Source organism: Mus musculus, chromosome 1 (assembly GCF_000001635.26).
Source record: "Mus musculus strain C57BL/6J chromosome 1, GRCm38.p6 C57BL/6J".
NCBI lineage: Eukaryota > Metazoa > Chordata > Mammalia > Rodentia > Muridae > Mus > Mus musculus.
The window spans coordinates 54,373,035-54,576,153 of record NC_000067.6 but is presented as its reverse complement, the minus strand read 5'-3'; the positions used below and the strand labels follow the sequence as shown (position 1 = coordinate 54,576,153).

The window sequence follows — 203,119 nt, the reverse complement described above, 5'->3', positions numbered from 1 at the left end:
TTAAGCCTGTTCTTCAACCTCAGTTTTACATTCTTATTCCAGTCACATACAATTTGAAATTATTTTTTTCTTTTATATACTCCTTCTCGCTGTAGAAACAGGGTATGTTTAAGTGCGACTGAGCAACTAAGAAGTGCGGCATCTCAGTAGCCCACAGTGATTACCCACAGACTCAAACGCGAACATCATCATCCCAAAGAACAAATATGCGGGAGCAATTCCAATTTTTCAGACCATTTTTACATTAGAAAACTCCTCAAGGCCTTCGAGATTGCACGGTGGGTAAAAGAGATTGCTTGCTGTCCAAGCTTGATCTCTATAACCCACAAGGTGGAAGAAAGGGAACAGACTCCATCGTGGGTGCTCATTGACCCCATGACCTCCATACAGATGCCATGGCATGCTCCCCTCCAGTAAACAAATGTAAAAGTGTCTTTTAAATGTAATAAAGCCCAGAGTCAGCAAATTACTGTAAATTGGTCTAGCCACATCGGCAGCCTTTACAAGGGAAACACAGGATCCTAGAGTATATAATTCTTGCTAAAGGTGAGCTTGAAAACCAAAATTACAGAGCATTTAAGAAAATCTGACATCATGTAAGAGAGCCATTATATGAAATACACGGGAGAATTGAGTAATTCTGAGTAATACGGAAATAAAATCGTCTTTGGAAAAATGTCTTTTTATTGTTTTTGTTTTGTTTGCTTGCTCTGAGCCAGGGCCTCTAACACAGGCTGGTCCAGGACCTTACTTTGTAGCCAAAGATTACCTTCCAAGTTCTAGCGTTACAGACATGTGCTTCAGTGAGAGTTCATGCACTGAGGGTTTCAGTCACACTAGGCAAGCACTCTAACAACCAAGCCATTCCAAGCTCTGCAAATATGTCTCAACTAACTGAAGAAATTTTACAAGTGAGCCCGGAGTACACAAAGTAAGATAAGACGTTATTTTAAAAAGAAAAGGGCAGGGGCTGGAGAGATGGCTCAGCGGTTAAGAGCACTGACTGTTCTTCCAAAGGTCCTGAGTTCAAATCCCAGCAACCACATGATGGCTTACAACCATCTGTAATAACATCTGACACCCTCTACTGGTGTGCCTGAAGACAGCTACAGTGTACTTATATATTAACAATAATAATAATAATAATAATAATAATAATAATAATAAAAGATTTACTATTTAAAAAATAAATAAAGAAAAGAAAAGGGCAAATGAAGTCAGGCAGAGTGGCCCATTCATATAACCTAAACGCTTGATAGACTGACCCATGAAGATGGAGTTCAAGGTCGTCCAGGACTGCCTTTAAGTGACAGATCTATTTCCAGCCTTTTGAAGGCCCTCCATAATTGTTTCCACAGGGATTACACCAGTTGGTACTTCCACCCACAGTGAACAAGTGTCCATCCCTCATCCACACCAGCATTAATCCTTTTTTGCCTGTTTTGGTTTTGATCTTAGCCATTCTGACTGGGGTAAGATAAAATATCAAACTAGTTTTAATTTGGGCTTCCCTGATAGGTAATGATGAAAAACATTATATATATATATATATATATATATATATATATATATATATATATATATAATTTTTATATATGTAGATATATATACATACTTTATATATATGCATATATAAATATTATATATATATTCCATTTGTATTTTTGTATTTCATCTTAGAAAACTGTTTAGCTATATGCCTCATTTTTTTTAATTGGGTTTTGTTTCCCTGATATTTAATTTTTTTTGGTTCTTTGTATATTCTAGGAACTAATCTTCTGTCAGACATAATAGCCAATAGAGATTTTACCCCTTTCTGTAGGCACCTACCACAGAGATACTCACTTATACATGTTCATCGCTGGTCTATTCACAAAAGCCAAGAGTGAAAACAGCCTAGATGTCCATCAACTGACGGGTGGATAATGAAAATGTGTTACTTTTACAGAATGGAATATCGTTCAGATATCAAGATAAAAATGAAACTCGCAGGTCAATGGATGGCTCTGGAAATAGTCTTTCTGAGTAAGGTGACCCCCACCAGAAAGACAAATGGCTCGTATTCTTGCTCACCAGCAGATGTTAGATTTGAATCTTTAGATAAATATGCTTCTCTTGGAATATACATAGACTCCCTGAAATCAGTAAGAGGGCTTGGGTGTACTTTTAAGAGATGAGGAAGATGGAATACGTTACCAGAATGGGGTAAAATGGAATAATGGATCAGGAAAGGATAAACAGGTGTGGGGTAGGAGGGCAGGACAGAGGACGGAATCCTCGGCGGAATAACTAATACTAAGAGCATTTTGAAAACACGGAACCTAATTCTATAAATTTTCCTAAAATATATACATACACACATGTAAAAAAGAATTTAGATGGAATCACCCTTTAATGGGACAACAAGCCTCTGCTTCATGGAGCTAGGAATGGGTTACTCTTTTGGAGTTCCCACAGTGAGGTCCCATAGACATTATATACTATTGAGAATGCTCTTAGTAACCCTCTAGAACTTGATGCATAAGGCCTTCTGTGGAACATATCATATACCCAAGTCATAGAGCATGGAGAAATCAAGCTGATACTAACCTGGAAGCTTCATCACTACTTGTTAGCTTTCATAGTGCTGAAAAGTGTTATGCATAATACCAAAGGAGAAAAGTAGTTATCAGTATTACCCAGATGTGGATCCTGCAAGCTACAATAATGTTCAACCTGGCAAGAGATACGCCTTAGCCCAATAGTGACACAAAAGCTAGAGGAGTAACCAAACAGTTTCAGATTGGATCTAAGCTCCACTTCACAAAATGAAGTCTATACCTGGAACCATTGCAGGGACCAGAGTCTGTGGCTAGATAGGTCATAGGCTCTAGGAGAGAACCCACTACTACTATTTAGCTAAATTGCCATTATGTTAAATGGACTCCTAATGGCTTATTGTTACACCCATAGATTAGTACATCTCTCAACCTTCATCAGAGAAACTTCTCTCTGCAGTAGATAGTGATGAACATGGAGCCCCACAATAGGTTGAGATGCTAAGAGTAAGAGACCTTGGAATGTTCATTCTTGAAGGGGACAACTCTATCATACCCCCTCCTTTCAGGGCTCTGGGTTCATTGTAGAAGAGGGTGTGGGAAGATTTTAAGAGCCCATAGGTGATGGGACACATTAGGAAACAATGTCTTATGGGCACAGCAGGGCAGCTGCACATATGAGTTCATAGAAGTTATGATAGCATGCACAAGAACTGCATAAGCACCGGGTGTGGTGGTGCATGCCTTTAATCCCAGCACTTGGAAGGCAGAGGCAGATGGATTTCTGAGTTCGAGGCCAGCCTGGTCTACAGAGTGAGTTTCCAGGACAGCCAGGGCTACACAGAGACACCCTATCTCGAAAAACAAAAATACAAAAAAAAAAAAAAAAAAAAAAAAAAAGAACTGCATAAGCTCAAGCCAGCCAAATAAAAAAAGAGGATGTGTTCACAATGTCCCACCATAGCTGAGGAGCTCTTGGCAATTGACAGCTTCTGGGACAAGGAGAGTCAGTTTTCTTTAAGGGTGCAGCCTCTGGTAGGTAGACGATGCTCCAGTGGATGGCCACACACTCAAGTACATGGGTAGCATGTATTGGAAAAAGGCAACAAGGTGGAGTGGATAGGGAAGGGTGAGTGCATCTGGGAGGAGTTGGAGGAAGAGGGAATAATACAATACAAATATACTGTGTGAAAATACCAGAATTAACAACAAAAAGAAACAATGTGGGTTTTAAGAAATAGGCATTCTAAACATAAAAATAAAAATCCCTTTTCACCATTAAGAGCACAAATTGGAAGACAGATTTAAGCGTCTCACTGAAAGTGTGATATAGAGAAATAAGACCCAAGAGGCTTACTGATATGGTGGATAGGAGGAGATGCTCCAGCAGAAATCTAACAGCGTGAAAGAAGCGTGAGAGTATTTGAATAAGAGAGTATTGGAAGTGGTAAAGGTCAATACGTTTCCAGAATTAGGAAAAAGAAAGGTGAATCTGTACATCTGAAAAACATCCTAAATCCCAAGGAGAACAAATAAGAAGGAGCCATGCCTTTAGACATTATACTGAAAATTATAGAATGCCAAGAAAGGAGAAAAATCTTTTAAATGACAGGAGATAAAAGGTGGGGTTTTTTTTTCTCCCCAAAAGAAATGGCAAGCTGACTGCAAAGCTCAGTCATCAGCAGCAGATATCAGAAAACAATAGAGAGTGAGCCTCAAAGCTTTGAGGGTAGTGAACCATTTACATAGAATTCTACTGTCAACTACAGTATTGTCAACCACAAGCAAGCTAGAGACGTGTGTGTGTGTGTGTGTGTGTGTGTCAAGATAGAGACGTGTGTGTGTGTGTGTACACTCACACACAACTGCTCACTGAGGCAAAAGCCTGATGTTGGATGTATTTCTCAATTATTCTCCATTTTCTTTTTTGAGACAAGGCTTCTCACCGATTCCAGAGCTACCACTTTAGCTAGGCTGGCAGGCCAATGAGCATCAGGGATCCACCTATCTCTGCCTTCCTAGAGCTGAGATTATTAGGGCACATCTGTGTCTGCCTTTTTATATGGATGCTAGCAATCTATCTCACGTTTGCATGGAAAGCCCTTTCTCAACTGAGCCATCTCTTCAGCCCAGTTGTCAGACATCCATATTCTAGTATGCTTTACCCAGAGTACTTTTTCGAAAGAACAATCACAGGATTTAATTCAGCACGAATGAAAATGAACTCCACTTGGAGGATACAAGGTGGGTGGCTATTATGACACTAATACCGCACCAAACGCATTTGTTGCTTTCTGCCTTGTCCCTATAGGAATATAAGAAAGATGCCTATGGTGCTAACTTTGACCTGTCAACTCAATGCAGGCCAGAACTACCTGGGAAGAGAGTCTCATAGAGGAAGTCTAGATAAAGCTGGCTGGTGTTTCATGCCTGAGTGAGTTTCTCCATTGGGTTAACTGCAGTGGGCGGTTAACTCAGAGAAGGTGGCTCCACTCCCTGGGTTTGATTTGAGAACTATGTAAGCGTTGAGAGACAAAGCTGAGGATAAGCATGCCTGTGATAATTCATTTCTCTTGGCTCTTTAAAAAGTTTTTCTTTCTTTTTTGTTTTGTGGCTATAACTGTCTTATGGCATGTATGTTATGCACATGTGTACAGTGTCCAAGGATGCCAAAGAGGGCATCAGATTCTGTAGGACTGAGTTAAAGAAGGATGTGACCCACCACGTGAGTGTTGGGCATCATACCTCGGTCCTTTGGAAGAGCAGCCAGTGCTCTTCACTTGGATCCATCCATCTAGCTCCATTCTCTTTGCTCTTGACTGTGGATGGAACTGGCTGCTCCAGGTTCTTGTCACTTGACTTTGCCACAACGATGGGCTGATGTAGTAATATTTTAGTAAATCCCAGCACAGGGTTACTACCCATCTTAGACCCTTTATGTTCCTGAAAGAAAGACACACACTCTCCCTTTATATTTTAATATGCCTTAAACAACACAATAGCTAGGTAACTGCCTACCCTCCATGCTGTTAGAATCCACCTCCCACCGATAATTCCGAGTTACTACTTACTAGTTGCTAAGCTCCATCTTGGCTGCTCTTAACTCCAATTAGAAGCCCTCTGGGCTGCGTTCTCTTGTTGCCTTTCCTGCACATTCTTTACCCTTCCGTGGCCGCTGTCTTCTCTCCTCCCCTGCTCACACTCCTAAGGCGTGACAGCAACCTCAGTCCTGCACACTCCTAAGGCATGGCATCTCCTCTCTTTCCCTCCTTGAAGTCCCAATCCCAAGAAACCTAAAACCACGCCTTTCTCTCCTCCCTAGCTATTGGCTGCTGGCATCTATATTTACCAATCAGAATTAACTGGGGGCAGGTTCCCAGAAGCTACAAGCAGATCCTCTCAAGTAAACTGTTTTGGGGGACCCAATTTGCATTAGAATACAAGCAGCTAAGACAGACCTAGAATTGTGAGTTAAAATAATTTCTCACTCCTCTAAACTGGCCTTTGGTTTGGTTTGGTTTGGTTTGGTTTGGTTTGTTGTCAGAGTAACAAAATGAAATTGAGACAATGCCCAAAGTGACTGGTAACTAGCCAGTTTAGACCAAGAAGGTCACCTCTCAAATGTCAATCAGATTGTTTCATGAAGTACCAGGACATTTAAAGAGATTTTTATGCTTGCAAAATACATATACTTACAAACTTCTAATATGATACAGTACATTACAGAGAACATGTCAATAAGCACATATAAACTAATTTTAATACATTTGATAATATGAATTGGTTATGTTGATAGTGGTGATAAAACAGATTTTTGCTTATTTTGTTTTTCTTGAGAATCAAACCCAGAGACTTAAACATGCTGGGCTCTACAACTAGGCCACAGTCCTGGTCCTAAAATGGTTTTTATTTAAAGAAATTAATAATTTTAGAAAGTAGGAAAAAAATAAAGTTAAACCTGAAACAAATATTCATTCCCCCACCTCTGCCACTACCAAGAAGTGAACAATGTTATCCCTTTCTTATAGTCTTTGACGATTTTTATGAATTTTTTAGAGTTAAAAACATACTATACTTGTAATTTTCTTACCTTTTTTCTTATAGCATTGCCCATTATCAAATACTTAGAAACATCCTTTTAACAACTGCACAGTATTTCCACAGAATAAATGTAGTATGTACACTATCATTAGATCTTTAAATATTTTCTGTATCACAAAACTGAGGTTTGATAAATCTTTTGGACCATTTCCCCGGGAGAGATTACCAGCCTGTTTTCTTTTGTGCCACCAAATCTGTGTGGTGTGTCTCAGTTCCTCATTCTTTGTGGTCTCCAATACTGAGGGTGAGCTATGATTTCCCAGCCCTCTCCTGCTCCTCTCGCCTCTCTGTACCCTTCTATCATGTTCTCTGTGTAAGCTCTCACTGTATTAACTGAGAAGCTTCAATTCCCACACAAAAGCTCTACTAAAAATTTGCCATAGATTCTGAAGACTGTGTTCCTGTGAGGCTCATTGCCTTCTAGATATGTCCAATTAAAATCATTCACTAAACAGGATACACCTTCCCCATGAAACAGCCCTCCCTCCGGTTTCCTATTGCCATATATGACACTGCAGTTCTTCCATGGAGCCATCTCTAATTCCTTTCCCCTGGTGTCACAGTGATATAGAGTCAATAGCTCTCCAGATTTCTTCTGCTTTGTTCTATTTTTAAAAATGTTTTCAATACATTCTCTGCATGGATTATTGTTATCTTTTTCTGAAAGTAAAATATATTGAGATATTTTTAAATTATTATAAAAATATCAAGTTTGGATTAAATAAAAGTGGTAAGTATAAAAAAACAGACACATTTTAAAAATAAATTGTTTAATATGCTCTTTTGTGCTGTTCTTGGGTTGGTGGTCTGTTCTTTACATGTCAGGTGTGGGCTACATCACCTTTTTAAAAATTCCTTTGCATTTTTATTATTTCTTTATTCCTCTGCACTGATTATTAATTTTCAGTACTAGCTTATTGCATTTGTTTTGTCCTACATTATAGAGCGAGTAACCTTCAAATAATAACATGCATTACCATGTACAATAAGCCTTGAAATTAAGATTTTTTTCCTCTTGTCTTTGGACTGTATCTCACTAGTATACTGATGATACATAGTCCTGTGTCTAAAATTATTCGCGTTAAATATATTTTGGGGGAAGAGATACACTTTAGCTATAAGTCTAATGGAGTTGTGTTAATTGTCTTTTATATTATGTAATTGCTTTCAAAGTAGTTTGTTCTTGTGGTTGGAGAGATGGCTTTATGGTTGAAAGTGTTTGTTAGTCTATTAGAGGACCCCAATTTGGTTCCTAGCTTTCATGTAGCTCACAACTCTCTCTAACTCTAGGTCCAGGTGATCTGGTACCCTCTTCTGACATTTACAGGCACCAGACATGCGGGTGGTGCACATGCGTACATGCAGGCAAACAATCATCCAGAGAAAATAATAACAAATAAGTTTAAAAATTAGTTAAAAAATAATTTTGTTTTTGACTGGTTGCTGTATTTGGGGGTTCAAAATAAAAAGAAATTAAAATAACCTATAGGAGCTATTATTTCTACTCTTGCCTCCAGCATCCAATTCCTTCTATTCTACCGACATTTTAGTTATCCTGTGATTGTTATTGTTGTTACACAGAATATGACCAAACACAGTATATTTTCTATATATGTATTTTGGCCTCCTCCTATGATCTTTACTACATTTCTGATTATAAGACAGGTAACTTAGGGATACTGACTGCTCTTCCAGAGGTCCTGAGTTCAATTCCCAGCAATCACATGGTAGCTCACAACCATCTGTAATGGGATCTGATGCCCCCTTCTGGTGTGTCTGAAGACAGTTACAGTGTACTTATATATATAAAATACATAAACCTGTAGTTTTGTTTTGTTTTTAAAGACAGGTAAGGCAAATGGTCAATGAAGGTAAACCCGTGCTTGGAAAAAAAATCACATTTTAGCAGTCTATAAGGAGATACACATGGCACCCAGAATAAGCCCATAGTCCCCAAATTACACTGATTTTAAGACAGATCTTTTTCTCAAAAAAATATAATCCCAAGCCCACATTCATGCCAATGTTTCCTTTTAGCTAAACCTTTGCCATTTCATAAAATTATTAAAAGCAAAGTAGTTATACTCCTATGCATATACTGTAATTATATACATATATAGATAGATATAAACATTTAAAGCCTACACCCAGAGGTCAGTGTAGGATCTGGAACAGTCATATATACATAAACTAGCAAAGGGATAGACAGCGTTCCATCCCAGGCTTCTTGGAGGTCACAGTCCAGGCATGATGTATGCAATGTTGTCCAGCGTGTTTGACAAGACCTGTTGAGGACGTCCATTCAGTTCAGGTAGTTGTGTGGTCAGGCATGCCAAAGGGCCAAGAGCACAGATAATGGAATCCAGGCACGCCTACAAGCTTCAGGACTTCTGTCTCCTGCAGGTGGTATCCAATGAAGCTGAGCGACTCTCCCAACAACTGGAGATGAGCAGTGACATCAATGGGCTCTGTTTCAAGGGCTTTGGCTGGTGAGGCTGGCACAAGCATTGTGGTGGGTGGGGACTTCTTTCGGGTGACAGTATTCCCACAGAAGAAGCTCTGACTTTCACGGAACCTTCTGCAGTAGATGCTTTTCTTTTCACAGTTGTGGCTTCAGCTCTGTTCGGTTTGTGCTACAGATACTGAGCCTTTTGCTTCCAGATAAGTTTCTCTTTTTCTGGCAACTGCTTCCATACTTCAGCCAATTTTTTACTAAGTTCCCCAAAATCTATACCTAGATGGTCAGCCACAATGGTTACCTGGTACTCCTTACAGAAAACCTGGTAGGCAGACATGCTCTTCTTTTTCAGCATTTAGACAACTGACTACAAATGCAGTTCCGAGGATGTGGAACAACAGTAGCTCTCAGCTGGTGGATGTTTTAAATAATCTTTTTAGGGTCTGTAGAAGTGCCCTTATATATGTATTTTTATACCTGTTGTCACAGGATTTCCCCTGTTCAATTACATTAGGGCAGCAGGAGGCCTGTGATTGGACAGGGGAAAAGGAGGTGGAGCTAAGAGCTGGAGAGGCAGCATCTCAGGGAGAGAAGGTGAAAACCAAGATGGACTCCGACGTGAACCAGCATGGCTTTAGCCAGCCATAGGTAGTTATATTATTATAAGGTTAGAATAATTGGAATAAAGCTTTTATCATTATCAATTGGTTTTGAAATTATTGTATTGGCATCTTTTAAACTGAGAATTTATTGAGACATAAATCTGATTGGTTAATTATATAAGCTTAAGAGTTTTGATTCTACCAGGTAAATGGGTGTTGTGATGGCCGACTGTGGGTTGGACCGTCATTGTGTGGGGCTTGCGGCAAGTGATCCACCAAGGTACTCGGGGTCTCCGGCCCAGAGAAACCGCCAAGTTGAGATCACCCAGCTAGAACCATGTGGTCCGTGGCACACTGTAGTAGTGCGGGAACATGGTGGTTTCTTTCTTTTTTTTTTTTTTTTTTGGTTTTTCGAGACAGGGTTTCTCTGTGTGTAGCCCTGGCTGTCCTGGCACTCACTTTGTAGACCAAGCTGGCCTCGAACTCAGAAATCTGCCTGCCTCTGCCTCCGGTGGTTTCATTTTTAATATTTCTTGCAACACCTTGTTTTTGCACTAATAATATATCTTGGGTATCTTTCTATATTATTTAACCAAACTATTTCTCAGTATTTATCTAGGTATTGCTGTTCTTCGTTACAGAGCAACAAAATCTTTTCTTTCTAGATCACCTTGATGGCTCAGTGGACAAAGTTGTTTGTTGCCAAGCCTGGAAATCTAAGTTTGATTCCTAGAAAGTCACACAGTGAAAGAGAGAACTGACTAGTGTTAAGTTTTCCTCTAATAACCCCACAGTTGTCTTCTAATAATTCCATGCCACATATATCTGTGACACATGCTTGCCCCTCATGTCAAAGAAATAAATGCAATTAAACATTTTTTTCAACACCCCCCCCACCACTTCCTCATCCCTTCTATTTGTACTAGATTTACAACTTCTGGTGGGTCTATATTGGAGATCTCATGCTGTCCAGTCCAGACAGACAGTGAAACAAGTCTATTAATTATGAATGGTTCCATGATTTACTGGATAAATCTCTAATCCCGTCCTCTACTGTGTTCTAGCTTCAATTTATCTTCCTGCACCTATACACTCTAAATCCTTATAGTCCTCATAGTACGGACTAACTCAAAAGGACGATTAGTTAAGTGTGTGTAACCCATGGCCTATGGGCCACACATGAGGATAGCCATGAGTGTGTCTCAATACAAAATCATACACTTAATTACAGCTTTCAAAAGTGAACTTTGTAGATGACAATGTCATGAAACAGTGTCCAGAGTCTGATACACTTTGGTCCAATTTCTTCTCAAAACACACATCTCAAGTAGCTTGACAAGAGAGGAGTTTTAACTTGTAATTAGTGGTCGCCAGCTAAAAGATCAGTTATATTAAGATGGGAGTAATGGCCATGAGGATGCTGTGCATATCCTATGTTACAAGGCTTCTTAGTATTTTTTTTTTCATTTCAAACCTCTTTATGCACAAGAGAATTTCACACTACCCCAGGTATATTGGTCAATATAAGTAGGTATTCAAATAAAATGTTAAACCATACATTTATTTTAAAACTATATATATATATACACACACACACATATATATATATATATATATATATATATATTGTTACTTATAATGACAAAAACAAATTTGCATACACAAGGTGGATATACTTATTTTTACATAAATATTAAATCTTGGTTATTTTAAACTGTACAACAGAGTTTCTTCAGTTTTTTCAGAGTTGATAAATATTTTGATTTTATAACCATCAATGTTGTGAAGGTCACTTCATATAAATATGTCTTACAAATGGGTAGAAGGGCCATTTCAGAAATTGTTGGAAATTCTTCTAATCCAAAGCCAAAATATATTTAATTAGTTCGCCCCAAACTCAAGTCAAAATTCAAACAGCAATTATAAAAATCAAAGTATAATACAACCAAAAAGATATATGAATTTTTCTACTAACATGCTGAGAACTGATGGTATGAGAGTATCACCCATGTGTTTCATAATTAAACCATCATGTTTCTATAAGGACACAAAACCTTGTGTGGAGAGCAAAGACACTGCAATTCATAATGGACAGAAAGTAGGCCTGCATCTGAGCCACGGTGCTTCAGGCATGATTGTGTGGTGTGCAGGCAGCCCTGGAGGAAAGTGAGCACGCCACGTTCAGAGCCAAGTCTTTGGTAAAGCTTGGAACAGCAGAGTCAGCTCTGCCAGAAACACCTTGCGTTGTCATGTGCTGTACATTCAGAAACCCTTTGCTGTTGCAAAATTTTCACTCTTCCCATATTTAGTCACAGGACCTCAGGAGGGGCATCCACCCCCAGTTTAAGATGCTGTGTCATACGTCCTGACTTCTTCTTTTACTTTCGAAGTCCTGAGATCTATCCAAAAATCATCTTATGCTTGGGTTACAATTGGGTTTCTTGCAACCAGAAGAACCCTGACTGTAGTTCAGACCCTAAGGACTGACTAAAGAAAAAACAAATCGTAATCTTCTTTTTTTGGATTTATTTAAGGTGTATGAGTGTTTTTTGCCTGAATGTATGTGTGTGGCTGATACCGTGAAGGTGAAGTGGGTTTAGCGTCTCCTGGAACTGAAGTTATAGATAGCTGTCAGCTACCACGTGGGTGCTGAGAAGAGAACCCAGAGCCTCTGCAAGAGCAACAAGTGCTCTTGATGTCTGAGCCAACTCCCAGTCTTCCTCCCACCCCCTCATCATTAACTTTTTAATTTTCAGTCTTTTAAGGCCCTGTGTTTCCAGGCTGGGCCTAACTCATGTTCTTTGCTTGGCTCACTGAGCTTTGAGTGCTGAGGTGAACACTTCTGGTCTCTGAAGGCTTGAGTGACAGCTGAAAGGTAAAATCATGGAAGCGGTAACATTTTAGGGGATGAGAGAAAAAGTGAACTACATGGTAAAGAGGGAAGGCCCAGACCAGCAGGAGAAAATCCCAGAGGAAATGGGTTTAGGGAATGATGGCAGGGGGTTAGAGGAGGTCTGGAGGGCCTCTGTTGGATTTGCTAACTAGGTCAATGGTGGAGTTGGAGGCAAAATGTGTCTGTTTACTAAAGTGTGGCTGGAAGGCGAGGAGGGGAGAGTGCATAGTGCAGCTCAGGGAACCCTGACTGGGCTGAGAAGGTGAGGCTACGCGGAATAGCTATGGAGAAGTCTTTTAAATTATTTTTAACGAATAAGACCTAAGCGCACTAACATGATTAAGGGAGAGAAGACAGAATAAGTGAAGAGGCACGAGCAGAAATCTAAGCTTGAAAGAACTAGTTTCTTGAAAGGAAATGGGAGTGAGGGTGGGAACTAGAACCCAACTAAAGAAGCTTGCCCTGCGGAAAGCAGAGTACAGCACGAATGCTCGCCCTTCCAGCCTGCCAGAACTCTAAACTCAGTAGCTGTATTAGCTCAGTCAGGACAGAGTGGAAGGACCCTGGAAATGAGAAACTCAAGGGAAGCATGCCTGAAAATCAAAATTATCTTTATACATCTGAAGACAGGGCTATGTACTGACAGTCTAAAAGGGAGTGGAGATAGGGTATAGAAAACTGTAGACGTATTTGTTAGAAACAGGAGCAGATGTTGATCAGAAAACAGACCCAATACTTTTGGATAGTAATTAAAACGGTTGTGTCCTTTTCCTCCACAGTACTCGCATATGCCAGTGTCACTGCTCGGAACCAGACTATACTGGTCCAGGAGAGTGAGGTTAGATATTAAAGCGAAGTCTGGGACATAATGAAGGAGAGGAAAAGAGAGACAAGGGAGGCTAGAAAGACCAGAGACAACCTAGGTGTGGTGCCCAATGCCTGGAGTCGCTGCTCCAGGGAGTTGGAAGCAAGCTTCAGGTACATGAGACCCTGTCTCAAAAACAAATAATAAATATACAGAGCTGGCTGGCTTTCCATGCTAATTATACCTTTTAGCCCTCCCTCCCTCCTAAGACCGGTCTCCTATGTCATCCAGGCTGGCCTCAAATTCATGTTCCTCCTGCTTCCATCTCCAAAGTGCTGAGATTACAGTGACACTTCAACTGACTTTGGTTCCATTCCATAGTGAATGATCAAGGAAGTAGCCTGCCAGAATTTATGAAAGCCCCTAGACAAGTAAGCTCTATCATCTTTAGGTTCTGTTTCCTTTGTGTAGCAGTTCTTAGAGAGCATACATCCTAGCCACTCAAAGTTCAGTCTTCTGACCAACATCATTGACATCACCTTGGGTCCCATCCCAGAACTACTGAAATAAGAACCCACTTTTAAATAAAAAATTTGAAATGTTTCACATGTCCATTGAGTTTAGGGTATGGAGTGGGGACTACAGAGGTGGTTTAGAAGTTAAGCGCATTTTGTTGCTCTTACAGAGGACCTAGGTTTGGCTCCCCGAACCTATGTGTCATCTTATCAGCCAGCTGAAACTCTAGTTTCAGGGGATCCAATCCCCTTCTTCTGGCCTCTATGGGTACAAGGCATGAACATAAATACATGTAGGCACTCATACATCTAAAACTAAAAAAAAAATTAAAGAAACACTGAATAAATTGATGAGGGAGTATGGGATCACCCATGGCTTATTTATCATATTTCCATAATATTGAAATAAAAATCAGATGTTCAGTCTTTGATATTCTTAAGACTCAATGCATTTCTCTTATTTTAATCTAGAGCTTGAATTCTTTCCCAAATGATTCATAATCCTCTACACTAAGTGGTAATTTCATAGCATACCCCAAGTGTCCTCATTTTGTGGGCTCAAGGTCAATAGTATATCAACATTAGCATATATATGTATATATCTAAGCACTGTACATATGTAAAACAGGTTGTTTCCATAATCCCACCCTGTTGGTATAATTCTGAAAATTTCGCATATTCTATTCTTATCAACAGAACTTAAAAGGAATTCCCTAGTTGATGGTTAATCTTGTTGAGATCTAGAATTACCTTGAGTCAAATCTCTGAGCATGTCTGGGACAGATTTTTCTAGACTCAGGTTGCTGTAGTGAGAAGACCATCATAACATACAACTCAAGTAGAAAGGAGAAAGGGAGTCAGTCTTTGCCTCCTGACTGTGGATGCAACACCACTAGCTGCTTCAAGCTCCTGTTGCTAAGACTTCCGAGCCGTAAAGGGCTGAACTCTAGACTATGAGGCAAAATAAACTCTTTCCTTCTAAAAGCTGCTTTTGTTGGGGTAATTCTGTCATAGCAACAAGATAACTAATACAGAAAATTGGTCAGGAGTGGGGTCGTTGCTGTCATAAACATGACCATGTGGTTGTTAGGGCTTTGAGATGGAGTTGTGGGAGAAATATGTAAGAGCCTGGGACTTTGGCTTAGAAAAGTTCTTTGATGATGTGAAAGAGCTTAATGGGCTCTTTTGGTGGGAGTTAAGAATTCCACAGGCAAGAAAGATGTGGATAGTGGAGGTCTGATTTCTGAGGCTTCAGAGGAAGACAAGAGCTTTGTTGGAAACAATGGTAGAAAACATTCATGTTATATTTAGGCAATGAATCTAGCTGCATTTTGCACATGTCCCAAGGACTTAAGTGAAGCTGAATATAAAAATAACTAGTCAAGCATGGTAGGACACACCTTCAATGCCAGCACCTGGAAGGCAAAGGCAGATAAAGCTCTATGAGTTCAAGGCCAGCCTGATCGACACAAAGAGTTCCAGCCAGTCAGGGCTTCCCAGTCAAAACAGTAACAACACCATCCTAGCCACTACCACTGCCAAGAAAGCAGAGCAAAACAAACAAACAAACAAACAAACTGAATAACTGATGAGTTTGGCAGAGGACATTTCAAGGCAGGCTAGCATTCAGCCTGTGGCACTGCTTTTGTTCATCACATTTATCTAGGTCTACAGTTAAAGAAAGAGCAACAGGTGGGCAGGATTTTTCTTTTCCTTTTCTTTCTTTCTTTCTTTCTTTCTTTCTTTCTTTCTTTCTTTCTTTCTTTCTTTCTTTCTTCCTTCCTTCCTTCCTTCCTTCCTTCTTTCTTTTCTTTTCTTTTTTTTTTAAGTGTATAGTTTGTCAAGAAAAAGAGACTGGATAATTTTAAATTGCAGTCAATGCACACATTAAAAGCAAGTTTAGTTGTTCAAGAGAAATAGTCTGCTCTTCACTGGGACAAATGCCATGAGGGTAAGACCGTACCCATCAAAGGTTTCAGCTTTTGAAAATACAATTTCATTTGAAAGCTGAGAATGCTGCTGGAAGAGTGCCTTGTTTCTGAGAATGCTCTGGAAAGTGCCTGCCTAAGGAACTTATTTCCCTATGGTTAGCAAGTGTAGGCGGCAGTAGCAGGTCCCAGGAGACAAGTCTCCATCCTGAGCTGGCAGTAGAACTTAGAAGTGCCGTCTATATGATACTAGTTGGGTAAGCATGTAAGATGCAAGATTAAGGAAATCATGTAGTCTTATACCACAGTTTCAGAGAACAACTGAGCCTAGGCAATATGGCAGGACTGGAGTCCCCGAGAGGCTACTGTATGAAGCTATGAAAGCAAAACCCAGCTTGCAGTGGAGACCCAAGGATGTTGGAGATGTCAGAATTATGAGATGTCTGCCGAGGATGCATGCATGGTGTGGAGTTGACTCAAGAGAGAGGCTATGAGGCTGGAGAGCTGACTTGCTTAAGAACACTTTGCTTCTCTTACAGAGGCTCTGTGTTTGGTTCCTAGCACGTCTGCGACAGTTCAAAATGGTCTATAACTCCAGTAGAACTCCACTTCCAGGGGGAATCCAGTGTCTTCTAGTATCTAGTTCTAACATACTTTTCACTAGCATTGGGATTGTCAAAGATTATGGGGACTTTTGAAGTTGTACTAAATGTATCTGTATCATGAGATGGCTAGGATCCTAGAAGGTAATTGTTTAATAGTAACACTGACTGTCAGGTTGACAAGGGGTAGAGTTGTGAAGAAGGTTAATTTTGTCAACTGAATGGGATTTACAAAGACCTTGGAGACAAATCTGGAGACATGTCTGGGAGTGATTTTCTAGATTAAGTTAACTAAAATAGAAAAAAAACTCACCCTAACTTCCAAACCAGATAAAAATGGAAAGAGGGAGCTGAGCCCTAACATGCACCTCTCTTTGCTTCCTGTCTACAGCTGAAAACTGACCTGCTGCCTCAGGCTCTGCTGCCATAAATACCCTGCCACAATGGACGATATGTTGGAATTGTGAGCCAAAACAAACCTTTCCTTAAGTTGTTTGTCCCAGGGTATCATCACAGCATAGGACAAATAACTCCTATACCAAGGGGCACACCACAACATCCAAAACATACATGGTATGCCTTAAATGCTTATTAGCTAACTATTGCCCTGCTACTCAGTATTACCCAGACTTTCCTGGCCCTTCCAAATCTACCTCCATACCTCAAAGCAGCTCACCAGTCCATTTTCCCAGTCCTCTCTTTACAAATAGTCCGTATCTTGTAGCTAGGTGTATTTGCTTAGATATCCAAGTGTTTCTGTCTAGGGTTAAAAAAATTGTTACCCTTTTACCTTTGGATTGTAGCTTCTTGATGTGAATAGCAGGGTTTTGTATAAGATAAACAATTAGCTTCCTTTTCGGTCTTGAAATTCTTTGATTTCATGCATCCTATCCAGCTTTCCTCAAAATATTTGCTAGAAAATTAATCTAATAAAATAAAATTGAGTCAGTGCCAAAGATCATTCTAAGTAAAATTCTGAAGTTAGCAGCACGCACGCACGTGCACACACACACGCACACACACACACACACACACACACACACACAAAACTCATCTGCTGTCTGGTTAGCTTTAAGGGCTGACACCTCATAACATTTCAGCGTTTCGAAGCTGTTACAAGTATTATCAATGGGTTTAATTTGCTTTTTTAAAACCCCTTCCTTTGTGTAAAGACAAATGGAAATTCTTCAAAATGAACTAAGTTATGAGAAAGAGTGGAAGCTTGAGCAAAATTCTCTTCTAACGTCATTGTGGAACCAGTCCCCAGAGACATGGGGGACTTGGAGAGCACCTCAAGTCAGTGCCGACCTGGTCCTGCAGGTACCAACTGGGAACATCATGTTGGTAGGTATTTTTATATTGTTTTTTTTTTTTTTAGACTTCGTCTGATTAAGGCTTCCACCAAGAACAGGATTTCCTTTGACTGTCGTGTGTTTTGTTTCAATGAGCAGGTGTTGTTACTACCTACAGGGCCCAAGTCGGTGGTCTAAGAGGAAGGGGGAAAGCCATTTGTCTCTTCTGGAATCAAGCTAGTTGGTCCTTGAAGCGAAATTGCGGAGGCCCGAGATGGTTCAAAATTGAACAGGATGGGGTTTGAAACTGTTGCAGGGGAAGGTGTGCGTGACAGCCACCTGACACGCCTTTGATGTGCCGCCTCTCTTGGCCAGTTAGCTCTGAATCTCTAACAGTCTCTGGACTCTAGGGCGTTATCCTTGCCCCTGGCCAATTCCTGCGGTACCCACCCGGCCATTCCCTCTCCTGCCTCTGGGATCCCGCGCTCCCATCCCCCTCTCCCTTTCTTCCTCCACTCCCCGTCCCCCCGCCCCTCTCGCCCCCTCCCTTTTCTCTCCATGCCCTCCAGCCCAGCCCACTCCGCTTTCTCATTCCATTTTTTAGGCACACAATCTCGCTCACGCTGCAAACGCCCACAGCCCCCTCCTCCGTGGGCGGCACCGCGGGCCGGCTGCTCGCAGTTGCGCAGGCGCGCTGAGCGGCAGGCGAAGGGGAGGGGGTGCTGGCGGGCTCCGCGCAGGCGCGCGCTGCTCAGCTGGGCACGGCTTGGCACCGGAGTCTTTCCCTCGCTCTGTCTAGGCTGCCGAGCTTCTCCTGGTGTAGAGGCGCTCGTCTGCACCATGTTTCTCCACTCAGTCAACCTCTGGAATCTGGCGTTCTATGTCTTCATGGTGTTTCTGGCGACCCTGGGGCTGTGGGATGTCTTCTTCGGCTTCGAGGAAAACAAGTGCAGCATGAGCTACATGTTCGAGTACCCCGAGTACCAGGTACGGCCCTCCCTTACCTGCGCGCCCACACCTCCCGGGCTTCTCTCGGGCTCAGATGGAACGCTCCGACTCGGAGCTCTCCTGGCACTCGAAGTCTCCTGCTTCGTGCTGGGCAGGGCATCCTCGCCTCCGCGACCCCTCGTCCCCCACCCAGACTCCGGACCCCGACTTCTGACCGCCAGAGAGCCAGCTCTGGTCCCTCTCCCCAATCCTTATACTTCCCGGACCCTCCTTTGCTTGCAAGGAGATGATTTCTCTTCGCGCCCAGTGATGGGCGTGCGTCAGATTTCGCTTTTCTGGAAAGAAGCAGCGTCTTGCAGAGTTGCCAAAGCTGATTTAAAAAAGAGGCTCTGAGGTTTTACCTCTGGGTGAAGTGACAGACTGGCCTGATTAATAATTAAACTGAAAACTATCTAGTTTTCCTCCGGTGGAGAATTTTGCCGATCCACCTGTTCTGTAGGTTTTGAGTCCGTGGGTGTGTGAGTGTGCGTACCTGTGTTTTCGCATGCCTCTGAACAGTCAGTGACCTGCATAATCGATTACGATATCTGTTATAATCGGTTGCATGTACATTCTGGTGTTATTTTGTCTTCTCACTGGGTTTAACAGGATCTGCCTCCTCTTTCATCGCCCCCCCCCACCTCCTCTGTTCTAATTTGAATGCTTTCATTAATTGCTTCATTTGTTCCGCGTAGTAGAATCTAAAATTTCATTCATGACCAGCAGTAGAAAGAGATGATAACAAATTACACAGCTGTCAGGAGAAATTCCCTTTGGTGATATTTTTCTTGAGATTTCTAAATGAATCTAAATTTTGGAATATCTATTATAATAACTCCTATAAAATATGCATAATACATTTTGATAAGGTGCATTCTTAGTATACTTTTAGGATCATAGCAGATTTTTTTTTCTGTCGATAAAGAATGAAAATCAGGATTGAGTCTGTGTACAGGTCCTTATAGAGGGAGCCTGTTTGATGCTCTCTTATTTACATTTAAAAACTGAAGTTTAAGTTGCTGAGGAGCAAGCATCCTTTCCCATGGATATTTTCTAGTAGATGAGTTCCTACCTTGATTTTGCATCAGTGGTTATGAGGGAAAGTGAACACTGCATTTCAGATGCTTTTGGAGATTTTTAACAAGTTAGTGTTAATTCCAAAGCTAATGAACTGATATGATGTTGGCTTATGTTCATTAGAATCTTAATAGTTAAAAATAAGAACTTTAGGGTTTTTTTAAAAACTGAAAATAGAGTTTATTTTAGTTCTCTTTCATTGCCTATGATTTAATAATTTGAAAACTCGGTAATATTGAAGCAGGTCGCTTTAGTGTAGTACTGTATTCAGTGGTTACAATAAAATCATTTTGGAACAATAGTTTCCATTTATTTTTAGATTTCCCACAATTATTTGGTCTGTTTTAATATTTGCAGTAGTAGAAATTGCCTCCATGTTCAGAACAAAGCATATGGATCTCACAGATGGGCCTTGTGCCTCATGAAATTGACTAGAAAGAGAAAATTAGTGTCATTGAGACAAAAGAGCTAGTGGGCTTTTTTTGTCGGTATGTAGTTATTTTGGTACAAATTGCTGTTTTGGAGTTTGACACTTAATAATTTGTGTGCACAGTAATAATCATAGTGGTGGAAGTTTTAGTACACATTTTTAGCAGACTTTGAATGAATTATGTTATTTTACAAACAGAATTAAGGCCTACCTATAGAAATGAGCCCTTTTGAATAAATATTGAGATTTTTAAGAGCCAAGTGGCTTTCTTATGAGTAAAGCTGTACTAAAGATAGCTTATCTCTTGCCTTCTAGATTAGCATTTCTGAAGCTTTCTAATTGTTTGCAGGTTGGTGTCCAGCAGGTGGCATGACCTCCTCTTGATATCTCATCCTTCTTGAGGCCTTTTTCTTTTCTCTTTTTAAAAGTTGCTTATTTGGGAATGCCAGGGCCAGGAAAAAGCAGGGAGTGAATGGGTTGGTGAGCAGGGATGGGGGAAGGGGATAGGGGGTTTTCGCAGGGGAAGCCAGGGGATAACATTTGAAATGTAAATAAAGAAAATATCTAATTTAAAAAAAAGTTGCTTATTTGTGCCTTTCTTAGCTAGTCAGCAAAAAAAGATAAACATCCTCTTTTTTTTTTTAAAGTGACAGGAATTTGAAGCTCTTTGCAAAAATGAAATTTTGAATTTAAAATGGCTTATTATCTCTATTCATCCTTTGCCTGTAGTTTCTTGGATGCACTTATGTGGAGTTAACTTTATTTGATGGCTCTTCAGTCTACCATATCGTTTATAGCTTCTTGCTCTATGATGCCAGTAGGGCCAAACGGTTGTTCAGCTGCACATAAATTGTAAAATTTGAGCAGAAACACCTAAGTTGTTTTCTCTCATGCGCTCATTTGGGTCTGTTCATGTGTGTGACCTAATGCTTGCTCTCTGAAAGGAGATGTTGATGCTGCAAATATAAACCATACTTTATCATAAAGCATGCTGATGTTTATTTAGACAGTCACTTACTGAATGACTAGGTCTATTTGGCATGAGAGGATGTTAGTGATAAAAGGCCCCTAGGCCTTTAGTATATATATTTTAACAAGAAGAGAGACAAAGATATAAAAATCAATTATAATGTAGCAAGAGACTGTGTACAAGGCTCTTCAGAGAAGAAAGAATATGCAAGTCTGTCCTGGCTCAGAGGTAAAGAGCACTTGCTGCTCTTGCATGGAGCCTGGGTTCAGTTTCCAGCACCTAACTGGTGGTTTACAACCACTCTTAACTCCAGTTCCAACCAGACACCCTCTCTTCTGGCTCCACAGGCAAAATACAAAAAATAAAAAATATAACATTTGAGATGCAAACGAATGGAATGATTAATAATAAAACCCCGCTGACGTGAGGGATCAGGAGAGCTGAGCACGGGCATGCAAGTCCTTTGGCTAGCACATATGAAGGAGGGAAGATGCTGGGGCATGCTGTCTGATCAGCTTTTATAACATATTACTATTGATAAGGAGGAAATAATCTATAAATGTATCAGCCTGTGTACATCCAAATTATACTTGGCAGCACATATAAGGTGGTTAACATCCGTTGTCATCTGGATGGGGAACTGACCAGCTCTGGACCATGGTAAGAGACCTTCTTTTCAATTCCTGTCCTTATGAAGTTGAAAAAAATTTAAATACATTAAACACAAAATTTAAAACATGGCATTTGTAAATTATAAGAGTGAGGTAGATTTTGGAATCAAAATTTAAAAGCTACCCTCTCTAAAGTCTATTTAATTTATGTATACAGTATGGAAATACATGAGGATGTGTTTAGCTAGATGGTTTGGTAGCAGCATGAACTGGATTGTAGCAGAGGATTTATGACAAGAAGAAAGGCCTGTCTGATAGGTTAAATTATGTCTAGGTGGGTTTTTCCTGTTTTAACCAAGCAGGAGTCCTTAGGCCTACTCTTGGGAGTAGCCTCAGTCAAGGGCTGAGAGCTCCTACTAAGAACTTTAAAATGTCTGCATTTATTTGATAATTTTGTTTTCTTTTTGTTAAACCATAGATAGCAAACTTTCATAGTTTTCATTTACAAGAGAAAGATATATGTTATATATACACACGCACGCAAGAACACACACACACACACACACACACACACACACACAGACATCACAAAATAAGACCTTTGCTTTCTTAAGTCAGTGTTCTCTAGCAGATGAGGGGGTTGTTAGAACGCTTGTCTTTTGGGAAAGGTGTATACTGACAATGAGAGCAGCCTCTTCTGAGTTGCAGTCAAGGCAGTACGGACTGCAGAGTTGCCTCATGGGAGTACTAGTTAATGCAGAGGTCACTGTCGCGGAATGTCTTTTTTAGGAGAGAGTTTGCTTAAATTGTCCATATGAAGTAATTTGTATTGGAGCCCTACAGCTATGCTTCTTCAATTATGCACCTTTCTTCTCAGCATAGCATCCCTTCTGTGCGCCCACCAGTTGCCTCTCCTATTGTCTTGTTCTAGATCTTGTGTTCTGCCTGGAGGTGTCATTTGCCTGCATTTCTTACCATTCATGTTTCCTCTTCTCTTCTCCTTTCCCCTCCCCTCCTTGACTCGCCATCTCCCTTACCTTTCCCCCACCTGTTTATTTTTAGAATATGTGTATATTGTTAATTTTTAAATGATATAAATATTTTACAATGAAATTGCCCATAAGATAGCATGTTATAAAATATGTCAAATATGTTGTTTTGCCTACTTTTTATCTTCAGAGAAATGTGTGTGTGTGTATGTATGTGTGTATGTTTTGTTTTTGTTTTTCAAGACAGGGTTTCTCTGTGTGTTGGCAGTGAACTCAAGAGAGATCTGCCTGCCTCTGCCTCCCAAGTGCTGGGATTAAAGGCTTGCGCCACCACCACCTGGTCTTCTTAGACATTTTTGATAATTTCTAGTTTTCTGGATTAATGTTCAATTTAGCTTAAACTTATCTACTAAACTAAAAACTATGTGTGCACCATTGCATCAAATTATGTTCTTATTTGGGAGCAGTTAAGGAATTACTTCTTTATTTTATATTCTTGCTTGAACTCCAATAAATAAACTGTTGCATCATTCTCACGTTTGTTTGCACATTGCATAATCATTATTGGGACTAATTTGACTTGAAATGCTAGCGTGCTTATAAAGCAAATGGTAGAGTTGGATTTTCTGTATTTGGTATGTTGGAGAAGATAATTTAAAGTGCTAGCCTATTAAGTAATAAGCATATTGTCCTGTAGATGCTTCTGTGATATAGTTGGCCTGGATTATGTTAATATCTTCAAGGGAATATTCTAGAATCTACGCAAACGATTAGAATTCTCCTTTGAGCAGTAAGTTTTTCCAGCAATATTAATAACATTTAGAGTTTTTGAAATTCATACAGTAAATTTTTTCATCAAGTATATGCATGTATTACATTTCTAGATTATTGATATCACTTTCAGTTTTTGATTTAGTACAGTGGTTTGTTTTTAATGATTTTCGTTATAAAAAAAATAATGGAAACTTCAGGTATGGTGAAGTACTCCTGTAGTTCCCAACACTTGGGAGACTGGGGTAGGAAGATGGAGTGTCACCAGCAGAGCCTGAGTAGCGAGACCCCGCCTCAAAGAGGGAATGGAAAAGTTAACACTTGGCTACACCTTTAATTATTGCCTACCGTTTGGAGATAGTGTGAAGACTTCGCATATGTAGTACAACATTAGGATTTGCGGATTCGCTTGAAGCTTGCTGACAATCCATGTAGCTGGTCCGCGAGTTGGAGCTAACGTTGTTCAGTGGATGTTTACAGTAAGAAGAGTGTACATATTCTTGATCAAGACTTTGTTGTAAGGTTCAGATTATTTTGTTAAGCCATCATACTTAAAACATTGTCCAACAAACTTCCTGGGGCTCTGGAGTGGCTGAGTAGATGAAGGGCTTGCCGTGCAAGCATGAGCTAGTCCCTGAGTTGATCCTCACACAGCGCTAAAGAGCTGGGCGTGGCAGTCTGTGCCGTCATCCCAGTGCTGGGGAAGCAGACTCAGGCCAGGCACTCTAGCTGAATCTGAGATTTCTAGGTTCAAGGAGAGATCTTGTCTCAAAAGAAATAAGTCGGAGAATAATTGAGAATACCTAGTGTTGACGTATGGCTTCCATATCCACACACACATGCATGTGCCTGTGCACACATATGAACACATACACACACACACACACACACACACACACACACACACACACACACACACAAATGAACATGCATGTACACACACAAACCCCAACATTAACATGCTTTGTTTAAAGTTGTAGCAGCTAGAGTATTTAGGTAGTCCCAAGTAAAAGAAGATACTATAAAGTAGTTTAAAATAGCAAAAAGCATTGATTTGATCATGGAAAGGTCTTATCCTTATCTTAAATTATAATTGATAACTGGTTCTAAATTAAATGCATTTTCAGTTAAGTTTATGTGAAACGTTCTGACATATACCAGTGACAGATAGCCATTGTCAGGGATTATTTTAACTGATTGGTTAGAATTTCAACCATACGTATTTTATGCTTTTATGAAGGTTATACTCTTCAAGATCCATATAATTTAAGAATAATCCCCTGCGTGAAAAACGATAACTTGTTTTGTGCATTGGGTATGGTTTATAGCATTCATAATATTTGTATACTGTACCATTTTAAAGTTCTTTATGTTTGCATTGAGTCTGAGTTGTATTAATAAAAGTGATTAAAATGGACCCATTTATTTATTTATTTATTTATTTATTTTCTGTAGAAAATAGAGCTCCCAAAGAAACTGACAAAGCGTTATCCAGCATATGAGTTATATCTTTACGGAGAAGGATCGTACGCTGAAGAACACAAAATTCTCCCTTTGACAGGAATTCCTGTTCTCTTTCTTCCTGGTAATGCTGGAAGCTATAAGCAAGGTAGGTAGTGGAAGAAAGACGTTAAAGCTGTGAGACTCAGCTCCAGACTTGCAATCATGTGCGTAATGCCAGAGTCAAGTGCTGTAAGTGAAAAGCTTACTCTGTCAGGTACTGTACATGCCACTTCCCAAAAGAAAGCAAACATTTAAGATAGAAGGAAAAGAAGAGTCGAACACTACTTCGCAGAGAGTGAGAAGAATGAGATGGTGTAGGTGGGCGAATAGATTATACAGGCATTCAGAAATCAGATGGCATAGGGTAGGGGGAATAGATTATAGAGGTACTCAGAAGTAGAGGAAAGGTTAATGTTGGAAATGAAGTTTCTGAGAATGGAATCTGCAACATTCAGCGGGGAGAGAAATCTTAAATTATGTTGAACAAGGAAGAGATCAGTTCCTCTCCATGTGGAGACATGGAGGGATTGCAGGACAGTGCAGAGAATGCCGGTGTTCCTGGCAGAGCAGCCAGATATCCCAATCTGTAAGTAATTTTGTTTACAAACAACATCTGCTTCAGTTCTTATAAACATTGGAGGAATTGTTATATAATGAACCCAGATGTGTTTTAACATGTATGGTAGTCATATGTGCTTATTATTCATCTACAAAATATCTGTGGAGTATCTACCATAAGCCAGGGAGTATTCTAGGCAGTCTAGCATTCTAGGTAGATATACGGAGTAGAACAGGACAGAACTCATCAAACACATGTTTTTATTGGGAGACAGCCATCAGTAGATGTTCCAGTAATGTTAAAAGCTCTGAGAAATAAATAAGTAAAGCCCCAAGGGAGGCAGAAGGTAAGTAGTAGGAATGTGGCTTGTTTAGACGAGGTGGTCAGGAGAGGCTGTGGCGAGGAGATGGGATTTGAGGAGAGCCTGAACATAGTTTAGGGAAGTCCCTGATACATAAATGTGTTTGCACTCAGCACCACCACGACTAGAGAAAAATGAAGTTAGGATGTATATGTATGTGTATGTGTATGTGTATATGTATATATTTGCGCTTATACACACACACACACACACACACACACACACACACACACACACACACTGGGAAAGGCTACTGAATATTGAGAGGCATGTGGCACATGATGCTTTAGGTAAGAAATTTATAATCTGATTTTTTTGTGTGTTAACTATTATGTTTGAAATGATAACACATTTACAGTTATTACAAAGAGAACTACAGAGAACTCAAACTTCAGTGAAGAAGTAGAAGATTGCCAGCATCCTGGAACCCCCCCGAGTTCCTTCATGATTAAAGCTTTCTACACACACACACACACACACACACACACACACACACACACACACACACTTCTACATACCTAAGTGTGCATCCTTGGGATACTTTATTTCTCTGGGGATGATGTATGATGGTTATAGTGTATAACCATCAAGTATGTATTCTTTGTGCTCGGTTTCTCCCAGTCTACTTTGTCTGTAAAAGTCCTCTAAGTTACTGTATGTACAGCAAACTGTCCATTTATTTAACACTATATTGTTCTTTTATATAATTTTTATAGAAGATAACTTGTATGATTTTACAGTATTTTTGTATTGGCAGTTACAGTATCCTACATATATCTTAGAGCATATAAATTTCTGTACTTCTAGATTTATCCTAGTAATATTGACTCCCCATCACAGGATTTACATATCTTCTTATCTTTACTTATTACACTGATTATATTCTTAGAATTAGCATATGATACTTTCCTTTATACTACCTGTTTGACAACATTGAAATTGTGAAATTAAAATTTTCACAAATCTAATAAATACAGTTTACTTTTTGAAAAGGACCAGCATGGATCTGATTTGAAGAGAATATGCTGTTACAGGGCAGGAGTGGAAGCAGGAAAGATGCTTAAACATCATGTGTCATCAGAGAAAGGCAAATCAAAATGCGATGCCATTCCCTACAATAATATTATAATGCCTATGATAATAAAGGCAAGTGCTATACATATGTGGAAAACTGGAATCCTCACACATTGCTGATGGGATGTGAAGAGATGAATTCGTGATGTGAATGCTACAACATGGATGGACCTTGCAAACATCATAAAAAGTGAAAGAAGCCAGTCACACAAAGTCACATTATGGGATGATGTCATTTATCTGAAATGTTAAGAATAGGCAAGTTCATGCAGACAGAGAATAAGCTGGTGCCTATTAGGGACTAGGAGGAATAGCAGGATTGGAGAGTGACTACTCATGTGGTTGAAATACTCAGTTTCAGAGGAGGTTGTACAATACTCACTAGAGGTGACGAATGCACTAAAATCCATGGAATTACAAATTTTGCACAGGGTGACTTGTGTAATATGTTAATTATATCTGCTCTTTTAATTGGTGTGTAGTGAGCAAGTTGGAGGGTTAGGGATGGTACATATAGAGACATGTATGGATAGAAGCTAGAAATCACCATTGAGGATTTTGGCTTGTTTTTTTTTTTTTAATCATTCTCCACCTTTTCCTTTCTTCTTTCTGTTTGTCTTATTTATTTATTTTTTAAATGATCTCATTGAACCTGTAGCTCTCAGATCTACCTAGAAGTCTGTCCAGCAAGCCTCCAGGATCCTTCTGTCTTTGTCTCCTCCGTGCTGGTAGTATAGGCTTGGCTTTTTACATGGATTCTGGGATCTGAGCTCAGGGTCTTCATAGTTGAACAGCGAACACTGTACCAACTGAGCTTTAGCCTCAGGTTCTTATCTGGTACCTGATGATGTGCATCACACTGACATAAGTTGCTTATATTCACGATGGCTCTACTTATATAGAAACATCAGGATGAAGTCAGATGCTTTCCCAGGATGTTGTGTGTAGTGAGCCCTCTCTTTCTTACTCTGCAGTTCGATCTATCGGCTCTATTGCACTTAGGAAAGCAGAAGACATCGACTTCAAGTACCACTTCGACTTCTTCAGTGTCAACTTCAATGAAGAACTGGTGGCATTGTATGGTGGAAGCCTTCAGAAGCAGACCAAGTTTGTACACGAGTGCATTAAAGCGATTCTCAAACTCTACAAGGTGGGAGATAAGTGTTCAAGTCAGTAGTGTCACACAGTCCAACAAATTTATAAAAATCCAGAAACAAAAAAAAACCAAAAAACCCTCAAATCATTTGTATGCATCTAATCCTTCCAAATTCACAAAGCAAAATCCAGTAGAACCAAGAAAAGGAGTTAGCCTTATCAGCACAAATAGCACTAGTGACTTCAGCCCTTTCTTCTAATTACCAATAAGAAAACCAGTAAATTATGGATTTGAACAACATTCACCAGGTTCTTCTATATAATGTTTATTGATAACTTTAAAACACTCTTACTCATTAGCTATAGAGTATACTCTTTTTCAATACACAATGAACAGTTACTAAGCTGTGTTCAGTGCTAGGCCATATGCTGGGTTGTGGATATTAATAATCTTCAAAATATTAAAACAATGTAATTTATTTCCCAAAAATAGCAAAGTTAAATTAAAAGTAAAAAAAAAAATTTTTTTAAACTGTTACTTCTAGATTAGCCAGTTTTTAAAAAATGAAATTTGAAGATACTTTGAACTGAATTAAAATGAAAATGCATATCAGAATTTATATTTTATATAGGTACAAAATTTTCAACTAATTAAAAAGGAATTTAGAGGATTAAATAATGGTTATCAGAAGTACTGTTTTGAATACTTACATTAGAAAAGAGTAAGCTTTCAAATCAGTGACGTAAGCTAACAGGCTTTATAAGCCAGGGAGGAAAGAACGTTAATAAAGATAAGTAAGAAAACAAGGTGAAAGTGGAAATTAAAGAAATATAAAACAACATAAAAGCTAACTTTTGCCAACAGTTGATTCATTAAAAAAGATCAACAACTTGTCCATTATGGCTAGACTGATCTGAAAGATGAGAAAACAAAGTAACAATATCAGGAACTAATGAGAATACATTTCTACATTTGGAGAGGGTGGTAGAGGAATATCATGCACACCTTCATGCCTGTAAACTTAATAACTCAATCATATAAAGTTTTTGAAGTATAAATTATAAAGCTGACATAAGAAACAGAAAATCTGGGTACCCAAGTATCTGTCAGAATTTCTTTTAAATTTGTAATTTAGAATCTTTTTTTTTTTTCTTTTTTCAAGACAGGGTTTCTCTGTGTAGCTATGGTTGTCCTGGAACTCACTCTGTAGACCAGGCTGGCCTCGAACTCAGAGATCCGCCTGCCTCTGCCTCCCAAGTGCTAGAATTAAAGGCATGTGTCACCATGCCCGGCTGTAATTTAAAATCTTACCATCAAGAAAAACCTTAGGGTTCAATGATTTTCGGTCATGTAAAATTCTAGTCCACATTTAAGAACAAATGCTGATCTTAAAACAACAGCAGCAACAAAAACAATTTTCAAAAGAATAGAGGAAGAAAAAGACTCAATTTTCAGTCCAGCACAGATCTGACAGCAAAACTAGACAAGGACTTTTAAAGAATAAGGGAGATAGAATTTCATTTTAAGAAAAAAGTAGAGAACACAATAGTCATTAAAAAGAAACTAAAGGGTTAATATTCCTCAAGATCATAAATATAAAATTCTCAAGCAAATACCAGAGTACCAAACTCAGCAGTAAAGAATTATAGTATATCATGACCAAATAGAATTATTGCAAAATACTAATCTGATTTATTATCTAAATATGATTTGGTATATAGTCCATCATAGGATCATCTCTACAGCTGAAAGCCACTTGTCCACACTAGCACCAGTCCATGGCTTAATGTATAGAAAAAGGAACAAAAATTTAGAGTAGGAGAAATAGGATTTAATGATCTCTTCTAAGTGGTCAGAGTGTTATGGGGAGAAAATTATCCTCTTTGCTGGGAGATTGCAGATTGAAATTCTGTATGAAAGAAAAACAAGAGTTAAGAACGACTCCAGATCTCTGGACAGCTGAAGGGATTGAATTGCCTTTGATAGGACTAACTAGGTAGAGGATACTTGGAGGCAGTAAAGTCTAGTTTAGACAGGTTGAGCTTACTATACGTAAGGTATTCCCAGTATAGCAATTGCGCAACAAGAGTTGTGCAATTGGGTCTAGAGCCAAAAAAAAAAAAAAAAAAAAAAAAAAAAAAAATTCCAGGTGAGATTAGTTGGGAGTTAACACTAAATACATGTATTAAAAGCCAGGGTGGGGAGGAGGGAGGGGGAGGAGATGAGTTTACCAGTGTGGCCAATATCAATTAAGTGTGTGTGTGTCCATGTGTGTGGATCCATGTGTGTGTCTGTCTCTGTGTATGTGTAAAGAGAAAAGTCAAAGACCGGAGGGCCAGGCCATTCATTTAATAGCTGAAGGAAATGCTAGGAGTAAGAGGGAGCACCCATGGCTAAGAACAAGAAGTAGGGGTGTAGAGGTTGGTCCTGACGCAGTGAGCTTTCTCTGGGATCCCCATGTCCATCCTCAGGCTGGCTGGCTTGCTAGTGGGATTATTGGTAGGGTTCAGTTTATAACACGTGACCGTGACCGTCACATGGTGAAAGGACACAAAGCAAATTGGAGAAAAAGCAGAAGGGGAAGCACACAGGACAAAGTCCACAAAAAGCAGGTGCAAGCTTCCAACAGTGAGACGGGCCGACATCCGACCTTCACTCTGCTCTTTCAGCAGTTTGTGACCTGAGAAACATTGCCTATGGCGGGCATTCATTAGAAGCTCGGTGTCCCAAGTTTTCACTAGAGGCTAATTCTGACACTTTCTGCCTAACATATACAAGAATTCTAGCCTGGAGGACAACAGATACTCATCATAAACCATACTATTTGCATTGTGGGCACTGTGAACTATCCAAAGCAGTGGTTCTCAACCTTCATAAACGTGACCCTTTAATACAGTTACTCATGTTTGGGTGACTCCAACCATGAAATGACTTTTGTAATCTCAATGCTGTTATGAATCGTAATGTAAATATCTGATATGCAGGACATCTCATTTGTAACCCCTGTGAAAAGGTTGTTCAGCCCTCAAAGGAGTCACAACCCACAGGCTGAGAAGCACTGATCTATAGAGTGGCAAGAAGCCTTCCAAAATTTAAGGACCCAGACTATACTCTGCAGCAACCTTGCTTTTAGTTCATGCTGAGGGTAGCAGACTGAGCCCACCGTAACTGGAGAAAGATACATATGAAGGATCGATGCTGGGGAAACAAGCCCGGGTTAAATGGAAACACTAAGGAGAACAGTGAACACAAACTCTTTTCTTTGTGTGTTTTTGAGATGATCTCAGTCTGCAGTTTTCTGGCTGGCCTAGAATTCACTACATAGATCACTGCTGGCCTTGAACAGATATGCAACTCCACTGCCTCCCCAGTGCTGGATTAAAGGGTTGTTACACCACCCATAATAAACAAAGATTATTATTGTTTGAAAAAATTAATTTCATATATATGGATATTTTGTCTGCTTGGATGTCTGTGCACTATGTGGGTGCCTGGTACCTTTGGAGTCCAGAAGAGGGCATTGGATCTCCTGGGGCTAGAGTTGCATACTGTTGTCTTCATCTGCCATGCAAGTGGTGGTAGTTAAACCCCGGTCCTCTAAAAGAGTCAGGTGAACTTCTGAGCCATCTCTCCAGCCACAACAAAGACTCTTTTTAAGCAGTACTTATTTAAAGCATTTCATAACCAGTGAATCAATGTTCAATATGCTATTTTGTTTTTTAAACTAAAATGCACTGTAGAGAAATAATTTGAAGTAAGAGATACCATACGCTAGTACATTGCAACAACAGCTATAATTGTCTCATCCTTTATAACTATTTTCAGTGCCAAGTATTCTGACTTCTTATATATTATAAAATTTAATATTCTTATTTATTTATTTACATCTCAAGCACTGCCTCCCTTCCAGGTCTCCCCCTGCCCCCCACCAACTGACACCCTTTGCCCATCCTTCCTCCCCTTTGGGACCCCACTGGGTATCCCTCAACCGTGGTGCATCAAGTCTCTGCCAGATTAGGTGCATCTTCTCCTCTGAGGCCGGAAAAGGCAGTCCTGTGGGGTAACATACCACAGTCAGGTACAGTTTTAGGGAGAGCCTCTGTTCCAGTTGTTGGGGGACTCACATGGAGACTGAGCTGCACATCTCCTACATATGTGCCCAGGGCCTTATTCCAGCCTGTGTGCATCCTTTGACTGATGTCTCCTTCTCTGAGAGCTCTCAGAGGTCCAGGCTAGTTGATTCTGTTGGTCCTCCTGTGGGGTTCCCATCCCCCTCAGGGCCTTCAGTCCTTTCCCCAACTCTTCCCTAAGAGTCCTCAACCTCCATGCAGTGTTTGGCTGTAAGTCTGCATCTGTTTTGGTCAGCTGCTGGATAGAGCCTCTCAGGGCAATAAGCATAACAGTGCTGTAAGTAAGCAAGCATGTGCTGTTGCTTGAGTTTTTAATATTCTAATATTATTTAATATACTCATACCTCAGATTGTAAGCAACCTAACAAATGAATACAAACACGATTCACTAACTCAAGGATTCCAATTTTAGTTCAGAAAACTGTAACCAAAACCTGTTTTTTAATGTTAAGGCATACCATAAAAGAATATTAGCATATTGTTTAGAACTGTATGAAGATGGATTTTTCTATCTTTTGAGGGGTGCTCCTATGGTTTATCTTTGCTATTGTATTGTGTTGCTCATATGCAAACAGAAGTACTAAATAGTTTTCTCAGGATACTAAGAATTTTATCATGGTGATTTTATTTTATTTGTCTTTGTTTAAAAACAGGGTCAAGAATTTGCTCCTACAAGTGTGGCAATAATTGGTCACTCAATGGGTGGCCTTGTTGCCAGAGCATTGCTTACACTGAAAAATTTTAAGCAAGATCTGATCAATCTTCTTGTTACACAAGCTACTCCTCATGTGGCCCCTGTGATGCCATTAGATCGTTTCATTACAGGTAAGTGCTCTGACATTCAAACCGACCTTCACTGCTCAGGGTGAAGCTAGGAAGTCTTTGTAGCTATGTCCATTAGAGGAGTTGTTGTTGTTGTTGTTGTTGTTTTGTTTTGTTTGTTTTTTTGTTTTTGTTTTTATTTTTGGCATTTGACAATTACTGGAGGATAACCTCTAATCTACTTTTCTAACTGCTGGCCGTCTACCTACCCAGCAGTGTACCCCAGATACTTGCTGTTTCTCCTGGCCACGTGCTCATGGTGTATCTCCCCTCATGGCAGCTTCCTCCTCTCCTTTTGTTCTTCCTCCTTCTCTCTTTTCTTATCCCCAACTAGGTAATTCAAAACCCACCTATCTCTAATCCCTCTAGTAATTGCATGTAGCCAATTTTATTTAACAAATAGTTTTAAATCAAGGAACAAGGTTTGCACAGCAAAAGCTTGTAAAGAGAATTCAAGAACTCACTGTAGGCCTAGACCTTCTGGTACAGAATTTAGCATTACAATACATAGCAAAAGATCAAACCTCAATAATTCCCCTTTTTGTCTAAATAGAAACGGTCTTTCTCTTATAATAATAAACAACAGGGACTGGAGAGATGGCTCAGAGATTTAGAGCACTGTCTGTTCTTCCAGAGGTCCTGAGTTCAATTCCCAGCAACCACATGGTGGCTCACAACTATCTGTAATAGGATCAGATGCCTTCTTCTGGTGTGTCTGAAGAGAGTGACAATGTGCTTACATACTTTAAATAAATAAATCTTAAAAAATAATAAACCATATATAGTAGGAACAATAATGAAATTATTATAAAAATTATTAGGTAAGGGTTACATTGAAAAGTTCTAGTCTATATTTGACAACTCAGGAAAAAGTATTCTATTAGCTATCATATCCTGGTGACTTCAGAGTTCTGTACATAAATCATTTTCTAACCTATTAAATACCTTTACAGACCTAGAGCATCTTCTCAAATCCTAAACAACTTCTAGTAAGACTATGACTTTCTAATCTTTAACCCATCAGAGACCCGAGAAGGGATAAATACTACCTGAGTATTCAGGAAGCACAGGATGCAGCTTCCAAAAATAAAGCAATGACAGAGACAGCTGACACTTAGATAGTCCCCCCATATTCTCTATAATGCTGGAGCATCTATCTTTAAGCCTTTTGGCCCACACTATCTGACAGACCTTTGTGAAGCAGGAATTAGGAAGCAGTAATTGCTTACCCTGTCTTGGCAGAGCTTGGCGATTGACTTCCCTACCCCTGTTTGTCCTTTCTGGACAGCATTCTTTCTGCAGATGAAGTTAGGGTATTTTCTGTGCCCAGTGGCTAGCTTGCCACAGTTGAAGCAATTCCATGTGGAGGCCTTTTGATGCTCATCTTCTTCCTAATCGAATGGGGTGCTGCCAAGAGCTGACATGTCTCAATGTCAGAAAGGCCTTAAATTAATAAAAACATCTTTAAATCCATAGTCTGTGAGTCTCTGAGGTTTTTGAAGACTTATCTATTCATAGCATATCGGAATCAACAAATGTTGTGTTTCCAGCTACCTGTTATCTGTACAACCCAGGGTGTATATTTCTGTGATAATCCAGACTAGAATTTAACATAACCATGAGTTTGATTGACTGACTGTTAACTTGCATTACTTAATTGTCCTAAACAGTTTGTAATAGCAGCTATTAAAAAGACTGGGACTAAACCTTGTATTTTTTTTTAAAGATTTATTTATTTGTTTAATTTTTATGAGTACACTGTAGCTGTCTTCAGACAGACCAGAAGAGGGCACCGGATCCCATTACAGATGGTTGTGAGCCACCATGTGGTTGCTGGGAATTGAACTCAAGACCTCCTGAAGAGCAGTCAGAGCTCTTAATCTCTCCAGCCCTAAACCTTGTATATTTAAGTGAGTTGCATAGGCACAATGCCTGTCTTAAGAGTTGAAACATACATATATTATGTTGTAACAAAATTATACTTAACTTTTGTATTAATATACAAATATTTATACCAATGAATGCCTTACACCTATACCAATATATTAAATTTTGTACCAGTGTAACAAAATATAACTTTATTTTTGTATCAAAATATAAAAATCTGTACCAATGTAAGAGTATGACTATACCTTCTTTTTTTTTTTTTGGTTTAAGAGTAGATAATCCATCCGTATTTGTCTAGTTTGTAATATTACTATATCCCCTGTTTTTCCTTTCAACCCCCTGCCCCTTAGCTAAGGGGGGGGGAGGGAGAGAGAGACACTGGGTAAGGAGGAGGAGGAGGAGGAGGAGGAAGAGGAGGAGGAAAGAGAGATTTCTGAGGCTAAGTTCCCTGTTTTGTTTTTTCTCTGTCCATGAGCATCATTATTTGTAATCATTCCCTAAAATGACAACATATCTATAACTTATAAAGTGACCAAACCATTAACACAACTTAAGGGAATGAGACAACAGTCCTCTTATAAGTGTTTATTGATGAATTGGGGTAAAGAATTCCTTTTGGGGGGCCCAAAAGGATATTGGAAAAATGGATTAGTCCAGTTTGCATGCTGAGAAAGTGCAGGCTTAAATGAAATGTGAAACAGTTTAGCTGCAAATCAGCACCTCCAATTCTCGGTGTCACTAATCTCTTTCCATCTAGGTTTATCATAGAAAATACCATTGGTTTTCTTTTTCCAGCCATTAAACATGGGTGGTATGTGTTTAATTATTCTTAGGTGCTACAGCTTCAACTTTGTTATTTTTGGGACCGATCCTTGGCCTTTTAAGAATTACCTATTTGAAATTTAGCATGTCAGAACTGTACCATAATAAAATTAAGAAATGTTGCTGTTAAAATTGTTCGAATCCTTTGTATTGCTTCTAATAGTCATGAATGAGTGTATGTTTAGGAAAAGAATAAAAATCTGAAAATTACATGTTAGCAACATTTCTATTACATTTTGCACAGTACATATTGATGAGCCATGTCATTGAGTTAAAAATGATTCCAAATACACTTAAAATTAATCTTTCAAGATTGAACCTCTTTCTTTTATTCTTTTGTTTTAAATTTATTTTACTATTTTTTCTTAGTTTTTTTTCTCTTTTTTTTAGAGTTTTGATCATATTCACTCTTTTCCCTCAACACTTCTCGGATCATTTCCCCACTCTCTACCTACCCACCATTTTGACTTTCATTTTTGTGAATTTTTCAAGACCAATTTGTGCTGCCCAAATATTCTTGGACGTACGGCCTTGCATTGGAGAGTGGTCAGTTCACTCGAGGCTACACTTTTAGGGAAAAAATGATTTCTCCTCCCAGCAGCTAATAATTGCCAGTAGCTTAGTGATCTGGTGTGGTGGTGTGTGCCTAAGTTTTCTCTCCTTGCTAGGATTTGGTCTGGCATGGGCTTGCACAGGTTTTGTAAGCTGCTACTGAAACCCACTGTAAATTCCGAAGTGCAGCTGCCCTGCTGTGTCAAGCAAACACTTCCTTTCAGTTTTCCACTTCCTCCAGTGATTACACTCTTTCTTCCCCCTCCTCTACAATGATCCCTGAGCCATGGGAAACAGGGTGCAGTACATATCTTCCCTGTAGGGCTGAAATTCTGTAATCCACTCTTCTCATCTCCTTGGCCAGTTACCGATCACTGGGTTAACCACCATCTCTTGCACACAGAAGCTTCTGAGGGTGAAGGCTGAGAGGTGCATGGATCTGTAGGTATAATAATAAGTCAAAAAGAGTCAGTTTAACCCTGTGTTCATTTAGCAGCATAATGGTAGGTACTCCCCTAGGGTCTATGACGTATCTAGCCATAGGTTTCTAGTCCAGTAATGGTGCAAGGTACGTGTTCTTGTAGAGGAGGACTTAATTTTGATCAGAAAGTTATTGGTTACTCCCATGATGTTCCTGCCACTGTTGCAGCAGGTGGGCGTGTCTTTCCAGGCCGGGCATTGATGTAACTTTCAGGGTTCACAGCTGGGTGCGATTGATAATTACTTTCCCCCTTTGGTAGGGTGCACAGCATCTCTTAGCACTATTAGATAGCTGCTAGGGATGAAGCTCCCAGGTCTGTATCTGCGTGATTTCAGCATCTTCTAGAACTCAGTCACGTGGCCTCTTCAGCAATGGGAGCTCACTGTCTACTAGACCCTTGTATTTGCTCGACAGATGGTACACCCTTCAGCTGCATCCTCATCCCTGAAGAATGTATTTTCAGTACCACCAGGTTCTCATTGTTCTAAAGAACAGCAATGGTTCACCTCTAAAACTGCCAGTCTGAGTGATTCTTAAACTTAGGGAGCTTTTCCTGAGTTATAGGAAACCTACTTTCTGATTTCTTATTTCATTAAATCAGAATCAGAGTGAAAAAATATTTAAGTAGTCACGGGTTTTAAGCTTTTGATGTGTGTGGTGTGTGTGTATGTGTGTGTATGTGTGTGTGTGTGTGTGTGTGTGTGTGTGTGTGCGTGTGTGTGTGTGTGTGTGTGAATATGAGATTGTGAAAAATATCCTGGTTCCTGGTTGAGCTAAGGCTAGAAACCCCAGTGACCTTGAAGGGACGGTAAGTGTTTTACCTGTTCCCAGAGGAACCAGGCTCCTGGCTGGCATAAGGCTTCAGCCCTCCATAGATTTGTGATCATCGGTCACATAAGGGCAAAGCCCCAAAGCCCTCCACAGGGATGTGTCCTGTGATCTCAAGATAGATCTCCATTTTAATGAGGCACCTAAAGGCCTGGAGGACTTAGCCAATAAACTCTCCTTCCCAGACACTCCTCCCTGCAAAAGGTATTTAATCTCAGGCCTGCCCTGACAAGCCAGTATATTTTTACTCATCTACTTTCCACCATGACAATAAATGCCTTAAAACCATGGATTGTCTCTTTTCACTGGGATCCATTGTGGGGAGCCATAGAGGCCTTTGCCTTTAGAGCCACCATTTAACCTCCCGTAGAAGGTCTCTCTACACTCCCAGCCACAACTAAGCTAACCCAAGCCCAAGCCAGCTGCCCACTGACAAGCCAAGGACTTCCCCCCATGGGGCCAGCCGGACCTCCCTCTTTTCCCCCTCAGCCCCTGCTAGATCCTGCCCGCAGGTCCCCACTCTATTCTCAGCTCTTCCTCAGCACCCAGTGGCGCCTGGTGTCCGAGAGCCTACGAACCAGACTTCCTGGCCTTCTTGCAGACTGTGCTCCATACCCCCAGTGCTATAGATAGATAGATAGATAGATAGATAGATAGATAGATAGATAGATAGATAGATAGATAGATAGATAGATAAGATAGATAAGATAGATAGATAGATAACTTTTAACAGATTCCCGGTTTATACTTGGTAGAAATACTACCTTTAAAAAAAGGAAAGAGGTCCTGCACTGGGCCAGACCTTAGAGGGTCATCTCTGACCATAGCCTTCTCACAGGGTAAGAGGGATGCGTATCCTGAACAGCTTATCTCCCTGTGGTTCACGCTCTTATGCTCAGACCATGATTCAGGAAACTAAACTCTGAGATTGCTCAGTTATTTTCTTTTGGAGTGTGATCATGTAGCCCACTTACTAAACTAAACTTACTATAGCTGGAGCTGTCCTTGAACTCCGGATCCTCCTGCCTCCCCAGTGCTGGGTTTACACGTTTGCAGTTCCTGCCCAGCTCAGTTTTTCTTACTCATATCCCCCAGGCTCTTTCCAGGGCCTGTGTGTGCCTCTTATATGTCTTTGTTCTAAAGCAGGTATGCACAAATCTAAATTGAACTGCGGCCAGGGTGTGGCTCTTCAGTGGAGCTTGGACTTTCATACAGGGTTCCTGAGATGGGGGGTAAAATTAGATTGGGAGGAGAGAGGAGATACAGCAGTAGACCAGAGATCTTCTCTTCTGTGTTTTCATAATCCGGTGTGTGGCTTTGAAGTCTCTGAGAATCCTTAACTTTAACTCTGCTTACTAAGTTCTCTCAATAGTTTGTCAAGAAAAGAATAGAAAATACTTAATTTAGTAGTTTTGCACCTGTTTTTTACTTTAATATTTTTTAGCCCCATTGATAATTGTCCAAGGCTCTCGATGTGTCTGATCTTGGTACACTTGCTAATGCCTCAAGTGCCTAGTGCTGAGATCTTGAGAACTTTGTAGAGCAAATGTTTATTGCCATGCATGGGGTCTGATGGAGGAACACAAAGCATTAAGTTTTGATGCTGAGAAGAAATGAGATTTCCTTTGTTCTGGTCTCAGCTGAGTAATCAACATTACGTTTTTCTTACTTTTCATACATGAAGTGAAAGATTGCCTGGAAACTTACCACTTTAAATTTACTGCTAAATTTAATAGGTAAAATCCTAAGCATGAGCTTTTCTTCAGAAGTGTAATCCTAAAATTATTATGGTACAGCCCTGGTCGTTGTAGGAACTTAAATAATAACGTGCGGTAATGGTTATCCAAAGCAGAGTAGCTAAGCCTTCAAAAACTGGAACACTTTTGTGACATGGGAAAGTGTATGTGTCTTTTTTGAAGACCATTTTATTGAGGGCACTTTATATACAAAAATGCATGTATTTAATATATACAACATGATGGGATTGAACACAGGATATAAGACACTAATGTCTACAACTCCTTAGCAAAGTCTATGTGGTCTTTGAAAGAAGATGAGAGTTTCTTTGCCATGTTTTGTGGAGCATCATTCTTGTTTGGTACAGAGCTCTGTTTGTGTGTGAACTTAATGAAAGGTACAATTTGGCCTTTTTCTCTACTGACACATTTAGTAAGTCTCAGTATTTGTACTGTGATTGCAAACATGGGGGAATATGCAAATTTCTCAAAATAGGGAAATGGGAATAGCATTATTTATAGACCAAATAGCTTAAGCAAAAATGCAGGTAAATATTAGCATTATAAGCATTGTTGCATGAAATGGCTTGTTTTTCAGAATTTCTTTTTTATTTCCTTCCAGAGTTTTATATGAATGTAAACAACTATTGGATTTTAAATGCTCGGCACATAAATTTGACTACACTTTCTGTGGCTGGAGGATTCCGGGATTACCAAGTTCGTTCAGGACTGACTTTTCTACCAAAATTGAGCCATTACACCAGTGCCTTATCTGTTGTGGTAATTATTTTAAAGATTCTACATAGTAATATAGTAGACACAATGGAACATCAAAAGGGAAATAGTATATACCTGCTGGTAAATGAGTGTCAGTAGCAGACCTTGTGTGTGAGTGTGTGTGTGTGTACATGCATTGTGTGTGTGTGTGTGTGTGTGTTTGTTTCCTTTTTTCTCTAATCCATTTGGTAGTGTGTTGCTGCCAATATTTATATATCTCTGATGAAAATATTTTACTTACAGAATTTTTCCACACTGTCTATAGTAGAACTTACCTCTTCTCTTTTTTTTTATTAGATATTTTCTTTATATACATTTCAAATGCTATCCCGAAAGTCCCCTATACCCTCCCCCAGCCCTGCTCCCCTACCCACCCACTCCTGCTTCTTGGCCCTGGCATTCCCCTGTACTGGGACATATAAAGTTTGCAATACCAAGGGGCCTCTCTTCCCAGTGATGGCTGACTAGGCCATCTTCTGCTACATATGCAGCTAGGACTCTTCTCTTTTAACTCTCAAGTAGTTTATAATTTTTCACATTTTTATGTGTGCTATTAAAGTCAATTAAGAAGTAACAGTTTTTCAATGTTTATCTCGGCAGTTAAGTTAGATTTATGTTCATTGGGTCTAGAAAATTGATGAGTTTACAACCATAATTGTGTTTGTAGCATAGGTTAAATTGCTATAGTATATTCCTATATAAGTAACAGTATCTTAAATATAAATGGAGTTTTACTGTGAAGGTCAGTGAGTGATTTCTGATACAGGACCTGGGCTGATGCCAGACACCCACCTGGAATACTTTACTTTCAAGTTCATCTTAGTGACCACTAGTTCAGCTGATAAGAAATCAGAATCGGGTAGAGCACAGGGTTGAAAAGGCACCCATTACTTCTTTTCATTAGAGGAAATCGGCTACTTCCTAAAACAAGAGAGGCCAAGGGAGTTAGCCATGCTGTCTGTTGTAAAGAATGAGTGACTTTTAGTGGACAGTTAATGGTTCCATGAGCAACCACTCTTATAAAATGTATTTATTTTTATTAGTTACATTTGTTCTCTGACAATTGCATTAAAAATATAATATATTCTGATTACTCTCCAATTCCTCTTACCTCCCTCCCACCCTGCCAACCTCCTTCTTTACAAATCGATCGCATAGTCACATGTGTTTTGATTTGTGACGCACTGAGTTTAACCAGGGCTATCTGTGTGACCATGAGTGTAGATCTATCCTTTGGAGCCTGATGATCCCTTACCTGTAGGATCTACAACTGCTCAGCATCTGCCAATAGCCTGATGATCCCTTACCTGTAGGTCTACAACTGCTCAGCATCTGCCAGTAGCCAATAATGCAACAGTAGGGCCTCACGAGCGACTCCTCCATCCATAAATGACCTGCTGACAGGGCAGTTCTTGTATGGCCGCATGCTAGTAACTGCGGCTAATGTGGGCTCATGCTTGCAGTGGCTTGACTTCGTAGAAGATGGCTTTTCACAGCTGTTCTCCTTGTCGTGGGCTCCCAGTTCTTTCTGCCCTTCCTGTGCAGTGTTCTTTGAGCTGTAGAGGAAGGGAGGGTTAGTGTTTGTGTGTTGCCTTTATAAAGTCAAAGAAAATAAAGCACTTTTATGTTCTTGATAATGGTAAATGCTGCCTGCTAGTAGCTGAGCTGTTTCTCTGCTCGGTAGCTATTTAAATCTTAGAACCAAAGAGAACTCTGATTGTCAGGATTTTTAGTAATTTATCAGCAGTAGTCCCCAAATATATAAAGTACCCATAAATTTATAAAAGGGGTGGGGAGGAATAAGAGTTATAGAGTGCAGAGTTAGAGAGACCAGTACATAATATGTACTGATCATCATAATATGTATGAACAATACATATTATGTTAATGTATGGAAATGTCATAATCTCCTTACTTTGTGTTGTTAGTATATGCTAATAAATATTAGGCACACTCCTGATTATAAAATCTCATCTTAGAATAAACCAAGTAGTAGTTTACTCAAAACTAAAATCCTGAAATATCTATTGGAACTTTTGAAAAAATTTATTTATGTATTTACATCCCAAGTGCCTCCCCTTCCCAGTCCCTTTTGCATTTATGTAAAAGTAAAAAAAGATCTTTATGTAAGAAAGCTGTGGCATTTAATAAGATTCTCTAATAAGATTCCTTATTAAAGGAATGTTAAGGTCAACTTTATAATTGTGTTTTTAAATTGTGTTAAATGTTAAACTTTAGCATAGGATCTGTGTTAATGTTCGTTTTAAAAAAGTAATAGAAGCTTGTGAGAACCAGAAATGATGTTAGTTACATTATATAGGAAATAATATACTTGGATCATCTTTTGTAAAAAGTAATAAGTTTATTCAAAGAATTAAACAATACAGTAAAGTTAACATTATGTGTTTCTAAATATTAGTCTGAAAAATCCAGCAATAGGAAATGGTAGATGTGCTTGAGTTTAATTCTTCTCCTTTTCCCCTTAGAGCTCAGCAGTGCCTAAGACCTGGGTCTCAACAGACCACCTCTCCATCGTGTGGTAAGTTACATATTACACTGTTGATTTTTATAGTGCTTCTTTCTCACTGATGCAGTAATCGGTTTGCTATCTTTCATAGAATTTGACCCATAAATAAGTCCAAAAGTGAAGGATGAACTGGGTTGAAAACTCAAAACTTGGTTCTTGTTTGTTTGACCATGGTTTCCTTGACAACCTGTAACATCTTCTGAAGAAGCTAGATCACTCTGTCTTCAGCATCAAATACTAAATTTAGGGTTTGCCGTAGCTGGGCAGTCAGATGTGCCTGCAGAGGACCGAACTTCTGAGCCCCTGGCCAGTCACTGCACCCAGATACAGCTAATGTGGTGATGGCTGCTAGGGAGCAGCAATGGAAACCAGTTAGAACTAGATCTATACTTAATATATAGAAACATAAGAGATTACATATGGATCAAGAAAAGCAAAGGCTCTTATGTCTAGCTCCTTGGGTTCTGGCTTTAAGATTCTTTTATTCGGGCTGGAGAGATAACTGGTTAAGAGCACTGGCTGCTTTTCCAGAGGTTCTGAGTTCATTTCCCAGCAACCACTTCATGGCTCATACCCTTCTGTAATGGAATCAGATGCCCTCTTCTGGTGTGTCTGAAGACAGCTACAGTGTACTCGTATGCATAAAATAAATAGATCTTTTAAAAACATTCTTTTATCCTACCTTCATCTGCCTGTACAAGCCACAGTGTCTTCCAGATCCACATAGTTCAGGCATGTAGGGGGAAGCAGATATAATGTATGGAAGTTACATGGGCAGCAGAAAGGCTGTTCTACTATCATACCCAGAAAGATTTCATTTGCTTTGCTTTTCTATGTTTCAACCTTAATACATACACTTAGTAAGAATGATCTGCTGGAAACCTTTTTAGTGTACAGCATTAAAGAAATATAATGCACTCCATTAACTAATAGAATTGTGCATATCTGAATCAAAACTGACAGTTGTCAGCTTGTGGGAGTGGGGGAGGTATGTTTGGTAGAGTCCTCATTCCCTTATGGATTACCCCACACTCATGCATATATGGGTGGGACTAGCTGGAATTAGCGAGTTAAAAAGTGAATTAAATTTAAGAGGAGGACATGAAGTTGGAAAGGAGGTGTGGTGTGGGAGATGTGGGATGGGTTGGGGAGGAAGCAAGGGGTAGATGATATGATCAAGATAAGAAATTTTCAAAGAATAGAGTATGATCATTTCTAACATATTTTATTTTAATAAATAAATGATTAATAAATAAATTTGATTTAATAAATGACAACAATTTCAATTTTTAAAAAAAGTATGTGTTTTAAGAAGATTTTATGTGCTTCCTTTATTTTTTAGGTGTAAACAATTGCAGTTGACTACAATTCGAGCGTTCTTTGATCTTATTGATGCCGATACCAAACAAGTATGCACTGTTAAACTGAAAGCTTGTTTTAGCAAAGTGAAGGCTTTTGTTAGCACTAATAGATTTAATTCATTTCAAAATGGATACTAAGAGAAACCTGGACCTTCTATCAACTTAAATAAGTTCTGAAATGGAAATATCTTTGCATCTTCTGGTGTGCTATATAAACCATTAGTTCAGGAAGTGGTGAAACTAAAGAGCAAAGGGTCCTTTAACTCTGCCATCAGTTCTTTGAGCAGTTCAGAGTTTGATATATATTTCTCCGGCTTTTATTTTTAATTTATGGGAAATATTTATTACAGACTAATATTTTTTCTTAGTAATGCATTTTGAACATCATAATCTTTCTTACTAGGTTCCCTTGAACCATGTTTTAAAGTTTAGCATATTAGTAAGATCAAAATGTACAGTCATTCAGGAACTCACGCTCACCAGAGATTTACCTGTGTACTGTCCAGGTCGAGTCATTGCTGTAATGAGACCTCGTATATCAATTCTTCAGACCTGGTTTCCAGTTGTTCGGTTAGCAAGCACAGAAATCACCATGCCCTGAACAGAACATCACTCTACTTTGTCACTTCCTTAACGACTGCTGGGTGGGTTGTGGTAGCAATCGTTTCAGCTTCATTAACAGGCCTGTGTTCATTAGCTTCCAGGTCTTCTGTGAGTTAGGAACAAGCTGATATGACTCATCTTAAACTGCCTTCCCTCGGGTCATTTTGCAGTGCATCTTTGTTCCATGGGAATGGTTTTAAGAGCTGTGGCTCTGGCTTCTTCCTCCTGGAGAAAACATTAGTGTTTGAGATAGTCTGTTTTCATTATAACAGAGCATTATAGCCCCAAATCTTAATAGTTGAGTGAGTTTAAACAGATTATTTCTCTGTGCCTTAGTTTTGTTTTTTGTTTGTTTTTTTTTTTTAATTTTTCTGAGGATTAGAGTTAATAGTGTATTGTTTTAGAACCGTGCCTGGCTCAGGAAGAGTAAATATTGAGTCTTACTCAAATGCTTCATCAAATTGTCATGATGTAAATGATCTAGATGATATTTAATGTTCTTTCTAGATAACTCAAAAGCCTAAGAAGAAATTGTCCGTTTTGAATCACCATTTTATAAGACACCCAGCTAAACAGTTTGAGGAAAATCCGTCCATAATTTCTGACCTAACAGGTTTGTGGTAATAACCTTTAAAGTAGAACTTTTCATGATTTTTGATAAATCTATTGTTAGTCCACAGTTAGTATTTGGTACTAGTGGGAAATTGGAATACTTCAAATATTATGGTTCCATTTTTTACTGATTTCCTTATCAGGGTGCTAACAAGTTGGTTTGAAAGGGTAAAGTGAAAGGCAAATTGTAAGATAAAAGTTTTGTGCTGGAATTTATTGGATAATTAGAAAGGTTTTGGCATTACATCCCCTTGTTTTTTCCTGATAGTCACCCAAAGAGAGAGGTGTATTATTTATAGCATCTTTATTTCTCCGTCATTCACTCTTTGACCTTCTTTTGAGTTACTAACACATCATTCCTTTGATAAGTTTGCTCTTAAGCATACACTGTGGTAGTAACGTAAATGTTTTGCATGGGGAAAGTCATGCTGATTTCCTTCTACTGAGAATCCATTAAGCTAGAGATGCTGAGTGGCTTTGTAATTCTTACTTGATGTGAACACTGGTTGGTGATGCTAAGCACGAAGAGTGCATTTCTGCATTTTATCTCTTAAAGCAGCCCGTGTGTAAGGAACCATGTGTTTGTTATTGTTGATAAGTATTTATCAGAATTCACAAAAGAAAGAAAATTTGTAAAATGGAAAAAAACCGAGGCAAATAAATTAATTTCCTTCACATTAAGGGACATCTATGTGGGTTCCAGTAAAAGTGTCCAGATGGTCCTATGTGGCTTATAATGTAAGTATTCTATCAATGTATTTTTGTCCAAACTTATATTTATCTTTAAAAGTTAGGAACTTTTAAGAGCAAATTACATCTAATTTTCTCATGATTTGGTAAGAATACCTTAATAATAAATATTGAATATGTTCAATTTATCTGTTTTATCATAAATTTGGACCCTTTTTCTTTGTTCAGTTTATATTTAGGTAATATAAATGAGGCCTATACATTCCTGTTGGCTGATATGTCTATATTCCTCTTGAGTATATTTTCAACTCTTATTTTCTTTGAAAATGACAAAATATTGGTCACTTTTTATGATGGACTTTCATACTGGTTCATTTTACTGATTGCATTTCCGTGGTCATTCAGTACGTTCCTTTACCAACTCTTTCTATGATTTAGTGATTGGATCTAAATGCCTGATGGAGTCTACTTTTTATTAGCTTCTTTTCGCCTGGAACCTCTTCTTGAGACATGATCAGTTGGCAGGGAATATCTGAATGAATTAATTTAGGACACAAAAATGATTATATCCTATTTTTCTTTCAGTTATTGATTAGAATGCTTCACAGAAGAATTTCCCCTTATCTACTAAGTTTGTAAGACAAATGCCACAGGAAAGGATGGCACGATCTTTTGGACTGCACTCGAGTGTGCTGGCTGTTTAGAGTAGTGGGTTGGCTTGTTCTCATTCCCCGGGGTTTCTGTTGTCAACTCATTGATAGGGATATGTGTGCACTCTCTGAGTTCACCGAATCTTTGCCTGACAAGTTGAAGCCATCCAGAGTTTGTCTCCTGAACCTTTTCAGTACAGCTTCTTAGTTGTGTCTGTTAGTGTGCCCATTCTCCAGATGAGTGCCACACTGTGAGGGCAAGCATTTCAGCCTCTCCTCCTCCAGTGTTTGAGTTTGCTGTTTAGGTAAGGAGTTGTTTCAGTTAGAAAACCGTACCTGCAAGCCAGAATCTGGCTATGGTTCCTAGGTTGGTTCTACAACCTTTTCAGTAGCCAAAGTAATTGGAAGTTCAATTACCACAGCCACGCATGGTGGTGCACACCACACCTTTAATCCCAGCACTTGGGAGGCAGAGGCAGGAGGATTGCTGAAAGTTTGAGGCCAGCCTGGTCTATGTGGCAAGTTCTGTACCAGTCATTGCTAAAAAATGAAACCCTGGCTCAAACAAAACAAAACAAAACAAAACAAAACAAAACCAGTAACTAAAAGGCAAATCACACAGACACTGATGCTTCCTGGACGGCTCTTCTGCAGTCTTTGTCTTTTTCTTTTTTTAGAGCTGAGGACTGAACCCAGGGCCTTGCACTTGCTAGGCAAGTGCTCTACCACTGAGCCAAATCCCCAACCCCTCTTCTGCAGTGTGAATCTCTTGTCTCCTTATCCTTTGCCTTTCAGTCTTAGCCAACTGGTTCTTAGTAACAGCAGTAATGTGATGATAATTGTTTATTCTTGTTACCATGAGTTTTGAATGATGAGATTATTCACTCACTGTACTTAAATTCATTTCTCTCTTTTTTAGGAATCTGATAAGATTTACTTTGCATTTCCTCTTGCAAATCATAGAAAAATCTACACTCATGCCTATTGTCAGAGCACCATGCTGGTAAGAAGATCGGCACATATCATTTAAATTTGAAAGCTGTTGTTCATTCTCCTAGTGTCAACTGCTGGTTTCATAGGATCAGCTGTAACTGTCATTAAGTTGAGTCACTTAGAAACATTTGTTTTGAGCAGTGTTTTGGTTGAGAACTACTAAGCACCATTTATCTATAACTGATAATGTTCTCTTAACTTCTACTTGAGTCTTCCACCCTGTTCTTCTACCTTAGATTTATTGTCCTCGGGATGAAGACTTGAATCCTAAACTTTGGTTGTTTTTAAAGGATAAGTATAGGTGATAAAGCTGTGCTGATGGAGTGTCAGGCAATGAACCCGGTTTTACTATGTGATCATATACTAGAATGCAGGGGCTTTTTATGCCAGATGCTCTGTAGGACAGTAGAGCGAGTAGAGGACAGACGTACACTGTCAAAGCAAATGCCATTCTTTATATTACATTTCATCTTTCATAATTTAATTCTTTATCTGTTCAGTTCTTGTTATTTGTATTACTTGTGTGAGGCTGATTCTTGCCTCGTGTAGGTAGGCCTTTCGACATCCTGCCCAGGCTCTTGAGTAGCTGAGATTACATGTATACAGAACTCAGACCGAGTGTGTGACTTTGCCAGTAGAACTTAACATGTGAAACAACATACAGGAAACTGTTTTAAAAGAAAAGGTGAGAAGTGGCCACTGCAGTCATGATTCTAAAACACTACATTTTAGTATAATTATCAGCGTTTTATTTCTCATAGATATCAGCATCTTTCAACCTAAAATCAGACAGTTGATCCTGAGAATGATGGTATTCTAGCATGTCCATTAATATAGTGCTGAATTGCAAACTAGGAGGCTAGTTAGTTATTTTCATTGTCACTGTGATCAAATACCGGAAAGAAGCAAATTACAGAGGAGTTTATTTTTGCTTGTGGTTGAACTGGGTACCATCTGTCATGGCAGAGAAGGTGAGGCAGTTCTTGGAGCAGACCATGGTGTTGGTGGTACCCCTCGAATCTCAGCAAATTAGGAAGCACACAGCTGGGAGCAGAACCTGCACTATAACCCCCAGTGGCTTCCCCACACCATCCCACTTCTTCCGGCGAGGCCTCACCTCCTAACGATTCCACTTCCTCTCAGAATGGCATGGTTAGCTGGAAAACAAGTGTTCAAAAACATAAGCCTATGGGGAATGGTTCATAGTCAAACCATAGCAAGAGGTCAAGGTTATATTGAGAAAATGCTTGTCAAAACGCAGATCATGAATTTGAGTGACTAGGAGACTGTTTTGGGTAATGTCTTCGGGTGTGTTGGTGTAAATTAGAATGGCCCCTGTAGACTCATACATTTGAATACTTAGTTCCAAGTTGGTAGCACTGTTTGGAAAGGATTAGTAGGGATGGCTTTGTTGGAGGAGATATGCCATGGGGTGGACTTCAAAGGCCCATACCATCTCCACTTACGCTTTCTGCCTGGGCTTGTGGATGGAGATGTAAGCTCTCAGTTACTCTCCAGAATCTTGCCTGCCTGCCTGTTGCCATGTTGGCCATGCCATGAGGGTCATGGACTCTATCTAACCCTCTGGAACCATGAACCCCAAATTAAATGCTTTTTTTCTATAAGTTGCCATTGTCATAGCAGTAGAAGAGTAAGTCAGTTAGTGAGTATTACCAGAAAATAGTATGTGAATTTAAAATTTTGTTTTATAATTTTTATTGTAATAGTTTTAAGCCTATATAAAAGTAGGGGAAATATGATAATGGATTAGTTTGTAACTAACGCAATTTAAACAATTTCCAACATTCTGCCATTCTTCTGTCATTTATCGCTTACTTCCAAGTGCTGTGGTTATGAGTTTATTTGAATAACCGTGCTAATTTGCAGCTCTGCCCTGTCCTCATGCTTCATGATGTCTCATTATTGTTCTGAGAAACCAGAATCACACAGCTAAGACGCCTACAGTGAGAGGAAAGAAAAACTTAGTTGCTAATTTCCAATATTGTTTAAAAAGGTCATCTTTTATTTAAGTTCATGAAATGGAAGACTGCCTGCCTGATGTATCATTGTCTGTAACTTGTTTGGCTTTAGAATGGACTTTATAAACACTGGTCGGATCAAAAGGCTGATGTCTTCATTGTTAAATTTGTGATTCTAAGGCAATGTAGCTGTCTTGACAGTACTCCACATCACTTTACACTCTGGGGAATTTCAGTAACACCAGATATTGGATATCACTTTTGCTCCTATAGAAATTGGAATAAACCTCTCAGGTGGTGGTGGTTTTTAAAATAACCAAAGCTAAATGTAGGATGCTTTGTTAAAAAAGAAAAAATAGAGCAGTTCTTTCTGCAGCATCTAATTGTGTGCTAATGAAGTAGTGGCTACCTTCAATCTCCAGCCCTTGCCATTGGGTTTCAGACTAAACACATTCCTGGTGATACAGAAGTTATGTCCTGGTAGTAAATGGAAATGTAAACGATAAAGTAGAAATATGAGTATAATCTGACTTTTTAAGTTAAAGGCATTCATTTTTTAATTGTCTTTTACCTTCTTGGCTATGGGTGTTTGGTTCTAGAAAAGTCTATCTCTAGTTCATATTTACTTTTGTTAAAATGTAGGTTACTATGTGTAACTAAGCGGTTAGAACTGCTCAGATTTAGGCTCTTCAAGTGCCCCGAGGGCAGTCTCGTGCTGTGCTAGAGGTTAGCTGCTCACCCAGGCCATCCAAGTTAGTAAGTAATCTACTTTCCACCTATCCTTGACCTGTGTGTCTTTGGTTTTTTTTTTTTTTTTTTTTTGGTTTTTGAGACAGGGTTTCTCTGTGTAGCCCTGGCTGTCCTGGAACTCATTTTGTAGACCTGGCTGGCCTCGAACTCAGAAATCCGCCTGCCTCTGCCTCCCAAGTGCTGGGATTAAAGGCATGTGCCACCACGCCTGCTGACCTGTGTGTCTTTTAAGAACATGTTTCTTAGTCACAAACTACGACTATGTTTTTCTTGATCCTAACCATCAATGTTTCCATATGTTTTTCTATGAATGTTATGTGACAGGAAAGTATTGGCAATGCTTGTTTTATACCATTGTTTTCTGTTATTATCCAACAGGATACAAATAGTTGGATTTTTGGCTGCATAAACAGCACTTCCATGTGGTGAGTTTTTTGAACTGATTGTTCATTTTCCTTGACACAAACGGTGCTTAGAAATTAAACTTTCAGAATAGCTATATGCATATGTATACACATGTATGTATACACATATATGCCCACACATGCGTACACACATATGCACATACATATGTGTGCACACATATGTATACACACACACACACACACACACACACACACACACACAATAGTTTTTTTCTGTTTTGATTTTTGAGATAAGGTCCCATTCTGTAGCCCAAGCTGTTCTGGAACTTACTGTGTAGCTCTGGCTAGCCTGGAACTCACACTGTTATTTGCATTAGCCTCCCCAGTATTGAAATTACAGACATGAACCACAACAAATAGCTAGAAAAGCTTTATATGCTCATATGTTTATTATGCTACTGTTTCAGATTATAATTTTTATATTTTAAATTTTAATTTTTGTGTGTGTATGTGTGTGTGTATGTATTGTGCATGTATGAGCATGTATATGTGGATACATATGTATGTGCATGTATATGAATGTATACATGTGCTCTGTGTGTGTTTGCATGTATGTGTGTGAGTGCATCATGCATGTGTATATGTGTGCATACAAGAGTACACTTGCCATGACATATGTGTGAAGTTCAAAGATCAGCTGTTGGAGTTGGCCCTCCTCTTTTATTCTGGGTTCAGGTTGTCAAGCTTGCTCTACAAGTGCTTTTTCTAGCTGACTCATCTTACTGGTTCTGGCATTGTTTCTTAAATGAAAACACAAGGAAATTTATACACTAGTAATTTTTTTAAACATCAAACTAATTGCTTGTTAAGAAAAACCAATAGCTTTTTTTTTCTTCACCAAGGGAACTTTGTGGGCTTACACATTAGACTTCATAGTCATTGTAACTGCAGCCTCTCGTCTACAGGGCTGCAGATGCTGTCTTTTTATTCTAAAGTTTGTTTGCAAATTACAATGCTTGAACATTTGCCCTCTAATTATATCTTCATATTTATTTCAAAGCCGGCAAGGGGTTGATTTGTCATGGAAAGCTGAGCTGTTACCAACAATTAAGGTAAACAATAGCTTTAGAGTTTTATATTTAAGTAAAAAAAAAAAATCAGCTAATAGATGTTCTGGACTGTGCTCTTGTAAAAAGTCTTAAAAGCATTTTTTTTTAAGAAATATATTTTGGGAGTATTTCCTTTAGAAGTATATTTGATGAGGAATAGCAAACAGCCATGTTTTGTTTACTTTCAGAGATTAAAAACTGTAAGTTGCCAACTTTCTGAATCTGTTACAGCATCATGCTGAAGAGCCAGATAGACTTCTAAAATGCAGCTCGAGAATATGTGTAGATGTATGTCTTAACCTAAAAGCTAGTTACTGAATTCTATTGAGAATTCATTTTGGGAAGAAGGGCTCTGCAGTAGGGCAGTGAGCATTTCAATGAGACATTGCGTAACTTTCTAGATTACATCACATGGTGGTTAAGCAATTGGGTAACTCTTGTGGCTAGTTCTGCAGAGTGGTAAATCATAGCACAGATTTATTTAATAATGGTTAGTGATTTCCTTAAGTAACTCCACTAAGTTATCAAGTTGTTGGGTTTTTTTTTTTAAGATTTATTGATTTATTTTGTGAATGTGAGTACTGTGTTGCTCTCTTCAGACACACCAGAGGAGGGCATTGGAACCCATTACAGATGGCTGTGAGCCATCATGTGGTTGCTGGGGTTTGAACCCAGGACCTCTGGAAGAGCAGTCAGTGCTCTTAACCTCTGAGCCATCTCTCCAGCCCTGCAAGTCTTTCTTAAAAAAGATTAATTTGTACATTCTCAAAATCTACTGTTAAAAACACAAAAGACATCTATAATTTGATGAAAACATCTGTTCTAATTTTCAAATTATGTTTATTATAATTTACAATCTCATGTAGATTTTATGGTTTCAGTCATTAAGTAAATCCTTATTTTAAAATTAAATATATTTTCTAATGAACTCAGACTTGAAACAGAAGATTTCTGGCTAGTCTCAGTCCTCTCCAACTGATACCAACTAGGTTTGGTTTTTTGGTTTTTTTTTTCTCACTAATACTAATTTCTTTATTGAGGGGCAGTACTGTGGATTAAATTCTATATCACTGAGCCTATCCTCAGCCTCCATTTTATATTTTTGAGATGGAGGGGGGATGCCCTCACTAAGTATGAATGCTGCCCTTGAATTCCCTTTATGGCACAAATGGGCTTTGAACATGCGATCCTCCTCTATCAGTCTCTTGAATAGCTGGGATGTTAGTTTGTGTAAACAATTCACTGTATGTTAGTTGTGCTAGAAAAAAACAACTTCACAAGAAGAATGGTGTCAGAAGGAATGGTCACGTCTGCGACTTTGCATGTCTTGTCTTTGTCTTGTCTTGCTGGCTCTTTGTGCATGTTCCTTTGCAAACAAATATTATTTGATTTGTAAAACAGATGTATAAAGAATCAATTTTACTCAACAGCATTTTGAAACTCAGTGAGCATTCCCTTACATTTCCACTTTGGAAATTCTACAGGAAAAAACATTGTTGCCTGAGACTCAACAAAGATCTTACATATTTAAACCAACTAAAGCCACCTCTAAGATTTTGCCCTGAATAAAAATGTTCAGAAGGCCTTAGGCTGACACCTTTTGACTAGTTACCCCATTTGTGACCAGTGTTGTACTCAGAGGGATCACTGCCAAATGTAACTTTAATTCCCTTAATTAGGACAATGTAATGTGTATTCAAATTAGGCATCAACTTCAAAGTAGCCCTTTCTCTACACCATATTTTTAAATATAAACAGAATGAGATGATTAAGTGAAAATATTTTGTAGGTTTTTGCATATTAATGTCATCTAGACAAAGGTTATGCCATGAAATGCATCACTCTGAGGCTCTCTGCTGACTGTATTTTAATAAGTAGGTGGAGCATTACAGTAACGCACAGTAAGAACACATATTTAGTAGCTGTTGGAGCCAATTGCTACACAGAACAGCCCAGTTCTTCCTAATTGAGTTATCTTTCATGTGCTCTACCTTTTGAGGGGCCTCAGCTGCCTGTAGCTTAATTTATGCGGTATCTTTAACATCTTTAGATTCTATGAAGACCTAGGAGTTTGCTGCTTAGCTGGGCTTCTGGCCAGGCTGTAGCCACTTTCTCAGTGTTTTAGTTTCTGCATCGCTGTCCTACCTGTCAGAAACATTGACTAAAGGAAAGTGAAGAAAACAAGTGTCTGTGGAAACGTGTTAATATTTATTCATTACTCTTAACATACGCATTCGTGTCCTACATCTGCATCCAGAAAGAAAACTGTCTTTGGAATCTTGGGAGTTACTGGAAAAAATAGTGTCCTACTTGTCCATTTATCAAATATGAAATGTAAAATCTGATTTTAATGTTTATGGAGCCCATAGTGTTCATTTGGTGAAATTCATCATTAGTGATGGTTCTTCGTCAGATATTAAGTATTTTATTGGATGGTGTTCATACATTAGCCAGCGGCTCTTTGCTACTTCGGCTAAGTCAGACTCCTTGGACTTTCCCATCACATTTAGCAGCTTTTGAATGTTCTTTGAAATTTACTGTCATGAATATAGGAACAATACTATAATGCTCTCCATAGTAGATCGCTAAATTACAAAAAGAACACCATATTTGGAAATAATTATATAAAATCCTAACTTTAATGTTAAGCATCATTTGTTTTATCTGAAGAGACAGTTCAAGCAATATTTTAGATGGTTTATATTTAACAGTAATTACTATAAATTTATCTTTTTGTAAAATTATTGAGCTGGAAATATACATGTATATATATGCTTGATTTGTGTGTGGTTTTGTGGGAGTGTGGGTATATGTTGAAAGTTAAATTCAGAGTCTCATGCATATTAAGTGGGTCCTTTAAGAGGTGATTTCTAAAATAACCCATTTGTAAGTTTTCTTTAACATGCATCAGAAACAAAAATGGCTTTGTGTCTTTACCCTTACTTTCAGTCTCTGACGCTAAGACTTCAAGACTATCCATCCTTGTCGCATATTGTTGTCTATGTGCCATCTGTCCACGGAAGTAAGGTAACAGATGTGATGAGGTTTCTGTTGGGATGCTTGGTGGATGCTCATGTGAGAGTTTACTTTTTGATGATTTCTGCGTAGGTACAGGCTTATCTAACATCATGGCCAGTGTGGTGATCCACCTGATGTTAGGTCGTTACAGTGTCCACTCAGCTTGAATTAAGCAGAATAAACACAGATCCTTTTGTTCCTAGTGAGAGCTGGCTTCAGTTTGACAGTCTTTCCAGATCTCTTACTTGCTATGTACAAGATATCAGAGATTAATAGGAGATATAGAAAAGACTGTCATTTGTCATCCTGTCATGTAGGGAGAAAAAAAAAGTAATGTGAATCAGAGTAATGGAAGACTTTTGAATGCATAGAATACAGGTCAGAATGTAGCAAGAACATGAGGAGAACAAACACAAATAACATCACAGACGGAGGAACTGAGTGTGGCTGTTTAGTGAGAGGATGACAAAATGGCCTTAAGGAATAGGACTTCTGTAGGAAAGAATGATACTCTAGATCAGTACTGTCAAGCTCCAAATTACTGCCATGCATGTCAATTTAAATTTAAATTAATTGAAATAAAACAAAATTCAAATTCCAGTTCCTTTGTACTACATACATTCTAGAGTGTCAGTAGTGGCATGAAATTGTAATCAACAGTACTTTAATACAAATCAAAACAAAACAGTGACTGGGAAAAAGCACAGTGTGGAAAACAGTGAATGAGTGAATGATTTTGAAAGGATGGCCACCAGATGTAGAAGAATCGTGGGCAGAAATGGAGGGAAACTGTCCTTGTAATATTGTGCAGTCTTTGACCGAAGCCCTGAACAGAAGGCAGTAGGAAGCCGTGAGATCTCTCACTGTGAATAGGACTGCATCATCTTTTTGTGGTGGAGGATGGGCCTGCCACAGGAGTAGTAAGCGCCACTTAGGGGTTTTGAGGGGCTTTTTTAGTAATGTGGGAGTAGGAATGAAGGACAATGACTTTGAAAGAGTCACAGGGAAGTAGGTGGGTGGGGGGAAGCCCTAGCTCTCTTCCTTTCCACATTAGGACCAGCCCACTTACACCCTCTGAGGGCCAAAACATCCTTCCTCTCCCATGCTCCTCCAGCAGACTTCTACTTAATCACATGATACTTTTGATGCCTCTTTGAGGAGTATTCATATCACATTACATTCTAAATTATTTGCTAATATCTTCATTGTTATCAACATACTGTGAACGCTGAGATTAACAAGCAGATACTCCCTCCCCCAATTTTTATCCAATCTGCAGTGAATACCACATTTAATATACAAAGAAACAAAACCCAAAGTTTTTTGAGACGTTAATGAGATTTGTGACCAAAATAATTAGGAAAATTTAGAAGAAATCAGGGAAAGATTAAGTGAGCATTGTTGCCAGTTGTTTTGAAGATTGAGTCTCACAAATATCTTTCATGGATTGCTTAGCTCAAGTGAGAGATAATTCAGCGTCTTCAATAATGAAAGCTCTCTTTAAGGGTTGTTCTGTCAGATAAGTTGGTTTCAAATAAATTGAGCTTCTTTCCAAAACTTGAAAAGGCCTTTTCTGGTTATACCAAGAAACCAGCAAGCCTTCATTCAACTAGATAAATGCAGCAGACTAGTAAAATGCACAATACATCTTAATCCTCTTCAGAAAATGACATGACTGCCTGTGCTGTTACTCACTTTTCTCTCACTAGAATGATAACTTCGATCTTTGATTTCTGCACATCTACGCATAACTCATCATCAGTACGCTGTGCACAAAGAGCAGATTCAGCTGATAGCTTGGTGATTTGTCTTCTGTCTTTCTCGGTTAAAGATGTGTTTCATTATGCCAAGTTATCAGCACAGTCTAAATAAATAAAATAAAAAAATTGGGGGTGCCAATCAGCAGATGGTCCCATGGTCCCCAGAGGACTCTCCACATGATCTTAGGATCACTGGTGAGTGGAACACAACAGCTGTTCCAAAACAGTTGTGACTGGCCTGTGACAGCAGGAGCAAGGACACAGGAGCCCTGCCTGACCTGAGGCTCGAGTTCCTTTTGATGGGTATTGGTATACCTTGGTTTTGAACAGACCAGACAGCTCCACGGTCCTCAGAGGAGACACCACTTCCTGGAGCTGTAACATGGATCTTAGGATTCCAGGATCCCAGGATAACAGGAGCTTGGTCACACCAGGATCTCAGGGTCTCAGAGGAAGTTTAACTGCCAAGAACTCTTGTCACACCCAGAATCTCAGGTTCACAGGAGCCCGGAATCACAGGATCACAGAGAAAGCTGGACTCTGAGGAGTCCTGAATCAACTGGGATTATAGGAAGGACAGGCTCCAATCAGATATATTGAGGGAAGCAAGCACTTGAGATAATCAAATGGCAGGAGGCAAGCATAAGCACAGAAGCAACAGAAACCAAGTTTACTTGGCATCATCAGAACCAAACTCTCCCATCATAGCAAGTCCTGGATATGCCATCACCCCACAAAAGCAAGGCATGGATCTAAAGTCACTTCTCCTGATGATGATGGAGGACATTAAGAAGGAAATACAGGAAAACACAGGTAAACAGCTAGAAGCCCTTAAAGAGGAAACAGAAAAATCCCTTAGAGAGTTACAGGAAAACACTACCAAACAGGTGAAAGAATTGAACAAAACCATCCAAGATCTAAAAATGGAAATAGAAACAATAAAGAAATCACAAAGGAAGACAACTCTGGAGATAGAGATCCTAGAAAAGAAATCAGGAACTATAGATGTGAGTATCAACAACAGAATACAAGGGATGGAAGAGAGAATCTCAAGCGCAGAAGATTCCATAGAAAGCATGGACACAAAATCAAAGAAAATGCAAAAAGGTCCAAACTCAAAACATCCAGGAAATCCAGGACACAATGAGAAGTCCAAACCTAAGGATAATAGGTATAGATGAGAATGAAGATTTTCAACTTAAAGGGCCAGCAAATATCTTCAACAAAATTATAGAGAACTCCAAATAGACTGGACCAGAAAAACATTCCTCCCGACACATAATAATCAGATCAACAAATGCAGTAAATAAGCAGACTATTAAAAGCAGTAGGGGAAAAAGGTCAAGTAACATATAAAGGCAGACCTATTAGAATTATACCAGACTTCTCATCAGAGACTATGAAAGCCAGAAGATCAGGTATTATCAGACAGGTATTATACAGACCCTAAGAGAACACAAATGCCAGCCAAGGCTACTATACCCAGCAAAACTCTCAATTACCATAGATGGAGAAGCCAAAGTATACCATGACAAAACCAAATTCACACAATATCTTTCCACGAATCCAGCCCTTCAAAGGATAATAAAGAGAAAGATGGAAACTACGCCCTAAATAAACAAAGTAATCCTTCAACAAACCTAAAAGAAGATAGCCGCAAGAACAGAATCCCAACTTTAACAACAAAAATAACAGGAAGCAACAATTACTTTTCTTTAATTTCTCTTAACATCAATGGACTAAATTCCCCAATAAAAAGACATAGACTAATAGACTGGCTACACAAACAGGACCGACACTACCTCAGAGTAAAAGGCTAGAAAACAATTTTCTAAGCAAATGGTCCGAAGAAACAAGCTGGAGTAGCCATTCTATTATCGAATAAAATTGACTTTCAACCCAAAGTTATCAAAAAAGACAAGGAGGGGCACTTCATGCTCATCAAAGGTAAAATCCTCCGAGAGGAACTCTCAATTCTGAATATCTATGCTCCAAATACAAGGGCAGCCACATTCATTAAAGAAGCTTTAGTAAAGCTCAAAGCACACATTGCACCTAATACAATATTAGTGGGAGACTTCAACTCCCCACTCTCATCAATGGACAGATCCTGGAAACAGAAACTAAACAGAGACACAGTGAAACTAACAGAAGTTGTGAAACAAATGGATTTAACAGATATCTACACAACATTTCATCCTCAGCAATTCATGGTACCTTCTCCAAAATTGACCATATAATTGGTCACAAAACAGGCCTCAACAGATACAAAAATATTGAATTATCCCATGCATCCTATCAGATCACCACAGACTAAGGATGATCTTCAAGAACAACATAAATAATAGAAAGCCAGCATTCACGTGGAAGCTGAACAAAACTCTACTCAATGATATCTTGTTCAAGGAAGAAATAAATTAAAGACTTTTTTAGAGTTTAATGAAAATGAAGCCACAACATACCCAAACTTATGGGACACAATGAAAGCAGTCCTAAGAGGAAAACTCATAGCTCTGAGTGCCTCCAAAAAGAAACTAGAGAGAGCATGCACTAGCAGCTTGACAGCACACCTAAAAGCTCTAGAATAAAAGGAAGCAAATTCACCCAAGAGAAGTAGATGGCAGGAAATAATCAAACTCAGGGCTGAAATCAACCAAGTGGAAACAAAAAGAACTATACAAAGAATCAACCAAACCAAGAGCTGGTTCTCTGAGAAAATCAACAAGATAGATAAATCCTTAGCCTGACTAACTAGAGGGCACAGGGAAAGCATCCTAATTAACAAAATCAGAAATGAAAAAGGAGACATAAGCATAGATCCTGAGGAAATCCAAAACATCATCAGATCCTACTACAAAGGGCTATACTCAACAAAACTGATGAACCTGAATGAAATGGAAAAATTCCTAGACAGATACCAGGTACCAAAATTAAATCAGGATCAGAGTAACGATCTAAACAGTCCCATTTCCCCTAAAGAAATGGAAACAGTCATTAATAGCCTCCCAACAACAACAACAACAAAAGCCCAGGACCAGATGGGTTTAGTGCAGAGTTTTATCAGACCTTCAAAGAAAGTCCTCAAACTATTCCACAAAATAGAAACAGAAGGTACTCTACCCGATTCATTCTATGAAGCCACAATTACTCTGATACCTAAACCACATAAAGACTCAACAAAGAAAGGGAACTTCAGGCCAATTTCCCTTATGAATATTGATGCAAACATATTCAATAAAATCCTTGCAAACACAAAATCATTGAAATTGTATTTTTAAAACTGTTTCACTATCTCATGATTCACCCCCCCCCCCCAAAAGAAGACAAAACCGGGGCTGGTGAGATGGCTCAGTGGGTGAGAGTACCCAACTGCTCTTCCAAAGGTCCGTAGTTCAAATCCCAGCAACCACATGGTGGCTCACAACCATCCGTAACGAGATCTGACGCCCTCTTCTGTCTGAAGACAGCTACAGTGTACTTACATATAATAAATAAATAAATCTTAAAAAAAGAAAAAGAAAAAGAAAAAAAAAAGACAAAACCTGTAAAAATATGAATAATCCTGTTCAGTAAGTGATTTCTTTTGTCTTAGTTAGGGTTTCATTGCTGTGAACAGACATCACGACCAAAGCAACTCTTATATAGGACAACATTTAATTGGGGGTGGCTTACAGGTTTAGAGGTTCAGTTTATTATCAAGGTGGGAGCATGGCAGCGTCCAATCAGATGTAGGGCTGGAGGAGCTGAGAGTGCCACATCTTGTTCTGAAGGCAGCTAGGACGAGGGACTTAAAAAGCCCACACCCACAGTGACACACAAGACCACACCTCCAATCGTGCCACTCCCTGGGCCAAGCATATTCATACCACCACAGTCGTCTTTTCTGTAATAGAAGTGCTGCTTCTTTGCCTTGAGAGAAGGAATGAAAGCAAAGCTCTTGCATGGCAACGTCCCCATGCACCATACAGCATGCGTCTAACAGCAGCCCATTCACCTCGTCTTCAGTTTAATAAATTATTGAGAGTCCATCTGAGGGCAAAGGAATAACACAGCTGAGATACCCCAGGGAACGTTGTCACGGAAGCCTAGGATAGACACTCATTTTTTTTTTCCATTTTCTGTAATAACTGGCTGATCTGCAATAATCTCCTACAAATAGTGTTAGCTATAGATGAGTTAGATGACTGGTTACAAATGCTTTTTTAGCCTGATTAAACTATAGATACTTGAGAGATACAGGATTTAATTTAAAAAAGCAACGAACATAATTTTCTTTTGACTAGGAAAGTACTCAGAGACATGTTGTCTAAATCCTTAATTAATCTTAAATTGCCTTTGTATCTCAGTGCTTTGATCTAGACTTTAATACTCTTCTCTGAAAACACCTGGTGTTATAATTAAGATTTGCCATGAATTTGTTATAAAAATGACCTTTAGACAGTATTTAGATTAAGAAATTGCTTATCAAGTGTTCTTGATGTAGTACCTGCTTGGGAAATTGTGCCACAGTTACAGAATAATCAGTTTAACAAACCTTGCTAAAGCTGAGGCTTATTTTCCACACAAACCTCAAGAGTTTTCTAAATTAAATTCTACATTTTCTAATGAGTCAATGTCTTATACCTCAGTTTGTTGTCGACTGTGAATTCTTTAAGAAAGAAGCGAGATCCATGCAGCTCCCTGTGACTCACCTTTTTTCCTTTGGTAAGTATTTTGTTTTTGAAGCTTAAGCACAGCTTTTAGCAGTGCTGACTGGCTTTGCCAGTCGTAGAATATTAAATATTAGCATGTCCCAAGTAGAGTGCTTAGGAAACAGTGTGGTCGCGAGCAGTGGTTTGATTGTCAGCCTCTGAGGTTGAAGGTTAGACAGGCCTGGTCTCAGGTCTTTTTCTCTTGCTGTGATAAGGCACCATGACCAAGGCAATTTATAAAAGAAAGACTGTAATTAGAGAACAGAGTGGCCGAGCAAGCATGGAGGCTGGGAAGCTGAGGGGATCCCAGAGGAGGAGGGAGAGAGGGGCTGGAAAGCACAGCAAGGCCACACCTCCTAATCCTTCTCAAACTCTTCCGCTAGGAACAAATTACTCAAGCACATAAACCTACTGGGGCCATTTTCATTACAAATCACTCTGTATTTTCCCATATTTATATAAAATGCAGGAACCAGGTGCTTCTATATGTGTATTTACTTATATGATACTGGTCCATTTTAGAGGTTTTTTTTGTTTTTGTTTTTGTTTTGTTTTTTTTTTGTTTTTCACAGAACAAGCTTTGATTTTTATTATTTAAATAAACCTCACTTGTTTCTTATTCTGGTTCTGTGCTTGTGCCTTCAACACTGTCATTGTAATTTTCTGACACACAGCATATCTAAATTCTTGTCTGTCTAATGAAGGTTTCTCAACTATATGTTAATAGATTATTTATGTGTATGGAAGTTTTGCTTGCATATATTTTTTTTTGTGTGTGTGTACCATGTATGTGCAGTACCTATAGAGGCCAGAAGAGGGCAACAGATCCTTGTTATTATTAATTACAGGAGTAGATGCTAATAAATCTAATTGTTCACGGTGTTAACTTTGATCTTTTGTTTATTAAAATTGTATGTCAATGACTTCTCTACTATGTAATTACTGGTTTTTATTTTTTACCATTACAAATATCTTGTAGGAAATAATTTGAAAAAAATGTGGAACTTATTAATTTTAGCATATAGTGGGTTAGCTATTCTTTAGCAAGTAATTACTATTACAGTCTCCATTATTTAAATCCTGTCTGAGATAAGAGTTGCCTTGTTTATTCATTTATTTTTCAAGACTGTATGAACTAGTGAAAAAAATATATTGGGCTAGGGCCTAGCTCAACAGGGGAGTGATTGCTTAGCATGGCTATTTTACTCATGGTGTTATAGTGCTAGTGTTATGTACTGTCTTGCTTAAGTTGTTCTAGCTTTGGTTTTTAGGGTCTTGTTTAGCTTGGTCTCAGTACCCTTTAGTATGGTGCATGTGTGTGTGCGCAAATACACACACACACACACACACACACACACACACACACACACACACGTTTCCCTTTCATGAAAAATATCAGTGTTGCTTGTAATAGGAAACTCCCTTTAAGGCTTTTTTTTTCCCCTTACCGGACCCCGGCTTGATGTTTTGGGGAACAAAATGCTCAGGAAAATACCAAAGTAACAACTCTGAATTAATTGTATCATTTAAAAATCACAGGCTTTGGGGGTGGGTGGGTATGGGGGACTTTTGGTATAGCATTGGAAATGTAAATGAGCTAAATACCTAATAAAAAAATGGAAAAAAAAATCACAGGCTTTAGGATCCAAATCTTCCTAAAACTGGAAATAAGTACTTGACTTTTTAAAATCACCGTCAGTATAACTGAAAGTCATTATAGATACTGTTATATTTGACAGTTACTGCTTATACATCAGAGGTAAGACTTGTTGACTTGAGTTTTAGACCACCTGTGTCCCTTGTGGCTCAGGTGGCTTCAGTCTCAGCTTGCACTGGCCCTCAGTTTGCCTCCCTCTGCTCTCGTACACCACCACAGCGAATTTTTAAATTTTTTTTCTCTTAATTTCACAGTTCTGTTGGTACTTTTAAATGTTATTTTAGCAATCAGCACATTTTTGGAAATTCTCTGGTATTATAAATAACACAGTGCTTTTAATTCGACAGGACTGTCTTCCAGGAAGGTGACGTTAAATACAAACGGCCTATACTACAACATAGAGCTGCTGAACTTTGGACAGGTAATCCTCATGTGTAGAACAGGGAAACTTTATCTGCATTTGCTATTTCACTAAACAAAGAACCTTGTTTCTGGTTTTGTTTATATTTTATTTTATTTTTTTGTATTTGTCAACCTCTATCAGATATACCAAGCTTTTAAAGTCAACGTGGTCAGCAAGTGCACTGGAAGCAAAGGTAAGGGCATAGTGCGCCCATCTGAAGAATAGTCCATTTGCTCTGGAGTTTCTCCAAGGCTTATTTCATGTCTTTCCTTCCGTGTATTTTATATGGAGTACAATTAAATATATCATCATGGGAAAATACTTCTATTTTCAAGAGATTTATTATAGACTCACTCTTTCTTAATAGTAAACCATATTTATATGTTTAAAAGTACTATATATTTTGAGGTGGGTGAGCCGGCTCAGCAAAGGCCTGATTTCAGTCCCCAGAACCCATGTAAAGGTGGAAGAAATGAATGAGTCTATAAAGTCTCTCTGACCGCCACCTGACCACGTGTACCTATACACAGTCATCATATACAAACATAATATTAACCACAGAGTAAGTGTCAAACTGTAGCTCTTCATGTCTTATCATAGTAGCAATTCAGGCTTAGCTGTTTAATTTTATTTTAGTTTCTTAGTTCTACCCAGATACCTTAATGTCTTTTGGGAGCATAGTACTCGCTAATCTTTTCTCATGTGCTGTGACGCACACCGATCTTTTTGTAAACTGGGCAGTTGACATTTAGTAGTCTTATAGCCTGTGTACAAGTTAAGGTAACACACAGAATAATGCTTCTTTCCTTTGTGTCTTAACAGAAGAAATAACCAGTATCTATAAACTTCATATCCCCTGGTCCTATGAAGATTCACTAACCATCGCACAGTAAGCATAGAAAAATTTGCTTTAAACTTTGTTGTTCTAAAGTAGAATCTGTGCTTAGTTTATTTATGTCGTATGCATTATTAAAGCTCCTATTAGTAAAATATACGCACCCTTTAGTTTCATGCCCATTATTTGAGATCTATAGCATTCTATTTAAACAATATAGCACTTAAATCCTATTTGAAAAATGACCGTCTTCCCTTAACCTCCACCATTCCCCGTGTGCTCGAGGGACAGCCAGGTAGCTGTGGTATGAGTGCAAGTGTCCACCTGGGACAGTGCCTCTGTCTGTCTCCTTCGTCTACGTTAGTTCATTCTGTTGTGTTAGGAATCACCTTAGCCATGGCTGTTTACTGTCACTTTATATTTGAGGATTGATGTTCCAATAATCTCTTCAGGGTTCCATCTTCCACAGACATTTCTCTGAAGCTTCATGTTGCTCAGCCAGAAAATGACAGCCATGTGGCACTGTTAAAAATGTACACGTCGTCAGACTGTCAGTATGAGGTAAGACATGTTTGCATAATTGTATGATTTAATTATAGACAAGTAGAGGTCTTTTTTTTTTTCTATTAGCTGCAGATATATCATGTGGCATCCCATAAGTATGAGAAATTCAAATGTTAAATATGTTCCACGTCTCTTCTTTACCATTTAGCATTTCTGTAGCTAGACCGAGCATGTGAGCATCTTATAGAATAAGAGGATACTACAACTTACTCTAAATTTTAAAGCCCAGGATCAAGTAAACTGAAGAGCTTCATTTAATTAGCTGCCATGACTCCGCTATAGCAATTGACATAGTGCATACTGGTTTGTACCAGTACTGGGTTATTTTAAGGATCTTGCCTTTAGGGGGGAGGAAAAAAAAAAAAGGATCTTGCCTTTACTACTTTTTAAAGATCTGTATGCTTTTCAGTGGTGACATTCTAATACTCCAGTATATATCAAATATTTTCTTCCTGGTTAGCAGCCCTAAGTATTTGGACTGGGTAATAGGACTAACTTCTTTAGGGTGTACTAGGAGATTGCAGATTAGTGGGATCTGTTCCCATGACCTGGTTTCAGGTGCACCTGTATGAGGAATTAATTTGTGTCTCATGGACGTCATAGATGATAGTTTGCCATCTGTTTCTAACAGCGATGAGTATTGCAGGTCTACTGTGTTTTTCAGTTTAAAAGTTTGTACTTCCAATATTAAAGTGATAAGAAGTGTATTATCCTGAGAGCAGAGGCAGGTCGATTTCTGCCACCCAGAATCTGTTTGAGGCCACCCAGGTCTATATAGTGAGTTCTAGGCCAGCTAGGGTTACACAATGAAAGCCTATCTTTAAAAAAAGAAAAAAAAGTTCTTAGTTTGGCTTCAAATATTGCATGCTCACCAAATGTCCATGTTTTTTGAAAGTCAATATCACATATTTTAAAGAAGTCTGTATTTTAGCAAGACAAAAACATGTTGTATATAATTGTTACAAGTTTCTTAAGAAAGTTCTCCTTTTTCCAGCTTTCTTAATATCTAACCTATATTAAAGATGACTTTCATAACTATTGCTATGATTTACATTATTTTACCCAGCATGATCTCTTCATAACATACTGTGGATAATAAGTGGCAAAGGTTTACTACCCGTAGACCATTGCATTCAGCCATTGAGGAGGAAGTGTACTGGAAAATGTATAGAATGGCAAACTGTACTTTAGACAGTTAAAATGATGGCTGAGAACATTCTGGAAGATCTTGTTTAATTGTTAAAAAGTATGCAGAAGTACTCAATAAGATATAAAATGAGTTTAGGAAAATTAATCTCCTTTTCTAACAATTATTTTATACTAGGTGACAATTAAGACTTCCTTCCCACAAATACTTGGACAGGTAAGACAGACTTAATGCAATTGGTTGATTATTTATTGCTTTGTGATTTGGAAGGGATTGCAATTATTTTTCAGTAAATTAGCAATTTTTAAGTAGAACTACAGAATTAAGTCATTATTATTAGAATTTGTAGAATTGTATAATATTGATTAAGACAGAAAAATTTAAAAAGAGAAATTAATGCAACAAAAAATTTTATTGCTGCTTTGAGTTTTTGATCTTTGTGTTTTGTGACTCACATAATTAATGTTGATAATTTTGTATTTGGTCATGATTGTAATTCAACTGTTATAATGAAACATTTTATATGCATTATCTCATTTGAACAGCCTGTGAGAATTAGATATTTAGATTTTGTTTAGCTTTGTTTTTTGATACAGGATTCCTCTGTATAGCCCTGCCTATCTAGACTTACTTTGTGGACCAGGCTGGGCTTGACCTCACAGAGATCCTCCTGCCTCTGCCTCTCAAGTGCTGGGATTAGAGGTGTAAAATTTGTGAACATAATAAAATTCAGTTAATCTGTAAGTATTTTGTAAAAATCATGAAGAAACAAGTAAATTTTAGTTTGAGTTGTAAAAAAGCATCATTAAATACTTAAAACTTTATAAAGAGTTAAGGAACCAATTAAAATTATTTTTTTGTAATATCAAATAATTCCTGCTCTTGGGCTTTTAAAGTATGCAAAGGACTTGTCACTTGCATAGCTTAGAGTAAAGGTGGACACTCCTTATCCATATCCCCATGGCTCATATTTCAGATCAGTGATGAGATAATTCAAGCTATCTTAGTGTGCAGGTACCAAAGGCAATTATATCAAAAGAGGACAAGGTGATACTTATGTTCAGATATAGAAATCTTTCTAAAAAGTAAGACTGGTGTCATTGGATCAAAGGTCTGTACTTTTTAAGATGTCAAAGAATTAGGGTTAGTTAAAGACCAAAATTACAAAAATGAAAACGCACATGGTCTTTCTCCATCCTTATTGACTTTGCTTGTAGGTCTTAGGGGGATGGACTCATGTATAACATATCTAAGTCTTTGTAGATCCTGTGGTAATGAATTCAAGTTTATAACGTATCTAATTCATTCCACATATGTATATTTTTAGATTCTTAGCAAACAAAGCGTTTTTTGATGTCATTGTAATATTTTCAAACTGTTTTAGATTTCCCTCCCTACTCGATTCCCATGCCCTCCACTCCTTAACTACCCCCGGCCCCTGGCAACCCCCAGTCTCCTCTCCAGAGGAGTCTCTGCAAACACCCTGACCAGCTGAGTGTGGTAAGAAAGAAGTCTGCCTCAGCATGACTCAGTGGACAATTTTCATTCAAACTTCTGGGTTCTGACACCGGTAGTTTATCTTAGGCATATTTAAGCACAGCACAATTTCAAACTAGTTTCTGGTGGTAATTAACCAGTCGTGTGTGTACAGAAAAGCTTAAGAGATGGGTATACTGAAACTCACGACATGAACATGAGTTTGAGGAAGGCAATGTGACCTGGCTGTATAGATAGTACAGAGGCCACCAACTATGAATCACATTGTTCCTGCCTTCTGGGCAGAAATAGGTTATACATCTCTCCCCTTGAGAGACAGCCCTGAGTGTTGAACATTCCTGATTCCCAGTGTGCTCATATGTGAGCACAAGAACCTTGTGTCTCTTACACAGTTTCATGTCACATGTTCCCTCATGCCCCCTCCCTCTTCCTCAACACCTGTTTGTTGCCTGCCTTTGGTTACCTTTGTAGTTTTTTCAGTTTACATCCATCTATCTATTTGTCCGTCTGTCTGTCTGCCTGCCTGTCTGTCTAAATACATCAATCACAAGCTGGAATCTGCATACGAGAAAGACCTTGCTTTTTTATCTTTAATTTGTATCACTTTGCTATATTTCTAGATCAATGTATCACCCTGCATACTTTATAGTTTCATCTGTTTATAGTTGAATAAAGTGTCATTGCATGTGTATGTGCCATATTAACATTACCCATTTATCTGTTGATGAGCTTGCTCTGTCTCCTTGTTCCTGTGGATGGAGCAGCAGTAGACATGGATATACAAGTTTGATACCATCTTTTTCCATTTCCTTTATGAGTTAAATTGGTTCTTGGACAGTTTCTGATTACTTTCTTTTTTATGCATATAAATGCGCCTTCGTTATTCACTAGATATTTTCTTCATTTACATTTCAAATACTATCCCCAAAGCCCCCTATACCCTCCCCCCACCCTGCTCCCTAACCCACCCACTCCTGCTTCCTGGCCCTGGCATTCCCCTGTACTGGGACATATGATCTTTGCAAGACCAAGGGCCTTTCCTCCCATTGATGGCCAACTAGGCCATCCTCTGCTACATATGCAACTAGAGACACAGCTCTGGGGGGTGCTGGCTAGTTCAAATTGTTGTTCCTCCTATAGATTCCAGACCCCTTTAGCTCCCTGGGTACTTTCTCTAGCTCCTTCATTAGGGGCCCTTTGTTCCATCCAATAGATGACTGTGAGTATCCCCTTCTGTATTTGCCAGGCACTGGCATACCCTCACAAGAGATAGCTATATCTGGGTCCTGTCGGGAAAATCTTGCTGGCATATGCAATAGTGTCTGGGTTTGGTGGTTGTATATGGGATGGATCCTCAGGTGGGGCAGTCTCTGCATGGTTCTTCCTTCTTTCCTTCTCAGCTCTGAACTTTGTCTTTATAACTCCTTCCAAGGGTATTGTGTTCCCCATTCAAAGAAGGAGCGAAGTATCCACACTTTGGTCTTCCTTCTTCTTGAGTTTCATGTGTTTTGCAAATTGTATCTTGGGTATTCTAAGTTTCTGGACTAATATCTGCTTATTACTGAGGGCATATCATGTGTGTTCTTTTGTGATTGTGTAACCTCACTCAGGATGATATCCTCCAGATCCAACCATTTGCCTAAGAATTCCATAATTTCATTGTTATTAATTGCTGAGTAGTACTCCATTGTGTAAATGTACCACATTTTCTGTATCCATTCCTCTGTTGAGGGGCATCTGGGTTCTTTCCAGCTTCTGGCTATTATAAATAAGGCTGCTATGAACATAATGGAGCATGTGTCCTTATTACAAGTTGGAACATCTTCTGGATATATGCCCAGGAGAGGTATTGCTGGATCCTCCGGTAGTACTATGTCCAATTTTCTGAGGAACCGCCAGACTGATTTCCAGAGTGGTTGTACCAGCTTGCAATCCCACCAACAATGGAGGAGTGTTCCTCTTTCTCCACATCCTTGCCAGCATCTGCTGTCACATGAGTTTTTGATCTTAGCCATTCTGACTGGTGTGAGGTGGAATCTCAAGGGTTGTTTTGATTTGCATTTCCGTGATGATTAAGGATGTTGAACATTTTTTCCAGGTGCTTCTCAGCCATTCAGTATTCCTCTTTTGGAATTTTGATGGGGATTGCATTGAATCTGTAGATTGCTTTTGTCAAGATAGCCATTTTGACTATATTGATCCTGCCAATCCATAAGCATGGGAGATCTTCCCATCTTCTGAGATCTTCTTTGATTTCTTTCTGATTCAGAATTGAAGTTCTTTTTTTTCCCCCAGAATTAAAGTTCTTATCATACAGATCTTTGACTTCCTTAGAGTCATGCCAAGGTATTTTATATTATTTGTGACTATTGTGAAGGGTGTTGTTCCCTAATTTCTTTCTCAGCCTGTTTATTCTTTGTGTAGAGAAAGGCCACTGATTTGTTTGAGTTAATTTTATATCCAGCTACTTCACCGAAGCTGTTTATCAGGATTAGGAGTTTTCTGGTGGAATTTTTAGGGTCACTTATATATACTATCATATCATCTGCAAATAGTGATATTTTGACTTCTTCCTTTCCAATTTGTATCCCCTTGACCTGCTTTTGTTGTCTAATTGCTCTGGTTAGGACTTCCAGTACTATATCGAATAGGTAGGGAGAAAATGGGCAGCCTTGTCTAGTCCCTGATTTTAGTGGGGTTGCTTCAAGTTTCTCTCCATTTAGTTTGATGTTGGCTACTAGTTTGCTGTAGATTGCTTTTATTATTGTTTAGGCATGGGCCTTGAATTCCTGATCTTTCCAAGACTTTTATCATGAAGGGGTATTGGATTTTGTCAAATGCTTTCTCAGCATCTAAGAAGATGATCATGTGGTTTTTGTCTTTGAGTTTATTTATATAGTGGATTACATTGATGTATTTCCGTATATTAAACCATCCCTGCATCCCTGGAATGAAGACTACTTAATCATGATGGATGATTGTTTAGCTGTGTTCTTGGATTCGGTTTGGGAGAATTTTTTTTTTTTAGGTAGCTCCTTTTTATTTATTTATTTATTTTTATTATTTTTTTAATTAGGTATTTTCTTCATTTACATTTCAAATGCTATCCCAAAAGTCCGCCAGCTCCCTCACTCCCCTACCCACCCACTCCCACTTCTTGGCCCTGGCGTTCCCCCGTACCAAGGCATATAAAATTTGCAAGACCAAGGGGCCTATCTTCCCAGTGATGGCTGACTAGGCCATCTTCTGATACACATGCAGCTAGAGACACGAGATCCAGGGGTACTGGTTAGTTCATATTGTTGTTCCACCTATACGGTTGCCGACCCCTTTAGCTCCTTGGGTATTTTCTCTAGCTCCTCCATTGGGGGCCCTGTGATCCATCCAATAGCTGACTGTGAGCATCCACTTCTGTGTTCGCCAGGCCCCGGCATAGCCTCACAAGAGACAGCTAAATCAGGGTCCTTTCACCTTCTTGCTGGTGTATGCAATGGTGTCAGCGTTTGGAGACTGATTATGGGATGGGTCCCCGGGTATGGCAGTCTCTAGATGGTCCATCCTTTCGTCTCAGCTCCAAACTTTGCACATGATATGTACTCACTAATAAGTGGATATTAGCCCAGAAACTTAGAATATCCAAGATACAAGATACAATTTGCAAAACACATGAAACAAGAAGAACGAAGACCAAAGTGTGGACACTTTGCCCCTTCTTAGAATTTGGAACAAAACACCCATGGAAGGAGTTATTGGTTTGGGAGAATTTTATTGAGTATTTTTGCATCGATATTCATAAGGGAAATTGGTCTGAAGTTCTCTTTCTTTGTTGGGTCTTCATGTGGTTTAGGTATCAGAGTAATTGTGGCTTCATAGAATGAATTGGGAAGAGTACATTCTGCTTCTATTTTGTGGACTAGTTTGAGGAGAATTGTAATTAGGTCTTCTTTGAAGGTCTGATAGAACTCTGCACTAAACCCATTTGGTTCTGGCTCTTTTTGGTTGGGAGACTATTAATGACTGCTTCTATTTCTTTAGGGGAAATAGGACTGTTTAGATTGTTAATCTGATCCTGATTTAACCTTGGTACCTGGTATCTGTCTAGGAAATTGTCCATTTCATCCAGGTTTTCCAGTTTTGTTGAGTATAGCCTTTTGAAGTAGGATCTGATAATGTTTTGGATTTCCTCAGGATCTGTTGTTATGTCTCCCTTTTCATTTCTGAGTTTAATTAGGATGCTGTCCCTGTGCCCTCTAGTTAATCTGGCTAAGGATTTATCTATCTTGTTGATTTTCTCAAAGAACCAGCTCCTGGTTTGGTTGATTCTTTGAATAGTTCTTTTTGTTTCCACTTAGTTGATTTCAGCCCTGAGTTTGATTATTTCCTGCCATCTACTCCTCTTGGTTGATTTCAGCCTTGAGTTTGATTATTTCCTGCCGTCTACTCCTCTTGGGTGAATTTGCTTCCTTTTGTTTTAGAGCTTTTAGGTGTGCTGTCCAGCTACTAGTGTATGTTTGCTCCAGCTTCTTTTTGGAGGCACTCAGAGTTATGAGTTTTCCTCTTAGGACTGCTTTCATTGTGTCTCATAAGTTTGGGTATCTTGTGGCTTCATTTTCATTAAACTCTAAAAGAGTCTTTAATTTCTTTCTTTAGTTCTTCCTTGACCAAGGTATCATTGAGTAGAGCGTTGTTCAGTTTCCACATGAATGTTGGCTTTCTATTATTTATGTTGTTATTGAAGATCAGCCTTAGTCCATGTTGATATGTTAGGATGCATGGGATAATTTCAATATTTTTGAATCTATTGAGGCCTGTTTTGTGACCAATTATATGGTCAATTTTGGAGAAAATACCATGTTCTGAGAAGAAGGTATATCCTTTTGTTTTAGGATAAAATATTCTGTATATATCTATTAAATCCATTTTTTTCATAACTTCTGTTAGTTTCAATATGTCTCTGTTTAGTTTCTCTTTCCAGGATCTGTCCACTAATGAGAGTGGGGTGTTGAAGTCTCCCACTATGTGTGCTTTGAGCTTTATTATAGTTTCCTTAATGAATGTGGCTGCCCTTGTATTTGGAGCATAGATATTCAGAATTGAGAGTTCATCTTGGAAGATTTTACCTTTGATGAGTATGAATTGTCCCTCCTTGTCTTTTTTGATAACTTTGGGTAGGAAGTCAATTTTATTTGATAGTAGAATGGCTACTCCAGCTTGTTTCTTCGGACCATTTGCTTAGAAAATTGTTTTCCAGCCTTTTACTCTGAGGTAGTGTCTCTCTCTGTCCCTGAGGTAGGTTTCCTGTATGCAGCAAAATGTTGGTTCCTGTTTAAGTAGCCAGTCTGTTAATCTATGTCTTTTTATTGGGTAATTGAGTCCATTTATAGTAAGAGATATTAAGGAAAAGTAATTATTGCTTCCTGTTATTTTTGTTGTTAGAGTTAGGGTTCTGTTCTCGTGGCTGTCTTCTTTTAGGTTTGTTGAAGGATTACTTTTTTGCTTTTTCTAGGGCGCAATTTCCATCCTTGTGTTGGTGTTTTCCCTTTATTATCCTTTGAAGGGCTGGATTCATGGAAAGATATTGAGTGAATTTGGTTTTGTCATGGAATACCTTGGTTTCTCTATCTATGGTAATTGAGAGTTTTGGTGGGTATACTAGCCTGGGCTGGCATTTGTGTTCTCTTAGGGTCTGTATAATATCTGTCCAGGATCTTCTGGCTTTCATAGTCTCTGGTAAGAAGTTTGGTGTAATTCTAATAGGTCTGTCTTGACCTTTTTCCCTAACTGCTTTTAATATTCTATCTTTTTTTAGTGCATTTGTTGTTCTGATTATTATGTGTTAGGAGGAATTTCTTTTCTGGTCCAGTCTATTTGTAGTTCTGTAGGCTTCTTGTATGTTCATGGGCTTCTCTTTCTTTAGATTAGGGAAGTTTTCTTCTATAATTTTGTTGAAGATATTTACTGCCCCTTTAAGTTGAAAATCTTCATTCTCATCTATACCTATTATCCTTAGGTTTGGTCTTCTCATTGTGTCCTTGTTATCCTGGATGTTTTGAGTTAGAATCTTTTTATATTTTCTTTGATTGTTATGCCGATGTTCTCTATGGAATCTTCTGCACCTGAGATTCTCCCTTCCATCTCTTGTATTCTGTTGCTGATGCTCGGCGTCTATGGTTCCAGATTTTTTTTCCTAGGATTTCTATCTCCAGGGTTGTCACCCTTTGGGTTTTCTTTATTGTTCCTACTTCAATTTTTAGATCTTGGATGGTTTTGCTCAATTCCATAACCTGTTTGGTTGTGCTTTCCTGTAATTCTTTAAGGACTTCTACCTGTTTAGCAGTGTTCTCATCTATTTCTTTAGGTGAGTTATTAATGCCCTTCTTAAAATCCTCTACCAGCATCATGAGATATGATTTTTAAATCTGAATCTTGCTTTTCGGGTGTGTTTAGGTATCCAGGACTCACTGTGGTGGGTGTACTGGGTTCTGATGATGACAAGTGGTTTTGGTTTCTGTCAGTAAGATTCTTTCGTTTGCCTTTTGCCATCTGGTATTCTTCAGTATTAGATATTCTAGCAGTCTCTGGTTGGAGCTTGTTCCTCCTGTGATTCTTTAGCCTCTGTCAGCACTCCTGGGAGTTCAACTCTCTCCTGAGTCCCAGTGGTCAGAGCACTCTCTGCAGGCAAGCTCTCCTCTTGCAGGGAAGGTACACAGAAGTCTGGAGCTCAGATCCACCTCCTGAGACCTGGGGTCATAGCCCTCTCTGGAGGCCAACTCTTCTCTGGCAGGGAAGGTCCCCAGGGTTCTGGGTCTCAGCTCTGTCTCCTTGCTGAGGATGAAGGCCCGAAGGGACCCTGTCCAAGAAGCACTGTTGCTTCTGCCATCCACATGCTCTCTTCGTAGAGTGGTTTCAGTGATCCCATGATCTTGGGTGTGCTAGGGCCTGCCGAGTTCACACTCAAGAATGTGCACGGGTGGTGCTGACTGGAATGAACCCTAGCCACTTTTGGGGTGGGTTTCTTTTGTCCCTGTTCCTGCTGGCACAAGACCCTCCGGGATTTTTTTGGAACAAATGTTACGTTCCATTCACCAGTGATCTCAAGATCCTGGGTGTGCTTCGGTGCCTACAGCATGGAGAGTCCTCTGGGGACCTTGCAACCCTCTACCAGGGTTGTGCCCAAGATATTCTGATTACTTTCATCCCCCTACCCTACTTACTACTCACCCACCTCTTCCCCACAAATCTTTCTCACATTTCTGTTTGTTTTATTGTGTGACCTGCTTAATCGAACTAGGGCCATGCCCATGACTGTGGGTTTGGAGCTATCTATTGGAACCTGTTGGAGTTTCTCCTAGGTATACAATTCAAGACAATATCTCCTCCTCTCCCAGAATGTCTAAGTAGCAAATATTTCAACAGTAAGAAGTAGAACCCCAATATCTCTTCCACCGCAATGACTGACAGGGCCAGTCTTATACAGTCCTGGTGCAGTAACCACGGCCGGGGGTTCATGATTGCAATTGTTGGGTGATGTCTGGAGGATGGCATTTCACCCCCAACTTCACCCTGCCTTCCAGCTCTACATTCTTTCTCCTCCCACTTCTATAATGTTCCCTGAGCCCTTTAAGGGGTGACATAAATGGTTTATTTAAGACTGGATCCTCAACTGTATTTTAGTATCTTAGGCATTATAAATCTCTGTCTTCACCACTATTCACTGCAAAGAGATGACCCATCCAGCAGGTCCAGTTATTCGAGGGTCTCTAGGGGACCTTCTCCTAAGAACCAAATTGGGGGGTAGAGAGAGACGAGAACCTTGTGCGAATAATGACACGGAAACGTTCTGAGTTGCATCAAGGCCCCAATGTATTAGCCAGGCCCAAGGTTTAAATGCACAAGCAAAAGGGGAAGTGCCTTTCAGCAGCAAGGATGGGGCTGTAGAATTGCACAAGCAAAAGGGGAAGTACAGGTACTTATCAGTGGGAGGGGTGGGGCAATAGAATTGCACATTTTTTAGGCAGTTACACGAGGAAGCAGGAACTTGGCGGTATCAGGGTACATCTTGAGGTCAGGACATCCAGCGCTGACTTAGGGCTGGAACAATCTGTGGTTGTTCTCGGAGCGGTGCGTTGGTGGCCCACTTTTAACCCTCTTTTCTTCTGGGGGGGGGGGAGGCCCAATTCAGAGATCAGGACAATTTTGTTATCTTAATGGCCCCCAACAAAGAGAGACTTTCTGACTAAAGCTAGAAATGGCTTCTGCCTTTGGTATAAAACTAGAGATTTACTAGGCAGTTTGATACTATGTCAATTTCATTCAACAGTAGAAAGTTCTCCCTTCGGGCCTCTGGCCTTCCCAGGCATGGATTGTCTATTGCTTTTGCAGTACCAGGCATAGGTTAATTCCCTTCTGGAAAGTGAGTCTCCAATCCAGTCAGAGGGCAAATGGCTGAGCCAACAACCTCCTTCTGTTGCTGAGATGGGCACATCTTGCCAGGTGGACTGAATTGGAGTTAGTAGACTTTACAGCTTGAAAAGACTGTTGGTGCTTTTTCTTTGGACCACTAGCATCACACCTGGTACTGGAAAGTCAGCCAGCTGAGAGAAGTTTCCTGCTCAGTTCCAGCCTGCCATCTTAGTGTCTTACAAGCAAGATGTATCTTCAGCAATAGGATTTATTCTCTGGTTCTAGTGGGCAACTAAGAGAACTGATATGAGACTTTTATTTGGGGGTCCTCTGGGACCTCCCTTACAGCAGCTCCTATGGAGATACACATCCCATACCCAGCACTGGGCACTTTGTTTAGTGACACAGTCCTTCTAGAAGCAGCATTGTCTGTCTATGCAATGTGTCTCCTTTCAGTATATTTGTGTATGCATGTGCACATGTATACTTGCATATGTGTGTGCAAGTGCATATGTGTGGGTATGTGCACATAAACGTGTGCATGTGTATGTGTGTGTGTGGGTATGTGTATATGTTAATTGGGTTTACATGATAGTAAGTTCTATTTGTCTGTTTCATTCTGGTTAATCCCCCCACCCTCTCTTCCATCAGATCCCCCTACCCCAGTCCCTACTTAAACTTTCCCACCCTAGAATTCTTTCTACTTTCCTCTTTACCTGTGTTCTGTCCCTCTTCCTTTATGGCCTCATGCCTACCAATGCCCCTAGTTTTGTATACATACACACAGTTCTGCTACAATGAAAGAAAATAATTGGGGAAGATAAGTGTAGCTATTTGATTTTTCAGCCTTTGAATAGATTATTTTTTCATTAAATTATTTTTTCTGAAAAAGAAAAGATGAACTCTTCTTTAGATTATTCCCCTAAAAGAGGATAAACAGTAAACTGTGGTCATTGTCTTGAGAGAATGCCATAGTGTTGCCTAATCTTTACGGTTTAAGGGAAACTGAAATCTGGATTTAAAGATTTCAGTTTTTCACTGTTGACATCTACTCAGATTGTTAGCAAATACTATGCCATGTACTGAGCCAAATGTAGCACGCCTACACTTAACTGACAGAAGCCCGGTTTCCGATTGCTAATTTAGCACCTTATGGACCAGCTGTAGTCACGGCCTGGTATAACACACTTCTAACAATGGCCCTTTCTCGTTACAAGAAATCTCGTGTTTGGAATACACTGTAGGACCATATCCAGGGTTCTGGAACAGTTAAGGATGTTCATGACTGATAGCGGCGACCACTCTCAATTGCTTGCTGTGTGTCAGTTACCATTTCAAGTGGGAGCGTGATGCCAGTGCACTTAGTGAAATGCTGTCCATTGTTCTCCTGATTGAGGTATAGAGAGAAAGAGGATGCCTTGTACAAGGACATACAGCTCAGTGAGAGCTAAAGCCACACATAGCCCTGAACGCACCAGGCTGCTCAACTTCACTGCTGTAGTCTACAGTGTGAGGTTCAAGTGACTCTCCTGCCTCAGCCCCCTAAGTAGCTGCATGCAAGCATTCCTTCCATTCTGTGTAACTAGAGGGTTCTTTACATTCTCCTAGTACTCAAGCAAGCAGTCTCTGCTCCTAAATCTCATTGTCTGCTCAGCATGGGGGTGAGAACTCCCTCATTGTCTGCTCAGTTGGGGGTGAGAACTCCCTCAGAGGACTTGGAGAGATGAGCTGATGCTTCTAATACGCTTCTCAAACAGCAAACTCTCAGCTTGCTTTACTAGGAAAATGAGGGGGATGCTGGGCTTTTGGAAGTTTTACACACTGTTTTGTGTTAGGCTTCAACTGCCATATGCTCTATCCAGGTATTAGACAGTTTATGTTTTAAGCAGACTCCATAGAATGGAGAAAAACTTTAAAGTAATCTAATGCTAATATTGAGAGACATACTTAATGTATATATCGGAATATCATGATTGAACCTATGCTTTTATTTAATTACTGCATGCCAATGGAACAGTTGACTTAGCATCACTTTGAATACAGTGTGCTTTATACAGATTATGCCATCCTGAAGCACTGGCACGCAGGGCCGTGAGCTTAGGCTGAGTTTAAGTTCAGGTTTCACAGGATTTCCAATTTAGTGAAGGTTAATAATTACAGCGAAGGATTTGTGATGGCTTGTCTAGTGAGAGTTATCATTCCAGCTGCTTTAAGCAGTGATGTGCTTTATCTTATACCCACCTATAAGCATTAGCACTGTCCCCATTTTATTAATCAGCACAGAGATGAGGTAAGCTAACCATGAACATTTATACTACTACAACATATGGACTCTCCATACCTGAATTCTTCTGTCCTTAAAATAGGGATGAAACCCTATTCAAGGTGTTGTTTTTGCTAAGAGCACAATGAGATAATGCATATAAGATGCCGGGCATCATGAGTGAACACTGGGTGCTCAATAAGGATGCTTTGAAAATACCTTATAGCATGGGCGCTCAGTTATGCCTTGGTGAAAAACTCAGATTTTTCTATGATGCTCTACATCAATAATAAATATTACTCAGGGTTGTGATGTTCCTTACTAGAAATGTGTGTGCAGCCATGTCAAGAAAAATGCAAAGTGAAAAATAACCCTTTTTATTTTGTGTGAAAATACGCTTGTTTCATCAGCACGGATATTCCACAGTTGATGTCTGATTTGCCTATCTTCTAGGTAGTTAGGTTTCATGGTGGAGCCCTTCCTGCCTACGTTGTATCTAGCATCCTTCTTGCGTATGGAGGACAGTTATACTCACTCCTCTCAACAGGTAAAAATGCTCATGCCTTAAAAGTTAACGCTGTTTTAAATCTTACAGTAGAGACAATTAGTTTCATGTCATTTTCCCTTGCTGATTTTGTTTGGTTTTGTTTTGTCAGTACTAGAGAGCAAAGCTAGTGCCCGGTGTGGTCATATTTATTGAAGCTATGATGAATTAAAAGGCATAATAAGGAAGTTCTTAGAATTAACTACCACCTTGGAAATGCCAGAATAGCGTGTGATTTTGTGGCCAGTCTTCTCTGTCTCTTTTCAGTTCCTTCAGTACTTTGGTCTATAAAAGGAACAAAAGTTACTATATACATTAAAAATAACCCATAAGGATGAGGAAAAGGAGAAAGCAAGGGAGATAGGAAAGGAGGTAGGAAGGAAAAAAACAGAAGGAATGGGAGTATCGGGACAGAAGAGAGGGTTAGTGGTGACCTGCCAGTGTCAAGGGATCTTACTTAGTGTTGGGTGCTTTTCAGGTAAGATCCACACACTGCAGCTTGGCCTTAGGTTTCATCATTAAGTTCCACATCTACAGTTTCCCACCATCCCACCACTCCCCCTTGTAATTTAGTGAAAACATTGTGTGCTTTTGTGTTGCTCATAGCTTAGATTCCGCTGATCGGGCCCCCATGAGGGACCTGTTCTTCTGTTTTCAAACACATGTTGGTAATTAAGGCTGTGGACTTAGAGTTTCTTCTCGACCACACCCTTTCTTCTTGATGCTGTTTGTGTTGATAAACTTGCAGTGTGCGTGCACTCGCTAATCTTGCTTGCCTCCCTAGTTTACTCCGATCTTCCTCCCCATCCTCTCTCCTCTTCCTTCCATCCCTTCTCTTCCTTTCCTCCCACATCTCACCTGTTTCTCTCCTCCTCCATGCCCCTGCCTTCCCCTTTCTCCTAGTTTTTGAGACAATGCTCTATTGCTACTTTTTAAAAGTCTTAATGTGGCAAAAGACAAGAGAGTCCACAGAAGTCAGCTTCCCAGACTCAGCAAAGGGAAGAGCTTCCCAGCAGGCCAAGCTTCGGCTCAGCTTGAACAGTAGTCAGAGGAGGTAGGAGATGGGGAAAGAGTGGGGCCAAGCTGTGGAATGTCAGGAATCCTCCTCACCATGTCTGTGGACCAAATCATTTTCTAACTACTCAGGTCTTTAAATGACCTGCACAAAACTTCAGTGCCCTTTAATAGCCTTTCTGTTAATATTTAATCCATTAATTCTCATGGTGGATTTTTCAAGTACAGTATGTTATAATTGATTTTCTGCACTAAGCTCCCCTTCCACCCTTTGTGCTCTCCGTTTGTGTCATGTGTCCCTGTGTAGCTTGTCCCTAGATGTGTTCCCTATCTCCTCATCAACTTTTCACTCTTTCTTGGTCTCCTTTGTATTAGGATGGACTCTGGTTTGCACCCACTTATATGCATACATACATGCATTGCAAACCAAGTTCAGCAGTTAGAGAGAACATGAAACTGTTGCCTTCTGAGTTTCAAACATACTCATTTAATTGTGGGGCTATTCTGTCAGTGACATCAGCCAGATTTTAGTATGTTTGTTCCACTTTGGAAAGAGACACTCCATACTGCTTTGTTCTAACAGACTGACAGTTGATTCTTAATCACAGATCTGCTGGATTGTCTGAGGAGACCCTAGGGATATTTGAAACTAGCTGTTCTAGAACAAATGCAGAGGTAGTCATGCAGCAAGCATGAAAATCATGTCACCTGTAGATTGTACCCACTAGAATGAGTACAGTAAAATGATAGTTATAGGATATTAAGGAAGCAGAGAAATTGGAACCTTCACATGCAACTGTAGGAAACAGCTTAGCAGTTCCTCAAATGGATGAACAGTTACTGTGTAACTCAGTCCCTCTCTTCCTTGGAACTTACCTAAGAGAACCGAAAGCTTTCATCCACATAGCCAAGTACAGATGTCCACAGTAGTACTATTCATAAGCAAAGCAGTTGCTAAAAAGATATGAAGGGCTGATGGTATCACCCAGTGGTAGATAGAACACTTGCCTGGTGTGCATGAAGTCCTCCCTACTTTGATCCCTAGCACCTCAAAATACATTCTATATATGTTAAAGTATGGTTGAGTCTTGACAAGTGTTGAATGAAAGAAGCTAGTCACCCAGACCATACATTATATGACTACATTTATATTACATGTGCAGGATAGGAATATCTATAATGACAAAAGGAAGATTAGCGATTACCAAACAGTGGCAAAATTAAAAGTAATTTCTTTTGGGTCATGAAAATGTTCTAAGACTGACTGTAGTGATGGATGTAAAACCAAATATATTAAAAGTCATTGAATTTATAGACTTCAAATGGATGGACTGTATAGCATAAGAATTATATCTCAATAAAAATATTAAAATCACTTATTGATATTTATAAAAATAACAGAGGTGAAGCCCTGGCTTTGACACCCTAGAATTGCTTAACAGGTGACTAGATGTGTGGATTGCAGTGAACCTTCCAAGAGAACTGTCTTTGGTAAAGCTATAGACCCTTGCAGTTTGGGGGTAAAATGTTATTCTTTTGTTAGATGTTACTGTTGGAATTGTGAGATAAAGTATCGTTGTTTAATTACTGTGAATTTTTGTTGCACACAAATGATTTTCTTTAATCACCAGGTTATTGCTTAGAATATTCTACCATATTGGATAAAGAAGCCAAACCATACAAAGTTGACCCATTTGTAATTATGATTAAGTTTTTGTTGGGGTAAGTTTTATTATCTGTGATAATTTTGTTTATAAAATAATTATGTTTGATTTCATAATGTAGTATGAACTTTCATATATGTTTGGCGATTGATACACTTTATTAATTTGAATTTTCTTTTAGGAAAAGGCCCAATATGTCTATTCTCAGTAGTGAAGTCATTTCAAAAGTAATTATAGATCATTCCAAATAGCTGTTGACTTCCTGACTTTGAGCTGCTAAGCGCTGTATTAGTTGATGTAGGGATTGATTGATAGGAGTAAGGAGCCCCCAGATACATAATGCTTAGTCGACTCTTGTGGAGGCTAAGTTACTTGTTTTGTTCATTAGAATTAAGAACCAAGGACTGAGACGGTCACTTGGTGGGTGTACTGGCTGGTTTTGTGTCAACTTGACACAGGCTGGAGTTATCACAGAGAAAAGAGCTTCAGTTGAGGAAATGCCTCCATGAGATCCAACTGTAAGGCATTTTCTCAACTAGTGATCAACGGGGAAGGTCCCCTTGTGGGTGGGACCATCTCTGGGCTGGTAGTCTTGGTTCTATAAGAGAGCAGGCTGAACAAGCCAGGGGAAGCAAGCCAGTAAAGAACATCCCTCCATGGCCTCTGCATCAGCTCCTGCTTCCTGACCTGCTTGAGTTCCAGTCCTGACTTCCTTGGTGATGAACAGCAGTATGGAAGTGTAAGCTGAATAAACCCTTTCCTCCCCAACTTGCTTCCTGGTCATGATGTTTGTGCAGGAATAGAAACCTGGACTAAGACAGTGGGTAAAGGTGCTTCTGTGAAAACATGAGTTGAATCCCTAGTACTGACTCCAAGGCCAGTTGTGGCTGTCTGCCTTAACACACACACACATACACACACACACACACACACACACACACACACACACACACACACACCCGGCATTGAGTGGGAAAGGACAGTAGGAACCTGAGAGCTTGCTGGCTGAAATGGTAAACTCCCAGTTCAGTGATGGACCCTATCTCAAGGGAATAGGCATAGAGCTGTAGAAGAATGGGTTCAGTCTGTGTGCAGTATCTCACACACACACACACACACACACACACACACACACACACACACACACACCGGAAGGGAGTGGAGTATAAACTGCCTGTGGTTGCGCACACTTGTAACCCAGCACTCAAAAGGTGGAGGCAGGAAGATCTACACTTCAAAGCCAGCCTGGGCTACATGAACATTTATGCGAAAAACAAACAGACAAAAAAGAATTAAGATTTGTTTTCAGTATATTTTATAAACTATTTTAGCACATTATGGATTCTGGTAGATGGCTAGACACCTCTGATGATAATAAACAGTTAAACAACAGCTGTTGCAATTTCATTTGTCTTTGCTTCTACTTTATGGTCTCATTTGTCTGCCTTACAGGTATAAATGGTTTAAGGAATTATGGGATGCAGTGTTATTACCGGAATTAGATGCCATCGTTTTGACTAGCCAGAGTATGTGTTTCCCTCTTGTATCCTTGATTCTCTTTCTGTTTGGAACATGTACTGCATACTGGAGTGGTCTACTCTCTTCTACATCTGTGCAGCTTCTTTCTTCATTGTGGCTAGCTCTGAAAAGGTAAGTTATGCCAAAAAGCTTCCTTACTACTCTCAGTGAAGAAAATGCAAGGGCTGTGGTGTAGACCAGAGGAAAAGCATGTGCCTAGTATGTGCTATCCTAATCCCCAGCACTGAAAAAAAGAGGAGCAGAGAGGAGGGGATGGACAAAATCACGTGCATGTTCACACACATTCCACCAGGAATCTTGTCACAACTTTGTAAATAAAGACTCTGACTTCTGTTATCACACTCAAAGGAAGGAGACTCCAATCCTGGTCCTTACCACCTGATTGGATGAATGGTTAAATTCTAAAAACAGAGCCTGAGGTTGTATTGAGTACGGGCCCAAAGGCAGTTTGAATTTAAAGTTACTGGAGGCTTTCCTGATTAAAACCTGAGTCTGGTTTTCTTTTCACCCCTCCCTGCTGGATGGCTGTGATGTGGTTTCCTGTCACCCAGCATGTTATGCATGCTGCTGCTTCCCTCAGAGTCCTGAGGTGGTTCTCAGCTTTCTGTCAGTGAGACCCCAGGCTTCACAGATGGAAATGTGTTCCTCTGTCAGGCTTGCATGACACAGGACCTGTCAATAATTGCCATGTTTTCTTCCTTAGTGACAGTCATAATGACTGACTGGAATAATAGTCACAGTGTGTTATAGAACTGTATATGACGTCATACCTTTGTTGAGAAATACTTTCTTGTTTGCTTTGTGTTCCTCACATATTAACAATATTAATAACCAGCAGAGGGCCTGGTAGAGCACTTCGGTCTTGTTGCTTTCCATTTGAACTGCTCAGGCTGTTCAATGTTTGCAGCTTCAGACACTCTTAGATTTTTAAATATTTACACATACATAATGTGAAAATTATCTTATATATAACCTGACGGTTATTTTACAGTTTCCATAATACACCTGCATTTTGGCTGTGGCCTACTAATCAGCTCATGGATTGGAATGTCCTCTTGTGACATAAGGGATCCTCAGCCTATACATTGGTTTGTTTTTGGACTATGTGAATATATGCTACTATATTTTTTAAAAACCTTGTTCCTTTTGTTCCAGACCTGCTGAACTTCCTAAAGATATCAAGGTGATGTCACCAGACTTGCCTGTTTTGACAGTTGTCTTTCTCATAGTGAGTTGGACAACTTGTGGAGCACTTGCCATACTTCTGTCTTATCTGTACTATGTGTTTAAGGTATGTGCATCAGGAAAGCCGGAAGGCCTGGGCTTTGTGTTAGGCCCCTGGAGACTGCCTCAGGCGTTAGCATCACAGACTGTGATTCTCCTGAGTGCAGCCCTCTGTTATATCAGAAAATTGATGGTGCAAAGGTGGCATTTTTTTGTTTTTTGATTTTTGCATCTTGGTTATTTAATATATATTTAGTTAAGTATAGAATTGAAATTATTGGCCTGAATGGGGGTTTTGGTTAAAACAAAGGAAGAAAGGTGTAATCTGTTGTTTTAGGTTGCTTTTTGTTCTTGCAAGCATTAACTTTTTAAACATTTTAAGACCGGACTTACACTTTTCAGAAGTAGGAAAAGGAAACTTTAGTTTTAATCATGTTGTCAGTCATGTCGATGAATATGGACATATATTGCTGGAGAATCAAAGGCAATGATAAAAATAATCAAGCTATCTGCTGATTTTCCTGGAGAGGAAGAGAACACTGAATAAATGGCCAGCCTCGAAGGGGATCTAGAAGGCTACATGCACGGTGCATTGATCGTGTGGTGCACAGTTGACACCACACTAGATAACTGCTTCTACTGACTCTTTAAACACTAAGACGTGCACACCGTAGATTACTTTCAGTTTTCTAAAGGGAAGTTTTGTGCATCTGAAAAGCAGTGTAGAGCTACTTCGGTTTATAAATTACATGGTTCGGTTCTGTTTTTTAATTAGAAATATTTTTTAAAAAACTAACTCAAGGACAGAACTGCATCAGATATTTATGGGAAACAATAAATTTACAATTTTTTCTTAAAAGTCTTGTAGATAATTTACCACCACATATAATTGAACTTTTTTATATAATATTAAACATAATCAAACTTTTGATCTGCAAGATGTAAAATTACTATAGCAAACCATTATTTACACATAAGCTCACGATTTAAACAGTCTCTGCATAGTCTGGAAGTTTGTATTATTTATATTGTGTTTTTCTCTTTTTTAAAAAAATTATTATTTATTTATATGAATACACTGTAGCTGTTTTCAGACACACCAGAAGAGGGCATCAGATCTCATTACAGATGGTTGTGAGCCACCATGTGATTGCTGGGAATTGAACTCTGGAAGAGCAGTCAGTGCTCTTAACTGCTGAGCCATCTCTCCAGCCCTGTGTTTTTCTTTTTAAATCCATAAGAGTTAGCATCTGTTATGATTTCTTTCATAACATACCATTTTAAAATGTTTAAATGAAGTCTGGTTGCTTACTTTTTAAAATGTTTTCACTATTGCTTATTTTTATTTTATGTGTATGAGTGTTTTGTCTGCATGTGTGTCAGTGTCCATGGAAGCCAGAAGATGGCATTGAGAATCCCAGTAGTAGAATTATGGAGGCTTGTGAGCCATGAGGGGGCTTGGAACCAAACCCAGGTCCTTGCAAGAGCAAATAGTGTTCTTTATCACTGAACCATCGCTCCAGCTCCATGTTCATCTATGCATTTTTTAATTTTCAGATTATAATGCTTCTCAGTTTTAACTTTTAAAAAGAGGTCTATTGGAGCACTGACTGCTCTTCCAAAGGTCCTAAGTTCAATTTCCAGCAACCACATGGTGGCTCACAACCATTTATATTGTGACCTGGTGCCCTCTTCTGGTGTGTCTGAAGACAATGACAGCCTACTAACATACATAAAATAAATACAATCTTATTTATTTAAAAAAAAAAGTCTATTGGTTTTGTTCCAGATACAAGTAAAATTAAAGTAATTTCTTCCTCCTAGGTTGTTCATCTGCAAGCCAGCCTAACTACATTTAAAAATAATCAGCCAGTGGTAAGTTTTTGTTTCTAAACTCTATATGGCTGATATGAAAATACTTGAGAAAATATACATTTGATTTTTTTTTTCAAAAATTGTTGTGTTTTGAAGTTTGGAGGGTGTGGGGTGTGGTGGCTTGAATATGCTTGACTCCAGGAGTGGGATCATTAGGAGGTATTGGCTTGTTGGAGTAGGTGTGGCCTTGTTGGAGGAAGTGTTGCACTGTGGGGGTGGGCTTTCAGACACTCTTCGTAGGCTCCTGGAAGACATTATGCCCCTGACTTCCTTTGGATGAAGATATATAATTCTCAGCTCCTCTGGTGCCATGCTTGCCTGGATGCTGCCATGCCTCCTGCCATGATGATAATGCATTGAACCTCAGATCCTCTAAGCCATCCTCAATTAAGTGTTGTTCTTTATAAGAGTTGCCTTGGTCATGGTGTTTCTTCACAGCAATGGAAACCCTAAGACAGAAGTTGGTACCAGGGACTAGGGTATTGCTGTGATAGGCCTGACCATGTTTTTGTTTGCAGGAATGTGGATTTGAGGACTTTGGATTTGGGAAGCAGTTTACATATTACTTAATGGACCATTCTAGTAGAAATATGGAAGTCATTGGTGCAGAAGGTGATTTGAACTGTGGGAGCCTGGCTCAAGTTTCAGAGAAGAATATTAGTATGTAGCCTAGAGACTATTTTTGTGATATTTTGATGATGAATGTGGATTCTTTTTGCCCTTGTCTGAAGAGTCTGCCTGAGTCTAAGGCCGACTCTTCAGATAAAAGGAATCAGATTAATGGCACTGAAAAAGAAAGTCTCAGCAAAGCCCAGCAGCATAGCCTTTTTCCTCTGGCTTACTCTCATGAAGAGTATTTTCATCAAGCATAGCCAGTGTAGAAAGGAAAAATACAAAATGTCTAGTTCAAGTAATAAAGGGTCACCAGGAAGTGAAATGGAGCTGAATCTCATGTTTAAGGAGATAAACAAATTAAGGGCATGGTAATCTCAGGGCAGGATCCCATCCAGCTAAGTTTATTGTTTGCCTTTGCAGTTGAACAAGGAATAGTTAGATGTTGTTACCGGGTTATCATCATCATGTTAGATGTTGTTACCTGGTTATTGTTTTCATTTGGACTGTTTGTTTGTTTGTTTGTTTTTGGTTTTTTTTGTGTTTTTTTTTTTTGAGACAGGGTTTCTCTGTGTAGCCCTGGCTGTCCTGGAACTCACTTTGTAGACCAGGCTGGCCTCGAACTCAGAAATTCGCCTGCCTCTGCCTCCCAAGTGCTGGGATTAAAGGTGTGTGCCACCACATCCGGCTCTCATTTGGATTTTTAATCTGGAATGAACTACAATCCAGAAATGGAGGGCACACTTGTGATCCAGATCTTGAAGCAGGAAGACACAGGCTTTTGATCTGGATCTTGAGGAATAGTGGACCATGAAAAGCTTTGGTTCAAGCATGGTGGTACACACCTTTAATCCCAGCATTTAGGAAACACAGCCATGCAGGTCTCTAGTTCAAGGTCAATCTACAGAGGAAGTTCCATGACAGCCAAGCTTAGGCAGTAAAGGAGTTGGAAAACAGAAAGTTGGTGATAATGTGATAGAACAAGGGAGTCATGTTCCAGTCATGTTACTCTGGCTTTAGAGTCAGGAATAGAAGGGACTACTGGGACAATCGATGCCGGTTAGCTGGAGCTTAGAAATTAGCGGTGATTAAGAAGAGACCAGCATCACTGAAGTGAAATTTTCTGGGAAGAGTTTTCTGAAAGCACAAAGACGTTGTGTTCCAACGATAGCCAAGGTTGTACCTTATGCTGCAGCTGGACTTGGTAATGTGTAATAATCACCCAGGTAGTACTGGTTTTGAAGGTATGAAGGGGTCATGGAGATCAGCTGAGGCTTGGCACTGTGAGAGGCCAGGAAAGCCGTTTGGCGAAGTTGCATCCTCAGTTGCAATAGATAGCCCAAGACTGTAGGCGTCATGCAAAGAAGTTGATGCTTGCACACCACATGAAGGGAGCCTATGAGAGGGTTTTGGTGAAGCCTAGTTATAGTTGAAGACCCCTGCATATTGGATGCACCAGTACCATGGCAGGACCACCAAGAACAGCAGCAGCAGTGGAGTGGAGTCAACCTGACCCTGGAGTGCTACAGAGGGCAGAGCTGGAGATGTGACCCAAGCCCTTTGGAGGAGCTCAGGAGATCATGTATGGATCCCAAATGTTGGAATAAGAAGCTGTGAAGTTGAAGTTTATACTTGGAGAGCCCAAGATGTTAGAGATGCCAGAGCCCTGGGATACCTGCAGAGGAAAGCTGCTAACAGGGAGTAAAACCAGCCCAGGAGAACGAAGTCTGTTGCAGTCAATAAAGGCGAAAGGAGTTGGAGATCTGAGGAGCACTTTGACATCCGACCTGAAGATGCAGTTTGGAGTTTTCCAAGATGGCTTTTAGTCTTGTTTCATGCCATATTTCCTCTCTATAAAGTTTTGGAATGGAAATGTATATCCATGTTTGAGGTATATGATCTGCTTTTTTATTTTGACTTTATAGGAGATTATAGTAAAGTGATTGAATGAATCTCAGAAGAGACTTTGAATTTCTGACTTTTATCAAATGAGACTGCTAGAGACTATGGGAACTTTTGGAGTTGGACTAAATGTATTTTGCATAATGCTATGGCTAGCTGTGGCCACCATAGACTCATGTGTTGTGGAATGTGGTGGTTTGAATATGTTAGGCTCAGAGATGGGCACTATTAGGAGGTATTGACCTTTTGGAGAAAGTGTGGCACTGTTGGAGGAAGTGTGGCACTATGGGAGTGGGCTTTGAGACCCTCTTCATAGCCTCCTGGGAGACAGTGTGCCCTGACTTCCTTTGGATGAAGATGTAGAACTCTTAGTTACTCCAGCTCCATGTTTACCTGGACACTGCCATGTTCCTGCCTTGATGAAAATGCACTGAACCTCTGAACCTGAAAGCCAGCCCCAATAAATGTTGTCCTTTATAAGAGTTATTAGAGTAATTTTTATGATGTCTCTTCCCCGCCATGGAAACCCTAACTAAGCCAGGGGTGGCGGGGTAAGGATTTTACAATGTTTAAAGGGAATTATGAATTTATTAAGTTTAACAGATCTGACTCATTCTCAGTTTAATTTGTTACATTTAGCACTTTTGTTGTTGTTGAGAAATAAACTTATAAATTTTATTTTGAGTTATTACTAACAATAAAAATAAGAAGTCAAAAGAACGTAGCTGGACGTGGTCACACATGCTGGTGTTTCAAGCACCCAGGAAGCTGAAGCAGAGTGACGGCTTGAGCCCAAGAGTTTGAGACAAGCCTGGGTAACATAGCAAGTCCACACCTCAAAGAAAACAAACAAACAAACAACAGAACACCAAAATTCTTATCATGGTAACAATTTTAAAGTACTTTTAACAAAGTAAGTTCAGTATTTTGTTTATGTTTGGAAATGAAAAGATGAGTTAGTTAAGTACTTTAGTAATTGATTCTGAGCGATATCTTGAACTTATTTTTGCTTATTCATATCTTGGCTTTCTTATTTTATTGCTTTCTAGAATCCCAAACACTCTAGAAGAAGTGAAAAAAAGTCCAACCACCATAAAGACTCTGCTGTACAAAGTCTTCGCTTATGTGCTAATGATGCTGAAGACAGTCTTCGCATGCACAGCACCGTGATTAACTTGCTGACGTGGGTTGTGCTGCTCAGCATGCCGTCTCTAATCTACTGGTTAAAGAACCTTAGGTGCGTTTATTTATGTCAGTATTGTTTCTGTGGTTCACGCAATACGTCTCTCTTACCGGAGCCTGGCTGTACTCCTGATGCTCCATGTTCAGTAGGCTGTGGTGGATTGCCTGGCATTAGTTTTCAGTACGTCATTAGCCATGATGATACAAGTTTTCAGATTATAATAATCTTCAGAAGTCAGCCAGAGAAGGTGATTTTTTTTTTTTTAAATAGCTGACTGTGAGCATCCACTTCTGTGTTTGCTAGGCCCCGGCATAGTCTCACAAGAGACAGCTATATCTGGGTCCTTTCAGCAAAATCTTGCTAGTGTATGCAATGGTGTCAGCGTTTGGATGCTGATTATGGGGTGGATCCCTGGATATGGCAGTCTCTACATGGTTCATCCTTTCATCTCAGCTCCAAACTTTGTCTCTGTAACTCCTTCCATGGGTGTTTTGTTCCCAATTCTAAGAAGGGGCAAAGTGTCCACACTTTGGTCTTCGTTCTTCTTGAGTTTCATGTGTTTCGCAAATTGTATCTTATATCTTGGGTATTCTAAGTTTCTGGGCTAATATCCACTTATTAGTGAGCACATATCATGTGAGTTCTTTTGTGATTGGGTTACCTCACTCAGGATAATGCCCTCCAGGTCCATCCATTTGCCTAAGAATTTCATAAATTCATTCTTTTTAATAGCTGAGTAGTACTCCATTGTGTAAATGTACCACATTTTCTGTATCTATTCCTCTGTTGAGGGCCACCTGGGTTCTTTCCAGCTTCTGGCTATTATAAATAAGGCTGCTATGAACATAGTAGAGCATGTGTCCTTCTTACCGGTTGGGACATCTTCTGGATATATGCCCAGGAGAGGTAATGCGGGATCCTCCAGTAGTACTATGTCCAATTTTCTGAGGAACTGCCAGACTGATTTCCAGAGTGGTTGTACAAGCTTGCAATCCCACCAGCAATGGAGGAGTGTTCCTCTTTCTCCACATTCTCACCATCATCTGCTGTCACCTGAGTTTTTGATCTTAGCCATTCTGACTGGTGTGAGGTGGAATCTCAGGGTTGAGTGATATGTAAACCATTTTATTAACATGGTATAGAAAAAAAAAGTGGATCTCACTGTGACTTTTTTGTACATGTCTTTTCCTATGTTGAGGTCATCTTCTTGTGTCCCAGCTTCTCTTCTCCATTGGTCCCCCTCCTCTTTCCAATGAAACCTTGTCTAAGCAACCTTTAAAAAAAGTCAGTGCAATGCCTAGGAGTAGTGGTAATTAGGAGGCTGAATGAAGCAGGATTAGCATGTATTTGGAAGCACAATGGATTCCAAACAGCCAAAGCAATGTTGAATCCACAAAGAGCACTCCTTGCAACAGCTGTGGCTGCACATGATCAGCACAACAGTACCAACAGCTGCCAAGTTAGGAATGAGCTTAGAGGCTCATTAACATGGATGAGTAAAGAGAGTATAGCACACAATGTCATTCATCCATGAAGAACAAAATGGTGGGTTTTGCAAGACAGTGGCTGACCTTGGAGGTTACCAAATTCTGTGAAGTAAGCTGGACTCAGGAAAACAGGTGTGGCATGTTTTTTTCTATTGTGTGAAAATTGTTTAAAAAGATACGGAAGCACAAGGAGGCTTGCGTATCCATTGCTGTTTTCAGAAGCTCACTGTGAGTCCACAGGTTGCTTTGTGCTGCTGATCCATGGACAGAGACCGGCTTTCAACTCTAGGATTTTCCTCAGCTTCTTTCTTCAGTGGTGTATAGGTTTATTCCTAGGTGTTTTATAGACTCCTTAAAAGCCATCTGCTCTTTTTGGTTTTAGTTGTATTAATTTATGTCTTCTCTCCTGCTGTTGTGGTGAGTTTGGCTAAGGGTTTGCCAGTGTTGTTTACCATTCCAGAGAGCTTACTGTTTATTTCATCGTCCCCTCTACTGTTCCTTAGTTTCCATTTCATTAATTTCTGTCCTAGTGTTCATCTGTCCGCTAACTTAGAGTTTAATTTGTTATTTGAGATCTGTTTTTCTTTTTTTAAATGTAGGTCCTTACAGCTATAACTTCCCTGTTAAAAACTCTCTTTACTTTATTCCAAAGTGTCTGATAAATGATGTTTCATTTTCGTTTGATTAGCAAAATTTTAAATTTCCCTTGATTAAGGAAATCAACACCACTGACTATTCAAAAGAATATTATTGAAGTTGATTTGCTAATATTAATTCTGTAGTTTTTTGTTTATAATTTTATTCTTTTATGATTTGGTAAGATACAAAAATTATTTTAGTGTTTTAAAATTAAGACTTGCTTTAAGGCCCTGTACTATGACTTATTCCTGGAGAAAGCACTGTAGGCTACAAGAATGTGTATTTCACAGGTGGTGGACAGAATATGCATGTCTGTTAAGTACAGTTGTACAGTTGATATTTGAAAAGTTTGAGGGAGGAGTGTGTGGATGGTTAAGCTTTTGATGAGGGAGTGTGGATGTCATTATTGTACCAGGATCAGTCTCTTTTTTTTTTTTTTTTTTTTTTTGTCCAATGGGCCTCTCTTTCCAGTGATGGCTGACTAGGCCATCTTTTGATACATATGCAGCTAGAGTCAAGAGCTCCGGGGTACTGGTTAGTTCATATTGTAGTTCCACCTATAGGGTTGCAGTTCCCTTTAGCTCCTTGGGTACTTTCTCTAGCTCCTCCATTGGGGGCCCTGTGATCCATCCAATAGCTGACTGTGAGCATCCACTTCTGTGTTTGCTAGGCCCCAGCATAGTCTCACAAGAGACAGCTATATCTGGGTGGGTCCTTTCAGCAAAATCTTGCTAGTGTATGCAATGGTATCAACATTTGGAAGCTGATTATGGGATGGATCCCTGGATATGGCAATCACTAGATGGTCCATCCTTTCGTCACAGCTCCAAATTTTGCAGTCTCTTCTTTTATGTCCAATAGCTCTTGCTTTATGAAATGTATAGATTTCAACATTCATCATATATATTTTTTATTTTTATATCTTTTTGAGGGCTTATTTACCTTATTTTTAACTTTATACATGAGTGTGTGTTTGTGTGTGCATACATCCACATGAGTGCAGACGCATTTTGAAGAACAGAGAAAGCGGGTCCTCTGGAGCTGGAGTTATAGTTGTGACCCATCTGTCATGGCTTCTAGGAACCAACTCTGGTCATCTATAAGAGTATACCACACTCTTAAATGCTGAGCCAGCTCTCGAGCCCTTATATCTTCTTGATGGGCCATTTTCTTCATTAATGTATAGTTACCTTCTTTATCTCTTTGAACTCTTTTTTTTTTTTTTTTATTCATGAAGTCTGCTTTGTCAGCTGCCAACGTAGCTACTTTTATTTATCCAGACGGGAACCTTCCATCCCTGACTTACCTAGATGATGGGAACGCCCGCCTTCCGGTCCCCGACTTATCTAGACAGAATGCTCGCCTTCCATTCCTGCACTTCCATCTCATCTGTGTCAGAGAGATGAGTTTCCTTCAGAGGGCACACACAGTTCAGCCCATTCATATCTTAATTGGAGAGTTTAGACTGTTTCTGTTTGGTGTAATTATTGAAAAGTGCACTCATTTCTCCTTCTTAGAGATTTGCTTACATGCTGTTGTTATGTTTGGTTTGTTCCTGTCTCATGTAGTTATTGATTTTCTACTGAGATTCTTTCCCAAGTTCTCAAGCTGTGCTCCTCCTTCCTCCTCTTGGATGTGGTATGTCTTTAAGTATCTTCTCCTTCTCCGCTCCTTTCATGTCCCTGACTTACTCTTGATAATTCTTATCATCAACGTCCTTACTTCTGCTTAAAATTAAAAGGTCAGCTTGCAGTGTTATGGTGTACTTTAGGGGTCACTGTCATTATAGCCCTCTACTGCAGTTAAAGCTTGCAAGGATGGTGGCTTTCTTCTGTGCACTTCTGTTGTCCCAGACGGCCTGGCTCACTTGTGGTTGGAACTTCTGGTCCTTATCACATGGGGTTGAAAAATGGCAGAATCAAAACTCAGGAAACAAAATCAAAGGTTACCAGATGTTGAAATCCTTTTGTTTGTATTTTAGTCAAGATCCAGAATTGTGTTCAAATTTAGTCAGAATTGAGGAAAAAGTCAGGTTCTCAAAGGCTATGGGATTCTTACTGTCAATGACTGTAAGCGATTATTATGAAATTAGAAACTAATGAGAAGTTATTTTACTTGAGACTATATTCTCTGGTTTGGTATAAGGACATCTTAATGTATTTTAAGTCATTTGTTTTCCAGAGCTGTGTGGGCCTTTTAGTCAGTTTAGAGTACTTTCCACAGTAATGTCTTTATTTCCTCAGGGACTTCTGAGTGTAGTGCCCATCATGCAATCCTGCTTCCAAGGACCATGTAGAGCAACAATTGTTACTAGCGGCCTCGCGAGCAGTCTAGGCTCTCATGACTGTATTGTTACTGGAACGTTTTGAAAATGAATTTGATTCTGATCATTTAAAACCATCAGTACTGCTTTGTTGATACATGTTTTATTTTTATCCTAGGTATTATTTTAAACTTAGTCCTGACCCATGCAAACCCCTGGCATTTCTCCTTATTCCAGCTATAGCGATTCTCGGAAACACTCACACTGTTTCAGTAAAGTCCAGGTACGACAGTTTATTTCTTTCACGTGTCGCTGGATGTTATCACTTTATTTCTTGAAATATACTCTTTATGTTTAACTTGACTGTTACTAGAAGTAAAACCATAGGGTGACTATCATTTATATGCAAATATAGTTCATATGCACACATATTATGCTTGTTTTCTAAAGAGTAGGAGTTTTGTTAGGAAAAAATGTTTTTTTTTTCTTTTAAAACTTAACTCTTATATGATATCTAAGATTTAACTTTCCAAAAGATCGGAGTAATGTTAAGTGGATTGAACTGTAGCTAAGACTGGCCTTTTGCAGCAGCTGAGTAATAAGTACTTGAGGCCTTAGTGTGTGCTTGAGGCCTTAGTGTGTGCTTAGCCTTTTATGCTTGTATTCGTGTTTGATGTGCTTTGTGACAGCACTTGGTCTTTTTTGACTGAGCCTTCGCTCTGGGAGACCTCCAAGCTCTGAGACACTTGGAGCTGTTCCAGGATCAGGCTAAGGTAGCAGCAGAGTTGCTCCTGCATGCCTGTGGTCTTCGCACATGGGGGGTAAAACCTACAGCCAACATTATCCTCAAACTTGGTGGCCAGCCTGAGCTACATTGGCCCAATTCTCAAATAAATAAATGATAGAGAGAAATGAGAGCAAATCTTGACTTGGCCACCTATCTCAGAAAACCAAAAGAGCTGGGCATGGTGATGCACAACTTTAATCCCAGCATTTGGGAGGCAGAGGCAGGCAGATCTCTGTGAGTTTGAGGCCAGCCTGGTCAACAAAGCAAGTTTCAGGCCAGCTGAAATACTACATAGTGAGATGCTGTCTCAAACAAAACATCCAAGAAAAAAGAGGATGATCAGAAAATTAAAAATAAATAAATAAATAAATAAATTTTAAATAAATACAAGCAAATATCACTTACAGTGTTAACTTTTCAAAGTTATATTAAAAGTTTAGATATTTCATTTTGGCTCACGATGTAATTTGTCTAATAATGCATATTTCTCCATCCCTTTACAGTAAATTGCTGAAGACCGTCTCCCAGTTCCCACTTCCTCTGGCTGTTGGCGTGATTGCTTTTGGCTCCTCCCACTTATACAGGGTCCCGTGTTTTGTGATCATTCCTCTTGTGTTCCATGCGTTATGCAACTTTATGTAAGACTGGAAGGAGAAGCGGCTCATGCCTTTTGGACCAGTGACACAGTACAGCGCCACCTCCAGGAACAGTGAGGTCCTCTGGAGAAAACAAGTCTATTTTTACAGTATTGAAAATAGGAAATTAGTTTTGTAATGCTCGAGGGACGTAGTTGAAGCATGGTTTCAGCCCGTGGTGTAGCATCGGTATACTTGTCGTATCTGACAGATTAGTGAAGGGATGCTGTGGCCTCTGTCTTAAGGACTCCTGTACATACCAACTAGCTTTCATCTGCCATCCCAGGAACCTTCTAAAGACTATAGATGCAGTGCTGTGTGCAGTCTAAGTGAAACTTCTGCTAGTTTCATCAGACTTTGTTTTGAAAAGTGGGTTTTATATTTGTTATAATTTACATATTCAAAATAAGTCTTAAAAGATTGTTAGAAGTGACGACTGTTTTCTCAGAAGTAAAATAGTCATGGAGTCTGGTCAGTTTTTGGCAGCCATGGTGGGCAAAGTTTGATCCATCATCTTACATCTGTGAAAAAGAGCCTCCAATTAAAGCGAGGGTTTTTTGTTAACCGCTGAAGTTCAGATTCAAAACAATGGCATTTTCATGAACTTTCAAATATGAATCTTACAGTGTATACTTGGTGAATATTAGAAGCATGGAAGAGATCTATCAAAAGATCTATTAAGAAAAGAATGTTCTTGCAGATTCTGCATTGGCACAGTCAGCCTCCGCCCCTGACTTAAATCCTTGCCCCAGTGGTTGCCAGAAGTGCCTGTAGCAATGATAGGTTGTTAAAGGGATAACTCCAGAGGCCAGAACAACTCTGGGTTTGCATCATTTGTTTGTCTACTGAGGAGGAAGGGTCTCAGCATAAATACAACATTGTACTTGATGTACAAAGCTATATACTAATAGAGAAACAATGGACAGCCTTTACTGAAAATGTGAACACTGCCTGAATAGATTGCACACCTGTATCACTCATTAAGAGCAAAATCTTGGTTTGTAGAGGTGTCTCCTAAGACTACAATTTTGCCACTGGGGGGAGCGGGGGTAACATTTTATTTCATTTCCAATTATAGTTCATCCTTAGCTATAGAAAAATAGGAAGGTCAGGAGCTTGAAGAATATAGTTGTTCTTTGCCTTCAGTTAGAATAAATTCAAGCTGAGTCAGACCTGTGTCGTCAAACCCTTCACTTAGATGTGTGTCCTATAAATGCCCATAAGCCTTTCCCGTGAAGTCCTCCAGTGTTACGGAATTCACAGTTGCACTTGTGAACTTATGTCCTTCTCAGTGCCCAGGAATGGTACTAAGAGAATCAGCTTTGTTTTATCGGCTGTTACACACGGTGTCACAGCCTCTCAGCTGCTACTGCCAACCAGAGGGTTCTGCCCACGTCAGCCATGTTAGTTCTTCCCTGGACCTTTGCTTCTTCAGAGCTAATCAAAGGGTCAGGTTATTACCACAGAAGTTAGTTGGTTTGTATGATTCTGTCACTGTCTGACTGGCATCGTGCTTGTTAAATATTCATATTTTCACTTATTAAGACTTTTAAAGGAAAGCCATCGTACTAGACATGGCAGACCCTTTAGTCCCTTGTTTCAGAAGAGTGTCAAAAGGAATAAACTGTACCATAGTGTTTGTTGAGTACCCAAGAGTGAGTTCATTGGATAATTACAATTTTCTCATGGCACAACACTTACATATCTAAGTAGGAATGTATCTGCTCTAACTTTGCTGGAGATGTGTGGCCTCTCTACACATGCTGTCTTTCATTCTGTCAGTGGTATTATAGACGTAGCTCAATTTCATGGCAACTGAATACTTCAACTTTCTGAATTTGAACATATATATACACACAGAAAGAACTTTCCAAAGTTTGGTGTTAGACTTTTTGACAGCCATGATTATTTATTTATGAGATCTAAAGTCTCCCTGCTTAGCCAGTATTGCTCATGAATGGGTTGTATCAAGTTTGATTTTACGAGTAGTATATTTGTTATTAAAGCACATTAATACTAACAACAATATTTTTGTCTGAAAGTACTAATTCCCTAAGCCCTTAAAGTCTTATTTATGCCAGCAAAATATTTCAAATAATAGTAGCCTGGGTCTTCAGCCATTTGCCACACATACTCAGAGATACACACTCACACATAAACACAGATGGGCATGCTTTGATAGAATCTTCATCAAGCATTTAGACACAGAAAGCTAGGTAGACTATCTGATTAGGAAAAGTGTTATCCCTTAAAAGGAAATGATTTCATATAAACATCACATACTTTTGTCTATCATGTTTACATGAATATAGGTTATGGTAGAGATTAATACAGCAAATTTTTGAGTTCTATTGTCATGTTTTTGTGTTTTTTTTTAAGAAATTGAGTTTTGGGGTAAATGTACTTATTTAAAACTGGGTTCTTGCTTGTAAATAGATTGGGTATATATCAGACAGTTCATCTGTCTGATTATTGAATGCTTAGTATTTTTTAAATGCCCTCATAGATTATTGCTATTATAATTTAGACCTGATCATTTTTTTGAAGAGTGATTGTGTGTGTGTGTGTGTGTGTGTACATATGTGTGCTGGTGCTCATTGTGGCCAGCAGAGGGCGGTTAGAGGTGGGTTGTGAATTGCTGGATATCAATACTAGGAACCAAACTCAGGTCCTCCAGAAGAGCAAGCACTCTGAACGAAGCCCCCTCTCCAGCCCCTGGACCTGATAAATAGGTAGCATTTGCTATTGCAGTTCTGTGTCTATGTGAATGAGTATAGTAGGGATTGAATCCGGAGCCTGTGTATGTTAGTTATGTTCTCTACTATTGAGTAACACACAGCTTGTCTGGATTCATTCCATGCCAAAATTAAGTAAATTTTACTCTTTTCTTGGTGTCACTATAATGAAAACTTCTAAAGAAACCATTTATGCTTAATTAACACCGATTTTTGAGGTTGCCCTATGTCTATATTGATCATGTATTGATTAGTCTTTTAAATCTTTTTATATTTTAGTATTGTAATTTCAGCTGTCTATGAAGGGATACTTTTTATTGAGTGATCTTTATAATTATCACACATGTCAATATGACACATTTTCACAATGCTCACCAACTCATACAAGGCTGATTGTCTTTCTATCAAGTCCCTGTACATTTTTTTTAAGCCTTTTACTCTTTTCACTTATAGCATAATGTGTTCATTTCACCATGCACTCTCTTAGTCCCTCCTATGGGAGATACTGAAGTAGAGGGAAGCAGAACTCAGTTTTTAGTTCTTGAAAGCCGCAGGAGGCATATGAGAAGTAGGCCTGGAGAGATGGTTCAGACAGTCACATGCCTGCGGTGCAAGCATGAGGACCCAAGTGTAGACTGCCAGAGTCTATGTGAGAAACTGGCTAACTAATGCATGCCTGCAATCTCAGCACTGGGGCAATGGAGACAGATAGATCTTTGGGGCTTGCTGGCTGGCCAGCCTGGCCATATTGGCAAGCTTCAGGATTGGTGAAAGATTTTATGTCAAAAAAATGAGGTGGAAAGTGATTGAGGAAAACACCCAGCATTGACCTCTCCCTGCACCTTCATATATACACATGGGTGCACATACGTGAACATGTAAACACACACACACACACACAAATACTCAAGAGGTGGGGATCCACAAATATGAAGTAAACCAGAGCAGTTGATTCCATAACTGTGGAATGAGTCTGGTGCCTCCTGTCTCCCCTTAGACAGGTCTGAATTACCTTGCTTGATTTGGTTTGATGCAAACTTTTAGAATGCTGTATTTAAGCATATAAGAAGTGGTTCTAAAAAATCATTTGGAAAAAAATCCAAAAGTATGTTGATGTGTTGGATAGCTAGGTTTTTGTTGATTGTTTTTCATCTGTGTGGAAGATTTGTGAGTTTGTATATCATAGGAAACAAGAGACTATAAAGTTTATTTAGGGTCACGGTCCATTTGGGGAGTGTGTCACTTGCCAGAATAAAGGGAACCATGGGAGTTTCTGGGTTTAAGACATTACTTCCTTCCGGGAAATCTTCTTTACCAGATAAAGTAAATGTAGAACTCACCCTACAAACTGTAAGGTTGACAGCTAGAATTTTACTGCAGACTTTTTGAACAAGAAACATAATTCTGTGAATATCTACTCTTTCACCATAAGGCTTGCTGATATGTGAGGAAACGAGAAAGCTCTGGGCTGTTCACACTCCTAACTTTTCAGAGTGTTATGGAAAATGGGAGTCAGGTCAGCAGTCCGAATGTGTGCTATAAATGCTTAAACTTCTGCAATTGTAAAACATACCACGAATAAATAAAAAACAGAATTTTATATGTTGGTAACTTGGTTTTGAGAACAGAGTAAGATTTGGAAATGCTGATGCTAGGCATGTTGTTACTCTGTTAATACCATAAATGTAGTAGTGCAGCTAAGGTGACCATGTTCGAAGTTGGCACTATCTAACCTACAGCTTGATTAACGTGTGCGAATAATAATTTTAAAATCGAGAACAGTTTTTATTTTCAGTGCTTGTTATGTAATGCTGCCAAAAAACGTCCTTATACTACGAAGCCAGTTAATTTCTGATGACTTGATGTAGAGTTGGTATCTCGAGTCAGACTCAACCTGTAAGCATTCTGTCATTGTTGACTTGAACATCAGTGGGAAATGCTATCTATTGGTGTTTAGTTACCGTAAACTCTGCATATCTGAATTCTAATCTTAGTCTAAGAAGCCTGTGGGGATTTTGTAAAGTTCATGTGCTATTTTAAATGTTTTTACTTTTAGTATTTGTAAGGTAGTGATGTTACTATGACAAAAGTTTATAGACACTGTGTAGCACTACTAACTGCTCCAGAGCCAAACAGACAGTGTATTTTGTATTTCATGTGTACTTTTTCTGTTTCATATTGGATTTTTTACATCCCTTTTTTAGGGGAAAAAAAAAAGGATACATTTAAATTCTTTTTAGGGTCATCTGTATTGGAAACTAAGTATTCTCAAGGTTAGCAAACATACTTTACCACCAAAGCTGAATGAAACTGTAAGATACCTCTGGAGATTTGTGCCAATGAACTTTTCTTAGTAATTTGGGGTTAAAACAAAAGTAATCTTTTCAGTATTTTTCATCCAGGACTTACAATAAATGTGGATATCATGAAAACATGTTCCATACTCTGTTTTTCTTTGAAAATTTTCAAAGATTTAGAACAGTGTGTTGTTCTGTGTTCTTTTGTGTCTGGTTTCCTGACATTGCTAGCTAAAAGGTGAATCCACTTAGTAGTAATCTTTTAGCAGTTAATTGCGGTAATAATCATTTGAAGTAATCTGACCGTGGCTTGTTTTGTGGTGTAAAAAAAAAAAAAAAATCAGTTGTTTTGCACAATCCATTTTTGGTGTAGATGTCTGGTTACTACAGTTGAAACCTTCCCTGTGGTGTTTCTTTTGCTTTCTTTATGTCTCTGCTCAGTCCCCAGTGTTCATCCACTAGAACCTAATATAGTATAAGGCAAACCAGTTAGCATGCATATCTTGTGCCAAATACTCTGAAATACAGTTGTTAATGAAAAACCCTGGCATTGGTACGGTGTTAGATAAACCTAGAACTATAGCCACAGAGCAGTCACGAGAATGCTAGTTCCTCCTCAGAGGAGCGGCATGGGAATTGCAGTGTTCCTTTAGTTTGCTTAGCATCTACTGCTTCTTTGCCCTACAGTACTGTGATGTTGGTACATTTTTCATAAGTTAGCCTCACAATTAAAGAGACAGCACAGAAAACCAGATATTGAAATATTCGGTCTTGATCGAGTAATGATTATCTAAGTAACTGTTGGGGACTGTGGATAAATTAGCAGGAGGGTAGTTTATGAGAGCTGGCTTCAGGACGCTCTGTCCTCTGGAAGGAGTTTGTCTTCTGTGTGCAGTGATCTTAGCTTAGGCGGGAGATGCCTGTCCCTTAACATAAGCAGGCTCTGTGCTTATGAAGGCAGAGGTTTGTGCAGATCTCCGTCCCCTGCTGTGTGGTTGGGAAAGAAATCTTCATTTTTATTGTGTATAAATTAGGAAGTTGTGCTGCATACTTTTTTTGAATATTTTTTTGAAAATAGGCACTGACGTGTATCCTTTTCAAGTGATGCTGTGGTTTTTTAAACGTAGGAGGAACTATAAACGTAGCAACATGCCCAAGATAAACCAAAACTGAGTATACCCCATCACTGTGACCTTGAACTTATTTGGGATAAAACAGACTGTGCCTTAAAATGACAAAGCAATGCCCTGCAGTCTTGTAACTGTATTTTACTGTGGGTGGTCTTCTAGAGGTTGTCTGAAACCCCTTTCTTTCAAGTTGTCGAGATAAAAGTTTTAAGTACCAATGGACCCACATTTACTTTAGTATCCCTTAGCTGCTGTTCCTGAGGCCGCCCTTAATTTCCAGAGCTTTTTGTTTTGATTTTATTTTTATTTAAAAATTGACTTAGTCTAAATATATGTGAGAAATTAGATTTGGCTAAAGTTTCTGGGGGAAAATATTTTAAGGGTAGTCAGGGCACTTCTGCTTCTAAACTCGCTGAATATGAAAAGATTAATCACTGAAATGTATCTTAGTCTTATTGATAATAATCCTATCAAAGATGTGCATTCCCTCTGAGACTTGTGGTCAGTGTTGTGGCAGATCAAGATGCGTTTATATTTTCAAATAAGGGTTATTAGGTTTATAGTAAGGATTTCCCAGTGACTAAACTCCAATGAATGTAGCTCTTGTTTTGAGCACTACCGTTTCACTTTCCTTGTTCTTTGTCCTGCCTCATTAGCTTTATGGTATTAAGGGGGCATTAGCTCCTCTGTTTTTAATTTAATGTAAACTTTTATATTTGTATGTGTTGATTTAAAATAATGAGTATAATTTCCATTAAAGTCCAAATTACTCATTTTATAGTATAATCATATTCTTTGCCCAAAGATGCTCATTTCTGGGAACTCAGTCTGTTGTTTATTTTTACATGTTACTTTTGGGCATAAACTCAAATGTTTATGCCTCCTAGTTCACCTCCATTACAATTACGATTTTATATTTAAATAAGAGTCTTAAAAATATGTAGAAATGACAATATGTCTTTTTTTTTTAAGCCTGGTCAGATTGACAAAGAAGTTGTGCAAGCAGTGGGTGTCTAGTGAGATCAGTTTCTACGGTTGAGCGTTGAGAGCACACACTCCTCATGGCTGCTGAGGGAGACTGTGTACAGAGATCATTTATTTGTATGCTAATGGTTATATTCTTATCCATAAAATGTAGTGTAGTAACAATGCGTCATGAAGGGAGCCTGTCCTGACGTGAGCAGTGAGAACGGTCTCGGTGCAGATCTCCCTGTCTCAACATGCATGCTTGTCCCAGTGCTGTGTGCCATGTGCAGTGCACTAATACACCTCTGTGTACTTTTCTGTGTATTTTTGGTATGGTATAATTAACTGGTTATGTTACATTTAACTGGTTGTGATTCGGGGGGGAAAGTGCTACTTATTCTAATTTGTAGCGTGTCATGAATGGTTTTACCTGTGTTTCAGCATTGTGATGTGGTTTTATTATGTGAATATTTGCCTTCAGTCTCCGCTCAGGTATTAACGTGTAGCGATTTTTGGTGCTTTGTTTTTAATTTGTCATAACTGGTGTTCTGAATGTTCAAAATAAATTTGGTGAATAAGCACATTTGGTACAAAGATTGTTTACTGGTTTTCATACTCTGCAATGCTGTCTCAGAAAAGAAAGTGTTACATGCGTCTTCTTTACCTGGCCCTTCAGTGAAAGCAGTGTGTGAACACAGAGCACCCTAGGCACCAGGAAAAGCTGACATTCACAGCTTGACATGTTGTAGTTTCCCCATCCATCTCTGTGGACACCACATGGTTCATAGTCTGTTTTCAGGACTCTTGCGGAGACTGACTTTCTCTTTTTTCATGTGCTAACTGGATATCATCCTAGGTGATCAGGTTCTAGCACAGAAAGAATGAAAAGCAATTTAGGGATTGTATGCAAATGTATAGGTTACTTTGCAGTTAATCAGAGTAGTGGCTTTTGGGAGGAGAGGAGAGGCCTTGGGTTCTAGTTAACAGGTTTTTCTGAAGTTTGGTAGACATTGTGTTAGTCAATAAACCCAACTTCTTAGGTCATCTAGAAGCAACTGGAGAGACTTTTATAATTCTAGATTTCCAAGTGACAGTAATTTGAGAATTTAACATAAATTCAAACACTGTTACAGAATTAGACAGAAGGAATCAAATGAGATAGGATATTTCTTAGGGGGCATGTTTCTTGTATTTTTAGCCAGCATCCCTAAATATGAGTAAATATTCATTATCTTTCTGTACAAATATTGTATATGTTATTACACAGGCCCAAAAAAATGTCAGTTTTAAGATTGAGAGCCAGAAGATAAGATTGCTCATTTGGTAAAGTTCTTGCCTTGCAAGTGTGAAGACCTAAGTTTAGACACACACTCAAACTTGTGTGTGTGTGTGTGTGTGTGTGTGTGTGTGTGTGTGTGTATACAACACACAAGAGAAGCAAGGTATGGCAGTGCACGCCTGTAACCCTGGTGCTTAGAAGGCAGGAGATGGAGACAACGGGATCCCTAGAGCTCACTGGCCAGCCATCCTGGACAAACCAGTGAATTCCAAGTTCTATTGGAGACCTGTCTCAAAAAAAAAAAAAAAAAAAAAATAAGGTAGAGAGCTAATGGAGTGAGTGGCTCAGTGTGTAAAGGGAATAGCCACCAGCCTGAGAATCTGAGTTCAACCCCAGGAACCAACTCCAGCAAGTTATCCACATACGTACACAATGGCAAGATTCTATACTGATTGTGTGTGTGTGTGTGTGTGTGTGTGTGTGTGTGTGTGTGTGTGTGTGTATGAGACAGAGACAAAGACAGAGAGAGACTGACAAAGAGAAAGGGTTTTACTATGTAGCCCCAACTGGCCTGAAACTCACTCTGTAGACCTAGAAATGACAGAAATTTGCCTTCCTCTACCTTGTTACTGCTACAATTCAAGTGTGCACCATCATTCCTGGCAAAATAAACTTTTTTTTAAAAATTGCATAATAAAATAAAAATCATGTGGAGGAACGCTGTGGAAGATACTGGTCATCACCTGCTGGTCTGCACCCTGCTGTAGGTATGCCTACATACACTGGAAATACTAAGACAGTAGTAATATCAATTTGTTTTTCAAATCTTAACTATTTTTAGTGGTGAGAGATGTCTGTCTAAGCTTCTAGTAGAGCTGAAAGTTGTAGATACGGATTTTAGGTTGCTCAGGCATTACTGTCATTTTCAACTTGTGGCTTTTGGGAATGGTGTTTTGAAGGTGCATCAATCTATGATGGTTATGTTAATTTGAATATAGTGGATATGTAGTAATGTAGTCCATTAATGCCTTAACCACCCCATATAAATTATAGTGTTGCTTTCATTTCTGCAAACCACCTCTCTGTCAGGCTGGCTCCACACTCTGTCTGCAGCACTCCTTGGCATCTCCAACGTCTTGGGATCTCTAACACAAGCCAGGCTTCACTCTCCAGCTTCATGCACTGGCCTCCTCAAGCCTCCATGCGAAGACTCTGCTGTAAGAGGCCTGGTGTCAGGGGCTTTCCATAACACCTTTCCTGTATTATGCTTGACTGTAATCCAGAACCAAATGGCTGAAGCTGCCATGTTCTGCAGGGACTGGAACCTGGCCTCCTCCTTAAATTACTTTTGCATAAACTTTGATGCATATTGTTGTTTAAACCTAGGAAATCTCTCTGGCCTTTTCCTTTAATAAATTGAAGGATTAGCTGGGCAGGGTCTTGCCCTAAAGTTATCCCACCCCACTCCCATTCCATTTAGCACCAGGTTTTGCTTTAAACACCTCAGCTCCTTGGGCCACCTGATGCTCCATTTCTCGTCAGACTGTGCATTTCATGTTTCTCTTTGCCCCACTTGTACTTTTCACAGTAAATCTGCATAAGAATGAACACTAACAACCATGTGCATAGTCAGTCAATGGTAAGCTGTCGTGAGTGAAATTTCCCTTATCGGTGATATTAGAGTGAACACTAACAACCATAAACACGGTCAATAATAGGCAGTCGTGAGTGATATTAGCCTAAAACTCAATTCAACAACTGGCAGATTTTTCAGATAAGGGCAAAATTCATCCACATTTTTAGCCATAATAATCACAAGAATGATCTCTAATATTCTTCCCCTCTGAAACCCCGTGAGCTGGGTATCCACCACTGTCTTCCATGTTCACACTAGGATGGTTTATTAAGCCCACTTAAAGCATTCTACTGCTTTTCTAGTCCAGAGTCCCAGAGCCTTCCATATTTTTCCAACAAGCAGCATGGCCAGGGATGTCACAGCAATACTTTATTCCTGGTACCTATTTGCCTTAGTGACTGTTCTATTGCTATGAAGAGACACCATATCTAAGACAACTCTAATTAAAGCAAGCATTTATTTGGTACAGTTTCAGGGGATTAGTCAATGATCATGGTAGAAAATAGACAGGCATGATGCTGCCTTGGTAGTCAAGAGCTTTACATCATGATCCACAGGCAGAGAGAGACTGGGCCTAGTGTGGGCTTCTGAAACCTCAAAGGCCACTCCTAAAAAAAACCACACCTACTCCAACAAGGTCAGCCTTCCTAACTTTTCCCAAGCAGTTTCACAAACTGGAGACCAAACATTCAAACATGAGTCTGTGGGGGCCATTCTCACTTATACCACCACACCCCTCCTTTGTAGGAGGCTTCCTTTTAAAGCTCTTTCCCAACCTTTGTTGTATGCTTGTCTTCTTCTTGATAACCATTTTGACCAGGGCGAGACAGAATCACAACGTAGTTTTGATTTGCCTTTTCCTGCTGGCCAAGGATATTGAACAATTTTAAAAGTATTTATTGGCCATTCATATTTATTTTTTTAATAGGAGGTTTTAAAAATTTTATTTATTTTATGTGAATACACTGTTGCTGTCTTCAGACACACCAGAAGAGGACATCAGATCCCGTTACAGATGGTTGTGAGCCACCATGTGGTTGCTGAGAATTGAACTCTAGAGAAGGAGTCAGCGCTCTTAACCTCTGAGCCATCTCTCCAGTCCCATATTTCTTCTTTTTAGAACTCTGTTCAAGTCATTGGCCCATTTATTGATGCTCTGTTTTGAATGTTTGGTGGTTACTTTTTTTTTTTCAGTTCTTTGTGTGTACTAGATAGTAGCACCCTGTCTCAAGAATAACTGCCAAAGATTTCCTCCCATTCTATGCACGGTCTGTTTACTCTGCCAATAGTTGCTATGCCAGGGAGAAACTTTATAGTTTCATGTAGTCCCATTTGCCAGATCTATGCTATTGGATTTCTGCTCAGAAAGGTTTTACCAGTAACTATCTTGAAATGGTTTCTCTGTGTGAGATAGTTTCTGGCAGTTTTGGTGTTTCAGGTCTTAAATTACGGTCTTTGATCCATTTTGAATTTTATGTGGGATGAAAGATAGGGATCTAGTTATTGTAAAGATAAAAATTAGGTTTCTAGATCAGAAACTCTTACTAACAAACAACATGGATGTCAGTTTCCTCTGCAGGCTTCTCTGCTGAGAGCGCTGTAAGGAGACCCAAGATAAACCTTGAATATGCAAAGAGAAATTTGTTTGTTCTTTGTTCTACACTATGAAAGGAGCCAACTGTCAATGGATCTGGCAGTTTGTATAAATGATCCTCCTGCCTCCACCCCCTCAAGAACTGGTGTTCCCATGTTACAGTCATTTGGAATGTAATGTCTGGGATTCATTTTCCAATGTAAACATGGTTCTGGAGAGGTATATTAAAAGAGCTGTGTGACACTCTTTCTAGGCATTGGTTTCTTCTGCTCAAGAAGCCAAGCCATATGGACACTTGATCACATTCCAGAGTTCTTTATATAAGGTAGGGATGCTGCCTCTCTGCATCCTGCATGCTGTTAGTGATGTCTAAGAACCAAATGATTGGCATCTTCACTGAGAAGGCCAACACTGTCAGGACCTCAGTTGCCATCTGCTAGTTCAGGGAGGCAGAAAGGAAACAAGTGAGCTGCCTTTGGGGCGCTCTTGTGATGCTCAAATTGAGAAGTCTCTGTGAAGCCAGTCAGGGTTAGGTTTGACTTGGAACCTGTCCTGGTTCTATGACATGGAAAGATTGCAAACAGGGTTAGCATCTCTGTTGGTGTAGCCAGAAAATGCCCCTATTATCTAGGCTCCCCAAGGCCTTACATACAAGAATGGGATTGGAGTCTCTTCATCTTGCTGCTGCTCTACTTTACAGCTTTAAGTTAACTTGTAAAAAGCAGTCAACTCAGTGGGATGTGGTGACACACACCTGAAATCCCAGAGGTGGAGAGGAAACATCAAGAGTTTAAGGTCCCTGGGCTACCCAAAAAAAAAAAAAAAAAAAAAACAAGCAAACACGCAGAGGAAGAAGGAAAAAAGGAGAAAGGAGACTGTTATGTAGTAAGGTCTTTTGGTACCAAAGACTACTCACTGATAGCCTTAATCTGTGCTTCAATTTTGAGGAAAGAGAAGTAAATCGTAAGAAAACCAAAAGATGAGGGCTATTTTAATAAACCCTCCTAGGCTACTGTGAGATCTATACAGATTTGTTTCTCCTGTACCTTTCTCTTGAATAGTCTTTTGAGTTCCCTTTGTACCAGGATTCATGCCAGAATCATTTGGCTTCTTATTTTACTTTTAAGAGGAAAGAAAGCTAAAGGGGTGTAAAGGGGTGGCTTACAAGAAAGGAAATAGGCACAGAGAAATTAAGCAATTTGCTTATAGTGGGGTCCAAACTAGGTTACCTGTGATTATCCAAGGAAGTGTCCTCAGCTGCAGGCTTGCGGCAGTAATAGTATTAGTTGATTTCACATTCTCTGCTGAAATCCTTTCTGACCATACTCATTATCCCTTTTGCCTTGGGAGGGGAGGGGGAGAAAAGTGTTTCCAATGTTCTACCAAAAGATTTCCATTTGTCCTTTCTATAACTTTTTAGAGATAACATCTAGCTCTGTTGCTTTAGTACTATGTTCCTGGGAGATGATTCACCAGGCCAGGCAGGCTTGCCTACTGAATAGAGCTGAGTCAGTGTAGCTCATTTAGCCTCTGAGTTGTCCTCATCTATAGGCTAGAAATAGCCACTCACAGTCCCAGTGTGGTGACTTAACTTACCTTGCTACATGTGTCTGATACACTAGAGGCTCTAAATGGAGCTTTTTTTCTTCCAGCCCTCTGCTCTTCTGCTCCATAATGACTTCAGAAACAGCGCTGCATGACAGCCCAATTTTAAACCTGGACAAATTTAGTTCTAGTACTTTCTACCACATCACGTAGCTTCTGTAAATACATTGCCCCTAACAAAGAGCCTCACCCCTTCATATGAAATACTTTGCGTTCTCATTCTTTTTTTTTTTTTTCTCTTTTTTTTTATTAGGTATTTTCCTCGTTTACATTTCCAATGCTATCCCAAAAGTCCCCCCTACCCACCTCCCCAATCCCCTACCCACCCACTCCCCCTTTTTGGCCCTGGCGTTCCCCTGTAAGGGGCATATAAAGTTTGCAAGTCCAAAGGGCCTCTCTTTCCAGTGATGGCTGACTAGGCCATCTTTTGATACATATGCAGCTAGAGACAAGAGCTCCGGGGTACTGGTTAGTTCATATTGTTGTTCCACCTATAGGGTTGCAGTTCCCTTTAGCTCCTTGAGTACTTTCTCTAGCTCCTCCATTGATGAATTTATGAAATTCCTAAGCAAATGGATGGACCTGGAGGGCATCATCCTGAGTGAGGTAACCCAATCACAAAGGAACTCGCACAATATGTACTCACTGATAAGTGGATACTAGCCCAGAAACTTAGGATACCCAAGATATAAGATACAATTTGCTAAACTCATGAAACTCAAGAAGAACGAAGACCAAAGTGTGGACACTTTGCCCCTTCTTAGAAATGGGAACAAAACACCCATGGAAGGAGTTACAGAGACAAAATTTGGAGCTGTGACGAAAGGATGGACCATCTAGAGACTGCCATATCCAGGGATCCACCCCATAATCAGCTTCCAAACGCTGACACCATTGCATACACTAGCAAGATTTTGCTGAAAGGACCCAGATATAGCTGTCTCTTGTGAGACTATGCCGGAGCCTAGCAAACACAGAAGCGTTCCCATTCTTAATACTGTGTTTTTTATATCTATTTGTTTCTGTGTGTGTGCGTGTGTGTGTGTGTGTGAGAGACATGTGCCATGGTGCACATGTAGAAGACCACTTTGAGGAGCTGGTTCTCCCAGTCTGCCTTCACCAGGGGACCAGGATCTAACTCAGGTCCCTAGGCTTATGCAAGTGTGTTTACCACTGAGCCATTTCTCTGCCACTTAATTAGTTAATTGTCATATATTCGTCATAAAATATCATAATAGTGACTCAAAATAATCCAAATCTTGACTCCTAAAAACCCAATTATGTCTTTAACAAACATAGGCTATGCTGTTAAATATTGGAGTTGAGTTGTAAATATGGGGTCTTATTATTTTTAATACATTTGAATTTCACGTAATAAAGAATCATTAACTTCAGCTAATTCCAAAGGATTCCTACTTGAAATTATGCATTTGTATGGAATTATAGATTATTATCCTCAATGAACACCCTAAAATACTAATACAGAGAAACAAAGTAAAAAGCAAGTAGGCACTTTTAAAGTAAAAGACTTAAAATACTAAATTAGCCCTGAAGCCCAGATCACAAAAAAGTTGATAAATTGGTCTTCATTAAAAATTAAACCTTCCTCAGAAGATGGTGTTTGGGGGCTGGGAAATGGCTCAGTTGGTCACTCTGCTGTACATGTGCAAGCATGCACTGTGCTTCAGCTACGCAATCACAGCACAACACAAATCACAAGAATTATTAGCAAATAGCTTGTTAGTATATGTGTGTTATATATTAATCATAGACTAGCAAATGAAATCCAGTACTATATAAAGTGGATACTCTATCATGATCAAGTGAGATTTACTTCACGAATGCAACATAGGCTTATGATTATAAAAATAAATCAATATTGCGTAGTCATGGTCATGGTTGACTAAATTGTGAGCTTGATTGAGCCCAACATCAAGTATATTTTCATGTATCCACATAAATCCATATGTTGGTAGACAGAGTGCTTATAACAAAATAAAATAATATTATTTAAGAGGAGAATATGCTCCATTTAAATTGAATATCTGCTTATTGAAAGAACAAGTTGATGGCAAATATTTGCAGGCAATGCTTCTGAAGAGAAGTTTCTTCTCAGAAGCTGCAAAAGTCTGCAGCTTATAAGGGAACATAAAATATCCCATTTTTCAGAAAGCAGGACTTGTACTTATTTAGACCAAAAAGCAACACTACAAAGGAAAAAAAATTAAAATAGTCTCCAGAATGAAAGGACCGTCTGCCAACTATTCCTCCAGCGGAGGCTCCACAGCCAGAACACATAAGAAATTCAACAGCAAAATAACAAGACAAAAAATAGCAACAAATAGTTCAGCTAAGTGAACAAATGCTTTGAATAGACATCAGGAGAAGAGAACTGATTGAGTGTATGAAAATGGTGTTCCACATCATTAGGAGCATACCCATTGGATGAGATAGCACCATGCTCCAGTTGGTAGAATGGCTTTGCATTGAGCTTCTCATTGTTGTAGCACAATACTTGAGATACCCAAAGGAGGAGTTGTTTATTTTGGCTTCAGAGATTTCCATGCCTTGACTTTACTCCATGTGGCACACACTGATCTTGTCACCATGGTCAGCAAACAGAGAGAGGAGGCTGGGATACTGCTCAGATCCTGGCCATCTATCTTCCCTCCATCCAGCCAAGCACGTCCCCAAAGCTCCGCCTCCAGATGTCCTTGCTTTGGGGACCAGGCCCACAGCACAAGAGACTTCAGGGCAAATTTTAGCTCTACCCCATAACATAACACGCTTTTGTAAAAATGTTCAAAAAATAAATGCTAGCAAGGATTGGAGAAAGAACTGGCATATGTTGTTTTCGAACTAGAGATAGAACAATCCCAACAATGAATGGGAAAAGAAAATTTATATATGTATGTGTATGTACCTATATATATGTATATATGTACCTCCATATATATGTATACATACATATATATGCACACCGATATAGAAATGTACATATATATATACACACACACACATATATGGACATATGTAGACATACACAATAAAATAGTAATTACAAAAAAAAAAAGAATTTCTGTCTCTTGCTGCATCCTGGATGAAAGAGAGGGTGTCCTGTTGAAGTGAAACCACTGAGTGAGGAGCACTTACGGGGTCTCTTACAGGTGAGTGCATAGAGGAGGGAGAAGGGTACTTCCAGAGTTGGAAAGGAAGGGAAGCTGGGGGCAGAGGGAGTGGGAGGGAGAGGTATGTGTTAATGGAAACAAAGGCAAAAACTGATGGGACAGTGTTTCTAATGCTCTCTGTAGTGTGGGATGTTATGATGACAACTAATTATATAATTCAAAAGAAAACAATGTGAGTGCTAGTAACACCAATGGCAATGTGGTCTGGTGGGATTTGCCCGAGTCTGCAGCCAATTAGGATTTGGTTCCACTTGTAGCCTCTTCCATGCTGAGTCCTTGGGCTGGAGGAGCAATAGGTGGAGTCCGGAGTCCACAGGGAAGTCCTATCTGGTGGCAGCGGGGGTTGGAGGTGGGGAGACTGTCTCTTAGGAAAAGAATCTCTCAGGGGCAGCAAGTGAGGGACAGCAGCAGTTACCTCAGTCCTCAGATTACCCATTTGTCCACGTAATCCTTCATATTCCCTGAAGCACACCACCCCAGGGAAGTGCAATGGAGCCAGAGGATGCCTCTGTGCAGGACTTGCAGGGCCCCATTTGTGACCGTGTCCCTTCCCTCCCTCGGCCATGTCTGCAGCCTGAGAGTTTAAGCAAGTGAAGGACAATTAATGAACCAGTGGCTTTGAAAAACTAGAAGGGGGTGGAGGTTGGTGAGAGAGCTCAGTGGTTAGGGTATTCTAGAGGTCCTGAGTTCAATTCCCAGCAACCACATGGTAGCTCACAATCACCTAGAAAGGGTCTGATGTCCTCTCTGGCATTCAGGTGTGTGTGCAGCCTGAGCACTCATATAGTAAAAAACAAATAAAAATAAAATAAAATTTAACCTAGTGGTAATGTCGAAGGCCTTTAATCCCAGCTCTCAGAGGCAGAGGAAAATGGATCTCTGAGTTTGTCAGCCTTATCTACAGAGGGAGTTTCAGGACAGCCTGGGCTACTCAGAAAACCCACTTCAAAAAAAAAAAAAAAAAACAGAAAGAAAGAGGAGGAAGAAGAAGGGGGGAGAAGGAGGAGGAGAAAAGAAACTGAAAAGAAAAGCTAGAAGAGGGAAGAAAGAGGGAAGAGAGGGAGAAATCAATCAAATGAGGTGAGGCATATGCCAGTCACCTTGATCTGATCATTGCACACTATATGCATGTATTTGATGTTATATCCCTGCCAGTGAAATGAGCCGGTTCAAACCAGATTAGATGATATTAAATGTAGGTTTATTAGGAGTCTGCTCTCCTAGTCTAGTGGGTTCACTAGCCCCAAGGAAGCCTCCATGGGAAGGGAGAGGGGAGAGAAGGGAGAGAGAGACAAAGAGTGAGCTCCAGTGGGGAGTGGGGCACAGGAGGGAGCAAAATTGTTTATATAGAGAAGATCCTCTCGGGGAAGGGCAGCCCAGCCCCTGGGTTGCAAAGTTCAGGATTGGGGACAGGCTAAACCAGGGATGCTGGGAGAACCTGGAGGCCAGGTCTCCTTTGAGATGTAAAATATGAACCTCAGTCTCTTACACGCGTTCGCGACCGGCCAGGAAAGACGCAGCAAACCGGAATCTTCTGCAGCAAAAGCTTTATTGCTTATATCTTCAGGAGCAAGAGAGCAAGAGAGCAAGAGCAAGAGCTCTATTGCTTACATCTTTAGGAGCCAGAGCGCAAGAGAGCAAGAGCAAGAGCTCTATTGCTTACATCTTTAGGAGCCAGAGCGCAAGAGAGCAAGAGAGCAAGAGAGAGAATGGCGAAACCCCATCCCTTTTTAAGGAGAATTATCCTCCGCCTAGGACGTGTCACTCCCTGATTGGCTGCAGCCCATCGGCCGAGTTGTCGTCACGGGGAAGGCAGAGCACATGGAGTGGAGAACTACCCTTGGCACATGCGCAGATTATTTGTTTACCACTTAGAACACAGGATGTCAGCGCCATCTTGCAACGGCGAATGTGAGGGCGGCTCCCTACATCAGTCCCTTGTCCTGGGGTCAGAAACCAAACAGTATTGAAATATCCCAGAGTGCTTCTACAAAATTCGGGCAATTGCCATGCCAATTAAAATTCATTAGATATTTCAAAAATCTTAATAACAAATCAGAAGTTTCCTTTAGATTAAACAGATGTGGAAATTTAAGAGCAGCTCAGCAGGCACTATAAGCAGAAGAACAGAATGCCCCTAGGAGCATCTAAACTCATAGTAAAGTAAGATTAGGATGACATCATCTGTGAGTGAGAGGTCTTGGGGCCTTTCCCACAAGGAGACTGGAGAGACTTTTGAAAGATGAGGACATCTTGGCTCCATGTTCTCCTTGGTTTAAACACTCCCAGGATGCTGTGCATTCAGCCTGACTTGGGAAGGTCTGGCTTTGGGTTTTGTTGTCTTTTTCCCTTGGGACAAAGGCTTACTGGTTCTGTCAGCACTCGGGACTGGGGAGTAGTACAAAGAGACCCATTTGCCCAATTATTCCCCCAGAATAGCCAAAGAAATACTGTCTGAACTTGTCCTCATTTTTTTTTTCTTCTCTGAAAGGACTCTCTTTATCTTATAAAATACGTACTTGGAATTTTGGGGTTCTAATTTTAAGATGGTATTTTTTTTCTCAAATACTTAACGCTACAAGTGGGTTAAAATATATGGCCCATTACAAAATTCTGACTCATGGATGAGATTTTATGCAATTTAGTAGCCTGATGTGGACCCTGCTCTCATCTTTTTGTATTTTAAAAAAATCTGTTTAAAAAGTACAGGTTTGCTCATGCCGCAGCCCAGGCTCACAACAGACTTTTCAGCCAAAGCATTTTGCATTGTAGGTTGAGAAACAGAAGCAGCTCAGCTTGTCCCAAAAGGGGACGGAGGGGTCTCCATCTCTGTAGAGCTGAGGGCAATAGTGTGTCCGAGGTCACCCTCCCTCCCTGCCATCTCTGCACCCCCTGTATTCTTGCACCGTGGGTGCTGTAAAACATTAACAAAAATCCAAATGACTTGAAACAACAGAAATATATTCCCTCCTTTCTAGAGGGGAAATCTGTGATCTGTATCACCAAGCCCAAATGGAGGCCAGGGCAGGACCATGGCCCCAGTCCCATTGGAGACCAGAATAACTTTGCTGTTCAAGCTTCTCGTTGGCTGCTTGCATTCTGGGGCTTGTGGGCTGTGTCACTCAAGTCCTCAAGGCCAACATCAACTCTTTTAAATGTCTGTATTCCTATGAGCTGTTCCTCAGTGTGACTGGAATCTTCCCGTTTCTGTCTTCTGTAAGGACAAATGATCACAGTGATGGCACATCTATATAACTCAGCATAATCTCCCTATGTCTCAATTAACTCATCTCCTCAAAGACATTTTTCATAAGTAAAGTAGCATTTGAAGCATTAGTGTTTAATGTCTTTGGCATTTTTTTAGTCTCTCACACCTCCCAGTACCTCAGAATACTTTGAAATGCAGAACCTAGGAAGCCCAGATTGTTATAGGATATTTGATTTATTGTTATAGGATATTTGATTTATTGTACATAGAAAACCTAATTGTTAGCAAACTACACAAGCTTAGACAGCTGTGTTCTTTAGATACGGTTAGGTTTGTCCTACAGAGATGCAACTTGAGTGTGTCTCTAAATGCCTCCATAGTTTAAGAATGCTAAAGAATTTAAAGTTTCTGACTATTTTAAGTCAAGTTGCTTGGGAGAGGTCCTGTGGTCTTGGCTCTATGATTCAGGCAAAGTCAGCTGGGTGGTCTTGAGCTACCCATCATAAAGGTTAAATGGTTTGGCACGGAGCCCACCTTCCCCAACTATGACTTTGACATTGTTCAGTCTGCCAAGGGTAGGGGAGGAGCTAGAGACTTCTTTTATAGCAATCGGGCCTTTGAGAGCTCTCTATTTTGGCTTGGAAGAGCCTTTATGGAAGGAGCTCCAGGTAAGAGATAGGGAGTTCTCTTTGGGTTTGCAGGAACAACAGAGAAGCAGCTGGCAGGATACAGGTAAATCAGAATTCAAGGAAAGAGAGTTAAGGAGCCATCTTGGGTTTGGAATAGCTGAAGAGAAAAGGAGACTAGCTCAGTAGCATGACACAGAAAGGTTTCTAAAGAGCTAGCAGTTTAATTGTAAAACCAGGCTTGTAAATAGATAGTTTATGTATAGTTAAGAAAATAAAGTTATGTCACCAAGCTAGCAGGTTTTCACCTCACTTTATGCCCCCTGTGTCTTTATTGATATAAATATTAGTTACATTTGAAAGCATAAATATTACACCAGATCTCCAGGATCTAAGGTTTAAATCTCTTCTTCCAGGTCCCCTGAAATCCTGAATCATCCCAGAATCCTTCATGGAATTGTCACTCATTCATTTCTTATCCCTTTGAAACCTGAGGTATACCTTCTTCCAAGCCCATGTGCCTAAGGAAACATTGTTGGATATACATCAGTCTTAAAAACTTAACGTCTCGGGCTGGTGAGATGGCTCAGTGGGTAAGAGTACTGGACTGCTCTTCTGAAGGTCCAGAGTCCAAATCTCAGCAACTACATGGTGGCTCACAACCATCCATAACGAGATCTGACTCTCTTTTCTGGAGTGTCTGAAGACAGCTACAGTGTACTTACATATAATAAATAAATAAATAAATAAATAAATAAATAAATCTTAAACAAACAAACTTCTTTAAAAAAAAACTTAACCTCTCTTTTAATTTCCACTCTGAATGTGTAAAATAAAAGAATATGGTCATTACAGTTGATTGGTGAATGTCTTAGGGTTTTACTGCTGTGAACAGACAGCATGACCAAGGCAACTCTTATGAGGACAACATTTAATTGGGGCTGGCTTACAGGTTCAAAGGGTCAGTTCATTGTCATCAAGGTGGGAACATGACAGCATTCAGATAGGCATGGTGTAGGAGGAGCTGAGAGTTCTGTAGCTTGTTCAGAAGGCAAACAGGAGAAAACTGGTTTCCAGGAAGCTAGGATGAGGCTTAAAGCCCACACCCACAATGATACACTTCCTTCAACAAGGCCACACTTACTCCAAAAAGCCCTACTTCCTAATAGTTCTAATCCCTAAGCAAAGCATATTCAAACCTTCATGGTGAATAATTTTTTTAAATCTTTTTTTTATTGGATATTTTCTTTATTTACATTTCAAATGTTATACCTTTTCCCAGTTTCCCACTTCCTGGAAAACCCCTATTCCATCCTCCCTCCCCCTATGCGGGTGTTCCTCAACCCACCCACTCACTCACACCTCCCCACCCTTGTTCCCCTACACTGGGGCATCTATCTAGCCTTCACTGGATCAAGGACCTTTCCTCCCATTGATGCCTAGCAAGGTCGTCATCTGCTACATATGTGGCTGGAGCCATTTGTACTCCTTGGTTGATGACTTAGTCCCTGGGAACTCAGTGGGGGGTGGGGTCTGGTTGGTTGATGTTGTTCTACCTATGGGGTTGCAAACCCCTTCAACTCCTTCAGTCCTTTCTCTAACTCCTCTATTGGAGACCATGTGCTCAGTCCAATGGTTGGCTGTGAGCATCTGCCTCTGTATTTATAAGGCTCTGGCAAGGCCTCTCAAGAGACAGCCATATCAGGCTGCTTTCAGCATGCAGTTCTTGGCATCCACAATACTGTCTGGGTTTGGTAACTGTATATGGGATGAATCCCCAGGTGGGACAGTCTCTGGATAGCCTTTCCTTCCGTCTCTGTCTACACTTTATCTTGATATTTGCTCCTGTGAGTATTTTGTAAACTCAGGGCTGAAATCAACCAAATAGAAACAAAAAGAACTATATAAAGAATCAACGAAACCAGGATCTGATTCTTTGAAAAAAAATCAACAAGATAGATAAACCCTAAGGCCAGACTAACTAGAGGGCACAGGGGCAGTATCCAAATTAATAAAATCAGAAATGAAAAGGGAAAGATAACAATGGAAACCGTGGAAATTCAAAAAAAATCATCAGATCCTACACAACAAAACTGGAAAATCTGGAAAAAGTGAATAATTTTCTAGACACATACCAGGTGCCAAAGTTAAAACAGATCATATAAACCATCTAAACAGTCCCATATCCCTAAAGAAATAGAAGCAGTCATTAATAGTCTCCCAACCAAAAACAGCCCAATACCAGATGGGTTTAGTGGAGAATTCTATCAGACCTTTAAAGAAGACCTAATACCAATTCTCTTTAAACTATTCCACAAAATAGAAACAGAAGGAACACTACCCAATTCATTCTATGAAGCCACAATTGTACTTATACCTAAACCATACAAAGACCAAACAAAGAAAGAGAACTTCAGACCAGTCTCCTTATAAACAGTGATGCAAAAATACTCAATAAAATTTTTGCCAACTGAATCCAAGAACACATCAAAATGATCATTCACCACAATCAAGTAGGCTTCATCCCAGAGATGCAGGAATGGTTCAATATATGGAAATCCATCAACATAATCCACTACATAAGCAAACTCAAAGAAAAAAGCCACATGATCATTTCATTGGATGTTGGAAAAAGCATTTGACAAAATTCAATATCCCTTCAAGTTAAAAAACTTGGAAAGATCAGGAATTCAAGGCCCAAACCTAAACATAGTAAAAGCAATATACAGCAAACCTGTAGTCAACATCAAACTAAATGGAGAGAAACTTGAAGTAATTCTACTAAAATCAGGGACTAGACAAGGCTGCCCACTCTCTCCCTATCTATTCAATATAGTACTTGAATTTCTAGTTAGAGCAATTAGACAACAAAAGAAGGTTAAAGGGATCCAAATTGGAAAGGAAGAAGTCAAAATATCACTATTTGCAGATGATATGATCATATACATAAGTGACCCCCAAAATTCCAACAGAGAACTTCTAAAACTGATGAACAACTTCAGCAAAGTGGCTGGATCCAAAATTAACTCAAACAAATCGGTAGCCTCCCTCTACTCAAAGGATAAACAGGCTGCGAAACAAATTAGGGAAAAGACACCCTTCACAATAGTCACAGTGAACAAATTAACAATGCTATGTGACACGGCCACCCAGTAGATGGCACACGGGAAGGTTATGCTCAATTCTTGCCATGCTCCTTATTTTACATCAGAAGGACAGGGCATTCTTTCAGTTCAGTGGTAAGCCAGAAATTAGTTTAAAGGGCCCATAGAAGAAAAAATCCCAGCTGCTCTCCACAGTCCTCATAAAGGGCCAGAGAAACAATTCTCAATTGCTTTTTAGGTTCCATGAGCGTTTTATGGTGGATGCTTCATACAGCACCAGCAGCTTCCATATGCTGGGAAAAGACAAGAAAAGGACCACATTGTACCTGCAAGAAGGGAGCGCAAGCTGTGCCAAGAATGGCTATCCTGGGCAGCTCTAATGTCACTTCACTTAGACTTTGGCAGGCCCATGTTATGATCGGGTGGCTGACATTTTATTCCCCTCCTGTATCATGGCAGACAATCAGCTCTGCAACTGTTAAGTAACAGTGACTTTGAACACATTTTGCATTATGAGTTGGCCCTGGTCCTATGGGGACAGTGGATGAAAGGTTGTAGCTTAAGAGTAATTTGTTTCTGTGGCAAGCAGAGGAAGCCCTGTGTGAGCATGTAAGGAGTAGATGAATTCTGAGTGCATGTGTGTTGTTGGCATGTTTCACCATGTCAAGGATTTCCGTGTGTCCAACTCATGGAATCTCGAAAGCATCCCTCAGGTAAAGATCAGAGGCTGGAAAAGCTTCCCTCTGGACCACATCTGAATGCTGAGAGTGCATGTGGTAACTATCAACCACAGCTTCTCCTCGGGGGTGGCTGTAGCCTGAGACTTCACCCTTCCAGAGAAGTATAGTATATTATTAATTAAGCCCACCTCCTTGTTAGGCCATATACTATAAGCCTACCTCCTTACTCAGCCGTACAATAAAATGCCTCCTCCTCAATCCAGGCATCTAAATAAACACGCTGAGGTTTGGGCTGCAGCTTGTGGCCTCCATCACACTCAGCACAGCCTACTGGATCCCTGCCTTCTGGGTGTGTGTGAGCGCCTGTACTTCATTCTCTCATTGGCCCACTCAGGTTTCTAGAACAAAGCCATGCTGGACAGAATGCGGTATTTCAGTCTAAAGTTGACAAGGGATGGACTGTGCTGGTCATTGTTATAAGTTTGTCAGGGTATAGAGCCACCACGGAATAAAACTCTTGCCGTATCCATGTGGGAATTTCTAGATTAGGCTAATGGAAGTTGGAAGACCTACCTTAAGTGTGGGTAGTGTCATCCCAGGGGCTGGCTTCCTAGATTGAATCAAGTGTGATCTGAGCACAGCATTCACCACTCTGCTTCTGGCTGGATACCATGTGTCCAGCTGCCTCAAACCCCTACACCATGATGGGCTGCAGAACTGTGAGGCAAAACCAACTCTTCCTTCTTTGCATTCCTTTAATCAGATATTGTCACAGCAACATATAACATGACCAATAGGCATGGTCTGTCTCCTCATTCACTCAGGTTCCTCATCAGCTGTGTCTTAGGTTTCCAGGATTGGCTCACATTGGCCCACAGAGATAAACAATTGTCACATACTTTGCACAAAAGAGGCTCGTTTTTCTCTTCTTTATAATATGCAAATTTAAAGCCTTATGGCCCCAGCTTGTTTCTGCTACATGACTGAGTCTGCTGTCTTTTATTAGTTTTTAAACAAAACTAATGGCATAAAACAATGGAGCAGGTGCTGCTCACACACTCAGAGAACTCTGAAGGCCAGCTCCATGTGGTCACAGATACTCAGAGTTGTTACTGGTAAAAGGGACAAATACTGTGGAAGTTTGGGTGAGAATGACCCATACAGGTTCCTATGTTTGAATGCTTGGCCACCAGTTGGTGGAACTCTTTGGAAAGGTTTAGGATCTTTGGCCTTATTTTCAAACCTTTGAGCCCAGTGGTACTGGCTGGTTTTGTGTGTCAACTTGACACAGGCTGAAGTTATCACCGAGAAAGGAGCTTCAGTTGAGGAAATGAGATCCAACTGTAAGGCATTTTCTCAATTAGTGATCAAGGGAGGAGGGCCCATTGTGGGTGGTGCTATCCCTGGGCTGGTAGTCCTGGGTTCTATAAGAAAGAAAGTTGAGCAAGCCAGGGGAAGCAAGCCAGTAACATCCCTCCATGGCCTCTGCATCAGCTCCTGCTTCCTGACCTGCTTGAGTTCCAGTCCTGACTTCCTTTGGTGATGAACAGCAATGTGGAAGAGTAAGCTGAATAAACCCTTTCCTCCCCAACTTGCTTCTTGGTCATTATGTTTGTGCAGGAACAGAAACCCTGATTAAGACACCAGCTTTGCTCGCTCCCTCTGCCTGCAGCTTTCTCTTGATCTGCAACTTGTGGATAAGATGTGAGTTCTCAACTACTTCTCTAGCACCATGCCTGCCTACCTGCTGAAGTGATCTTCACCACAATGATAACCCTCTGAAACTGTAAGCAAGCCCATTATTAAATGCTTATTTATTTATTATTTTTAGTGTAAGTTGCCTTGGTTATGGTGTTCTTTCATAGCAATAGAACAGTGCCTAAGACAAACCGTATTGTTAACCATTCTTTGTTCTCTGTCTCTGTCTCTGTATGTGTGCGTGCATGTGTGCGTGTTCACGCCCATGTTTGGTCAAGCAAGAGCAAATGCACACATGTGAATGTCAGAGGTTGACATCAGGTTTTTTCCTTTGGTTGCTGATTGCTGTCCCCCTTATTTATTAAGTTAGGGTGTAACCATATAGGTTTTTCTATGCCTGCCACAGTTCTTAAATAATGACATGAAATATAATAGCTTATATTTATTTACAGTGTATTTTGACCTTAACCTAGCTCGCTCCCCATCTAACTCTTAACTTATAATAATCCATTTATACTATTCTATGTCTGTCATGCGGTTGGTTACTTTACCTCAGTTTTATTTATCCAGGTCCCCCCACATCTTGGTGGTAAATCTCCCAAGTCTGACTCTGTCCCCTAATTCTCCTCTTTCTGCTGGAGGTCCCACCTGACTATCCTGCCTTTTGATATAGGCCATAGGCTTTTAACTTTAACCAAGCACGAGGTGCCGTAGGCAGGTGAGGAAGGACAGAGACACATCTTCACACAGTGTACAAAACCATCATTGTAACTATCTAGTTTTCAACCCCATCGGAGACCCGGGAAGAGTAAATATTACCTGTGTAAACGGGAAGTGCTGAGCAAGCAGCTTCCAGAGCTGGAAATAACAGAGGTTGTTGGCTACCTGAACAGTCACACAAGATTTCTCTGTCTCTGGTAGTGCAGTAAATATTTAAAAGTCACTCTTATGCTTCTGGTGGGTGAATGTGCATCTGTGCACCGGCCAAGAGCTCTGGATTCACAAATGAAAGACAACCACAGGCAACTTTTATATTTTAATTTGCCTTAGCTAGCTCAGTGGTTGGGCAACTTCCAAACCTCCCCATGGCTAGCACACACTCCCCTCCTGTATTCCTGAGTTAACACTTTCTAAATCTATATTTTATCTTTGCTGCCCTGTTTCCTTCTGGGCAGCCCTCCCATGGGGCTGCTTTCCCTTTGTACCTTTATTTTGGCTGTCTCACCCTCCTGCTCCTTCACAGTGTGGTCCGTCCTATGCCCCTCTAATAGCAGACTCCTTTCTTCTCCCTCTCTTGCATTTTCTCTCCAGGAATCCTCAAAGTCCCGCCTCTGTCCCCCTGCCCAGCCATTGGCTGCTGACTCTTTATAGACCAGCCAAAAAGCCAACTATTGGCAGGGACCCTCAGTGGACATGCAAGCATATGAGCACGAATCAAATCCCCAACACACTGGCCTTCTGGCAGACTTCCTGTGAAGCAGGAATATTGAAGGATTTGTCTACCTAGTCTTGGCAAATACTTGGCAGTACAAAAACACTCCAACATCAGGGTCTCTCACTGAACCTGATTGGCTAGCCAGAATGCACCAGAATTCTCATTTCTCTCTCCACTGTTGTGATTACAGACACGTGAGATCATAACCAACTTTTTATGTAGGCTCTGGGAATCTAAACTCGGGTCCTTAAGCGTGTACAATAAGTGCTTTACCCAACGGGACTGCTTACCCATCTTTGACTGCACACTTCTATACTAGTGAGACAATCCAATTTCAGTGGTCTGTGGATCATCCCTCAGTTTAGGATTAGGGCCATCCCTCAAGGGTAGTTTGAATGAGAATGCTCGAATAGGTTCTTATGTTAGAACACTTGGCCCCCAGTTGGTGGGATTGTTTGGGAAGGATTAAGAGGTGTGGCCTTGGAGGGGGTATGTCATGAGGGGTGGACTTTAAGGTTTAAAAAAACATTTCCAGTGGCTCTTTCTTGCTCATGCTCATGTCTTAAGATCTGAGCAGTCAGCGTTTGCTCCAATGCCTGCCTGCCTGCTGTCATGCTCCCTACTCTGTTGGTCATAGACCCACCCTCTAAAACTATAAGGCCTAATAAATTATTTCTTCTATAAGTTGCTTATGGTCCATCTCCTTTCTCTTTTCCCGTGCATCTCAGTTACTATTGCCCCCTTCCTGTTTGTTTTGTTTGTTTGTTTGTTTGTTTTGTTTTTTGTTTTTTTGTTTTGTTTTGTTTTGGTTTGGTTTGGTTTGTCGAGACAGGGTTTCTCTATAGCCCTGGCTGTCCTGGAACTCACTTTGTAGACCAGGCTGGCCTTGAACTCAGAAATCAGTCTGCCTCTGTCTCCCAAGTGCTGGGATTAAAGGTGTGCGCCACCACGCCTTCTCTTTTCCTTTCTTATCTTTATTCCATCTTCAGTGATATCTGCCCACTGCCACATGAGAAACAGCTATCACCACAAGTAGAAGACTGTTTGCTTATCTGATTAGCCATGAACAAACTTACTCTTATTTTCAAAGTCGTCACCATCACCAAGGAAGCATTGAAAACAACAGTCTTTCCTTTCCTTACTCAAACCAAACAAGGATTCAACTCTATGTCCCTGCTCATGACAATTAAATAGCTGTGTCAGCACCTTTTCCACTTCTGATAGAGACAATGTAGAACTAAAACAATTACACAGTTGAGCAGGGTTGTACCTCAGCTGGGAGGATGTTCGCCTAGCATATTCCAGGTTTTGGGTTCAGTCTCTAGTACTACACAAACTGAGCAAGGCAGCTCATGTCAATAATCTCAGCACTTGGCAGGTAGAGACAGGAGGATCAGAAGGCCAAGGTTACCCTCAATGAAATTAGGAGTTCAAGGCTATCCTGTGATACACTGCCTTAAAAATTATGTGTCTACTTATATCAAACACATATGAGAGGAAACAAAAAAGCAACTTGAATATGAAAGAGCTTAGCTTGACTCACAGTTTGAGGGTAACGCTATTGTGTCAAAGAAGCCCTGGCGGTGGGAACTTGAAAATGCTGTTTACATTGCAACCACAGTCAGGAAGCAGGTAGCATCAATTGCCAGTACCTCGGTAACTTTCTCCTTTTGCTTCAGTTCAGAATCCCAGACCATGGGCCTGGTATTGCTCACATTTCTGGTGGGTCATCCTCCTTCAGCCTGATCTAGATAGTTTCACACAAACACACCCAGAGGTGTATCATCTCTTCACTGTAGAATTGAGAATAGATAGCAACCTTCATGCCTAGCATAGATCATTTAAAAATTCCTGTCTGCCTGTCTTCTTTAATGTTGTGTCTTCTTTGATGTTGTCCTTACTCAGGACTTTTTTCTCTCACCCTTACCTTGTCATGTTCAAATTTTTCAAATAATTAATTTCAAAATTCATACCAACAAAGTTATTGGACTTCTTTTAAGTGCGTTTGAGTGCGCTGTTTTCTCAATATTTAAGAAATATCATCAAAGAATTGCATCCACACACATCTGAGTAGAAAAGTACCTTTTGCCTATAGTGTCCCAAATGCTACTTTTACAAACACTCTTTAATGAAAAGACAAATGGAATCCTTTAGATCAGAAGCAAACGTTGAAAAACTTTCTCTCTCTCCCCATCAACTAAATAATTCTAAAATATCCATTAGTCAGTACTGATATATTCAGAGGGAAAAAATTCCATCATCAACGGTACTTAAAATGTTAAGAAAGACACCAGGTGTGTTACCTGCGTCTCCAGCTCTCCTGGAGGCTGAAGCAGATATTGATCCCAGAACCTGAGCTACAAAACAGGACCTGGCATCAAAATAAGGATTAGAAACTTTTAAGGGCCTGAAGGCACGAGAAAGAAGCAGGCCCTGTCCCTGTGAGGGGCCCTGAGTTCCGTTTCCAGAGCTGCCAAATAAACTAGACACAAGCTGTCCTGGCTGTGCTTGCTACCTCAGCGGCTCCGGAGACCTGGTCCCAGGAGCCAGGGCTGGGCTTGCCCTGTGTGCTCCAGGCCCTGGGTGTGAGTGCTGGCACCACTTAACTAGTTAAAAGGAGGAAAACATTACAGAACACAGGATAAAATTTAAACTGGTTTCTATTAATATATAATTTAAGAACCAGGAAAACTGTGTCAATGAGTTACACTACCATATAGCTCCAGTTTTACTCCAAGAAGCTGTCAATATTTCGTAAACAGGAAGGTCTTAGGGTGAACGCCTCATGATGAACCAAATCATCTCTCAGCTGAGGTGTGCGGTGCTCAGTATGATGTAAGGCTGGGGGTAGAATGGAGGATAGGTGAATTCTCATAGACTTGGACCAAAATGAGAAACTACTTAGACCAGTGGCTGTGGGAACCTACCTGGTTTCTTCAGTTAGCCTTTTCTATTTGAAAAGCTCCATGTCTGTGCACTGGGCTAAATTCTGTCAGCACTAGATAGCAGCAGAGGTGACTACACTACAGGAAACGGAAACGGTTTATACTTTCAATCTTCCTTCTAGCCCTTTGCCATTCTTGACTATGGAACAGAAAATTTAATGGGTAAAACAAAAACTGTTATTCGGGTTTAAAAAATATATTCTATCTTATTGGTATATTCTTTTAGGAAGCAACTCACAATTATCACTAAAATATGATAACATTTAATATAAAGGTTTAAAGATTTTATTCTTCTCTCATACCATCCATCCCAACTACAGTTTCTCCTCCTTCCACCCCTCCCAGCTACATCTTACTTCTCCCCTTCCCCACATCCCCTCCTCTGTTTCCCTTCAGGAAAGAGCAGGCTTCCCAGGAATATCAGCTGATCACTGCATAACAAGACACAATAAGACTAGGCACAAACCCTCATATGAATGCTGGGCTGGGCAACCCAGTAGGGAGAAAAGACACCCCAATTCCCACTGTTAGGAGTCCCACAAAGACACCAAGCTTAGATAAAATATATGCAGAGGACCTAGTGCAGACCCCTGAGGCTCCAGGATTACTTCAGTCTCTGTGAACCCCTGTGATTCTTGCTTAGTTGATTTTGTGGGCCATATTGTCCTGGTGTCCTCGACCCCCTCTGGCTTCTACAGTTTGTTCCCCTCTTCCATGGGATTCCCTGGGCTCTGAGGGGAGAGACCTGATTGAGCTCTCCAGTTTGGACTATCTCTGGCTAATGTTTCTTAACTGTTTGCAGGGAAAATCTCTATACAATTTCAAGTAATCTTTTTTTGTTCTTGCCTTACCTTAATTAATGATACAGAAATTTAACAGAATTATGACATATTTAATAAATTTATTCAGATCTTGAAACATTTAAGTAATGGAAACTGTGCCTTTGTAAAACCCAAGAATGTTAATCTTTGTTTTTGTTTACTGCTTTAAATAATTCATGAACTATCGGGTCTTCAGTATCATTAGGAGCTTTAGTTCAAAATCCTGGAATTATAATGCAGGAACAACATGAAGAAATTTTGGGATGTTTATTTACTCCCAGAACCACTGACACTTAAACATTTTGTATTTAAATCTCATATTAAAAATAAGAACGATAATCTCAGCCCTTGAGAGGCAGGAGGATTTGGGGTTCAAGTTCAACCTGGGATATACAGTGAGTCTGTGCAAACTGAACTGTCAGCGTGTCCCCTTGAATCCAGTCAGCATATTTACTCCTTTCTCTTTCCCCAAGAGCTTGCCGTCCTTGCTGCATTCTCTTCTCCTCTGCCCCACTTCCTTCAAGTCTCTCACTTCACCTACCAGTGCAACTCTGATGTCCCCAGACTTTTTCAGTGCTCCCTTTCTTTCCCCAGCAAGTCCCTTTCTGAAACACCCTGCTCCCTGCTCCCCTCGCGCCTCCAAGGTCTCTGTAAAATCCTGTATGAGGTAATGTTACATACTCTCAATTTCACATTCTAGGCCCCTTGGTCCTCTCATTACTAGAACTTCTGTGACAGTCAGGTCAATTTCTACATCAGCCACCACTTTCATTTCCTTTTGTGACTGACCACACTCTGGGCTCCAGATTGGCATATCCATTCGTATGCTGTTCCTTGCTGCTAGATCTCAAGATCTCCTCAACTCAACTTGGAACTCCTGACTTCACTCCTTCATGCAAGTTACTGGTGTCTCCAGGAATGGCATCGTAAAAGCACACAGCTGCACAATCCACAGACTCCTGGATTGGTTTGAAAACCCCCTTTCCCTTAGCCCTGTTCCCTCACATTGTTACCTCTCAGATACCACTCAGATCCACCAGCCCGAGCTCATGCTACCTTACCCACCATTTTCTGCGTGTACTACCGTAGCTACTTAGCTGACTTCACACACCCCTCTTCCCCCTGCAGCCAGAAGTGCTCTCTCTCTCTCTCTCTCTCTCTCTCTCTCTCTCTCTCTGTCAGTCTGATTAAGCTGTTTGGATGTTTGAAACTCTCAGTCACTTAACATTTCTGCATGCTCCGACTGCCTTCTCCCCACTCCATCCCTATCCAGGTACCCACTCTGGTTTCTCTCTGGCCTGCTATTTTCAGCTACTTAAATGTGTTACCTCTTCCCTCAGCACAGAGACTCAGCTTGCTTGACAGCTGTTTCCTCTGCCTCCTGAGGTTGCCTAGGTAACTCATAATCTATTGACTAGATATAAGGTCGCTTTCTCACACAAGCCTTCCCTGACCCCTGAAAATGAGTCACATCCCCAATTCTACACTTTCTCTCTGTGGAAATTCTTATTATCAGCTGGGTGTGGTGCTATAAATCCTCAATCCCAGGACTCCAGAGACTGAGGGAAAAAAGATCCCAAATTCAAGGACAGCCTGACTTTGTCTCAAAAATCCAAAGGGCTGGGCATGTAGCTCAGTGGTAGGGTTATGTACAGGTCCTGGATTCAACTGACAGCATCGTGAAAAAAAGTCACCACTAAACAGTGTACAGAATAACGGTGGGATAAATGTTGTCTTCTGTCCATCTTTGGCCTTTGGGGGCAAATGTAGTGCAGTGCCTCACACATAGCAAGAACTCGGGAAGATTGATCTAGGTGCACTGTAGTTACTGCACACACCAGACTGAAGTGAAAAGTTTGAGGCTAGCCTGGACTACATAGTGGATTTTGTTTTTGGAAAATAAAAAGAAGGAGAAAAGAAAAAGTTATTTGCTGATTGAACAAAACATGACAAAGGAATGTCATATTTAGTCGTCCATGGTCAAGGTGGCAAAACGATTGCCAGGGTTTTGTTTGTTTGAGACAGGGTCTCGTCTCAAATTCAGAATGTAACCTACGCTGTTCCTCAGCGGCTGACCATGCTATCTCTACCTTCCAAGTACTGAGATTGCAGGCATGCACCACCGTGACGACCAGTGGTTCTACTTTACAGTTCAGCTCGCCTGCCTTCTCAACAACGAGCTTATCCTGAATTTCATTCTGAATCATCAGAACCAAAGCAAACTCTCAAACCACTGAATCCGGTTTCTCCACCTTACCATTTTCTTCGGGTGGTACTTACTTAGCAAGGGGATGCTGTAGATATAGTCATTTTTTTTTTATTTTTTTCTGTGAAGTCTATGCTATCTGGTTGCTTCATTTCCGAATGGGCTATTATGGTAAACCATGCCACTATTTCTAAGAAGAGATACCATGTGTAGGTCAAAAAGAGCAATTTTGTCTTTTGCAATAGAGATTCTTGTTAAAAAAAATGCTGTTAATTTGAAAACTAATATATCTCAAAGTACATCTTATTAGGTGACATCATCATCATGATACTCCTAGTCTAAACATGAAAAAGAGAGAGCCGCTTTTCTGTGTGGAAGTGGCTCATGTGTTTTTAAAACTCACATAATATGGCCAGTGGTTCATGAAGCAGGCGATGCTCTTAAAAGATAAATAGGTTATCCTTGAAGATGTTGGGAGATCTGCTGCTCAAGGGTCTTTGTGCCATAGATGAAAACGGAATCATTATTTTTGAACTGCCTCTGCTCACGTCAGTGACTCCCTGTAGCAGCCTGTCCACTGGCTATAAGAGCCTGAACATCCTTGGCAGATCGTAGGCAGGGCCAGGCAAAGCCAAACTCCTGGTAAGCTTTATCACCTTTTCTGTGTTTCAGCTTCCATGTCACAACTAGAGTTGGAAAATTATCTCAACTTATGCTGTTGTGGTATGTGTATGTCTGTCTGGGATGGGTATATGTATATGTTGGGAGCATTTCTCAGTTTAGGATACTTTAAGTATTCTTTTTGTTGTTTTAAATTCTCCTCCCTCTCCTTTTCTTCTTCCTCCTCCTCTTTATCCCCTTCCTCACCTCCTTGCCCTCTTTCTTCTCTTCCCCTCTTTCTGCAACTGTTTTTCCTTCTCCCTTTCTGTAGTACCGGGATTGAACCTAGGGCTTTGTGAATGCTAAACAGTCACTCTCCCACAGAGGTATACTCTCAGCTGAAGTATTTCTCTACCACTTCATTCCTACTAAAAAGGTCTGCTGACTTAAGACACAGGTCATTTAAGATTGTGTTTTTATTTTGAAGCTTGAATTATTTTGGAGACTACAAAGTGTATATTTTTTTTCAAAGAAGCAAATGGTATACTTAGACTTTCTAGATATAGTCACAATTGTTTTGCTCAGCATCGTATAGGGCTTCCATCATTGTGAAGTGCTTTAAGCTAATCCACTAGATTCGGGGAGCCTCATTTGCACCTAAAAATGGTCATAAAATTTAGGTGAACCAATATCCTATTTTTTTTTCATGATCTTTCTATATCCATGTTCTGTTTCTTCTCTCTGACTGTCTTGGTGACCATTGTTCCCTCTTTAGTACAGCACCATGTCCCAAGTACACCTCCTGCTGCTCTTGGCTGCCCTGGTACTGACCAGCCATGTACACGGAGCCACACTGAGGAATGAAGACACGTGGAAGCCTCTGAGCAACCCCAGAAACCGAGAACTGGTAAGAACATACCCAGGAGCACTGGCTGAGGGGTGCAGAGGAGGCAGCCAAAGGCTGGGAAGAGATTCTCATCAGGACAGGACTAGACTTTGCTCTCCTGGTGGCTGGCATCCTAATATTTCTCTAGCCAACTTACATTTGTTTCTATGTGTTGAAACAAGTTTATATTAGAAGTGAGTTTATACAGACACAGCAGATTGCATTTGTAAGTGAACTTATATTTACACTAATTTAGAGCATTGTTTTTTTTTTTTTTAATATACATGCAACCATGAAAATGGTATTGGAACTTAGCTTGGTTATAGAGAGCTTGTCTAACATGCAGAGGGACCTGGGTTTGGACCCTTAGAAAAAAGGGGAGGGGGAGAGGAAGAGATGGAGAGAGGGGAGAGGGAGGAGGGGGCAGGAGAGGCATATATTGAACAGATGCTAAAACAGATTATCCCACAACAGCCTTTGCAATAATCATTTGCAGAAGGTGCAAGTTGACCCTGCCACAGTTATCAGTTTCAAGCAAACAGATATCTAAAAAATAGAACTCAAAAGATAAGTAAAATACTCTTTTAAAAGTATGCCTAGATCAGCAAGCATGTTGACATGCCTATTTGAATGTAGTTTTTCTAAAGAGAGCTAAACCAATACAAGCTTAAAGCAATCCCGTCGTTAGCACTCTGCACAGCTTCCAAACCTGCTCATGTGCTGAAGGCTATGTGGAAACTGAGGCAGAACAGCAACTGGAGTCTCCTCAAGCAGAGGGGAAATGGAGCTGATTGCTGTGGAGTCTGGTTTCATCTCTGACTGTGGCGCTCAGGAATGATTCACTGTGGGTCTCTGCCTGAAGTGCGACTTCGTAATGTATATCTTCCCTGGCTTGCAACTCAAAGGGCTGAATTGTCTGGTGAGAACCAACAAGTCAGAAAGCAGGCAGGGTGGGGAAGAAGTGGACCAGTCTAGATTGTCAACTTTCTGCTCCCCAGTTTAGTGTTTAAGTCACAGGAAGAAGAGAAGGGAAATGCAGACTGGGCTCTGAGCATTTGGATTCTTCATTTACATAAGGCCTTGAACATTTTCCTTGTCTCTAGTTTTTCAGAAGCCTCCAGGCCTACTTTAAGGGCAGAGGACTTGATCTTGGGAACCTTCCAAATACCTTCTTCCTGAATGAGGACCCCAGACCTCTCTCTTTCGGGTCTGAGCATATTGCTTCTGCATTTGCAGACTACGAAGAGCAGAAAAACTCCCTCCGTAATTCCTACAAAGGCTGAAAGCCCAGGTAAAGGCTGTCCCTTCAGTCCCAAGCACACAGCTCAAGCAATAGAGATTTTGAAAAGATTTCTTAGAATTAAGTCCTCAGTTATGATTGTGCTCGTCACTATTAAATATTTAAATTTGGCTCGGGCATTTCATAGTCCGTTTTTTAAAAGAAACCATAGTAATGATATTGAAGAACTGCTTTCTAGAGAAAAGTACCTTAAAATCACAAAATTGTCACTCTTAGGAAAATTTTTAAATTAATGAAATACCACATACTCTTATTTATATTTTTTTCCAGACCTTGTCCTATAGTTTAAGTTATATGGAAAATTATATGTAAAGAAACATGTTAAACTGATCACTTAGAATAAATGGGAAGGTTAAATGACTGCTAGTTCTTTTGGGGGGAAAAAGGGTTGTGCATGTCTTTCACCTTGAACTTTCTCACCTAGAAAAACAATATTAGCAAAGATGACATTTTCCTTATAGGGAAACATTTAAGATGTATTTATAGTTAAGATTTAAATTTCTTTTTATTTTTTTGCATTTTTATGAAATCGATGGGTATGGTTTTAGAAGCAGCAGGTATGTTACATCAAAAACATTATGATTCTGACTTGTTTAGTTGAACAATAAAGGCATGGGATTATAATCAAATCGTTCATTTTCCCACTCTTCCAAAGAGACATGGATTTCTTGTGAGTTAGCAGCCATTGTTCTGTACTGCTTTTGTGAAAAGCTTTCCATTATTAATTTTCTTAAATGTGATGACAGAAAGTGATGATTATTCGAAAAAGGTGGAATTTTATTCTAGAAAGGTGGAATATGTGCTAGAATGCTGCTCTAAAGTGAGAAAATAAAACAGAACAGGGGCACCAAGGAGCTTCCCTGACTTTTTCATGCAGAGGCTCTAGGGTGTGACGCGAGACAAAGATCATGATTGTAATGCGCATGCTCGGTGGGATGCGGCTACACCACTTCCCTATGGTTTTCTGGCTCATAGGAAACCTCAGAGAAACAAGATAAATACTTGCACAAGGAAGAATCTAAGGGCAGGAGACAAAGCATTCAGAAAGAACTCAGCTTCATAGAGGAAACAGCTTCTGGTGTAGGGTGTTTCTGAACAATGAGCGCTTTGGTTATTTCTGGTGGGTTTTTTTTTGGGGGGTGGGGGTGGGTGTCTTCGTGTTCTCAAATGTTCTTTATTGCCCTGCACTGCAATGCTCTCTTGCTTTTTTTCAGATGACCATGTTAAAGCTGCAGTAGAGCTTTCCAAGAGAAAATTCAACCAGTGCTGAAGTCTCGTGTGTGTTTTCCCTTCCATATTAGTCAGTTTATACTTATTTTGCTCTGCATTCCCAGATTTTACGTGTAAACAGCTGAACCTTTGGAACACATGATACTGACATGTATATTTCAGTATTTTTCTCTTTTATGACCGTAACTATTGAGTGGGAGGTTGCATGTATTTGAAGGAGTTACAAAAATACCACAGGTGAAATGAAATGATAATTTTCCTAATTAGATATTTTATTGAAGATCGTCCTTTATATTCATTATCTATTATCGAGCAACACTTTTATTTAAACAAGATACGTTTACTTGTTACTATAGTATATTGTATGGAATAATAGAGATTCTGACCTGTTTGCTACAGTGTATCATATGTAATAGGGATTCAGGCTTAGGATTTGTTTTTCCTCTTTTTCTCCTAAAAAGATAATGCAGCCCTACATTTAGCATGTACTACTGAAATCTCCCCTGCTAGTCTTGTACTGAATGAGGGCAGTGGATACCCACAAAGAGTTGAACTAGAAAACAAAGAGATTCTAGTTGCTTCAAGGTCTCTGGGAGATGCTTGTATGCTGTGTTCAAAGGTAAAACATTGTCCCATGTCAAATATCCCAGCTTAACACCAATCTTACCTTAAATACAAGTCACCCAACAAGGAACAGTAGCAAAGGGTGAAGTCCCCACTCTTCCAACAAAGCCACTCTCTTTGTCATAGCTCATACCAAGCCCTTCCAATTCCCATAATTTCATTTGACTTAGCTACATTTTCTGTTTATATTTTTACAAATATTGGCAATGTTTTCTCTGTGATTCAAACAAGAAACATTGTACTAAAATTCACACAGCACTGTTGTGGTATTATAAGTCAAATCAGCTTACTGTAGATTTTTGTAGAGTCAAGTTGATGCTGAATATGAAGAATAAAATACTTGTGTGAGAAGCTCTGCATTTGGCTTAGTGTGTTTTATTGCAGGCAGACACATAGGTACCTGTCTCTGGAGGGCTGGTTGGTGTCTGTGAGCAGAAACCATTATGTGATTCCTTTGCTGTTCTCTAGAACCTAGCACAATGTCTGTCATGGAGCAAATGTTCAATTGAATACTTGTCAAATTCAAGTGTATCTTCCATCCTTCACACAATGCTAAACATAAACTAAAGCAAAAGACACTTTAGTTAACAAGATTGTTATCTACCATTCAAAAATATTAGTAATTGTGAATGAGATAGTCCTAGTTGATGTAACAGCTTATTCAGGTAGATGGCTGGGTGAGAGGTTCCTCACTACCATGGAGTTCCTAAGTGGAGCTAGAGACTTGTTTTTTTCTTTCTCAGCATTGCTTCTAATCTAGGTGAGTGTTTATTAATTTCAAAGTCTTTGAAACTTACGGGTACCCATGGGGGACTTTTAGCTACAAGCTTGTAAGTCACAGGGCAGAGGTATGTTTCCTTTGGCTTAAAAATTTCTCCCCAGGGTATCTGTGAGTCTCATACTGGTTTAGTTTCATAAATGTATGGTCCTGGCAGTGCGAGAAGGCTGTTTTCACAAGATATGACTGTTTGTACACTTGTTCCTCAGACACTGCAGTTTGAACATCCTTCAACTCCACTCTATCATTTTGCTAACCAGAACCTCTCCACACACATTTCTAAAGCCCACGGGGAAGAGAACAAGTGCGCAGGAGGCTCAGAGTTGAAGTGTTTCCTCTAATGGAAGCAAATGTACTTTAAGAGCCACAGACTGTCAAGAGTCCCTTGGTGCTGCTCTATATAGGTCTTCGGCAGCCTTCCCACCCTTTGAACCTTGTCAGTGAGAATTCTATTTCCAAGATGTGGCCTGTTGTCCTGTGTTCTGAATCTAGTGCAGCCAAGGGTTTCTGAGAGCACTGAGATTTTATTCTACTTCTATTCTATTCTATTCTATTCTACCCTTCTAAATTTTCATCAGTCCTTGCAGGCCATGAGATTCCAGATCAGAGACAACTGTCCACTGACTCAGGTGTGGCAGGAAACATGACTCATACTCCCACTGGGTTCTCAGTCATGATTTACTGAAGGAGGCATTCGAACATGGACCCACGGGTGTTGGACACTCTCCTCTTATTATGAGATTGCCAGGGGAAACAGATCCAACAGGCCTTAGAGGGAAATAGTATCTTTATTATAGAGATTAGAAAACAAATCTAGGCCAGCTGCCCACCCATTGAACCCTGTGCTCAAGAGGAAGAGGCAGGTGACTCTCTGAAAGTTCAAGACCAGCCTGGTTTACATAGTAAGTTCCAGGGCAGTCAGGATGGGAGAGAGAGAGAGAGAGAGAGAGAGAGAGAGAGAGAGAGAGAGAGAGAGAGAGAGAGAGAGAGAGAGAGAAACCCTATCTCAAAAAAGAAAAGAGAAGTCATGCTTCCTTGTCCTATAATGAGAAATCTGCTTTCATGTTTTTTGATTTACAAAGATGAAATTCAGGAGAAAAGGACTCGCAAGCTTCCAGAAGAACTTTCTAGAAGAGTGAGAGACTCATGGAAAAATGGTTGCCCCAGGAGCATCACAAGTCTTCCTGAACAGAGTCACCTCTCTGTACTCTTTTAATTCAGTTGTCATGGCATAAGTTAGATCTTCTGCTTCCTTAGCCTTTCCATGTTGAGACTCAAAAATTAGTCTGAAAGACCAAAATGTTTCTTCTTAGTATTTTCATCATTGCTGTATCAATTTGGCTTCATCTCAAGGTAATATGGCTGTCTGACTCACCAATGGACGAATCATTGCAAGGAACTAGAAAATGAAGAACCCCTTAAAATTTAAGACATTCTGCTGTATTCTGACCTAAGAAAGAAAAGAAAAAGAACCCCCCCCAAAAACCCCCAAATTCCTCCCATGTCTGGGAGATGATCTTTAGCAGAACATATCTCCTCCCACCCCTGTTCACAAACCCCTTTCTCTTTACTTTGTATCTGCATCTGTTGGCTTGTTATTCTCATTTTCCCAGGAGCCAACAGTAACAGAAACCAGCCTAAACATTTGGGTCTCAGCAGAGTGTTTTCCTTTCCAGATAGCCATACTCACTTTCTCTTTCCCGCTTTGAGTGAGTCTGGAAACAGACATAGAGTCTTCCGCACAGTTCCCCAACTCCCTGAAGACTTCAGGGGAGTAATCCTCATAGTTGTTTCTGGGGATAACATCAACACACTCCGTCTGCTCATGTATGTTTTCACGCCTGTGTAAGATCCCTCCTCAGGAGAAACGCAGTGACTGAGATAGTTTTCTGCTATCTGGTAGTCCTGCTCTTGCAGGTCTTGACCTCTGATTCTGCAACCCTGCTACAGATCTCCTTAGCTTGGATTATCATAAAGATGATCAAAGATAGACTCTCGTCTTTGGACCCAGGACTATGCTGAGCTCAACTTTGCCCAAAGTTCCAAAGGCTCTTGTAGTTTCATCTAACTTTACTCACAAATGTGTTTTGAATACATGTTATTAGGTTAGTCAGGTTTATAATAATGACACATAAACTAATGTCTTTGATGTTTATAGGTAATGTCTCTAGAAAAAGAAATAGTTATAATACAAGATAAAATGCAAATCACAAGAGCTCCTAGGAGTTGAAAATAATCTCTCTCTCTCTCTCTCTCCCTCTCTCTCTCTCTCTCTCTCTCTCTCACTCACTCACTTTGACCCCTCTCTTCCATCTCTCTCCCCTCAAGTCCCACCTCAAGTCTTTCCACTTCAGGTGTTGCCCTTTTTCATGTTACAAGTGTTCTATTACCCTCCCCACACCTCTCCCTTTTTTTCCTCTCATAGGTTCCTAAGGATTATTTTGAGAGATGTATGTAACAGATATACAGTAGACGCCCTATGGGAAGAGTTAGAATCCCTTTAAAAGTTTGAGAGCAGCCGAGCGTGGTGGGGCACGCCTTTAATCCCAGCACTCGGGAGGCAGAGGCAGGCGGATTTCTGAGTTCGAGGCCAGCCTGGTCTACAAAGTGAGTTCCAGGACAGCCAGGGCTACACAGAGAAACCCTGTCTCGAAAAACAAAAAACAAAACAAAACAACAACAAAAAAGTTTATGAATACTTGGGACATAAAAGTTGATTGACATTAGAGATAGAAACCCAGGCAAACGCTCTGCCACTGTGCTGCATCCCCAGATCAAAAGTCTCCTGTAGAGATGGTTCAGTGGTTAAGAACACTGACTGCTCTTCCGGAGGTCCTAAGTACAATTCCCAGCAACCACATTGTGGCTCACAGCCATCTGTAATGGGATCTGATGCCTTCTTCTGGTGTGTCTGAAGACAGTGTACTCCTATACATAAAATAAGCAAGCAAGCAAACAAACAAACTAATACATACATCTTTAAAAAAAAAAAAGGCTCCTCTAGCTGGTAGTTTAAGGGAGTCTGGCGCTTGAAAGATGCATTTGGACACTCCCTTGCCTGTGGGAAGAGGCCTGGGGCCTAGAGCGCAGGCGGAACCAGAGTGCGCGGCCGCGGCGCAGGCCGGGAAGGTTTCTAGGGCGGACGCTGGTCCGGTCTCTCCTAGGCGTCCTACAGAGCCTGGGAGTGCTGCAGCTTCCCTGGCCCGCTGCGCAGCGTCGGCCCTGCAGACATGTCGGGGTTCAGCCCGGAACTTATCGACTACCTGGAAGGGAAAATCTCCTTTGAAGAGTTCGAAAGGCGGAGAGAAGAGAGAAAAACCCGAGAGAAGAAAGTGAGCCGCTGGGCCCCCGGTGCTCCTCGGTCTTGTTTTCCCCGAAACCGAGTCGTGGGTTGCCCAGGGTGGGCCCGGGATCCAGCAGCTTTCACCTCTTCCAAAATTTCCGATTTTCACTCCCACCCGAGTACTCAGAGCCTCTAAAGACATCTCCCCACCCGAAAGCCAGCCTTGGTGGGCGCTAACCTCCCCCGACCCCCTAATACCTGTTAAGTCGATGAGCCAGACAGGGTGATCTGATTAGTTCTAAACCTATCTTGCAACTAGGTTGTGACGGTGGTGGGAACCAGGCCTTTTGTTTTTGTGGTCTGTATAGGGGTCTTGGGGATCAAACTTCAGGGCCTCCAGCCTGCTGGACAAAGCTCCCCATCGCAAAGCTACATGCACCCCTGGTGCGCCTATTTTTGAGGAGTCTCCGTGTAATTTTTTTTCTTAGACATAAAAGTAAACCTAACTAACCAGATAGTGAGGATATCTGTTACTTTTTCAAATTTTAATAAAGATCTGAACTTTAAATAGTTTCTCATTTGTTTGAAGGCCAAGGGACCAACATAAAGATCTCTTGACCCTTTTGAAGTTAGCTAATGATTTCTTTCTTGACTCATAGACTTCTATGAACCCTATGGTTTATTTAAAGTCTTAGATTGATGACATTAAAATATTTAAAATCATTCCACTTGTATTTGCAAATGACTTACATAAACTAAAGACTTAAGTACATTGGAACACTTTGAAACTATTCAAATTTAGATTCCACGTATCATAGGGGAGGGTCAACTTTTATAAAGATAAGGCAAATGCCCTATTCAAGGCTGAGAGAATTAAATCTGAATTAGTTTTTGGAACTGTTTAATTCCCAATCACAGAGTGTTCAGGAAAAAGGAAAATCATCACCCAAAGAAAACCCAGATGACTCCGAAGTTCCATCCTCATCAGGAATTGACTCTGCCAAATCCCAGGACAAAGACGCCAATGAAGGTATGTTACTGCTGGCTTTAAATGAGCACTTAAGTAAAATGATTTGATAAAAACACTATTTGCTTTTTACTTTTTATTGCTTTTATGTTTATTGTAATAACATTCTATTTTTGTTTGTTGGTTTGTTTTTCATGACAGGCTTTTTCTGTGTAGCCCTGGCTGTCCTGGAACTCACTCTGTAGACCAGGCTGGCCTCGAACTCAGAAATTCTGCCTCTGCCTCCCAAGTGCTGGGATTAAAGGTGTGTGCCACCACTGCCTGGCTCAGTATTCTATTTTTATCACCTGGTTTATCAGTGTTTGCTACAAAGTAGCATAATATTTATTTTTTTAAAAAAAAAATCATTGTACAAGCATAATGGTTGTTTAGGGTTTCTTTATTTTCATTTTCTAAATTGGCCTTCTCTCTTTTTTTTTTAGATTTATTTATTTATTTTATGTATATGAGTACACTATAGCTGTACAGATGGTTGTGAGCCTTCATGTGGTTGTTGGGAATTGAATTTTAGGACCTCTGCTAGCTCTGGTTGGCCCCGTGGCCCAAAGACTTATATATTATTATATATAAGTACAGTGTAGCTGACTTCAGATGCGCCAGAAGAGGGCGTCAGGTCTCATTACGGGTGGTTGTGAGCCACCATGTGGTTGCTGGGATTTGAACACAGGACCTTTGGAAGAACAGTCAGTGCTCTTACCTGCTGAGCCATCAGTGGGTTGGCCTTTTCAATGGGATACTTCTTCCAAGCTGTACCAAGTTATTCTACTATACAGACTTAGCTAGGTGGATGGGGCTTCACACACATCATAGGTCTCATTCTAGCAGACAGACTGATGCTTTTAGTCAAGATATACACTAGAGGCACCTAGGAAGGATCTTTTGGGCAGTAGGCATGTCTGTGGGGCATTTTCTTGATTGCTGTGGGAGGGCCCAGTAGTCCAGCCTACTGTGGGTGTTGCCACTTCTGGCCAGGTGGTCCTTGGTTGTCTAAGGAAACAGTCCTAGCAAACTTTGGAAACCAAGCCAGTGAGCAATGTTCCTCCATAGTCTCGGCTCCAGTTCCTACCTCCAGCTTCCTGCCTTGAGCTCTTGCCTTGGCTTCCCTGGCTGATGGACTGTAACCTTTAACCTAAATATGCCTTTTGTTTCTTAAGTTGGTTTTGGTTTCCATTTTGTCATAGCAACAGAAAGAAAATCAGAACACAGACCTTATCATATCCAGATATTATACTTGGTTAGTACATTCCAACTGATTAAACCCATTACACCCTAAATGAGCATCTCAATGAATATACATATTTATCAGTTTCCAGTAATTATATATTTTTCTTACCAGAATGCTCATCCTTACCATATCCATTTGCCCATATCAAACTACTTAAGATGCTGGTGTCAATTAGAACATAGCTCCATGTTTGGGAGCCTGGCTGGAGAGCTAAACTGAACTCTACTCTTGTTCCTGAGTTGGTGGATCATGTTGGAAGCAGAGGCAAGGAGACAGGGTTGAGCTTAGAATCTTTCAGGGAAGTGGGGCAGAAAAGGGGCTAAAGAAGTTCTGACAGCCTGTGAGTCCTTGCTTATCTGCTCAGGAGAAAGAGAGCTCTTCAATAAACAGTCTCTGGGGTTCAGTTATTACAGCAGTATTGTGGGGTGACTGCCAGCCTTATTGTTTAAGCCATGGGGAAAAATGGGGGCGGGGTGTTATAGGATAGGTTGAGTTCATTTCTGGTGCATGAGAACTGGCTGGCCTCAGCTAAAATTATCCCATCAGTCCTTTAGAGGCAAGATGTTCCCCGTTCCTTAGGAAGGATTGTCCTGGAACTCTTTGGAGCTACTTGGTAGTCTAAGCATGCACTCAGAATAGAAGAAAAGTCAGTTTTGTACATCTGGCAGAATCTACAAATTGGAAAGATGAGATCTCTGGAATTATGTTTTTTTCTTCCTTGCTGTTCCTAAATGCCAATTCTTAAGGTTGCTTTCTACTTACCCCACAGCCTAGGCCTTTTAATGTTCTTTGCAGTTCATTATTGCTATACATAAAACTGTTCTGTGATCCCAGCTACTAGGGAGGCTCTGACAGATGGATCCCAGGTTCAAGACCATTCTGAGTTCAAGGCCAGCCTTAGTGAGATTCTGTCTCAAAAAGAAAAGGGGAGCTGAGGATATGACAGTTTAGAGTCTTATCTAGTATAATGTGTCCAGGACCCTAGGTTTAGTTTCTTACAACTTACATAACTTTTTAAAAGCCTGTATCTAATTACTTTGCCAAATAACTGTTTATTCTGACAATTTGTATGTAGAAATCTTTTGGATTATATATAATATGATAATGTCTTCTATGACTAATGATAATTTTGTTTCCTTTCTTATGTGTTTGTGTGTGTGTGTACCTGTGTGGAGACCAGAAATAGACATTGCGTATTTTCCTTTATCACACTCTAGCTTGTTTTTTGAGACAGGGTTTCTCACTATCTTAGTTGCTATTCTGTTGTTGTGAAGCGACACCATGACCACAGAAACTTGTATAAAAGGAAAGCATTTAATTGGAGGCTCTTCTTCTTCTTCTTTTCTTTTCTTTTCTTTTCTTTTCTTTTCTTTTCTTTTCTTTTCTTTTCTTTTCTTTTCTTTTCTTTCTTTCTTTCTTTCTTTCTTTCTTTCTTTCTTTCTTTCACAGTTTCAAAGCTTAGTCTATTATCACCATGGCTGGGAGCATGGTGGCATGCAGGCTTGGTGCTGGAGAAGTAGCTGACCCTTAAGCAGAGAGAGGAGAGAGAGAGGGGAGAGAGAGAGAGGAGAGAGAGAGGGGAGAGAGAGGGGAGAGAGGGGAGAGAGAGAGAGAGAGAGAGAGAGAGAGAGAGAGAGAGAGAGAGAGAGAGAAGAGCACGAGTACATGTGCATGCCTGAGCCTGGGTGGGCTTTTGAAACGTCAAAGCCCACTCCCAGTGACACTTCCTCCAATGAGGCCATACTTCTTAATTCTTCTCAAATAGTGATGCTTCTTGGTGGTAAATATTTGAGCCTATGGAGGCCATTCTTATTCAGTCTTATTCACTGAACCTGGAGCTCAGCAGTTGGCTGTATCAGTTGGTCAGCAAGCTCCCAGGATCCTCCTGGTTTTAGCTTCACATCTCTTAGGTTTCAGTTAGAGATCACCATACCACTAAGTAAAAACAAAACAAAACCCTTTCTGCTTTTACCTGTTTCTGTATCTGCTTTTGATTTTTCTCTTTATTTTGCTTGTATATCTGGATGAGGTGCAGGAGGTGAATCAGCCATCCCTGCAGAATAAAAGACATGGCTTTGCAACAGCTTTCTTTCCTTCTCTTCTCTTCTCTTCTCTTCTCTTCTCTTCTCTTCTCTTCTCTTCTCTTCTCTTCTCTTCTCTTCTCTTCTCTCCTCTCCTCTCCTCTCGTCTCGTCTCGTCTTGTCTTGTCTTGTCTTTTCTTTTCTTTTCTGTTTTAGTTTTTTGAGGGGGAGGGAAGGGGACATTTGTAATTTACTTTCAAGTCTGTGCTTTGGTAAGGAATTTGTACTCCATCAACTAGCATTTTACTAATTCCCCCCCCCCCCCAAAACCTCATTGTACCTTTCCTTAGGAGAAACATCAGATGGGGTGAGTAAGTCAGTTCACAAAGTCTTTGCTTCCATGCTTGGAGAGACTGAAGATGATGAAGAGGAGGAAGAAGAGGAGGAGGAGGAAGAAACAGCAGAGCAACCCACTGCAGGCGATGTATTTGTGTTGGAGATGGTTCTCAACCGTGAAACCAAGAAAATGATGAAAGTAAGCTGTTAAATATTTTATATAAAAATGTGAGAAAATGATGTAGTTATTGAAAAGGAAGCTTTCCGTTATACTTGGGAAATAGTTCAACAGTAAGAACAAAAGCTAGGAGGCAACTACTGTCATTCATCTTTTCTTTTTAAATTAAAGCTTTATCTCATACCTGAGTACTGTATTTACATCATTTTCCACCCTGTCTTCTCCTTCCAACCCCTCCTGTATCATCTCTTTGCTCCACTCTAAAATCATGGTCTCTTATTATTATTACGAGTGTGCATGCAAGCATGTTGGGGTGGGGGAGGGAGAATAAGTATATAAATTCAACCTGCTGAGTTCATTTACTGTTGTTCATATGTATATGTTTTTAGGGCTCATTGCTTGGGATTGGTAGCCTATCAGGGTTGCTAAGCTGAATCTCTCAGCTTATGTGTATTCGCTCCATGTGTATTCTTTGGTTGTTGGTCCAGTCCCCGGGAGCTCTAGGGGGTTTGGCCTGTTGACACTGTTGCTCCTTCCATGGGGCTGCAAACCTCAGCTCTTTCTGTCCTTTCTCTAACTCCTCCATCGTGGACCCCGAAATCAGTCCAGTGGTTGGCTGTGAGCTTCTGTCTCTGTATTTGTCAAGCTCTGGCAGAGCCTCTCAGGAGATGGCCATATCAGGCTTCTATCAGCAAGCACTTCCCGGCATCCACAATAACACCTGGGTTTGGTGACTGTATATGGGATGGATCCCCAGGTGGGGCAGTCTCTGGATGGCCTTTCCTTAAGTCTCTGCTCCACAATTTGTCTCCATATTTCTTCCTGTGAGTATTTTGTTCACCCTTCTAAAAAGCACTGAAGCATCCACATTTTGGTCTTCCTTCTTAGTTAGGCATCATATAGTCTGTGAATTGAATCCTGGATATTCTGAACTTTTGGGATAATATCCACTTATCATTGAGTACATGCGAAGCTTGTTCCTTTGTGACTGAGTCATCTCACTCAGGATGATATTCTCAAGTGCCATCCATTTGCCTGCGAATTTCATGAAGTCATTGTTTTTAATAGCTAAGTAGTATCCCATTGTGTAAATATACATTTTCTGTATCCATTCTTCTGTTGAGGGACATCTGGGTTGTTTCCAGCTTTTGGCTATTATAAATATGGCTGCTATGAACATAGTGAAGCATGTGTCCTTATTACATGTTGGAGCATCTTCTGGGTATATGCCTAGGAGTTATATAGCTGGGTCCTTAGGTAGTACTATTCAAATTTTCTGAGGAACTGCCAGACTGATTTCCAGAGTGGTTGTACCAGCTTGAAGTCCCACCAGCAATGGAGAGTGTTCCTCTTTCTCTACATCCTCTCCAGCATCTGCTGTCACCTGAGTTTTTGATCTCAGCTATTCTGACTGGTGTGAGGTGGAATCTCAGTGTTGTTTTGATTTGCATTTCCCTGATGACTAAGGATGTTGAACATTTCTTTAGGTGTTTCTCAGCCTTTCGAGTTTCCTCAGTTGAGAGTTCTCTGTTTAGCTCTCTTCTCCATTTTTTAATAGGGTTATTTGGGTCTCTGGAGTCTAACTTCTTGAGTTCTTTGTATATATTGGATATTAGCCCTCTCTCAGATGTAGGATTGGTAAAGATCCTTTCCCAATCTGTTGGTTGCCGTTTTGTCCTATGGACAGTGTCCTTTGTCTTACAAGAAGCATGTTTGATAAGGGGTGAGAGCCGCACTTAGCTGTGGATGTGAGGATGAGTATTTAGAGCACAGACATTATACGGCTTTAGGAAAGTAAGTGCTTCTCTATGTTCCATGGTTTCACCAGCTATGAGTAGTTGCCCACGCTTACAGTACCAGGCATGCATTCCCTCTGGGTGAAAGGAGTAAGTCTGATAAAGTGGCCATTGGTTACACCCAGTATAGATAGGTGCCATTATTGTCTTTTTACCTTGCTGTTTTGGTCATGGTTGTGGTTTTTAGGCTTTACAACTGAGTATGACTGTTGATTGCTTTTCTCCTTTGACTAAGGAGAAAACCTTATGTTATTCGAGCTAGTTCTCTTATAATATGAGAGTCCTCTCTTAGTGGAGGAGCCTTCCAGATAGGTCAGTGCTATCTCTATTTCTCCACCCTCTGTCTAAAGTGTGTTTTGTCTTCAGCAAGAGAGTCTTACCTTTAATTTCTAGTAGGCAGCCAGGGCTCATGGCAATAACCTATATTTTTTTGTGTGTGTGTGTGTGCGGGGGGGGGGGGGTCTTTTTATTCCCCTGACCAACAACTTGAAACTTCCTGTGCCTGATATAGGAGTTTTTACACACACATGGTCATATTTTTACAACATTCTGCTAATCCATGAGTTGGAGTCTTCCTATCTTCTAGTGTCTTCCTCAGTCTCTTCAGAGATTTAAAGGTTCATTGTAGAGGTCTCTTACTACCTTACTTAGTTAGGTGTATTTCTAGAAATTTTCTTTTCTTTGAGACTGTTGTGAATTGTCATTCATTTCTTTTTCTTTCTTTTTTTTTTTAAAAAAGATTTATTTATTTATTTGTTATATGTAAGTACACTGTAGCTGACTTTAGACACACCAGAAGAGGGCATCAGATCTCACTACGGATGGTTGTGAGCCACCATGTGGTTGCTGGAATTTGAACTCAGGACCTTCGGAAGAGCAGTCGGCACTCTTAACCACTGAGCCATCTCACCAGCCCTATCATTCATTTCTTATGCTTCATTTTGAAAATTTTATATAAGACTTATTTGTTTATGTGTCAAATGTTCTGTAGCTTTGCTACTAAAAGATACATTATGTAACTCAAGGGGGGTTTTGTTGTTGTTTTTAATAAGTGTATTCTAATGAATTTCAAAGAAGTCCTGTCATATAATGTAATGTAATCCATCTTGTTGCACGGTGTAGTTGTGCTGATTGCCTGTTTGCTAATTCCTGACCATCTGACAGCCTGTATTTAATTGTAGTTTGAACTTTCAACTGGAGGAAGGTTTTTGTTTTTACTTTCTTTCTTCTTACCCCCACCCCACCCCCAGCCCCGAGACAGGGATTTTCTGTGTAACAGCTCGCGCTGTCCTGGACTTACTCTATAGACCAAGGTGTCCGTGTACTTACTGAGATCCACCTACTTGCCTCTGCCTCCTAAGTGCTGGGATTAAAGGTGTGCACCACCATGCCTGGCTTGTTTTTATTTTCTTTGGTGCTCCTCTTTGGAGAGTATCATGAAATAATTTTGTTGTTGCCTGCATTTGAATTTTAGCTTGTCTTTTGTAATTAGATTTCACTATTAAGACATCAGAATTATAGCTACTGAGTGTCTAGTTCTGAGTTCAGAAGATTAAGAAGTTTTAGAGAGAAGTCTTCGTTATGTTGTATATAAGTGTTTGGAGTTGAAATCTGAGCTTTATTCTGTGTTCTCCATTTTGTTTTCTTTCTGGACAGGAGAAGAGGCCTCGGAGTAAACTCCCCAGAGCCCTGAGAGGTCTCATGGGTGAAGCCAATATTCGCTTTGCTAGAGGAGAACATGAAGAAGCCATATTGATGTGCATGGAAATCATAAGACAAGGTGTTTTCTGCGTGGACTTCATTGATGATAATGATACTTAACTGGTTAACCTTTTAAAACAGGGACACATTTGATTGTGCTATTTATAAAATACCTTCAGAAGATAGAGGTGACTGTAGTATTAGTAACCTGCCACTTTTCACATGGATAGAGAATGAAAAACCACAGGGTGTGATTCAGCCACAGGGTGTGTGGTTCAGTGAAAGTCAGTACTGTTTTTTGAACTCTTCCTGGCCCTTCCCTCCCCTTTCAGCATCTCATTTTAGGAGTTTTAGACATTTATAGCTTTAATCTCTTTAAGTCAGCCAGTTTATCCATTCACCCTGTCTCAGTTGTGTTGCGGATTGAATCTATACCTTTCTACATTCTGGGCAAGTGCTCCACACCAACTCAGTTAATGCCTTGGGCCCTGTTGTTGTTGTTGTATTGTGTTAAAATCATATTGAAGAACGTTTTAATAAATTTAAGGTTTTTAAAGGTTTTTTGATATTTTTATACTTTTTGGTCCATTTTCTAGATTAGTCAGTGCTAAATTGTTTTAATCTATCTTTTGCTAAACACACATCTAAGTCTGTCATTTTATCTCTTCATTAAATGGCACATCTTAGATATGTTGAAGGACATCTTTAGTACTGATTGTGACCAATTGCTTCTATCACATTACTTTTCTGGATGCTGTCAGTTGCCCTGCAGAGTGTTTTGGGTAGTTGTTATACAACTAATGAATTCTTTCAGTATTGTGACATTGCCCTTTAATTAGATTTGATCCTTTTAAAAGTCTTACTGTAATTTCTAGGATTATTCATTAGGGCAACTTGTGGCCCCTACATATTTTCCCAGCCCATGAGAAATAGGATTAACTAAGCATTGCTTTATGATATATTGCTTGTTTCTTTTTTTTTTCCAATATTATTTATTTCACCTTCTGTTTATTTGGGAAATATTCTTCGAACAATCTCCAGGAGTTTTTGAGGTTTTTTAAAGAAATATAGATTAACTATTACATTTGACATCCTTGACTGAGATGCTGTTTGGGTACTCTGTTGTATCCATCCTCTGTATGCAGAAGCTTGAAATGGTGAAAATTCAACCCACTGATGGGACTGTAGCTTCCTGGGGTGAAATCACCAAGTTTTTAAGCCATACTTAGTCTTACTAATGAGAATTTCATTCAGAAGGTTTGGTAGAAAGCAGGGTTTTTATGAAATTGTATTTTGTTAAAAGAAAATAATGCTTAAAATGACTAGGGAGGCTAGGGGAGATCTCAGGTTTGTGACCTCAATAAGTTTGAGGTCAGCCTGAGCTAGGTAGCAAGAGTCCATCCCAAAAATAAATAAATAAAAATGGCTAAGAATGTTTGAAAAATAAAGAAAATATAACAGTGTTTTATATTCAGTTATGTTGAATTGTTTTTATAATTCTGTTGGAATGATTTAGATTTAGTTATTAGAAAAAATATCTATAGTTTGAACTGTAGTATCATTACCAGCTTAAGCCTATTCTTTTACCCGTGAAATTTATTTTTTGTTATTTTTATTATTATAGCTCCTTTGGCTTATGAGCCATTCTCTACACTTGCCATGATATACGAGGATCAAGGTGACATGGAGAAATCATTGCAGTTTGAGTTGATTGCTGCACATTTAAATCCCAGTGACACAGAAGAATGGGTTAGGCTGGCAGAAATGTCTCTGGAACAAGATAACATTAAGCAGGCTATTTTTTGCTATACAAAAGGTAATGACATTTTTCTTGTGTGAATGGGAAGAAATATTTTTCTTGTTTTATTAGGTGTTACACAATGGGTCATTAGTACATTTATTCTTTTGGGTTATGTCGTTACTCCAGGTGTTTGTTTCTCTCCTTTTTAAATTGTTTTGAGAACGGTATCTCTGTCACTCTTTCCTTCTCTTTCTCTCAAGTTCCTCAGTCCTCTCATGTCACCCTCTCAGTTCATGCTCACCTGCTTGTTAGTGTGCTTTTGTGTGTACATGGAACCTGCTAACTCCATTTAGCTTGACTTATATGTCCATGTGGCCAGGGGTAGCCACTTGGGATAGGACAGTACCCCCCTCTTCCCTGGAAGAGGCTGATTTTCCTTTTCCCAGTATCCATTGATCACCTGTAGATCTTCTAAGGATGGAACTGTGCAGAATTTTCCTTATTCATTTTGGCTTATCAATTAGTATTATCATTATGCTGGGCTTGCTTGTTTAGGCAACCATATTGTGAAGGGTTGCATCTTCCAGGCCATGTTTAGGGTGTAGTGTTTCACAGCAGCATCCAGGCCCTCTAGCTTTGTAGTCTTCCCACCTCATCTTTTGTTAGTCCCCTGAAGTATAGATGAGTGTTGCAGAATTATTAGATATATAATAGGTTGTTTCTTGTGTTCGTTGAGTTATTCTGCTAGCCCAAATGTACTTGTTTCTTATAGTCTGTTATGGCATATATCTGGAGCCCTTTGTTCTTTGTTTGGTTGTGACTTACTTTATATTGTGTTGAATGTAGCACGAAACTAGGTGGCTGAACAATGCTTTAGATTTCCTACTGAGCTCAGTGTTGCTTTCAGGAAGTTAACTTTTTTATGACTTGAGTGACCAATAAGAATTAGTGTACAAAGTAAAGATATCTTTCTTTTTTTGTTTTTCGAGACAGGGTTTCTCTGTATAGCCCTGGCTGTCCTGGAACTCACTTTGTAGACCAGGCTGGCCTCGAACTCAGAAATCTGCCTGCCTCTGCCTCCCGAGTGCTGGGATTAAAGGCATGTGCCACCACACCTGGCTTAAAGATAATCTTTCTTATGAAGATAGATTTATTCCAGAATATTTTTGTTGTTGTTGTTTTTACTGGGAAAGTGTTTATTATGCTTTTGAGCTAAGTCACACTTCTTTTGATAAATATGTAATTTTTATCTCTTTGCTTTTTCCTTCTAGCTCTTAAATATGAACCTACTAATGTCCGTTACCTGTGGGAGAGATCAAGCCTTTATGAACAGATGGGTGATCATAAAATGGCCATGGATGGCTATAGGCGCATTTTAAATCTTTTGTCTCCATCTGATGGAGAACGTTTTATGCAGTTGGCTAGAGATATGGCAAAGTAAGTTTGAAGTGAAACATATGTACATATATGCCATTACTAGGCATTTTGCAAATCTAGACTATTTGAAATAGAATGTACTTTGCATTAAGGTCCAAAGAAAAATTTTGTCTTCTATGTTTTATATTTGTCCAATTATAGCTGGGTTTTGTTGTTGTTGTTGGTGGTTTTGTTTTAGTGCTTTTTGGTTTCCTGTGTGTCAGCTGCATGACTGTTTAGAAAGTTGTGTCTGTAAGCTTGTCCTTGCAGTGCTCAGAAGCTGAGAAGTGAGGTGCGCTCCTCAAGGACATTACCATGCTTCTGTAACTTAGGGGAAGTTGTAGATATTTATGATGGTTTTAAGATTTTTTTTTTATTGCAGATGTGTCAATGAAATGTTTGCAATCTGAAATATTCTATAAACATCTTGAGTCAGTACTAGAACAGTATGTTAAGTAACATGTTTGAAGAGCACGAGGCAACATTTTTTCCTGGGTTAACTGTCTTGATTTTGGCATATTAGAATTAGCCCATTAATCTAATGACATATTCTGATGCTTTTTAGCTGTGAACTGCCCCTTACCCTCTCAGGACAGTCATATAGGAGCAGTAGATACATGTTGACAAGTGAGGGAAACAACTCTAAGTTGATGGCTGATGAGCAACGAGGGCCTTCCCAGACTATCTGCAGGCCATTTGTAGCTACTACTGACTAGTCTAGTAGAGCTGAGGAATCACGACGTGCCCTGAAGATCAGTTTATTTTTCATATATATTGTATATTATGTGAGGAGTGGCAGTGACCAGCTGACTGATTAGGCTTTGCTTTGGTCCTTTGGCCTCCAGAAGTATTCACTGAGTGTATCTTACACATCAGCAGTGTACAAGGAACCAGGATGTTCAGTACCAAGCAACACAGAGGAGGGCCTGGGACCTAAGCCATTCATAACAGTTGGTTAAGTGGTTTCCTTGTTCATAAAGGTTACTGTGAATACTGAGAAACAATCTGGTTTCCAAGCCTTTTTAAACTTTGATAAAGTTTTCTGCCCTTATGGAGGTTGTAGTCCTGTGAAGGGGATAGGTAGCAAGCAAGTGACAGCCAGATATTTTATAGATCACATTGATAAGTGATGGAGACAAATTAAACAGGGAAAAGAGATAGATGCACAATGTATGGAGTATGTTATTTTAAAACCAAGTTTAGTGAAGGGCCCAATTCCTTGTCTCCTGGTGGTCCTGTCTGAAGGGAGCTGATACTTAGGAAAGAGGAACCAAGTATGTTCAGGGAACAAGATGGAAGCATTCAGGACAACACAGCAGAGAGCTTTCAGAGGAGCATAGTGATGGCCTTTGTGGTGTGTGGCAAGAACTTTGGCTTTTACTCTGAATAGTTTGGAAGCCACTGAAGGCTTTGAGTAGAAAAGTGACATGATTTAACTTAAAATTTAGGTGCCTCAATTTTAGTTGTTCTTTTGAGCAAAAATTGAAGAGTGAAAATGGCAGAAACAGGAAGTCTAGTTTGAAAATTACTGAAATGATAGTTGGGAGGGAAAAATCATAGCTTGATCAGGGAAAAAATAGCTAGTAAAAAGTAATCTATTCTCTGTAACTTAAAGTTCATCTAAAGATTGATGTACTGATGTGAGGACTATGTGTGTGTACACACGTGTGTGCCCAGGCTTGTGTATGTGCTCAGCTAATCGGGAAGAAAGGAAGAGAGGATGGTGAAAGAAGCTCTAAGGAAGGGCTGACTCCCAAGGTACCCCAGCATTTAAACACCAGGCAAAAGAGAGGAGAGAACCAGGAGATGGAAATGTCCAGTGCAGGGACAAAATGAAGAGCACGATATTCTAGACTTCCTGAAGAAAGCACTTGAGTGAGGCAGGGTAGTTGTCTCTGTGAAGCAATGCAGACACCAGTCCCATGGCCCAGAAGCTGAGAGTTGGTGATGAGGATTAGCTACCTGGAGATCTTTCTCGGCCAAGTGGTAATGGTAGCAATCATGGACCAGGCCAGATGCTTCTTGCTGCTTAGTCCCTAATCTAAAGAATTCAAAATAATGTTCTACATAGTAGCAAGGAAACTTTATTCAAAAGTGAAAAAGTAATAATAACAATGAATAATAATAATACAGATCAGAAAGAAGCTGCAGGCCACACAGGCGAGAAAGTATTCAAGTGCCCCTGTTAATTCCTTTTGGGAGTCAAGGGAAGGAGTTTGGTTGCTAAAGGCCATAGTATGGGCAGCTCTCTATTTTGACTGGTAGATTAAGTCATGTGTTTGCTTTCTTACTGTGCATAATGCATAATCCCTTCTCATAATGTATCTGATTTTAATCATATGGACATTCAATTACACATAAGGCTAAGATGGGAAATCGGGGACTTTCTCTAAAATGTCCTTAGGGACACATGTGTCCAGTTGAACACAGAAGGTATATGTATGCAGGGAGGGCTTGGGACCTAAGCCATTCATAACAGTTGGTTAAGTGGTTTCCTTGTTCATAAAGGTTACTGTGAATACTGAGAAACTATCTGGTTTCCAAGCCTTTTTAAACTTTGATAAATGTGGAAGCCTAGCCTGTCACATGCCAGGCACCATCCAGTCAGTGTAACAGTCTGCACCAGTGTACATCTTTCCTGCTGCAAAGGAGGAGAACTCAGCATCTGTAACCAGTGACCATTCATAGTTCTTAGTTTTTTTCTTTTAGCAACACTGAGGACTAGTCCTAGAGATGATGAAGTGAGCAGGGAGATGGATCAGGTCGTCATGAAGACCTTCCACTTCTGTTTACTGGAGAGGTAGGGTCAGGGGTTAGAGTTAGTTGATGGAGGATGTGCATGTATGCTAATTTACTTTCTGGTGTTGACTGAACACTACACAGCCTGCTGAAAGAATGCAGTTCTGTTCTTGGGGCTAACTTCTTTTCCTCAAATACCCTTTCAACAAAATAAGGTAAGTCTTATTCCTAATTGTGAGTGTATATTTCTGAACTTAAGGATTAGTAGTACTAAACTTGGAATGGACTCAGGTGAAGTGACAGTGTTACTGTTGCCATATTTACTGTAGGAACCTTCTCTGCTGGCATCAACCCTTTCTCTTGATAGCACCTGGTGCCAGCCTATCACAAACAAGCTTGAAAATTATAAGTATAGTATGGTCTATGTTTTAGAATTCAGAGAATTTAGAATTGTTAGAGGGCTAAGCAAGACAGTGAGTTTTATATCAGCATTAGCTGTGCACTCACCTTCCACTCCCTTCTTAGGAGTTACTATGAAGCCAATGACAGCGCTTCAGCTATAAACATAATTGAAGAAGCTTTCTCAAAACATCAAGGCTTAGTCTCCATGGAAGATGTTAACATAGCAGCTGAATTATATATTTCCAACAAGCAGTATGACAAAGCTTTGGAGGTAGGAATGTTCGTGTGTGGTTGTCTTAGATATAAACCTGTGCTTGTCTTCCAGAAATGCTTAGAAATTAGCATCTTATCATTTGAATTATAAACTAAAGTATATTCAAACTATGAGAAAGTAATAGATTGCTAGATTCTGTGTGAAGTATAAGTGATATTGCCACTGTAGAGCCCGAAAGTAGGAGGACTCAGTAGAGCTATTTCTGTTGAAGAAGGTAGTTTAGTTTGTGATCAGACTGATAAATCTTTGATTTTTAGTAAACATGATATAGTAATGTTAAAGTTTCACAGTTAGAGTTCCTTATTTGAGAGGACTATATTTTTTAATACTATTTTATGTTGCAAAAACTATTTGAAATAAACATTCACAAAAAGATTTTTTTATATATAATTTTTATTTCTCTAATTTTTTCCATTTTTTTCTTTTTTTTAGGTAATTACAGATTTTTCTGGAATTATCCTAGAAAAGGAAACTTTGGAAGAAGGCACCTCAGAAGAGAATAAAGGTTGTAGTTAACTTCATGCAGGAACATGTGCATAGCCCTCTTTTTTTGGGGGTGGGCAGGGTTTCTCTGTGTAGCCCTGGCTGTCCTGGAACTTACTCTGTAGACCAGGCTGGCCTCGAACTCTGAAATCTGCTTGCCTCTGCCTCCCAAGTGCTGGGATTAAAGGCGTGCACCACCACTGCCCAGCTGCCCTCTTTTGTTAGATGCTGTGGGGTCTTGAGTTGGTAAGGTTCCCAGAGCATTGTCTGCAGCGGGATTCTAATCTTCTTTCATTGTCTTTTAAGTCATTTTTCTTCTTTTGTTTTTGTGTTGTTAGGGCTGAAATTCAGAGCCTTGTGCCTGAAGGACATGTACTCTACACTGAGATAGATTGCCAGCCTTGGTTTATAAGCAATCTTAGACGATGGTTTGCGTTTTTGTTTTGATATGTCCATCTGAGCTGGATGATTCTTTGGTCCCTGTTCTGTTTCACCGACTTATGTTTGTTTTATTCTGTTTTGTTTTTTTCTTTTTTGGGGGGTGGGGGACAGGTTCTCACTCTGTAGCCTAACCTTGTAACCCAGGCTGGCCTCAAACTCATGACAATCGTCCTGCCTTAGCCTTCAAATGCTAGGATTATAGGTGTGCATCCCCGTACTCCATTCCTTATTCTTAGAAGAGAGTAAGTTACTGAGCAGATCAGAACCTTAGGTACTTCTAAAAGGGCTGTGAGTAATCTACTACTGAAAAGTCTACTTTAACCTTAGTAGCTTTCAACGGTAGGAGCTGGTATGATTGTCCTGCCCTGTGTGACAGCTCAGGGTGCAAAATCACAGTGCTGAGGAGTTTTGTGCCTTGGCAGGGTCCCTTCCAGCTCTTGTATGATCTTTGCACCAACCTATCTGTGAAAAGGTTAACATGTGTGATTTCCTCTGTGTTGTAACAACATTTGTCATTTTTGTGGCCATAGTGTGTCCAGGGACGACCTTGAACTTCTGCTGCTCTTGTCCCTGGCTTTACAGGCTTTTGTCACTCCTTGTAGTTTTATTTGGTGCTGGGGATTAAACCTGGCTCTCTGTGCACGCTAGGTAAGCACTCTGCCGACTGAGTTACATCCTCAGCCTTTGGTTGAGTGCTTGTGGTTTTCCTTGTAGCCTACCCAGGCTGGCCTCAAACATTCAAGGCAGCTGACTATAACCTTGAATCCCTGATCCTTCTTGCTTCTACCTCCCAAGTGCTGAAATTAGAGGCATGTGATACCATACCAAGGGCTTTTTGTTTTTTGTTTTGTTTTTAAAAGGTAAGCTCTTTGGTAGCCCAGATTGGGCTAGAATTAGAAATGTTCTTGCTTTTGCCTCTACCTCTGAAGTGCTGGGACTATATGGACATGCTCCATATCTGGCAAGACAAGCCCTTTTAAAGATCAGTCATGTTAAATTTGGTGTCATCTAATAATGTATTGAGTATGCTGTAGAGACTGACTACCTGCTCTCTCTCTCACACACATGAATAAAACACCGTCCTTACTACTGACAAGTTGTCGGCCCATTTAAATGCTTTGCTCAGACTGTGGTTGTCTGATTGAAGGGGTCCCCTCTGAAGCTGGTACATTCTGTGGTTTAGATGACACCTGGTGTTTCAAGTTCCCATGGTTTCCTGAGTCCCTGCTTTCCGTTTAGATATACCTGATACAAATTCTGCCTTATCTACTATTGAGATTGTGGCTCTGCAGAGCTATGATTTGCATGTGTCTAGAGTTTCTTGATTTGAGAGAGACATCTTATAGTCAACAGGAAGTTGACTTTTACTTTGCAATTTGATGTAGAAACCAAGGTTGTTAGTTTATACATTTATACCAAGTGTATCCTTAGTAAGTGCATTTTGTTAAATAGTTATTTGGTATGCTATATCAAAATACTTTAGACTTCATGATCTACAAATAGAAAATTATAGAGGTGTGGAAGTCTAAGATAAAAGCATGAACGATTTGATGTAGTACCATCCTGCTTTGAGGACACAGAGCTCCCGTAGGCCTCTTTCTAAGGACATGAATATACTCATTCAGACCATGTTAAACAATAGACGAAAATGCTAGTATTTGGAATATAGAGCTTGTATCTAAGTAGAATCCCATTTTAGAAGTCACAGAGCTCATTACAAAGACCATATTGGTTAGTTCTTTGTAGGTGAGTGACTATAGATACTATGCATGAGTCAGGTAGACTTGGTGGTATGTGTCTTTAGGGAGCTTAGGTTTTGAGTGAGCGAAATTTCATGGTAGGAAAATTGTGTAAAATAAATATCAAAGTTAAATTTGTGTTATCAGTTACTATCATGGATTCACTGTTAACAGTCAGTCTCCTAATCAAGCCATATTCCTATGGCTTGGTAAAGACTGTCAATGGCAAATTCTGTAAAACATTATATTGTATATTGCCATTATATAATGATATTTTAAATATCATTTTAAGTAATTTAAATTTGATTCTACTGCCAAAGGCACATCACTAATATCTTATATCGTTTTATGAAATGGAAACAAACTGATTTGTAATTTAATGTGCAAAATAAGAATTAAATGTAGGTTATAATTTCTTTAATTTCCCAGAATTTTAATAATCATGTTGCTGTAATAAAGTTTTAGAAAAGCAGAAAAGTATTTAATTTTTTTAGAAGCATCTCTAAATGAAGTAAATTCTAAAATGAAGATTTGGAATACAAAAACTTAAACAGAAAGCTTTTGTATATCTAGTCAGTTTTATCATTTAAGTCTTGTGTAATCTGGTAAAAGAAATGGAAAGTTGTGTATAAGTCAATCTTAGGAAAAGAGGCAGGATAAGTACAAACAGAAGACAGGCTGAAGGAGTAAGAAGCTGCAGATAGACATTGACCAGAGTGCGCACTGACGAGGGTCTTCCCCTGAGCAGTTGGAAATGGGATATTGTGTATAGGCTGGAGTTGCCTTAGCTTGCTTTACATCCTGAACTCGCACATAGGAATACCTTGTCTGATGTTCACCCAGCTGCTGAGACGGTTACCTGCTCTATACCTGACAGCGTGCCAATAGACATCACGGTGAAGCTGATGGTCTGCCTTGTACATCTCAACATCCTTGAGCCCCTCAATGTAAGTAGTACTGACAGCTGCACCTGTGGGAGAGCACTAAAACCCTTCCCATTAAGTGCATACTCTCCTTCCCATGACTAGAAATTATAACCCAACCTTAGATTTTTATATTTCTTAATAATGGGAGGACACAGTGAGCATCAAATTATTTCCATAGGAATGGCTCATAAAAGCAAAGTGGTTTGGAATTGGGCTTGGCATTTACTTTAGAATGAGAACCATCCAAACATGAGAAGGTGGGAATTGCCTTCAGTCTATCAAAAATCTCATAGCTACTCTTTTTTTTTTCTTTCTTTCTTTCTGACTTTTTTGGAACAAGTACTTCATTTAATAAAAAAAAAAAAAAATTTTGGAAATCTGCTTTGATGACCTTAGCATGAGGTATTGAGTAAACAAATCCTCCCTTCACAGATCTTTGGTTCTAGGAGATTAAATAAATTCATAAAATATGCAAGTTATCAGTTGGTGAAGTGTTCTGAAGAAAATCAAGAAATATACAAAATGTAGGGATGGGAGAAAGTTCTAAGTTTTTAGTAGGGTAGTCACCTGAGGACATGACATTGGGTAAGAAATGAGGGAATAGCTTTTCATAACATCAGCCAACACATGGAGCCAGAGGTACAGGCTGGGTATTAGGGAAGGCACTCAGAGTGATGGATGGAGTGCATGTGTGTGTGATGCAAGTGTGAATCTTTTTAACAGCAATATAGAAGTGAGCAGAAAACTGATCTAAGCTGCTTTTCTTGGTCCGTGCTGCTTCCTGGCTTATGTCAGGTAGCTGATAAACAGATGTGGTTCTTTGTAATGAGTGTTTGGCCTCTGTTTTTTATTTGGAGTTTAGCCTCTTCTGACAACACTGGTAGAACAGAACCCTGAAGATATGGGTGACCTCTATCTTGATGTTGCTGAAGCTTTTCTGGATGTTGGTGAATATAATTCTGCCCTTCCCCTGCTCAGTGCCCTGGTTTGCTCTGAAAGATACAACCTCGCAGTGGTTTGGCTTCGGCATGCAGGTAATATGTTTGTTTTGGAAGAGAATCAGATTTAATCATAGAGTCAGGTTAGAGTTTATGTTCCCAGCACGGTAGCCATTATAACATAGTAGAATATTGGTGCCAATTTCTGGTTTTGGTGTAAGATTAGTATTTAAGTTGTCTTGCCAGACTACTGAGTGCTTGTCAATAACCTTCAGCCCCTTCACTTAAGGAATGCCAGGATCTTCTCCTGACTTAGTGACATTAAAAAGATCAAAGCCACAGTGCTCTCTAGAGGACAGTACGTTTACCTAATGATGTTGACCTTGCTGCAGCTAGGGTAATAATGTATATGCCCCTTAAATACCCATCTTTCATGTCTCATACTATACAGTGTGTATGCATATTTAATGTTATTCAGGGAGAAAATAATTAATGTGCTTTTCAGTGCTGTTTGAGCCACACATGCAAGGAGACAGTTGAGGAAGCAATCTGAGGCAAAGTATTTAGGAAGTCATTGCAGTGAAAAGGACCATGTGGGATGAGCTAGATCGGTGTTGGGGCTGCTAGAATGCAAAGAAGCCAATGGTTGATGGGGGAGTGGAGGAATTTTACTTCTGAGGATTCATTTTCAGGCGTGGAGTGGGATAATGGGAGTGACTTGATATTGGGGAGATATAAAACTGGGGTGTCCAGTAACAATGTGAGTGAAGTGGATATTTGATAGTAGTGAGAACTGGAGAGTCTCATCTGTGTGGGCTCTTGATGTCATATGGGAGGAGGGAGCTAGCTCGCTGTTGGCAAATTAGAAGAAGCCAGTACCCTAGCTTTTATAAAATACTAATTTTAAAATATGTAGGCAGTTAATACTTTGAATAACCACTGTGCCATAATAAACATGTCTATGGATTAAGTTGGGTTTCCCAGTCATAAACTTTGGATACATTAAGCTGTTTCCTGTGGCATGACCAGAGTGTACATTTGGGAACAGACCCTATGTTAGTGTGGCTAAGTGATTATTTTCATTATTATATAACATTCAAAAATGCCAGTGAAGACATGGGGAATGCTTAAAACATAGTACTAAGTGAATAAAGGCATACCAAATTGAATATAGACACTGATTTAGAGCCCTTTAGTAGGTAAATTCTGATGGGGTGAGGCTGAGAATCTAGCTCCCCTCATTGAATGCTTACCTTGTATGCATAAGGCTCTGAGTTTGACTCTAGCACCATTAGGGGAAAGGATCAGTAGCTTGATCATTGGATTGACCAATTGATAGAGAATAGGATAGTTGCTTTAAAGTGCTAACAATATATATCCACTCCTTTGTTGTTATAATTTTCTTATATTGCTCTAATATTTCTTTAAAAGGGAAAAATACTGCCAGGTGAAGCAATATAAACTGGTAACCTACACTTGGGAGGCTGGTGCAGGAGGATTGCAAATCAGTGAGGCTGTGTCATAAAGTCAAATAAAATAAAATTACTAACTATATTAGGAAAGGAATAATTTTGGCCAATTTACAACTTAAGAATTAAATATCTTTTAACATCTTAGAATGTTTAAAGGCCTTGGGCTACATGGAACGTGCTGCTGAAAGCTACAGTAAAGTGGTTGATCTGGCTCCACTCCATTTGGATGCAAGAATTTCACTTTCCATCCTGCAGCAGCAGCTAGGCCGTCCTGAGAAAGCTCTGGAAGCGCTGGAACCCATGTATGATCCAGACACCTTAGCCCAAGATGCCAATGCTGCACAGCAGGTAAGCTATCACATGGGGGCTCCTCTGGGTAGAACTTTCTCCTCATCTGCTACAGTGTTTGAGTGTTTGCCTCAAGTTTATACAGCTTTAGCCAAAGCTGTTAAATTTAGTGGCATTCTGTTTGTTTTGAAATGTGTGTTGTATGTACTAGGTAGTGTGAACGTGTGCATGTTTGTATGTCAGAGGCAGACATGGGGTATCTTTCCTAGATTTCTCTCCACATACATTTATTTATTGAGACAGTCTCTCACTGCACTTGAAGCTCATTGTTTGACTGGCCAGTGAGCATCAGGGTCCTTCTGTACTGGGATAAGCTCATGTGCCTTGCCTTTTGTCTCAGGTCTTTAGGCTTGCATGGCAGATCATTTCCCTAGCCTCCAAACTAAATAGCTTTGAAAAGCCATTTAGTCTTAAGTTTTTTTTTTTTTTTTTTTTTTTTTATTATTAGGTATTTTCCTCATTTACATTTTCAATGCTATCCCAAAGGTCCCCCATACCCACCCCCCCCAATCCCCTACCCACCCACTCCCCTTTTTTGGCCCTGGCGTTCCCCTGTACTGGGGCATATAAAGTTTGCAAGTCCAATGGGCCTCTCTTTGCAGTGATGGCCGACTAGGCCATCTTTTGATACATATGCTAGTCTTAAGTTTTAATCACTTTTTATTAGTTACGAATTTTAGCTTCTAAAGTGTTAGATTTTAATTATTATTATAAAGTGTTAATTTTTTTAAAAGCAAATGTTCATAGAGTCTGGTTTCTAAAAAATTATTTCTACAAATGAAGCCATTATAGCAAAGATGTTTTATTATTTTCTGTCATGTGCTTGTTCATGCAGGAACTGAAATTACTGCTCCATCGTTCTACTCTATTGTTTTCACAAGGCAAAATGTACGGCTATCTGGATACCTTGCTAACCATGCTCGCCATGCTTTTAAAGGTGGGAGGCCACTTTCTAGTAGCCTTGCTTACTGTTATAACGTTTAAATGTTGATTTAAACACAATAGAGCTTTGTAATTGTAATGCTCCTCTGTATTAAGCTCAAACATTTTAAAGTGAAGCAGATTAATACAGAAGAATTAGAAATTAGTAATATATGACTGGAACTTCTTTTGTAACACTGGATCAACTCCAGTGCTTCACACACGTTAGGCAAGTGCTCTACTGTTGAATTATATCCCAGCCCTAAGATTGGACATTCTACATGGTAATATAAGCTTGATTATAGAAAAAGTGAAATAAAACCATAAGTCTACTGATTTTGAAATATGAGAATAGTACTACCAGTTATTAGCATTATAGACAGTAGTGTATATTAAAATGGTTCATTTTGTAAAAATGTTGAGCATAAAAAGGTCTGACATCCATTTCTAGTCTGTTTTGCAGGGAAGTGGCAAGGATTCACTCTCACTATGCAGCTCTGCATGTCACAGCTAATGTGCACTGATGACGCTCCCATCATAAGGTGTCTGCAGTGACTGCTATTCCTTCATAAGAAAAATCAATCAATTCATTGTACTTTTAGGCATTTAGAATATGGAGATCTGCTGAAGAGTTTTCAGTGTGGTTCATGCTACTCAGTGGGTCATCAGTTTTACTATAAACATTACGGACTAAGGCATCTTACCATCTTTTATTCAGGTTGCGATGAATAGAGCCCAAGTTTGTTTGATATCTAGTTCCAAATCTGGAGAAAGACATCTCTACCTTATTAAAGTGTCAAGAGATAAAATATCAGACAACAACGAGCAGGAAACATCAAATTATGATGCAAAAGGTAACTGTCTCATTTGCTTTATGAACTGAATGAAAAGGACTAATGTAGTAATACCTGGTATTAATCTAAATAAAATGCAAATTGCAATCTAAATCTGTCAGGTATAACCAACTCATTTAATGCTAAAAGGCCTAACTGTAAATTCTTTTAAGAATTAAAAGGGAAATACCCATTGGATCTTTTTCTGAAAAATATAAAGTAAAACAATTTTGACCTTTTAAGAAAATTAATTTGTGAAAATTAGATGGCACTAAAGATAATATGCGCCGTTACTTCAATTACATAGATTTTTGTTCTGTTAATTTTTTTTTTTTTTGACAAATATAGCAGTCATAGAAACTCTCTGAAAATAAATTGCTGTGACCCAGTCTAAAGTCATAGGACTTTAAAAGGCATTTAGTTTGGGCCAAAAAGGCATTGGGGATGTTTGAATGAGCTTGTTACTCAGAGAAAGACCTTTGGAAATGAGACTAGAGATGTCACTTTGGCAAAATTGCTTCATTGTTAGCTCATTCAAAGAGCATTTATCAAACTGTTAGGATAGGCACTGGAGTCCAAGACTGAGTCAGGAATCCTCAGCTGCCTGTGACCTGCTGTAGATGGCTCCAGAGCCCAGCCGTCTCCTCATGGATTCTGGGTTCATTAGCTTTTCTTCTATGCCATGTAGTTTGCACCATGTTTCCCTAAATTATTTTTCTCCATATAAAACCTACCCTTTTCCTTCCTCACTTTAGGTCTATTGGTTTTTCTTAGGTTGGTAAAGTTACTGATTTCATCTTAGTGGAGATGGAATCGGATTGGATGCATGAGCTAAGCTTCTTCATGTTACATGCAGCTTTGTAGGTCTGGGTTCCACCTTATAGGCCTTGCACATGCAAATGGTGTTCCACCTGGAGGTAGATCTCTATCCTACATGCAACTCTGTACTCTGATAGTTTCACATAACATTTTATGTCTCTATATTCATATCTATATTTGAAGAATGTATGTATCCATTGGATAGCAACTATATAATGTATGATTTCTTTATATTTTGGCATATGAATAGTAATATAGAGTTAGCATTATAAGTAAGTATAGTTTATACTGTAGCTTTATCCATGTTCTGATTGTTTAAAGTAGATTACCAGAAGAATAATTGGTGGCTCAGACAATACAAATTTTTTTGCCTTCCTTTTCTTCTCTCCTTACCTTCCATTTTATCTCCCTCCCTCCATTTTTCTCTTTCAGTGTTTGGACTGAACTGAGGGACTTGCACGTGTTAGGCAAGCACTCTCCTACTAAGCTCCAATCACCAGCCCACGTTTCTATCCCTCTCTTCTTCCCTCCTCTCCCCTCTTCTCCTATTTCCCATTCTTCCTCACCTCCTCTCCTCTCCCCCTCTTTTTCTTTTCCTGTCTACCTTCCCTTTTCCTGCTTGTTCCTCCTCCCTCCAAATTGCTTTGGCTTGTCTCCACCTTGCCATGTAGCCTAGGCTGGCCTTAAACTCTTAGCACACTCCCACTTCTTTATCCTGAGTACTGAGATTTATAGGTGTTCACTGCCTTTCTGACTTGCTATTTTTAATGTAGTTTTTAAAAGGAGGCTTCTTATGGAGAAATGAAAAGGATGTTAAAGGAAAAGTGAAAATTTAAGGCAGAGAAAAGAAAAATGAGATTAGAAAAAGACTAAGCTTACCCAAATATGTAAAGTGTGGAAGTGAAGACACTTTGCAAACATCAGAAGGCTGTGTGCATGCAGAAGTCCATGGGATTGCAGAAGTCCAAGGGGACACTTGTTAGAGCAGCATGTGTCTGAGCTCAGACCATCAAAGGCCAGTGACAAGTCAGAGTGAGAGTTAACTGGAATGCCAGGTTGTTGAATGCCACAGGCCCTCTGGTCCCTTGTGCCTGTGTAAGAAAGGGTCTCTAGAGTAGATGGGCAGAGATAAGATGTAGTGACAGACAGTCGAACACGGAGAATGGTGTTGGATCTGAATGTATTGTACTGGTTGAGCTTCAGACTTATATAACAACGAATTATCAGAGGATACAAATCACAAAAAGACAAGATACACTGAAATTCACCAGTTACAACAAAAAGGAATTTACAGGGACTAATTAAATGTTTACATTAGGGATAACAAGCCCTGCCTAGGATCAGCCTAATGCCAGGCAAGAAATTCACACTTTAAGGTTAAAAGCATCAGGGGGTTGTTAACTCTTGACAGGCCTTAAGAGTAATGCGCTATCACAGAGCTCTAAATTTTTAGGTCTAGTAAAACTTATCTTGTCTGGAGAGTTTCCCCTTATCAGGGTAGTATATCAACTATACTTGACATAGAATGTAGCCTGTAGTAAAAGATTTCTATCTCAGTGAGACTTTTAGTCTCTATCTACAGACAGCTGAGTAAATGACAGATGTTTATATTGTTTTATGATGGGGCTAATTAGTTACTGAATAGGTTAAGCTCCTTGCTGCTATCTGGAATCTAAGAACACTGGAAAAAGGCTTTAGCTATGTTAGAATACAGTCTTAAAAGGCATTTACTATAAGGTAATACTATATAGAGTGCACGTGAATCTATACACTAGATTAATGTGGTGGAAATTTGAATATAATGGGTTAGGGAAAGAGATGCCATAACTCTGGGAGGAAAATTTCCCTGGACTCTTATCCTCGTGAAACAGCTTCCAGGCTTTTCGCCTGACAAACCGATCCAAACTGGAGAGTTGGCTTTCGCCAGAATATCCAGGAGGAGAGTCCTAAAAATTCATTTCTCATGAGCAGCTTTTTGGCATTTCTGCCTCACAAGCTGACTCCACCGGAGTATCCTGACATCTCACCCTTATTTTTTTTTTTTTTTTTTTTAATTTATCTTTATTTTTTAGCCGAAGTTCCAGGATGTCCCGCTTCGTCGTAGCTACAGATTTCAGGAGCACTCTAAAGATGAGTGGAAACACAATGATTACTAATAAAGTAATGCCAAAAATAATAACAAGTAGGATAATATATTGAACCCAATCCAGAGGGTTTAATGCACTTAAGTTGTTCTTTAAATCTCTAGCCAATTCATCAATGTTTCAAGTGTCCAGATGGCTTTTACTAATATCTGAAATTTTTACCTTTAACTGTTTTAAATCATGAGAAATATCAATATCTTTCTATATACCCTGTAAATGAGTTTTTGTCTTTTCCCAGTCAGTCGTTGTAAGGTAAAGGAGTGACACAAATGTATTGGAAAGAAGCATGACATTTAGTAGCTAACCTGGTCTTGATATTAGCAATATCTTATCTTATTGCCAGCACGACTTCTTCTAGGGCGTTAACCTTTGCTTTTAATTTTTTATCTATAAAATACAACTCTGACAATGCCACAGAAATATTCTTATGCATGTCATTAACAAAATGAGCAGTATGTTGTTGCTGTACTAAGGCTGTGGTGGATATTGTAAAGGAAGTTAAAATAGCAATTAAAGCAGTAATTTCCAGGATCAAAGCTACTACAAATCTCTTAGGTCTAATAAGTTCATTTAGTCTTTTTAAAGCTTGCAATCTTGAATTTTTAAACCAAGGATCGTTTTCTAACTCTACAGACAGTAAAACATAAGCAGAATCTTTTTAACAAAATCATAACAGTAGATTCCTTATTTAAATTAGGATCTACACAATTAGTTAAATGACAGGAATTACAATGTATATAAAAAGACTTGTCAAGATTGGTGATCTTAACTCTTAAAATCATTTAACAATAAGCATACAGGTAAGGTACACAAGCTTTTACAGCTATAGGGGAGTTGGCCTGAATGGCCAAAAACAGTCTCTGATGAAATCTTGTCCAATACTTAGTAGCAGTCTTTGTGTCTCACGAGTCAGCTTTTTTAGTTGTTTTCAAGTTGACACCAGGTCTGCTCTCCTTGTTATAGCCCATGGCGGAGATAGGAAGAGTTTCTTTATTTTGTTTGTGAGTGACTGTTTTTTGATTTCTTTTTTTTTTTCTGTGTACTCAATACAGCTTTCTGGTCACCACTGTCAGGGCACTCAGGAACTCACAGGTCAGCCTGTCACAGGAATCATTCTGGGAGCTAGCACGCTCTTGTAGCATTCTGTGGAAAAAACAGAAATATTGCCCCCTTTTCTCCATATTAAGTATCTGAACAGGATCATGCCATGTGTCAATAAGTGGATCCCTTTATCTTATGAGTATGTTAGATTGTAGGGTGTCATAGACACTTAGAGAGGTTTTTGACATTTAAATTTTTTTTAAAAGATATAGATTTAAAGTTCCACAGTACTGTTTCCTTGGGAATAATAAAAATCTTAGTAACATGGATAACATTAAATTGTTGATAAAACATCTCAAATGCTTGGCTGTAATAGCCAGTTTTAATTTTGATTTGGAACACCAAGTTTAAGAAAAATCAACACAGGCAACTATACTTTTAGTTGCTATTTTATTAGAGCAGTTGTAATTAGAAAGATTAAAAAGGTATCAATAGTCACATGTGCATGATTTATTTTTTTTTAAATCAAAAAGTATCTATTTGTAATAATTGTTTAAGTATATGTCCTCGAGAATTAATACCAATGTGTGTAACAGGTAGAAACTGAGGACACTGAGATAAAATCTTTACAATATGACATGCACATTAATTAATTAATTAATTTATTTATTTATTTTAAATACCAAATTATTATCTCGAGCCATTACTATTTTGATGATGTAAAGAATGAGATTATATGGCAATTATTTTTGTATAAGATCTATAATTTACCTGGGATAGAAATCTAGCGTGGCATTGTCTTAAGAGGTTTTTATCAGGCAATCTTTAACATTTTAAAACACTATCTACAGCACATAATTTAATTATCTGTGCTGAAGTAGGCAGAAACTCAAAAGAATAAACATGTGATCCAATTTACATATATTTTTCTTTCCATAGAAAGGTTGTTTTTAAATACAGTAAATGGGATGCATGTATGTATGAATTTACAAAAGCATGTATAATAAGCAATTAGCTTATTTTTAGGATGAATATTAATTTTATTTAAAATGATGGTATGCAATAGGTCAAATATCAATATTTTGTAATAACTAATAGCTGTTTGGAAAAAAGAATTTTTAATTCTTAATTAGTACCACAGCAGCCTTATATATAATAGGATGTTAAAACTTTAAGGTGAAGAAAGGTGAACTTTTACATTAATGTTTTCTTTTGTCAAAGAATAGCTGTGGACACATTTAATAACAATAACTAGAATATGTAGCTAATATTTGATTACCATCAATTACAATTGATACTAATATATTATAGAAGTTTTCTCTACTTTCTGTTAAAGCCTTTTTAGTTCTCTCCAGTTAATTTGAATCTCACTTGATAGTACCTAACAAAGGCTTAGGTTTTCCTGTGGTGAATTTAAGGTGAGGTCTTAGTCAATTAACATCTCCTGGAAGCTTTTTGAAAATAAAATTTTGAAGTAAATTTGTACCAATTTTTTAATATAACTAAAACCCTAGATATTAAAAAGATATTGCCTCTGAATCTTATGAAGCAACAACTATTTTCCAGAACTTTAAACTTCTCTTTAGAGACATTAGTCAATAAAATACTTTCCACTTAGGAAACAATATATACTGAAAGATTTAAACTTTTTTGCTTCTTGTATTGAAGCCTGGACAATGAAAATTTCTTACATAATATAAGACTATATTAGCCGTACCTAGGGGTAAAAACCTTTAATGGTCACCAGTTCACTAGAAGTAAACTCTTTATAAATGGAAAAAATAAACTTTTAAATCTATAATAATTTTACATGAAGTAGGCAAGTTATCTTGTAATGCCTTTATAAGTTTTATAGCCTGATTGACCTTATATAAATCTTTAATTTAGTCTTTATTATGAACAACACCTGGGTAGATCTGAAAAGAAAAAATGTTGTTTAGCTAAAAGAAATTTCCCCTGTAGGCAGGGAGGGTGAAGTTTCAAGAACTTTTTTAGGCGCAGTCTGTAAAACGCAAGAAACTTTGTACAAGCTTCTCTGAGGCTGCTTTAAGCTTTGTATTAACCCAAATGTATATATTTTTTAATTTGAGCATCTTGCCCTCCTGCAATGAGGACAGATTCTAAAGGAGCAATTTAAATGTTTGTCCATGCCTCTGATTTTGGACAATCTTTTTTAAGATGACTTATACCTTAAACATTTTCTTTTATGACCTTTTATGGTCCTGTAATGCTGCAACCATAGTCAAATTGATTGTGTGAGGGTCTAATTTCTGTACAAAGATGAATATATCTAGTTAATTCTGTTTTGCTTTGTATGGCTGAATGGCCCAAGTGAGCAGCATTAGCTCTCTTATAAGTTGATTATTCTAATAATAATCTTAATTATGGGTGAGTTAAAAGTCTTAAGCTTTTGATTAAACTGCAAACTGCAGTCAATGGGACACTGGCAATTTTAATCAGAATTTTTAAGTTTTTGTTGCAATATTAGAACATATCTATAACTTTTGGTAAGTAAGACCCAATTTTAAACAATTTATTTTCTTTAAAATCAGTACTAAAAACATCACTATCACGTTACAAAATTTGGCTGTTAATTCATTAATGTATGACAGTTTAAATTTTAATGTTTTATTAAAGAGACATTGTTTTAAAATCTTATCTTCATAAGTCTATCTTTTAGGATAAGAATTACATAAAATGTTATCTCAATTTAGAAGTATCTTTAGAGGACTAGTTCTCTGGGCTGATTTATGTCAGGTGCTTTTGTTTGAAAATGACTCTATCTCTGAGTTACTACTTTTAAGTTAACTTTGTAACCAGTGTTACATCTTTTTAATTATACCCAAATAACTTATAAACCAATTTTCTATGACCAAGACATGTTAGATCATATTTATACCTTTAAGACCAATCAAAGACCAAATGAAGTGGTTACATGAATCTTATAGATTTAGATCAATTAAAGAGTTTTACCTTTTATAGCTATACTTGTAAGATAAAAAAGCAATTTGTTATTTGCTAAACACAATGATCACAAACTTGCAGAGAAAGTTTTAGGAAAAAACAACTATCAGCTTATTTGCCTTAGAACTAAGAGGTTGCAGATTCCTTTTAAAAACAGTTTCTAGCAGGGCCTCTCTTGCAGTGCTTGATTTATGGCTATAGTGAAGGCTCTTTCTCAGCCTCCTTTGTGCAAACTGAGAGTTAATTAGCAGGTAAAGTTTTAACCATTATTTTTGTTTTATTTTTTCAACATGAAACATAAAACAGTCATTCAGACAACGACACAATCATTCAGACAATGAAACAAAAGAGATATACATGAATTGACATGAATTGACATTAGACAATACATATAGGGGGTAAAGAATTTCTCCTGTAGGGGCCAGAGAGAATGAAACAGGGCGTCCCCCGATTTCTCTCTGTCCCTGGGAGAATTCTAAAATCTATTTTTTTTTTTATCCCTTCCTTTCTTTTCCTGCTTGTAAGAGACAGGTTGTCAAATCAAGATTAAAATCTAAAATTTTCTAACAGCTCTGGCAAGCATCCAAACTTCTAATTTATTTAATCTGAGGGCAAATTTTTGAGAAAACACAATCTCTATACACTAAAATGTCTCAAATAGCCTAAAAGTTTACCATGCTGAATCTTTTTGAAGCCATCATCAGTCCACACTTAGTCATATATTTTATAGTCACCTGCAAAAAATGCTATTTTCTGCAACCAACAAAAATACCATTTATGGAATGAATTATGTATGTTTTAGGAGATTACTTAACTTTCAATAGAGCCTTTTCTACGGATTTTTAGCACAATGTAGGATTGGGAAATTGTAAATAAGGTAACAGTAAGAAGAAGTCTCTTTTTATACTTTGACCATAATTTAACCATAACTTTTAATTTAGCCTAAAGTATCAGAATTCACAACTTGAAGTTTTTCTTATAACTGGAGCTGTGTCCTATAATGAGCTCCACAGTTTCTGAACGGGGCTAAGAGACTGCCCCTTTAGTTTTTCGCCTTACCTGCTTCTTAGTGAGCAGAGTCCCATCCTTATGGGACTTTGATCTGCAATCATTCCCCCAACGTTTCCACCGCAGCCTGGACAGAGACCTGGAGAAAGGCCCTTCTTGTTTCCCCGAGGGATTTTTACAATCCTTACTCAGGTGCCCCGGTTTTTCACAACCGAAACATGCAGTTCTATAGTTCTTTGTCTTTCCAGCTTCTCTAGTGAGCTGAGTCTCATCCTTATGGGACCTTGATTTACATTCACTTCTCCAGTGCTTGTCACAACACTGGGAGGGACCCAAAGGAATGCTCTTCTTGTCTCCTGAGAGATTTTTACAATCTTTTCTCAGGTGCCCCGGTTTCTTGCAACCGAAACATGTAATTCCACACGTAGCGCCGAATTTCTTCCCTTTCCTTGCTGTGGCGTAAGCTAATTACTGCATTACAGCCAGTGAGGCATCTACACATGCTTTAATATTCCCTATTGATTTTGACTGCCCCATGATAAAAACTTACTCGTTTCTTAACTGATATACGTATCAGCCCGTCTGCAGCGCGGTTGACGAGGTCCTATCTTTGCCTGAGAAAATAAAGAATAGAAAGAAAAAAAGAAAGAAAAGAAAAGACTAATCTACTCTGGTGTCCCTGTTCGAAGGCGCCATCTTCCACAGGCCCTCTGGTCCCTTGTGCCTGTGTAAGAAAGGGTCTCTAGAGTAGATGGGCAGAGATAAGATGTAGTAACAGACAGTTGAACACGGAGAATGGTGTTGGATCTAAATGTATTGTACTGGTTGAGCTTCAGACTTATATAACAACGAATTATCAGAGGATACAAATCACAAAAAGACAAGATACACTGAAATTCACCAGTTACAACAAAAAGGAATTTACAGGGACTAATTAAATGTTTACATTAGGGATAACAAGCCCTGCCTAGGATCAGCCTAATGCCAGGCAAGAAATTCACACTTTAAGGTTAAAAGCATCAGGGGGTTGTTAACTCTTGACAGGCCTTAAGAGTAATGCGCTATCACAGAGCTCTAAATTTTTAGGTCTAGTAAAACTTATCTTGTCTGGAGAGTTTCCCCTTATCAGGGTAGTATATCAACTATACTTGACATAGAATGTAGCCTGTAGTAAAAGATTTCTATCTCAGTGAGACTTTTAGTCTCTATCTACAGACAGCTGAGTAAATGACAGATGTTTATATTGTTTTATGATGGGGCTAATTAGTTACTGAATAGGTTAAGCTCCTTGCTGCTATCTGGAATCTAAGAACACTGGAAAAAGGCTTTAGCTATGTTAGAATACAGTCTTAAAAGGCATTTACTATAAGGTAATACTATATAGAGTGCACGTGAATCTATACACTAGATTAATGTGGTGGAAATTTAAATATAATGGGTTAGGGAAAGAGATGCCATAACTCTGGGAGAAAAATTTCCCTGGACTCTTATCCTCGTGAAACAGCTTCCAGGCTTTTCGCCTGACAAACCGATCCAAACTGGAGAGTTGGCTTTCGCCAGAATATCCAGGAGGAGAGTCCTAAAAATTCATTTCTCATGAGCAGCTTTTTGGCATTTCTGCCTCACAAGCTGACTCCACCGGAGTTGAAGTTCTAGTGGAAAGACATAGAGTTGAAGGAGTCTATGTAAGCAGCTACAGTTCTTATCTTCATCAGGTTATCAACTTGAACTTAGGACAGAGACTGTCCAGGGTATCTGCACTTGTGTATGTACATTATGTGCGTTTTTCTTTTCCAATACTGCTACTTCTGGAACAAACAATGTCCTGCTTGGTTTTCATTTGTCTCATTTTAGCAATATTTGCTGTACTCACGAGTGTCTTGCCGAAAGAAGACTGGTGGAACCTTCTCTTAAAGGCCATATATACCTTGAGTGATTTGGCTCGGTTCCAAGAAGCTGAATTGCTGGTAGATTCTTCCCTGGAATATTATTCATTTTATGACGACAGACAAAAACGCAAAGAACTAGAATACTTTGGTCTTTCTGCTGCTATTCTGGACAAAAATTTCAGAAAAGCATATGACTATATCAGGTAACTTTCTAATCAGAAATCCTATTTTAGAAATATTTATGTGTGGCGTACACTGTACAGGAGCCCATGGGAGCCAGAGGAGGGCATCCGATCCTCTGGAACTGGACTTACACCTGGCTGTAAGTCACTTTGTGGGTGCTGGGAACTGGATCTGCAAATGGTGTCAGCCCTGCAATCATACTTTATTTACACTCTTTGGTAGCACACGTGACTTGACTTAGGCTCTCACTGTCAAGAGTTAATGAGCTGTGTTGTTTTTAACGCACTTGTGGCTCATTGGCTCACTGGTGAGTCTTAGGTGTTCTGTCATGGGATGAACTCTAGAACTGTATTTCTCAGGTTCAGGTCCCCACCCAAGTATGAATGAAGCCTTTTTAACAGTGCCTGGCACACTGTATTAGTTGCTCATTGCTTATGGTTCTGTAGCTTTAGTAAGCTCAGAGACAAGGAAAACAGCCATTTGATGCTGCTTTTAGTATAAGGTGTTTGTTTTTCAAAATCAAGAACAATATAAAGAAATACTAACTTAAACAGCATATTCTAGGAAAGAAGATCTTTCACTGTGTAAGAATTTTGCTTTTCCTTTGTTGGGGGACAGCACTGAAGAGTTTCATTATTAAAAATCAGGAAGTTAATTCCCTTCACACACACTTTCTGCTGTTTTAGGGTAATGGTAATGGAAAATGTCAATAAGCCCCAGCTGTGGAATATTTTCAATCAAGTTACCATGCACTCCCAAGATGTAAGACATCATCGATTCTGTCTCCGTCTGATGCTGAAAAACCCAGATAATCATGCTCTGTGCGTTTTAAATGGACACAATGCATTTGTATCTGGTAGTTTCAAACATGCACTTGGTAAGTGTGCTGCCACCTGACTGTTGTAGTGCTCAGGGCTGGCTTCTGCTCTGGAGCACAGCTGCCTGGGCTTCAGATGGCCTCTGTCCCATTGCAAAGGAGCCTTTTTCTTTACTCAATTTATCTCTTCAGCAATTATATCAGGACCTATAGGACTATTGTGAACATTACATGAGTTAATATGAAGTATTTAAAACAGAGCCTGCTATGTAAGTGTTCTAAGTACTAGTAATAATGGTAAGAATAATGTCTTATTTGTTACGTGCTTTTAGAGGTTAAGTAGCTTTAAGGTCAGTGGTTATTCCTGCTAAGGTTTAGAAGTCATCAGATGGCAACTGCGTGAACACATGGACACCATCATACATCACACACACATTTTTCCTTCACTTTGAAAACAGACTGAAGGTCATAAAATAAGTTATGATCATACTGCTGAATTATTTTAGAGTTTTATTCTCTATAAAAATGTCTATCTTGCTGGGTGGTGCTGGTGCATGCCTTTAATCCCAGAACTTGGGAGGCAGAAGCAGGCAGATTTTTCTGAGTTCAATGCCAGCCTGGTCTACAAAGTGAGTTCCAGGACAGCCAGGGCTACACAGAGAAACCCTGTCTCGAAAAACCAAAAAAAAAAAGTCTATCTATCTCTACCTAAGTTACTTTACACATTTTTTTTAAAGGCTCTATGCTTTTAATATATAAAATACCTAAAAATTAGGAGAGACACAGCTCAATTTAAATAAGAAAGATGAAAAATGAGCACTCACAAAGCAGAAAATAAAAAGCATTTAACCAAAGGCAAATTGAATTTATGAGATGGCATTTAATTAAGACAAGTTAAAACAGTATGTTATCACTACATTTGAGCTATAATAGCCCAAACGAAAGGGACAGAACCTGCTGAATATGAATCCAGAGCCTCTCAGAATAGCACTATAAACTAGGAATCTAGTATCATCAGGAGACACTTAATGAGGATACTTCTAATAGTGGTATTGTACATTGCTGTAACGTTTAAACTAATATGTGTGTGATTGATATTTAAGATAAATTTTAAGATTTATTTATTTTACGTATGTGAGTACATTGTCACTGTCTTCAGACACACCAGAAGAGGGCATCGGATCCCAGTACAGATGGTTGTGAGCCACCACATGGTTGCTGGGAATTGAACTCAGGACCTCTAAAAGAGTAGTCAGTGCTCTTAACCAGAGCCATCTCTCTAGTCCTGATACTAGGGTCTTTATATATTAAAATCAATGGTGTTTGCTTTTAGAACATATTTTAGTGATGAGGAAAGAAGGAACAGTATTCTTACCACATCATCTGGTCTTGCTTACCTTCCAGGACAGTATGTCCAAGCCTTCCGTGCCTATCCCAGTGAGCCGCTCTACAATCTCTGCATAGGCCTCACCTTTATTCACATGGCATCTCAGAAGTATGTGCTGAAGAGACATGCTCTGACTGTGCAGGTAATGCATTTGGTTCTACCAGCTTTCTTGTGTGCATGGAAGTGAGTGAATACATGTAGTGTCTATTTAAAAAACCTGGTTTCAAAAGCAATGCCTGCTTGATAAGCATGCTGGAATATTCAGTACTTACTCTTATGTCCCAGACTCATGGGACTCAGCATATTGTTATACTGAAGATTAAGACTGATGTATAGCAGTGTAATGAGCATATAAGGTCAGATCATAGCAGGTAAAGGCATAGGTAGAGTCTACAGGATTTTGAATTAAAACCTTTTATACTCTTTGGGGGCTCCATCTGTCTTAGGTCTAAAGATTCATTTAATTAGGTTTTTGTGTACCTATTCACATTTCTATATAAATGCATTTACACACATTGGCCTGCATATGTGGAGGCCAGAAATGGACTCAGAATCTTTCTGAATTGTTTTGCACCTTAAAGGCAGGGTCTCTCACTTGAATCTAGAACTCTGATCCAGCTAGTGTAATTAGCCACATTGCTCCAAGGATTTTGTCTCTACATTCTTAGCACTGGGATTACAGGCAGACTGCTATGGCCACCAGGCATTTATACATGTGCTAGTGATTAGAACACCAGTCCTCAGGCTTGTACAACAAGAGTTTTGCCTGCTGAGTCATCTCCCCAGCCCCTCAATTAATTGATTTAAAGTCTGTTATAAGGGACTGGAAAGCAGTGCTTAACAGCAACAATGACAGGTAGTTCACAACCATCTGTAGCTCCAGCTCCCAGAGGGTCAAATGCCTCAGGCCTCCATTGGCATTTGCATGTGTGTGTCCATATCCCACCTCCACCAAACACACACACACACACCCCTAAAAACAATACAAATTGTTAAAAATATCTAACATTTAAGTAGAGTGTTATATCATCATCTAATTTTTTTTAAAGATTAGGAGATATTCTAGTTTCATTTTCTGTTGCTATGATAAAACACCTTAACAAAACAATTTAGGGGAGAAAGTATTTTACCTCACAGTCCCAAGTTGCAGACAATCATAGCAGGGAAACTACTGTGGGAAGAACTTTAAGGAATTGTTCTTATATCCCTAGTTAGATAAAGAACAATGAAAGCACACATGCTTGACCTCAGCTTGCTTTCTCTACTCTTCCATAGTTCAAGATCCCCTGATTAAGGAATGGCACCCCCACAGTGGGTTGGGTCTTTCTACCTCAAAGTAGCCAAGGTAATCCCATACATATACGGCCATAGGCCGGTCTAATTTGGACAGTCCCTCATTGAGACTTCTTAAGTGATTCTAGATTATATGTCAAGTTGACAATTAAAAACTAGCCCAGAAGTATTGCTCCATGGTAGGACAATTGCCTAGCATATGCAAGATTATTGGTTCGATGTCTGTCTAGTTCTACCAAAAAGAAAAAAGAATTCTCTTAGTTCTTATTAAACTTAATTTTTTTTTAATTTCTGGGAATATAACGTTTTATCCTTTCCTTTCCTCCCTCCAAACCATCCAAAACACCCCTCCCCCACTCCTTCATTGTTGTTAAGATGCATATGTGTACGTGTATGTTCCTGAATACAACCTGTTCAGTCTGTCCGGTTCATAAAATGTTACTTGTATGTGTCCAGGGCTGATTGTTTGGCACTGGACAGCCCATTGGTCTGCTCAGTTTACTAAACCAGCTCCCAGCTTTCCTTAACAGTTGAGACCTCATGGGCTTTTCCCATGTTCACTTTGGCATGTCTCTTGTTTGGCTCACATTTGGACAGTCATGTTGTTGGGACTCTATGAGTGTAGTTTCTGACATTACAAGGAGACACAGTCTCATAGCAGATTGATTCCCTGATCCTCTGGTCCTTAAAAATCTCTCAGTCCTTCTCTTTCACAGTGTTCCCTGAGCCTTGGGAGTGTTTTGTAGATGGATCTGTTGGGACTTAGCTCCTTCACCCTGCCTTTTGATTTTGTTGTTGTTGTTGGTTTTTGTTTTGGTAGTGGTCTCTGTTGCAAAGAAAAGGTTCCTTGATGACTACACTTATCTGGATATAAGGACAAATGTTTAATAGATTGTTGTTAGGGATTATATTGCTTTTAGTAAAGTAGTGCTTGTAGATTCTCTTCCAATAACCACAACTTTATGACTTACTGAGAAGCTAGCTGGGTTTCTAGTACCTGGTATGGTTCCTCTTGTTGAGTGGGTCTTAAGTTCAATTGGTTACTGCTGAGGTTTGCATGCCTCTCCTGAGGTTGTTGAGCCATGCTGGCTGTTGCTGTGGTTCATAGGTGTATAGCTGGGTAGGAATATTGGTCGCCTTCCTCCTTTTAGTTCCATGAAAGCTAGTCCTCAAAGAGTGGGCATTCAGGTCAGTTCCAGCTCTGAAACTCAGGTTTCTGGACCCTGTTTCTGAAGTACATGGCGTCTTCAGCAGTAGAGACTTACCTTCCACTTACGGGGGGCAACCAAGGGCAACAATAATAGGCTGCATGTTTTGGGACTCTCTTGGGCAGCCCAGGTCAACAATTCAAAAGAAAGGGCTTCTCAACTTTGGTATTGGGGATTTTGATTTTTGGCTCTTTGAGGGAATACCAGATGAGAAAAGTTTGTTAAAATTATATATGCATATTTACATACAGAATTACATGTGTTATATTTTTTAAAGGCAAATAGTTTAATATGTTTCTTGTGGCTTTTTCAGACAGTCTTGTTATTTTACCTCCTTCCATCTTCCTTCTGTACTTAGCTCCCTTTCAGCTCTGTAGAGTCCTCCCTTCGCATTTCCCTTCTCAGGTCACTTGTATCTTGCTGTTCCCTTCCCCCCTCTCCCTCCTTGTATTTGTATCTCCTTTCCCATTCCCCTGATCCAATTTCTTGATCCTGCTGTTCATTCCCTTCTCCATGTCTTCCCACCTTCCCTCATTCTGGCAGTGGTCCCATCTTATTTCCTGGATTTCTGTAGGTACTACAGGCGTTGTGTACTTAAATCTGAAGATATGGAGCCAGAAGCCTCTAGTAAGGGAGGACATGCCATGTTTGTCTCTGGGTCAGGTCATATCAATATAATCCTGTCAAGCTCCAGATGTTTAACTGCAAATTCCATGATTTCATTTTCCTTTACAGCTGAATAGTTTGTATAAGTGCATATTACATTTTCATTCTCCATTTGTCAGTTGTAGGACATTTAGCTTGTTTCCATCCATTTAGCTGTTGTGAATAGAGCAGCAGTGAACACTGTTGAGCAAGTGTCTATGGAGTAGGGTGTCCTGTGAGTATATGCCAAGGAGTGCTACAGCTGGCTCATACAGTAGACTAGCTTGAGAATTCTCCATACTGATTTCCATAGTGGCTGGGCCGGTTGGCAATCCCACCATACCACCAATAGTGATGAGGGGTTTTCTTTTCCTGCATCCCCTAATTTTTAGTCAGTTGTTTCATTGATCTTTGCCACTTTGACTGGAGTAAGATGAAAATCTCAAAGTTGTTTTGATTTGCATTTCCATAATTTCTAGGGATGGTGAACATTTTTTGAGATTTCTTGGCCTCTTTTTTTTTGAGAATGCTCTAAGACCCAGACCCATTGTTTTTTTTTTTTTAAGTGGGTGATATTTTGAATTCTTTGTATGTTAGTCCTTTGTTAGTTGGATAGTGGCAAAGGTTCTCTTCACTCAGTTACTGTTTCTTAAACTCTGCAGAAGCTTTTTTAGTTTTATTAAGGCCCACATGTTGATGTTGCCCTTAATTGTTATGCAAATAGGGCCCTACTCCGGAAGTCCGTTCCTTCACCTATATTGTGTGGGGTACTGCCTAGGTTTTCTTCTAGAAGTTTCAGTGTTTCGGGTTTAGGTTTGTGATCTATTTAGAATAATTTTTTTGCAAGAGCATTAGTTCCGTGAATGTGTCTAACTCTGCCGGAGAGAATATGAGAAAGCAAGCAGGAGAGAAGTTTATAACAATGCACAACTATGTTTTAAAATATAGTCTATTCTAATATGAATATAAACTCAGCCAGATGTGTACTACTCAGGGTGGTAAGAGATGCTCAAGGCTAGATTGGGCTATATAGTGAATTCTTACAAATTCTTAAGTTAAAAAAGTAGATTATAAAATCTTGTTAGTATGATTTACTGCATTCAACACATTTATGATTTACTGTTTGACGTAGACAGACATATAATGTGCATGGCCTTCTTTTGCAGTGGTTGAGTGCATCTTGGAGTCAGTTGAGCATACTCAGTCATTCTTTTCTCCTTGGTAGGGCTTTTCCTTCCTTAATCGATACCTCAGCATCCGTGGACCTTGCCAGGAATCTTTCTACAATTTGGGCCGTGGCCTTCATCAGCTGGGGCTGACACACCTTGCAATCCACTATTACCAGAAGGCTCTGGCACTCCCTCCACTTGTGGTCGAGGTAATTTTAGAAACTTAGATGTCATTTCCTTTTATCTGTAGATAAGAACGTTCTGCTATGTATTATGGGATAGCAGTGAAGTACATCATAGCTTTTAAAGAAACGCTTGTCTGGGGCCTGGGGTAGTATGCATGTCAGTAATCTCATGGGGCTCAAGCTGAAGGCCATCGCAAGCTTCAGAAAGATCTTGTCTCAAAAAGACTTTTGTTTTGTAGTAAAACCATTTGAACCACTGTACATGTGGCTTTAATCTTTGATCCTCTTTTAGTTTTATGCAAAGGGAGCTCCTGGGCCTTCCTGAATATTGATTAATGTATACTGTTTATTTCCAAATTCAACAATAACATGTTTTATCAAAAAACAAAAGCCAAACTTTGTATGTATGTGGGGGGAAGGGTTCATGTGATTGTTAAGTGTATATAATATACCATGGCACATGTGTAGAGTTCCTGAGACAACTTCCGTGTTGGTCCTTGCCTCAAACCTTGTTTGAGACAGGCTTTCTTGATCACTGCTGCATACACCAGACTGGCCCATGGGCTTCTGGGGCTCATCTCTCACATCCCATCTTACTGTAGGATCACTGGTGTTACAGACATGATGTGCTGTTGCATCCAGCTTTTACTTGAGTCCTGGAGATCTGAACTCATATCCTGAGACTTGTCCAGCAAGTATTGTACACATTCAGCCATCTTCCCAGCCTCCTTATATAGAGGACAATATTAATGTAGTTTCTGACGTTTAATTGGTACTTTAATTCCTGAAGCCAACTATGAGTACCAGCATCTATTTTGGTCCCATCTGTGAAAGTGAGTATCTATCACAACAAGGGAACTTCCCAAGGGTTCAGAGTCCTCCTAAGGAAGTTCTCAATCCTCACTGAAGGTCACCAACTGCTTTCCAGTGCTATACAATGAGTCAGAATTAAGTCTGTTCTGCTCTGGCTGATGAGACTTTTCTATAACCTGTTGGTTAGACATTTGATGAAATTCTGACTATGATAATTAGGTCCAAGGTATGTTTTTAGTAGTACATGAATTTAAATCATTTTGGAAAATTATAGAAGTTTGTCATAATATTGACATGGTTGAAAAATGGAAATAAAGTATTTGTCTTTTTCTTCTAGGGTATAGAAGTTGACCAGTTAGATTTACGAAGAGATATTGCCTACAACATGTCTCTCATTTATCAGAGCAGTGGGAACACTGCAATGGCTCAAAAGCTTTTGTATACCTACTGTGTCATATAAGCAGTGTAATTTATAAGACGATGTATGGACCAGTATCTTCTAACGGGACCTCATTGTTCTTGATGATAAAAATGGTACTGTCATCACTGCTTGCTACCATTACAACTGCTTTGAAGCAGGGGATGTAGCTCAGCTGTAGACTGCCTGCTTGCTTCATATGTACAAGGCCCCAGATTCAAGCCTTTGGAAAATTGAAACACAGCTTTTACTCTGGAATATATGCAAAGTTGCTATTCCTATGAGAATGTACATAATATTCTTTGTTGTTAGCATTCTACAATAAAATTATTCCAAACACTGAAATGGACAATATTGCCTTCTGAATCAGTTGGAATGGAACATACTATTTTTCTACTTAATATCTGCTAAACTCCTGTGAACCAGATGTTTTGACAGGTGCTGGTAATATTGGAGACAGTGTGGTTTGTCCTTCAGGCATTACAGAGTACACTACTGAGATAGTCACCACTGAGGACAATTATTTATGTATTTATTTTCTTGTACTATATATTGAAACCAGGACCTTGTACTACTATGCTAAGCAAGTGATATACCACTGAGCTACAGCCTCAGCCTGCACAGTTTTGTTTGTTTTGTTTTGTTTTGTTTTGTTTTGTTTGTTTTGCTTTGTTTGTTTGTTGAGACAGGGTTTCTCTTAGTAGTCTTGATTATCCTGGAATTTACTTTGTAGACCAGGCTGGCCTTGACCTCAGGCCTACCTCTGCCTTCCAAGTGCCAGGATTAAAGGCGTGTGCCACCATCACTCAGTTGCACAGTTCTTAAATATAAAGTGTGAACATGTATTTCTTTGAAAGAAATATTTGTTCCATTTATATATGGCACCATTTCTTATAGCCATTACTGTCCCATAGTGCAATGTTCAAATACACATCAAAGGAAGTTGGACTCTTTTTTTTTTTTTTTTTTTTACTTCTCTGACTTTTGGCTAAGCTCAAGTTCAGAACGCTGCCTTGGAGGAAGTAATGAGACGGCTTATTCTGAGCTAAAAATGAGTGACATCTGCCCTGAAGCAACCCAAGTTTTTGTGGATAACGTGTCCCATCATTAAAGAGGTTCTACATACTTTTATAGCCAAACAAAGTCCTAAAACGAGATCCTTGACAAATGTCTTCCTGGGAGTTTAGATGGCAAAGCTCTGCAGAGCGAGAAGCTGTGCCTCATCCAGCTTTTATCTCAGATCATCCAGAGATCCGATGAGCAATGCACGCACGAGATGCTTGCGGAAGTTGGACTCTTATGGTAATATAATTACTTATATTACTTTGTTAGTCAGCACCTAACAAAATTATTTAAGATGATTTTATGGTGGGAAGACAAATAATTGACTAATTTGACATTCATCTGTGGGTATGTTAATTTCAGATAATAAACCTTGGAATCAGGCTTAATTCAAAGCCCAATGTTCCAAGGCATAACAACCTTGGCTTCCCACTGGAGAAAAGGGATGGTCGTGTTCAGTTACTGTCATGCTTTCCAGTTCAAGAAAGTTTAGTACTATCAGAATACTAAAGAGGGGGAAGTTGGATATATGGAATGAAGTGTTGACAGGGTTTAAAGATATTTTACTTCATTATGTGTTCTTGAATCTCAGATTGAAAAAAAACATTTGCTAGATAGACTGTTTCTTGGAAAATAACTGCTATAATGTATGATTGATTCTAAGACTGATCCAGTTGTAAAGGAAAACCATGTGAGACCGAGGATCAAAATACAATGGCGACTTTAGGAGTTCTTCCCACTCTTTATATTGTATACTCAGCTCCCCAGTTGAAAAGTAGAACTTGTGAGTAGTTAGTAAATGTATCTTGTATTCTGTATGTTTCTATATGTAAATAAATCCTATTTTTATAATTGACATTTCACCTTTTAAACTTTTCATTTCATGCCATTTAACAATTGTGATGAAGCTAACTAGTTGTGATTGATAAATTTAGGTCTTGGCATCCTGTGTGAGCATTTTGTGTGTAGTTTTTCCTGTGGACTAAGTTCTCTGAGTAGTAAAGTAGAGGAAAGACAGATAGAGTCTGTCTCTATGTCAGTCGTTACTGTAGTCAGCATCTAACAAAATGATGTTGGCTGAGCTAGGGCCGCATCTCAGTTGACAGAGCCTACCTAGGGTGCACAGAGTCAGAACCAGATGTGGACACAGCCTGTAGAGGAGAACTTGAGGGTCATGCTTGGCTACAGCATAGAACTAAGTTCAAAGCACTTAGTTACATCAACTACCTGTCTCGAAAAAATTGAAACAAAGCAGTTATTGGTAGGAACACAAGTAATGTAATCTTTTACTGTTCACTTGTTTCTTTAGCTATAGACATAGACAGGCCTGGTTTTTCATATCTGCTAAGCAATATTGGTAGAAACAAGTCTTAACAATTCTCTAAGGGAAAAAAATAACTGTATTGTGTGTTTATTTAACAATAAAAATCACAGCTAGAGCCAGGGAGATGGCTCAGTGAAAGTGCTTGCCGTAATCACTTACCCATGTAAGCCTGATGGTGGTGTCTCTCTTATGGTGATGAAGAAGGCAGAGATGAGAAGTGGGAGCTTGTGAGCCACAGACCAACCAGAAAGACCCTGCTTCAACAAGGTAGAAGATGAGAACTAATTCCCCAAAGTTGTCCTTTGATCTCCAAGTGTGCCATGGCACATGCATGCCTGTAAACAGACAAAACTGCATCACATAATTTTAAACAAGCTGCCATTTCTTGAATGTTACTGTTCTACTCTCCATTAAGTTCTCTTGAGATAGATACATGGCTTCCAGTTTTGTGGAAGGCAGACGTTACTAGTTGTTATTGTTTCCCTCTCCACAGAGGTTTAAAACCCTGGCCAAGAGTCGTTACTCCTGCCCAGAGATTCCTTCAGAGGAACATTTGTTGTCATTTAGAGTAGCACAATTAGGAGTTTAGCCTCTCTTCTCCCATTCTTCTCCTTCCTTCCTCCCTTCCCTTTCCACCCTAGCTCTCTCTGCTTTCTTGAATATATTCACTTCGGCTGAGATTCCTAATGCTGCATTGAGTCTTGCTCCTACCTGGGCCAAACAAGTTCCTTTTTCCTTCTTCCTTAGGTCTGAGCTGAAACTGCGTGGGTCTGTGGCTAACCAGCCATTCTATTGAGAAAGGAGAGAGAATGTATGAAAGGCTGTGAGCTACACAGCCTAGATGGCACAGTCTTTAGTTCTTCCTTAGGCTGGCCACAGTCCTGAGTTCCTTCTGATGCTGTCATTGGTTCTATTGCTTCTCTATTAATGCTTACTGTAGCTCAAATTTTTCTGTAGGTTATAACAAAATCGAATTGAACTCTACTTTTCCACTTAACGTTGTTATATTTTCACAAAGATACATGTATAACAGCCAAAGACGTGAGAATATATCACTGGTCAGCATTGAGGCTTGCTCAGCTCTGCCTATGACTGTATAATATTGCAAGGCCCTATGTTAGCTTCCCATTACTGAAACAAATACCTGAGGCCATCAATTTAAAATGAGAAGTGGTTTATTCAGACCCACAGTCCTGGAGGTTTTGACCCCTTGTTACCTGACTCTTAGTTCTGGACCCAAAGGTAACAAAATATACTGTTTAAGCATAATACTTAAACAAGGTAGCAGACCTCGAAGGCAAAGGAGTAAATGCTATGGTAAGTGAAGACAGGCTAAGGAGTAGCTAGAAAATGATACCACCTACAGGTCCATAGTTCCCAGACAGGTTATTTTGTTATGAAACTATGAATTATAATTTTTGAGGGAGTAGAGAGGAAAAAAACTGGGTGATCTGACATTTGGACGTGGATAAAAGATGGGTTCTGTAAGCTACTTGAGGACATGCCCTAGCATGATTCCAGCCAATGGTGGTGGACATGGAGATGAAGTCCTCCTTAGTAGATCCAATCCTGCCTTGAAAGGGGCAGTAGGCCAGTGCTCAGAATACTCTGAGGCCCAAAATATTGGTAGGTAGAGTGTTTGAGAAAACCTGTTGTGGTATAAGGGTTGAATTGAAGGAAAAAAAAAAGTGATTTCATCTGTGTAGAATGACCAGGCCCAGAGAATGCGTGTAGATGGCTTATTCTCAATATGAGAGGAATTTCAGATCATGAGGCCACCCATTTCTTTTTTTTTTTTTTTTTTTTTTTTTTTTCTTTTTTTTTTTTTTCTTTTTTTTTTTCCATTTTTTATTAGGTATTTAGCTCATTTACATTTCCAATGCTATACCAAAAGTCCCCCTTACCCACCCACCCCCACTCCCCTACCCACCCACTCCCCCCCTTTGGCCCTGGCGTTCCCCTGTACCGGGGCACACAAAGTCTGCGTGTCCAATGGGCCTCTCTTTCCAGTGATGGCCGACTAGGCCATCTTTTGATACATATGCAGCTAGAGTCAAGAGCTCAGGGGTACTGGTTAGTTCATAATGTTGTTCCACCTATAGGGTTGAAGATCCCTTTAGCTCCTTGGGTACTTTCTCTAGCTCCTCCATTGGGAGCCCTGTGATCCATCCATTAGCTGACTGTGAGCATCCACTTCTGTGTTTGCTAGGCCCCGGCATAGTCTCACAAGAGACAGCTACATCTGGGTCCTTTCGATAAAATCTTGCTAGTATATGCAATGGTGTCAGCGTTTGGATGCTGATTATGGGGTGGATCCCTGGATATGGCAGTCTCTACATGGTCCATCCTTTCATCTCAGCTCCAAACTTTGTTTCTGTAACTCCTTCCATGGGTGTTTTGTTCCCACTTCTAAGGAGGGGCATAGTGTCCACACTTCAGTCTTCATTTTTCTTGAGTTTCATGTGTTTAGGAAATTGTATCTTATATCGTGGGTATCCTAGGTTTTGGGCTAGTATCCACTTATCAGTGAGTACATATTGTGTGAGTTCCTTTGTGATTGTGTTACCTCACTCAGGATGATGCTCTCCAGGTCCATCCATTTGGCTAGGAATTTCATAAATTCATTCTTTTTAATAGCTGAGTAGTACTCCATTGTGTAGATGTACCACATTTTCTGTATCCATTCCTCTGTTGAGGGGCATCTGGGTTCTTTCCAGTTTCTGGCTATTATAAATAAGGCTGCTATGAACATAGTGGAGCATGTGTCCTTCTTACCAGTTGGGGCTTCTTCTGGATATATGCCCAGGAGAGGTATTGCTGGATCCTCCGGTAGTACTATGTCCAATTTTCTGAGGAACCGCCAGACTGATTTCCAGAGTGGTTGTACAAGCCTGCAATCCCACCAACAATGGAGGAGTGTTCCTCTTTCTCCACATCCTCGCCAGCATCTGCTGTCACCTGAATTTTTGATCTTAGCCATTCTCACTGGTGTGAGGTGGAATCTCAGGGTTGTTTTGATTTGCATTTCCCTGATGATTAAGGATGTTGAACATTTTTTCAGGTGCTTCTCTGCCATTCGGTATTCCTCAGGTGAGAATTCTTTGTTCAGTTCTGAGCCCCATTTTTTAAGGGGGTTATTTGATTTTCTGAGGTCCACCTTCTTGAGTTCTTTATATATGTTGGATATTAGTCCCCTATCTGATTTAGGATAGGTAAAGATCCTTTCCCAGTCTGTTGGTGGTCTTTTTGTCTTATAGACAGTGTCTTTTGCCTTGCAGAAACTTTGGAGTTTCATTAGGTCCCATTTGTCAATTCTCGATCTTACAGCACAAGCCATTGCTGTTCTGTTCAGGAATTTTTCCCCTGTGCCCATATCTTCAAGGCTTTTCCCCACTTTCTCCTCTATAAGTTTCAGTGTCTCTGGTTTTATGTGAAGTTCCTTGATCCACTTAGATTTGACCTTAGTACAAGGAGATAAGTATGGATCGATTCGCATTCTTCTACATGATAACAACCAGTTGTGCCAGCACCAATTGTTGAAAATGCTGTCTTTCTTCCACTGGATGGTTTTGGCTCCCTTGTCGAAGATCAAGTGACCATAGGTGTGTGGGTTCATTTCTGGGTCTTCAATTCTATTCCATTGGTCCACTTGTCTGTCTCTATACCAGTACCATGCAGTTTTTATCACAATTGCTCTGTAGTAAAGCTTTAGGTCAGGCATGGTGATTCCACCAGAGGTTCTTTTATCCTTGAGAAGAGTTTTTGCTATCCTCGGTTTTTTGTTATTCCAGATGAATTTGCAAATTGCTCCTTCTAATTCGTTGAAGAATTGAGTTGGAATTTTAATGGGGATTGCATTGAATCTGTAGATTGCTTTTGGCAAGATAGCCATTTTTACAATGTTGGTCCTGCCAATCCATGAGCATGGGAGATCTTTCCATCTTCTGAGATCTTCTTTAATTTCTTTCTTCAGGGACTTGAAGTTTTTATCATACAGATCTTTCACTTCCTTCGTTAGAGTCACGCCGAGATATTTTATATTATTTGTGGCTATTGAGAAGGGTGTTGTTTCCCTAATTTCTTTCTCAGCCTGTTTATTCTTTGTGTAGAGAAAGGCCATTGACTTGTTTGAGTTAATTTTATATCCAGCTACTTCACCGAAGCTGTTTATCAGGTTTAGGAGTTCTCTGTTGGAATTTTTAGGGTCACTTATATATACTATCATATCATCTGCAAAAAGTGATATTTTGACTTCCTCTTTTCCAATTTGTATCCCCTTGATCTCCTTTTGTTGTCGAATTGCTCTGGCTAATACTTCAAGTACTATGTTGAAAAGGTAGGGAGAAAGTGGGCAGCCTTGTCTAGTCCCTGATTTTAGTGGGATTGCTTCCAGCTTCTCTCCATTTACTTTGATGTTGGCTACTGGTTTGCTATAGATTGCTTTTATCATGTTTAGGTATTGGCCTTGAATTCCTGATCTTTCCAGAACTTTTATCATGAATGGGTGTTGGATCTTGTCAAATGCTTTTTCTGCATCTAACGAGATGATCATGTGGTTTTTGTCTTTGAGTTTGTTTATATAATGGATTACATTGATGGATTTTCGTATATTAAACCATCCCTGCATCCCTGGAATAAAACCTACTTGGTCAGGATGGATGATTGCTTTAATGTGTTCTTGGATTCGGTTAGCGAGAATTTTATTAAGGATTTTTGCATCGATGTTCATAAGAGAAATTGGTCTGAAGTTCTCTATCTTTGTTGGATCTTTCTGTGGTTTAGGTATCAGAGTAATAGTGGCTTCATAAAATGAGTTGGGTAGAATACCTTCTACTTCTATCTTGTGAAAAAGTTTGTGCAGAACTGGAGTTAGATCTTCTTTGAAGGTCTGATAGAACTCTGCACTAAACCCGTCTGGTCCTGGGCTTTTTTTGGCTGGGAGACTATTAATAACTGCTTCTATTTCTTTAGGGGATATGGGACTGTTTAGAAGGTCAACTTGATCCTGATTCAACTTTGGTACCTGGTATCTGTCCAGAAATTTGTCCATTTCGTCCAGGTTTTCCAGTTTTGTTGAGTATAGCCTTTTGTAGAAGGATCTGATGGTGTTTTGGATTTCTTCAGGATCTGTTGTTATGTCTCCCTTTTCAGTTCTGATTTTGTTAATTAGGATTTTGTCCCTGTGCCCTTTAGTTAGTCTAGCTAAGGGTTTATCTATCTTGTTGATTTTCTCAAAGAACCAACTCCTCGTTTGGTTAATTCTTTGAATAGTTCTTCTTGTTTCCACTTGGTTGATTTCACCCCTGAGTTTGATTATTTCCTGCCGTCTACTCCTCTTGGGTGAATTTGCTTCCTTTTTTTCTAGAGCTTTTAGATGTGTTGTCAAGCTGCTAGTATGTGCTCTCTCCCGTTTTTTCTTGAAGGCACTCATAGCTATGAGTTTCCCTCTTAGAAATGCTTTCATTGTGTCCCAAAGGTTTGGGTACGTTGTGGCTTCATTTTCATTAAACTCTAAAAAGTCTTTAATTTCTTTCTTTATTCCTTCCTTGACCAAGGTATCATTGAGAAGAGTGTTGTTCAGTTTCCATGTGAATGTTGGCTTTCTGTTATTTATTTTGTTATTGAAGATCAGCCTTAGTGCATGGTGGTCTGATAGGATACATGGGACAATTTCAATATTTTTGAATCTGTTGAGGCCTGATTTGTGACCTATTATGTGGTCAATTTTGGAGAAGGTACCATGAGGTGCTGAGAAGAAGGTATATCCTTTTGTTTTAGGGTAAAATGTTCTGTAGATATCTGTCAGATCCATTTGTTTCATCACTTCTGTTAGTTTCAGTGTGTCCCTGTTTAGTTTCTGTTTCCATGATCTGTCCATTGGTGAAAGTGGTGTGTTGAAGTCTCCCACTATTATTGTGTGAGGTGCAATGTGTGCTTTGAGCTTTACTAAAGTTTCTTTAGTGAATGTGGCTGCTCTTGTATTTGGAGCATAGATATTCAGAATTGAGAGTTCCTCTTGGAGGATTTTACCTTTGATGAGAATGAAGTGTCCCTCCTTGTCTTTTTTGATGACTTTGGGTTGGAAGTCAATCTTATCAGATATTAGGATGGCTACTCCTGCTTGTTTCTTCATACCATTTGCTTGGAAAATTGTTTTCCAGCCTTTCATTCTGAGGTAGTGTCTATCTTTTTCTCTGAGATGAGTTTCCTGTAAGCAGCAAAATGTTGGGTCTTGTTTGTGTAGCCAGTTTGTTAGTCTATGTCTTTTTATTGGCGAGTTGAGACCATTGATGTTAAGAGATATTAAGGAAAAGTAATTGTTGCTTCCTGTTATTTTAGTTGTTAAAGGTGGCATTCTGTTCTTGTGGCTGTCTTCTTTTAGGTTTGTTGAGGGATTACCTTCTTGTTTTTTCTAGGGCGTTGTTCCCGTTCTTGTATTGGTTTTTTTCTGTTATTATCCTTTGAAGGGCTGGATTCGTGGAGAGATAATGCGTGAATTTGGTTTTGTCGTGGAATACTTTGGTTTCTCCCTCTATGATAATTGAGAGTTTGGCTGGGTATAGTAGCCTGGGCTGCAGTTTGTGTTCTCTTAGTGTCTGTATAACATCTGTCCAGGCTCTTCTGGCTTTCATAGTCTCTGGTGAAAAATCTGGTGTAATTCTGATAGGCTTGCCTTTATATGTTACTTGACCTTTTTCCCTTACTGCTTTTAGTATTCTATCTTTATTTAGTGCATTTGATGTTCTGATTATTATGTGTCGGGAGGAATTTCTTTTCTGGTCCAGTCTATTTGGAGTTCTGTAGGCTTCTTGTATGTTCATATGCATCTCATTCTTTAGATTTGGGAAGTTTTCTTCAATAATTTTGTTGAAGATGTTTGCTGGACCTTTGAGTTGAAAATCTTCATTCTCATCCACTCCTATTATCCGTACGTTTGGTCTTCTTATTGTGTCCTGGATTTCCTGGATATTTTGAGTTAGGATCTTTTTGCATTTTCCATTTTCTTTGATTGTTGTGCCGATGTTCTCTATGGAATCTTCTGCACCTGAGATTCTCTCTTCCATCTCTTGTATTCTGTTGCTGATGCTCAAATCTATGGTTCCAGATTTCTTTCCTAGGGTTTCTATCTCTAGTGTTGCCTCGCTTTGAGTTTTCTTTATTGTGTCTACTTCCCTTTTTAGGTCTAGTATGGTTTTGTTCATTTCCATCACCTGTTTGTATGATTTTTCCTCTTTTTCTGTAAGGACTTCTACCTGTTTGATTGTGTTTTCCTGTTTTTCTTTAAGGACTTGTAACTCTTTAGCAGTGTTCTCCTGTATTTCTTTAAGTGATTTATTAAAGTCCTTCTTGATGTCCTCTATCATCATCATGAGATATGCTTTTAAATCTAGGTCTAGGTTCTCAGGTGTGTTGGGGTTCCCTGGACTGGGCGAAGTGGGTGTGCTGGGTTCTGGTGATGGTGAGTGGTCTTGGTTCCTGTTAGTAAGATTCCTCCGTTTACCTTTCGCCATCTGGTAATCTCTGGAGTTAGTAGTTATAGTTGACTCTGTTTAGAGATTGTTCTTCTGGTGATTCTGTTACCGTCTATCAGCAGACCTGGGAGACAGATTCTCTCCTCTGAGTTTCAGTGCTCAGAGCACTCTCTGCTGGCAAGCTCTCTTACAGGGAAGGTGCTCAGATATCTTGTATTTGGACCTCCTCCTGGCCGAAGAAGAAGGCCCAAAACAGGACCTTTCTCAGACACTGTGTTGCTTTGGCAGTTCCCAGGTGATACAGACTCTCACCTAAGCAGACTAAATTCCTAAGTTCCTTGGAGTCCCGGGACCAAGATGGCGACCGCTGCTGCTGTGGCTTAGGCCGCCTCCCCAGCCGGGCGGGCACCTGTCCTCTGGTCCGGAAGGTGGCCGGCTGTCCCCGGCCCACACAGGGTGCTGCCTCAGCGCCTCTGTGCTTCTGCCTGTTCCAGAAGCTGTCAGGTTCTCTGGCGCACCCTCTCACCTGTTCAGACTAATTTCCTAAGTTCGGCGGGTCCCGGACCAAGATGGCGACCGCTGCTGCTGTGGCTTAGGCCGCCTCCCCAGCCGGGTGGGCACCTGTCCTCTGGTCCGGAAGGTGGCCGGCTGTCCCCGGCCCACACAGGGTGCTGCCTCAGCGCCTCTGTGCTTCTGCCTGTTCCAGAAGCTGTCAGGTTCTCTGGCGCACCCTCACACCTGTTCAGACTAATTTCCTAAGTTCGGCGGGTCCCGGACCAAGATGGCGACCGCTGCTGCTGTGGCTTAGGCCGCCTCCCCAGCCGGGTGGGCACCTGTCCTCTGGTCCGGAAGGTGGCCGGCTGTCCCCGGCCCACACAGGGTGCTCGAGGCCACCCATTTCAATATCAGCATTAGGGTATGTCTGATTGAGTGTATAAATAGTATCTCTTGTTTATTCTGTGTGTGTGTGTGTGTGTGTGTGTGTGTGTGTGTGTGTGTGTGTGTGTGTGTGTATGTGTGTGTGTGCATGTGCGCACATGAATGCAGGGGTCTCTCATTGAACCAGTTGACTAGTTTGGCATGCCAGGAAAGTGTTCTTGGACTCAGATACACCCAGTCCTCACATGAAGTAATTTTATTCTCTAAAACTCCATTTTCCAATATATTCTTGCATAAGCTCAACTGGGTTCCACAAAGGTATACTGGTTAGTAGCACTTGTAAAAAGAGGTGATGGCTTGGGATAGGAGACTTCCAGCTCCATGGCTGAGCTGGACAAGATGCCCGCTGGAAGAATCTAAAGATGGCTGTCATGGTGAGGTCTCTGTATTCTGATTTTGCTCAGTCATTGGCTGGAGTGTCAATAAAGGCAAGATGTCTCTGGATGCAAAAACACTCTAAGCACACCACAAAATGGGTACCACAAGAAGGGATGAATTCAGAAAACACAAGGCTTACAGGGTTAGACATTTAAGTGCCAGAATTCAATGAGGAAATAGAAAAAACAGTTTTAAGAAGACAAAATAGAAAAAGGGCTGAAAATTTTTTCAGAGAATTTAACATTCCAAAATGTCATGACATTATGGCAGTTAATTACTATTTCTTATATTTCATTTATAATTTGCCACGGCACTCCGGTCGAGTCAGCCTGTCAGGCAGGGATGCCTAAAAGCTGCTCATGAGGCAAAGAGCTTCACGGAAGCTCTCCTCCTGGAGTCTGGCGTTCCCTTTATCCCATACATTAATTTTCCATTCCCGAGTTAGTCTAGTGTATGGATCCACATGCTCTCTTTCAGTATTTTCCTATTATAAGTGCCTTTTAAGATTGAATTCTGACATAGTTAAAGCCTTCCACCAGTGTTCCAACAGTCCTAGAAGTCCTTGAGGAAGATCATGGGCTAGAAATTCAATAGGAATGTTGCTAATCAGAATAGCCTCTAGTACTACACTATAAAACCTAGGTCACTCCCTTACACAGGAATTTACCATCACTAGGAAGAAGGAAGTTTCAGACCAAAGAGAAACCAGAATAGATACTTAGAACTAAAGGAAGTTTCAGACCAAAGGAGAAACCAGAATAGATACTTAGAACTATAGCGAAGTTACACCCATACATACGTATTTAAAATGGCCTAAGGGGAAGGTGGATCATTTTTTAAAGGAGTGGGGAGCTGTAGGAAAATTAGAAAATTTGGTTAGACTTAAGAAAGCTAACTTTAGTATCTGTTATCCAGTCTCTGCATGCTTAGAAGGCTCAGGGCTTGACTGAAGTTTTGGCTGCATCTGTCAGAAAGGTTGGATGAAGTGAGGTCATCTGGAATCTCCAGATCCCTGAAGCTGTTTTGGAAGCAGTGGATTGTGCAGGATGCACAGAGCAGTTAAGGATAAATCTTTGCTCCTTGTTTGAACAGGTGGAAGGCAGCTGTCTTTTTTAATGAGTTAATTTGATCATAACCAATTGTAATCTTTATTCATGCCATATGAAGGATGGCATGAAGAATCTTAAGGATTTCATAGTCAACAAAATTTATTGTCTAATTTTAGCTGAAGTTTTGGCTAAAGACATTTTTATGTCTAAACCAGTTACTGAGCTGTTCCCATGTATAGGAATCAGCAAATCAGTTACCCGTCCTGCTTGATGTTTTCAAATTTTTCTTTTTTGTAGCCAAGAACTTCAGGAGATCTTTCTGTCATATTTGATCCATATCACTTTGGAAGCGGTCCAAAGCCTTTTCTTTTCTATTAACACAAATACAGAGCCTCTCTCCCAAAATAACATGTCCTTGGTTCAGGATCCCAAACTTATAACCACATGCATTTTGATAAATAAAACAATTCAAAGCAACTAAAGCAATCTAAGCAAATATTATTATCTATTGAGATAGTGTTCCCCCACAATTTCCTGCCCTGATCTACATGAGATCAAGGCCTAAATTATTCATATGTATACTTAAAATTCTCTCTTCTATGGAAATTAGTATCTCTGTGGATATGTATGTCCCATTTCTCTTTATAATACTTAAATTAACATAAGTTTCTACTGTCTGAGATAAGATTTCTCTACTTCTCTTCCCCTGCTCTTGACCTACCATTTAAGATCAAAAGCCTCAATTTATTTATTAACTTTCTATACTTTCCTATGTATTCAGCTTCAATTAAATTCCCTTCTACTTACTGTATAAGCCTATTTCCAGACTCTAAATTTGTCAAACCAGGCTAAGCAGTCCCAGAAATTCCATGTAGACCATATTGAGATCCCTAATGCTGCCCTGGCATAGACCTTTTCAAATTTCTTCTAATGCACTTTTCTCATTTATTCTATTCTATTGAGATTAGTATCTCTGTGGATCTATCTATCTATCTATCTATCTATCTATCTATCTATCTATCTATCTCTTGAATTAACATTCTTTCCTTTGTGTTTAACTTTAAGTTGCCTTTTAATACTTAAAAAACCGCTTAAACATTACCATTGTACTTTAATCTATCCTTAAAAACAATTAAATTACATTCCACTCATCTTTATCTTTTGATTACCTGCTTGTTGAAGGAGAGCAGTCTCTATTGTCTGCCTTCCTCTCCCTTCTGAGCAGCCTGTCTGTTTGCACAGCAGGGGCTCCCAGCTCCTGAGAGTTCATACTCTCTGAGCCAGCCAGAGGCCTTTGCTAAGGGTGGGTGGGTGCTGTGTGCCTTTGTTCTAGTTCCAAGGCTTGTGCAGCTTGGGGAAGACCCATGTGACTCAGCTGAGAAACCAATTCTCCCTCCCTCCTAAACTCAAGTCACACAGTGATTGTTTTCCATTCAGTATCTCCAATTTTTAAAAGCAAGTTCTTGCCCCAGGTTGGTACTCCGTCTTGTATTTTCTTATGTGCATTAAATAACAGTACATTTAGAGTTAAGCTTAATAATTTCATTGTTTTAATACATCAACTTTTAATATTATATATATGATATGCATGTCAGAAGTGCTGGATAGCACCAGGGAAACATGAGGACTGATGATATGAATTCACAGTGACTGTAGCATGCACAAGACTTATGCAAGTTAAAAACCAGACAGAATCCCAGTACTGAGAAGAGGAAGTGGATATAAAGTCCCACCTCTAACTGAGACACTCTGCAGTTAATACCTGCTGGGAAGGGAAAGTCAGTGTTTCCAGTGGGCTATTGTTGGGAATATTAACCATAGTCTAAGGCAGGCCCCATGCCCAGAAGTAATTGGGCAACACAAAATGAACCCCATTTTTCTTATCTTGTATGCACTCGTTCTTTTAGTATATTTTGTCTTTTTTTTTAAAAAAAATTAAAAATTAAAAAGTTTTAGTTTTTGTTTTTAGAGCAAGAAAGAAAAAGGTCATAGAGTTGGTGGAAAGGGAATGGGGAGGATCTGGGAGGAGATGGGGGAGGAGGAGGAATGATAAGAATATAGTGTGAAAAAATTCATTAAAAAACTTAAAAAGATTATGTATGGCTACACATACATGTATATGTAATATGTATAATTTCAGGTAAAAAAAATAGGATCCCTTAAGGCAGAATAAAAAACCGTGGTGTTATTTGCTCCCTATCCTTTTCCTTCTGTATAGCTCTTCCCTCCTCCTTTGCAGTGGGAGCCCCTCCCCACTATTCTACCATATCTTCATTATCATCATACATTTTGGACAGGACTCATAATTTGAGCTGGATCTGACCGGAAGGTGTTGGCTAGTCATGTCACTCAGGCCACTCCCTTTGTAAATTTTGTGTATTTTGTAAACCCACAAGGCAAGAAAGTGGACACCTCCCCTTCCCTGAGAAGGTCTATCAGCCAGGCCCCTCCTCAGGACCTCCCTAATTGTCATAATGGCACTTCCAACTTCTGTAACTGTCACAGAGGTCATCTCCAGCCCCTTAATAGGACCCTCCCCTGATTATGATAATTTTAGGTGAAAAGTCTGAACAGGAAAACTCACCAATCCCTGAGCACTGCCAAACTCGGACTTGAAACCCCACAAATCGTCACTCTGGAAATCTCTGCCCTAGAAAGTCTTGCCCACTAAGAAACCTTATATAAAGGCTATGTCTGCTCAGTTCCTAGCTGTCTACTCCCAGTAGAAGAGGCAACTACCCCTCAATTCATCCCTCCACACCCTGGACCCTCCCAATAAATATCTTATGAGGTTTGTTGCCTGATGTGGCTCTTCATCAGAGGAAGCCAAGAAGCAATGAAGAGAAGTGAAGAAATGGAGTGGGGCTGAGGCTCCTGCGCTCCTGAGCTCAGTTGGGGATCCCCTCTCCTGGGAGCAGCAATGCCTCTGCTGAGGAGGCATCCTCTCAGCTGTGTGGGTCTTGGGCTCCCATTTCTCAGAATGCCCTTCCAATGGGATACACTCTCCCCTCAGAGCTGTGTGGTTCCTCGGCTTCCAAGTCCCAGGACACCTTCACATCCAAGCAGGAAGGCCTGGTACTGGAACCCTAGCCAGCTTCCCAGGGATAGTGAGGTCATGGGCCTTCAAAAAGAATCTACTACTGCCACTTTGCCAGATTAGCATAATTCCTTACTATATTCTAAATCTCATAACTACCATTCCTCATCAAAGAAGCTTCTATGTAGAGTAAATGGAGACCATTCCAGAAAACAAAACTGAACATGTTGCAGAGAGCAGTGCATTGTGGGAAGCCTAGTCACACGAGATGAATGTACATCACAGCTCCTGGATCTATGACTCAGGGAACATCACAGAAGAAAGGGGGCAGAAAGAAAGAGCCAGAGGACCATGAAGTTTGCTGTGAAGCAATCTCTCCTAGAAATGGTTGCATAGACAAGACTGGAACAATGGCAATATCAATAGACCTGTTAACACAGAAGAGGATGTGTGGCATCCCACTCCTGGGAAAGAAATACAGCCAATTAATGACTGCTGGGAGAAGGAGAAGGAGTCTTCCCAGGGATGAGACCCCCTTGTTGGTTGTCCAGTGCAGAGTAGTCAGCCTTGAAACCATATACACACCAACATAATGGACTCAGCAAGTTGTATTTACATGTATTTGTGTGTATACACCATATACACATGCATATATGCATATGCACAACTGTAACAATACAAATACTCATTTGAGAGTGGGGAGGACATATGAGGGGCTCAAGGGAGGGTAGTTGGGAAGACCTAGAGGGAGGCAAGGTGTGGGGAAAGTGGGTTCTGTCTCAATTAAAAACGTGGGGGCAATAGAGGTGACTGGGCTGTTAAGAGCACGGGCTGCTTTTTCAGAGGGCCTGGGTTTGATTCCTAGTACTCATATTGGGTTACAACCTCCTAATCCTCAGGTCCAGGAGATCTGATGCCCTCTTCTGGCCTTTGCAGGCACTGCATGTACATGCTGCAGATACACAAGCAGGCAAAACACCTGTACATAAAAGGAAACCTAAAAAACATTTAAAATACTTTAGAAAAAGAGGGGTCTGAGTGGAGCAAAGTGATTAAGCATACTTTTTAATGACATACTTTCCAAGCCCAGTTTTGTATTGTTTACATAGATACTGGGTATTCGTGAATTTTCTCCATTTCAAGTGTAGGTCTTACTGAACATAAAAAGGAGACAAGGGGAGTAATTGGCCACTAGGGGGAGCATGGGCTCCACAGAACTTTCCAAGTGCACTGGGACACCTGTCCAGTATAGAGATGGAACAGCATTTTTTCATTTATTTTTCAGACTATAATATAATTATATGTCATCATTTATATCCTTCTCTTTCTTGCCTCAAAACCTTGCTCTCTCAAATTCATGGCATCTTTTCAGTACTTGTTACATACATACATACATACATACATGTGTGTATGTATCATGTATATCACTGCCACCCTAACCAAGAAAGAGGACATCATAATTAGTGTCCTTGTAGGTTGCCGATGCTCACATCGTCTGAGCTGTGCCAGTCTTACTAAGCTGCAATTGTGTCTCACAGTGTGAGGGTAGATGTGAGGGAGTCGCCATTACTATGTGGTGTGGTAACAATGCAGATTTTCCCACTGCATGCTGACTTTTACTCAGATGCTAGACCTTTGTACGGCCGTCCGGGTAGCTGGACTGGGCTGAGCTCCTAGGTTCCCCCATAGACAAGGGCAGCACTTCTCAGAAGCTGGTCAGGGACTCGAGTGGCTGCATGATGCACCCCATTATGTAATCACTCACGGATGCTTCTATTTTCCACTTTGTGCAAAGCTCTGGTGTTTGATCCACAGCACTGGCCCTCCCCCAAGGCTATTCCTTTTTATGTTTACTCTGGACACGTCTCGCTTGCTTGTCATGTGCTGTTTAAGTTGTGTGATCATTCCTTAGGAATTTTCCAGGTATTCAGATGTTTTTGCTTTCCCCATTCTTATGTTCAAATGGTTGAAGGACCTCATGATTGCAGGGACATGTTTTGTAATGGAGGCTGTGCTATCCTCCCCTCCATTTTAGCAATAGGTGTTCATATATTTAAAATTATTAAGTAGGCTTATACACTTTTTGTCTGTATACACTTGACCATGCTAAAAAAGAGTATCTCTTAATTCCATTTTATCTTTTTATTATGTCTTTTTACTTTTACTAACTTAGTGTATGTGTGCATGTCGTGAGATACATGCAGAAGTCTAATGAGAACTTGTGGGAGTAGGGTTCTCAGAGCTGGTTCTCTCTAAAGTGGGATCAGGGGATCAAAACCGGATCAGTAGGCTTGGCAGGACTCTGTTACCCATGGAGCCATCTCGGTAACCCTATTTTCTTATTTTTATCATTAGTAAGTGTTAAAGTCCATTTTGTCTTAACATTTTATTAAAGGCTTTCTCAGAAATCTGTAGGGATCATATAAATTTTGTTTTGTTTTGTGGTCCTGGAGATCAAACCTGAATCTTCATTCATGGTAAACAAGCTACATTGTCTATTATTTTAGTGTTTTTGCGTCCTAATATTGACTTGTAGTCCTCTTTGTATATTAATTCCCACTTATTCCTTGGAAGTATGTTCCAAGAATAGTATAATGGACTTCTGATATGGAGACTCTATCCAGCCCTAGATAGCCTTAGAAAGTAAGAAGCTAGAAACCAATGCAACTTATGGCCAATGTGTAAGACAAGAACTAGACAAGAACATTCTGCTAGAATGCCTACACATACACTCAGATATGTCCAGGAAATGTTGAGTGAACAGTCTGTGTTGTAAAGAAATCCAAGCTCTGGGATTCTGAAATGCCAATGGACACTAGCAGAGCCAGTTAGCTCCCTGTCCTTTTCTAGGTCCCAAGTGCAACCTCACAGCATGTTTAGTTTTTATTAATTATTTATCTACATCCCAAATGTTGCCCCCCTCCCTGAGTTCTTCACCCCATCCTCCTCCCCTTTACCTCTGAGAGGGTGTTCCCCTCTTGGGTAGCTCCTCACTTCAGGGCATTAGGTCTCACTGGATTAGAGGCATCTTCTTCCACTGAGGCCAGACAACATAACCCTCTGATACATATTTGCTGGGGGCCTTGGACCACCCAGTGTATGCTCTTTGGTTGGTGGCTCAGTCTCTGGGAGCTCCCAGGGATCCAGGTTAGCTGACAGTGCTGGTCTTCCTATGGGGTTGCCATCCACTTCAGCTCCTTCAGTCTTTCCCCTAACTCTGCCATAGGGGTCTCCGACCTCAGTCCAATGATTGGCTGTAAGTATCTACATTTGTCTCAGTCAGCTGCTGGTAGAGCCTCTAAAGGACAGCCATGCAAGACTCCTGTCTGCAAGCACAACATAGCATTAGTAATGGTATCAGGGATTGGTGCTGCCCCACCCAGCCCCCATGAGATAGATCCCAAGTTGGACCCATCACCGGTCAGCCATTCCTTCAGTCTCTGCTCCATTTTTGTCCCTGCATTTCTTTCAGGCAGGAGCAATTTTGGGTAGAAAATTTTGTAGGTGAGTTGGTGTCCCCATCCCTCCACTGGGAGGTCCTGTCTGACTATTGGAGGTGGTCTTTTCATGTTTCATATCCTGTTGGGCATCTCAGCCAAGGTCACCCACATTGAGTCCTGGGAGCTTCCCCCATCTCAGATCTCTGGGACTTTTTAGAAGTTTCTTCCACCTCACCACCCCTGGCAGCTGTATATTACTATTCATTCTCCTGGTCCTCTGGGCCACCCCTGTTGTTTCCCCCACTCCTTATCCTGCTCCCCACCCCCCATCACAAGGTCCCTCCCTCCCTCTGCTTCCCATGATTATATTGCTCCCCTTTAAATAGGATTTAAGCATCCACACTTGGGTCATCCTTCTAGTTTAACTTAGGGTCTGCAGGGTGTATCATGGGTATCCTGTACATTTTTGCTAATATCCACTTATCAGTGAGTTCATACCATGCATATCCTTTTGGGTCTGGGTTATCTCACTCAGGATGGAACACTCCACCATTGCTGTACTTGTACAGCCATTCCTGAAATCAATCTGGTGGTTCCTCAGAAAATTGGAAGTAGTTTTATATGAAGACTCAGCTATACTACTCCTGGGCATATACTCAAAAGATACTCCACCATATCACAAGGACATGGCTCTACTATGTTCATAGAAGTCTTATTCATAATAGCAGAAAGTGGAAGCAACCCAGATGTCACTCAACCAAAGAATGGATACAGAAAATATTGTTCATTTACACAATGGAAGAGGGCACAGATCACAGCTGCTGGATGTGTCCCAGGGGAACACAGCAGGCAGGGGTTTCACCAGGCCTTTCTGGCTTTTAGAGTCTATGTTGAAAAGTCAGGTTTAATTCTGATAGGTCTGCCTTTATATGTTACTTGGCCTTTTTCCCTGGCAGCTTTTCATATTCTTTCCTTGTCCTGTACACTTAGTGTTTTGGTTATTATGCAGAGAGAGCTATTAAAAACAAGGATGTTATGAATTTTGCAGGTAAATGGCTGGAACAAGAAAATATCATCTTGAACAGGCTTATTGATATTAGTGTTATCCACAATTAATTCTACCCCATGTGGAATAGAAGTTCCTGAAGAACAACAGTTTAGAGCTATTTTTAAAAACAAAGGACAAACTTACTTTTAGTGAGATAAAATTTTGTCTTAAAATACAAATGGCTATTTATAGAATACTAAAAAATTAATCTCAGGGCTGTACAGGCACCAGAAACACCCATGTAAACCCTGCCTGCTGGGTTCTCTTAGGACACACCCAGCAGTGGTGAACTATGCCCTATCTCCAGAGCTCTTTAGTACCACCCAGGCTCTGCCTGTGTTCCTGCAGGGCTGTGGGCACCAGGGCTATCCAGCTCCCCAATTCCCTGCCTGACAGGTCCCCCTGGGGCACACACATCAGCAGTGAGCTATGCCCTAGTCCCTGAGATCCATTTCCTGACCTACAACTCTGCTGGCATTCACAGAGGCCTACTGGCACTAGGGACAACCAGATGGCCAAATGCCAGCAAAAGAATACTATCAACAAAAGCCAAAGCAACATGACACCACTAGAGCCCAGCTATCCTACTACAGCAAGCCCTGGATATTTTAGCATAGTTGAAGCACAGGAAAATGACTTTAAATCCAATCTTGTAAAGGTGATAGATGCCTTTAAAGAGGAAATGAATAAATCCTTTAAAGAAATCCAGGAAAATACAATCAGATGAAGGAAATGAATAAAACTGCTCAAGACCTGAAAATAGAAATAGAATAAAGAAAACACAAACCGAGGCAACCCTGGAGATGGAAAACCTAGGGAAGAGAACAGGAACTACAGATGCAAGCATCATCAACAGAATACAAGAGATGGAAGAGAGAATCTCAGGTGTAGAAGACAGAGGAAAAAAAATCAATGCATCTGTCAAAGAAAGGTGTTAAATCTAAAAAATTCCTGACACAATACATCCAGGAAATCTGGGACACTATGAAAAGATCAAACCTAAGAGTAATAGGAATGGAAGAAGGAGGAGATTCCTAGCTCCAAGGCCTTTATAATATTTTCAACAAAATCATAGGAGAAAATTTCCCTAACCTAAAGAAAGAGATGCCTATAAAAGCACAAGACGCTTACAGAACACTAAACAGATCGGATCGTAAAAGTCCTTTCTACATAATAACCAAAAGACTAAATGTACAGAACAAAGAAAGACTATGAAAAGCTGCCAGGGAAAAAGGCCAAGTAACATATAAAGGCAGACCTATCAGAATTAAACCTGACTTTTCAACATAGACTCTAAAAGCCAGAAAGGTCTGGGAAGATGTCTTGCAGACCCTAAGAGACCACAGATGCCAACCAAGACTACTATACCCAGCAAAACTTTTAATCACTACAGATGGATCTATTAAGACTAAACAACTTCACAGGCATATTAAATCTGGGAGCAAAGTTTATATAGAGTTCATATAGATTCCTCTTAAGTTTTACAAATATGGAAAGGTTAGGCCATGCTCTAATGGTGTCAACAATATAGACAATGTAGAACCACTGTCTATCCCTTGATCCAATAAGTTAGGCATTATCTCCAGGCTTCAGAAGGATCAGTACTCTCAAAAATAAATCAAAGCATGCAGTCTGAAGAGTCTTGTCTGAACTACTCCCAGCCTTGGAGCTTGGCCCTGCCACATATCCTGTGTGCTGGTAGAATGTAGTCTGAATGCCTGCACCTAGCCTACTGTACCACATCCAATTCTTAGGTCTATTTTGGGTCTCAGAGCCATGTACAGGTCTAGCCTGGTAAATTTCCTGAACCTGCCGGCATGCAACTTCCCAAACCCTAGTCACACATCCTGTGAGCTGGCCCGGTCTGAAAAGAGAATACTTTAAAATTCATTAAGTTACAAAATCTAAAAAATTCAAAAATATTAATGTTTATTTTTGGCCCTAGTACTCAAGAGGCAAAGGGACATAGATGTCTGTGAGTTTGAAGGTACCCTAGGGATACATAGTGTGACCTTTTCTCAAACAAAACAAAATCTCCCAAAACAAAACAAGAATATATAAAAGAAATGGATGGATTTCTCAGGCAAAAGAACCCAGAATAGTGAAAACAATCCTTAACAATAAAAGAACAGCTGGGGGAATTCACCATCCCTGACCTCAAGCTTTACTACAGAGCTACAGTGATAAAGAACTGCATGGTATTGGTACAGAGACAGATGTGTTGATCAATGGAATAGAACTGAAGACCCAGAAATAAAACCATACACTTACGGACACTTGATCTTTGACAAAGATGCCAAAATATACAATGGAAAAAAGAAAACATCTTCAATAAATGGTGCTGGTTTAACTGGCTGTTTGTATGTAGAAAAATGAAAATAAACTTACTTTGTCACCTTGCACAAAACTCAAGTCCAAGTGGATCAAAGATCTCAACATAAAACCAGATACACTGAATCTAATAGAAGAGAAAGTGGGAAAGAGCCTTGAATTCATTGGCACAGGGGGAAATTTCCTAAACAGAACTCCAATGGCTCAGGTTCTAAGATCAAGAATTGATAAATGGTACCTCATAAAACTGAAAAGCTTCTGTAAGGCAAAGGACAAAATCAATAAGACAAATTGGTAACCTACAGATTTGGAAAAAAATCTTCACTAACCCCACATTCGATAGAGGGCTGATATCCAAAATATATAAAGAACCGAAGAAGCTAATCACCAAAAAAAACCAAACAACCCAATCAAAAAATGGGGTAAACCAAGAATGACAACAGAGGAATCTCAGGCTGAGAAGCACCTAAAGAAATGTTCAAAGTCCTTAGTGATCAGAGAAATGAAAATCAAAATGACCCTGAGATTCCACCTTATACCAATCAGAATGTCTAAGATGCAAAAGCCATCCATTGGATGGAGCACAGGGTTCCCAATGAGGGACCTAGAGACAGTAGTACTCAAGGAGCTGAAGGGGTTTGCAGCCCCATAGGAGGAACAATAATATGAACTAACCAGTACCCCCAGAGCTCCCTGGGACTAAACCACCAACCAAAGAGCACACATGGTGGGACCTCAGGTGACAACACATGTGAGAGAGGATGTGGAGAAAGAGGAACATGCCTCCATTGCTGGTGGGATTGCAAACTGGTACAACCACTCTGGAAATCAATCTGGAGGTTCCTTAGAAATTGGAAATAGATCTACCTGAAGACCCAGCAATACCACTCTTAGGAATGTACCCAGAAGATGCCCCACCATGCCACAGGGGCACATGTTCCACTATGTTCATAGAAGCCTTACTTGTGATTGCCAGAAGCTGGAAACAACACAGATGCCCCACTACAGAAAATGTAGTTCATTTACACAATGGAATACTACTCAGCTTTTAGGAATGAGGACATCCTGAGTTTTGCAGGCAAATGGATGAAACTAGAAAATATCACCCTCAGTGAGGTAACTCAGACCCAAAGGACATGCATGGTATGTACTCACTAATAAGTGGATATTAGCCAAAAAATAAAAGTAAAATAAAAGTACAGAATACCCAAGATATGCTCCACAGAACTCAAAAAGCTCAGCAAGCTGAAGTGCCCAAGTGAGGATGCCTCTGTTTCACTTGGGAGGGAGAAGAAAGCAATCACAAGTGGGGAGGGAGCAAGGGACCTGGCAGGGAAAGTGGATGGGGAGGGGAGTGTGTGTGTGTGTGGGGAACCTGATCTGATATTGGGTGAGGGGAAAGGACTGAAACCCTGAGGGCCAGCAGAAAGAATGGAAACAGGCAACCTTGGGAGGTAGGAGGTTGGGGGACTCTCCAGAATGCACCAGAGACCTGGGAGATGAGAGACTCTCAGAACTCAAAGGGAGGGACCTTAGATGAAATGCCCAACAGTAGGGGGAGGGAACTTATAGAGCCCACATCCAACAGGAAGACAGGACATCAAGTGAGGGAGGAGGTTGCCACCCCACAGTCAAAACTCTGACCCATAATTGTTCCCATATGAAAGAATTACAGGGATGGAAATGGAGAGGAGTCTGAGGAAAAGAAGGTCCAGTGACAGGCCCAAAGTGGGATTCAGCTCAAGGGGAGGTCACAAGGCCTGAGGAGGCTATGGCGCACTTACAAAAAGGGACCTCACATGACTGCACTCTGGAAGATCCAACAAGCAGCTGAAAGAGTCAGGAGTATATATTTGCACCCAACCAATGAACAGAAGTTGCTGACCCCTGTTGTTGGATTAGGGAAATGCTGAAAGAAGCTGAGGAGAAGGGCAACCCTGAAGGAGGACTAACAATCTCAATTAATCTGGACCCCCGAGATCACTCAAACTCTGGATCACCAAACAGGTAGCATACACCAGCTGATATGAGGCCCCCAACACACATACAGCAGAGGACTGCAGGGCATGTGTTCGAGATGACTGGAGGCCCCAGGGAGTTTAGAGGTCAGGTGGGGTGGGGGTGGGGACATCCTTGTGGAGACAGGGGGTGAGGAGGAGGTATGTGGAACAGTCCACAGGTAGATGGGGGGGGGGGGGAGGAATAAAATTTGGAGTATCAAAAATTAATTAAAAAAAGAAATGGATGGATTTCTCAATTTAACTACCTAAGTTAAACTATGAATAGATCAACAAACCAAACATTAAAAACAAGGAAATGAAAATAATATTAAAAGCCTTATGTTTACCCCACACCCAGTACAAACCCAGGTTCCAGATGTACTTACAGCAGAATTCAACCAAACTTCCAAAGATTTACAGCCAATACTTTTTAATTATCCAAAGGAAATAAAGAAAAGAAAGAGAGCAAGGAAGGAAGGAAAGAAAGAGAGCAAGGAAGGAAGGAAGGAAGGAAGGAGGGAGGCAGGGAGGGAAAGAGGGAGCACTTTTAAACTCATTCTATAAAGCCAGTGTTACCTTAATGCCAAAACTAGGTAAAGACTCATGGAAAGAAAACTATGGGCCAATATCCCTTGACAGGAAGGCATCTCTTAATTCCAACAGGTATTCCTTAAAACTCAGCATCAAAGTGAACCAGTGTGACACCTTGACAGCACTCGGACACTGCCACTACTGTCAGACCCATAGGGGCCCACAGTAGAAGTTAGCACTCTGCCGAAATGATTTACAATAGTTACCAACAGCCAC

The 203,119-nt window shown here is 39.8% G+C and overlaps 3 protein-coding genes, 1 long non-coding RNA gene and 1 pseudogene across 4 annotated transcripts; 3 read left to right on the top strand and 2 right to left on the bottom strand.

Annotated features, from left to right (window-relative positions):
• Positions 1 to 8,853: 8,853 nt before the first annotated feature.
• On the bottom strand, positions 8,854 to 9,629 carry Gm19637 (annotated as a pseudogene).
• Positions 9,630 to 18,469: 8,840 nt separating this feature from the next.
• Positions 18,470 to 103,154, top strand: Pgap1 (post-GPI attachment to proteins 1). The gene is made up of 27 exons (NM_001163314.2): positions 18,470 to 18,720; positions 25,024 to 25,177; positions 28,040 to 28,215; positions 32,945 to 33,116; positions 40,042 to 40,199; positions 42,683 to 42,735; positions 44,066 to 44,132; positions 45,195 to 45,300; positions 45,982 to 46,037; positions 47,559 to 47,642; positions 50,740 to 50,786; positions 51,787 to 51,838; positions 54,785 to 54,862; positions 61,242 to 61,317; positions 63,309 to 63,382; positions 63,506 to 63,557; positions 64,187 to 64,253; positions 64,652 to 64,760; positions 66,088 to 66,126; positions 78,527 to 78,620; positions 81,263 to 81,353; positions 82,748 to 82,945; positions 83,990 to 84,125; positions 85,883 to 85,933; positions 89,497 to 89,684; positions 94,198 to 94,302; positions 95,310 to 103,154. Exons 1-27 carry the CDS (start codon positions 18,574 to 18,576, stop codon positions 95,446 to 95,448), a joined length of 2,769 nt encoding a protein of 922 aa, NP_001156786.1. The 5' UTR covers positions 18,470 to 18,573; the 3' UTR covers positions 95,449 to 103,154.
• On the bottom strand, positions 36,192 to 57,061 carry Gm51623. Its single transcript, XR_003947821.1, has 4 exons — positions 56,929 to 57,061; positions 41,504 to 41,752; positions 40,989 to 41,117; positions 36,192 to 36,813 (listed from the first exon to the last, which is right to left on the bottom strand). It is a non-coding gene; the product is annotated as a predicted gene, 51623 (long non-coding RNA).
• Positions 103,155 to 119,367: 16,213 nt separating the features above from the next.
• Positions 119,368 to 133,582, top strand: Gm34066 (predicted gene, 34066). Its single transcript, NM_001378419.1, has 6 exons — positions 119,368 to 119,519; positions 121,107 to 121,272; positions 129,264 to 129,314; positions 129,967 to 130,098; positions 131,181 to 131,368; positions 132,592 to 133,582. Exons 4-5 carry the CDS (start codon positions 129,976 to 129,978, stop codon positions 131,358 to 131,360), a joined length of 303 nt encoding a protein of 100 aa, NP_001365348.1. The 5' UTR covers positions 119,368 to 119,519; positions 121,107 to 121,272; positions 129,264 to 129,314; positions 129,967 to 129,975; the 3' UTR covers positions 131,361 to 131,368; positions 132,592 to 133,582.
• Positions 133,583 to 137,127: 3,545 nt separating this feature from the next.
• Positions 137,128 to 180,277, top strand: Gtf3c3 (general transcription factor IIIC, polypeptide 3). Its single transcript, NM_001033194.3, has 18 exons — positions 137,128 to 137,341; positions 138,211 to 138,322; positions 141,916 to 142,100; positions 145,532 to 145,655; positions 147,201 to 147,392; positions 148,589 to 148,754; positions 151,998 to 152,145; positions 152,581 to 152,653; positions 155,655 to 155,758; positions 156,600 to 156,771; positions 158,293 to 158,495; positions 159,331 to 159,432; positions 160,135 to 160,270; positions 170,080 to 170,317; positions 170,984 to 171,174; positions 172,519 to 172,643; positions 176,873 to 177,025; positions 178,152 to 180,277. Exons 1-18 carry the CDS (start codon positions 137,240 to 137,242, stop codon positions 178,272 to 178,274), a joined length of 2,649 nt encoding a protein of 882 aa, NP_001028366.1. The 5' UTR covers positions 137,128 to 137,239; the 3' UTR covers positions 178,275 to 180,277.
• Positions 180,278 to 203,119: the final 22,842 nt, after the last annotated feature.

Excerpts from the sequence above, each read along its gene's own strand:
- Pgap1 (NM_001163314.2), top strand. The coding sequence starts at position 18,574 with ATGTTTCTCCACTCAGTCAACCTCTGGAATCTGGCGTTCTATGTCTTC. Across the intron at positions 42,736-44,065 it reads GACCACCTCTCCATCGTGTG|GTGTAAACAATTGCAGTTGA; the intron begins GTAAGTTACATA and ends TTTATTTTTTAG. Across the intron at positions 45,301-45,981 it reads CATAATTTCTGACCTAACAG|GGACATCTATGTGGGTTCCA; the intron begins GTTTGTGGTAAT and ends CTTCACATTAAG.
- Gm34066 (NM_001378419.1), top strand. The coding sequence starts at position 129,976 with ATGTCCCAAGTACACCTCCTGCTGCTCTTGGCTGCCCTGGTACTGACC. Across the intron at positions 130,099-131,180 it reads ACCCCAGAAACCGAGAACTG|TTTTTCAGAAGCCTCCAGGC; the intron begins GTAAGAACATAC and ends CCTTGTCTCTAG.
- Gtf3c3 (NM_001033194.3), top strand. The coding sequence starts at position 137,240 with ATGTCGGGGTTCAGCCCGGAACTTATCGACTACCTGGAAGGGAAAATC. Across the intron at positions 155,759-156,599 it reads ACATCCTTGAGCCCCTCAAT|CCTCTTCTGACAACACTGGT; the intron begins GTAAGTAGTACT and ends TTTGGAGTTTAG. Across the intron at positions 170,318-170,983 it reads AAAGCATATGACTATATCAG|GGTAATGGTAATGGAAAATG; the intron begins GTAACTTTCTAA and ends CTGCTGTTTTAG.